Raw genomic sequence first — 288,358 nt, 5'->3', positions numbered from 1 at the left:
GTATAGTTACCCCCACTTTCTGCCTGTTTATCGGTATGTTTAGACCGTTTTCACTGAGATCCTGCTAACCAGAACCCCAATGATTGAGCTCTCTTCTTTAAATTTGGTTGCTTTGGCACCCTTTACAATTCCAATTGGCACACTGGTGTACCCCTGTAAGACCCTATTATATGGTACTTAGGTACCCAGGGCATTGGTACACCAGGGGTCCCCCATGGGCTGCATGTATAATGCCACAGATGGGAGCCCATGCAAACTATGTCTGCAGGCCTGACATTGCAGCCTGCGTGTAAAGGTGCATGCACCCTTTCACTGCTGGTCACTGCACCAGGTCACAGTAAGTCACTCCTATGGTAGGCCCTCCGAACCCAGAGGGTAGGGTGCAGGTGCCTGATCGTGAGGGCACCACTGCATGAGCACAGGTGCCCCATTGAACTCTAGTTCCAATGTACTGTACTTTGTAATTGCGGGAAGCCATTTTACCTATCTACTGGCCACAGGTACTGTGGTCCAGCTACATAATGGTAACGCTGAACCTAGGCATGTTTGGCATCAAACATGTCAGAATCATACCACAATACTAATGCCAGTATTGGTGGCATTATTCCATGCACTCTGGGGGCTCCTTAGAGGACCTTCCAGGGTTTGCGGGCAGCCCAAGCTTCTGCAGCCCCTCAGACAGGTTTCTGCCCCCCTGATGCTTGACCAGCTCAAGCAGGGGAAGCCAGAACAAAGGATTTCATGTGGGAGAGGGAGGCAACACCCTCTCTCTTGGAAATAGGTGTTACAAGGCAGGAGAAGGGTAGCCTCCCCGCACCACCGCTTGCTTTGAAGGGCACATTTGGTGCCCTCCTTGCATAATCCAGTCTGCACCAGTGCAGGGACAACGCAGTCCCTGCTCTGGCGCAAAAGCATGCAAAGGAAAGGGGTGACCACTCCCCTATCCATCACCACCCCAGGGGTGGTGCCCAGATATCCTCCAGGTGGCCACTTGATTCTGCCATCTTGGAAACAAGATGTGCAGAGACCCCTGGGTGCATATGGTTGGTCAGGACAGGTATCTGACATCAGTGTCCCCCTCTGATAGGTGGTCACCCTGCAGTGACCAAGCCCCATGTCAGGGCTATTTAAGTACTCCCTAGCGGGTGGGTCTCCAGATTCGGCATGCAAAGCCCCACCAGGACTCCTCTGCATCAACTGCTCCTGGCCACCAGACCTACTGCAGGACTTCACAAGAACCAAACAAGCCTGCAACTCCAAGACGACTTTGTCTTGCAAAATTGTTTTCTTAGCTCCTTCCAGTAATTGCAACATTTCCATGGCTGTGCATCCTCTGGGGTCGGGAAGACTTCAGCTGCATCAAAGAAGCAAGAAGGAATCTCCTTTGGAGTGAAGGAGTCACTCCCCTGCATCCACAGGCACCTAAGGCAACGACGACCGGCTGCTGGGAACTTCCGCCATCCCGCTCCAGGAAGAATCTCCAACAAAAATGATAGTTTTGAGTGGTCCTCTTGGTTTTCTCTGCCTGCTGTCCAACTTGGAATACAGTGAGCCCTTGTCTCTCCTTGCAGGACAGTACCCCTGTGCATCGCAACTCTTGCAGCAACCAAGGCTTGTCGACTCCTGCTCCAAGGGATCTTCAGGCTCCAAGTAGCTCCGGCCTCCAGCACTTCATCCTTGCAAGGACAGTCTCTCTTCTGCTGCTCCAACGACTTGGGACTCCTCTCCAAATGTGCTGACTAGGCGTCACTGCAATTTACTGTGCCTCCTGCCAGTGGGTTGGCTGGGGTGGCTGTGACTGCTTCTGCTGGCTCTCCCGACTGCTGAGGGTGAGCCTGGACTCTCCTTCAAGGGTTGAGTTCCCTGGACCTTGCTGGTCCTCCTCTTCTCTGCAAGTCCTCTTCTGCCCAGATTTGCATTTCCCAAAGCTTGGTGGTCCTCCTGACGAATGTCCATCTGCGACCGACATGGGACATCATCTGCACAACTTCAAGGACTTCTCTGCAGCTCCTGGGCTCCACAGCTGATCTTCATCTTCCCTCATCGACCCGGATCTTCATGCACAAAGGATGGGTAGTGGCTCCTGCCCTGCCTGGACAATCCTGTGCGGACTGGACTATGTCCCCTTCTTTAGCAGGTCCTCTTCTTCCGGAATCTGCCGTTGGGTTCCATTGGACTGGTCCTGGTCTTGCAATCTTCCTTTTCCAAGTCCCCTTGTTAATCTTTGGTAAGACCAGGTAACTTACCTCTGTTCTCCTGGTCACTGGGAGTCACCTAGGTACTCATCACCTGGGGTCCCGAGTTCTCCCACCTCCGTTCTGACTACTCCATATCCTTGGGTGGAGGACCTCACCTCGCATTCCACTATTGTAGTATATGGTTTGGCCCCCCCCTACAGAGCCCTAGCTATGTTCTGATGTAATTTGCCAGTGCTTGTTGTTTCTATATGCCAATTCCTAATAATTATTGTGTGTGTGTATATATCTATATATCAAAACAAATCCCTTTCAGGGTTAGAGTGACAAATAAATTATGCCAAAAGGAAGAGAGAACTCTGGGTAGTTCCCAAGTTTAGGTGGAGAGCCTTGCAGAGCAGAGCTGTAAAATGACAAAAGCCATTTACCACTCCAGGCACAGTATTACAGCTTTGGACTGGTAAAACACCATCCAAGCCAACCTGGAATTATTAAAAGTAACAACTGACACGTGTTTCACTCTCATTAGAGCTCATCAGAGAGGTTTAGCTTTGTTCAGACACAAGGGAGCACCGAGTGTAAGTCAAAACAAATCCCTTTCAGGGTTAGAGTGACACATACATTATGCAAAAAGGAAGAGAGAACTCTGGGTAGTTCCCAAGTTTAGGTGGAGAGCAGCTCCAGCTTCCTACAGTCTCCCCCTGATTCAATGAAGATCTCCCTCAACTGACATCACTAGGACCTGCTTTTATAGTGTTTCTGCACGTATCTGCTAGCTGCGTAAAAAGAGATCACTAGGCTTATGCAATGGTCTTTAACCCTCTTCTACCCCTCAAACAGTAAGGGGGGGGGTGGGGGGGGAGTTGCATGGTTTTCCATGCTCTATGTCCCTTTTGGCCACAACCAAACTCAGCCACAGCAGTGCAGCTTGTTACCTATTGTAATCAAAGTCAGCAGTCACACGGAGAAGCGCAAATTTAGGGTCTTTGGGGAGTCCTCATTCCAGCACACAACCAAGGCATGTAGGCACCATGTTAGAACTGACAGCTTTAGGGTGGCCACCCCCCAACTTTTTGCCTGCCTCCCTCCACTTTTCTGACACTGTTTTTGCTGGTTTTAGGACTCTGTGCACTTTACCACTGCTAACCAGTGCTAAAGTGTATATGCTCTCTCCTTTAACCATGGTAACATTGGTTCATCCCCAATTGGCATATATGATTTACTTATAAGTCTCTAGTAAAGTACTACATGTGCCCAGGACCTATAAATTAAATGTTACTAGTGAGCCTGCAGCACTGATAGTGCCACCCACATAAGTAGCCCTTAACCATGTCTCAAGGCCTGTCATTGCAAGCACTTTGGGTGCAGTTTCACCGCCACTTCAACTTGGCATCTACAAGTACTCGCCAAACCTTAAACTAATATTTTTCTGCATACAAGTCACCACTAAGGTAGGCCCCAGGTAACCCATAGGGCAGGGTGCTATGTGGGTAAAAGGTAGGACATCTACATATTTTTTTTATATGTCCTGGTAATGAAAAAACTCCTAAACTGATTTTTCACTACTGTGAGGCCTGCTCCTTTCATAGACTAGCATTAGGCCTGCCATCATATAATTTTTGAGTGGTAGATTCTGATCTGAAAGGGGTAACAAGGTCATATTTAGTATGGCCAGAATGGTAATAGAAAATCCCGCTTATTGGTAAGGTTGGATTTCATATTACCATTTTAGAAATGCAACTTTTAGAAAGTGAGCATTTCTCTGCACTTAAAACCATCTGTGCCTTATAGCCTGTCTTCAATTAATGTCTGGTCTGTGCTGGGTGACAGCTCCCTCGTGCATTTCACCCAGACAACCACAAACACAGGACACTCAGTCAAATCCGCATGCCTCTGCACACTGAATGATTCTTCCTGGGCTGGAAGGGTGAAGGGCCTGACATTTACATTTTAAAGGCCAGTGGCCTGCCCTCACAGGAAGGACTGATAACCCCCCACCGGGATTATGGCAGAAAGGACTGGGGTGAAACGGAAACTTTTGCACTTCAAAACCACTCTTTGAAGTCTCCCCCACTTTTTTGGGGGGTATATAAACTGGGTCTCTGACCCCACCAACTCTGACACATCTTTACCTACACCTGAACTCTGTCAGAAGCCCTGCCTGGCTCCCAAAGGACTCTCTGGATTGCTTTGCTGAGGACTGCTGCCCTGCTGTTCCCCTGCTGTTCCCCTGCTGCCCTACTGGTCTCTGACTGTGCTGGAAGGACTCTGCCTTCCCCTAAAAGTGCTCGCCAAGGGCTTGGATTGAGCTTGCCTCTTGTTCTGAAGTCTCAGGGACAGCAAAGAGTTCAAATACTAGCTTTTTGCTAGTACCCAACTCCTGCTCCCGCTCCATGGACCTCACTGCACACAACGACCGCGACCTGCAATGCAAGTCTGATGTTGCCACAGCTCTGCTAAAGTCACTCAGGGTCATCGCAAAACCCCAAAGTCGACACATCACGTTCTGATGCACTGGAACCAGCGGCCCCGGCTGGGTCACAAGAAATCGATGCATCGCGGACGCATCATCTACCCTTGCATCCAGATGGAACTAACACCTCACCTCCACCTGCTTTACAGCACAGAACCAACGCCTCTTTTCTTGGAAGGTGTAAGCGACTAACGTTGCACCAGCGACACCTCTTTCTGACTCCTACAACGTCCTTGTTCTTTGTTTTCAAAAGGTACTGTACCTGGGAGTTTGTGTGACTCCGTGAGCGGCACCAATGGTGTCGGATTGTTGGGAACGACTGTCAACGACACTGTAATAGCCCCAGTCAGATCTATTGTGTTTCTAGGCACTTTCTTTGGATTTAATATTTAAAAATTCATATCTTTGCTTGTGTACATTGGATTTTACTTGTTCCAACAGTATTTTATTCAGATAAATATTCTCTATTTTTTCTAGACCTGTTTGGTGTCTTTTTGTTGTGTTTTCACTCTGTTATGGTATACATTCTGCACAAATACTTTACACATTGCCTTCTAAATTAAGCCTGGCTGCTCAGTGCCAAGCTTCCAGATGGTGGGCACAGGATACTTTAGATTGTGTTGTGAGTTACCCTGACTAGGAATGTGGTCCCTACTTGGACAAGGGTGTATACCTCGGCCAACTAGATACCCCATTTCTAACACCACCCCCCCAGAAGGGCAGCAGTCTTTCATGGGTCCACAAACTATGTTTCAGATCACTACCATGGGTCCTGCAACTCCATCAATTCGCCAACTCTGTAATTCCCATTTTCCACAGCCTAACTCATGTATAGTAAACTCCATGTAAGTATTTTAATTGGATGAGCCTCAATTGCAAGGCAATAGCAGCTTCTTAAGGGGAAGCTTGCATCTCACTCCACTCAACATGTGTCAATGTTCCTAAGTCTCTAGTCCACACCTCTTTTAGGTGACCAAACGTGTCCTTCAAGCTCACAACCAATGATAGGTACATGTACGATATGTTATGCATGGTCAGTTAGTCTAGGATGAAATTGGCCTCTACATGGCTAAAGTCTTGCAACTCCACTTGTTGTGAGGAACATTTGGACCAGTGTTGTTTTCCCTTGTTTTAGCTTCATTTCATGTTTTATTCTTTTTAGTTAGGCTGCTTTTAGCAATTACTTTTTACATCTTTTTGTCGGCTTGATTTTATTCTAGGAATGCAAAGAATGAGCTGCTTGTTTAGTTAGATATTGCTCTGCATGTAATCAGTACTTTCTGTCCAAGACTAAGAACACAGTACACAGTACCTAAACATAGTATTATATCAGGGATGTGCTTCCAACACACTATGGTTTATTATATAAACAATGCACTGACTCGGAAGAGGAAGAGTACATTTTGGCCATGACCGTCCCGGAACAAATGCTGAATGACATGCAGCTCTGCTGGCTCTAATCTACCAGCCCCATGAGGAATGCCATCTACACCGCAGGCTGACTCCTGACACTGTCCTCAGGTATAGGGCTAGATCTGAGTCTTTAGATCAGGACAGGCAGAAGGGTACACCCTCTATACTCGAGTGTAGTCTTAGGGTTAGGTAGGAACCTCTGGAAAATCTAGAATTACATTCACCCTGGTTGGACTTTTTATTTCTTTACCATGGTAATAATGGTAATTAATTTGCTTTGTTTCATCTGCCTAATTATTGCAATAGCTTTATGCCAGATTGCGATTGTTTCAATAAATGTATTGAAAACATATCTAGCATCTCTTTTGTGTCCTATCTCGGTATGCATGAGTAATACCACGAAAGGGTAAAATCTGTTTCCACGGCTTCCATGGGGAATCAGTGTGTCATGTTTAGCGTGCCATAATCACCTTCCACCCCGGTTGGTTTTGGGGTTCAGGTGGGGCACTGTGAGCTAGGCCAGGGCTTGGGCCAATAGATTCTGATGGTGGTGACAAACTTAGTCTTCCACATTCTGAAGTCCTGTTGTCCTAATATGCAGTCCCTATTATAGTAGTAGGAACCGTATAACACTCTCAGCCCAGTATGTACGGTGTAAGGGCGTGTGGAAAATTTGCTGCGTTGTAATTCAAATTCCTTTTGTAAGTCTTTGACGGATTTTAGCACCACACATAACATTCCTAGTAGAAATGCCTATGATGTCTCAGGCACCCCAACCATCCCAGGGTCCTATTCATAACTTTCCAGACTTGGATCACCACTCTTGTGACCAGGGGGAGAACCCCCATAGAGTAACGATAAAAGTGTCACTTTTTTCATTGCTGACCTTTTGGATGTGAATGCAGAGTTACCAGAAGAGCCAAACCACCATTCATTGATGACCTGTAAGTAAGTAAACCACTCTAGGGCTGAATCAGGGCAGTTTATTGGGTATACTGAAGATTTGACCCTGTCAGCCGCGAACCCTGAAATTCACCCAAATATATGAAGCATTTTGAGGGCCCATAGTTCAGACTCCTGGGGGACATCTAGGAATACGAGGACATCAACTGCATGTAATGTTGTTCAGTCAGATACGCTCAATGCCCATTCCAACCCCCTGACCAGTGCATCAACCCTCATCCACACTACCAAGGATTCAACTGCAAAAGAGAATAAGAGTGACAGAGGATACAATACCCCTGTCTTGTTCTCTTGTGTACTGGAAAGGAATTACAGAGGGAGTTACCCACTTGAATCTGAGCTGCCAGGTCCATGTATAATAGCTTGACACAACTAAGAAACTTGTAACCAAAGTTTAACTTGGCTAAGGGGAGAAATAAATAGTCCCAGTTAACACAATTAAATGGTTTAGGGAAGTCCATGTGTAATAGTGCATGGACCACAGGAAATTTCTTACTTCGGGGCAATGTGGTGTAAAAGTGATGTATTTTGTGTCAGGAAGAGCAGTAGGGCATAAAGCCAGGTTCATCCAGGTGAACCAAGGAGTGTACGACCCTCAACAGGCAATTAGCCAGCGCACTTGTCCAAAGTTTCATCTCAATATTTAGGAGCAAAATGGGACGATATGAAGATCAACGGTCAAGTAGAAAGCCAGGCATGGGTAGAATCACAATCTCCACCAGTCTGAGATCAGGGGGAAGCTGTCCCATTTTCTGGCCCTCAGCAAAGACACTACACAAAGGGTCCAGGAGATGCGTCCTGTAAGCTGTGAAAAATTACATCAGGAATCGATTAGGGCCTCGCAACTTGCCGGTCTGAGGTGCATCAGAGCCTCTGCCAGCATTTCCACTATCACCACCTTTGTGAGGAATGGTCTATTCCCTGGTGTCAAAGGGCAGGCCGGAAAGGTCCACCACAAATGTCTGGGGCACTCATTGATGAGTACAATGCCACTTAGTGGGATGCAAAGCACTGAGCTACAATGGCATCAACATATCTTTTAGCCCCCTGCATATCTAGGACACAGGCGATGGGTTCTTGGCAGGCAACGTTGGTGCACAGCCAGAGAAGAAGTTCACTAAATTTATCTCGCAATTAGTATACACAGCTCTGAATAGCCAGGAATACTGTTCTAGCCTGTCAGCAGTGTTTCTTGGAGGGCAGTTTGCGTGTGCAGTCAATCAAAGGGCAACAAACGAATGTGACACCACCACTTCCATTTCTACTTCTTATATTAGAATGCTTGCCTCAAGAAGACACCCTTCCTGTTATCATTGTGTCCATATACCAGTTATGGAACTGGTTATGTCGCCCCCGGAGGGAGGCCTTGAGCGCCACCCAGAGTCTCACCAGTGAAGCTACTATGCCTGTGTTCGCCGCAAACAATAATGTGCGATGGCGTCAGAAATGTGTCTTCGTCTCCTTGTCTTGTCACCACCACACGCTTAACCTCCATCTGCACTCATGCCTCCCGGACCCAGACACAAAAGTACCCCCATCAGAGAGTGATCAGACGATCCTTTGGATGTGCACCCCTCCCACCTAATGGGTTCCAGAGTATAGCAAGAGCAAATAGTTGAGACTAAAAAGTGAAGCAGCGTTTCGGGCTGCAAGGCTCTGTATATGTCCAACATGCCCAATGCCTTGATGAACCTGGCCAGGGAGTGAGGGATTGTGGACCACACTTACCGGACCATAAAGTTTCCAATCTGTCACCCCATTTAAATCATCTCTCAAAACTCAGAGCCCTGTTGGGAATTGCACCACCAGCACTCCTTAGACAGTGAGGAACTCCATTATGAGTGGGTAGGCGGTTATGAATCAGTACTGATACCCCCGTATACCCATTGTGAATACTTGTAGAAGCCCATGCAGGCCAAGAAGGGGTGCTTGATCCCTACCAATGAATGAATCAATCAATCAATTTATAAAGCGCGCAACTCACCCTTCAGGGTCTCAAGGCGCGGCGGGGAGCTATTAGTCTAATAGCCATGTCTTGAGGCGTTTTCTGAAGGCCAAGAGGTCTTGGGTCTGGTGTAGTTGGAGCGGTAAGAGAAGGATCTTCCTCCGGTGGTGGTGTGGTGAATGCGGGGGACGTAGGCGAGGGAGAGGCTGGCGGAGCGGAGATGGCAGGCGGGGGTGTGGAAGGTGAGTCTGTCGTTGAGGTAGGCCGGACCTGTGTTGTGGAGGGCGTTGTGTGCGTGGGTGAGTAGTTTGAAGGTAATCCTCTTCGATACAGGTAGCCAGTGTAGCTCTCTGAGGTGGGCGGAGATGTGGTTGCGGCGTTGGACGTCAAGGATGATTCGGACGGAGGCGTTTTGGATACGTTGCATTTTCTTTTGTAGTTTGGCCGTGGTTCCTGCATAGAGCACGTTGCCGAAGTCCAGTAAGCTGCTGACTCGGCGTGGGTGACTGTTTTTCTGGTTTCGACAGGAATCCACTTGAAGATCTTGCGGAGCATGCAGAGGGTATTGTAGCAGGAAGAGGAGACTAGGGGTGGGGGCGGCTCCGAGGGAGGTAGGCTACTAGGAGTCGTTTCAGGCCGAGAGGTTGCTGCCGAGGATGAGGACCTCTGTTTTGCCTGTGTTTAGCTTGAGGCGGCTTGATTCCATACAGTTGGCGACGGCGTGAAGTCCCTTGTGGAGGTTGTTTCTTGTTGTTGTGGGGTCTTTCGTGAGGGAGATGATCAGCTGGGTGTCATCTGCGTAGGATACTATGTTGATGTGGTAAGATCATGCGATGTTGGCGAGGGGAGCCATGTAAATGCTGAAAAGTGTTGGGCTGAGGGAGGATCCTTGAGGGATGCCACAGATAGTTTTGGAGGATTCGGACAGGTAGGGCGGAAGGCGGACTCTGGGTTCTGGCAGAGAGGAAAGAGGAGATCCAGTTGAGGGCCTTGCCGCAGATCCCGGTGTTGTGGAGGTGTGTTTGAAGGGTGTGGTGACAGACGGTGTCGAAAGCTGCGGAAAGGTCCAAGAGGATGAGCGCTGCGGTTTCGCCTTTGTCGAGCATGGTCCTGATGTCATCTGTGGCAGTAATGAGTGCGGTCTCCGTGCTGTGGTTCTTGCGAAATCCGGATTGGGAGGTAACAAGTGCTTTGCTGTCTTCCAGGTAGTGGGAAAGTTGGCTGTTCACGATTTTTTTAATGACCTTCGCTGGGAAGAGGAGGAGGGAGATAGGCCGGTAGTTAATGGGGTTATCTGGATCTGCTTTGGGTTTCTTCAACAGGGCGTTGGCGTGTTTCCATCTCTACGGGAAGGTGGCTGTCTCGAAGAGCTGTTGATGATTGCGCAGAGGTGGGGTGCGATGACGTTGCTGGCTTTGTTGAAGATATGGTGCAAGCAGGGGTTAGCGGGAGAGCCAGAGTGGATGGAGGCCATGGTGTTGATGGTGTCTTCATTGTTGACGTGGGTCCAGGAGCATAGATGGTTGGTGTTGTTTGATGTGTTGGGTTCGTGGTTGTCTGTGGTTGGCTGATGGGTCTGGGGTACGAAGCTGTTGTGGATGTCTTTGTTCTTTCGATGGAAGTGAGTGGCGAGGGAGTTGCAGAGTTCCTGTGATGGCGAGGGTTCGTGGGAGCAGGTCCTGTGGTTGGTGAGTTCTTTGAGGATGCCGAAGAGCTCTTTGTTGTTGTGAGCGTTGGTGTCTATTCGGCTTTTGTGGTTGGTTCTTTTGGTAGTGCGGATCAGCTGGTGATGTTTGCGGATGGCAGTCTTGAGGGCAGTGTGGCTGGATTCGGTGGGTGCAAGGCGCCAGGTCTTCTCCATTCTTCGACATTCCCGTTTGGAGGCCTGCAGGTCGGGGGTGAACCAGCTGGCCTTGGGTCTGTGGTGGGAGTCTGAGGGTTGTTTGAGTGGTGCGAGGGTGTTTGCGCAGTCTTCTAACCATTTGTGAAGGTAGGTGGCGGCTGTTCTGGGTCCCGGGAGGAGGTGCCTGGGTGAGGGTGGAGATCAGCTGTTCTGTTGAGACTCTGTTCCAGTAGCGGAGGGGGGGGCTTAGTGGTGAGGTGCTGAGTGACCGGCTTCTGAAAGGAGAAATGGATGCAGCGATGGTTGGTCCATAGGAGTTCAGTGGTGTGGCTGAAGGAGACGTGGTTGCTGGCTGAGAAGATGGGGTCGAGTGTGTGTCCTGCGGTGTGGGTGGGCGACGTGACAGGTTGCTTGAGGCCAAGGTTGCCGGTGTTGATATACTTGTTGTTTTCTAGGTGGAAGTTCAGGTCGCCGAGGAGGATGTAGTCCTGTGAGGCGAGGGCTTGGGAGCTGATGGTGTCGGCGATGTCGTCGCAGAACTGCGGTCTAGGGCCTGGGGGTCTATAGACCAGTGTTCCTCTGAGGGTGGTGTTGGCGTTGATGTGGATTTTGAAATGGAGTTGCTCGGCAGATTTGATGGTGTCGTGGGAGCTGGTGGAGACTCTTCTGGTGTTTTTGTGGACTATGGCGATTCCTCCTCCTGGTTTGTTGCTGCGGTCTCTTCTGGTGATCTTGTAGTTTTCTGGTATGGCTATGGCTATGTCTGGTTCCAAGGCCGAATTCATCCAAGTCCAAGATGAGCCTCTTGAAGGACACCTGCTGAGAGGCATATACTCACTCCCAGTACGGAGCCTCTCTTGACTGATCTAGTACTTGTTGGCATTCCATGTCATAATGCACATATGGCTTTGGGGCTGTGCATACTTGTGGTCAGCCACTTTTGGGAGCGTAATCATGAGCTGTGAACCTGAGGTGGGTGTTAGCAACGGTTTGTACCTGGTGATGGCCTCTTCTAAACAAGTCTCATAATGGAAACAAAAAAGAGGAAATTAATACCACACACCCCCAACCAATACTTCAAAAATTGTTGGAAGTACCAGTTGCAGAATGAACTAGGAACAGCTGCCAACTGGGCAGCCAAATCAAAATTTCATTCTCCGTTGCTGTGTACCATACTTATTCCAAAATTCCTCATAACAAAACCCTAAACTCACAAAACAATGAAATAAGGTGTGTGTGGTTTTTTTGGTGGGGTAGGGGTTGTCTAAAGTCAATCCAGAATCAGTAAACTTTGAATACCCAAAGAAATGTGAGATGCCTCTCTGCAACTGTCCAGCAGTCGGAAAGCTGTAGCACCCACACAGGCAGGTCTGTGGCCACTGATGCAGATTGTGTGTGTTTCGAGCGGTCATGAGGGCTTGCCAATGGATGTGGTATCTTCTGGCCCGGTGGATCCGTCAAGGGAGCTGCCTCTATAATCTCCACTGACACCAAACAAAACCTCTGGCCCTAGATGTCATTTACATTGAAGTCCAATAGCTTCTTCACTCAGGCCAAGACAGACAAGACAAGAGTGCTGAAGAATGTAGGCAGCTGGCTACCTATGCAGTGACCCATTGTAGGGTAGCACAATGCAGATAGCCCAGGGCGACCCTTTTTGGATTACAGGGGTAAAAATGACAGACCCAAAAGATCTTCTTTGTGGTGGAGTGGGCTAGCAGTTAGGCTTATCAGAGGGTAGTGCTAAGCATTTGTTGAATCAATAAATGAGACACACACTAAATAAGCAACTCAAGACCAATTGGTTGGGAGGAAAATGTTACTTATCCAGTAAGAATCTGTTCGGGCATGTAGTGCTGTAGATTCACATGCTCTGCATACTCCTGCAATCTAGTGTCCGGTTGCAAGTTGTTTTTCTTCAAAGAAGTGTTTTCGAGTCACAGTGACTCCTTCTCGCTGATACTGCACATTGGCATTGAGTCCTTTGTTAGATTGTTTTCCTCCAGGCGGGTGAGAAAAAGAGTACAGAGGAAGTATAAACAAAGATATCCACGCAAGTGTACTTACATATGTACAAATATATACAAATATAAAGTACCTGGAACTGCCAAAGGCAGGATGGAGAAGGCATGTCAGTTTATAGCAGTACATGCCATGAACAGATACTTACTGGGTAAAAAACATTTTCCGTTCAATGGCATGAGTGGCTGTAGATACACATGCTCTGAATAGATTGTCAACTAACAAAAATTGTACAGGGGGGATAAATATGAAATACTCTCATAAGTGAAAAAAATTAATTGATCACTAGAAATTATTTCTTTCTTAATAAATTCTATCTCTTTATTAGTTTTTTGTCTCCTTGTCTCGCTCTCATGAGCTATATACAACACATAACATATAACAATAACACAATCTATGTGTATTATATACAAAAACAATTACCAATACGACCCAAAGAAAAACACATCCAAAACGTGATGTTTAAAAATAATATTTGAGAATCCTTTCGCACTGGAATCATTCAATATATAAGCTGCTAAGCCTTTTTGCGGCAAATAGTATTGTATTATGAGGTAATGTAACTTTTTGATCGTCCATCAAAAAGTCCTTTCTTCCTGATGTTTATACATGATACACTCCTATTTCATAGTCTCATTTATTCCAAGATTCCAACAAAAATTCCTCCAAAGATTGTAGTCGACGTGTTTCGGCCTTTCTACTTCTGGCCTCCTCAAGACATCAAAAACAGTGCCTTAACATCACGGTATCAATATCATTTTGGCAAAACTATTGCTCAGGATAAATGCCGCTTCGTCCGAAGCATCCTCGGTCCAGCGGAATAAAGTTATCTCTTCGAAAAATTCCTGTATCTTGGATCCATGGTATGGAGATACAAGCTTTCTCTTTACATTCCAAATGCGGCGTCTGTAACAGACGTGCATTATCAAGATACGAGCTGGTGGTCCTTTGAGGAAAAACACCCCCCCCAAAATATACAGGAATTCTTCGAAGTGATACTTACGGGCTGCGCTGATGCATGTGTGGGCGCATAAAAAGGAGGTAAGGTGATGGATTGGCCTACATGAATGGATGTGACCACTTTTGGGAGAAAAGAGGCCCTAGTGCGAAGCACAACTTTTTCAGGAAAGACAGAAAGGTAGGGCAGGCTTAGACGACAGCCTGCAGCAACCTCACTCTCCGGGCAGATGTAATCGCCACAAAGAAGGTGGTTTTCAAAATGAGAAGCCTGAGAGGGCAATTGTGAAGAGGCTCGAAAGGAGCACTCATAAAAAAATTAAGAACAAAATTCAGATCCCATTGGGGTATAATGAACAGGGATGGTGGAAAAGGATGTGCAAGACTCTTAAGAAATAGGGGACTTAAACAAAGAAGGCTGATCAGGCAACAGCAAAAAAGCAGAAATAGCAGACAAATATCCCTTAAGAGTGCCCAGAGCAGAGCCCAGCTGGACAAGGGAAAGGATAAACAATGGGATCTCAGAGAGAGGAGCAGAAAAGGGGTCAACAGCTTGTCTGTGCAACAAGCCACAAATTTCTTCCAAAGACAAGCGTGTTCGGTTTTGGTAGAGGGACGCCTGACTGCCAAGTTGAGGTTACAGACTTCAGAAGGTCAAAGGCTGTCAACTGCTGCCACACAATCTCCACGCAAGAAGGCAGAGAGTGAACACGATAAGGTGCAGAACCCTCCCCTGCTGTTGCAAAAGAAGATCCTCCTGAAGGGGAAGTCTGATCGGAGGATTGATGGATCAGCAGCCCAGGATACCAGACTCTCCGTAGCCCAGTCTAGAGTCAAAAGGATTACTTGGCCCTGGTCATTCCTGTTCTGCTTGACCACTCTGGGTAAGTTATACAGGCGGAAAGGTGTATATGAGGCTTAAACTCTACTCAAGATGAAGTGTCTCAGAGCGCCTGCCACCTTGGAAATTCCAACACACCAAACTGCTGACATAGCGTGTTCTCAGTGGAGAACAGATCTAACCAAGGCTCTCCCCACTGTTGAAAGAAACCATGCGCCACCTACGGATGGAGATAGGCATTAGCGATTTGCTAGGCATTTTCGGCTGAGTTTGTCCGCTCAGGCGTTCAGAAAGCCCACCAGATGCTGAACCACCATGGATTTGCATTGCTTTTCCAGCTACGTCAAGAGGTGCTGAGTCTCTTGACAAAGGGTCCACAACCCCACCCCGGCCTGCTTGTTGCAGTACCACATAGCACTAGTGTTGTCTGTAAATACCTGCACAACATTTCCCTTGATAGAGAGAAGAAAGGCTTTCAGTGCCAGCTGAACTGCACAGAGTTCCAACTGGTTGATGTGAAGAACTGTTTCTGCCAGAGACCAGATGCGTCTGATCTCCATCTCTCCCAGATGGCCACCCCATCCCAGCAGTGACACATCTGTCACTACTGTCAGATCTGGTTGGGGAAGGGAGAGGTATTTGCCTCTGACCCAAATGCAGTTTGTTAACCACCACAGCAGATCCTTTGCAGTTCCCTCCAAGATCTGGACCATGCCAGAGAAATTCCCCTGATACTGCTCCCACTGGGACTTTAGGAACCACTGCAGAGCCCGCACATGCCATCTGGCATGTGTCATCAGCAGGATGCAGGAGACCATGAGGCCTTGGAGCCTCAGAGTCATTCTCACTGAAATCCAGGACAGAGGCTAACGCATCTGTATTATCTGTATTCGGGAAGCATGGAGATTGGGCTGGTCATATGGACCGCTACATTCCTGGGAACAATCAGTTCATTGGAAGAACAGCTAGCGCCCATGTTATTCCAAAGTGGCCTGATCACCTGAACCTAGGAGGGTCCCTGCTTGTGTTGCAGTACTATTGTAAGAAATTTGGCATCATACACCTAGTTGGCAAGAAGTGCTTTTACTCTTAGAGAAGAATCGGTTTTGATTAGGTCCTGATGAATCACTACTAGATCTTTTGGACTGTTTGAGTGAGAAACATGTTGACCATGTTCATGGGTTCTGTAGTGGTGAACAGTCGAGGTGTTAGGCACACACTAGGTGCAGATTTGAGTGAACCAGATCATTATACTCTGTTTTCCCTTCCTTTGTTATCTTGATGTGGGTATCAGGTCACAGTAAAGACTGTCTTTTTTGGCACCCATAGTCAATTTTAATGCACTTTTTTTGTCTAATCCCTCACTCTCGCACTCACCTCCGGCAATTTCATCAAAAAGATCTCTGGTAAAGAGTCCTCTAGTGGAGCCTGCTAGGCATTGCAGTGCCGGCCTGACGAGAAGCATGGCCTGATGATAAAGCATGTTACCAAATGGTGAGTGAGGGGTATTGTTTCTGGCAAACAAATGCTTGCAGGGATCACAAGGCTCCTGCCCTAGTAGGTAGGGTGAAGTCTTCCTCTAATACTCTCTGCATCTAATTCTTTTACCACATTTAAACAGGAAGACTGATGCACTGGACCATATAAATCTCCCATTTGTTTACCCCTTTCTCTTTTTTTGTGACACCTATATTGTAGTCTGGATATCCTGGACTTACAGCTCGGGAAGATAGGCCCGAAACTGCACCATGTCCAGAGCACATCAGATTAAAGAGAGCATCTGAGAGGGAGTCAGGTGTGACTTCAGCACATTTATAGTGAATCCCAGTTAATGCAGGAGGTCCGCTGTGGTCTGGAGGTGGGAGAGAACAGCCTGGTGCGAGCCCACCTTCAACAGTCAGTCGTCAAAATAAAGGAAGGCTGAAACCCCTGCTCCCCACAGATGATCTTCAACCACCACCATCACTTTTGTGAACACCCTAGGGGCACTGATAAGGTCAAGGGGGAGCATAGTGAACAAAGTGCTCAGGGCCTACAGTGAACCGCAGGTACCGTTTGTGGGCAGGCAGGAAAGGGATATGGAAATAACCATCCTGCAAGTCCAACGCTACCATCCAGTCTCCTAGGTCCAGGGCAGATAGAATGTGAGCCAATATGAGCATCTTAAACTTCTCCTTCTTGAGGAAGAGACCAAAGGTCTAGGATGGGGCAAAGACCCTTGTCCTTTTGGGAACCAGAAAGTAGCGGGAAAGCAACCACAGCCTACTTATGGCACAGGAAGCATCTTTATGGCTCCCATTGCCAGAGGGCTGTAACTTTCTCACAGAGAATGGACAAGTGATCCTTAGTCATCAGATTGTAGAGTGGTGGCATGTATGAATAGGTAGTCTGGAAGGGGAGGGAGTAGCCCCTTCGGACTATCTGCAAAACCAACTTGTCTAATGGATTGCCAGCAGAGCAGGTGATGGTGAATCCTGCCACCAAATGGCCCATGGTGGGGTTGAGTCAGATTAGGAAGGTTTAGAGGCTGTTGCAGGGGAGAGGTGTCGGACTGACCAGACAGCTGGTCACCTGTCCCACGGGATCCCGTGCCCTGTGTCACACTGCGACTGGGCCGCATGGTGGCTGACCAGGAAAGGGCGAGGTTGGAGGCGCCTTCTGTAGCCACGAAAGGTGTGAAAGACACACTGGCGAAGGGGGAGGAGGGGTGCCACAAGGACCTGGCCACAGCCCAAGAATCCATGAAGCGCTCTAGCGCCGAGTCGGTCTTGTCCAGTCAGCCACAAATTGTTAACTTTGCTGTGTCTCTCCCGTCCTCAACAGCCTGAGAGACTACAGCCCAGGCCTCCTCCGGGACCTGTGCCAGCTCTTGGGCAGCCGTGTCCCACAGCGTGTGGCAATGGCAGCTCAAAAGGCATGCAGTGTCACGGACCACAATGCATGGCTGGTGGAAGACAACATCATCTTTCCAAGTGAATCCGACATTTCAGATTCCTTATCCGGGGGAGCAGAAGGAACAGGCCATGGCAGGTAGAGGCTTGGACCACCAAGCTCTCAGGTGCGGGGTGTGGGTCCCCAAGTGCGAAAGATGGCGGCAGGCAATCGTGCAGTTCACATGAACCCCTGTGCTGGGTTTGGACCAGATACCCAGTAAGACGCCAGTGAGGGCATCACTGAACGGGAGCAGAGGTTCTGAGGTGGAAGCTCCGGGTTGCAGCACCTCTGTCAAGAGAGTCTTGAAAGCAACTGAGGGCAGTTGTAGGTCCAGGACCTCAGCCGTCATCCTCGCCACCATAGCATAAGAAGCTCCCTCTCCTCTGTAGCCACGGTAAGGGGAGAAAGCATGCCAGTATCTGGAGAATTATCCAGTTTGCTGGCTTCACCCAAGTCTTTACACCAGCCCATTTCTTCAGGGGGCTGGTATTCTAAATAGTCCACCGACCCTCCCATTTATCAACAAAGCCACCCCAATGGAAAAGGGCTCGATTGCCACAGTTTTTTGTGACTTTTAGGACCAGGAGACCCTTGTGGCCTGCCCTAGCGGCAACATTATGGGAAAGGACAAGCACGGGGTCTCAGTCTTCGCAGGGATGCTTTGATAAATTTACTAAGCTTGTGACTGCCTGCTCAAAGTGAACCTATCATTGCTTGGCCAAGATCGCTACACCATGGTTGAGAGTCAGGGAGGCTGAGAGGTGAATGGCTGAGACTACGGGTTCTCTACAGGGTCTACAAACATCTGTAACTGAATTGTGTAAAAAAAAAAAAAGTGCATTTGATACAGACTTTTAGCTGCAGATTCCTTATCTTTGAATGCTTCCCAGGTGTCAGACTGAATCTGGAAGATCTTTGTGAGCAGTACCTCTGCGCGCCGTTAGATGGTGTCGATCAGCTTCGTGTCCGTCAACGTCCGCACCAGATATGATGTGGCAGGTCCTATATAGGTACCACACAGGCACGGTGACAGAGTTCTTTTCCCACCAGCTAAGAGAAGATGCGCAGAGAGATATCCCTCAGTCAAATTTTGACTGGCTTTTTTCAACTTCTTGTAGACTACTTTTCTAGTGTTACTCCTGGTACATCAAGAGATGCCTTCTAGGAAGACAGGATTCAAGTCCCTTCAAGTCTTTGGGACAATGAGGTAAGTCGAGGCACAAGATAAAAAACCATCAAGTCGAAGAATGAAAGCACTCTTCAACTTCTCCTCATCGGTTGGTCAACGAGATGAGGGAGCATTTGTGCTCTAGGCCCCATTCTGTGGAAACTGAGCTTACTCCGAATCTGCACCTCCCTAAGTTTCTGGGAGCAGGAGTGGCCTTATTTTTCGGCAGCCCAACCCCGCTGGAGCGCCTTCCGGCCCCACTGAGTCTGAGGGAGCTCCTTTAGGCTCTGCACCGGCGACTTCAGCTCCAGGGATCCAGTCCTGGGTCCGGACAAGCACTGGTTATGCCACCCAGACCGATCCCGATGCTCCCAGCACCACCAGTGGGGAGTGCCATCCAGATTGTAATTGTCAACCCTGAATCCAGCCCCAGCAGAAGCTTTGCCTCCTCGTTCAGATCCATAGTCTGTACTGCTGATACTCAAAGTGAAGTGTGGCTGATCTCTCAGCAGCTCAGACCTGAGGTGTCGACAGGGTCCGCAATGTCAAAGTCAACTCTTGGGTGGTGACCTCAGTCAGCCCAAAAAAAACTGTGTGGTGTGGTGTGGTGTGGTGTGTGTGTGTGTGTACACCAACAACTCAGCCTCACTGCCAGCCCAGAAGTTATGTTCCAATCGTCACCTTCCTAGTTGCGTCTCCGGACTAAACTAACCATACCTATAATATAGCTCACAGGATTGGTTGCAACAACGGATCTCGCTCAAGTAGTTGTGAATGTCCAAATGGTTGTCTCAGATCGGCACTCTGACAAAGTCCTTAGTAATGGGGTATAGAAACCATTTTACTGGGCCATGTTCTAGAAGGAAAAGTCAGAAAACGTTATCAATAAGATGTGAAATTCTCCTTGAGCAAACTAATTAAAAGGCAGAAGGCAAAGACTGATTCCCACCACAAATATATACAATTTGTATAGAGGTCTGAGTTTTTTTCTGTTTTTTTTCTGTCAAGAACAACTCTGAAGTCATGACAATCTGCTCTGACCACTGTATTGTTCAAACCTGGGAGAGATCCCTACTAGTGATCAGCTTACCAACCCATCTCGATGCTCAACTGTTACATTAAACTTTATGCAAAAATTCACGTTGGCAGACTGGGAAAGGTGGTAGACCGCCTAATATATCAACAAGGATTTTTGCCCAATATCATTTAGCTATTCTGACACATACCCTAGTGGACGGGACTGACACCACATTGTCTGAAAATGTTCCAGTCAGTGTTTACTTACTTAATGCTGTTTAGACATTTTATCAGGTGGATGAGGGGTGTTCGAGAGACATTCTGTCCTATAAATACAGCCTGAAATATTTGTACAAAGTGAATGGGTGCCTCATAAAAATCACTAAGCTCTGAGAGAATTTAAAAGACAAATGTAGATCTGGTCCTTCACAATATTAAAACTTTATTTAAAAACTGAACGTTTTGCACTTAACTATCATTAGTAGAATCAAAGCAGTCAAAATGGTTGTCCTCCCACAACTTAATTTCCTTTTTAAGGCCCATCCATTACATATTTTACTTAAATACCTAAATAGGATGCAGTCTGAAACATCAAGATTTGTATGTGTTGCAAACTCCACAGCAGTGGTCTGGAAGAAATTGCAGAGCTTTGTTGCACAATAAAGAGGGTAATTACAGCTCCCTTTGAATCTCAGGATGTTTTACAGAGATAATTAAGGGTTGGTCTACAGTGTGGCTAAAAGTTTCTCAATCACTTATGATTAAGACTTTCTGTTTTTTATTTTTACTAATTCTTACAGATTAATACACAGAAAATAATATAATTCAACGCACATTCTCTCTGCAAATATGCCACAGAGAACTGGGACACCATCCCCTCCCCCTGATATAATCTTCCTCTCCGAGACCTGGCTCAACCCCACATCGGCGTCTGACATCGCATTAGCCACACCTAATGGATGCAAGATAACACACCCATACCAACAAACACAGAGGTGGGATCGCCATCATCCATGAAGAAACCATCTCCACTGCACCATGATCGCAGATGATGCCACCCCAATCATAGAGCATCTCAACTTCCAAATCTACACAGATGGCAAAACCACCATCTGAGGCAGGCTCGCCTACAGACCTCGCCTCAGCTTCCGCGATGCCAATCCCGATTTCACAGCCCCACTCACTATCAACTCCAAGCACTGTATTTTCCTCACAGACCTCAATTTCCACTTTGATGACCCTGACAAAACCACACCCTCAGCCTCAATCAACAAGTCACCAAGCCCATGCACATCACTGGACACATACTCAACTGCATTTTTACAGCCAGCGACAAAGTAAAGTAAAGCCACATCACTGAACTCACCTGGACAGATCACTCCATCATCCACGTCACCATTACAGGTCCCCATCAAACCACGCAGCACCTCACATCAAAGCTGGGACAGAGTATCAGAATGCCAATGGACCGACGCCTCAACTTCTCCTACCCGTACACCTCAATCAACCTAGAACAGGTTGTCAAGAACGTCTCCGCCTGGATCACCGACTGCATTGACAGTCGTTCCCATCAAGCCCACAAAACTGAAGAGTCCCTACCAGCAAGCCAGCTAGTACACCGCAAAACTCAGAGCTACTAAACACAACTGCAAGCAGCTTGAGAGAACATGATGTACCACCAAGAACACCACAGGCTGAACTTCCTACAAACCTGTGCACAACCAATACCACCACCTCCTGAAAGACGAAAAGGAGTGCCCTTGCCAACCACATTAAGGCAAGCGCCAACCAAAGTAATGAACTATTCAACATCTTCAGGGAGTTCTCCAAACCCTCTGCCTCCAAAATCATCACCCCCTCCCAGGAACTCCAAGACACCCTACCCAACTCTTCCACAAGATCTCCAACATCTACAAAAACTTCGAACTCAACCCTCCAGCACCGATTTCTTCAGCCTCATCGCTCCAACACAGGTAAACCCCGACCACATGCTAACCACCTGGGTGCAGCTCACCACTCAAAGCATCACCTTCACTATGAACTACATTTACTCAGGAGCATCTTCAGACCCCTATCCCCACACTTTTTCAACCTTGGGGGCAAATTGATCAGCAACAAACTCACCACCATCTTCACTGCATCCATCTCCAAAACCTCCTTCACCAATCAATGGAAAAAAACGAAGTAAACCCTCTTCTCAAGAAACCATCTGTCAACCCCAGTGAACTTAAGAACTTCCATCCCATCTCTCTGCTCCCCTTCCCTGCCTAGGTCCTTGAAAAGGACATCAACCACTACCTCAATGAACACTTTGAGCACAACAAAATTCTGGCCATCTCCCAGTCTGGATTCTACACCAACCTCAGCACAAAAAAAAAAACCTCATTGCTGCCACAGATGACATCAGAGCCCTCCTTGACTGAGGGGATATGGCGGCCCTGACTTTCCTAGACCTCTCAGCAGCAGTCAACAATGTATCCCAACATACCCTTATCAAGAGACTCCACCACATCGAAATTTAAGGAGAAGCTCTCAAGTGAATCGCCTCCTTCCTCACCAGAAGAACCCACAAAATCTGCCCAGCTCCGTACGAACGCATGAGCATCATATGCAGTGCCACCTAAGGCTCATACCTCAGCCCCACCCTCTTCAACACCTACATGAACCCCCTGTCCGACATCGTCAGAACGCACAGCCTAAACATTTCCTACGCCAACGACACCCAGCTCACCCTCATGCTATCAAAAGAACCCTCGACCACGAGGGCCAATTCTCACAGGTGTATGAAGAACATCTCAGATTGGATGAAAGACAACTGCCTGAAGCTAAAAACAGACGTAGTGATCTTCGGAAACAACACCTCTCTTTGGAACAAATCTGGTCGGCCTCAGAACTAGGACTCTCACCCACTCCAACGGACTGTGCCCGCAATCTCAACATCATACTGGACAGCAAGTTCACCATGAAAAATCAGATCAAGATCTTCAAATGACTCCCGGTCAACACTAGAAATACCATAACCCAGCCCCTAGTAACCAGCTGGCTGGACTACGGCAAAGTTCTCTTTGCAGGCATCACCCCCCACCTTCTAAAGAGACTACAGACAATCCAGAACTCTGCAGCTAGACTCATCCTCAAGCAGACCCACATCACTTCCCACCTCAGGAGGCTCCCTATTTAGAAACAATGCCACTTCAAGATGCTGATCCCCACATACACAGCCCTGCACAACCAAGCCCCGCATAAAGCAACCACCGCCTGAACATCCACCAACCTTACAGACTCCTGTGCTCCACCTCCCTTCACCTCGCTCAGACCCCTGGTATATGTCAAAGCCACAGCAATGATCACTTCTACTACCTCGCGGCCAGGGCCTATTATGACCTCCCTCTTCAGTTACAGACCTCGCCATTGCTACTAGAATTCAGGAAAGACCTGGCTAATCAACTGAGCCCTGCAGCAAGAGCCTCAAGGCCTGGATACTTTCTCGGGTGATTGTCACACTCTACAAGTCATGTGGATTGATTGACTATTTATTTTTAAGGGTGGAAAAATACAGAAAGGAAAACTTTACTTACCCAGTATGCATCTGTTTGTGGCATGTAGTGCTGTACATTCACATGCTTAGCATAAGTCTGCCTCCTAGTGTTGGGCTTGTAAGTGTTCAAGTTGTTTTTCTTCAAAGAAGTCTTTTGAGTCACGAGTTGTAGTACCTGCTGGTTTTGCTTGCAATGTGCATGGTTGTCAACTCTATTGTTAAGATTGTTTACCACTTGGCGGGTGAGGACAAAGTGTAAAGGATGATGTATCCTAGTGAGATGACTATGCAAAAGTAATGTAATGTTTTAATAATGAATGTAGATAAGTGCAACCAACGCAGGTGTCCGGGAATGAGGGTGGGTGCATGCCAATCTATAGCATCAGGTCACAAACAGATACTTACCCAGTATGCAAAAGTTTCCGTTTGATGGCATGTGTGGCTGTAGATACACATGCATAGCATAGACTGAAAAGCAGTTTTCCTTGGTTGTGATGGCTAACCTAAGTGGGTTGCATTTGCTTGAAATAATCTGCATAAACCGCTTGATAAACGTTGGCTTGTTGCCTGTGTGGGAAAGTGCCATCTTACTAAAATAGTTACCCACCACTTCTTGCCTGATGTAATTGTGCTTAGACTGTAGTTCACAGGTTTACACCCCCAAATGGCATTCTGCGGCACCTATGTAAGTACCTAGAATATGGTACTTTGGTACCCAGGGCATTGGTACACCAGGGTCCCCCATGGGCTGCAGTGTGTATGGTGCTACCCATGGGGGCCCATGCAAACTGTGTCTGCAGGTCTGCCATTGCAGCATGCATAAAATGGTGCATGCACCCTTTCACCACAGACAGAAGGCTTGCCTTATATCGTGGTCACTTCACTTAGACACTCTTAGTCACTCCTCTGGTAGGCTCTTCAGCCCAAGGGCAGGGTACATGTCCCTAAGTGTGAGGGTATCCCTGCATGACTACAGACCCCATTTCCTGAACTCTCTAAGTGTGGGGAAGCCCTCTTAAGATACGTAGTGGACACTGGTCAACGAGTGGTCCAACTACATAATGGCTTCTCGGAATCTAGGCATGTTTAGTATCAAGCATTTTGGAATCATGCAAATACACCTATTTCAGTGTTAGTTGGTTGATACCATGTACTTAGGGGGTTCCTTAGAGGATAGCTCAGTTCTGTCTGTGCTGCCTTAAAGCGTCTAGCTGCCAGCCCACGCTGCTGATAACCCCAGACACTATTCTGCCCTCCTGCTGGCGAGCCTGGTTCCGGCCGGAAAAGCAGAACAATGGATTTCCTGCAAAGGAGAGGTGTACCCACCTCTCCTTGTATATTAGGTGTCTAAGGGCTGGGGTAGCCTCTGAGTGCCACCAGATTGCTTTGAAGGGCACATTTGGTGCCCTTCTTGCATAATCCAGTTTGCACCAGTTCAGAAACCCCCAGTTCCTGCTCTGGTGAGAAACTGCACAAAGGATAGGGGAGTCACCACCCACCTGTTCAGCTCCTCCCCTAGAGAGGTGCACAGAGCTCTGCCAGGTGGCTACTTGATTCTGCCATTTTGGAAACAAGTTGGGCAGAGGCCCCTGGGAGCATCTGACTGGTTAGGCCAGGGAGATGATGTCCCTGACCCCCCTCTCTTCTCCCTTACTTAAGGGCTCCCCTGTGGGTGGGTCCTTTACTTAACGGCTCCCCCGTGGGTGGGTCCTTTACTTAACGGCTCCCCCGTGGGTGGATCCTTAGCTTCGTCGAGCAAGACTCCAAGGAACTCTCTGCAAGGCATCTTCTGCCCCTGCCCTGTGGAACGGCTGCTGGTCTGCTTTGGAACTGAAACACATCTGCTTCAGGTGGGAAAGCTCCCATTGCGGTGAACCCACATTAGTTTGTATTGGGACTCAGGAGATTAGCTTAGCCCCTCGGCTTGCAGGCCTGTGCCCCTGTCACCTAGTGACGTTTAACCTACTTAGCTTGCTCTGTTTTAGTCCATTTATTTTATTATTTCTTTTGAGATGGCTGCCATTGTTTATAGTTATAGAAATGTTTTGATTTGCATTATCAGTGCCACTCTGTGAAGGCGTCTGTATCAGCGTCATTATCAAGTGATGTACATAGGTATTCAAATTATGTCCCTTTCTCACTTACGTGTGACAGGAACATAATGTATACTTGTTGGGGCATTGTTTACATATTTGCCGCCACAAGCCTGCCTCCTTATCAATTATTTGGGAACATACCTGCGCAGGGGTCCTACATGATCTGTGTGAATACATCTCACACGGATAAGGTCATTAGATGGATTCCTTCCAGATGACATCCACTCTGCACGTCACCCTGCTACAAAATTCAGCCTTTGTGTCAACATGGAGTCTGACCGAGACACCTCATTCCAAGGTAACAAGGGTTGGGGGTCCCTTGTCATGGACATGGTACTGGGAGATTAGGTTTATCATACCTAGCCATCATTAGGTTAGATATTAGGTTCCCCATGCATTTTCTATTTCATGTTTATTGAGAAATGTTGGGGGTCTTTGTATTCACGACTCATCTTTATAATTATGCTTCTTTCATTACTTTTTTACTGTAGATTGCAGTCTTTTCAATAAACCTATTGAAAACTCTCCTACATCTCCTTTATTGCCTATGTATGAATGAGACTTGTTGCAAACGTGAGAAAAGGATAACTTACGTTCCACCACGACTTCCCCGAGATGTCGCAATCTAGAGTCCATGTGTAAGGCTGCCAAAATCACCTTTTACTGTTTGGGTTTTTGGTGGGTACTGCTTGTGAGCCAGGAAGGTTGGGCCAACAGTTATGACTTGGTGTAGGGATGGCTTAGTCGCCTACAAACAAAAGTGCTATCTTCCCTAAACCAGAAGTCTCGTCTAGGAGCGAGAGTACAACTATGACACCATTGCAACATTGTTTCTCCGAGTACTGCAAGAACTCTGCAACATCCAACGCTGTGAATCTTCCAGGGTCACAAGGGCTCTGCACCTGGAAGCACGAAGGAATCTCCCTTGGAGTGAAGGAGTCACTCCCCTTTTATCTGCAGGCACCTCAAGACAAGGTCGACCAACTTGTTGGGTCTGCTGTTCTACAGACATTGAAAGGCTCTGTTTCACAGGTGGTGGGTCTGTGACTTCCTCTGGGTCCTGCTTGTCTTCTGACCAACTTTGGAGACTGTGGGCACCTGCTCCTGCCACTGGACTGGAACCCCTGTGCACTGCAACTGTTGCAATTGCCAAGGCTTGTTGACTCTTCCTCCAGGAGATTTTCAGGCATTAAGAAGCGCCGGCCTCCAGCACTCTGCAACTCGAAGATCAGCCTCTGTCCCCCAACTCCTACAATGTGGAACTTCTGTTTTGTTGTGCTGCTGAGGCCTCCTTGTGTCCATCGCCTGTGGGGCACTCGTGAGGGCTCCCATGACTTCTGCTGGCCTTCCTGCGTGCTGACTCCCCCTCAAGTGTAGAGTCTCCTGGACCTTGTTGGTCCCCCCAAAACTCAGAAAATACTTCTTCAGCTCGTTCTTGCATTTGCCAGTGCTTGTTGGTGACCTGGCTGGTCACTGACCCTCCAGCAACCGGCCACTGTTGAGGAACACCTCGTAGGCGACTCCTGGGATCTTCTGCAGCTCCTGGAACCTACAGCTGAACTTCCACAACTTGCAGGAACTTCCCCTGTAGGAGGGTGGGCATTTCCATCGTCACCACCTGGGCACCTCCAAGGGTGCTTGACTCTGTCCCCTTCCTTTTCTGGTCCCCCACATCTGGAATCCATCCATGGACTCCATCGGCCTGGTCCACGGGTCATGACAAGCAGCTGGATAATTCGAGGCTTCCACTGACATTAGAGAGGGTCCCTTCTCCCTTCTGCATCTGGATCTCGTGGTGTAGGTACTCCTGTCTTCTGGGTATCCTCCGGTGGGGGTCAGTCACCAACATTCCTCGTCTGTTGGTTTCCTCAGGGTCCACTGGGAAGGGTCCTGAATCACACAAACTCCAACCACTACTCCCTGTGTAAGTCTACGGGATGACTGGGTAGTTAGCTACCTTGCACCTGGTCGCTGAGGACACATTTTATGCTATTTCTGCTGGGTATTTTGTGTATGTATTGTGTGTAGATATCTCCAAATGGAGATATACCAATGCTAGTATAGTAGTAGAGCTGTAATAAAGAAGCCTTTATTTTTGCAACATTTGTGTGGTTCTTTCTTTGAGTAAGTTACTGTGTGACTACAGTATTGCAAGTGCTTTACATTCCTCTCACATAAGCTTCAGCTGCTCATCTCAGCTACCCCTAGAGAGCTTTTGCTATCTAGACACCAAATCACTATCACTAAGGGATGTCTGGACTCAGCATAGGATGCCACACCATAGGCTTACAACATAAACCAAGTCAGCCTCCTACCGCCAGGCAATAACATCTACATAGTAGTACTTGGTAAATGTGTTCGGTGTAGCCCATGTAGCTGCCTTACATGTCAGCTATACGTACATGTCCCAGAAAGCCATGGACGCTCCCTTTTTATGAGTAGAAGAAGCTTTGTATACATTTTAGAATCCAGCATGAAATGCCTGATTTAGAAATCACGTTTCTCGTATGTGGCTTTGAGAAAGCAACAAAGAGTTGTTGAGTATTCCGAAGTGATTTAGTTTTATCACTATGATACAAAGGAGTTCTTTTAATATCGAATGTGTGTAAAGCTCTTTCCTCAACTGAATCTGGTTGTGGGAAAAAGGCTGGCAACTCAATGGATTGATGTAAGTGGACCTGGGAGACCACTTTTGGAAGTAATTTTAGGGTTGGTACATAGTACCACCTTGTCTCTAAGAAGATGAGAAAATGGTTCTTCTAGAGTTAATGCCTGAAGCTCACTTACACATATGAGTAAAGTGACTGCAATGAGAAATTTAATTTCCCATGACAAATTGGAGAGTGCATGTGCAAAGAGGTTCAAATGGTGACCCATTAACCTTGTTAATACAATGCTGAGATTCCAACTCCAAAGTGGAGCAAGGCCAAACGCTGATGTAATAGGCCTGAAGCTGTGGCGCTGGCAGCCGTACTCTGCCATCTGCGGACATCCTGACTCTCACTGTCCATATTACCCTCTCTTGCTGTGTAGTAGTGAATCCTTGATGTTTGAGAAACCCGGAGTTGTGCTTGCCCCGGCCAACTGATCCAGCTGCAGGCCTTGTAGGAATTCCGTGAACTTCACTGGCCCTCCCTTTTGAAGCAGAGAGCATCAGTTGGAGCGTGCCCCCACTTGCTTGGATGGGCCTGCAAGGGAGTGCGACACTTGGTACAATGTCTGTGGGCTGACCTGTTGTACCGTGACAACCACTCATCTGGAGCAGGCATTGCAACAGCATCGATGGTATAACACCACATCCAGCCAGACAATCAGGCATAGCCTGGGCTGAACCTCGAGCTTGCTGCAGAAGCCTGCCAGAGAGCAAAGCGACCGGTGCCGGGGGTGGCTGCATTTCACAGAGGTGCTGGCCTGCTGGACCGCAAACTCAACATGAGCCCCACCTTGTGACAGAGGTGTGCGACTCATTTGACTCCTATCCTTGACCTCCTCTCCATCCCTGCAGAGGCCTGGGACTAATACAGGGTTGTCCCTCCCTAAGACGGCACCTCTTGGGATTGGAGTCTGCAAGTTTGTGGGGAGTAGCGCGGAAGGGCGCCTGCAGAGCTGGCCTGCGGGTGTGACCCAAGCCTTGTACGGGGGCACAGTGGTAAGTTGGGAGCAAGCAGGACCATGGGTATGCATGTCCCCCCCACTATCTTTGTGGACACTGATTAGCAGGTCTAGGTGCCATAGGTATGGCGCGAGTCACGAAGGCACCTCCCCGGCAGATTATAATGCCAAAAGCAGAGTAAGAGAGCTGTGCAGTGGATGACAACCAGAGGCTGTTGGGTGGAGGTTCTCCACTGATGCAGAAAACAAGACTGGTCCCGCATTGCTGGAGTGGGGGTCGCATACCACCATTGTTGCTAGACCTGGCTTTCTGTTGCAAAGGGCACCATTTCAGTATGCTATATGTCCCATTCTTCTCAACTGCCCCAAGGACCCCAGCGTGGGCTCTCCAGCAGATGCTGAGAGGATGACTTGGTTGCAGCGACTCAGGGTGGGGTCCACACTTGCTCTATTCATGCCGCGTCAAAGCATAACCACCTTTGAACTTTCCAGACCTTTCCACTCTCGGCACCACCTCTCCGTGAGAACTTCATGGCCTCACCTGGGAGGGGACCTGTCTGAAGTAATTGGGAGTTAGATTTACTATAATTCTTGTGATCTCTTGGATGGTAACATCGGCGCGGCCCTTAAAGGACTTTGCACCAATACAGATTTCTTGAAGCTCCTGCCCTTGTCGGAGATAGGGAGAATCGCAGTGGCAAAGATGGTGGTGCTCCATCAGGGGAATCAATTTCACCGACTTGCGTGTCTGTTTATGCATGGCCATGCCACTTACAGTATTCAGGAAGCAAGCGCCTCTGATGAAGGGTCATGCGACCCGAAATGCATTCAGACTTTTGAATGCATGTCATTATGAAGCAATTAATATGCACCTTGCACAGAATTCTAGATTTGATGACACTGAGTGGATGATAAATGAAATGTATATGATTGCTACAATAAATAATTCAATTAATTCATATAAGGAGCACAGTATATTTATGTATCAAGCAGCAAATGAACCTGCGGGTCTCAGTTCAAGTGCGTCAGGCAGTTGGCGAGTGCCCGCCACCACCAGCACAGGAAGTTGGTCCATTGGAAAAGTGCACTTTGAGACACTACACCTAGCTTGACAGCACACGTTTAAGATTGTCTACATTGTGAAAAAAGGGTGTGCCCTATTGGGATACAGTGTGGAGATAATACATGGTAGTCATGTTGCCTGTTTTGATGAGAACCACTTTGCCTGTGAGGTATGAAAGAATGCTTTCTGCGCTAGATGAACAGCTAGCAGCTGCAGGTGATGTGTAGGTGAGTCTGGCTGTCTCTAGTGGCCTTGAACAGTTAGCTCCTGTGTGTGTGCTCCCCGACCAGTGGGTCATGGCCCTCTGCAGAACTGGGTCTAGGAAAGGTTGTCCTTTTTTAAGATTGTTAGAAATCCACCACTGCAGAGACTGGCATGCTTGATGGCTGATCAACACTAGATCTTCCATTTGACCTTCAGCTTGAGACCATTGATGTGCTAAGCATTCTTGCAATGGAAGCATACGGAGTCTGGCATGAGGTACTATGGCTATGCATGATTTCATAGTCCCAAGGAGATGCATAACTGTTCTCACTAGATAACACTGCTGAGGCTGAAGCTCTGAGATGAGTGTTTGGAATGACTGAATACTTGCTGCATTTGAGGAAGTCAAACCAATGTGCGAGTTGAGGATAGCTCCCAGTTAAGGCTATATTTAAAGGGGTTGCAGGTGAGATTGGACTTCACTGATTGTAAAACCTAGTTAGTGAAGTAGGTTTATGGTAGTTTGGGGGTGTTGGAAACATTTGTGATGTGTTGTACTTTTGATAAGCTTGTCGTCCAGGTAAGGGAAAACAAATGTTTTGCCTTCTTAAGTGAGTTACTTCCACTGTAAAGCATTTGGAAAACACCATTGGGGCTGCTGTGAACCCAAATGGAAGCACTTTAAACTGAAAGTGTTGTCCTTTGAACACAAACCTGTGGTATTGATGGTGTGCCAGGTGAACTGGAATGTGAAGGTATGCATTTTTTAAGTCCAATGCAGACATTAAGTCGTCTTGCTCTAGTAGCGGATTGGTATCTTGAAAAGTGTCCAGGTGGAAGTTGAGAATGCACCTGTTTAAGGATCTGAGGTCCAGAATTGGCCTTAGAGGCCTGTCCATTTTGGGTACTGGGAAGTAAATTGAATAGACCCCCTTGCCTTGTTAGTGTAATGGCACAAGTTGTATTCCTCCTTTTTGTAAAATAGCTTGGACTTCCTCTTTTAGCAACTGCTGATGGTCGATTGACATACTGTGGACGGTGGTGCAATGTTGGAGGGGTTGAAGTCAGCTCCAGGAAATAACCATGTTGGATAATATCCAAGATCCACTGATCAGTGATGTTAGAGTCTACCCCGACAGGTGTTATGGGATCAGGGGAATGGTGGGCAAGTCCAGGTTTTGTGGCAGTGGCGGATGGTCTTGAGAAACCACCCTTACCTCTCCCTCTATAGATTTGTTGCCCCTGTGTGAGCCATTATAGTACCCCCTAAGCAATGTGTTTTGCGACAGCAGACTCTGATATGATATGGAAGTGTCAGAAGATGTAGCTTTGGCTGCTCCACGATATGGGGAGCAACGAAAAGTACCTCTTCGTACAGGGGGTTGTAAATCCCCCATAGCTTTAGGTGTCAAATTGTCTATAATTGTTTCAAGTAGAGGGTCTACCTGTGGGCCAAAGAAGCGTTCCCCATCAAAATGATTGCAAGAATATTTTGTTGCACTTCAGGCTTTAAGGCTGAAACGCTAAGTCAGGCATGTTAGCAGATAAGGAAGCTGTTGGCAATGCCTTGTGCGGCTGTATCAGATGCATCTAGAGCACATCTGACAAATGTGTTCACAACAATCAATTTCCCTTCTAAGGCAATCTCAAAAGCTTATTTATTTTATTTTCCTGTGAGATGTTGGAGGCGCCTCTCCATTTCATCCCAATGTGCCCTATTATAATATGCAAGGAGAGCAAAGGAGTTAGCAATTCTCCAGTGGTTGGCCGATTGTGCAGCCACTCTTTTCTCTGCAGCATCCGTCTTTCTAGCCTCCTTATCTGGTGGGGGCACCTCTTCAGATGTTTGCAAGTTGGCCCTCTTTCTTGCCGTTGCAACCACAAAAGAGTCAGGTTGGCCATTTATATATATGTTGAGTCCATAGGGGGTGGTTTTCATTTTTTATCCACTAGTGGTGTGATGATTCATGTTTTGACTGGGTCCTTAAAAAATATCAGTTGTATGTCGCAGCATACCTCTAAGGATAGGCAGGTATTGTGGCGAGCTTTGAGCAGATGGGTGTCTCAAATACGAAATCATCCTCCAGTGGTTCGGTGTGGAGCTGAACATTATGGTAACTGGCTGCCCTACCTATGATGTCATGGTATGTAGTGGTACCATCTGGAGGAGAGGGCTTTGCTGAATACAGATCCAGATCTGTGTTTGTCTGTGTTTGTCTGTGGGTCTGTCTCTTAAGTGTCCCACAGACCATATTGAGGGGGGAAATACAGAATTCATCCCCATCATCCCCATGATCCTGAAAAGAATGAATGGAACCCCGTTAGGAATACTGGGTATCTGAAGGTGGTGATGGGGAGTTTGCCCGTGGCGCCACAGGCAATGATGGTGGTGGACTGGTGGGCAGTGGACTGACAGCCTTATCTGCCTACTTTTGGTTCTTTGGTTGGCAGGGGACTTCCAAAAGCTTCTCCAGAAGTCAATTGTCCTTTGGTTGGCTTTTCTTTTGTATGAGGAGGTTTAGCCAAAATGTGACCGGTATCTGGATGAATAACAATCTGTTTTTGTCTTGAGTCAAGATGTTCCTGTAACTGCTCAAGTACAGATTCAGAGTGGGGCTTTGAAGAAGGTGTAAGACTTATTCCGAAGAGGCTTTCGACACGGAGGTTTTTGATGCTCAGTGCTTGAGTTGGTGTACTTTGCTTCGGCGCAGAGGTGCTTTGAGGTTTTGGCACTGGGGAACTCTACTCAGAGTCTTGGCTTGAGGCTGATGACTGGTTAATATGAGTCTTATGCTGCTCTTTGGGTGCTGAGCCAAGGCTAGGCATGTGCGGCATAGCTATTTGGTGCAGACCATGGCAAGAAGGCAGCGGTGGCCCCTGTGAAGATTTCAGTTGGTCATAATCAGATGGTCAACCCTTTGGAATACGTTGTTGAAGCTGTGGCTGGGATGAATGAGGCACACTACCCACAATTTGTCCCGGTGGAATGCCTTGGATCTCGAGCTGTCATTATGCAAGAAAGACCCCTCATCTGCTGCTGAGGCGGGGCCTTGTGGTATGTCTGGAGTGTCATCGAATAAGTCTGAACATTTCGAGGCATCTAGTGCATCAATTGTGAAACGTTTTCTTTGATCAGAAGCATTTACAAACCTCACTGACTTATTCTGGATGATCCAGCTAAAGGCACATGCTTCACATCAGATGTTGGTCAGTGTGTAGAAACTTGGTGTGGCAGAGTGGGTAAAATCGAAAGGAGTCTGTTCCATCACAAGATCAGTCAATAAGGTTTTGTAAAGTGCAGCTATGCACCTGTGAGGGTCTCAAGGTACGGGGGATACACATATGCTAAGTATGTGTAGCCATAGCCACACATGCCACCAAGCATAGGGCTTCTTGTGAGTGGCTGTCCAGTCTGTTAATAATGAATTCCAGGCAAACAGTAGACCAGATAGCATGAGAAGTTAAACGGAGTGAGACTTCCTTAAATACAAGAATATGTTAACATATATTTGTAGTACAGTGCTAATATTTACTCGTGTGTGTAGTGTTTTGTTATATTTGGCTGATTAATTTGCAAAAACACACCTGGAATCAAAGTATGAGAGCATATTTATCAGTTGTGGAAATAAACCATTTTACATCTTCATTTATTCTCAGAATCTAAAATAAATATGGAAAAATGCCAATAAGATTGCCAAAAATTAAATATGGTTAAATACAGCTACAAATGTTATGAAAAAAATAGCATAAAACCGGGAGCCAATTTATGCTGCCCCGCTAACCTAAATTAAGTCCACAACGGGACACTGATGCTTTGACGTCTGAGGATCTAATGATTAGTCCACTTCAAAAAGATCTTAAGGCGATCCATTGCTTATATGCAGAACAAAATTGCTAGCATAAGCTCAGCTGGTTCAAATGGTGTGAGAGGTCTTTCTAATTTAAACATAATGTAATAAAAATTTTTTTAAAAACAAGAAATGGAGATGATTGATTAGGACATAAATGAATAGAGTAAGGTCTAGCCAACACTCAGAGAAACTCTAGTTTATGGTTTACTCCTTTAGGTCGTTAGAAGTTGGCGTTAATGTGATGGTAGTACCGCCAACACACTGGCGGTACTTACTGCCACATCATAACATTGGCGGGTTGGCTTCAGCCAACCCGCCAATGTACCACTCTGACTGCCATGGCAGTATCAGCCACCGGGCTGGAGAGAACCATCTCCAGCCCGGCGGCCGCCATTGTACCACCTGCGGGATTGTGACCCCGCCTACCGCCATGGTTTTCATGGTGTTCGTAACTCCACGAAAACCTCGAAGGTAGGCCCTATCAGTGACAGGGAATTCCTTCCCTGTCACCAATATGATGCCCCTACCTCTCCAAACACCCCAATCCAAACACCCTCCCACCCCCTAACTCTCCAAACACCCCAATCCAAACACCCCCCCACCCCTAGTGCGCACACACACTCATTCACACATACATACACGCATGCAAACATCCAATCACACGCACATCCGCACACACTTCAAAACATACATGCAGACAGTCAACTCTGATTTCTATACATACACGCATTCACACCTCCATACATTCATGCACGCAATCAACACACACCCGTATTCATACACATACATGCAAACCCCTCCACACACACACACAACACGCCCTCCCCTCCCTTGTCGGAGACCCAGCTTACCTGGATCCAGGGGGACTTCCAGCAGGAGACGGGATGTGGCGCTGCTACTGCCAGCAGAACACCACCAGACCATATTATTTTTCATAATACGGCTGCCAGTGGTCTACTGGCGTGGCGCTGCTGGTGGTAGCAGCGCCACCTTACCGCCATCCGCCAGTATGGCCACAGCCGGATTTCTGCCCTTCTTGTGGCAGAAATCCATCTGTGGTCATAATATGGCAGACAGCTGGTCGCCGTGGCGGTAGGCGGTTTTTACCGCCAATTTCATAATGAGGGCCCGAATTTCTAAAAACCTGTAAATTATAAAAAATGCAACATTACCTTGTCTTCTTTCACCCTAACTTTTAGCTATATCAGCTGACAAAGATTAGTGGCCATATACAATATGGAATAGATGTAACATTCTAGTTAGTGTGGGATAAGTGATCAGAGCTTCAAGCCATTTCTTAAAATGTGTGTAGGAAAGTACCCTCTTTCTTGACATGGTTACCCCCATTTTTCTGCCTGTTGTCAATGTGTTTGACTGTGTTCACTGGGATCCTGCTAACCAGGACCACAGTGATCATGCTCTCTCCCTTCTAACTTGGTAACTTGTACCATTTTCACTCCACATTTGGCATACTGGTACCCCCATGTAATTCCTTAGTATACGGTACCCAAGGCATTGGGGTACCAGGGGATCCCCATGGGCTGCAGCATGTATTATGTCACTCATGGTGAGCCCATGCAAAGTGTTCTGCAGGCCTTCACTGCAGCCGGCCTGAAAGGGTGCATGCACACTTTTTCACACCAGGTCACTATACCAAGTCACTGCAAGTCACCCCTATTGCAGGCCCTCCTAGCCGAGAGGGCAGGTTGAAAGTACCTGCGTGTGAGGGCACCCATGCACTAGCAGAGGTGCCCCCACGAACTCCAGTTGAATTTTCCTGGACTTTGTGTGTGTGTGGGACGCCATTTTATGCAATATCCAGCCACATAATGGTAACTCCAAACCTAGGCATGTTTGGTATCAAATATGTTGGAATCATACCCCAGTACTGTTGCCAGTATAAAAAAAGTATGCACTCTGGGGGCCCCTTAGAGGACCCCCAGCAATGTTCCTACCAGCCTTTTGGTGTTTTGCAGGCACCCCAAGCTGCTGCCACCCCTCAGACAGGTTTCTGCCCTCCTGCTACTTGAACAGCTCAAGTCCAGGACGGCATAACAAAGGATTTCCTTTGGGAGAGGAGGGAGAGGTGTTACATGGCTTGAGAGGGGTAGCCTCCCCAAGCCACTGGTTGCTTTGAAGGGCACATTTAGTGCCGCACGTGCATAAACCAGTCTACACCGGTTCAGGGACCTCCAGTCCCTGGTCTGGTGCAAAACTGGACAATGGAAAGGGGAGTGATCACTCCCCTGTCCATCATCACCCCAGGGGTGGTGCCCAGAGCTCCTCCAGTGGCTCCCTGGGGTCTGACATCTTGAATCCAAGGTTGGGACCTCTGGGAGCAGGCAGGTAAAGTCAGAGCCCCCTCCTGATAGGTGGTCACCTGGCCAGGTGTCCAATCCCCCTCTCAGGGCTATTTAAGGTCTCTCTCTTGGGTGGGTCCTCAGATTCAGGTTGCAGGATTCCAGTAGGACTCCTCTGCAACCTTACTTCAACATCTAGCCACTGGAACCGCGACTGGACACTCCAGGAACCAACAATCCGCATCAAGGTCGAAGACTCTGCTTGCAACATTATTTCCACGGCTCCTTCCAGCTTCTACAACATTTCCCCAGTTGTGCATCCTCTGAGGATGGCAAGTCTTCAGTCTGCACGAGATGAAAGAAGGAATCTCCCTTGGAGTGAAGGAGTCACTCCTTTGCATCCGCAGGCACCAACTGCAACAATGACTGGTTGCGTGAATCTCCTCTTATCCTGAGCTGTGTTGATTCTGCATCAGGGGTGGTGGTCCGTAGTGGTCTTCTTGGTCCTCTCTACCAGCTGCCCAACTTTGGTGGAGGTAAGCCTTTGCCTTCCCACGCAGGGCAGTACCCCTGTGCACCGTGTCTCTTGCAGCTACAAAGGCTTGTTTGCATCTCCTCCAAGGGATCTTCAGGCTACGTGTAGCTCCATCCCCCAGCAATCCTTCCTGCCACGCACAGCCGTCTTTGTGGTACCCCTCCGGTGTGGGTCCCTTCTCCAATCATGCTGCATGAGCTATTCTGTGACTCTTGCGTCTCCATCCTGTGGGCTCTGTCACTGAGGGTCCTCTGAGATGCTCCCTCCTGGGTTGAGTCCTCCTGAGCCGTGCTGGTTCCAAGCAGCTCCACTTTCCTCCAACAGCAACATTTGCCTTTGCCAAGGCTGGTTGGTGGAATCCTTGCACCAGAACCCGACTGCAATTCTTATTCTAGCGTGGGACATTGTCTGCATCCCTCAGGAACTTTCCACCGACTCCTGGGCTGACCTTCTTCACATCACCGACAACCAACTCCTGCAATCCTAGACTGGTGGGTACGAGATCCTGCTCTTACTGGACTCTTCTGTGACTTCTGGACTTGGTCCTCTTGTTCCACAGCTCTCCTTCTTCAGAATCCACCGCTGGTTTCTTGCAGTCTTGTCTGGGTGTTGCATTTTCTACTTTTCCTTCCTTTTGGAAATGTAGGGGAATTTCCAGTAACTTACTCTTTCTTCTTGGTCGCTAGGGGGCACTGTGGTACTTACCTTTGGGAGTTCCTAATACCCCCAGCTCCCCTCTACACATTCCACTTACCTAGGTGGGGATCCTATGTTCGCATTCCACTTTTTAGTATATGGTTTGGGCTCCCCCTAGGGTCACTATGGTCTATTTGCATTTGCAGTATCTATCACCTTCTATGCCTATTGATGATAACTAGTGTACATATCTAATGTGTTACCTCCTAGTGGAGAGTTGCCTCTCGTACATTTTGGTATTGTGTCACTAAAATAAAGTACCTTTATTTTTGTAAGTGTTTTCTTTTATGTGTGTAAGTGCTGTGTGACTACACTGCTATTGCATGAGCTTTGCATGTCTCCTAGATAAGCCTTGGCTGCTCATCCACAGCTACCTCTAAAGAGCCTGGCATCTAGACACTGCCTACACTACACTAATAGGGGATACCTGGACTGGTATCAGGTGTAAGTATCTCACGTACCCACCACACACCAGGCAAGCTTCCTACACCGCGAGACTGAGGTAAGCCTTCCTTTAATAATGTGTGTTCTGAAGCAAAAGGATGTTTCTACATCTTTTTCATAATTTTTTATTCTATTCGGATAGCTATAATGCAAATAATAAGAAACAAAAAGGTTACTTACCTATCAAAGTAGTTTTTCAGCTTGAAGACTTTCAGGATTCACATGCCTTGCATTGTTCTACTATCTAGTGGATGGGTCTAGAATGGTCGCAGTTTTGACTTTTTTGAGTGGGCATCATTGTCGCCCATTTCATGCTATGTGCCTCATATCAAAGTGGCGTGCAGGAAGCTACAATGGATGGTCACCATGTTCAGATTATTTTTTGCCAGCAACTTACTGCCTGTACCTCCCTTTGTATTTGTTTAGCTATTCTCACATCCCTGTTGAAAACTTCCCACACTAGTTTTCTGGTGAAGGTGGGAGAGTTGCATGTGAATTCTTGTGTCTCTTCAAGCTGCCAAACTACCACTACAGGTAACCATTTTGCTTTGAAGCAAAAAGCATGAACCTTTGTGGATTCATAGATAACTTAGCAGTGTCCTCTTGATCTTCAGGAGATTGCGTAGAGAACGGGTTTGTGTTTGCAAACAGATCCTTAGTACCTTTTGTTCCATCTGTGCTTCCTTGCTTGCTTGAATGTCGACACAGTAATGTTTGGTGGTGTGTACGAAAGACCATGAAGCAGTACTGCAGATGCCATTGACTGAGACATTAGATATGAAAGCAAGTGTCACCTCTTTCTTCCTCATAAAATGGGTTCGTTTTCTCACCTCCAGTACCATTCCTGCCACTGTGTGACATCTTTGTATTGACTGAACCATCAAACTTGCAATAGTTCCTTTCGTCACTGGTGATACCTCGGTAAATAAAGCAAAATTAATGAATTTATCTGGCTTGTTGACTGCTTTTTTCCTGTGTGTACTGCATCACAGCTCTCCTGATGTCCAGTGTGTGTAGGGCACAATCTGCATAGGAATTTAAGTGCTGGAAGAACCCTGACAGTTTTATTGCCTGGCTGATATGGAAATAGGATACCATCTTGGGCAGGAAATTAGGATTCATTCTAATTACTAAGCTGTCTTTGTGGATTTGAATATATGACCCTTACACACTTAGCAGCTGTAGCTTGTTCACTCTGCACAATGACATTCCAGCTTTTAGGAAGTCAGTGATCAAGGTGATGAATTGCAGCCCTGCACTGAGCACAAGTTTAAAAGGTGGCATCATGGAGGAAGCTGGCTGTCTACATTGTGCACTAAAGAAGTACACTGTGCAGAGTTCAGTGGATGCCCAATTGTTTGCAGAGGCAAAAGTAGAAAAGTAGATAGTACTAACTATTTTGTGGTAGGTTGGGCGAGCAGTTAGGCTTATCAGAAGTTAGTGATTGGTTTGATTTGAACAAATGCCTATCATGGATTTGTAAAGCGTGGCTAATCAACAATAGGGTCTCAAGGCGCTGAATGTAGGTGTGCTGCTCAGTCGCAGAGCCAGGTCTTGAGGTCCTTCTTGAACTGCTTCAGTGATGGGGTTTGTCTGAGCTTGAGGGGAAGCGTATTCCATGTCTGGGCTGCTAGGTAGGAGAAGGATCTTCCTCCTGCTGTATTTTTCCAGATCTTGGGGATGGCTGCAAGGGCGAGCTGGGAGGAACAGAGATGTCTGTTGGGTACGTAGAGGGTGAGACAGTGGTTGAGGCATGCCGGTCCTATGTTGTGCAGTGCTTTGAAGGTGTGGATCGGGAGTTTGTAAGTGATGCGCTTGCTGACTGGGAGCCGGTGTAGGTCTCTGAGGTGGGAGGAGATTCCACTGTATCAGGGGATGTCCAGGATGAATCTGGCTGCTGCATTCTGGACTCTTTGTAGGCTTGATTAAAGTTTCTTGGTGATGCCAGCACAGAGTGCATTGCCGTAGTCCAGTTTGCTGGTGAGGAGTGCGTGGGTGACTGTCTTCCCCATGTCGTGGGGAATCCATTTGAAAATCTTACGCAGGCGACAGAGGGTGTGGAAGCTTGATGATGAGATGGCCTTAACTTGGCAGGTCATCGATAGAGAGGAGTCTTTGATGATGGGTCTGTTGTTCTTCAGCTCCCTAGGGTCAGAGATGGTGCCCTTGAGTAGTGGGCTGATTTCTGCGTGTTTCCAGTCTGAGGGAAATGTGGCAGTCTCTAAGGATAGGTTGATGGTACGGCAGACCTCCAGTGCTATGGTGGCGCTGGCCAGGTTGAGGATTTAATTAGGGCATGGATCCGAGGGTGCTCCTGAGTGGATGGAATTAATCGGTCTTGGGGTGTCCTCTATGGTGATAAGGGTCCAGGAGTTCAGTATCTGGTGAGGTGCTAGGTACGTGGCAGTGAGGAGTGCTGGAGGGTTTTGGTTCCTGAAGCCTTTATAGATGTCCTGGATCTTATGGTGAAAGAAGGTGGCAAGGTCATTTCAGACGTCATGGGAGGGAGGGAGGGATGGATGAGGTGTCTGCCCCAGGGTTTGTGAACTCTTTGACGATGACAAAGAGCTCTTTGTTGATGTGAGTGAGTGAATAACACAAATACTAAAATGCTGTACAGGCAATCCCAAAACTGGAGGTAAGTAAACACACTTTTATATACACTTTGGAAATCTGTAAATAGCACAGAAAGCAATAACCATTAGTAAAAGCAATAGCAAATAGTGGGGGCTGCAGGGGAGGGCCAAACCATACACTAAAAAAGTGGAATGTGAAAGGCAGTCCCCCACCCAAGGAAGTGGAATCAGTAAAAGGGAGATGGAGGAACTAGGAACCCCAAGAAGTGAGTACCAGGGTGACACCCAGCAACTAGGATGGCAGAGGTAAATACCTGTTTTTCCCCAAAACCAACAAGGGTAGGAAAAGACCCAACCAAGACTGGAAGAATCCAAAGGTGGATCCTGACAGAAAAGGTCCTGCAAAGGAGGGGACCAAGTCCAGTTCGAGATGATGTCCGGTTGTGGTAGGAGCCACTACCCACCCTCCGGTGAATGCAGGAACAGGTCGATGAGGGACAAAGAGGACCAGCAGTTGCAGCACAGGAGATGCAGAGGAGTTCCTGGTGTGATGCAGATGGTGTCACACGTCGTCGGTCATGTTGCAGTCAGTCAGTAGTGGTGCTGGAGCACCACCAACCAGCCTTGGCAAATGCAAAAGAGGAAGAAAGCGAGTTGCAAGGCTGAAGAGGACCAACAAGGCCCAGAGGACTCGACCCAAGGAGGGGAGTCGGGGTGACCCTCAGCAGTCGGGAGAGTCACAAGAAGAGGAGGCAGCCCCCACAGGCTACCCACTGGCAGCAGGCACAGCAGTCACAGTGAGGCCCACTTAGCACATCTGAAGGAGTCCCATGTCGCTGGAGCAGCGGTCATGAGATAGTGCTTTGTAGGAAGTAGTGCTGGAGGACAGGGCTACATGGAGCCTGAAGATCCCGTGGAGGAGAAGCAAACAAGCCTTGGTAGGTGCAAGAATCACGGTGCACAGGAGTAATGTCGGGCAGGGAGAGACAAGGGATTACCGTCTCCCAAGTTGGACAGCTGGCAGAGACGACCAAGGGGACATAAGCCCTCCTATTGCACTCCTGGTCACGGGGGGCCACTCTTGGGATTTCTAGTTCCTCCAGCTCCCCTCTACTGATTACACATCCTTGGCTGGGGAACTGTATCTCACATTCCACTTATTTAGTATATGGTTTGGCCCTCCCCTATGGCCTACACTGTTTTCTAATACTATTGCCAATGCTTGTTGCGTCTATGCTCTTTACTGTTTGCTATTGTGTATATAGGTAGTGTGTTTACATACCTCCAGTTTGAGGGGGGTGCCTAATAGTATGCTAGTGTAGGAATCTGGCCTGGTGGGTGGTGATTACCTATGGTACTTACACCTTATACCAGGTTTAGGTATCCCCTCTTAGTGAAGTGTAAGCAGTGTCTAGAAGCCTGGCTCTATAGAGGTAGCTGTGGATGAGCAGCCAAAGGATCTAGGAGACATGCAAAGCTCATGCAATACCACTGTAGTCACACAGCACTAACACACGAAAGAAAACACTCAGCTGTACAAAAATAAAGGTACTTTATTTTTGGAACAAATCACCACAAAATACTAGAAGGGTAGCCCACCATTAGGAGGTAAGTAATACACTAAATACATACACTAGAAATCAGAAATAGGCACAGAAAAGGTTAGAAAGCAGCAAATAGCGATAACCAATAGTGACCCTTGGGGGAGCACAAACCATATAATAAAAAAATGGAATGCGTACAAGGTACCCTCACCTAGGTAAGTAAAATATGTAGAAGGGACCTGGGAGTACTAGAAAACCACACAGTACCCCCCAATGACCAGGAATGCAGAAGTAAATCACTGGATTTTCCCCAAACCACCCTAAAGGAGAAAAAGAAGACACCCAGACACGATTGCAAGAAAACCAGCATTGGATTCCTGAAGAAAGAAGACCTGTGGAGCGAGGGGACCAAGTCCAAGAGTCACAGTGGAGTCCAGGAGGAGTAGGAGATGCTACCCAGCCATCTGTGGTTGCAGAAGTTGGTCGACGGTGATGAAGAACAGGTCAGTCAGCACTGTAACCCTGGATCCAGAAAAGAGTTACTGATGGATGCAGATGATGTCTCACGATGGAAGGAAGATTGCAGATGGGTGTCTGTGCAGGAATTCCACCAACAAACCTTGGTAAAGGCAAACTCGCGGTTAGTGGAAAAGTGGTGCTGCCAGGGACTAGCAAGGCCCAAGAGGACTCAACCCATGAGGAGGAGTCACAGAGTCCACAGGAGCAGAGGCAGCACCCCACAGGACGGGGACACAGGAGTCGCAGAAGCCCACACAGCACTACAAAAAGGATCCCATGCCGCAGGGGAACCACATAGGAGGCTGTGCTTTGCGGGATGGAGCACTCGGGGCTGGACCTACATGTTGCCTGAAGATCACTTGGAGGAGATGCAAACAAGCCTTGGCAGCTGCAAGAGTCGTGGTGCACAGGGGTACTGTCCTAAGTGGGAAGGCAAAGGCTTCCCTCCACCAAAGTTGGACAGCTGGCAGAGAGGATTAATTTGGACCACCACCCGTGATGAAGGATCCATGCAGCTCAAGTTGAGGGGAGATCCATGCAGCCGGTTGTCGCTTGTTGTAGGTGCGGGGGAGTGACTCCTTCACTCCAAGGGAGATTCCTTCTTGCGCAGGCTGAAGAGTTGCAGTCTTCTGAGTTGCAGTCTTCTGAGGATGCACGGGTGGGGAAATGTTGCAAAGCTGGCAGAAGACATGGAAACAAAGTTGAAGAGTCTTCTTTGTTGAAGCAGCGTTTCAAGGTTCCCTGAGAGTCCAGTCATGATTCCAGTGGCCAAAAGTCGAAGTGGAGGTTGCAGAGGTGTCCTGCTGGAATCTTGCAAGCCGGATCTAAGGAACCTCCTAAATAGTCCTGAAAGGGGGATTGGTCATCTAACCAGGTAAGCACCTATCAGGAGGGGGCTCTGCCGTCACCTGCCTGGCCACTTGGATGCCCTGCTAACCTTGAAAACAATATGGCAGAACCTAGGGACCCTCTGAAGGAGCTCTGGGCACCACGCCTGGGGTGGTGATGGACAGGGGAGTGGTCACTCCCCTTTCCATTGTCCAGTTTCGTGCCAAAGCAGGGACGGGGGGGGGGTCCCTGAATTGGTGTGGACTGGTTTATGCACAGAGGGTACCAAATGTGCCCTTCAAAGCAAACCAGTGGCTTGGGAAGACTATCCCTCCCAAGCTAGTTACACCTATTTCCAAAGGGAGAGGGTGTTACCTCCCTCTCCCCTAGGAAATCATTTGTTCTGCTTTCTCTGGCTTGATCAGATCAAGCAGCAGAAGGGCAGAAACCTGTCTGAGAGGTGGCAGAAGTTGAGCTGCCTGGAAAACCCTGTAAGACTGGTGGTAGCAATGCTGGAGGTCCTCTAAGGAGCCCCCAGAGTGCATGGAATCATACTTCCAATACTTGCAACAGTATTGGGGTATGATTCTGACATGCTTGATACTAAACATGCCCAGATTCAGAGTTACCATTATGTAGCTGGACATAGGTAGTGACCTATGTCCAGTACATGCGTAAAATGGCGTCCCTGCACTCACGAAGCCTGTGAAAATGTTCCTGGAGGTCATGGGGGCACCTCTGCTAGTGACTTATAAGTTGCCTGGTGCAGTGTAAATGGCAGTGAAAGGGTGCTTGCACCTTTTCACGCAGGCTGCAGCGGCAGTTCTGCAGACCCCTTTGCATGGTCTCCCTATGGGTGGCAAAATATATACTGCAGCCCATAGGGATCCCCTGGAACCCCAACTTACATGGGGGGCCAGTATGCCAATTGTAGGAGTTGCCAGGTTTCACCGATTTAGGCAATGTCAGGGGAGAGTGTAGTGATGGTGTCCCAGATTTCCGTGGCATGCTTGCAAAGTGATCGGACATTGATCTGGATGCATTGGAGCGGCTCCAGGTTGTTCGTAGACTTCTGGGCAGAAGTGGCGAGGGATCCAGTACAGGCTGGCAGCCCTGAGCTACAGGAGAAGAAGCAAAGGCAGCAGGTGAAGTCATTTTGTTGATGGGGGGAGGAAGTGCAGCAGATGTTGCTATGGTGTCCAGGGCCAGGAGTTCCTTGGCAGTGTAGTTGTTGGTGGCGAAAAGGCCTGGGATCCTGGCACAGGGCACGTTCCAGGTGCAGACAGGCTAGCCATTGACGCACCAGTGGCGTGCCTGTACTGCGGCCTCCATTAAGTAGGTCCTGGGGGGAGGGTGGGGAGGTGGGTGGGGAGAGGAGGGAAATGGCGGGAAGAGGTAAACAGCAGAAAGAGGGAAGAAAGGAGCAGCAAAGGCAAAATAAAGTTGCAGAAAAGGCAGACAAATGAGCAGAAGGTGAGCAGAGGAGGGTACAAACACAAGGAAGCAGATGGTAGCAGACTGCAGGGCAAGTTAGATAGGAGAACGGTCCAAGCAGAGCTGGCACGAAGACCTGCGCGTGCCAGCTCCCCACCCGGAAGTCTCTGCAGCCCTCTTTATGAGGCTGCTGTAGATGGATAGGTCATCTGATGGAGATAGCCTCCAAGGCTAGTTGTCTACTCCTTCTGGGGACTTGGTTTGGAGATAGTGCCACGGTTCTTCTTGGAAGACGGTTGTCTCTTTGTCCTCCTCAAGTTCATAGAACTCTTTCTGTTCCTCTTGTGAGGTTTTGGTACTGTAGGGGCCTCCAAGGCAGACCGGTAGTCCTCGATCTTGCTGGATGTAGAAGGCTTGATCAGGATCCAAAAATCAGTCAAAGAGTAGTCAATCTACTTCTTCCTTTGCAGGAGTGCAGCCATTTCAGCTTGAGTCTTCTCTTTTTTTCTTTTGATCTGAAGTGTTTTTTCACTGTTGAATGCCGGCCTCTTCTTCAGTGTTGAAGGGTCTAAGGTCTCTGGAGCCTTGGTCTTCCTTCTCACTCCCTTGGGCGGATTAAATCTTTGAGGTTTTCGATTGTCTCTTACCTCCATTTGTATCCATCTGTTGGAATCCGTGTGGCTCCTTGGGTTTCGGCTGACCTCACCAAGGCTGCCTTGTGAGACTTAATGTCTGAGGTTATTGGGCCAGAGCGTTTCAAATGTTTTGTTACCTTAGGCTTCCTCTTTTTGGCATCCTTCTCTGCACTTTTCACAGCTTGTCTTTTCCCAATGCCCAGTTCACAGATCTTGATGTCTGACTACCCTCTGTGCACCGTCTTGGGTTCTTCGACGTTCTCTTCGTCGCTGAACAGGCAGAGGGACCTTCAGAGAAACCTGTGTCCTGAATGCTGGCCATGGTGGTGTAGTGTTCCATTCTCTGCCTTCGGAGTTCCCTTTAGTGCTTTGGGTACAAACGCAGCGCAGGCCTTGTCTCAGTGATCCTTCAGGAGGCAGAGCTTACAGACTTTGTGTGGGTCTTTCAGGGCAAACTAGTGGTGGCAGTTGGGGCAGAATTTAAAGGGGTTATTTTCCATGACAGCTACCTGCCTTCATTCTCTGACCACATGCCTGGTACCGATGGAATACCCTGTCATGTGGAAGAGAGGGTCTCCACTTTCAGAATATCACCCTTCATCAGCCAGGCTAGCTTGAATTTAGTTGCACAGTGAGCATGGGATCCACATCTGGGCATACCCTTCCAGATTAACGGAATGCGGAACAATGCAAACATTCACCCCCAGTCACAAAGATCTGGGTTTAATCCATCGTTTTTTTGCTCCCCACACCAGTTTGGACCCAGCCATATGTAAATCTGTCTTGATCCTGGTTCCCATGGGAACAGTCCAGTCCTAACTGCCAAGCCAGCTCCTCCCTGGCCCGGAAACAAGCATCTTCGGACTTGGACTAGTTTCAGGGTAGCTTGAGTCCAGTGGAACACTGAGCACGGGTTCCACGTCTGGGCATACCCTTCTCACTTAGGGAGACTTTATCAACACAAAAGGAGGATGGACAACGTGCTGAAACTTTTTAAACACTCACCCACAGCTACCTACATTAGGAATAAAACGTCTGTTTTTAGTGGAAAAATGTAATGTGACTAATGCTGTGTTATGGCCGGTTTGTTTCCTGTCATGGGTGCTACGCCTACCCATTCAAGTGAGATACCACTTTTAACAGAAGACATGTGGGAGCACAGCATAGTAGAGCATTTGTTATTACAGATTGGATTTCATTGCATTTGTGCATTACAAATGTAAGCCAGTGTGTAAGAAAGAACATTTTGAAACATACACTCTAAATCATATGCTAGTACGGGTATCCACACATTCAGAGAACTACAAACAACCACTACTCCTAAACTCCATATCTTGTGCACATTTCAGAAATACATACGATTCCTTGATACCCAATTTTTCCTCCATGTATTTCACCATATGAATTGGTCTGTACTTGGTATACAATGAAAATCCATTGTATGGTGAGGCTCAGTTGTTGGCTATGGGTACCTGGGGTTCTTGGAGAACCTACTAACCCCACTATATCCCCACAACCAGAAGGGTCTATCAGACATAATGGTATATTGGTTTTGTAAATTAGTTGTTATGACACAGTTAGAAGTTAGAAAAGAAAACGTCGTCACAAACTGATGTACGTTTTTCCTACTTATTTTCCTGTATTTCAATAGTTTCTTTGGGAAAATCTTGAGGAATCTACACATATGACCCCTTCCTCAATTCATAATTGTGTCTATTTTCAGACATCTATAGCTCTCCAGTATATTCCATTGGGTTCACACTGGTTGGTTTCCACCACAAACTGGACGTAGGTTGAAAGCAAAAAGAGTAGAAAAAACGGACTACCTCTTTGAAAATTGGCAAAACTGAAAAAAATAAGGTTTGATTCAGTCCTGCATGTTCCTGAAAGCTGTGAAGATGGCGACCTTAGCACAAACTGTTTGCCAAATACATTTTAAGGGACAAAAACAAGACACTTATCCAGGGCATTTTGTCCCTATTTCCAAACAACTCAATTTAGCCTATAGTATAAGTCCCCTCCAGTGGAATCTACAAAACCTTGTTACTTTTAGAATCCCCAGGATTGTGGAAAAAGGACACAAATTTCAAATTTGACGTGGACCTTATGTGGGGAAACAAGTTATGGAGCCCTAAGCAGATGGAATGAAGCCCCAGCAGTTAAGATAAGTTAAAATGTTATTTTTAAACATTGCTCCAGGGATCCCTGTAGTTAAGCATTTTTATTTATAATTGTCCGAAGTGGGTATTCAGATGGCAACTTTTTTACTGTCGACATGTGTTTACTCTGTTACTAGAAAGGATAAAACAGTCACTTATCTGTCCTTTGAGCCATACCACATTAACGTTTTTCATTCTAGTCCACTCATTTTCTTAGTGCTACATTTCCTTGAAATACCTTCCTGGAATGTTTCCTACAAATTATCTGTCTTTTTCTCGCCTTTTCATTTTAAATTGTTCATCTTCATCTTTAATTTATGGATCTTGTTTCCCTAATTTATCACTCTTGCCTCTACAACCCTTGATTACTGTTACACGATCTGTTGAATAATTTTTAAGTCTACTCTCGATGCCTCTTCGCTCCGTATCCCTTGGGCCACCTTCTCCCATTTCCCAGCATTTTTAACATTCTATCCTCATTTCTATATCATTATGTTTCCTTGCTCTCCGCATCACTTGATTTGTGACACATCTTTCCCTTATCAAGTTATTCCTAGCCCGTACAGTATTTTGCTCAATCCATCTTCTAAACTCACGTTGAGTGTAAAACCTAGATGAACACCCATGAATAATTCTTAATCCAGTTATCCTCTGCTGTGTTAATTGATTTTTGCTTTGTTTTTCCTGGGTTGCTTCCATCCTTTAACTTGCGTTTGGAGGTGAGTTAGGAACAAGTACAGGGGATGATTTGTGTGCCTACTTCATTCTTGTGCATCACTTGAACTGTTCAAGCTTCTTGGACAGCGTGCTAAAAACTGAAGGTTCAAGAGTATATCAATGCATTGTGTTAGTGTTCTCGTCTCGTCAGGATTTCCGTCACTGGGTTTCTTTCACTGAGTTTTTCAAACCGCAGAGTGGGACATTGTAAAAAAAAAACGTTGAGTATTATATTTGTAATTGTACTATGACTGTAGCGGTGTGTTTGGTAAAGAGGAAGATTGTTATGGTATCCTAGTGAACCCCTCTAAGTGAGTAGTGGTGTGCGGGGCTTTAAAAATCTGAAATTGGCAAGACAAAGTGTTATTGTGCACTGGGGGGGTTATCATTTGGCAACAAACGTGAAATGTAATGCTTGTAACTAGAATTGATGGCCTCATTTAAAGTATGCTGATTGACAAAACATCTGGCGAAGTAGCTAAGGTTATAGCCTCAAATACCAACCCAGAATAGACTACCACCCATCATATTTAAAAACCCATGCCGGCTCTGTCGAGACCTCTATGCTTTCAGAAGAGCCGCAGTCACATGGCTCCTCCGACGGCACTGAAAGTTTGCTGAACCAGGTTTCAGGCAGCAGTCAAAAATCATTTTTGTTTTTTTAAAAGCAAACTTCCAAATCAGGAGTTTCTTTAAAAAAATAAAAAGACTAATGGCCATGACACCCTGGGAGTAAATTGGGGGGTCGTTTGCATTTTTTTCCAGATTGGGACTGCCAGAATATCCCTAACGGTCCTGAACTAGAAAACAACGTACATAAGCAAATAAGGCAGATGGTCTGATGCACCTACACCAACAGTTCCAATGATATCGGCGTAGGGCTTCCACTGGTTAAGCAAGCGAGTGCAGCACTGTTATAAACATGATAGTCCATTCAACTCCAACTAGAGTGGACAAACTGTTAGTTTGGTAGACAATGTACTCCATCACATTTCTGGCAGAGTCCGCGAAACTCTAAATCAGACTCAAAGAAGCTACCTTTGTCCTCAAGTCTGAGAGCCCCTTGAAGCAAGTCCTTTCTCAGATCATTCAGGTTCTGTCTTCCCAAAGACATAAAGCTCCAATCAGGAAAGTATTTTCACTTTCATTTCTCTAGTCTCATGTATTAAGAGGGAAAATAAAGTTGTGCATTAGAGCAAATTTACCTTCCTGCTTATTCTCCATTGTTTCTTTCGGTAAGCAGTTAAATTGCTATTTTCCCCAAAAAACTCAAAATTTAGCTATACTGTCTCACTTCCCTTCAGGAGAAACCACAAACCGTAAGTACCTTTAGAATCCCCAGGATGTAGGGGAAAAAAGAAGGCACATTTGGTATCGATACCTTATGTGGACAAAGGTTTAGCACCCTAAGTGCAAAGTACCCCAAAGAGCCAAAACAGGGCCCAGCAGTTGGGTTAATCTGGTGACAATGTATGTATAAATAATCTATCCATCTCAATTTTCTGCTTCCAATGATAAGACCTTAAGGCTTTTATTTCAATCTTGTGTGTAATCAGTATGCTGTTGTTTATGTTTAAGGGTACAGAATAACTGAATATCATCACTTGTTCTTCCATTATGAGGGGATAAATAAAATAAAACGGCTTGAAGTAGAAATGTGTGACTCCCACATTTTAGTAGATATTTCCCTATTCAACAAGTATCGCAGATAAGAGTTCCAGTTTTCCAGGATGCATCTGAAGTACAAGTTTGTTACCTTCTGTAACATCATCTGGTGGAGACTATATCTTGCTGTGGATTCCTCACCTTAGAATTACCTCCAGGCATCAGACTGGATCCGGAAACGTTTTCTTGAGCAGTACTCCCCTGCGTACCAGTAGGTGGCATAGATCGGCTCCACATAGCATCATCCGCATCAGTGCCTATATAGGAACCACCCAAGCATGCTGAAGTCAGTTTCTTTTCACAACTTTCCACGCCAGAGGTTTGGAGCTATGAAGAACACTGGCCACTGGTGTGGAAAACTAGGGCCCTGGAAGGGAACAGCCCTATCCCTAGAAATCCGTTTGCAGAGCAGGGAGGGTGGGTGGGTTGCTCAGTAAGGAATCTGCGGCTAGATTTGTCTCCTGATAAGGCGTTATTGAAGGTTAAGTAACTTTTTCATCTTAGTGGCTTCTAGCCGCAGATCCCTCAACCTTTGATCAATACCAAGCAATACCTCCCCTGGAGGCAGACCACTTTAATGCGAGGAAGTCCTGCTGTCCGGGCAATAGTGTTTTGTGAACGTGTGCAGAAAAGTCCACATTGCTGTCTTACAGCTGTCCAGAACCAGAACTCCGCCTGCTAACACTATGGTCGCACCTTTGGATATGGTGGATTGAGCACGTAAACCCTCAGGGGGTTGCTTCTTGGCCAGTGTGTAGCAGATGTTGATGCATAGCATGATAAAGCTGGAGATGGTCCACTTCTGCATGGCCCGTTCTTTCTTCACTCTGACATATTCCTTAAAAAGTTGGTCGTCCACCCGGAACTCTTGTTCGACCAAGGTAGAACAATGCTCTTTTTGGGTGCAGATGGTGAAGTCAATCCTCTTCCTTGAAAGGATGTGTCAGAGTTTAAAAAGTGGGCAGAGGTATGGACTGGACTACATGAAAGCAACAGATCTTTTTGAGAACACTGGGCAGGAGTGGTATAGCAAGAAAGGCATACAGGAGGCCTGAGCTCCACTCCAGATAAAAAGCATCTCAGAACAAGAGCCACCTACAAAACTCCAATGTGCAGAACTGCCAACAGATCTAACCAAGGCTCGCCATGCTAATGAAAGAGACCTTGCACCACCTCCGGATGGAAACACCATTCGTGACCCATTAGGCATCTTCGGCTGAGTTCATCTGCTCTTGCTCCCTAAAGTTCCAGCCATTTATTGAGATGCAGGGCTTCTTGACCAAGTACCACATGGCAGTGATGCTACCCAAAAGCACCAGCACTAGCCTAATCTTGGATAGGAGTTAGAAAGGCCTTCATGCCAATTGGGTCGCCCAAAGCTCCAAAAGGTTAATGTACAGTCCGTCTCTGCTGGAGACCAGAGTCCACTGATCTCTCCTCTCCCAGATGGCCACCCCATCCCAGGACTGACGCATCATTCACTATTGTCAGATCTGTTGGGGAAGTCAGAGGGTTCAGCCTCTGACCCTTTTGCGGTTCGTTAGCCACCAATGCACATCTTTTTGCAGCACCATATGAGATCTCAACCATACCTGAGAGATGCTCTTGATGCTGCAACCACTGTAACTTCTGGTCTCACTGCAGAGCCTGCAGATGCCAGCAGGCATGTGTCACCAGCATGATGCAGGAGGCCATGATTCCCAACATCCTCAGTGTGAATCTCCCCAAAATCCAGGACAGAGGCTGTAGCATCAGTATTATAGTCTGGATGTCCCAGACCCCCGTTTGGGAGGATAAGCCCAAAACTGCACCATGTGAAGAACAGCTCAGATGAAAGAGAGCATCTGGGAACAAGTCAGGTGTGACTTTGGTACATTGATCGTGAACCCCAGCGAATGCAGGAGACCTGCCATAGACTGGAGGTGGGAGACGACAGCCTGGGGGCGAGCCCACCATTAACAGCCAGTTGTCGAGATAGGGAAAGACTGGAACTCCGCAAATGAGCTACAACCAACATCATCAACTTGGTGAACACCTGAGGGGCACTCTTAAGGACAAAACGAAGCACAGTGAACTGAAATGCTAATGGACTACGGGGAACAGCAGGTAACGTCTGTGGGCAGGCAGGACAGGGATAGGAAAATATGCATCCTACAAGTTCAACGCTACCATCCAGTCTCCCATGTCCAGGGCAGACAGGACCTAAGAGAGTGTGAGCATTTTGAACTTCTTAAGTAAGAAACAGAGGAGACAGCTCAAGGATAAGATAAAAAGCTCAATCCTTTTGGGGTACCAGAAAACAGCTGGTGTAACAACCACAGCCCACTTCTGGTGTCCGCACCCTCTATATGTTCTCCCCTGGCCAGGAGAGTCATCACTTTCTTGTCTAAAAGTGAAAGGTGGTCCTCCGTGTAGGAAAGTACTGTCTTTTTGGCATAGTTACCCCCACTTTTTGCCTACTGCCAGTATGTCTGACTGTTTTCACTGGAATCCTACTAACCAGGACCCAGTGTGAGAGAGAGTGTGTGTGTGTGTGTGTGTGTGAGTGTGAGTGTGTGTGTGTGTGTGTGAGAGTGTGTGTGTGTGTGTGTGTGAGAGTGTGTGTGTGTGCGAGAGTGTGTGTGTGTGTGAGAGTGTGTGTGTGTGCGAGAGTGTGTGTGTGAGCGAGAGTGTGTGTGTGTGCGAGAGTGTGTGTGTGAGCGAGAGTGTGAGTGTGAGTGTGAGCGTGTGTGTGTGTGTGAGTGTGTGTGTGAGAGTGTGTGTGTGTGTGTGTGTGTGTGTGTGTGTGTGTGTGTGTGTGTGTGAGAGTGTGTGTGTGTGTTTTTACCCCTGCATGAGCACAGGTGCCCCTACAAACTCCAGTTCCATTTCACTGGACTTCATAAGTGTGGGGAAGCCATTTTAGCAGTGTACTGTACACAGGTCACACTACCTGTGTCCAGTGACATAATGGTAACGCCAAGCCTGGGCATGTTTGGTATTAAACATGTCGGAATCCTATCCCAATACTGTTGCCACTATTGGTTGTATGATTCCATGAATCTGGGGGCTCCTTAGAGTACCCCCAGTATTGCTCCTATCCAGACTTCTGGGGTTTTCCCAGCAGCCCACGCTGCTGCCACCCCCACAGACAGGTTTCTGACCTCATGCTGTTTGACCAGCTCAGGCAGGGGAAGGCAGAATAAAGGATTTCCTGTGGGAGAACACCCTCTACCCTTGGAAATCGGTGTTACATGGCTTGAGAGGGGTAGCCTCTCCAACCCACCGGCATACTTTCGTGCCCTCTTTTCATAAACCCTTGGTCCCTGCTCTGGTGCAAAAATGGACGAAGGATAGGGGAGTGACCACTCCCTTGTCCATCACCACCCCAGGGGTGGTGCCCTGAGCTCCTCCAGGGGGCCACTTGATTCTGCCATCTTGAATCCAAGGTAGGCAGAGGTCCCTTGGAGCACCTGAGTGGCCAGGTCAGGTAGGTGACGTCCCAGCCCTCTCCTGATAGGTGGTCACCCTGCTAGGTGACCAATCCCCTTTCCTGGGCTATTTCGTATCTCTTTCTTGGGTGGGTCCTCCGATTCGACGTGCAAGATTCAAGCAGGGCTCCTCTGCATTGTTTATTTCATCTTCTGGCAACTGGGACTGCAACTGGACCCTCCAGGAACTGACAATCTGCAACTTCAGCGATGACTCCACTCTGCAACATAGTTTCGCCTGCTCCTTCCAGCAACTGCAACATTTCCACTGCTGTACATCCTCTGAGGGCGGCAAGTCTTCAGCCTGCACAAGAAGGAAGAAGGATTTTAACTTGGAGTAAAGGAGTCACTCCCCTGCATCCACAGACACTAACTGCAACAACAACCGGCTATGTGGATTTGCTCTTCTCCGGAACTGCAGGGAACCTGCATCACAGGTGGTGGTCAGAAGTGGTCCCCTTGATCCTCTCTGCAAGCTGTCCAACTTGGGAGACGGTAAGCCTTTGCCTCACCCTGCAGGACAGTGCTCCTGTGCACCGCAACTCTTGCAGCTACCAAGGCTTGTTTGCTCCTAGTCCAAGGGATCCCAGCACTTTTTCTGCAAAGCACAGTCTCCTGCTTGCTGCTCTAGCGATATGGGACTCTTCTTCAGGTGTGCTGAGTGGGCCTCACTGTGACTGCTGCCAGTGGGTTGTCTGTGGGGGCTGCCTCCTCAACTTGTGGCTTTCCCGTCTGCTGAGGGTCACTCCTGACTCCCCCTCCTTGTGTGGAGTCCCCTGGGACACGTTGGTCATCTTCAGCGTTGCAACTGGTCTTATTCCTCTTTTGCATTTGCCAAGGCTTGTTGGTGGTTCTCCAGGACCACTGACCTACTGCAACCAGACCAACAACGTGGGACACCATCTGCATCACACCAGGAACTCCTCTGCAACTCCTGTGCTGCACTTCTGGTCTTCTTCACCCCTCGTCGACCTGGTCCTGCATCCACAGAAGGGAAGGTAGTGGCTCCTGCCACAACCAGCCACTCCCATCACAAACTGGACTTGGTTCCCTTCCTTTGCAGGTTCTCTTCTGCTAGAATCCACTTTGGGGTTCTTCCAGTTGTGCTTGGGTCTTGCACAATCCTTCTCCAAAGTCCGCCTGTTGGGTTTGGGGAAAACCAGGTACTTACCTCTGCTCTCCAGGTCGCTGGGGGTCACTCTGGTACTCATCTCTTGGGGTTCCTAGTTCCTACAACTCCCCTCTACCGATTCAACAGTCTGGCCTGGGTTACTGTTTCTCGTATTCCACTTAGTATATGGTTTGGCCCTTCCCTAAGGCCTACACTATTTCCTATTGCTTTTGCCAATGTCCATTGGGTTATGCTCTTTACTGATTGCTAATGTGTATCTAATAGTGTGTTTACTTACCTCCAGTTGGGGGACTGCCTATTAGTATTCTAGTGTAGTGTGGTTGGTTTTACGTATCCTTTGCGCGTTAGCTTCAGGCTTTAGGCCTTTGTGCACTTTGCCCTGGATGTATTTTATTCATTTGCTGGCAGCTTAGAGCCTTTGTGCACTTTGCTCTAAATGCTTTTTAATTACGCTTCGTACTGTTATTTTTCAAATAGCCAGTTCTACGGTTTTGTTTTTATTCATATCACACTGTTTTGCCTACTTCAGCACTGGAGTTCTCCATAACACATTCACTCTGTGCTTCAGTCAAGGATACAGTCTGGTACATTGCCGATAGACGTGGTAGGAGTTTAGACTTGGCATTCCTGCGTAGGGACATTTTGTGATCACGCTGACATGTTAGTTATAAAATCACTTCCTTGTCCCAATACACGGAAGAGGGAGATTCCGACCAGGGAACCACAACTAGACGCTGACTGCCTCGTTGCAGATGCTGAACCAAGATCACAGGCCTTTGCTCAGGTATGAGGGCTGATGTCTCCCCAGTGATACAGACAGGCAAGCTAGAAGCTTAACATGCTGTGCTCGAAATAGAACAAGCAGAGGGAGAGTAGAAACTATTATACACGATGATCGCTTTGTTCTTATGTTTTACTCTCCTGGTAACTATTTAAATCCTACTATGTTGTATGGTTCTGGTTATTGCGGCTCATGCCTTATTATCTAAAACACAGAAGTTTAATTAAATCATTATATAAAACTTATACTGTCTTTGTCATTTGTATATGAGATCATATTGTAAATGACAGAGTTGGTTTGGATCTGAGTGACCACAACTTCCCTGAGAAGTTCCAAAGATGTCATGCGCTCGGCTGCCCAATCATCTCTTCCCGTGGGAGAAATGAGTCACTGCTAGTTAGCCAGAGCAAAAGCCGGATTTAGGGTGACGGAGTTCCTTACACGTGGGTCAGACTCAGTCCCCCACACCGTTATCGATCCTGCTGCCTAGAAATCCAGTAGTCTCATTTAGGATAATGAGAGCCCACGCGACATGGCGCCGCCAACGATTGGTCTGGCTCTAATATTTAGGTCCGACTGACTCTCTCGGTCTCATATATATTTTGACTCCTCGGTTCCGTAAGCGGAGACGTCCGTGGGGCTGAGGGTTTCCGCCACCACGGGATAGGTACATCCTATTACTTAGTGGTTGGTTGCTCAAGTTTGAACTTTGAAAGGGAAAAACCCCGATATTGGTGTGCCTTCTCTGACCTGGTGCTGTTTTTACAAATGGCGAATCCTATTGTAGTGAATATAGCAGTTCATATGCGACACCCGCTCACAGGACATCTGAGAGCACATGGACTGACGGTCCAGGGGGGTCCAGTCACTTTTGTGGTGGACGCCCATGCAGCCTATAGAACAGAACTTTTTTATTCTTGGGTCGTATTTCCAGCAGTCGACGGGGGTACAAACACTTTTCACAAATACACTGTTGCGAATGTCCCTGGACAATACAGGGCTTATGCATACTTAGAGATACCTTTATCTTATCAAGAACACCATAATTGGCTTGATGGCACCCTCCCACACACAGTAGCACAAGTTAGGTTAGTTCCACTTAGGTCCACTGAGTAATGATGGTCCTACCTGGCCGTTATTGGCTACATATACACCTCATCCTGCGGCTGCTCAATTGACAGTGTTTAAAGTTCGTCGTTTATATACAGACTTAACGGCTACATATAGACTATTAGTTCAGTTTGTGATGCAGACACTGAATACAAACGCAGCGCGTGCTGCTCCGGCGCACCCACAGGCGGTGGTTCCGGGTATCAATCCGGCCACTGTACACTCAGTTATGGGTAAGGTACCGGCTAAACGTGAGGAAACTCCATTTTGGCTGGCGCAAAAAATTAATACGCTGGAAGCAGTATTTCCCCATACGAGACCTCAGGATAAACATAGAATATTGACGATGTGTTTGCCGTATGGGATGGTTCCTTCGGTGGACCTTTGTAATACCTGGGGCACGGTGTTTGCCGCGCTCTACACTACGGCACATGGTACACCGACATTAGCTAATTTACCGGAAGTGCTTAAACAAATTCAAGATGAATATGGGGCTGCACCTGCCTTAGATTTGGGCATGCAGTTAATGGGCAATTTTGCTGCAGTTTCTTCTATTATTTTGAGTAATCTCAAGGGAGAGGCAGTAGCACTAGCAGTGCGAATGCGTCTTCGGGACGTTTCACAGATTAATCAGGAGTGGGAACTTCGGAGAATAATAGCAGAGACATATTCCAGTATTGGTCGCGATAGCCTAGGGGCTAGACTGCAAAAACCCCAATTACAGGGTAAAAATAATAAAGACAATGCTAAACAACAGCAACCTGAGGGTACTAAGAAGCGCTGGGAAAAGAAACAGCAAACACCTAAGAAAGATGGAGGACAGTCTCCGCAACCGGAGACCCCGCAGAATAGGTATAATCTCAGGAATAGGGATAATTTGAAGACGCCTGATAGATATCAATATACTGATACACGCCAATCTCGTTCCTTTCAGGACTCCTCAGAGAAGAGAAGTGAGAGAGGTGGGCGGTCAGAGCGGAGAACGGAGTACGTGAAACCGAGACAGGATTCACAACGCTCAACGGAGGTTTCTATTAAACAAGAAGAGAAACCGCTGCAACAAAAACAGCTATTTAAAAAGAAGAAAGTGGCAGCAGTCTCAGTTAGACATGCCGCTCAAGAAGAGAGTTCTCTTGACGAACAAGACATGGGCGTTGGCACTGTTAGACAGCCCAGCAGAGGTCACAATAGTTCGCCGGAGTCTTCTAGAGCATCTGGAGGTGAAAGCAACTGATGACTTCATACAAGTCGAAACGGCAGATATGCGAGTCTCTGATCCTGATAGAGTATATAAAGTGACTCTGCAATTAGAAGAGGACATTGACCGCATTGTACACGCCATATTTTGGGACCATGTGGTAAAATCATATAATGTTCTGCTGGCCGAACAGGTTTGGCCACCTGACTTTGTTCGCGACTGTCCGGTTGGGGAGGAGGTTATTACACCTTCCTTCTCACCACTTGTTCCGAGAGAACTTTCGGAGTCCTATAGTAAAACATGGGCTCTAGCACAGGCTCCCGCCCTATATAGAAATAACGTGGGGTGGGAAAGACAATCACCTTTTCATGTAATTCCAATAAAGGGTGAACCTCAGCCACAGCCGCAGTATCCTATCAAATTTGAGGCAAGGGCATCGGTTAGGAAAATTCGTACACAATTGGAGTACCAGGGTGTAATTGAGCTCTGTGTCTCGCCGATGAATAATCCCTTATTTCCAGTTGCTAAACCGGACCATTCATATAGGATAGTGGTGGATTACAGACATTTAAATGGTCATACACGCACATATGCAATACAGAATTCACATAGCGCAGCGCTTATGAATAATATAGTGCGTAAAATACAAAACAACGTTAGATATCTCGAATGGATTTTTCTGCCAAAATATAGCGCCCGAAAGTCGGGACTATACCAGTTTCAGTGCGTTTGGCTCTCAGAAAAAGTTTTGTCGTTTGCCTCAGGGGTATAAGAATAGCCCAGGACTGTTTTCGGCTCGTGTGACTGAAATGCTGCACGAGTTGGACCCTGAAGCGTTATCATATGTTGATGACATATATCTGACAGACAATGAGATTCTGCAACATCTAAGGCGTGTATCGCGCATTGTTGTGGGGTTTGCTGATATTGGCTATAAGTTTAATTTTAAGAAATCGAAGATTGCCTTCCTCAGCGTCATTTTCCTGGGATATGAGTTGTCGAGTGAGGGCAAGAGTTTAGCGCCACATTTTTTTGAGAAATGTGCTTTATTGCAGCCTCCTAATACGGTTCGGAAGCTCCAGTCATTGTTGGGGTTTCTGAATTTTGGCAGAACTTACATTCCTGATTATGCTACGCGTATAAAACCTTTATACGAGTTGATTTGTCCGAATTTTTCGAGTAGATTTTGGACAATTGAGCATACACATATACTACGAGATTTGCAAACTGATCTCTTAGCAGTTAAACATTTACACACACGGGACAATAAGACACATTTAGTCATCAGGGTGATACCTGGGGCTGTTGGGTTTACATATGTCACCTTTAATGAGGGTGAGACAGTCCCGATTGCATATAAGTCCCACTTGTATTCTGCTGCAGAACAACGATTTGCACAGACTGAAAAAATACTCACTGCAGTACAGATGGCTGTGATTAAAGAAAGACCGCTTGCCCAGGGACAACGCATCGTTGTTGTTTCCCCGATTCCGGCCTTAGAGGCTGTTACAAAAGCGAGTGTTCCTAATTCGAAAGCTTTACACCGGCGATGGATTCAATGGGCTACATCTTTGACAGCCACTGATGTAGATTACATATTTGACCCTAAACTGCAGACTCAAGAATTTCTTCAATATGAAATAGAGTACCCAGTCCCTGCTGGCACATTGCCTATTGACCAATATCAGGTGGTCATGTATACCGATGGCTCTGCGCAACCAGCGGTTGGGACTAAACAAAAGTATTCTGCTGCATGTGCGGTGGTGAGTGGCACGATGGAGGGGGAAGTGTTCTGCCCCCTACATACTTATACTAAAACCTTGGGAGATTGCACGGCGCAGCTGGCTGAGCTCAAAGCTTTATTGTTAGCGTTGGAGCACGCGGATCCGGCGATTTTAACCTTGCTGGTCTGTGACTCCTACTACTGTGTACAGTCTTTCAATGAATATCTACACTATTGGAAGATGAATGGGTTCAGAGATTCTAAAGGCAACACCATTAAACACAAATTGTTGTGGGGTAAGGTTGCGGATCTGAAGGAGACGCTGCCTAAGGTCCATGTTGTACATACACTTGGACACCAGCGCGTTGGAATACACGTTGCTGGGAATACTTTGGCTGATGAAGCCGCGAAATCAGCAGTGGCTGTCGCCACTGTGGCCGCAGTGACTCGTTAGAGTTCCAAACCAGACACAGAGATTTCGGCTGCCATAAAAGCTACGGCTGATGGCACGCCATTTCCTAAAGGATTTCCTTCTAAATATAGTTACTGCTCGAGTAGTGCGCTAAATGCTGCTGTTAATATTCCAGGCATTGGTGTACGTGAACTACCCAATAAAATTGAGACACCTCGATTAATTTCTGCAGCACATGAGGGGGTGGCGTCTGTACATGCTGGTGTGGCTGCCACGATTTCACTTTTACAGGCTCGTTACTGGTGGCCTGGTCGCTATAAAGAGACAAAGCAATATGTCCTTTGTTGTGACGTTTGTCAACAGATTAAAGCTTCGTCGGCTAGACGCCCGCAGCAGACGCCCCTTCTGATTTCAAATAAACCTTTACAGTGTGTGTACTTGGATCATTGTGGTCCGCTGACACCAGATAGTGCATACAAATATATTTTGGTTGCTGTAGATTCGTGCTCCAGATTTGTGTGGGTCTGGCCACAACGCTCGGACTGTTATTAAAGATTTGCGCATCTTTGTCGATACATTTGCGGTGGCGGCTTTTCATTCAGACCAGGGCCCTGCTTTTGTCTCTAAGGCATTCAGGGACACCATGGCTTTGTTGGGGGTCCAACTCCAATTCTCGTTTCCATTTCATCCCGAGGGAAATTCTGTCGTGGAGCGTTTAAATCGTGATTTAAAGCAATCCTTAACGGCCAGGGTTATAGGTACGGGTCGTAGTTGGCTAGCCCACCTATATGGAGTACAGAGAGCACTTAATAACTTGCCTAGACGGTCACTGGGGGGTCGTACTTCATATGAGTGCCTGTTTGGAACACGAGTGTATGTTCCTGATCTAGATGGTCCTGGTGTGTGTGGAGGCGGCAGATACGCCCTTTGACAAATGATCGTGTCACTGTTTTGCAGGATTTACAACAATTCCGTGAAGATAACTCTTCTGCAAGTGCTGCCTCCTCAGGAATTAAGGATGAGCCAGTAACACCTACTGGTTGGATACCCAGGATTGGGGATCTAGTGCGTGAAAAGGTCGCAGTAAAGAAAGAATTTGGTCCTTCTTATCGAGCACCTGTCCCTGTGTTAGGGGTAAGCGGCACGAGAACTGATTTTACCGCCGCTGCAAGGGGCCAAAGGAAATCGCTTTGTTTCCATTGATAATGTCAAGTTACAACATGTGGCCGATTCTGCACAGCAGACCAAGAGGGACACCCAGTAGTTCCGGAATCCCTCTCACTACTGGGGAAGAAGTCCCGCTGCAGGTGATTTACACCAACGCTGTTTCCTCTCCGAGCTTGGGGAGGGTGGATGATGATCTTGCGATTGTTCCACAGACGACGATTAATATGGAATCTTTTGATCAAATTGCTGTACGTTCTACTGATGTTTCTGAACATGTGGTTTATAGCGTGCCTAGGCGAGAGCCTCCATCTGCTTCTTTGTTCACAGTTGCACCTTTTGCAAGAACTGCCTCTGGCTGCTTCAACGACACTGATGATGCAGTGTCCAGCTCCTCGTCCTCGATGTCTACAGTCCGAGGTCCACGTAAGCTGCTGTGTTGGCTTAAACGCACATATTTTGTTTTTCCTTGGAACTATTTGTGGCTTTTTATGGCTGTAATGACTCTTTTTGTGGTTGGGATTTGTGGTTACTTTTTTTCTGGTAATACATGGTCATTTTCTTCCTGATCGATCTGACATTGAGCACGTGGAGACTGGGTTAAAACCACATTTTTCGTCTCATATGGTTCGAAGAGACTTGTCCAATGTAAACATTTCTGCAATACCGATTCCGGATGGGATTGTGTGGGATAAAGTAATGTTTGATATATATGGTCCCTCTGAATTGATTAAAATACTGTATGTCCTCAAGTTATCAATGAATGATATTGTTATACCAGGCATTCTTTCTGATGATTGGGATGTGAAGACAGTAGATTCTATGCTGACAGATTAGCAATATTATACTGTCTATGACGATGAAGATGCTTACCAATTTAGAGATAATCATGGTGACATGTTTTGCTACAACTATTATGGACACCACTTTATTCATAAAGCTAGTAGCCCTATGTCCATATTTAATTATGTGCAATGGGAACATTGCTCGACTCCTCCACAAGGGAGTTCGAAAACGTATTATGATAAATTTGCATATTTTTCTGGGCATAATCAACTAAATGCTAAGTCTTACTATTTTAAAGTTACTCCGTATTCTAATAAGCAAATGTTATTGACCGATACTAAATTACTGTATTCCAATTTGTTTGTATCTAAACTTTCGGTCGAGGGGTATGAATACTGGTTTAAGACTGTTGACTTGAAAAGTGTTTGGGGTACGAAAAATTGGCAGATGCAAGGCAGGGACACATTATTTAGAGCATGTATTATCCCTGTGCAGATGATTTTCCTCAATGACACAGTACAACAGACTAGCTGTTTGGGCTTGGCAACAATTAGAGAGTTAAATTTGCCTAGTATGCCTGCCCCTTCGAAATTAAACAACTGGAAGCACTATGTGAATGCTACTTGTAGTGAAGTTACACATTGGGTCCAGAATGGTACGCTTAACACTTCAGCGATACATCCAGGCGGGTGGTTATTATGGCCTGTAGACACTAATAAGTGTCATCAACGTTTTGTCACCTCTTCAGGGGGGTTCAGGACTAGTAGGGCAGACCCTCGTTACATTTCACCAGAACATGCTGATATTATAACTACATACAGTGTGGGGAAGCTTTGTCAGCAATGGTTGAAGTCATCCACGCTGGATGCAGTTAAGTCACATCTCACGTTACTGTCTAATGATGCCGATTTACAAGATTTTTTGTCAGGTCCCAAGGTACCACGGAAGAAAAGATTTTTATATGAAGTTTATAATGAGATTTGGAAGCTTTCACAACAGGAGGCTGCAGCCCGGTTGAGGCAGATTGATCAGGAAAACCTGATGCAGACTTTGTCTGTTGTTGATAATGGCATGCATACCCTTTCTGACCGTGTTTACACGATTGATAGCATTGTTTCCTCTGCTATTGACATTATTAAATCGGACATGTCTTCTTTACATCATGGGCAGAGTCAGACGCGGTCCATCATGCAGCTGGGTTGGACTCTTCAGACCTTGAAGGCAGGTCGCGTTCCATGGCAGCACATTCGTGCCAGAGAGATCTGTCTCCTTTAATTTGACTCGTCAACAACAGCTGATGGCTAAAAAGGAAGCGACGTATGTTATGTTGAATATTGAGAAATTGGAGAAACTGCCTTTCACGTGGCTGAGATTCCGTCAGCTGAGTGGTTGATTCATGGGGTTATTAATCTGCCTATCTCCACTCTGCAATTTACTTCTTGTTTGAAGCACATTCCGGTGGGTAGATATGGACTATTGGGAGACAGTTACATACACGAGGTGTGGGAGCTTCCCTTTCAATACAGATGTGTTAATGGTTTGAGGGAGGTTTTTCTTAGCGGTAGTGAATGCGAAACTTCTGTCAGCCATTCTATGGTTTGTAAACAGCTGTCCTTGCACGGAGCGTGTAACGCTTCGATTGCTAACTTAGCTTGTTATCTGAAGGGAGTTCCAGTCCCGGTTATTAAAAACACTTTCTAGGTGCTTTCTAACAGCAGTTACATTGTTCTTAACAGCGAACGCTGCTGTGGCATGCGTGCCGGAATAGTTTACGTTGTCGTTGTCAACAAGGCCGTTACGTGCTGCGGGGATGTGTTGTTTCCCCCCACTCAAATTAGGGAGGTAGCGGACATCTGGCCTCACATTGCTACTTCCAAGGTTAATTTCGACAAGTTGAGTCGGCTAAAAGCTGTATTGTTTCAAAAGCATGTGGCCCTTACATCTGCTAGCGAGACCTACGCACTTCAGGTGGCAAGGTCATCGGCGGAGATACAGTCCCTTTTGAATACTAACTTTCCAAGTCACTTCGGTGAACTTGTGGGACGTATATTTAATGCATCCAGCACTGCTGGTATTGCACATTTTTTCAAAGCCGTTGGTGTTGGTTTTGCTCACACCTTCTCTTCCATATTCGGTTTGATACCTTCGGCTATACACGCTATTTTCTGAAGCATTTTTGGGGGTTTCCCGATTACTTTGGCTTTATTGGCTGGAGTCTTGCTGTTGTTGCTATTTTTTCGCAATGGCTGTTCCGCCACAACAAGATCCTATATTGCTGCTCCCGTCAGCGCAGCTGTGTCGTGAACGCATGATGCAGCATTTTGGAGCAACACTCCTGGGCCATTTGGAGTGTGACTGGTCTCTGTCATTCAGACCGATTTTGGATTGTGTGCAACCTGTGTTTCGGTGCCTTTGGTGCTCGTTTGAACATGCACTGGCTCTCTGTCTCTCACTGCGGCGCCCTCCAGTGGTCGATCCTGATCTGTTGATGTTCCCGATTAGGGCTCATTCCCAGACTTGTACACTACGGTTGCGTTTGCTTCGTGAGGCAGTTTGAGAGATTCCATTCCTGGAGGAAGATGGTTTTGTCTCATTCATAGGCCCTGCACGGTGTGCCGCCCTGAATGGTTTTGGGGCTTTGGAACACACCTGCTCCATGGTACTTTGTGGCGTGGATCTTACGATATTGACATATATCGAAGTGGAGGAGCTCCTACTATCTATTGCTTCTGTTTAACAATTGGATTTTTTTCCTCTCCTGCAAAATTGACATTATATTGAATTTGGCTTTATTGTCACATGTTTTCTAAATTTATGACTTTGTTGTCTTCTGACCTTGTCGAAATATGTATATAATTTTAGGTATTGTTTATATCTGGGGCATATTTTTATATTATTGGAACCACTTGCTACCGACAAGGGGAGGGTGTAGTGTGGTTGGTTTTACGTATCCTTTGCACGTTAGCTTCAGGCTTTAGGCCTTTGTGCACTTTGCCCTGGATGTATTTTATTCATTTGCTGGCAGCTTAGAGCCTTTGTGCACTTTGCTCTAAATGCTTTTTATTACGCTTCGTACTGTTATTTTTCAAATAGCCAGTTCTACGGTTTTGTTTTTTATTCATATCACACTGTTTTGCCTACTTCAGCACTAGAGTTCTCCATAACACATTCACTCTGTGCTTCAGTCAAGGATACAGTCTGGTACATTGCCGATAGACGTGGTAGGAGTTTAGACTTGGCATTCCTGCGTAGGGACATTTTGTGATCACGCTGACATGTTAGTTATAAAATCACTTCCTTGTCCCAATACACGGAAGAGGGAGATTCCGACCAGGGAACCACAACTAGACGCTGACTGCCTCGTTGCAGATGCTGAACCAAGATCACAGGCCTTTGCTCAGGTATGAGGGCTGATGTCTCCCCAGTGATACAGACAGGCAAGCTAGAAGCTTAACATGCTGTGCTCGAAATCGAACAAGCAGAGGGAGAGTAGAAACTATTATACACGATGATCGCTTTGTTCTTATGTTTTACTCTCCTGGTAACTATTTCAATCCTACTGTGTTGTATGGTTCTGGTTATTGCGGCTCATGCCTTATTATCTAAAATACAGTCGTTTTATTAAATCATTATATAAAACTTATACTGTCTTTGTCATTTGTATATGAGATCATATTGTAAATGAGAGAGTTGGTTTGGATCTGAGTGACCACGACTTCCCTGAGAAGTTCCAAAGATGTCATGCGCTCGGCTGCCCAATCATCTCTTCCCCGTGGGAGAAATGAGGCACTGCTAGTTAGCCGGAGCAAAAACCGGATTTAGGGTGACAGAGTTCCTTACACGTGGTTCAGACTCAGTCCCCCACACCGTTATCGATCCTGCTGATTAGAAATCCAGTAGTCTTATTTAGGATAATGAGAGCCCACGCGACACTAGTATCTCTATTTTTGTAACATTTTGTGGTTCTTTCATTTGTGATAGTGCTGTGTGACTGTAGTGGTACTGCATAAGCTTTGCACGTCTACTAGATAAGTCTTGGCTGCTCATCCATAGCTACCTCTAAAGAGCCCTGGCTTCCTAGACCCTGTCTACACTTCACTAATAGGGGATACCTGGACCTGGTATAAGGTGAAAGCACCATAGGTGCTCACCACACACCAGGCCAGCTTCCTACACTACGTCATCCTGTTGCTTGAGATCAGCATTGGTTGAGGGGAAGTCTCAAGGTGGAGGGAGTAGTCACTTCAGACAATCTGCAAAACCCACCTGTCCGATGTTACGGACTGTCAGTGGGGCAGGTAATGGCGATTGCAACCGCAAATTAAGTGCCCATGAAGGTTTGAGAGCAGACTAGGAAAGTTTGGAGGCTGTGGGTGGAGTGATGGACTAGCCCAACCTCTGGCTGACCCACCCACAAGATCTGTAGGCTCCGTGCCCTCAGTCGTGCAGAGGCTGGGAAGCATGCATGCCATAGTGGCAGGGGAGGTAGGGACGCAGCTGCATGCCCCTTCCATGTCCTTGAAAGGAAGATTTTTTTTTAGGTGGGGGAGCCGCCGGGGCCATGGAGAGCCTCAAGAACCTGGAGGAGCCCTACTGTCCTTAAAGCACTCCAGCGATAAATCTGCCTCAACTCAGAAGAGACGAGAGTCGTCAAAGAGCATTTCCATGAGCGATGTCTGGACATCACCAGAAAAGGAAGTTGTTTTCAACTGGGTGTGGCACCATAAGGCCACCGCCGATGAAACCGCTCTGCCCAGTGAGTCGGCAGTGTTCAGTCGATATCTGATGATAAACTAGGCTGCATCTCTCCCATCAGCAATGGCCTGGGAAGAGGACAGCTTGGGCGTCCCTCTGGACCATTCACAGCACATGTGCAACCATAACTCAAGAGCATGTGGGAGTAACGGACCAAAAGGCACGCATGGGTTCACGGACCAAAAGGCTGGTCGAAGAAAACATCTTCTCCAAGGTTTCCAGCCTCTTTTAATCGCAATCCGGTGGTGCAGTGGAAAATGCACCAGGATTTACATGAAAGGTGGAGGGCTGGAGCACCAAGCTCTCCGGAGTTCAGTGTTGAGTGATGAAACTTGGGTACCTGGTGAGGGGCAGTGGAGGCAGGCAATAGTCCTGTTCACAGGAGCCCCTTGTTGGGCTTGGACCAACCCCAAGTAGGACATCAGTGCCTCATTAAAAGAGCAAAGTGTTTCTGGAGGGGACACTCCTGGTTGAAGCACTTCTGTCAAGAAGTTCGTCTTAACTTCCACCAAGGGCAATCTGAGGTGCAGGGTCCTTCCTTCTGTCCTTAGCACCAGTGCAAATTACGCCCCCCTCCAGGGTAGCCACGGTAAGGGGAAAAAGCATACCAGTATCTGGAGAAGGGTCCAGTCCACTGGCCTCACCCATATCCTCACACAAGTCCAATGTCTCATAAGGCTGGTATCCTTCAAGGTCCAACGACTCCACCCATTACTCCCCAAGCCCCAGTCCATAAGACTTCAGCTCGGGCCTGGAAAGCATAGCTCCAGGGCCAACAGCGGGAACAGTCCCTCCAGCTGTGTGTCAGATTTGGGGATTAGAATGGGGACAGGAGCATCAGCACTGGGACCAGCACCTTTCGAAGGTCAAGGAGGCACAACTGGTGTCAGTCTGGATCCAGGAATGGATCTGAGGGGCCAGGGATGGAGCCAAGAGCACGGAGCCAGAAGAGGCCCCTGCTAACCCCTTGGGGGAAGAAGGTGCGCCAGAGTGGACGGGTTACCCAAATATGAGGATCATGGTCTCAAAACTCTTGCAGTTGGGCGAGGATCGCTCTGGCTCCCAGAAACTCTGGAAGGTGCTGAGACGGGCCAGGGGCAGGCTCTTCCGTGGAGCCAGACCCCGAATGCAGACGCTCCCTATTCACGTTGGCCAGCGGACGAGAAGTTCAAAACCTCTTAGACTTCCTTTTTCTTCCTATAGCAGGACTTACCCAAGTAACCCCACATCTTGCAGTGTGACAAGGAACTCCGAGTCTCCCTGGCGACCTTCCTCTCACCAAGAACCTCAATCCTTGCGGCATGCTCTCAGCACTATCGCGGTGCGTGTTCTAGGGCCCGCAACACCTGCACCATGTAAGTCTGACCACCCGCTATGGTCCGCAGTTTGTACCCACATTACCCATCCATGTGTGCACTCACGTTGTGGTAAACTCTACTCTCACTGTTCTGCACGCTGGTGGCTGAATTGTCAAGTCCTGGGGGAGGTAAATAATATGGTATCTTTGTGTGCATTTTCAGTTCACAGTAATCTTGGTTCATACTTTCTTTTTAAGCATTGTGAACCCTAAGAACTCCATTTCCCAGCTGTCTTGTGGGCTGCCATTTTGGGCATGGCACAACCTCTTATAGGCTGCCCCGCCAGATGTCAATGCCTGCTCAATAAGAAGGTGATCACAACTCCTCCAACAGGATGGCTAGCTATTTAGCTTATCAGAGCCAGGGGCATCAAAGCCCCTACCACCTTTGATATGTGATCCCGGCTTTCCCACAGACCCAAGGAACGTCACCCCCTGCCTTAAGCCCCTAAGGCCCATTTTGCATCAGGGCAGGAGGGAAATTAGATGTTCAGGAGGCGTGTTGTACTTCAAGGCTAGCCCACACCCCCTGTGTGAGCTACCTGAAGTTTACACTCGAGGAAGGGTCCCACCATCATATTTTGGTGAAACTAGGACCTATGTCAGGAATATACCCTCCCTCAAGTGGTCATACAGGGGGTGTAGTCACCAGGGGTAGGTAGACCATTGGCCACTACCCTACACTCTGCTAAATGCCCCTAAATTCAGTAGTCAGGGGTCCCCCTGACACAAGGGCATCAGATTTGTCTACTGGGAACCGAAGAAAGACAAAAGAAGAGTAATCACTGAGGGAACAGAGGACTTACCCACCACTTGGCTCCAAACCCTGCCTGCTGCTGAAACACCGACAATTGTACCAACCAGACTCGTCCAAAAGCTGTGCATCCTCCCAAAGCTGTGGATGATTGTCCAGCGCTTAAACAACAAGGCAGCATCTCCCTTGGGGTGGAGGAGCCACCCCCCTGCAGCTGCAAGCATCAACCACATCTGTCGGAGAACCTGTGTTGTTGCCCATCGAAGGAGCAACACAACAGGAGGAGGAAGAGATTCTTGAGGCTCCAGGAGGTCAACCCCTTGTCTCTTGTGAGTTTCAAGAAGCTAGTACCTCCAGGAGCTTCCTTGCACCAATACCCCGTCTACTGGGGCACTTGCACCCACCAAGGCTTGTTTGGGCTCAGACTGGGCACCAACACCGCCAAAACTTAACTGCACATCAAGGGAGTTCAGGAAAGACTAGCGCCATATCCAGAGTGGCCCTGCTGTTTTGTTTGTTATCCTTCAGCAGGTTGACAGAGAACCGTTGGAGCCTCCAACTCACTGGTCAGCTGGCCAGCACCTCTGCACCCGAGCCCCCCAGCCCAAGTACAAGACTTCTGCCTGCATCCCCTTTGCCTAAGAGCTCCCACGAGCCGAGCCCTATGTTGGGTTCTGATGGACCTGTCCAAGTCCCTTGTTGCAGACTCTGTTGTTTTGACAGGTTCATTTAAACCTTTGCAGCTGTAGCACTTGATGCTACCAATGTGACCAGCACCTCTGCAGCAGAACACATCAGAACAGGTAAACCCAAAGTGCTGGTGATACTCTGTACCTTGTCTCTGCCAGCACTTTAGGTCCTAAAGGATACCCTCTACAACCGATTTCAAGTATACCTATGCGGTGCATGTTTCTCCTATAGGGTAACATTACTGCGTTAAAGGATCACGCATTAAATCTGACAGCTTTTTTTTTTTACAGGAAAAACTGTAAAAATAGCAATCAATAACGTGTAAAGTACTTAGCTAATATCGATGATCTCAGTGTCTAAAAGTATATAAAAAAGTGCTATTTTTCTAAATTGGTCTTGGATTTCATTTGTGTCTTACTTATTGACTGTGTACAACGAATGCTCAACACTCCCCTCCAATAAGCTTAAACTGCTCGACCACACTACCACAAACAGAGCACTTGGAATTATTAAAGTAAGCCCCTGTAAACCAATAAGGGTTCATCAGGACGTTTTACATGGTGTACCCCTACACTGGTACACTACATAAAAAGCCAGCTTCTTAGAGGTACCCTTCACTATTATATCTCATACTACATCATCCCAAAATGGCAAAGGAAACACAAAATGAAAATTAGATGACCCAAGGTTTTCAACCTTCTTCTGGCTCAATTAGGTTGACTCTCGTACTGGTACACATGAAAGGATGGTACGTGATCTAAAAGGGAAGCTGTGATAGCTATGTATGCATTTACCATTATTCAATTTGTGGCCATTTGTGTCCACGTTTATATGATTAAGATTGATTCTAATAGACATTCAAACAGAGAAAGTGACCTTAATGAAAACTAGTTCTACAGGTTGACACTACAGGTGTCACATAAGAACCTGGTGAAGATTTTTCATTTTTTATGTTTTGCCCAAACATTTACATTAATCTGCTCTAAGCATTCCTATGCGCTGTGTGACATTCATGTTAAAATTAACCATAATTAATTGAGGCCTCCATTTAAAATGCTTCATATTAGTTCCAACGCTTTTCTGTCTGCTGTGCATTTTCCTCTTTTTAGTTTCAGGAGCCGAGCTGCACCAGTAAATATTAAATAAAATCTATCTCTTTTGGATTATTTTCTAATGTTAAGTTGTATGTTACTTATGTTACTTTGAGAGCAGAAAAATGAGCCAAGTACAAGCAAGTGGGAATGTTTCGACCAAAATGTATCATCCTGATGCACATATAATCGAGTAAAGTCCATGCAGCATAGACTGCATTATGTAGTAGCTGGGAAGAAGACAAACACTATATGATTGCAATATGTTCAATCCTGATTGGTTCTCTTCAAGGGAATTGTTGTGAATAAAGCTTAACATAGAAGACATGATTATAACAGCGCTCCCTGGTATTCAACTGTATTTGATTTGCTGGGTCACGCCTCAGTCTGAGACTAAATTTCCATCTGCTTGAGGTCAGCTTGTACTTGAGTTTGCACGAGGAATCTGTATGGTGCATAATTGCTGCAACAGATTCTCACTAAACCAATGGCAATCGTTTGAAGTTTGAGTTCCATGGCTCTGTTGGTGCGAGTAAAGATTATTACTGGGCTTGCTGGCACCAGCTGAATATAGTTAGTCCCTCTGTGCTTCCTTATGTTTGACAGGTCTGGGGAGAGCAGTGCCTTTCAACCTTCTACAGAAAATATTGAATAATGGCTGCATCAACTGTTGTGTTTCAGATGTGAGAGGGCCTCACTACTAAGCTCTTCCTCTATAGTCATGAACAATATGGGATTTCTGTCTCTTTTAGGGGTAAGCTTCCTCCTGGCCTCCTCTACCCCATCAGTTTCACGACTTTCCAGCCTGATCTTTTAGTGGGCATTGTCTGAGGACTTTTCCCTCAGAATATCTATCTTTGGTTGCTTTGTGTTTGAAAGGCCAGCTCATTCCAATCATCTGGTAGAACTCTAAGGAGTTTAGCACAAGACCTAAAGGGCTTATTACAGAAGTCTTCACGTACCTTTATCACCATTAACTAAATCACTAATTTGCCAGCAAACTACTGAAGCGATAGGTTATGAATGAAAATACATGTTATACAAATTAAGAGTCAACCAGCATGCTTATGTTAGCACAATAAGTTTATTTGAAAAAAATGTTGAATATTTGACATCTGCGTTACAGAGGAATAGAGAACGTTTTCCCTGTCATATCAAGTAGCTAACAGGCAACGTATACACATGAATTAATTTTAACTTGCTTTATACAATGAAATATCAACAGTTATTCTTCTTTTTAATACCCAATACTGATAACTCAGCAACATGTTGCGCAAACCATGGGTTTAGGTACTGCAGATATAGATTTAAATGTCTTGGCGGGAACAGATGCAGGACCTTAATTTCTCGCTCAACAGCATTTTTGCTAATTTAACAAATTTCTCAGACCTGAGATATTAAACATTAGGGCTGAAATGCATTTTGTGAGAGAGAAAAAACAGAGTGGACCTCATGTTTTTCTAAGCCACTATATATTTCTTTCACCTCATTTTAAGAAGATATTCAGCTTGGGTATTCTTGAGGATTTCTTCCAGCATCACAGCTCCATTCTATGAGGCAAAATTTAAGGCAAAGACAAATTAGATAATGCACATAAAATGTTTTACATTCATATTAAGATAATGAAAGATTGTGCTACATATACATCCCTTACATATTTAAGAATATAAAAATAGATAGAATGGTCGCCTATCAATGGTATAATTTTAAAAGACTGGCCAATATCCAACTAGGTCATTAAATGACAAAAACTGTTTCTTTGCCATTATCTCCATATAAAACTGAATCTTAAGTTAATTATGCAGAGAGTGCTAATTGATGAGAACTGCTATGTGAACATGTATAACATTTACAGTTCCCAAAAGAGAAACATCTTTAGTTATTGTATTGGTAACTGCCCCAGCCGTCTGTCCTAAAATTATTATGTTTTGAAGGCATATTCTTTCATAAGGCAAAGAGAGTTAGATGTGTTTTACCGGCTTGCTTTTAAACAAAGCCATTTATAGGGGCGTTAAGGCATGAAATAAATTAAAGTAGTGCCAGCCTGAGCCTAACCCTCATGTACAGTTGAAAGAAAGCTGCATTCAGTTAACAAAATATACAATTGTCACCAAGTACACAAACTTTTCAATATATTTATACATACAACAAGCTTATATTACATATAACAAAGCAAACATGGATGTCGGTAGAGAAAGGAGTACCTGGCATGAGTACCTGCTTAGTTTGACTGAATCCTTGATTTTTAATTTGCCTTTTCATGGGCCGCTCACAACACCAACGCTGTGTGAGGTATGGTAGACAGCTGCAATAATTCATAAGCCCTACACTTCCATCAATCCAATGCTACTGGCTCTCGAGTTATAGAACACACTGCATTAGAATTCAAGGCAATAAAAATACTAGAAACATCCTTGACAAATGAACACTAACAGTTGAAATAAAGCAAAATAGCCCAGAATGTTCCCCAGAAGCGTTACGTGTTATTAAAGTGTTTTCTACTATGCCGAAATAAGTCTTTACATTCAACAACGTTACCGTTACGACAGAAACAATAGAAAAGACCCTACAAGTTTGCACGTGTCAGATGAGGTTGCATGTATCAGGTCACAATGAAAGCTCAATACATTTTCTAAAGAGGCACGCTAAGTGGGATCACGTCTGCTACAAAAGAGTGGAGACAAAATGTACCTCAATTGCTTTTGCAGGACTACACTGTTTTTCTTCAGATGATGCGTTAGTATGTTTTCTTGATCCGCTTACTTCCTTCTTCTGTCGTGCATACTTACACTGCACTGTCAAACAGTAACAAAAGCCCTAAACAAAGAAAGAAATACACTTACCTCTATCTGATCTGAGGTCATATCAGATCAGTTTTAATTGGACTGAGTTTCACCTTCAGATTTAATGTCTTCTCTGGTCCCATTGACCTCGTTGAAAGTCCCACACTCCATTGGCTCGCAATTTGCAATTTCGCAAAAAAAATTCTCAGTGGAAGATTTTCGCTTTCTTTTTTCATCCGACGATCTCCTTTCTGCAATAAACAAAAGTACCAATGTTAGCTATCAAATTCAATATCATTTCTTTTTTATTGCAGTAGTCACTTTGTACTCATTCTAACTGCCTCCTGCTTCGAAGTCAGACTGTTTTCAGTCATTTCTGAATCTCTTCTGATTTTCCCCTTAGCTCTGAGTGACTGCTGTCTTTTTCTGAATGGTTCCACCCTTTGTTCTTATTGTTGCTTCCACAGCATCCCAGTCTCTCTCAGTATTCACTATGATTTTAAAGTTTCAGATTGTTCTCATTCAGTTACTCTTCTTCATACCACTTCCCTTGCCTTCACATTCTGAATTTCCCAGTTACTCGTTCATCTTAAATGCCTGCTAATCTGTTTCGTTGAGGTAGACTTCTTCATCTTTGTTCTGATTTTCGCCTATTGATCACTTAAATGGCCTATTTACTGCTAATTCTATATTGACTCGTCTTATTTTAAACCTACCTGCCTCTCCCATGCTTTCAGTTCATGTTTCAATAATACCCATCTCCATCATTTTCTTATTTTTAAATCAAAGTCTACCAGACAGCATAGCAGTCGAGTTTGGCAAAGATATCCTGGGGCATCCTGCTGACTAGTGCTAAAGTGTTGTGCTCTCTCCCCTAAAAATGGTAACATTGGCTCATACTCAATTGGCATATTTATTTAATGTACCTATGAGTCCCTAGAGAAGTGCACCACATGAGCCCAGGGCTTGTAACTTAAAAGCTAGTCTGCAGCACTGATTGTGCCACCGACGTAAGTAGCCCCTTACCCATGTCTCAGGTCAGCCATGCAGTTTTATTGCCACTTTGACTTGGCATTTAATACTACTTGCCAAGCCTTAAACTCTCATTTTCTTACATATAAAGCACCACTAAGGTAGTGTAGGAAAGTAGCCTCTTTCAAGCTTGCTTACCCCCACTTTTTGCCTGTTTGTCAGTGTGTTTGACTGCGTTCACTAGATCCTGCTAACCGGGACCCCAGTGATTATGCTCTCTCCTTTTAAACTTGGTTGCTAGAACCTTTTTCACCCCACATTTGGCATACTGGTACCCCCATGTAAGTCCCTAGTATATGGTACATAGGTTCCCAGGGCATTGGGGTACCAGGGGATCCCTGTGGGCTGCAGCAGTTATTCTGCCACCCATAGGAACCCCAAGCAAAGGGTTCTACAGGCCTGCCATTGCAGTCTAAGTGAAACGGTGCAAGCACCTGTTTTCACAATCGGTCACTGCACCAGGTCACTTTATGTCACTCCTATTGTAGTTCCACTCAGCCCAGACGGCAGGATACGGGTACCTGTGTGTGAGGGCACCCCTGCACTAGCAGAGGTGCCCCCACAAACTCTAGATCCATTTTCCTGGACTTTGTGAGTGTGGGGATCCTATTTAATGGGTGTACTGGACATAGGTCACTATGTCCAGCTATATAATGGTAACTCTGATCCTGGGCATGTCTGGTATCAAACATTTTGGAATCATACCACAATACTGTTGCAAGTATTGAAAGTATGATTCCATGCACTGTGGGGGCTCCTTAGTGGAACCCCACCATTGTTACCACCAGACTTGCAGGGTTTTCCGGGCAGCCCAGCTGCTGCCACCTCTCAGACAGGTTTCTGCCCTCCTGCTGCTTGATCTGATCAAGCCCAGGAAGGCAGAACAAAGGATTTCCTTTGGGAAAGGGAGGTAACTACCTCTCCCTTTGGAAATAGGTGTGACTGGCTTGGGAGAGGTAGCCTACCCAAGCCACTGGTATGCTTTCAAGGGGACATTTGGTGCCCTCTGTGCATAAACCAGTCCACACCGGTTCAGGGACCCCCCCAGTCCCTGCTCTGGGGCAAAACTGGACAATGGAAAGGGGAGTGACCACTCCCCTGTCTATCACCACTCCAGGGGTGGTGCTCAGAGCTCCTCCAGAAGGTCCCTGGGTTCTGCCATCTTGTTTCCAAAGTTGCCAGGGAACTCTGGTAGCATCTGAGTGACCAGGCCAGGCAGGTGACGTCAGAGCATCCTCCTGATCGGTGCTTACCTGCTTAGGCGACCAATCCCCCTTTCACGGCTATATTGGGTCTCTCTTGGGTGGATCTTCAGATTCGGCTTGCAAGACTCCAGCAGGATTCCTCTGTAACTTCCACTTCGATTTCTGGCCACTGGAACTGCGACTGGATCCTCCAGGAACCGACAATGCTGCAAACAACGAAGAAGACTCTTCTGCAACTTTGTTTCCACGACTCCTGCCAGCTCTGCAACATTTCGCCTGCCATGCATCCTCAGAAGACAGCAACTCTTCAGCCTGCACAAGAAGGCATCTCCCTTGGAGTGAAGGAGTCACTCCCCTGCATCCGCAGGCACCTGCTGCACTCGATGACCGGTTGCGTGGATCTCCCCTCATCTTGAGTTGCATGGATCCTGCATCACGGGTGGTGGTCCAGAGTAGTCCTCTTGGTCCTCTCTGCCAGCTGTCCAACTTTTGTGGAGGTATGCCATGGCCTTCCCACGCAGGACAGCACCCGTGCACAGCTTCTCTTGCAGTTGCCAAGGCTTGTTTGCATCTCCTCCGAGGGATCTTCAGCCAACATGCAGCTCCAGTCCTCAGCACTCCTTCCTGCCGTCTGCGTGGCTCTCCTGCGATGTGGGATCCCTTTTTGTACTGCTGTGTGGGATCCTTCTGTGTCCACGTCCTGTGGGACTCCTGTGGGTTCTGCCTTTGCTGCTGTGAACTCTCTACGACGCTGAGGGTCCCCTGCAACTCCCCCTCCTGGGTTGAGTCCTCATAGGCCTTGCTGGTCCCCGGCAGCACCACTTTTCCATTAACCATGAGTTTGCCGTTACCAAGACCTGTTGGTGGAATTCCTGCACCAACACCTGTCTGCACTCTTCCCTCCTGCGGCGGACATCTGCTTCATCCATCAGGAACTCTTTTCCGGCTCCTAGACTGCAGTGCTGACCTGTTCTTCATCACCGTTGACCAACTCCTGCAAGTACAGCTGGGTGGGTAGTAGCTCCTACTCCTCCTGGATTCCACTGTGACTCTTGGACTTGGTCCCCTCTCTCCACAGGTCTTCCTTCTTTAAGAGTCCACTGCCGGTTTCTTGCAGTCTTGGTCTTTCTTTTCCTCCTTTTGGGTGGTTTGGGAAAATCCATCGATTTACTCCTGCTTTCCTGGTCACTGGAAGGGGTGTTGTGTTACTTACCTCTATGGTTTTCTAGTAGACCCAGCTCCCCTCTACACATTCCACTTACCTAGGTGGAGGTCACATGTTCGCATTTCTTTTTTTTTTTTAGTATACAATTTGTGCTCCACCTACAGTCACTATTGGTTATTGCTATTTGCACTGTTTTCTAACCACTTCTATGCCTATTTCTGATTGCTAGTGTATATACTTAGTTTATTACTTACCTCCTACTGGAGAGTTGCGCTTCTAGTATTTTGTACTATTGTATACCAAAAATAAAGTACCTTTATTTTGGTACAACGGAGTGTTTTCTTTCATGTGTGTAAGTGGTGTGTGACTACAGTGGCATTGTATGAGCTTTGCATGTCTCATAGATAAGCCTTGGCTGCTCATCCACAGCCACCTCTAGGGAGCCAGGCTTCTAGACACTGCCTACACTTCACTAAGAGGGGATACCTGGAATAAGGTTTAAGTACCTTCGGTATCCACCCCACACCAGGCCAGCTTCCTACAGGGAGGTGCTAGGTAACCCATAGGGCAGAGTGCTATGAAGGTAAAAGGCAGGATATGGCAATCTTTCAGTCGTGAGGCAGGCACTTCACTCTAGGCCACTATATGACACTACACTCTACAATGCTCCACTCTGACGCTCTACTCCAATAAAAACTACTCCACTCTGTCACTAAACTCTACCACACTCTTGACAGCTCTACACAATTCCCTCTATGCCACTCCATTACACTTTACTCCATTCTATTCTACGACAAACTACTCCACTCTACTCGCCACCAAGCCACTTAACAATATTCTAGTCAATTATGCCATTCCACCCTCCCACACTACTCCACTCTACAAAAATCTACTCCTCTATATCCCACTCGACTCAACAAACTACACCACTCCACAACACTATGCCACTCCACTTAATATTCTATGCCACTCAAGTCTACTTCACTCTAGACCCTCCACTCTACAACACTCTACTTCTTCCACACCACTCGAACACTTCACTCTGCTCCACTTCACCACATTCCATACCATTCCATAAGGTTTAGCCATGCGCAACAGCAGGCATGCTGGTGTACAACATCACTAAAACATATTCGCAAAGCCAATAACTCCTGAATAGGCAAGGCCTATTGGCTTTGCCAATGCTTAACTTTCTAAATGCCTATCCTCCTTCCCTTTAATTTTTTATCGCCTCATCAATTATTTAGATTGCTCCTTCACACTCCCTTTGAATGCATTAAGTCTGCGCCACGTGGGCTTCAATCCAGCCTCTCCCAAATTGAACAGTAGTCTGCCTCTCAAATCCAAGGAACTAGCTCTCTTATTCATATTACCAACTCTTCTATCCCATCAGTCTGCCATGCGAATTGCCTCCTATCCATGTCATTTGGTTCGCCAAACTTTTCTTCCCTCATAATGATTATTTTTCTTGTATATTATTGCAATGATGGTAGGAAGCTGACCTGGTGTGTGGTTAGCACCTATAGTGTTATAACCTTATACCAGGTCCAGGTATCAGTTATTAGTGAGGTGTAGGCAGTGTTTAGGAAGCTAGGGCTCTCTAGAGGTAGCTGTGGATGAGCAGCCAAGACTTATCTAGGAGACATACAAAGCTTCTGCAATACCACTATACTCACACAGCACTTACACACATGAAAAAAAAAACACAGTGTTTCAAAAATAAAGGTACTTTATTATGGTAACACAAAGACTAAAATACTGTTTAGGCAAGACTCCACTAGCAGGTGAGTAAACACACTGTTATATACACATTAGAAGTCAGGAATTGGCACAGAAAACAATAGAAAATAGTGAAATAACAGAATATAATAGAGACCCTAGGGGGAGACTAAACCATATACTAAGTAAGTGGAATGCGAAGGTCCGACCCCCACCCAAAGAAGTGGAATCTGTAGAGGGGAGCTGGAGGAACTAGGAATCCCAAAAGGTAAGTACCAGGATGCCCCTCCAGCGACCAGGAGAGAAAATTTAAGTAGCTGGTTCTTCCCCAAACCCACAGGTAAACTTTGGAAAAGGATTGTGCCAGACCCAAGCAAGGCTGGAGGGAACAGAAGAGACCTACAAATTAAGGGGACCAAGTCCAGTTCGAGTTGGAGTGCCCGGTTGGGGCAGGAGCCACTACCCACCCTTCTGGACATGCAGGACCAGGTCGACTGAAGCCCAGGAGTTGGCTATTCAGCAAAGGTACAGGAGAAGAGTACAGGTAGTGATGCAGTCGATGTCCCACATCAGAAGAAGAGTTGCACTCAGTCAGTGGTGTGGAAAAACCACCTACAAGCTTTGGCAAAGGCAAGAGTTCCAGAAGAAGTGTTGCAGAGCTGCCAGGAACCAAGAAGGCCCAAGGGGACTCAACCCTTGGAGGGGAGTCCCAGGTGACCCTCAGCACTGAGGAGAGTCGGAAGTCGGGGATGCAGCCCCTCACAGGCAGCAGTCACAGGAGTCGCAGTGAGGCCCACTCGGCACACCTGGAGAAGAGTCCCATGTCGTTGAAGCAGCAGGCAGAAGATTGTACTTTGCAGGGAAGAGTGCTGGAGGCCGGGGCTACATGGAGTCTGAAGTTCCCTGGGAAGAAGAGCCTACGAGCCTTGGTAGCTTCAAGAGTCACGGTTCACATGGGTACTGTCCGGCAAGGAGAGGCAAGGTCTTACTGTCTCCCAAGTTGGACAGCTGTAAAGAGGTGGAGTGGTCTATGCCGCTTTCATGGACTTTTCAATGGCATTTGATAAAGTGGACAGAGATTTGTTATGGGGAAAGTTAGTTTATATGGGAATGCCTTTGTTTTTGCTTCGGTTAGTAATGGCACTTCACTCCACTACTTGGTGTAAAATTCTCATAGGGGGTTATAAAGGCTTAACCCAAGAGAGATCCACTCTGAATGGACTAAAGCAAGAATGTCTATTGGCACCCTTGCTTTTTTCCCCTATATATCTCAGGTTTTCCCTTTTTCCTGTCTAAGAGCAAGGGCTTTCCCCTGCAAATAGGTGGGTACTCTGTTGTAACTTAACTCCTAAAGGTCTACAGAATCGTCTCCAGTCTGTCAAAATACTCTGAGTCCTACTTTTTAAAGATGAATGCCTCAAAAAGTAAGGTTCTCAGTTTCCATGGGAATAAAAAGATGACATTTCCTAACTTCCATTGGTCATTAGGAAGGCAAAAACTGGAAATTGTGAAATTGTATCCCTTTTTAGGCAAGATAGTTTGCAGGAATCTTAGTGATGCAGCTCATAATTCCTCTAATAAATCGAAAGCAGACTGTCAAGCAAGAGGTCTAGGGGCCCTATGGTAACTACTAGAAGGCGGCATTTTTCATACCTTTTATCACTATATCGAGCTAAAATTCCCACATCCCTTCTTTATGGCTTGGAATGTATTGATTCCTCTAAATGGGGGTTCTTGAATCAGTTGGAAAGTAAAATCCTTAGAAAATATTCATCTGTTAACACAGCAGTCTCTGTGGAAGCCTTAAGGCTGGAAATGTGTCTATGACATGTGTATATCCAGGGATAAGAAGGGGTCATACGTTGTGCCACTTCACCTATAAGGAGCAAGGAAAATACTATAAGGTCTGTGCTAAGGAAATAAATCTTTCTAGATAATAATAAAGTCAAGTACTGCCTTTGTAAGAACTTCTCCTATGCTCTTGAAAGGTTGGAATTAGACCGTAATCAGGTCTTGGCAATATTCCCCTTGCAATTGAAAATTAAACTGAAGCAGGCAACGTGGTCATTAAGTTTTCAGTAGGGCCTCAAGAGTTGTGAGGAAAAAAAAAAAAAAAAAAAGTTATTTTATGAATTTAGCAATTTCTCTAATAGTAAAAAATGCGCAACCGTATATTGTATCGAATATACTACACAGGGTTAGGCGTTTTTTGATGCTGCTCCGCCAGGGATTGTTTCCCTTGAATGTACTTCTGGCTAAATGGCAGGGCTCAGCTAGAGAGTGTAACTTTTCTCTTGCCGAAACTAAAGATTTAAACCATGTTTTATTTGCCTGTCCATCCATTGTCTCATTCCAGCATAAATGGTTAAAGTCTATTCGGCTCTCTTTTCTGTCCGCACCCGAGTTTCTCCGGCCCTTGTATGATTCTCCCAATGAACTATTTTGCTTCAAAATTTTTCATTTTTTAAAAGTGTATTTTATATTTATTCTAAGTATATGCATTGAAAAGCAGGTTCATTGATTTCCATGGAAACTGGGTTAGGGGTGCTGTATGAAACAATATAATTAGGTGGATCACTTATTATGACACACTTTATTATACCTCTTATTCAATAGGTGGCTTGGCAAGGTATTTATGTGCTCTTCTATATATTTTGCTGAATTTTTATGCGCAGATGAGCAAGGTATTTGACGGTCTTTGCTTATATTTAACCCTCTGATCTATATTGGGTTTTTATTTTGAGTCACTTTATTATAATGTACTTTATGAAGAGCTGGGTACGGTTTGTGAGTACCTTTTTTTATTCATGATTATTTTAGCGTTTTTATAGGCAGATGGGACTGTCTATGTGTATATTTTATCCCATTCCTTTATATATGGACCTCATTTTGAGTTCCTGAATATAAACAATACTTGAATTTGATTTTAGAGAATTATACATTTTGTTTGCAATTGCAAGTTAAATGCATTTCAGTATGCTATGAGTAAATTTGTGTTTTTTACATCCGCATTGTTGACATTTATTATCTGAATGGACAGATCTGTGTATCTCTTTTTCCAGCTAATTGTCTATATAGCATCTTACCTGCACAGTTTAACTTTGTTCTTTGTATGTTAATATGGAATGGAATGACCTCCAATTGTTCTTGCGCTTTTGTACAAAACGTGCCTTAATCGCGTTGTTGTGCGCATTTCCACAATTCTGTTTTTTTTGCACTTTATGTTTGAGTACTGTATTTTGTAATGGCATATTTGTAAAAAGTAATGTTGAGAACTTTATAGAACCTTATTATTGTATGGATATTTAAATGTGTCCAACTTGATTTCGTGTGTAAACTGTTGTAGGGATAAATGTATTGTTTTTATTGTTTATTTTTATGTGGACTTCAGTCGAGTTACAAAATAAATAAATAAATTGAATAGCCACAATCAAATTGATTGGTAGAGAGGACCAAGGGGACCACTCCAGAGCACTACCTGTGATGCAGGATCCCTGCAGTTTTGCAGGAGAGAGGATCCATGCAGCCTGTCGTCATTGCAGTTGCCGCCTACGGTTGCAGGGTAGTGACTCTCACTCCAAGGGAGATTCCTTCTTGCTTCTTGTGTAGGCAAAAGACTTGTCACCCTCAGAGGATGTACAGTCAGGGAAATAATGCAACTGCTGGAAGGAGCCAGAGAAACAATGCTGCAAAGCGGAGTTGTCGCTTGAGTTGCAGATTGTCGGTTCCTGGAGGTTCCAGTTGCAGAACATGAAGCAAACAATGCAGTGGAGTCCTGCTAGAATTTTGTACATCAAATCTGAGGACCCACAATAGAGAGACCCTAATAGCCCAAGAAGGGGGACTGGTCACCTAGCAGGGTGACCACCTATCAGGAGAGAGCTGTGACATCACCTGCCTGACCTGGCCAATCGGATGCTCCCAGGAGCCTCTGCCCACCTAGAATTCTAGATGACAGAATCAAATGGCCACCTGGAGGAGCTCTGGGCATAACCCCTGTGGTGGTGATGGATAAGATCCCCTTCTCACTGTCCAGTTTCACGCCAGAGCAGGGGTCGGGGGGTCCCTGGACTAGTGAAAACAGATTTATGCAAGGAGGGCAACAAATGTGCCCTTTAAAGCATACCAGTGGCTTGGGGAGGCTACCCCTCCCAAGCCGTGTAATGCCTATTTCCAAAGGAAGAGGTAGGAGCAAAGCTGAGGATCCTTAAGGAGCCCCGGAGCAAAGCTGAGGATCCTTAAGGAGCCCCCAGAGTGCATGGAATCAGACAACCAATACTGGGGTAGGATTCCAACATGTTTGATTCCAAACATGCCTCGGTTCAAGGTTACCATTATGTAGCTCGGCACAGGAAGTGACGTGTGTCCAGTACACAGGTAAAATGCCTTCCCTGCACTCACGAAGTCCAGGAAAATGGAGCTGGACACAGCTACTTGCAACCTGCCTCTGGGCTTGGAGGGCCTGCCATAGGCGCAACTTGCAGTGACCCGTAGTGAAAGGGTGCATGCACCTTTTCACGCAGGCTGCAATGGCAGGCCTGCAGACACATTTTGCAAGGGCCCCATGGGTGGCATAATACATGCTGCTGCCCATTGGGAACCCCTGATGCTCCAATGCCCTGGGTACCTAGGTACCATATTCTAACAACTTACATGGGGGCACCAGTATGGCAATTGTGGGGTGTACTAAGTCAGGAACAACCTAATTTACAGGGAGAGAGCACCATCAATGGGGTCCTGGTTAGCAGGATCCCAGTGAAAACAGTCAGAACACACTGATAGCAGGCAAACGTGGGGGTAGCAATGCCAAAGAGAGGGTACTTTCCTACAATGGCCTCCTGTATTTCAATCAGAACACAGTTTCTCTTACCCCAGCGGTCAGACATATTTGCCAGTATCCTGATGTGAGATCAAAAGTACTGAGATATTTGGCTGCACTAAACTGTCAATTCGCTCATCAGCCCTAGGAATGAGGCGAGCATCTGTTTTTGCACAGCATTGAGCCCCTATAACCTACACAAACCCTCATCTCTTTCTTCCCATCCTGGGAATGAGGCTTGGGAACTAAAACCATTGGGCTAGCCCAAGGACTTTCAGAGTGCTCAATAACTCCCAATTCCAGCATCTTGTTGATCTCCGGTTTGATGGTTTTTGACATGGTCACACTGTCAGTTTGCTTTTGACAGCTAAGCCGTCCCCAGTGACCCCATCATGTGTGCACCAGGTAGTCTGACCAGGGGTCAAGGAGAAAAGCTCAGCGCACTGCTGCAAGACTTGCCTAGTCAGCCTGCTGTTGGTCAGTGAGGGTGTCTGAAAAGACCACTCCCTCTTTGGAGCCATCTTTTGGATTTCTGAAGAGGAGATCAGGGAGAGGTTCACTCTCTGCTTCCAGTCCCTCATAATGAACAATGAGCATGGACTTCTCAGTTCTGTCATGACAGGGTTTCAGGCGGATTACATGGATAACCTTTTGGGCTCCTGCAACAGCCAAAGTCCACCAGGAAGGCAACTTCGCCTTTTCTTTCTCGTATGGGGTAGGGTCAACTCCATTTGTCCTGGAGGGCCCAAAGAGCCCCAGGCTTAAACACCCATACCTTCAGCCCTGGGTGGAACTTCACCAGTGCAGCTTTTTGGTCATGCCAGAGCTTCTGGAGCTCTTGGCTGACCTCAAGATTTTTGCAAGTTGTTCCTTGTACTCAGCCATCTTGGAACAAGGTCTCTTCCATCTCTCCTTCACAAGACAAAGTGGTCCCCTACAGGATGCCCAAAGAGAACCTCAAAGGGGGAAAAACCTACTCACTTCTGTGGCACTTACTTGTAAGCACCTTTCAATGTCTTGCTGAATCTCTCAACATGGGCATTGGTTTGAGGGAGATAAGGGGTAGTGAATTATAGATCATACTACACTCCATGTGTTTTAGGGATCCAGAAATGAAGTTAGTACCTCTATCTGACACCACCTCCTTTGGAAAGCCCTCTGGTGAATACACCAATGAAGGCCCTACATACTACAGGGGCAGCAGTAGTCAGGGGAATTGCTTCAGGGTACCTGGTTGCATGATCAACTACAAACAGTATATATCTGTTACCTGATGGTGTTGGAGTGTCAAGGGGACCAAGAATGTCAATTCCTTCTCTTTCAAAGGGAACCCCAAACACTGGAAGTAGAATTAAGCAGGCCTTTGGGCGGCCACTGGTCTTGCCACTGGCTTGACAGGTGGCACAGAAGCAACAAAACTCCCTTCACCCTTTTGGGACATAACTGGCCAGTAGAGGTGGTTTATCAACAGACTCCATGTTTTGGCCTGGCCAAGATGCCCAGCTAGGGGATATTATGGGCCAATGTGAGGAGAAACTCTCTAAACTGCTGAGGCACTACCACTCTCAGTGGCACGAGGTTTGGGGTCTCTGGCCTCAGTGTAAAGGAGCCCCTCCTCCCAATAGGTCCTGTGGGAGCCACCAATATCTCCCTTTTCCTGATCGGCAGCTTGCTGTCTCAGGCCTTCAAGAGTGGGACAGGTACTCGGTCCCTGGCACAGATCCTCCCAAGAGGGTCTGCCTGGCCCTAAGAGCAATGCCATGTAAGTCCCAAACTCCTGAGGCTCAGTTCGCTCTGGGGTTGTCAGGTATTACTGGGGAGAGGAGACCTGGTCTGCTGTCTTCAGAGACTTTTTTCCTTTCCTCTTGGTAGGTTGGGCCATTATTCCAGACTCCAACTCTACGTTTTCACTCTGTGCCTTGCTTTGTGCTCAGAACCATTCAGGGATACCCAGCATAGCTGCATGGGTCTTTCTTTCTACCACAGCCCTTGCCGAGGACTCCAGATCATTTCCTAGCAGACATTGCACAGCTATAGCAGGAGATTAGCACCACCTTCTTCTGGCCAGTAACCCCTCCCCATTCTATGTATACCACTGCCATGGGATGTACCTCAGCCTGATTTTCAGTGCTGAGGGCTGTGTATGGTTCAGTCAGATAGTGTTCTGAGGACACCAGTTGCTCAGTCACCATGGTGACACTGGCACCAGTGTCGCTCAGTTCTTTAACTTGAATCCCATTTATATGAGACTGTTGTCTATGTCTCTTCCGATCACTGGGCTAGACAGCCAGGGCAGCTACATCCACTCCACCCTAAAGTTGACTAAAGTTGCCTCAGTAGGCTCACTGACATGGTCAGGGACTACCTTGAATCACATCTGGAGACTTACCACTGCATTTATAGTTAAAATATCCAGTTTGGTGTCTATTTGTTTGGCAGTTATGACACCAAGCCTTTCTGGGATACCATTTGTTCCCCTTGTTCCCATCTTTGGGTTGGGAAGAGTCTCAGGGCCTGCCCTCCTTTGCAGGTGTTTGGGGGCTTTTAGATTACACCTTGATTTTGCCCCTGTTTCGGTTACCCACTTTCTCTTGAGGGAACTTTTGACCTCCTTTTTGTGGTCTCCCCCACCAGTGGAAGTTTTAGTCACCCTTGTTTTGCCCCAGTGGTCTGCCTTCTTCCCCAAATCTTAAGAGTGGACCCAGGTGTACCAGGTAATAATGTAGCTTTTTCTGCACACAATTCCATAACAGATGCTCTTTCATTACTAAATTGTAAAGACCTTCACAACCTTTCAATTACCTTTTAATCAGCCACCTAGTGTCTTCACAGAGAAGTCCATAAAATCTACCCAGGACAGACTCTGGGTTTTGAGAGACTCCTTGAATTTGTTAAGTTTCATTCCATACTCCCAAAGCCCTCAATCAGGGTATCCTTCATGAGGTCATAGGAACTTACATCTGCGTCATTCAGTGTCAGAAGTCTATCCCTGCACTTTCCTGAGAACAGTACCCACAGCGGAAAGCCCCAATGCTATTCAGCAAGTTTTCTGGCAACATGTGCCCTCTCACAGGCTGTGAACCATTTGATATCACCAATTTCCTCATATATGGGGACAATCCCTTTGGGGATTTTAGGGTCAAAGTGCTCTACTCTGTCCCTAGTTATATAATTGCTGCCACCATCCATGGGAGCAAACCCATTTCATTTCTCTCTTTCTATTGATAGGATTCTGTCTTCCAGGGCATGTACTCTAGCTAATCTCTTTAAAAGGATCTCTTCTTCAGAGAGTCTTTCTCAGGACCTTGAGGAACCAAAGTCCTCCTCACGAGGGAGAGGTGTCCTAGACACTTGTGGTACAGGTTCTTCCTCACTTGTACTGCCCTGATCTACAGGGTCAGTGGCCTCATCTGCAGGATGTGCCTGCTCATGCTCTGCCAGCAGCTCCTGGAGCCATCCACTGGTCGAGTTTGAACCAGTTTTTATTTTGACTCCTTTACAGAGGGCCCTTAACTGTTTGAGATACAACTCAAGGTAAGGGGTGAAGTCAAGCTTCACAGCCCTGTCCTCTGAGGTACGCATTATTTTACTAAAGTGGGACCTTTCTTGAGCTAGAGAAAAAAAATCCTAACACAGGTTTATGCAGCCCTAACTAAAGTAAGTTTTTAAAATGTTTATTGTTAAGCTACATGGGAACTAACCAGGGCCCTACAAGTACTTTTAAGAATTTGGAAAAATACCCAATTAGAAAAATACAGTTTAACTAAAGGCAATTTTAGGATTTACTTGTGTAGGCACATACTGACCAAGTGGTATCAGCAAACACAAAGTTGCAGACCCACAGCTATTCAACCAATGTAGGAAGCTGGCTCTATAAATTGTAATAAAATTAAGTACACTGTGTAGACAGTCCAGTGGTTCCCCAATTGGTTTGCAGAGGCAAAAGTGGATAGGACTAATGCTCTAGTTTCTAGTAATGTGGGCGAGTAGTTAGGCTTATCAGAGGGTAGTGCTAAGCATTTGTTGTTCTCACAGAGGCAATAAATGCGAGACACTTAAAGAATAAATAAGAGACCAATTTAGAAAAATAAATAATTTTTATGTGTTTCAAGCTCAAAATAACTTTGTAATAAAGGTAAGTAAACTTTTGAGCATATACTTTGCAGTTTGAGAAATCAACACTTAGGGCAATTTTATCCTATGGAGGGAAAACAATGTTCAGTAAACACAGGGTTGACAACGACTTACAAAGCCAATCTTAGGGAGCAAATTTAAGTACTGGGCACAGATCAGAACCACACCAACAGGTCACACCGGGCAGCACTGGGGCAGCCGGGTGCAGGGGTGCAACAAGGCATCAGGTACCGAAAGGTTTTCATTGGGAATTGGTCCCCATGAACACAGGCTGCAAGCTGTGGCTAGGAAGCCAGTCCAGGACAACAAACAGGTACGTTATAGATGTGGGGTGCTCAGGGACATAGGAGCACCTTTGCTGCTTTTCTCCAGGGCTCATGAGTGACGAATGCAGTGTTATCCTTAGGTGTAGGAAAGCACCTTTTTAAAAAAAAGCTTTTTATTGAAAGAAAGCAACAAACAAAACAGTGCAGCAGCAGAGTTAACAATATCAGTTTAATGCCAATAGATACCACTTACCCTGTAGGGCTCCAGATCCCTCCCCCCGTCTCCTTCCTACCCACAGATAAATCAGGAAATGTCTAACATCAGCTTGTGTTCAACTGTGATAATTTGGTTCTACAAGGCCAGACAGGGCACATAAGCCGCCTCTGTGATAATTTCACTTCCCCCAGATTTTGGTCCATTTTCTTGGACAGCCCCAACCCTCGAATAGCACTCTTTCCGCTAACATGCACCAGTCCAGATCAAGCTTCCAGTCAACCAGCTCTGGTGGCCGATTCACTTTACAAATGCAAGCAATATTACATTTTGCCACTATTAACCCCAGAGCCATCCAGATTTTGTCCATACGAGTAATGTCTGTTTTGTTCCAGATATTTAGCAAACACTATTTGGGAGATGATTCAACAGTGCTCCCAAAAACATTATTTAAGCAAGACACCATAGACTCCCAGGAGCCCTGTATGGCTGGACAGTTCCACAACATATGATAAAATGTCCCCACGTAAATGCAGTTTCGAGCACTGAGGGGTGTGACCACTCTGCCCATTTTTGCCAAGGTAGTGCAGGCGCAATAACATTTATTGAGGATTTTTAACTGTACTAAACGAAATCTAGGGCGGCTGGCTACTTCTCGCAGGGAGGGCAAGGCCTCCAGCCACTCATCCTCATCCGGCTCCTCAAGGTCATGTACCCAATGTTCCCTTCGGCTGCCAAGTATGTCTAATGGTTATTAATGAGTTTAAGATATGAAAGGGGAAATTGCTTTTTTGGGCATGTACTCGATCAATCTTCGAGCAGGGAGGATTCTGGGGTGTCCTCTGCTTTCGGCAGTATCCTGTGTAGTGCGTGATGGATTTGAACATAGCGGCCTCAGTAGAGGTGATCTTGGAGGTCTGCAAAGGGAAGGATGGCGCCATGCGCCCATAGATCTCCCAGCTTTGCAATTCCAATGAGGTCCCAGTTACAGAGTCCTGGATGCGCACCAATACCACCTCTGTGCAGCATCCCATATTGGGGTGGCTTGTGTAATTGTGTTCTTCCAACCCAATGAATGAAGTGCATTGTGCCAGAGCTGTGGGAGTGGGGAAAGTCTGGGGTGTTTTCCTTCCATATATTGCCCTCAGGAAGCCCCCGGGTTGCATGGCATTGCTGCCCATGCAGTAAGTTGCTTCTGAAATAGGGAAGTGGACCCAATGATTAATTGTTACAAATTGCTCTGCTCAATAATAATTTCTTACTTCTGACAGGGCAATGCCTTATTTTACCAGCTTTCCGATAATTATTTAATGGCTGTGCATGCGTGGGACACCCGTCCCCGGGTAGGGTGCTTACTTCTCGTTTGGAAATCACATTATTTACATGGTTAGCCCCCACTTTTTGCCTGGTTTCTGATGTCGCTTTGACTGTTAGTGCACTGGGTCCCTGCTAACCAGGTCCCCAGTGCCAGATCTCTTTCCCCAAAACTGCACAGTTGTTTTGAACAGTTGGCAAACTCTTTAACTACCACTTTAAGTCCCTAGTAAATGGTAACCTTGGTGCCTGGGGTACTAAGGAAGGTTTCAGAGGGCTGCAGCATCAATTGTGCCACCCTCACGGACCCCCTCACCTAACCCACATCGTGCTGCCATTGCAGTCTGCGTGTGATGGTGCAGGCTAAATTGAAAACACGACCTGTCACACACCTCTGTGTACTAGGTCCCCTATCACTGCATGTAGTAGGTGTAAGTCACCCCTAAAGCTGGGTGCATCCAGGCACATATAAAGGCATATATGTATGAGCAGATATGCCCCTGCTGTGTCTGTCAATTCTGATACATTTTAAGTGCACATGTAGCCATTTTAAATGCATGTGCTGGACACTGGTCATTACCCCAGCTACCTGATGGCTTCTCTGAATGCTATGATGTTTGCTATCAAACACCTCAGAATAATAAATCCTCACTGACCTCAGGGATGAATTTATTAATAAATGCTCCCAGAGGGCACCTTAGAGTTGCCCCCTGAAAACCTACCAAAAACTAGTGTGTTGACTTGACTGGTCCTGACCAGTTCAACCACCACAGACGTGTTTATGGCCTCCCAAGGTGAGAGCCAGCACTCTTGAGGGCCTGAGACAAAAGCCTCCACTGGGCAGAGGTGTGACCTCTCCCAGGCAGGATGGACATTTCAGGGCCCTGGCCCCACTTTTACTGACAGCACAGGTGATAAAATTGGTTAAATTAGGAGGAATGCCCACTTCATGCCAGTCCCACCCCTAAGGTGGACCCACTGAAGTGAACACTACTTTTCAAATTCCTCCATCTTTCTTGGAAGGAATTAGGCCACTAGGATTAGGGTTATGCCCACTTCCTAGTGGAAGTGGTCATAAGAATGGTGTAGCTACCCTAAAATGGGTCAGCCCATAGGCTACTGCCTGGCACTCCCTGTAACACCCCTAAATTGATTATTTAGGTGGCACTCCTGAACTATAGAATTCAGATTTCAACAGTAGAAACCTGCGTTGATGGGAAAGCCTAGCTGAAGAAGTAGGTTTATGGTGGACGGCGTGTGATGGAAGCATTTTTGACAAGCTGCACTTTTGATGAGCCAGTCATCTAGATCTGAAAGGAAAATGTCACTTACCCAGTGTACATCTGTTCGTGGCATTAGTCGCTGCAGATTCACATGCTGTGCACATCCCGCCATCTGGTGTTGGGCTCGGAGTGTTACAAGTTGTTTTTCTTCGAAGAAGTCTTTTTGAGTCACGAGACCGAGGGACTCCTCCCATTTCGACTCCATTGTGCATGGGCGTCGACTCCATCTTAGATTGTTTTCCCCGCAGAGGGTGAGGTAGGAGTTGTGTATGCTAGTAATAGTGCCCATGCAATGGAGTGAATGCGTATGTACATAATAAAGTTTCAAGTAATCTATTTACAAATGTACAAATGTTTAAGATCTACTTCTAAACGGCTACAGGCTCCCGGGGAGGTGGGTGGGCGCATGTGAATCTGCAGCGACTAATGCCACGAACAGATGTACACTGGGTAAGTGACATTTTCCGTTCAATGGCATGTGTAGCTGCAGATACACATGCTGTGCATAGACTAGTAAGCAGTTATCTCCCCAAAAGCGGTGGTTCAGCCTGTAGGAGTTGAAGTAGTTTGGAATAATGTTCTTAGTACAGCTTGACCTACTGTTGCTTGTTGTGCAGTTAGCACATCTACACAGTAGTGCTTGGTAAATGTATGAGGCATAGACCATGTCGCTGCCTTACATATTTCGTTCATTGGAATATTTCCTAGAAAGGCCATGGTAGCACCTTTCTTTCTGGTTGAGTGTGCCTTTGGTGTAATAGGCAGTTCTCTTTTAGCTTTAAGATAGCAGGTTTGAATGCACCTAACTATCCATCTAGCAATGCCTTGTTTTGAAATTGGATTTCCTGTATGAGGTTTTTGAAAGGCAATAAATAGTTGTTTTGTCTTTCGAATTAGTTTTGTTCTGTCAATGTAGTACATTAGTGCTCTCTTGATGTCTAATGTATGTAGTGCTCTTTCAGCTACAGAATCTGGCTGTGGGAAGAACACTGGTAATTCTACCGTTTGATATAAGTGGAACGGTGAGATTACTTTTGGTAAAAATTTGGGATTTGTTCGTAGAACAACTTTATTTTTGTGTATTTGAATAAATGGTTCTTGAATGGTAAACGCTTAAATTTCACTCACTCTTCTTAGAGATGTGATGGCAATTAAAAATGCAACTTTCCACGTTAAGTATTGCATTTCACAAGAGTGCATGGGCTCAAAAGGTGGGCCCATGAGTCGTGTTAAGACAATGTTGAGGTTCCATGAAGGAACTGGTGGCGTTCTTGGTGGTATAATTCTCTTTAGGCCTTCCATAAACGCTTTTATGACTGGTATCCTAAATAATGAAGTTGAGTGCGTAATTTGCAAGTAAGCTGAAATTGCAGCAAGATGTATTTTTATGGAAGAGAAAGCTAGTTTTGCTTTTTGCAGATGTAGTAAGTATCCTACTATATCTTTTGTAGATGCGTGTAAGGATTGAATTTGATTATTATGGCAGTAATAGACAAATCTTTTCCATTTATTTGCATAGCAGTGAATAGTGGTAGGCTTTCTAGCCTGTTTTAGGACCTCCATACATTCTTGTGTGAGGTGTAAGTGTCCGAATTCTAGGACTTCAGGAGCCAAATTGCTAGATTCAGCGATGCTGGATTTGGATGCCTGATTTGTTGTTTGTGTTGTGTTAACAGATCTGGTCTGTTTGGTAATTTGACATGAGGTACTACTGACAGGTCTAGTAGTGTGGTGTACCAAGGTTGCCTTGCCCATGTTGGTGCTATTAGTATGAGTTTGAGTTTGTTTTAACTCAACTTGTTTACTAGATATGGAAGGAGTGGGAGAGGGGGGAAAAGAGTAAGCAAATATCCCTGACCAGTTCATCCATAGCGCATTGCCCTGAGACTGATGTTGTCGGTACCTGGATGCGACGTTTTGGCATTTTGAGTTTTCCTTTGTTGCAAATAGATCTATTTGTGGTGTTCCCCAAATTTGGAAGTAAGTGTTCAGTATTTGGGGGTGAATCTCCCATTCGTGGATCTGTTGGTGATCCCGTGAGAGATTGTCTGCTAACTGATTCTGAATTCCTGGAATAAATTGTGCTATTAGGCGAATGTGGTTGTGAATCGCCCAATGCCATATTTTCTGTGTTAGGAGACACAACTGTGTTGAGTGTGTCCCTCCTTGTTTGTTTAGGCAGTACATTGTTGTCATGTTGTCTGTTTTGACAAGAATGTATTTGTGGGTTATCATGGGTTGAAATGCTTTCAGCGCTAGAAATACCGCTAACAGTTCTAGGTGATTTATGTGTAACTGTTTTTGCTGCATGTTCCATTGTCCTTGGATGCTGTGTTGATTGAGGTGTGCTCCCCACCCTGTCATGGAAGCATCTGTTGTTATCACGTATTGTGGCACTGGGTCTTGGAAAGGCCGCCCTTGGTTTAAATTTATACTGTTCCACCATTGAAGCGAGATGTATGTTTGGCGGTCTATCAACACCAGATCTAGAAGCTGACCCTGTGCTTGTGACCATTGTGATGCTAGGCACTGTTGTAAGGGCCGCATGTGTAACCTTGCATTTGGGACAATGGCTATGCATGAGGCCATCATGCCTAGTAGTTTCAGTATTATTTTGACTTGTACTTTTTGTTTTGGATACAAGGTTTGTATTACATTGTGAAATGCTTGTACTCTTTGTGGACTTGGAGTAGCAATCCCTTTTGCTGTGTTGATTGTTGCTCCCAAGTATTGCTGTGTTTGGCACGGCTGCAGGTGTGACTTTGCGTAGTTGATTGAGAAACCTAGTTTGTGTAGGGTTTCTATGACATATTTTGTGTGTTGTGAACACCGTTTTAGCGTATTGGTTTTGATTAACCAATCGTCTAGGTATGGGAACACATGTATTTGCTGCCTTCTGATATGTGCAGCTACTACTGCCAGGCATTTTGTAAAAACCCTTGGCGCAGTTGTTATTCCGAATGGCAACACTTTGAATTGGTAATGTATCCCTTGGGATACAAACCTTAGGTACTTTCTGTGTGAAGGATGTATTGGTATATGGAAATATGCATCCTTTAGGTCTAGTGTTGTCATGTAGTCTTGTTGTTTGAGCAGTGGGATTACGTCTTGTAGAGTAACCATATGAAAATGGTCTGATTTGATGTAGGTATTTAATGTTCTGAGATCTAGTATCGGTCTCAGGCTCTTGTCCTTTTTGGGTATCAGGAAGTACAGTGAGTAAACTCCTGTGTTTAATTGATCTTTTGGTACTAATTCTATTGCTTCTTTCTGTAGCAATGCCTGAACTTCTAGTCCTAGAAGATCTATATGTTGTTTTGACATATTGTGTGTTTTCTATGGGACGTTTGGAGGGAATTTGAGAAATTCTATGCAATAACCATGCTGGATAATTGCTAAGACCCAAGTGTCTGTTGTTATTTCCTCCCAATGTGTGTAAAACTTGTTTAGTCTCCCCCCCACAGGTGTTGTGTTGGGGATTTGTGACCTTGAAGTCACTGTTTGTTTTGAGGAGTTTTGGGACTTTGGAACTTTCCTCTGTTTCTTTGAAACTGTCCTCCTCTATATTGTCCCCAAAAACCTCCCCGCTGATACTGGCTTTGGTAAGTGGGCTTTGTTTGTGAGGTTGTGGCTTCTGTGGTTTGCCCTCGAAACCCCCCTCGAAATTGTGTTTTCCGAAATGTGCCTCTGCTCTGCGGGGAGTAGAGGGCGCCCATGGCTTTGGCCGTGTCAGTGTCTTTTTTAAGTTTTTCAATTGCAGTGTCCACTTCCGGCCCAAACAACTGCTGTCCGTTGAATGGCATATTCAGCACAGCTTGCTGTATCTCTGGTTTAAATCCTGATGTACGCAGCCGTGCATGCCTCCTTATCGTTACTGCTGTGTTGACAGTTCTAGCAGCTGTGTCTGCAGCATCCATTGCTGATCGAATTTGATTATTGGAGATATTTTGTCCCTCTTCGACCACTTGCTGCGCTCTTTTTTGAAACTCCTTTGGCAAGTGTTCAATAAGGTGTTGCATCTCGTCCCAATGGGCCCTATCATATCTGGCTAGCAAAGCTTGCGAATTTGCAATACGCCACTGGTTTGCTGCCTGTGCCGCCACCCTTTTGCCTGCCGCGTCGAATTTTCTACTCTCTTTATCTGGAGGTGGTGCGTCTCCTGAGGTATGAGAGTTGGCTCTTTTGCGCGCTGCTCCAACTACAACAGAGTCTGGTGATAGCCGTTGTGTGATGTACACTGGGTCTGTTGGTGGCGGTTTATATTTTGTATCTACTCTTGGAGTAATGGCTCTCCCTTTGACAGGCTCTTCAAACACCTGTTTGGAGTGTTTTAGCATTCCGGGCAACATTGGCAGACTTTGATATTGACTGTGCGTAGACGACAGTGTATTAAAAAGGAAGTCATCTTCAATGGGTTCTGAGTGAAGGCTGACATTGTGAAAGGCTGCTGCCCTTGATACCACTTGAATGTAGCCTGTACTATCCTCAGGTGGCGAGGGTCTTGCTGGATAGCACTGAGGACTATTGTCTGACACTGGTGCGTCGTAAAGGTCCCATGCGTCAGGGTCATCTTGACTCATCCCCGTATGTGTTGGGGATTGCATCATTGGTGGAGTGGCTACCGGTGATAGTTGTGGAGAGTGATGTGGGGATGGTGGTGGTGTAATTTGTTTAGCCACTTTTGCTTGTGGCTGTTTGTCCTTGTCCTTGTTTTGGAAGGCAAGTTTTCGTTTCATTCTGATTGGGGGAAGAGTGCTGATCTTCCCTGTATCTTTTTGAATAAAGAGCCGCCTTTGCGCGTGATCTGGCTCTATTGTTTGCAATTCCTCTTCAAATCTGTGTGTTTTCATTTGAGAGGACAGTCCTTGTTCCTCTGAATAGGAACTAATTTTCGGTTTGGATGCCGGATGTTTCGGCACCGAAACCTTTTCTGCTGCTTTCTTCGGCTCCGACAAAATCTTTCTTCTTTTCGGCGTCGTGCCCTCTCGGTGCCGACCAACTTCGGTGCCGCTGTCTCGGTGCCGAATCTTTTCGGAGCCACTCTCTCGGGCCCGAGATTGCTGCGTGCCTGTATCTCGACCGGAGTCAGATGACTTCGACACCAGCTCGCCCTTTTTCGGTGCCGATGGACGGTCACCTATTTTTCGGGTTAAGCCATGGCCTGTTGGCGGTGGCGTCCCCTGGGCTTTGGCAGTCTTTTCGTGAGTTTTTTGTTTCGACGTCTTACTCACGGTTTTCGGCGTTTCTTCGTGATCGACCTCCTCCGAGTCCGATTCCTGGATGGAGAATGTTTCTTCCTCCTCCTCGAAACACCCTTGTCCTGTCGGCGCTGACGCCATTTGCAGTCTTCTTGCTCTTCAGTCCCTGAGTGTCTTCCTCGACTGAAACGCTTGACAGGCCTCACAAGTATCCTCCCTGTGTTCCGGTGACAAACACAAGTTACAGACCAGGTGTTGATCTGTATATGGATACTTGCTATGGCATTTTGGACAGAAGCGGAATGGGGTCCGTTCCATCAGCCTTGAAGAGACACGTGGCCGGGCCGACCAGGCCCCGACGGGAATTGAAAAACCCCGAAGGGCCACCGGAGCTCTTCTCAATTCGGTGTCGATCTGTTGTAACTAACCCGATACCGAACGCAAACAATACCGACGATTTTTCCGAGATTCTAACTAACTTTCCGACCCGAAACACGGAGCGAAAAGGAACACGTCCGAACCTGATGGAGGAAAAAAAACAATCTAAGATGGAGTCGACGCCCATGCGCAATGGAGTCGAAATGGGAGGAGTCACTCTGTCTCGTGACTCGAAAAGACTTCTCCGAAGAAAAACAACTTGTAACACTCCGAGCCCAACACCAGATGGCAGGATGTGCACAGCATGTGTATCTTAAGCTACACATGCCATCGAACAGTACTGTATGTTTTGTCTGCACACATGAGCAGCTACTTCTGCTAGACATCTGGTGAAGCCTCTGGGGGCGGTTGTGACCCCGAAGGGAAGCACTTTTAATTGGAAATGCTGTCCATTTATTACAAACCAGAGGTGTTGGCGATGTGTTGGGTGAATAGGAATGTGGGAATAGGCATCCTTGAGGTCAAGTGCGGCCATGAAGTTGCCTTTTTGCAATAACAGAATGACATCTTGAAGAGTGACCATGTGAAAGTGCTCTGAAAGAACGTAATGGTTTAGGGGTCTGAGAGCAAAGATTTGTTTCAGTACCTCGCCCTTTCTGGGAATAAGGAAGTAGAGTGAAAAGACACGTGTGCCATGTTGGTGTAATGGTACTGGTTCTAGGGCCCCTTTAGTGATAAGTGGCTGAACTTCTTCCTTGAGTAACTGTAGATTTAGTGGTGAGAGTTTGTGTTTGCAAAGTTGAAGGTTTGGAGGTGTGGAAGTGCGCTCCACAGAATAACCAATATCCAACACCCACTAGTCAGAGGTGATGTTCCACCAGGTGGGAAGAGACCCTTGTATTTGTCCCCTGACAGGTGCTCTATGGTCATGGGGACTTGTTAGCCAGTCAAGGTTTTGTAGCGGTGTTAAAGGGCTTAGTGCACCCGCCCTATTCTCTGCCTTTGGAATTGCTCCCCTTTAGGCGCCTTTGTAGTATCCCCTACGCAAGGTGGTTTGTGCCTCGGGGCACTAATAAGAGATTGAGATGTCTGTAGAGATGGATTTAGTTCCTCCACGATAAGAGGAGCGACGAAAGGAACCACGCTGCAATGGTGTCTACAATGCTCCCACAGCTTTGTCCGTTTCATCATCCTTTTTGACTTTCTTAAGCAAAGTGTCTACTTAAGGACCAAAGAGGTGTTCCCTGTCAAAGTTAAGTACAAGAATATTTTGATGCACTTCAGGTTTGAAGGCCGAGACTCTAAGCCAGGCATGCCATCAAAGGAGGATACTGGAGTTTATGCCTCTAGCTGTGGCGATAGCCGCATCAGGGTGCAGCGAATGAAGTATTTGCAATTAGTTGAGACTCAGAAGCAATCTCTGATGCCTGATTCTTATATTCTTCTGGGAGATGTTGGAGGAGCCCCTCCATCTCATCCCAGTGGGCTCTGAGAGAAGGCCAAAGGAGTTGGGGATCCTCCAAAGGTTGGCAGACTGGAAAGTCACACTCTAACCCGTGGGCATCTATCTTTTTGCTCTATTTGGTGGTTGCGCTTCACCAAATGTTTAGAATTTGGCCTCTTCCTTAATGTGGCAAATACTAATGAGTCAGGTGGTAGTTCACCCTTTATGTACGTAGGGTTGGTAGGGGATGGTTTGGATTTTTTTTTTATTCAACCCTTGATGTGACGGCACAGGACTTGATCAGGTCCTTGGAAATATCAGGTATCTGTCTGAGCATGCTTTTGAGCATCAGCAGATATTGCGCTAAGCATGGATTAGAGGAAAAAGTTTCAAATGGAAAAAAAATAAAAATGTCCTCCAGTGGTTGTGTGTGGAGCTGAACCTTGTGATAAGCAGCGGCCCTACCTATGATATTGTGGTGTCGTCTGGAGGAGAAGGTTTGGCTGGATACAGATCAGGGTATGTGTCTGCAGGTAGGTCGATGTCATGTGTCCCACGAGTCATCGTGTGGTGGAATGGAGAGTTGATCTCAGTCATCCTCACTTCTCCTGAAAGAGTGGATGGAACCCTCTGGAGAATATGATGCTGGTGAGGGCAGTGGGCAGTGAGCGTGTGGTGCAACAGGCAGTGGTGGTTTGCTGGGCTTGCAGCCTTATTCACCTTTTTCCTTTGCTTTGGTGGGATCAGTGTCACCAAAACTGCTTCTAATTGCCACTTTGCTGGTTGTGCCCCGGAATTAGAAGGTCTTGCTAGAGTAAGACTAGTGTCAGGGTGTATGATTAGGTGTTTCTGTCTAGTTTCCACTTTTTCCTGCGTCCGCCAGAGTACAGGTTCCACAAAATCTGACGTGAGGGCCTGCTTAGATAATGTAGGAAGCTGGCTATATAATGTACCAATGTAGGGGTGCACCTTTGATAGTCCAGTCGACCCTTATTGACTTACAGGACTTAAATTAATAATCCCAGATGCACTCTTTATGGTCGTGTGGGCAAGCATTTCAGGATTATCAGAGTGGAGTGTTAAGCATTTGTTTACCACAGAGTTAATAAATGAGAAACGCTCAAGAAGAAACTCAAAAGCAATTTAGAAAAATAAAATGTTTACATTAATTTATACACCAAGATCTTCGATATTAGGTAAGGACTTTTCAGGTTAGCGATATTTAAAAGCACAGGAAAATACAGTTGTAAGATCTGAGGCATGGGCCTCGAATGCAGTCATCTTAACCTATGGGGAGAAATCCACTGCATAGAGTCACTTGCAAAAGACTTATGGTTTTAATCTTATGGTATTAGGAGAAGCAGGGGCCAAGGTCTTAAGAACCACCAGCAGTTTTGGGTTACCTGACCTGGTGTGTCCAGGCGCATAGGTGATGATCACAAGGGTAGCCTCGATCACTACCGCTAAAGTCAAAGGAGAAACTTGTACCAGAAAAATGCTGCAAGTGGGAACTGGGGGACCAGTCTGTCAGAACCCAATGGAGGGCTCGGTGCGAGTGTCTCTGGAGCAAGGGCGCACCATTGATCGGCTCAGACCAAGGTCCAAAGCTAGTCCACAGTTCTTGAACTGGTCGGTTCTTCTCTGTCCTTCTTCTAGTAGTCTAATGAATCTAAGCTCCTGGTGTCAGGGGGCCACCTAAATACTGAATTTAGGGGCATTAATGAGAGTGTATGGTAGTAGTCTAAGGGCTACTTAGACCTGGGATGACTACACCCCCCTAGATGACCACTTCCTGTGGAGAGCGGGCATAATCCCATCGCACAGTTCCTAATTCCACCAAATACAAGACGGTGGAACTCTTCCTTTGTGGAGCACATCAGGCAGCCCACCTTAGGGGTGTGACTAGCCTGAAGGTGAAACACACCTACTGCATAGCTAATTTCCCACCTGTTCCAGTGCCAAATGGGCCCCTGGGCATAAGATGCCATTCCCCAGGTCTGTAAAGCCAGGATCGCATATCAAACGTGGCAGAGTCTTTGAAGCCTCCTGCCCAATACGCTGATTTACTAGCCACCCTACTGGAGGAGGAGAAAACATCTTCCTCTGGAGCAGGCACTGTTTCTGGCCTCAGAGCACAGGCTCTCAACTCCAGGGGATCAGAAACTTGTCTATGGTGGCAGGCTGGTGAATGCCAGTCAGCCAGCAAACTAGAAGACTAGTAGGTTTCAGGGGGCACCTCTAAGGTGCCCTCCGGGTGGATTTCATAATAAATCTAATACTTGCATCAGTATGAATTTATTAAGACAAGGTGCTTGATACCAAACATCATAAGTTTCAGTGAAGCCATTAGGTAGCTGGGTAACTCAATGACCAGTGCCCGGTGCATACATTAAGATGGCTCCCTTGCTCATTTGCAATATCTATTAATAGAACTAGGCATCACAGGGGCATATCTGCTCATGAAGATATGTTCTCACATACAATATGATGTACCATTCCTGCTGTAGGCTTGACTTGCATATAATATATGCAGTGATTATTGCACGGCACACAATGAGCAGGCCATGTTGTGTTTTCACACGACTTGCACCATGTCAAACACCCTGCAGTGTCAGTCTGCATGCAATTTGTAGGGGGGGATCCCTTAGGGTGTCAATGTATGCTACAGCCTTTAAAGGACCCTCTTTAGTACCCATGCCCTGGGTACCATTTACTAGGGACTTACAGGGTGCTAAAGTTTTTGCCAACTGCACACAATTGAGAATTTCGCTTTTAGGGGGTGTAAGGAAATGCCTCCTTGGCATGGTTACCCCCTGACCTTTTGCCTTTGCTGATGCCAAGTTATGATTTGAAAGTGTGCTGAGGCCTGCCCAACCAGGACCCAGCACCAGTGTTCTTTACCTAAACTGTACCTTTGTCTCCACAATTGGCACACCCTGGCATCCAGGTAAGTCCCTTGTAACTGGTACCCCTAGTACCAAGGGCCCTGATGCCAGGGTAGGTCTTTAAGGGCTGCAGCATGTCTTATAACACCCTGGGGACCCCTCACTCAGCACAGACACACTGCTTGCCAGCTTGTGTGTGCTGGTGGGGAGAAAATGACTAAGTCGACATGGCACTCCCCTCAGGGTGCCATGCCAACCTCACACTGCCTATGGCATAGATAAGTCACCCCTCTAGCAGGGCTTACAGCCCTAAGGCACGGTGCACTATACCACAGGTGAGGGCATAGGTGCATGAGCACTATGCCCCTACAGTGTCTAAGCAAAACCTTAGACATTGTAAGTGCAGGGTAGCCATAAGAGTATATGGTCTGGGAGTCTGTCAAACACAAACTCCACAGCACCATAATGGCTACACTGAAAACTGGGAAGTTTGGTATCAAACTTCTCAGCACAATAAATGCACACTGATGCCAGTGTACATTTTATTGTGAAATACACCCCAGAGGGCATCTTAGAGATGCCCTCTGGAAACATACCCGACTTCCAGCGTGGGTTGACAAGTTTTGCCAGCCTGCCACACACCAGACATGTTGCTGGCCACATTGGGGGGGGGGGTGGAGAGTGCCTTTGTCACTCTGGGCTAGTAACAAAGCCTGTACTGGGTGGAGGTGCTTCTCACCTCCCCCTGCATGAACTGTAACACCTGGCGGTGAGCCTCAAAGGCTCACCCCCTGTGTTACAGCGCCACAGGGTGTAGGAAGTTGGCTCTGTATGCACTATTTCAAAGTATGGAATAGTATGCACAGATTTCAAGTGTTCCCCTTAGAGGTAAGATAGTGGCAAAAAGAAACAATACTAATGCTCTATTTTGTGGTAGTGTGGTCGAGCATTAGGCTTATCAAAGGAGTAGTGTTAAGCATTTGTTGTACATACACACAGGCAATAAATGAGGAACACACACTCAGAGACAATTCCAGGCCAATAGGTTTTTGTATAGAAAAGGAAAATGTCACTTACCCAGTGTACATCTGTTCGTGGCATTAGTCGCTGCAGATTCACATGTTGTGCATAGTCCGCCGTCTGGTGTTGGGTCGGAGTGTTACAAGTTGTTTTTCTTCGAAGAAGTCTTTTCGAGTCCCGAGACCGAGGGACTCCTCCTCCTTCGTTCCATTGCGCATGGGCATCGACTCCATGTTAGATTGTTTTCCCCGCAGAGGGTGAGGTAGGAGTTGTGTATGTTAGTAATAGTGCCCATGCAATGGAATGAATAAGTATGTACCAACTAAGGTTTAAGTAATATATTTACAAATGTTGAAGATAACTTCCAAACGGCTACATGCTCCCGTGGAGGCGGGTGGGCACATGTGAATCTACAGCGACTGATGCCACGAACAGATGTACACTGGGTAAGTGACATTTTCAGTTCGATGGCATCTGTCGCTGTAGATACGCATGTTTTGCATAGACTAGTAAGCAGTTATCTCCCCAAAAGCGGTGGCTCAGCCTGTAGGAGTGGAAGTAGTCTGAAATAAAGTTCTTAGTACGGCTTGACCTACTGTGGCTTGTTGTGCGGATAGCACGTCTACACAGTAGTGCTTAGTAAATGTGTGAGGCGTAGACCATGTGGCTGCCTTACATATCTCGTTCATTGGAATGTTTCCTAGGAAGGCCATGGTAGCGCCTTTCTTTCTGGTTGAATGTGCCCTTGGTGTAATGGGCAGTTCTCTCTCTGCTTTAAGGTAGCAGGTTTGGATGCACTTAACTATCCATCTGGCTATACCCTGTTTTGATATTGGGTTCCCTGTATGAGGTTTTTGAAATGCAATAAACAGTTGTTTTGTTTTCCTAATTTCTTTTGTTCTGTCAATGTAGTACATTAGTGCTCTTCTGATGTCTAATGTATGTAGTGCCCTTTCAGCTACTGAGTCTGGCTGTGGGAAGAACACTGGTAGTTCTACCGTTTGATTTAAGTGGAACGGCGAAATAACTTTTGGTAAAAATTTTGGATTGGTTCTTAGGACTACTTTATTTTTGTGTATTTGAATAAAAGGTTCTTGTATAGTAAACGCCTGAATTTCACTTACTCTTCTTAGAGATGTGATGGCAATGAGAAATGCAACCTTCCACGTTAAGAATTGCATTTCGCATGAGTGCATGGGTTCAAAAGGTGGGCCCATGAGTCTTGTTAAGACGATGTTGAGGTTCCATGAAGGAACAGGTGGTGTTCTTGGTGGTATAATTCTTTTCAGGCCTTCCATAAACGCTTTAATGACAGGTATCCTAAATAGTGAAGTTGAATGGGTAATCTGCAGGTATGCAGATATTGCTGCGAGGTGTATCTTTATGGAAGAGAAGGCTAGATTTGATTTCTGTAAATGTAGTAAGTATCCCACTACATCCTTTGGAGATGCATGTAATGGTTGAACTTGATTATTATGGCAGTAGCAAACAAATCTTTTCCATTTGCTTGCATAGCAGTGTCTAGTGGATGGTCTTCTAGCTTGTTTTATGACTTCCATACATTCTTGGGTGAGGTTTAAATGTCCGAATTCTAGGATCTCAGGTGCCAGATTGCTAGATTCAGCGATGCTGGGTTTGGATGCCTGATCTGTTGTTTGTGTTGTGTTAACAGATCTGGTCTGTTGGGCAACCTGACATGGGGTACTACTGACAGGTCTAGTAGTGTAGTGTACCAAGGTTGTCTTGCCCATGTTGGTGCTATTAGTATGAGTTTGAGTTTGTTTTGACTCAATTTGTTTACTACATATGGAAGGAGAGGGAGAGGGGGAAAAGCGTACGCAAATATCCCTGACCAGTTCATCCATAGTGCATTGCCTTGAGACTGCCTGTGTGGGTACCTGGATGCGAAGTCTTGGCATTTTGCATTCTCCTTTGTTGCAAATAGGTCTATTTGAGGTGTCCCCCAAATTTTGAAGTAAGTGTTTAGAATTTGGGGGTGAATCTCCCATTCGTGGACCTGTTGGTGATCTCGAGAGAGATTGTCTGCTAGTTGATTTTGGATCCCTGGAATAAATTGTGCTATTAGGCGAATGTGGTTGTGAATTGCCCATTGCCATATCTTTTGTGCCAGGAGGCACAGCTGTGTCGAGTGTGTTCCCCCCTGTTTGTTTAGATAATACATTGTTGTCATGTTGTCTGTTTTGACAAGAATGTATTTGTGGGTTATGATGGGTTGAAATGCTTTCAACGCTAGGAATACTGCTAACAATTCGAGGTGATTTATATGCAGTTTTGTTTGATGTACGTCCCATTGTCCTTGGATGCTGTGTTGATTGAGGTGTGCTCCCCACACTGTCATGGAAGCATCTGTTGTTATCACGTATTGTGGCACTGGGTCTTGGAAAGGCCGCCCTTTGTTTAAATTTATACTGTTCCACCATAGAAGCGAGATGTATGTTTGGCGGTCTATCAACACCAGATCTAGAAGGTGACCATGTGCATGTGACCACTGTGATGCTAGGCACTGTTGTAAGGGCCTCATGTGCAGTCTTGCGTTTGGGACAATGGCTATGCATGAGGACATCATGCCTAGGAGTTTTAATACCGTTTTTGCCTGTATCTTTTGTGTTGGATACATGGCTTGTATAACCTTGTGAAAATGTTGAACCCTTTGTGGACTTGGAGTGGCTATTCCCTTTGTTGTGTTGATTGTCGCTCCTAAGTATTGCTGTGTTTTGCACGGCAGAATGTGAGATTTTGTGTAGTTGATGGAGAAACCGAGTTTGTAGAGGGTTTGTATGACATAATCTGTGTGTTGTGAACACTTTGTTAGGGAGTTGGTCTTGATTAGCCAATCGTCTAGGTACGGGAATACGTGTATTTGCTGCCTTCTGATGTGTGCAGCTACTACTGCTAGGCATTTTGTGAATACTCTTGGTGCGGTTGTTATACCGAACGGCAACACTTTGAATTGGTAATGTATTCCCTTGAATACGAACCTTAGGTATTTCCTGTGCGAGGGATGTATCGGTATGTGGAAATACGCGTCCTTTAGATCTAAGGTTGTCATGTAGTCTTGTTGCTTTAGCAGTGGTAACACGTCTTGTAGCGTGACCATGTGAAAGTGTTCTGATTTGATGTAGGTGTTTAGTGTTCAGAGATCTAGGATTGGTCTCAGTGTTTTGTCCTTTTTTGGTATTAGAAAGTACAGTGAGTAAACTCCTGTGTTTACTTGTGTACATGGTACCAATTCTATTGCGTCCTTTTGTAGTAATGCTTGAACTTCTAGTTCTAGAAGGTCTAAATGTTGTTTTGACATATTCTGTGTTTTTGGTGGGACATTTGGAGGGAGTTGGAGAAATTCTATGCAATAACCATGTCGGATAATTGCTAAGACCCAAGTGTCTGTTGTTATCTCCTCCCAGGATTTGTAAAACTGACTTAGTCTTCCCCCCACTGGTGTTGTTTGAAGGGGTTGGGTGACTTGTGAGTCACTGTTTGGTTGTAGGGGTTTTTGGACTTTGAAATTTCCCCTGGTTTCTAGGGAATTGTCCTCCTCTGTACTGGCCCCGAAAGCCTCCCCTTTGGTACTGTCCCTGGTAGGTAGACGGTGTTGATTGTGAGGTGCTGGCTTGTGTGGCTTGACCCCGAAACCCCCCTCTGAAAGTTGTTTTGCGGAAGGTGCCGAAAGTGCCTCTGCCCTGCGGGGAGTAGAGTGCGCCCATGGCCTTGGCTGTGTCAGTGTCCTTTTTCAATTTCTCAATTGCCGTGTCCACTTCGGGTCCAAACAATTGCTGTTCATTGAACGGCATATTGAGCACCGCTTGCTGTATTTCCGGGTTTAAAGCCAGATGTGCGCAACCATGCGTGCCTTCTTATGGTTACTGCGGTATTTATTGTTCTTGCAGCTGTGTCCGCTGCGTCCATAGAGGAGCGTATTTGGTTATTGGAGATGTTTTGTCCCTCCTCAACCACTTGTTTTGCCCGTTTTTGAACTTCTTTGGGCAGATGCTCGATGAGATGCTGCATCTCGTCCCAATGGGCTCTATCATATCGCGCTAGGAGCGCCTGAGAGTTCGCGATGCGCCACTGGTTTGCAGCTTGTACTGCGACCCTTTTTCCAGCTGTGTCGAACTTGCGGCTCTCTTTATCCGGAGGTGGTGCCTCGCCTGATGTGTGCGAGTTGGCTCTCTTGCGAGCTGCCCCTACCACGACTAAATCTGGTGGCAGTTGTGAGGTGATAAAAGCAGGGTCTGTGGGCGGTGCTTTATATTTTTTCTCCACCCTTGGAGTTATCGCTCTACTCTTGACCGGTTCTTTGAAGATCTGCTTTGCGTGCCTTAGCATTCCTGGAAGCATAGGCAGGCTTTGGTAGGTGCTATGGGTGGAGGAGAGGGTGTTGAAAAGGAAGTCATCCTCGACAGGTTCTGCGTGTAACGACACGTTATGGAACTCTGCTGCCCTAGCTACCACCTGTGCATACGCTGTGCTGTCCTCAGGTGGCGAGGGCTTGGTAGGGTACGACTCAGGACTATTGTCTGATACTGGGGCGTCGTATAGGTCCCAAGCGTCTTGGTCATCTTGGCTCATGGTGGTATGAGCCGGTGAATGTGACGGAGTCTGTGCCGGTGATATGTGAGTTACAGGTGGAGGAGAGGGTGGCGGAGTTACCTTCTTCACCATTTTTTGTGGTGTTTGTTCTTGAGTTTGGAACTCGAGTCTCCTTTTTCTCCTGATTGGGGGAAGAGTGCTGATTTTCCCTGTCCCACTTTGTATGAAGATCCGCTTTTGTGTGTGGTCTACATCAGTGGTCTGTAACTCTTCTTCAAATCTGTGTTTGCGCATTTGAGAGGACAGTGATTGTTCCTCTGTATATGAGCTGGCAGTTGATTCGGTTGCTGGTCGTTTTGGCACCGAAACTGTGTCTCTGCTTGTTTTCGGCTCCGAGGCGAATTTTTTCTTTTTCGGCGTCGATCTTTCTCGGCGTCGATCTTCCTCGGTGCCGCTGTCTCTGCGCCGAGCAGCTTCGGTTCCGCTGTCTCGGCGTCTATCTTTTTCGGCAGCACTTTCTCGGTCCCGAGATTGCTGCGTGCCTGTGTCTCGACCCGAGTCGGACGATCTCGGCACCAGTTCGGCCTTTTTCGGTGCCGATGGACGGTCACCTACTTTATGGGTTGAGCCATGGCCTGTTGGCAGTGGCGTCCCCTGGGCCTTGTCTGTTTTCTTGTGTGGTGCTTGCTTCGACGTCTTACTCACGGTTTCTTCGACGTCGAATTCCTCCGAGTCCGATTCATGGATGGAGAAGGCTTCCTCTTCTTCTCCTTGTCCCTCGAACTCTCGGTGTCCTGTCGGCGTGGACGCCATCTGCAATCTTCTGGCTCGCCGGTCACGGAGCGTTTTTCGGGAGCGAAACGCACGACAGGCCTCACACGTTTCTTCCTTGTGCTCGGGCGACAGGCACAAGTTACAGACCAAATGTTGGTCTGTATATGGGTATTTATTGTGGCATTTAGGACAGAATCGGAACGGGGTCCGTTCCATCAGTGTCGATGTTACACGCGGTCGGGCCGACCAGGCCCCGACGGGGGATCGAAATTACCCCGAAGGGCTACCGGAGCTCTCCACGATTCGGTGTCGATTCTATTCTTACCCGATCCCGAGCGAAACAATACCGACATAGTTTTCCGAAGTTAAGACTATCTTTCCGTCCCGAAACCCGGAGCGAAAAGGAACACGTCCGAACCCGATGGCGGAAAAAAAACAATCTAACATGGAGTCGGCGCCCATGCGCAATGGAACGAAGGAGGAGGAGTCCCTCGGTCTCGGGACTCGAAAAGACTTCTTCGAAGAAAAACAACTTGTAACACTCCGACCCAACACCAGACGGCGGACTATGCACAACAAGTGTATCTGCAGCTACACATGCCACTGAACATATCTTTTCTTAGTTTATTTTAAGAACCACAGGTTCAAATTCTACATGTAATACTTTGCATGAAAGGTATTGCAAGTAAGTACTTTAGGAACTTTGAATTATCACAATAGCATATATACTTTTCAAATAAAACACATATAGCTATTTTAAAACTAGACAGTGCAATTTTCAACAGTTCCTGGGGGAGGTAAGTATTTGTTAGTTTTTGTAGGTAAGTAAACCACCTACGGGGTTCAAGTTTGGGTCCAAGGTAGCCCACCGTTGGGGGTTCAGAGCAACCCCAAAGTTACCACACCAGCAGCTCAGGGCCGGTCAGGTGCAGAGTTCAAAGTGGTGCCCAAAACACATAGGCTTCAATGGAGAAGGGGTGCCCCGGTTCCAGTCTGCCAGCAGGTAAGTGCCCGCGTCTTCGGAGGGCAGACCAGGGGGGTTTTGTAGGGCACCGGGGGGGGGACACAAGTTAGCACAGAAAGTACACCCTCAGCAGCACGTGGGCGGCCGAGTGCAGTGTGCAAACACACGTCGGGTTTGTAATAGGAATCAATGGGAGACCAAGGGGTCTCTTCAGCGATGCAGGCAGGCAAGGGGGGGGGGGCTCCTCGGGGTAGCCACCACCTGGGCAAGGGAGAGGGCCTCCTGGGGGTCACTCCTGCACTAGAGTTCCGATCCTTCAGGTCCTGGGGGCTGCGGGTGCAGGGTCTTTTCCAGGTGTCGGGATCTGAGAGTCAGGCAGTCGCGGTCAGGGGGAGCCTCGGGATTCCCTCTGCAGGCGTCGCTGTGGGGGCTCAGGGGGGACAACTTTGGTTACTCACAGTCGCCGGAGGGTCCTCCCTGAAGTGTTGTTTCTCCACCAGTCGAGTCGGGGTCGCCGGGTGCAGGGTTGCAAGTCTCACGCTTCTGGCGGGAAACGCTGTTGCCTTTAAGTTGCTCCTTTGGAAACAAAGTTGCGGTCTTGGGTGAACAGGGCCGCTGTTCTCGGGAGTTTCTTGGTCCTTTTAGAGCATGGCAGTCCTCGGAGGATTCAGAGGTCGCTGGTCCTGGGGAAAGCGTCGCTGGAGCATGTTTCTTCCGAAGGGGGGGAGACAGGCCGGTAGAGCTGGGGCCAAGGCAGTTGGTGCCTCCGTCTTCTCTGCAGGGTTTTTCAGCTCAGCAGTCCTCTTCTTCTTAGGTTGCAGGAATCTGAGTTCCTAGGTTCTGGGGAGCCCTTAAATACTAAATTTAAGGGCATGTTTAGGTCTGGGGGGTTAGTAGCCAATGGCTACTAGCCCTGAGGGTGGGTTCACCCTCTTTGTGCCTCCTCCCAAGGGGAGGGGTCACATTCCAATCCCTCTTGGGGGAATCCTCCATCTGCAAGATGGAGGATTTCTAAAAGTTAGAGTCACCTCAGCTCAGGACACCTTAGGGGCTCTCCTGACTGGCCAGTGACTCCTCCTTGTTATTCTCATTATTTCCTCCGGCCTTGCCGCCAAAAGTGGGGCCGTGACCGGAGGGGGCGGGCAACTCCACTAGCTGGAGTGCCCTGTGGTGCTGGAACAAAGGGCGTGAGCCTTTGAGGCTCACCGCCAGGTGTTACAGCTCCTGCCTGGGGGAGGTGATAGCATCTCCACCCAGTGCAGGCTTTGTTACTAGCCACAGAGTGACAAAGGCACTCTCCCCATGTGGCCAGCAACATGTCTCGAGTGTGGCAGGCTGCTAAAACCAGTCAGCCTACATGGGTAGTTGGTTAAGGTTTCAGGGGGCACCTCTAAGGTGCCCTCTGGGGTGTATTTTACAATAAAATGTACACTGGCATCAGTGTGCATTTATTGTGCTGAGAAGTTTGATACCAAACTTCCCAGTTTTCAGTGTAGCCATTATGGTGCTGGGGAGTTCGTGTTTGACAGACTCCCAGACCATATACTCTTATGGCTACCCTGCACTTACAATGTCTAAGGTTTGCTTAGACACTGTAGGGGCACAGTGCTCATGCACTGGTGCCCTCACCTATGGTACAGTGCACCCTGCCTTAGGGCTGTAAGGCCTGCTAGAGGGGTGACTTATCTATACTGCATAGGCAGTGAGAGGCTGGCATGGCACCCTGAGGGGAGTGCCATGTCGACTTACTCGTTTTGTCCTCACTAGCACACACAAGCTGGCAAGCAGTGTGTCTGTGCTGAGTGAGGGGTCCCCAGGGTGGCATAAGATATGCTGCAGCCCTTAGAGACCTTCCCTGGCATCAGGGCCCTTGGTACCAGGGGTACCCGTTACAATGGACTTACCTGGATGCCAGGGTGTGCCAATTGTGAAAACAAAGGTACAGGTTAGGGAAAGAACACTGGTGCTGGGGCCTGGTTAGCAGGCCTCAGCACACTTTCAATTCAAAACATAGCATCAGCAAAGGCAAAAAGTCAGGGGGTAACCATGCCAAGGAGGCATTTCCTTACACAGGGCATCCCAGCTAGTGGAGATGCCCGCCCCCTCCGGCCACGGCCCCACTTTTGGCGGCAAGGCTGGAGGAGATAATGAGAAAAACAAGGAGTCACTGGCCAGTCAGTACAACCCCTAAGGTGTCCTGAGCTGAGGTGACTGACGTTTAGAAATCCTCCATCATGCAGATGGAGGATTCCCCCAATAGGATTAGGGATGTGCCCCCCCCTCCCCTCAAGGAGGAGGCACAAAAAGGGTGTAGCCACCCTCAGGGCTAGTAGCCATTGGCTACTAACCCCCCAGACCTAAACACACCCCTACAATTGAGTATTTAGGGGACCCCAGAACCTAGAAAAACAGATTCCTGCAACCTAAGACGAAGGACTGCTGACCTGAAGCCCTGCAGAGAAGACGGAGACACCAACTGCTTTGGCCCCAGCCCTACCGGCCTGTCTCCCCACTTCGAGAGAAACTGCAACAGCGACGTACTCCCCAGGGTCCAGCGACCTCTGAAGCCTCAGAGGGCTACCCTGCATCTAAAAGGACCAAGAACTCCCAAGGACAGCGGCCCTGTTCCGAAGAAACCAAAACTTGCAACAAAGAAACAACTTTAAAAGGACTCCACGTTTCCCGGTGGAAGCGTGAGACTTTCCACTCTGCACCCGACGCCCCCGGCTCGACCTGCGGAGAAACAACACTACAGGGAGGACTCCTCGACAACTGCGAGCCCGTGAGTAGCCAGAGTTGACCCCCTCTGAGCCCCCACAGTGACGCCTGCAGAGGGAATCCAGAGGCTCCCCCTGACCGCGACTGCCTGCTTCAAGGAACCCGACGCCTGGTAGGGACACTGCACCCGCAGCCCCCAGGACCTGAAGGATCCGACCTCCAGTGCAGGAGCGACCCCCAGGTGGCCCTCTCCCTTTCCCAGGTGGTGGCTACCCCGAGGCCCCACCCACCCCCTTGCCTGCCTGCTTTGCTGAAGAGACCCCTGGGTCTCCCATTGAAACCTATAGCAAAGAAGACGCCTGTTTGCACACTCTGCACCCGGCCGCCCCCGTGCCGCTGAGGGTGTACTTTCTGTGCTGACTTGTGTCCCCCCCCGGTGCCCTACAAAACCACCCTGGTCTGCCCTCCGAAGTTGCGGGTACTTACCTGCTGGCAGAATGGAACCGGGGCACCCCCTTCACCATTGAAGTCTATGCGTTTTGGGCACCACTTTGACCTCTGCACCTGACCGGCCCTGAGCTGCTGGTGTGGTAACTTTGGGGTTGCCCTGAACCCCCAACGGTGGGCTACTTTGGACCCAACTTTGAACCCTGTAGGTGGTTTACTTACCTGCAAAACTAACAAATACTTACCTCCCACAGGAACTGTTGATATTTGCACTGTCTAGTTTTAAAATAGCTTATTGACATTTTTTGCCAGAACTGTACATGCTATTTTGCCGATTCAAAGTTCCTATGATACCTAAGTGAAGTACCTTTCATTTGAAGTATTGATTGTAAATCTTGAACCTGTGGTTCTTAAAATAAACTAAGAAAATATATTTTTCAATATAAAAACCTATTGGCCTGGACTAAGTCTTTGAGTGTGTGTTCCTCATTTATTGCCTGTGAGTGTACAACAAGTGCTTAACACTACCCTCTGATAAGCCTACTGCTCGACCACACTACCACAAAATAGATCATTAGAATTATCTGCTTTTGCCACTATCTTACCTCTAAGGGAAACCCTTGGACTCTGTGCACACTATTTCTTACTTTGAAATAGTATATACAGAGCCAACTTCCTACAAGCACTTCTGCTGGGATCGTCCTGGAACGCGGTGCACTGTGACTGAAATGCAGCCCTGCTGACTCTGGCTTCCAACCTGCAAAGGAGAATAGCCTGCAATACATCAGACAGGCTTCTCGATACATCTTAAAGTATGGTGGGGTTAGGCTATCCCAATAGATCTGACAGAGAATACTCCCACTATGCTCTCAATAGCATAGGTAGTAACTGATAGGAATAGAACCATGCAGAAACATTATCATGGTCGAATTGTTTATTTTACCATTCTTATAATGCTAGTTACCATACTCTGTTTCCTCTGCCTAATAATCACAGCTCATGCTTTCTCTACAAGAATACAATTGTTTCAATAAGTGACTGAAAATATATTCTCCTACCTTTCTTGTGTCTTACCTTAGATCTGTTTCCACGATCTTCTTGGGAATCTGAATAGTCATGTTCAAAGTAGCCAATAACATCTAGTACCCTGGTAAGATTAGGGGTTCAGATGGGGCACTGTGAGCTAGTTAGGAATTGCGTCAACATTTCCTGATGGTATAGTGCAGTGGTTCCCAACCTTTTGACTTCTTACTCTCAGGGGTCCCCGGACCACAGGTTGGGAACCACTGGTATAGTGGGTCACTATATCTGTAAGTTTATGTTGACTCAATACACAGTCCTACTTAATTTATCCAAAACAAGTAACAGTAGGTTTGAGAGTCTGACAAACCAAAGAATACAAAAATATGTGGAGGATACATGGTAACAAGAACAATCAGGAATGAGAAGAGGTTCGTGGAAAGGCAACTATATTACCAGTAACTGGCTAATGGAATTAGTACAGTGGCTATAACAAAATGTGACTGTACAAACATTTCTTTGACTTTAGGTCCGCAAGACAGCCTCATGGTTTCGGTGATTTATGCACCTAGTCATCAATTTGTTGACATAATTTCTTTTGTTACAAGTGTATATCCTTATATTACACTTTATCAGCTAGTGCACATTTTATAAAGTTATTTGAAAATGAGTACAGGGCAAACAAATATCTTGCCTTTTTTCTTTAATAGTATTTTACTTCAGGGAAAACTTCATAAAGTCTGCAATAACTGATACAAAATATAATTGTGCTAATCACAACAGATGTGCAACCACCACAGAAACATGCCTGCACCTGTGCAAACAAGGTGCACAGGCACACAATGGACATAATGCAGGCTAAGGTTCGCTAGCTAGCAGCAACGAAACAGGCACAAAATGGACACTGGCAATCATATAATGCATTGCAGAATTAGCTTCATGCAACTTTAAGGTTAGAAACAGGAAATCAACAACCAACCTCGTTCTTTTGATTTTCTCTCTTGATCCCGCTCTCTACTTTTGCTCCTGTGCTTGTGAGATCTGTGATCCCGACTTTTAGATCTTCTGTCCCGACTGCGAGACCTATGTTTTTTTTCTGCTCGATCATGGCTTCTTGCACTGTCTCGGCTTCTAAAAATAAACAAAAGTGCAGATGACACAGGGTATGTGTGTGTGTGTATATGTATATGTATATATAATAATAATATAGAATACATTGTTCCTAAGTCACCATTAACTTAACAGATTGCCTTATGTTTTATATATATATATATATATATATATATATATATATATATATATGGAAAATGTCACTTACCCAGTGTACATCTGTTCGTGGCATGAGACGCTGCAGATTCACATGCTTTGCACATCCCGCCATCTAGTGTTGGGCTCGGAGTGTTACAAGTTGTTTTTCTTCGAAGAAGTCTTTTCGAGTCACGAGATCGAGGGACTCCTCCCCTTTCGGCTCCATTGCACATGGGCGTTGACTCCATCTTAGATTGTTTTCCCCGCAGAGGGTGAGGTAGGAGTTGTGTATATAGTAATAGTGCCCATGCAATGGAGTAAATATGTATGTACCTAATGTGTTTAAAAGTGATATATTTACAAATGTTCAAGATCAATATTTCTCAACTTAAAACGGCTACAGGCTCCCGGGGAGGTTGGGAGGGCGCATGTGAATCTGCAGCGTCTCATGCCACGAACAGATGTACACTGGGTAAGTGAAATTTTTCATTCAATTGCATGTGTAGCTGCAGATACACATGCTTTGCATAGACTAGTAAGCAGTTATCTCCCCAAAAGCGGTGGTTCAGCCTGTAGGAGTTGAAGTTGTTTGAAATAAAGTCCGTAGTACTGCTTGTCCTACTGTGGCTTGTTGTGTTAACACATCAACGCAGTAATGCTTGGTAAATGTATGAGGCGTAGACCATGTGGCTGCCTTACAGATTTCAGTCATTGGTATGTTTCCTAGAAAGGTCATGGTAGCACCTTTCTTTCTAGTTGAGTGTTCCTTTGGTGTAATAGGCAGTTCTCTTTTTGCTTTTATATAACAGGTTTGAATATATTTAACTATCCATCTGGCAATGCCTTGTTTGGATATTGGACTTCCTGTATGAGGTTTTTGGAAAGCAATGAACAATTGCTTTGTTTTGCGAATTTGTTTTGTTCTATCAATGTAGTACATTAGTGCCCTCTTGATGTCTAGTGTATGTAATGCTCTCTCAGCTACAGAATCTGGTTCTGGAAAGAACCCTGGGAGTTCCACTGTTTGATTTAAGTGGAACTGTGAAATGACTTTAGGTAAGAACTTAGGATTTGTTCGGAGAACTACTTTATGCTTGTGTATTTGAATAAAGGGTTCTTGTATGGTAAAGGCTTGTATTTCACTTACCCTTCTTAGAGATGTGATGGCTATTAGAAATGCTACTTTCCATGTTAAGTATTGTATTTCACATGAGTGCATGGGTTCAAAAGGTGGACCCATGAGTCTTGTTAACACAATGTTGAGGTTCCACAAAGGAACTGGTGGTGCTCTTGGTGGGATAATTATTTTCAGACCCTCCATAAATGCTTTTATGACTGGGATTCTGAATAATGAAGTTGAGTGCGTAATTTGCAGATAAGCTGAAATTGCAGTGAGATGTATTTTAATGGATGAAAAAGCTAAGTTTGACTTTTGTAAGTGTAGTAGGTAGCTTACGATGTCTTTAGCGGATGCGTGTAATGGTTGAATTTGATTATTATGGCAGTAATAAACAAATCTTTTCCACTTATTTGCGTAGCAATGTCTTGTGGTTGGTTTTCTAGCTTGTTTTATGACCTCCATACATTCTTGTGTAAGGTCTAGGTGTCTGAATTCTAAGACTTCAGGAGCCAAATTGCTAGATTCAGCGATGCTGGATTTGGGTGTCTGATCTGTTGTTTGTGTTGAGTTAACAGATCTGGTCTGTTTGGCAGTTTGATATGAGGCACTACTGAGAGGTCTAGTAGTGTTGTGTACCAAGGTTGTCGTGCCCAAGCTGGTGCTATTAGTATGAGTTTGAGTTTGTTTTGACTCAATTTGTTTACTAGATATGGAAGGAGTGGGAGAGGGGGAAAAGCGTATGCAAATATCCCTGACCAACTCATCCATAACGCATTGCCTTGAGAGTGAGCCTGTGGGTACCTGGATGCGAAGTTTTGGCATTTTGCGTTTTCTTTTGTTGCAAATAGGTCTATTTGCGGTGTTCCCCATCTTTGGAAGTAAGTCCTTAGTATTTGGGGATGAATCTCCCATTCGTAGATCTGTTAGTGATCCCGAGATAGATTGTCGGCTAACTGGTTTTGAATTCCTGGTATGAACTGCGCTATTAGGCGAATGTGGTTGTGAATTGCCCAATGCCATATTTTCTGTGCTAAGGGACACAACTGTGTCGAGTGTGTCCCTCCCTGTTTGTTCAGATAATACATTGTTGTCATGTTGTCTGTTTTGACAAGAATGTGTTTGTGGGTTATTATAGGTTGAAATGCTTTCAGCGCTAGAAATACGGCTAGTAGTTCTAAGTGATTTATGTGAAGCTGTTTCTGCTGAGTGTCCCATTGTCCTTGGATGCTGTGTTGGTTGAGGTGTGCTCCCCACCCCGTCATGGAAGCGTCTGGAAGACTGGGTCTTGAAAAGGCCGCCCTCTGTTTAAGTTTATAGTGTTCCACCATTGAAGCGAGGTGTATGTTTGGCGGTCTATCAACACTAGATCTTGAAGTTGACCCTGTGCTTGTGACCATTGTGATGCTAGGCACTGTTGTAGGGGCCGCATGTGTAATCTTGCGTTTGGGACAATGGGTATGCCTGAGGACATCATGCCTAGTAGTTTCATCACTAATTTTACCTGTAACTTTTGTTTTGGGTGCATGGCTTGTATTACGTTTTGGAATGCCTGTACCCTTTGTGGACTTGGAGTGGCAATCCCTTTTGTTGTGTTGATTGTTGCTCCTAAGTACTGTTGTAATTGACACGGCTGTAGGTGTGATTTCTTGTAGTTGAGTGAGAAACCTAGCTTGTGAAGGGTTTCTATGACATACTTTGTGTGTTGTGAACACCGTTCTTGCGTATTGATTTTGATTAACCAATCGTCTAGGTACGGGAACACATGTATTTGCTGCCTTCTGATATGAGCTGCCACTACGGCCAGGCATTTTGTAAAAACTCTTGGCGCTGTTGTTATCCCGAATGGCAACACTTTGAACTGGTAATGCACCCCTTGGATTACAAACCTTAAGTACTTTCTGTGGGAAGGATGTATAGGTATATGGAAATACGCATCCTTGAGGTCTGGTGCTGTCATGTAGTCTTGTTGTTTGAGCAATGGGATCACGTCTTGCAGTGTCACCATGTGAAAGTGATCTGATTTGATGTAGATGTTTAATGTTCTGAGATCTAGGATAGGTCTTAGAGTTTTGTCTTTTTTGGGTATGAGAAAGTACAGGGAGTAAACTCCTGTTCCTTTCTGATGAACTGGTACTAGCTCTATTGCATCTTTTTGCAACAACACTTGGACCTCCAGTTGTAGAAGATCCATGTGTTGTTTGGACATGTTGTGTGTTTTCAGTGGGACATTTGGAGGGAATTGTAGAAATTCTATGCAATAACCATGTTGGATAATGGCTAGGACCCACGTGTCTGTTGTTCTTCCCAGTTTTTGTAAAACTTGGTTAGTCTCCCCCCCACTGGTGTTATGTGTTGGGGATTTGTGACGCTGAAGTCACTGTTTATTTTGTGGAGTTTTGGGACTCTGGAACTTCCCTCTATTCTTTCGGAACTGTCCTCCTCTGTATTGTCCCCGAAAACTTCCCCGCTGATATTGACTCTGGTAAGTGGGTCTTGTTTGTGAGGTTGAGGGTTCTGTGCTCTGACCCCGAAAACCCCCTCTAAACTGTGATTTACGAAATGTGCCTCTGCTCTGTGGGGAGTAGAGTGCGCCCATGGCTTTGGCCGTATCTGTGTCCTTTTTAAGTCTTTCAATAGCAGTGTCCACCTCCGACCCAAACAACTGCTGTCCGTTAAAGGGCATATTCAGCACCGCTTGTTGAATTTCCGGCTTGAATCCGGAGGTGCGTAGCCATGCGTGTCTCCGTATGGTGACTGCTGTATTTACAGTCCTAGCAGCTGTGATTGTTAGAGATACTCTGGCCTTCTTCCACCACTTGTTGGGCCCTCTTTTGGAACTCTTTGGGTAGGTGTTCTATGAAATGTTGCATTTCGTCTCAATGAGCCCTATCATATCTAGCCAGCAAGGCCTGTGAGTTGGCAATGCGCCATTGGTTGGCTGCCTGTGCCGTGACTCTTTTCCCCCGCTGCGTCGAACTTGTGACTTTCCTTGTCTGGAGGTGGTGCATCTCCCGAGGTGTGTGAGTTCGCCCTTTTGCGAGCTGCCCCTACTACCACTGAGTCTGCTGTTAATTGCTGCGTGATGTACACAGGGTCTGTTGGTGGCGGTTTGTACTTTTTCTCCACCCTTGGAGTAATGGCCCTGCCTTTCACATGCTCCTGAAACACTTGTTTTGAGTGTTTCAGCATTCCCGGTAACATAGGGAGACTCTGGTACTGGCTATGTGTGGACGACAGTGTATTAAAGAGAAAGTAATCTTCTATTGGTTCTGCGTGCAGGGTGACATTGTGAAACGCAGCTGCTCTTGACACCACCTGTGTGTATGCAGTACTGTCCTCAGTTGGTGACGGTCTCGCTGGATAACAGTCGGGACTGTTGTCTGATACAGGCGCATCATAAAGATCCCATGCGTCTGGATCATCCTGACTCATTCCTGTATGAGTTGGAGACTGCATCATTGGTGGAGTGGCTACCGGTGATGGTTGTGGTGAGCGTTGTGGAGATGGTGGCGGAGTTATTTGTCTTGCCACCTTTGCTTGTGGCTGCTTGTCTTTCTCTTGTAAGGCAAGTTTTCTTTTAATTCGGATTGGAGGGAGAGTACTGATCTTCCCTGTGTCTTTCTGAATGTGGAGCCTCCTCTGAGTGTCATCTGGCTCCCCTGCCTCTAGCTCTTGTCCAAATCTGTGTCCTTGCATCTGTGAGGACAGGCCCTGTTCCTCGGTGTAGGAACTTGGTTTCGGTTCAGAGGCCGGATGTTTCGGTATGGAAACCTTTTTGGCCGTCTTTTTCGGCTCCGAAGACACTTTTTTCCCTTTCGGTGTACCAATCTCAGTGCCGACTCATTTTGGTGCCGCCCTCTCGGTGTCGAGATTGCTCTGACCCGGTGTCGAGTCTTTTCTGTGCCGGTATCTCGACCGTAGTCTGATGACTTCGACACATGCGTGCCCTTTTTCGGTGCCGAAGGTCGGTCACCTATTTTTCGGGTTAAGCCATGGCCTGTTGGCGGTGGCGTCCCCTGGGCTTTAGTGGTTTTTCCGTGAGTTTTGTGTAGTGACGTCTTACTCACGGTTCTCGGCATCTGTTCGGGATCGACCTCGTCCGAGATCGAATCCGAATCCGCGATGGAGAAGGTTTCTTCTTCTTCTTCCAAGTGTTGTTGTCCTGCCGATGCCATTTGTAGTCTTCTTGCTCTTCGGTCTCTTAGTGTTTTCCTCGACCGAAACGCTCGACAGGCCTCACAGGTATCCTCTTTGTGTTCGGGAGACAAACACAAATTACAGACCAGATGCTGATCTGTATAAGGATACTTGTTGTGACATTCGGGGCAGAAGCGGAATGGGGTCCGTTCCATTAGCCTTGAAGACGCACTAGGTCGGGCCGACCAGGCCCGCCGGGGAATCGAAAACCCCAAAGGGCCACCGGAGCTCTTCAAAATTTGGTGTCGATCTCTTGTAACTAACCTGATACCGAACGCAAACAATACAGTCTAATTTTCCGAGATTTAACTAACTTTCCAAACCGAAACGCGTAGCGAAGAGGAACACGTCCGAACCCGATGGTGGAAAGAAAACAATCTAAGATGGAGTCGACGCCCATGCGCAATGGAGCCAAAAGGGGAGGAGTCCCTCGATCGCGTGACTCGAAAAGACTTCTTCGAAGAAAAACAACTTGTAACACTCCGAGCCCAACACTAGATGGCGGGATGTGCAAAGCATGTGTATCTGCAGCTACACATGCCATCGAACATATATATATATATATATATATATATATATATATATATATATATATATATATATATATATATATATATATATATAGAAAATGTCACTTACCCAGTGTACATCTGTTCGTGGCATGTTCCGCTGCAGATTCACATGCTATGCACAGGTCCTGCCATCTAGTGTTGGGCTAGGAGTGTTACAAGATTTTTTTCTTCGAAGAATTCTTTGAGTCACGGGACCGAGTGACTCCTCCTTTTCAGCTCCATTGTGCATGGGCATCGACTCCATCTTAGATTGTTATCCCGCAGAGGGTAAGGTAGGAGTGATAGAGTGTAAAGAAAGAGATCTCCATGCAATGGAATAGACGTATATATACATATGTACAAATTTAAATGTAACTTAAACGGCTACAGGCTCCCGGGGAGGAAGGAGGGCACATGTGAATCTGCAGAGGAACATGCCACGAACAGATGTACACTGGGTGAGTGACATTTTCCGTTCGATGGCATGTGTAGCTGCAGATACACATGCCATGCATAGACTACAAAGCAGTTCTCCTCCCATAGGCGGTGGTTAGCCTGTAGGAGTTGAAGTTGTTTGAAATAGTGTTCTTAGTACAGCCTGTCCTACTGTGGCTTGTTGTGTTGCTAACACATCTACACAGTAATGCTTGGTAAATGTATGGGGTGTTGACCAAGTCGCTGCTTTACAGATTTCGGTCATTGGTTTATTCCCTAGAAATGCCATTGTTGCTCCTTTCTTCTTGGTGGAGTGTGCTTTTGGTGTTACTGATAGCTGTCTTTTTGCTTTTAGGTAACAGGTTTGGATGCACTTTACTATCCATCTGGCTATTCCTTGTTTTGAGATAGGATTACCAGTATGGGGTTTTTGGAACGCGATAAATAACTGTTTAGTTTTTCTAAATGATTTTGTCCTGTCAATGTAATACATAAAAGCTCTTTTAATGTCTAATGTATGTAGCACTCTCTCTGCTACTGAGTCTGGCTGTGGGAAGAAGTCTGTAAGTTCCACTGATTGATTTATATGAAACGGAGAGACGACCTTAGGTAAGAATTTTGGGTTTGTGCGAAGTAAGACTATGTTTGTGTACTTGTATAAAGGGTTGTTCAATAGTGAATGCTTGTATTTCACTAACTCTTCGTAGTGAAGTGGTTGCGACGAGGAATGCTACTTTCCATGTTAGATATTGAATCTGACACAAATGCATGAGTTAAAACGGTGGAGCCGTGCCAGTACAATATTGAGATTCCACAAAGGCACTGATGGTGTTCTTGGAGGTATGATACTTTTTAGTCCTTCCATGAAGGCTTTGATGACGGGGACTCTAAATAGAGACTTGTTTTGTATATTTTGTAAATAGGCTGAAATAGCTGTGAGATGTATTTGAATGGATGAAAAAGCTAAATTAGCTTTTTGTAGATGAAGTAAGTAACCTACAATGTCTTGTATGGATGAGGAAAGAGGTGTTATGTGTTTGGATTGGCAGTAAAAGACTAACCTTTTCCATTTGTTTGCATAGCACTGCCTGGTAGTGGGTTTTCTTGCTTGTTTAATTACTTCCATACATTCTGGTGGAAGATGTAGATATCCAAACTCTGAGACTTCAGGAGCCAGATTGCTAGACTGAGTATTGCTGGATTGGGGTGCCTGATCAGTTGTGTTTTGTGTCAACAGATCCGGTCTGTATGGTAGCTTGATGTGTGGTACTAGTGACAGGTCTAACAATGTTGTGTACCATGGTTGACATGCCCACCTTTGGCGCTATAAGTATGAGTTTGAGTTTGTTTTGACACAGTTTGTTGACCAGAAATGGAATGAGCGGGAGAGGGGGAAAAGCATAAGCAAATATCCCCGACAAGGTGATCCATAGAGCATTGACCTTGGCTACAGGGTGTCGGAACCTGGCTGCGAAGTTTTGGCATTTTGCGTTCTGGCTGGTGGGGAATAGATCTAGGTCTGGTGTTCCCCATTGTCGAAAGTACTTGTGAAGTACTTGGGGGTGAATTTCCCACTTGTGTGTTTGCTGATGACCCCTGCTGAGACCGTCTGCTAATTAATTGTGAATCCCTGGAATATACTGTGCTACAGGGTGAATAATGTTGTGAATTGCCCAATGCCAAATTTTTTGTGCTAGAAGACAAAGTTGTGATGAGTGGGTTCCTCCCTGTTTGTTCAGGTAGTACATTGTCGTCGTATTGTTTGTTTTGTTGAGAAGAGGTTGAAAGGCTTTTAGTGCTAGGAATACAGCTAGCAATTCTAAGTGATTTATGTTAAGTTGTTTGTGTTTGTTGTCCCATTGTCCCTGAATGTTGTGATTGTTGAGGTCTGCTCCCCATCCAATCATTGATGCATCTGTTTTAAGAATGGCTTGAGACACAGGGTCCTGAAATGGCCGCCCCTTGTTTTGATTTGTGGAATTCCAAGACTGAAGCAAGATGTGTGTTTGGCGGTCTATCAACACTAGATCTTGAAAATGACCATGTGCCTGTGACCATTGTCTTGCAAGGCACTGCTGTAAGGGCTGCATGTTTAGTCTTGCATTGGGGACAATGGCAATGCATGATGCCATCATGCTCAACAGTTTCATGACAAATTTGACTGTGTTCTGTTGGGTTGGCTGGATTCATGGTAATATGTTGTGGAATGATTGTACACTTTGTGAACTTGGGCTTGCAAGTGCTGTTTGGGTGTTTAATTTGGCTCCTAAATACTGTTGAACCTGCACTGGTTGTGAGATTTTTGGTAGCTTATTGAGAACCCTAGTGTGTGTAGGGTATTTATTACATAACGTGTATGGTATTGGCACTGTGTTTGACTGTTGGCTTTTATTAGCCAGTCGTCGAGATATGGAAAGACATGGATATGTTATCTTCCTATGTAGGCTGCGACTACAGCAAGGCATTTTGTAAATACCCTGGGAGCTGTAGTTACCTCGAAAGGTAACACTTTGAACTGGTAATGTTTTCCTTGTATTACAAACCTGAGATATTTTCTGTGCGCTGGATGGATGGGTATGTGAAAATACGCATCTTTTAGACCCAGTGTTGCCATAAAATCTTGTTGTAACAATGGGACCATGTAGGAAGTTGGCTCTGTATGTGCTATTTCAAAGTAAGGAATAGCATGCACAGAGTCCAAGGGTTCCCCTTAGAGGTAAAATAGTGGTAAAAAGAGATAATACTAATGCTCTATTTTGTGGTAGTGTGGTCGAGCAGTAGGCTTATCCAAGGAGTAGTGTTAAGCATTTGTTGTACATACACTTAGACAATAAATGAGGTACACACACTCAGAGACAAATCCAGCCAATAGGTTTTGTATAGAAAAATATCTTTTCTTAGTTTATTTTAAGAACCACAGGTTCAAATTTAACATGTAATATCTTGTTTGAAAGGTATTGCAGGTAAGTACATTAGGAACTTTGAATCATTTCAATTGCATAAATACTTTTCAAGTTATTCACAAATAGCTATTTTAAAAGTGGACACTTAGTGCAATTTTCACAGTTCCTGGGGGAGGTAAGTTTTTGTTAGTTTTACCAGGTAAGTAAGACACTTACAGGGTTCAGTTCTTGGTCCAAGGTAGCCCACCGTTGGGGGTTCAGAGCAACCCCAAAGTTACCACACCAGCAGCTCAGGGCCGGTCAGGTGCAGAGTTCAAAGTGGTGCCCAAAACGCATAGGCTTCAATGGAGAGAAGGGGGTGCCCCGGTTCCAGTCTGCCAGCAGGTAAGTACCCGCGTCTTCGGAGGGCAGACCAGGGGGGTTTTGTAGGGCACCGGGGGGGGGGGGGGGGACACAAGCCCACACAGAAATTTCACCCTCAGCGGCGCGGGGGCGGCCGGGTGCAGTGTTAGAACAAGCGTCGGGTTCGCAATGGAAGTCAATGAGAGATCAAGGGATCTCTTCAGCGCTGCAGGCAGGCAAGGGGGGGCTTCCTCGGGGAAACCTCCACTTGGGCAAGGGAGAGGGACTCCTGGGGGTCACTTCTGCAGTGAAAGTCCGGTCCTTCAGGTCCAGGGGGCTGTGGGTGCAGGGTCTTTTCCAGGCGTCGGGACTTAGGTTTCAGAGAGTCGCGGTCAGGGGAAGCCTCGGGATTCCCTCTGCAGGCGGCACTGTGGGGGCTCAGGGGGGACAGGTTTTGGTACTCACAGTCGTAGAGTAGTCCGGGGGTCCTCCCTGAGGTGTTGGTTCTCCACCAGCCGAGTTGGGGTCGCCGGGTGCAGTGTTGCAAGTCTCACGCTTCTTGCGGGGAGTTGCAGGGGTCTTTAAATCTGCTCCTTTGGATAAAGTTGCAGTCTTTTTGGAGCAGGTCCGCTGTCCTCGGGAGTTTCTTGTCGTCGTCGAAGCAGGGCAGTCCTCAGAGGATTCAGAGGTCGCTGGTCCCTTTGGAAGGCGTCGCTGGAGCAGAGTTCTTTGGAAGGCAGGAGACAGGCCGGTGAGTTTCTGGAGCCAAGGCAGTTGTTGTCTTCTGGTCTTCCTCTGCAGGGGTTTTCAGCTAGGCAGTCCTTCTTCTTGTAGTTGCAGGAATCTAATTTTCTAGGGTTCAGGGTAGCCCTTAAATACTAAATTTAAGGGCGTGTTTAGGTCTGGGGGGTTAGTAGCCAATGGCTACTAGCCCTGAGGGTGGGTACATCCTCTTTGTGCCTCCTCCCAAGGGGAGGGGGTCACAATCCTAACCCTATTGGGGGAATCCTCCATCTACAAGATGGAGGATTTCTAAAAGTTAGAGTCACCTCAGCTCAGGACACCTTAGGGGCTGTCCTGACTGGCCAGTGACTCCTCCTTGTTATTCTCATTATTTTCTCCGGCCTTGCCGCCAAAAGTGGGGGCCGGGGCCGGAGGGGGCGGGCAACTCCAGTAGCTGGAGTGTCCTGCGGTGCTGTGACAAAGGGGTGAGCCTTTGAGGCTCACTGCCAGGTGTTACAGCTCCTGCCTGGGGGAGGTGTTAGCATCTCCACCCAGTGCAGGCTTTGTTACTGGCCTCAGAGTGACAAAGGCACTCTCCCCATGGGGCCAGCAACATGTCTCTAGTGTGGCAGGCTGCTGGAACTAGTCAGCCTACACAGACAGTCGGTTAAGTTTCAGGGGGCACCTCTAAGGTGCCCTCTGGGGTGTATTTTGCAATAAAATGTACACTGGCATCAGTGTGCATTTATTGTGCTGAGAAGTTTGATACCAAACTTCCCAGTTTTCAGTGTAGCCATTATGGTGCTGTGGAGTTCGTGTTTGACAAACTCCCAGACCATATACTCTTATGGCTACCCTGCACTTACAATGTCTAAGGTTTTGTTTAGACACTGTAGGGGTACCATGCTCATGCACTGGTACCCTCACCTATGGTATAGTGCACCCTGCCTTAGGGCTGTAAGGCCTGCTAGAGGGGTGACTGACCTATACTTGCATAGGCAGTGAGAGGCTGGCATGGCACCCTGAGGGGAGTGCCATGTCGACTTATTCGTTTTGTTCTCACTAGCACACAGAAGCTGGCAAGCAGTGTGTCTGTGCTGAGTGAGAGGTCTCCAGGGTGGCATAAGACATGCTGCAGCCCTTAGAGACCTTCCTTGGCATCAGGGCCCTTGGTACTAGAAGTACCAGTTACAAGGGACTTATCTGGATGCCAGGGTCTGCCAATTGTGGATACAAAAGTACAGGTTAGGGAAAGAACACTGGTGCTGGGGCCTGGTTAGCAGGCCTCAGCACACTTTCAATTGTAAACATAGCATCAGCAAAGGCAAAAAGTCAGGGGGCAACCATGCCAAGGAGGCATTTCCTTACACAACCCCCCCCCCCCCCCCAAACGAAAGAGGATGAGACTAACCTTTCCCAAGAGAGTCTTCATTTTCTAAGTGGAAGAACCTGGAAAGGCCATCTGCGTTGGCATGGGCAGTCCCAGGTCTGTGTTCCACTATAAAGTCCATTCCCTGTAGGGAGATGGACCACCTCAACAGTTTAGGATTTTCACCTTTCATTTGCATCAGCCATTTGAGAGGTCTGTGGTCAGTTTGAACTAGGAAGTGAGTACCAAAGAGGTATGGTCTCAGCTTCTTCAGGGACCAAACCACAGCAAAGGCCTCCCTCTCAATGGCACTCCAACGCTGCTCCCTGGGGAGTAACCTCCTGCTAATGAAAGCAACAGGTTGGTCAAGGCCATCATCATTTGTTTGGGACAAAACTGCCCCTATCCCATGTTCAGAGGCATCTGTCTGCACAATGAACTGCTTAGAATAATCTGGAGCTTTTAGAACTGGTGCTGAGCACATTGCTTGTTTCAGGGTGTCAAAGGCCTGTTGGCATTCCACAGTCCAGTTCACTTTCTTGGGCATTTTCTTGGAGGTGAGTTCAGTGAGGGCTGTCAGAATGGATCCATATCCCTTCACAAACCTCCTGTAATACCCAGTCAAGCCAAGGAATGCCCTGACTTGAGTCTGGGTTTTTGGAGCTACCCAGTCCAGAATAGTCTGGATCTTGGGTTGGAGTGGCTGAACTTGGCCTCCACCTACAAGGTGGCCCAAGTAAACCACAGTTCCCTGCCCTGTCTGGCATTTGGATGCCTTGATAGAGAGGCCTGCAGATTGCAGAGCCTTCAAAACCTTCTTCAGGTGGACCAGGTGATCCTGCCAGGTGGAGCTAAAGACAGCAATATCAAGATAAGCTGTGCTAAAGGCCTCCAAACCAGCAAGGACTTGATTCACCAACCTTTGGAAGGTGGCAGGGGCATTCTTTAAACCAAAGGGCATAACAGTAAACTGATAATGCCCATCAGGTGTGGAGAATGCTGTTTTCTCTTTTGCTCCAGGTGCCATTTTCATTTGCCAGTACCCTGCTGTCAAGTCAAAGGTACTTAAGAATTTGGCAGCACCTAATTTGTCTATGAGCTCATCAGCTCTAGGAATTGGATGGGCGTCTGTCTTGGTGACAGAGTTGAGCCCTCTGTAGTCCACACAAAACCTCATCTCTTTCTTTCCATCTTTGGTGTGAGGTTTGGGGACTAAGACCACTGGGCTAGCCCAGGGGCTGTCAGAGCGCTCAATTACTCCCAATTCCAGCATCTTGTGGACTTCCACCTTGATGCTTTCCTTAACATGGTCAGACTGTCTGAATATTTTGTTTTTGACAGGCATGCTGTCCCCTGTGTCCACATCATGGGTACACAGGTGTGTCTGACCAGGGGTTAGGGAGAAGAGTTCAGGAAACTGTTGTAGGACTCTCCTACAATCAGCTTGCTGTTGGCCAGAGAGGGTGTCTGAGTAGATCACTCCATCTACTGAGCCATCTTTTGGGTCTGATGACAGAAGATCAGGGAGAGGTTCACTCTCTGCCTCCTGATCCTCATCTGTTACCATCAACAGATTTACATCAGCCCTGTCATGGAAGAGCTTAAGGCGGTTCACATGGATCACACTATTGGGGCTCCTGCTTGTGCCCAGGTCCACCAGGTAGGTGACCTGACTCTTCCTTTCTAGCACTGGGTAAGGGCCACTCCATTTGTCCTGAAGTGCCCTGGGAGCCACAGGCTCCAGAACCCAGACTTTCTGCCCTGGTTGGAACTCAACCATTGCAGCCTTTTGGTCATACCAAAACTTCTGGAGCTGTTGGCTGGCCTCAAGGTTTTTGCTTGCCTTTTCCATGTACTCTGCCATTATAGAGCGAAGGCCAAGTACATAGTCCACTATGTCCTATTTAGGCTCATGAAGAGGTCTCTCCCAGCCTTCTTTAACAAGAGCAAGTGGTCCCCTTACAGGGTGGCCAAACACAAGTTCAAAGGGTGAGAACCCTACTCCCTTCTGTGGCACCTCTCTGTAAGCGAAAAGCAGACATGGCAAGAGGACATCCCATCTCCTTTTGAGCTTTTCTGGGAGCCCCATGATCATGCCTTTTAATGTCTTGTTGAATCTTTCAACTAAGCCATTAGTTTGTGGATGGTATGGTGTAGTGAATTTATAAGTCACTCCACACTCATTCCACATGTGTTTTAGGTATGCTGACATGAAGTTGGTACCTCTGTCAGACACCACCTCCTTAGGGAAACCCACTCTGGTAAAGATACCAATGAGGGCCTTGGCTACTGCAGGTGCAGTAGTCGACCTAAGGGGAATAGCTTCAGGATACCTAGTAGCATGATCCACTACTACTAGGATGTACATGTTTCCTGAGGCTGTGGGAGGTTCTAGTGGACCAACTATGTCCACACCCACTCTTTCAAAGGGGACCCCCACCACTGGAAGTGGAATGAGGGGGGCCTTTGGGTGCCCACCTGTCTTACCACTGGATTGACAGGTGGGGCAGGAGAGGCAAAACTCCTTAACCTTGTGGGACATATTGGGCCAGTAGAAGTGGTTGACTAACCTCTCCCACGTCTTGGTTTGTCCCAAATGCCCAGCAAGGGGAATATCATGGGCTAAGGTCAGAATAAACTCTCTGAACGACTGAGGCACTACCACTCTCCTAGTGGCACCAGGTTTGGGGTCTCTGGCCTCAGTGTACAGGAGTCCATCTTCCCAATAGACCCTATGTGTTCCATTTTTCTTGCCCTTGGACTCTTCAGCAGCTTGCTGCCTAAGGCCTTCAAGAGAGGGACAGGTTTCTTGTCCCTTACACAGCTCCTCCCTTGAGGGTCCCCCTGGGCCTAAGAGCTCAACCTGATAAGGTTCAAGCTCCAAAGGCTCAGTTCCCTCAGAGGGCAGAACTTCTTCCTGAGAAGAGAGGTTCTCTTTTTCTGACTGTGTTGCAGTTGGTTTCCCAACTGACTTTCCTTTTCTCTTGGTAGGCTGGGCCTTTCTTCCAGACTCCAGCTCTACTTTTTCACCCTGTGCCTTGCATTGTGCTCTTGTTTTTACACACACCCGTTCAGGGATACCCAGCATGGCTGCATAGGTTTTTAGTTCTACCTCAGCCCATGCTGAGGACTCCAGGTCATTTCCAAGCAGACAGTCTACTGGGATGTTTGAGGAGACCACCACCTGTTTCAGGCCATTGACCCCTCCCCATTCTAAAGTTACCATTGCCATCGGATGTGCTTTAGTCTGATTGTCAGCGTTGGTGACTGTATAGGTTTTTCCAGTCAGGTATTGGCCAGGGGAAACCAGTTTCTCTGTCACCATGGTGACACTGGCACCTGTATCCCTCAGGCCCTCTACACTTGTCCCATTAATAAAGAGCTGCTGCCTGTATTTTTGCATGTTAGGCGGCCAGGCAGCTAGTGTGGCTAAATCCACCCCACCCTCAGAGACTAGAGTAGCTTCAGTGTGGACCCTGATTTGCTCTGGGCACACTGTCGATCCCACTTGGAGACTAGCCATTCCAGTGTTACCTGGATTGGAGTTTGGAGTGGAACCTTTCTTGGGACAGGCCTTGTCTCCAGTTTGGTGTCCAGGCTGATTACAGCTACGACACCAGGCCTTTTTGGGATCAAAGTTTTTACCCTTGTACCCAGGATTGTTTTGTGAAGAGGCTCTGGGCCCACCCTCCTGTGCAGGTTTTTGGGGGCCTGTAGAAGACTCTTTACTATTTTTATTTTTGGCTGTCTCACCACCTTTCCCCTGGGGAGGTTTTGTGACCCCTTTCTTTTGGTCACCCCCTGTGGAAGTTTTGGACACCCTAGTCTTGACCCAATGGTCCGCCTTCTTTCCCAATTCTTGGGGAGAAATTGGTCCTAGGTCTACCAGATGCTGATGCAGTTTGTCATTGAAACAATTACTTAACAGGTGTTCTTTCACAAATAAATTGTACAGCCCATCATAATTACTTACACCACTGCCTTGAATCCAACCATCTAGTGTTTTGACTGAGTAGTCTACAAACTCAACCCAGGTCTGGCTTGAGGTTTTTTGAGCCCCCCTGAATCTAATCCTATACTCCTCAGTGGAGAATCCAAAGCCCTCAATCAGGGTACCCTTCATGAGGTCATAAGATTCTGCATCTTTTCCAGAGAGTGTGAGGAGTCTATCCCTACACTTTCCTGTGAACATTTCCCAAAGGAGAGCACCCCAGTGAGATCTGTTCACTTTTCTGGTTACACAAGCCCTCTCAAAAGCTGTGAACCATTTGGTGATGTCATCACCATCTTCATATTTAGTTACAATCCCTTTAGGGATTTTCAACATGTCAGGAGAATCTCTGACCCTATTTATGTTGCTGCCACCATTGATGGGTCCTAGGCCCATCTCTGGTCTTTCCCTCTCTATGGCTAGGATCTGTCTTTCCAAAGCCAATCTTTTGGCCATCCTGGCTAACTGGATGTCCTCTTCACTGGAGTTATCCTCAGTGATTTCAGAGTTGTTGGTCCTTCCTGTGAGGGAACCAGCATCTCTGACTATTATTTGTGGAGTCAGGGCTTGAGAAGCCCTGCTCTCCCTAAGTAGGACTGGAGGGGGGGAATTTCCCTCCAAGTCACTATCTTCATCCTCTGTGTTGCCATCCTCACAGGGGTTGGCCTTTTCAAACTCTGCCAAAAGCTCCTGGAGCTGTACTTTGGTAGGTTTGGGGCCCATTGCTATTTTCTTTAGTTTACAGAGTGACCTTAGCTCTCTCATCTGTAGATGGAGGTAAGGTGTGGTGTCGAGTTCCACCACAGTCACATCTGTGCTAGACATTTTGCTTCTAAAAGTTGGAATACTTTTTAAGAATCTAAAACTGGTTCTAGAATCTAATTCTAACTTTTACCAAACTTTTAAACTCTAAAAGAAATGCTAAACAGGATCTAACACAAGGCCCTAGCAGGTCTTTTAAGAATTTAGAAAACTTTTCAAATTGCAAAAATCAATTCCTAATGACAATTTTGGAATTTGTCGTGTGATCAGGTATTGGCTGAGTAGTCCAGCAAATGCAAAGTCTTGTACCCCACCGCTGATCCACCAATGTAGGAAGTTGGCTCTGTATGTGCTATTTCAAAGAAAGGAATAGCATGCACAGAGTCCAAGGGTTCCCCTTAGAGGTAAAATAGTGGTAAAAAGAGATAATACTAATGCTCTATTTTGTGGTAGTGTGGTCGAGCAGTAGGCTTATCCAAGGAGTAGTGTTAAGCATTTGTTGTACATACACTTAGACAATAAATGAGGTACACACACTCAGAGACAAATCCAGCCAATAGGTTTTGTATAGAAAAATATATTTTCTTAGTTTATTTTAAGAACCACAGGTTCAAATTTAACATGTAATATCTTGTTTGAAAGGTATTGCAGGTAAGTACATTAGGAACTTTGAATCATTTCAATTGCATGTATACTTTTCAAGTTATTGACAAATAGCTACTTTAAAAGTGGACACTTAGTGCAATTTTCACAGTTCCTGGGGGAGGTAAGTTTTTGTTAGTTTTACCAGGTAAGTAAGACACTTACAGGGTTCAGTTCTTGGTCCAAGGTAGCCCACCGTTGGGGGTTCAGAGCAACCCCAAAGTTACCACACCAGCAGCTCAGGGCCGGTCAGGTGCAGAGTTCAAAGTGGTGCCCAAAACGCATAGGCTTCAATGGAGAGAAGGGGGTGCCCCGGTTCCAGTCTGCCAGCAGGTAAGTACCCGCGTCTTCGGAGGGCAGACCAGGGGGGTTTTGTAGGGCACCGGGGGGGGGACACAAGCCCACACAGAAATTTCACCCTCAGCGGCGCGGGGGCGGCCGGGTGCAGTGTTAGAACAAGCGTCGGGTTCGCAATGGAAGTCAATGAGAGATCAAGGGATCTCTTCAGCGCTGCAGGCAGGCAAGGGGGGGCTTCCTCGGGGAAACCTCCACTTGGGCAAGGGAGAGGGACTCCTGGGGGTCACTTCTGCAGTGAAAGTCCGGTCCTTCAGGTCCTGGGGGCTGCGGATGCAGGGTCTTTTCCAGGCGTCGGGACTTAGGTTTCAGAGAGTCGCGGTCAGGGGAAGCCTCGGGATTCCCTCTGCAGGCGGCGCTGTGGGGGCTCAGGGGGGACAGGTTTTGGTACTCACAGTCGTAGAGTAGTCCGGGGGTCCTCCCTGAGGTGTTGGTTCTCCACCAGCCGAGTCGGGGTCGCCGGGTGCAGTGTTGCAAGTCTCACGCTTCTTGCGGGGAGTTGCAGGGGTCTTTAAATCTGCTCCTTTGGATAAAGTTGCAGTCTTTTTGGAGCAGGTCCGCTGTCCTCGGGAGTTTCTTGTCGTCGTCGAAGCAGGGCAGTCCTCAGAGGATTCAGAGGTCGCTGGTCCCTTTGGAAGGCGTCGCTGGAGCAGAGTTCTTTGGAAGGCAGGAGACAGGCCGGTGAGTTTCTGGAGCCAAGGCAGTTGTTGTCTTCTGGTCTTCCTCTGCAGGGGTTTTCAGCTAGGCAGTCCTTCTTCTTGTAGTTGCAGGAATCTAATTTTCTAGGGTTCAGGGTAGCCCTTAAATACTAAATTTAAGGGCGTGTTTAGGTCTGGGGGGTTAGTAGCCAATGGCTACTAGCCCTGAGGGTGGGTACACCCTCTTTGTGCCTCCTCCCAAGGGGAGGGGGTCACAATCCTAACCCTATTGGGGGAATCCTCCATCTGCAAGATGGAGGATTTCTAAAAGTTAGAGTCACCTCAGCTCAGGACACCTTAGGGGCTGTCCTGACTGGCCAGTGACTCCTCCTTGTTATTCTCATTATTTTCTCCGGCCTTGCCGCCAAAAGTGGGGGCCGGGGCCAGTGGGGGCCGGGGCCGGAGGGGGCGGGCAACTCCACTAGCTGGAGTGTCCTGCGGTGCTGTGACAAAGGGGTGAGCCTTTGAGGCTCACCGCCAGGTGTTACAGCTCCTGCCTGAGGGAGGTGTTAGCATCTCCACCCAGTGCAGGCTTTGTTACTGGCCTCAGAGTGACAAAGGCACTCTCCCCATGGGGCCAGCAACATGTCTAGTGTGGCAGGCTGCTGGAACTAGTCAGCCTACACAGACAGTCGGTTAAGTTTCAGGGGGCACCTCTAAGGTGCCCTCTGGGGTGTATTTTGCAATAAAATGTACACTGGCATCAGTGTGCATTTATTGTGCTGAGAAGTTTGATACCAAACTTCCCAGTTTTCAGTGTAGCCATTATGGTGCTGTGGAGTTCGTGTTTGACAAACTCCCAGACCATATACTCTTATGGCTACCCTGCACTTACAATGTCTAAGGTTTTGTTTAGACACTGTAGGGGTACCATGCTCATGCACTGGTACCCTCACCTATGGTATAGTGCACCCTGCCTTAGGGCTGTAAGGCCTGCTAGAGGGGTGACTGACCTATACTTGCATAGGCAATGAGAGGCTGGCATGGCACCCTGAGGGGAGTGCCATGTCGACTTACTCGTTTTGTTCTCACTAGCACACAGAAGCTGGCAAGCAGTGTGTCTGTGCTGAGTGAGAGGTCTCCAGGGTGGCATAAGACATGCTGCAGCCCTTAGAGACCTTCCTTGGCATCAGGGCCCTTGGTACTAGAAGTACCAGTTACAAGGGACTTATCTGGATGCCAGGGTCTGCCAATTGTGGATACAAAAGTACAGGTTAGGGAAAGAACACTGGTGCTGGGGCCTGGTTAGCAGGCCTCAGCACACTTTCAATTGTAAACATAGCATCAGCAAAGGCAAAAAGTCAGGGGGCAACCATGCCAAGGAGGCATTTCCTTACAGACCACATCCTGTAGTGTACCATGTGAAAGTGTTCCAATAGAATGTAAAGATTGAGAGTTCTGAGATCTAGTATTGGTCTCAATGTTCTGTCTTTTTTCAGAATGAGGAAAGCTAGGGAGTAAACCCCTGTTCCTCTTTGATGGTGTGGTACAAGCTCTATGGCTTGTTTGAGTAATAATGAATAACTCTGTTTGCAACATTGAAATGTGTTGGGAGGAGAGTTTGTGTGGTTTTGGAGGTATATCTGGAGGAGTTTGTGCAAACTCTATGCAGTAACCATGTTGGATAATGGATAAGACCCAATTGTCTGTTGTGATGGGTAACAGTGTGTGTGGAACTTTTGCAGTCTTCCTCCCACAGGGGAAAGTGTGGTGAGGGAAGTTGTGGATCAAGTCACTGTTTGGTGTGTGTGGTTTGCTTTGAGGGCTGATATTTTCCTCTAGTTCTGGGAAATTGTTCTCTGTAGGTTCCCCAAAACCCCCCTCTTTGGTATTGTGTCTGGTAAGAGGGTTTGGATTGTAAGGTAGATGCCTCTGATGTTTGAGGTCTAAAACATCCCCTATATTGAGGCTTTCGAAATGAGCCTCTGTATTGAGTTGAGTAAAGCACCCCCATAGCTTGGGCAGTGTCGGCGTCCTTTTTCATTTTCTCAATGGCTGTATCAACCTGTGTGCCAAACAGCTGGTGTTCGTTAAAAGGCATGTTAAGAACAGCTTGCTGGATTTCAGGTTTAAAGCCTGACGACCTAAGCCATGCGTGTCGTCTAATGGTGACAGCTCTATTAATAGTTCTTGCGGCTGTGTCTGCGGAGTCTAACACTGACCTGATCTGATTATTGGTAATTGCCTGCCCTTCCTCGACTATTTGCTGGTCTCTTTTCTGTTGATCTTTGGGTAGATGCTGGATGTCTTTTATCTCATCCCAGTGGGACCGGTCGTATCTGGCCATTAGCGCTTGGGAACTGGCTATACGCCATTGATTAGCTGCTTGTGATGTTACTCTTTTACCAGCAGCATCAAATTTTTTACTTTCTTTATCTGGTGGTAGTGCATCCCAGGAGGACTGGGAGTTAGCCCTCTTCCTTGCTGCACTGACCACTACGGAATCTGGGGGTAGCTGTTGGGTAATAAAAGCTGGGTCCGAAGGAGGCGGCTTATATTTCTTTTCTACCCTAGGAGTGATTGCTCTTGCCTTAACTGGTTCCTGAAAGATTTGATGTGTATGTTTTAAAAATGCCAGGAAGCATGGGTAGACTCTGGTAGGTGGCTTGAGTTGAGGACAACGTATTAAATAAAAAATCATCCTCAAGAGGTTCTGTGTGCATGCCTACGTTATGGTATGACGCTGCCCTAGCTAGAACCTGCGTGTATGAGGTCTATCCTCTGGGGGTGATGGCTTTGACGGCTAGCACTCAGGACTATTGCCAGAAATGTGATCATCATAAAGGTCCCATGGGTCGGTCTCATCCTGGTGTGACTCTGCAGAGTGTACTGGAGACTGTGCAGAGGGGGTAATAGCTGGAGAGAGAGTTAGTTGAGGAGAATGAGGAAGAGACTGGTGAAGTGAGAACTGAGGAGGCGGAGATTTTTGTCTCGGTTTTGGCACTTTAGCCGGTGGCTGGTCAGTGTCCAAATGTCCTTGAAAGGCCAGCTTTCTCTTTGTTTTTAGAGGATGTAGGAAGTTGGCTCTGTATGCACTATTTCAAAGTAAGGAATAGTATGCACAGAGTCCAAGGGTTCCCCTTAGAGGTAAGATAGTGGCAAAAAGAGATAATACTAATGCTCTATTTTGTGGTAGTGTGGTCGAGCAGTAGGCTTATCAAAGGAGTAGTGTTAAGCATTTGTTGTACATACACATAGGCAATAAATGAGGTACACACACTCAGAGACAAATCCAGCCAATAGGTTTTGTTATAGAAAAATATCTTTTCTTAGTTTATTTTAAGAACCACAGGTTCAAATTTTACATGTAATATCTCATTTAAAAGGTATTGCAGGTAAGTACTCTAGGAACTTTGAATCATTACTTTAGCATGTATACTTTTTACATAAAACACAATAGGCTGTTTTAAAAATGGCCACTTAGTGCAATTTTCACAGTTCCTGGGGGAGGTAAGTTTTTGTTAGTTTTGTCAGGTAAGTAAATCACTTACAAGTCTCAGGTTTGGGTCCAAGGTAGCCCACCGTTGGGGGTTCAGAGCAACCCCAAAGTTATCACACCAGTAGCTCAGGGCCGGTCAGGTGCAAAGGTCAAAGAGGTGCCCAAAACACATAGGCTTCAATGGAGAGAAGGGGGTGCCCAGGTTCCAGTCTGCCAGCAGGTAAGTACCCGCGTCTTCGGAGGGCAGACCAGGGGGGTTTTGTAGGGCACCGGGGGGGACACAAGTCAGCACAAAAAGTACACCCTCAGCAGCGCGGGGGCGGCCGGGTGCAGTGTGCAAACACGCGTCGGGTTTTCAATGGAAGTCAATGAGAGATCAAGGGATCTCTTTAGCGTAGCAGGCAGGCAAGGGAGGGGCTCCTCGGGGTAGCCACCACCTGGGCAAGGGAGAGGGCCTCCTGGGGGTCACTCCTGCACAGGAGTTCCGTTCCTTTAGGTGCTGGGGGCTGCGGGTGCAGGGTCTTTTCCAGCCGTCAGGAAATGGAGTTCAGGCAGTCACGGTCAGGGGGAGCCTGGGGATTCCCTCTGCAGGCGTCGCTGTGGAGGCTCAGGGGGGACAACTTTGGTTACTCACAGTCGTAGAGTCGCCGGAGGGTCCTCCCTGAGTTGTTTGTTCTCCACCAGTCGAGTCGGGGTCGCCGGGTGCAGTGTTGCAAGTCTCACGCTTCTTGCGGGGAGTTGCAGGGGTCTTTAAATCTGCTCCTTGTAACAAAGTTGCAGTTCTTTTGGAGCAGTGCCGCTGTCCTCAGGAGTTTCTTGTCTTTTTCGAAGCAGGGCAGTCCTCAGAGGATTCAGAGGTCACTGGTCCCTTGGAAAACGTCGCTGGAGCAGGTTTCTTTGGAAGGCAGGAGACAGGCCGGTAAGTCTGGGGCCAAGGGAGTTGGTGTCTTCTGTTCTTCCTCTGCAGGGGTTTGTCAGCTCAGCAGTCCTTCTTCTTGTTAGTTTCAGGAATCTGTTTTTCTAGGTTCAGGGAAGCCCTTAAATACTAAATTTAAGGGTGTGTTTAGGTCTGGGGGGTTAGTAGCCAATGGCTACTAGCCCTGAGGGTGAGTACACCCTCTTTGTGCCTCCTCCCAAGGGGAGAGGGGGTCACATCCCTAATCCTATTGGGGGAATCCTCCATCTGCAAGATGGAGGATTTCTAAAAGTTAGAGTCACTTCAGCTCAGGACACCTTAGGGGCTGTCCTGACTGGCCAGTGACTACTCCTTGTTGTTTTCTTTGTTTCCTCCAGCCTTGCCGCCAAAAGTGGGGGCCGTGGCCGGAGGGGGCGGGCAACTCCACTAAGCTGGAGTGTCCTGCGGTGCTGTGACAAAGGGGTGAGCCTTTGAGGCTCACCGCCAGGTGTTACAGCTCCTGCCTGGGGGAGGTGTTAGCATCTCCACCCAGTGCAGGCTTTGTTACTGGCCTCAGAGTGACTAAGGCACTCTCCCCATGGGGCCAGCAACATGTCTCTAGTGTGGCAGGCTGCTGGAACCAGTCAGCCTACACAGATAGTCGGTTAGGTTTCAGGGGGCACCTCTAAGGTGCCCTCTGGGGTGTATTTTACAATAAAATGTACACTGGCATCAGTGTGCATTTATTGTGCTGAGAAGTTTGATACCAAACTTCCCAGTTTTCAGTGTAGCCATTATGGTGCTGTGGAGTTCGTGTTTGACAGACTCCCAGACCATATACTCTTATGGCTACCCTGCACTTACAAAGTCTAAGGTTTGTCTTAGACACTGTAGGGGCACAGTGCTCATGCACTGGTGCCCTCACCTATGGTATAGTGCACCCTGCCTTAGGGCTGTAAGGCCTGCTAGAGGGGTGTCTTACCTATACTGCATAGGCAGTGAGAGGCTGGCATGGCACCCTGAGGGGAGTGCCATGTCGACTTACTCATTTTGTTCTCACTAGCACCCACAAGCTGGTAAGCAGTGTGTCTGTGCTGAGTGAGGGGTCTCTAGGGTGGCATAAGGCATGCTGCAGCCCTTAGAGACCTTCCCTGGCATCAGGGCCCTTGGTACCAGAGGTACCAGTTACAAGGGACTTATCTGGATGCCAGGGTGTGCCAATTGTGGAATCAAAAGTACAGGTTAGGGAAAGAACACTGGTGCTGGGGCCTGGTTAGCAGGTCTCAGCACACTTTCAATTCAAAACATAGCATCAGCAAAGGCAAAAAGTCAGGGGGTAACCATCCCAAGGAGGCATTTCCTTACAGAGGAGGTGCAGTGAGGATCTTGCCAGTGTTTTTATGAATTTGGATTCTGGCCTGTTTTTAATCAAATTCCTCCATTTGCGTAAGTTATTCCGCAAATCTATGGCTTTCTTTCAATTGCTTGGAAAGTCCATGCTCCTCTGTATATGTGTGTCTTTTCGGCTCTGAAGCCGGTTTCCTCAGGATCGAAAGGCCTGGAGTAGATGTTGGCCTCAGCTCAGAGAGGGATTTTCGGGGCTTCAACTCGATGGGTCCGTGCTTGATCATTTCGGAGCCTGTACTTCGGCTTGAGTCCGAAGGCGTCGGTGGTGTGGCCTATCTCGGTGCCGAAGATGTTGCTTGGTCACCAGCAGTTTTTTTTTTACGGGTGGAGCCATGGCCTTCTGGCAGTGGGGTGTCCGAGGCCTTGTGCTTGCGCTTGGACTGGGTTAGGGCAGGCACACTCACGTTGCTTGCCTGCTGTTATTGGTCTGTCGTTGTCGGACTCATGCTCGGAGTCGGACCCCCGAACGGAGACTGCGGTGTGGATCATCTCCTCCTCTTCCGCGTCGAGGCGTTCAGTGCTTCTCGACGCCATTTCTAACCTTCGCGCTCTTCGGTCTCGTAGAGTCTTTTTTGAGCTGAAGGATCTGCAGGCCTCGCAAGTATCCTCTCGGTGGTCTGGAGATAGACACAGGTTACAGACTAGATGTTGGTCCGTGTAAGGGAACTTGGCGTGGCACAGAGGGCAGAATCAAACGGGGTCCAGTCCATGAGGCTTTGACAAACCTTTGGTCGGGCCGACCAGGCCAGAGTTGGGCGCGGGTGCCCCGAAGGGCAAGTAGAGATCTGTATCCACCGGTACCGAAGTGTCGATAGATGGTACGCAATCGAAAACAATACCGACGAATTTCGAGAGTTTGTAGTACTTTTCCGACTCGAACAACCGGAGTGAAAAGAAAGAAACACGTCCGAACCCAATGGCGGATAGAGAACAATCTACGATGGAGTTGATGCCCATGCGCAATGGAGCTGAAAAGGAGTCACTCGGTCCTGTGACTCAAAAAGACTTCTTCGAAGAAAAACAACTTGTAACACTCCGAGCCCAACACTAGATGGCAGGACCTGTGCATAGCATGTATATCTGCAGCTACACATGCCACTGAACACATATATATATATATATTCATAAAAAAAGGTTACAGGGACGTTATAGTGAGGCTGACATTTTACCCATACAAAACCATAGAAAATTAGTTATAGTTATACTTAAAAATAAACTTATGTTAGGAAACTAGAACTCGTTGCCAAGAAGTACTTTCCAGCACAAGTTATAGCTTCTTCAGATAAATATAACGTTAAAGTTAGGCTGAGGTTTTAACCATACAAAAAACATACAAATTTAGCAGTTAGAGTTATACTTAGAAATATACTTATGTTAGGAAACTAGAACGTGTTGCCCAGTTACTTTCAAACACGAGTCAGACTATTCACATAATTACAACCTAACTATAACATCCCTGTAACTTGTGGTTTTTTTCACTGTGTGTTTTTTAATTTTTTATTTTGTTTAACAGGCACGTTAATATTTCTGTCAGGTTGCGGCCAACCAAGAAGGGCACTGTTTTTTTCCTGGTTCCAAGAGCGTTCGAGGAACAGCAGAAAAAAAAAATGGGCAAGGTTTTCTGCCCATGATGGGTCCTTAAGAGACCCCTCCATGTGTTCTATGGGGTCAGGATGCCTGCGTATCCTATTCCTTTTTAAATTTTACATTGTCGTCCCTCCCCCACAGCCAATGCGAGAAACAAAATGGCAGCTTTTCTGGCCAGCCAATCGGGTCCTTGCTTCCCCTCCAGATCAGAGGAGGATCCTTGCCTCTAGGTATACAAATTTATTTTTCCTTTCAGTAACTCCTAAACTACTGAACAGATTTACACCAGATAACAAAAAGAACATTTTCTGGACCAAGATATCCCTTTCTCCCAAATTTGGTGTAAATCTGTTCAATGGTTCGGGCTGCAGTTGTGTCTAAAACATGGAAAAATCCCAAAGAGATAGAAAGAGGCCCCACTTGACAAATCACCCCGAATCATTCAAGAGAACAGCTGAACTGACTGTCGTACTAATTATGAAAATGTCATGAAAATTTGTCAAATGGTGCCAAAGTTACTGGCAAAACAAAAAACTCTAAGTTGGCTAGAAGACAAGCAGGACCCGGAAGAGGCCACAGACTAACCACCTGTGTCACAGGATCTTCAAATGTCCGTGGACAGCAAACCCTATCAGCTGGTTAACATTGTCTTGGGGGTGCCTCATGCTTCCTGGTGAAAACAGTCATTGTGACCATGGAGGATGCACAGCAAGAGATTTTGCAGAATTCTTACAGGATTCAGAGAAACAATGTTACAATGGGCGCCTTCCCACCAGAAGCGGACTTGTTCAGTTCCAACGAACACCAGCAGTGGTTCCAGAGGCCAGGAGCAGAAGATGCCTTCCAGAGTTCCTTGGAGAGTCTTGCTCAATGAATTTGAGGACTCACCCACGAGGAGACCTTAAGTAACCTTTAAAGGGGACTGGTCACTGCAGCAAGTTTGCTCTGTATGTACTATTTCAAAGTAAGAAATAGCATGCACAGAGTCCAAGGGTTCCCCTTAGAGGTAAGATAGTGGCAAAATTAGATAATTCTAATGCTCTATTTTGTGGTAGTGTGGTCGAGCAGTAGGCTTATCAGAGGGTAGTGTTAAACATTTGTTGTACACACACAGGCAATAAATGAGGAACACACACTCAAAGACAATAACAGGCCAATAGGTTTTTATATAGAAAATTATATTTTCTTAGTTTATTTTAAGAACCACAGGTTCAAGATTTACAAACAACACTTTAAATTAAATGTATTTCACTCAGGTATCTTAGGAACTTTGAATCATCACAACAGCATGTTCAGTTTTGGAAAAAATGGCAATAAGCTATTTTAAAAATGGACACAGTGCAAAAATCAAGAGTTCCTGGGGGAGGTAAGTATTTGTTAAGTTCAAAAGTAAGTAAAGCACTTACAGGGTTCAAAGTTGGGTCCAAGGTAGCCCACCGTTGGGGGTTCAAGGCAACCCCAAAGTTACCACACCAGCAGCTCAGGGCCGGTCAGGTGCAGAGGTCAAAGTGGTGCCCAAAACCCATAGGCTTCAATGGAAATAGGGGTGCCCTTGGTTCTAGTCTGCCAGCAGGTAAGTGCTGTGACTTCGAAGGGCACACCTGGGGGGTTTTGTAGGGCACGTTGGGGGGGGTGGGGGGGGGGGGGGGGGGGGGGGGAGGGTGGGGGGGTGGACACGACACAAGCAGGCACAAAAAACACCCTCAGCAGCACAGGGGTGGCCGGGTGCAAACAGGCGTCAGGTTTGCAATACGTTTCAATGGGGAGATCCCAGGGGTCTCTCTTCAGCAATGCAGGCAGGCAAGGGGGGGGGGGGGGGGTGGGGGACTCCTTGGGGTAGCCACCACCTGGGCTAGGAAGAGGGCCGCCTGGGGGTCACTCCTGCACTTGAGTTCAGTTCCTTCAGGTCCTGGGGGCTGCGGGTGCAGTGTGTTTTCCAGGCGTCGGGTTCCTTGAAGCAGGCAGTTGCGGTCAGGGGGAGCCTCTGGATTCCCTCTGCAGGCATCGCTGTGGAGGCTCAGGGGGGTCAACTCTGGCTACTCACGGGCTCGCAGTCGCCGGGGAGTCCTCCCTGTAGAGTTAGTTTTCTGCAGGTCGAGCTAGGGGCCTCGGGTGCAGAGTGGAAAGTCTCACGCTTCCGGCAGGAAACGTGTGGTCTTTAAAAGTTGCAAAGTTGCAGGTTTGTTGAACAGGGCCGCTGTCCTAGGGAGTTTCTTGGTCCTTTTAGATGCAGGGTAGTCCTCTGAGGCTTCAGAGGTCACTGGACCCTGGGGGATGCGTCGCTGTTGCAGTTTTTCTCGAAGTGGGGAAACAGGCCGGTAGGGCTGGGGCCAAAGCAGTTGGTGTCTCCGTCTTCTCTGCAGGGCTTCAGGTCAGCAGTCCTTCTTCGTCTTCAGGTTGCAGGAATCTATCTTCCTAGGTTCTGGGGGGCCCTAAATACTCAATTTAGGGGTGCGTTTAGGTCTGGGAGGTTAGTAGCCAATGGCTACTAGCCCTGAGGGTAGCTACACCCTCTTTGTGCCTCCTCCCGGTGGGGAGGCGGTCACATCCCTAATCCTACTGGGGGAATCCTCCATCTGCAAGATGGAGGATTTCTAAAAGTCAGAGTCACCTTAGCTCAGGACACCTTAGGGGTTGTCCTGAATTGGCCAGTGACTCCTCCTTGTTTTTCTCATTATCTCCTCCAGCCTTGCTGCCAAAAGTGGGGGCAGTGGCCGGAGGGGCGGGCATCTCGACTAGCTGGGATGCCCTGTGGCGCTGATACAAAGGGGGTGAGTCTTTGAGGCTCACCGCCAGGTGTTACAGTTCCTGCAGGGGAAGGTGAGAAGCACCTCCACCCAGTACAGGCTTTGTTCCTGGCCAGTAACAAAGGCACTCCCCATGTGGCCAGCAACATGTCTGGTGTGTGGCAGGCTGGCAAAAACTAGTCAGCCCACACTGGAAGTCGGGTATGTTTTCAGGTGGCATCTCTAAGATGCCCTCTGGGTGTATTTCACAATACAATGTACACTGGCATCAATGTGCATTTATTGTGCTGAGAAGTTTGATACCAAACTTCCCAGTTTTCAGTGTAGCCATTATGGTGCTGTGGAGTTCGTGTATGACAGACTACCAGACCATATACTATTATGGCTACCCTGCACTTACAATGTCTAAGGTTTTGCTTAGACACTGTAGGGGCATAGTGCTCATGCACCTATGCCCTCACCTGTGGTATAGTGCACCCAGCCTTAGGGCTGTGAGGCCTGAAAAAGGGGTGACTTATCGATGACACAGGCAGTGTGAGGTTGGCATGGCACTCTGAGGGGAGTGCCATGTCAACAGTCATTTTCTCCCCATCAGCATGTGCTGAGTGAGGGGTCCCCATGGTGGCATAAGACATTCTGCAGCCCTTAGAGGCCTTCCCTGGCATCGGTACCCTTGGTACCAGGGGTACCATTCACAAAGGACTTATCTGAGTGCCAGGGCTGTGCCAATTGTGGAAGCAAAGGCATAGTTTAGGGAAAGAATATTGGTGCTGGGGCCTGGTTAGCAGGGTCCCAACACACTTTCAATCATAACTTGGCATCAGCAAAAGGCAAAAAGTCAGGGGGTAACCATGCCAAGAAGGCATTTCCTTACAACTAGTGTATATATTTAGTGTATAACTTACCTGCTAATGGTGAGTTACACCCGTCTAGTATTTTGTGGTGAGTTGTTCCAAAATGAAAATGTCACTTACCCAGTGTACATCTGTTCGTGGCATCAGTCGCTGTAGATTCGCATGTTTTGCATAGCTCGCCATCTGGTGTTGGGCCGGAGTGTTACAAGTTGTTTTTCTTCGAAGAAGTCTTTCGAGTCACGGGACCGAGTGACTCCTCCTTTTGTCTCCATTGCGCATGGGCGTCGACTCCATCTTCGATTGTTTTTCCCCCGCAGAGGGTGAGGTAGGAGTTGAATTGTAGTAATAGTGCCCATGCAATGGAGTGACTAAGTATGTACCTATTTAAGGTTGAGATGATACATATACAAATAGTTGAAGGTAACTTCCGAACTGCTACAGGCTCCCGGGGAGGCGGGTGGGCACATGCGAATCTACAGCGACTGATGCCACGAACAGATGTACACTGGGTAAGTGACATTTTCAGTTCGATGGCATCTGTCGCTGTAGATACGCATGTTTTGCATAGACTAGTAAGCAGTTATCTCCCCAAAAGCGGTGGCTCAGCCTGTAGGAGTGGAAGTAGTTTGAAATAATGTTCTTAATACGGCTTGACCTACTGTGGCTTGTTGTGCGGATAACACGTCTACACAGTAGTGCTTGGTGAATGTGTGAGGCGTAGACCATGTGGCTGCCTTACATATTTCTTGCATTGGGATGTTTCCTAGAAAGGCCATGGTAGCACCTTTCTTTCTGCTTGAGTGTGCCCTTGGTGTAATGGGCAGCTGTCGTTTAGCTTTAAGGTAGCAGATTTGGATGCATTTAACTATCCATCTGGCTATACCTTGTGTTGATATTGGGTTTCCTGCATGAGGTTTTTGAAATGCAATAAATAGTTGTTTAGTCTTTCTGATGTTCTTTGTTCTGTCAATGTAATACATTAATGCTCTTTTGACATCTAATGTATGTAGTGCCCTTTCAGCTACGGTATCTGGTTGTGGAAAGAACACTGGAAGTTCCACTGTTTGATTTAGATGGAACGGTGAAATAACCTTTGGCAAAAATTTAGGATTAGTCCTTAGGACGACCTTATTCTGGTGTAGTTGTATAAAAGGTTCTTGTATTGTAAACGCCTGAATCTCGCTTACTCTTCTTAGGGAAGTAATGGCGATGAGAAATGCAACCTTCCAGGTTAGGAACTGTATTTCGCAGGAGTGCATGGGTTCAAAAGGTGGACCCATAAGTCTAGTTAGGACAACATTTAGGTTCCATGAAGGAACAGGTGGTGTTCTTGGTGGTATAATTCTCCTAAGGCCCTCCATGAATGCTTTAATGACTGGTATCTTATATAGGGAAGTTGAATAGGTAGTCTGCAGGAATGCAGATATTGCTGCAAGGTGTATTTTAATGGAAGAGAAAGCCAGGTTAGATTTTTGTAAGTGAAGCAAGTAACCCACTACATGTTCTGGAGTTGTGTGTAATGGTTGTATTTGATTAATATGGCAGTAGCTTACAAACCTCTTCCATTTACTTGCATAGCAGTGCCTGGTGGATGGCCTTCTGGCTTGCTTTATGACTTCCATACATTCTTGGGTAAGTTGTAAGTGCCCGAATTCTAGGATTTCAGGAGCCAGATTGCTAGATTCAGCGATGCTGGATCTGGGTGTCTGATCTTTTGGTTGTGTTGTGTCAACAGATCTGGCCTGTTGGGCAATTTGATGTAGGGTACTACTGATAGGTCTAGCAGCGTTGTGTACCAGGGTTGCCTTGCCCAAGTTGGTGCTATTAATATGAGTTTGAGTTTGTTTTGACTGAGTTTGTTTACCAGGTAAGGAAGGAGAGGGAGAGGAGGAAAAGCGTAAGCAAATATCCCTGACCAGTTCATCCATAGGGCATTGCCTTGGGACTGTTTGTGTGGGTATCTGGATGCGAAGTTTTGGCATTTTGCGTTCTCCTTCGTCGCAAACAAGTCTATTTGAGGTGTTCCCCAGAGTTTGAAATAGGTGTTCAGAATTTGGGGGTGAATTTCCCATTCGTGGACCTGTTGGTGATCTCGAGAGAGATTGTCTGCGAGTTGATTTTGGATCCCTGGTATAAATTGTGCTATTAGGCGAATTTGGTTGTGAATTGCCCAACGCCAATTTTTTTGTGCTAGCAGGCTTAACTGCGTGGAGTGCGTCCCCCCTTGCTTGTTTAGATAATACATTGTTGTCATGTTGTCTGTCTTGACGAGAATGTATTTGTGAACTATTATTGGTTGGAAAGCTTTTAGTGCTTGAAAAACTGCTAGAAGTTCTAGGTGATTTATATGCAGTTTTGTTTGATGTACGTTCCATTGTCCTTGTATGCTGTGTTGATCGAGGTGTGCTCCCCACCCTGTCATGGAAGCATCTGTTGTTATTACGTATTGTGGCACTGGGTCTTGGAAAGGCCGCCCTTTGTTTAAATTTATGTTGTTCCACCACAGAAGCGAGAGGTAAGTTTGGCGGTCTATTAACACCAGATCTAGAAGATGACCCTGTGCTTGAGACCACTGTGATGCTAGGCACTGTTGTAAGGGCCTCATGTGCAGTCTTGCGTTTGGGACAATGGCTATGCATGAAGACATCATGCCTAGGAGTTGTAATATCATCTTTGCTTGTATCTTTTGTGTTGGATACATGCGTTGTATGATGGTGTTGAAATTTTGAATTCTTTGGGGACTTGGAGTGGCTACTCCTTTTGTTGTGTCTATTATGGCTCCTAGGTATTGTTGTACCTTGCACGGCAGAATGTTGGATTTCGTGAAGTTGGCGGTGAACCCTAGTTTGAAGAGGGTTTGTATGATCTGTTTTGTGTGATTTGAGCACTCTATTAACGAATGGGCCTTGATTAGCCAGTCGTCTAGATATGGGAACACATGTATTTGCTGCCTTCTGATGTGTGCAGCGACTACCGCTAGACATTTGGTAAAGACTCTTGGTGCGGTTGTTAATCCGAAAGGCAGTACCTTGAATTGGTAATGTATTCCTTTGAATACAAACCTTAGGTATTTCCTGTGCAATGGGTGTATTGGTATATGGAAATACGCGTCCTTGAGGTCTAAAGTTGTCGTGTAGTTTTAGCAATGGTAATACTTCTTGTAGTGTGACCATGTGAAAGTGGTCTGATTTGATGAATGTGTTCACTATTCTGAGGTCTAGGATTGGTCTCAGCGTTTTGTCCTTCTTTGGTATCAGAAAGTACAGTGAGTAAACTCCTGTGTTTATTTGTGTGTTTGGCACTAATTCGATTGCATTCTTTTGCAATAGTGCCTGCACTTCTATCTCCAGGAGATTGGAATGATGTTTTGTCAAATTTTGTGCTTTTGGTGGTATGTTTGGAGGGAATTGTAGAAATTCTATGCAATAACCATGTTGGATAATTGCTAGAACCCAAGTGTCTGTAGTGATTTCCTCCCATGCTTTATAATAATGACTTATTCTTCCCCCCACTGGTGTTGTGTGGAGGGGGTGAGTGACATGTGAGTCACTGCTTAGTAGTAGGGGTTTTGGGGCTTTGAAATTTTCCTCTATTCCTAGGGAATTGCCCTCCTCTATATTGTCCCCGAAAACCTCCTCTGTACTGTCCCTGGTAACTGGACGGTGTTGCCTGTGAGGTGCTGGCTTGTGTGCTCTGACCCCGAAACCCCCCTCTAAAGGGTGTTTTACGGAATGTGCTGTAATTCCCTCTGCTCTGCGGGGAGTAGAGTGCGCCCATGGCTTTAGCAGTGTCCGTGTCTTTTTTGAGTTTCTCAATCGCTGTGTCCACTTCTGGACCGAACAGTTCTTTTTCGTTAAAAGGCATATTGAGAACTGCTTGCTGAATCTCTGGTTTAAATCCAGACGTTCGGAGCCATGCATGCCTTCTGATAGTTACAGATGTATTAATTGTCCGTGCAGCTGTATCTGCAGCGTCCATGGAGGAGCGGATTTGGTTGTTGGAAATGGTCTGTCCCTCCTCAACCACTTGTTTTGCCCTATTTTGTAGGTCCTTGGGCAGATGGTCAATGAGATGTTGCATCTCATCCCAATGGGCTCTGTCATAGCGCGCAAGTAGTGCCTGGGAGTTAGCGATGCGCCACTGGTTTGCAGCTTGTGCTGCGACTCTCTTACCAGCTGCATCGAACTTGCGGCTTTCTTTATCTGGGGGTGGTGCATCTCCAGATGTGTGGGAGTTGGCCCTTTTCCTAGCTGCTCCTACAACGACAGAGTCTGGTGGCAGCTGTGTAGTGATGAAAGCCGGGTCTGTAGGAGGCGCCTTATACTTTTTTTCCACTCTTGGTGTGATTGCCCTACTTTTGACCGGCTCCTTAAAGATTTCTTTTGCGTGCCGGAGCATACCAGGGAGCATAGGCAGGCTTTGGTAGGAGCTGTGGGTGGAGGAGAGTGTGTTGAATAAAAAGTCATCCTCGACTTGTTCTGAGTGGAGGCTTACATTGTGAAATTGTGCTGCTCTAGCCACCACTTGAGAATACGCAGTGCTGTCCTCTGGTGGAGATGGCTTCGTAGGGTATGCCTCCGGACTGTTATCTGACACTGGGGCGTCGTATAAGTCCCATGCGTCTTGATCTTGGTCACCCTGGCTCATGGTGGTGTGAGCTGGGGAATGTGATGGAGTTTGTGCTGGTGAGACGTTAATCACAGGTGGAGGAGAGGGTGGTGGGGTAACTTTTTTCACCACTTTTGTTTGTGGTGTTTGTTCAGTTTGGAACTCCAATCTTCTCTTTCTTCTAATAGGGGGAAGGGTGCTTATTTTTCCTGTCCCCTGCTGTATGAAAATACGCTTTTGCGTATGGTCTACATCAGTTGAGTGTAGCTCTTCCTCAAACCTATGCTTTTGCATTTGGGAGGTTAGCGAGTGCTCTTCTGTATAAGAGCCTGAAACTGGGTCGGTTGCAGTTTGTTTTGGCACCGAAACCCTGTCTGCATCTTTTTTCGGCTCCGAGGTGACTTTTTTCTTTTTCGGGGCCGAAACCTCTCGGCGTCGATCTTCTTCAGTGCCGCTGTCTCGGCGTCGAGCCGTGTCTACACCGGTATCTCGGTGTCTATGCTTGTCTCCAGCACTTTCTCGGTCCCGAGAAGGCTGCGTGCCGGTGTCTCGACCGGAGTCGGACGATCTCGGCACTGTTTGGGCCTTTTTCGGTGCCGACGGTCGGTCACCGAATTTATGGGTCGAGCCATGGCCTGGTGGCAGTGGCGTCCCCTGGGCCTTGTAAATCTTCTTCTGAGTGGTTTTCGACGTCTTACTCACGGTTTGTGTATCGTCGAATCCTTCGGAGTCCGATTCTTGGATCGAAAAGGTTCCCTCCTCTTCTTGTTCCTCGAACTCCCGGTGGGCTGTCGGCGCGGACGCCATCTGAAGTCTTCTGGCTCGACGGTCTCGGAGAGTTTTTCGGGACCGGAACGCACGACAGGCCTCGCAGGTGTCTTCACTGTGCTCAGGTGACAGGCACAGGTTGCAGACCAAGTGTTGGTCTGTATAGGGGTATTTATTGTGGCATTTGTGACAGAAACGGAACGGGGTCCGTTCCATCGGCGTTCTTCTGCACGCGGTCGGGCCGACCAGTCCCCGACGGGGGATCGAAAAAATTACCCCGAAGGGCACCGGAGCTCTTCGATCTTAGACGCGGTGTTGAATCTAACTACGCCGATCCCGAACGCAACAATACCGACGAAAATCTTCCGAAATTAGCTATCTTTCCGTTCCGAAACTCGGAGCGACAGGAACACGTCCGAACCCGATGGCGGAAAAAAAACAATCGAAGATGGAGTCGACGCCCATGCGCAATGGAGACAAAAGGAGGAGTCACTCTGTCCCGTGACTCGAAAGACTTCTTCGAAGAAAAACAACTTGTAACACTCCGGCCCAACACCAGATGGCGAGCTATGCAAAACATGCGTATCTACAGCGACAGATGCCATCGAACATAAAGTACCTTTATTTTTGTACAACTGAGTATTTTCTTTCATGTATGTGTAAGTACTGTGTGACTACAGTTGTATTACACGAGCTTTCCAGGTCTCCTAGATAAGCCTTGGCTGCTCATCCACAGCTACCTCTAGAGAGCCTGGCTTCTAGACACTGCCTAAACATCACTAAGAGGGGATACATGGACCTGGCATAAGGTGTAAGTGCCACCACACACCAGGGCTGCTTCCTACAGTGTTGGATTTCCTTAGAGTGTCTCTCATTTATTGACTGTGTGTGAAACAAATGCCCAACGCCTCAGTACAGTAGCATGGGATACCTGGACTCCCTGCCTAGTGTACCTCACTTTGGTACACTATATAGAGAAGCCAGCGTCCTACAGATACTGCAAGTTGTTGAGATACAAGATAATCACCATATGTAAGAAAAATCCTAAATAAATGTGGATTTTTTCCGCAAGGATTCAATTTACGAAAATGATTTCCCATCCTGGTACATACAGCATCAATGTAGGGACAAAAGTTAACTGACGTATGCACAGCCAATGATATTTCACATAAAATGTATACTTGTACATATATGCACACATTTGACATATTTAGGACTTGCATCGATTCCCTGAAAGAACTTCAGTTGAAGGGATATGTAAGGTTACAATTAAAAAACCAAAACCTCTGAAATAGTCGAGTTAAGATAAGCTACACAACTATAACTCTTTCAAAATAATGCTCATTTAAGATTAGTTTGATGTACCAAGAACAGTAGTCCCTAACAGAAAACAATGAATCATATACTCAAATAAGGTATGATGGGGGCACCTGGGAGAGCCCACGGCAAAGATGGCCGCGTCTTAGCACAGCTCTGCCAGGCCGGTCGATAATAGCCGCCAATTATCCTGTCATCCCATACTGCAAATGAGAGAACATTAAAAGAAGTGAGCTGGGGCAGCTGTGAAGATTCACCCAGCCTTCAATTGTGACTTCACACCCTGCCAGGCAGAGATAGAGGCCAGTGACTGCTGATCACAGGTGGCATACACAGTGACAATCAGCACTCTGAGTCCCTGGTCTCCCCTGCGACCTGTAAGTAAGTGGAGGTAACTGCCTTGGAGAGACGCCAGGGCCCTGGGTGGTTTATCGAGCCATGGATGGGCAATACAAGCTGAGCAGTAGTCAGCCCGTGGAGGACACAGCCGGGACGATGTAGAGGCCTACTTGCTTCTGGTCGGGCACAGCGGACGAAATCTCTTCTTCTGTTGTCGTGGTCAATCGGAGAGGAGCTGACAGCCTACGGCTGCTGTCAGGGCGGGTTGTGAAGGGACTGTTGTCCGAGGATCGCCAGTGGCAATCAAAGGTACGGGACCCTGCAACCTTGATTATATTATACTGAAAAGGCTACACAGCCTGGAGCACTGTGGTACAACAGCGAGCGTATTGGAGGTGGAGGCCTGCCTTGAGAGACGACTGATCAGTGGTGAGCGGTGGAGTAGGCTCGGCAGCAGCATACAGTGTGGCGTGTACAGTGGTCCAGATTCAGGAAGACTGGGGCAGCTCTGTGACACAAGAACTGGTGGTGATAGCTGTACTGGGCTGTGTATCATTCAGGGCAGCTGATTGAGGAGTGCTGTGCAGCCCATCACTTGTGAGGCCCGTGGAGAACACTTAATATTCTGGCACCTATAGCGCTCAAAAGTGCCCTTCATACCTAAGGATAGAATTGATGTGAAAATATTTTGTGACAGTGCATTGGTACAATAGGGGTCCCCCATTGGCTGCAGCATGTACTACGCCACCTATGGGAGCACATGCAAACTGTGTCTGCAGGCCTGCCATTTGCAGCCTCTGTGAAAAGGTGCATGCACCATTTCACTAATTGTCACTATAACAGGTCACTGTAAGTCACCCCCTACGGTAGGCCCTTCCAGCACTAAGGGCAGGGTGCAGGTCCTTGTGTGTGGGCACCCCTTCAACAGCAGAGGTGCCCCTACAAACTCCAGTTCCAATGCACTGGACTTAGTGAGTGTGGGGAAGCTGATTTAGCTGTGTACTGGCCATAGGTCACTACCTAGGGTCCAGCTACCTAATGGTAACTCCAAACCTAGACATGTTAGGTATCAAACATGTTGGAATCATACCTCAATACTGATGCCAGTGTTCGTGGCATGATTCCATGCACCCTGGAGGCTCCTTAGAGGAACCCTCAGTATTGCTACTACCAGTCTTCCAGGGACTGCGAGCAACCCATGCTGCTGCAGCCCCTCAGACAGGATTTTGCTCTCCTGCTGCTTGACCAGCTCAAGCAGGGGAAGGCAGAACAAAGGATCTCCTGTGGGAGAGGGGTGCAACCTCCTCTCCCTTGGAAATAGGAGTTACAAGGCTGGGGTGGGGGTAGCCTTCCCACGCCACAGGCTTGCTTTGAAGGGCACACTTGGTGCCCTCCTTGCATAATCCGGTATGCACCAGTCCAGGGACCCCCCCAGTCCCTGTTCGGTCAAGAAACTACACAAAGGAAAGGGGAGTGACCCGTCCCCTGTCCATCACCACCCCAGGGCTGGTGCCCAGAGCACCTCCAGGTGGCTACTTGGATTCTGCCATCTGGAAACCAAGATGGGCAGAGGCCCCTGTGAGCATCTAAGTGATCAAGCACCTTTTTGAGCTCTTTATGGACTCCCTTGCGAATGGGTCCCCAGATTCAGCATGCAAGACTCCACCAGGACTCCTCTACAACAACGTCTTCTGCTCCTGGCCACCGGAACCGCTGATGGACTCCACCGGAACCGAACAAGACTGCAACACCGAGACGACCTCTCCTTGCAACATTTTTTCCATGTCAGTGACTTGCAACATTTCCAAGCTGCGCATCCACTGGGGTCCGCAAGACTTCAGCTGCACCAAAGAAGCAAGAAGGAATCTTCCTTGGAGTGAAGGAGTCACTCCTTTGCATCTGCAGGCGCCTAAGGCAACTATGTCCGGCTGCTGAGATTTGATGTCCTCTGGACCTGCAAGGATTCACAACACAGGCAGTGGTTCTAAGGGGTCCCCTCTGCCTTCTGTCCAGCTTAGGAGATGGTGAGCCTTTGCCTTGTTTAATCCTGCTCCGAGGGATTTTCAGGCTCAAAGTAGCTCCGGGCCACAGTACTCTCTCTCTGCAAGGACAGTCTCCTCTCTGCTGCTCCAGTGACATGGGACTACTCTTCAAATGTGTTGCCGGGACCTCAGTGCGACACTGTGCCTGCTGCCAGTGGGTTGCTTGTGGGGGGATCCGACTGCTTCTGCTGGCTCTCCTGTCTTAGGGTCAGCCCGGACTCCCCTCCAAGGGTCAAGTCCTCAGGACCCTGCTGGTCCTCATCAGATCTGCAAATCTCCAACAGTTCCACTTCCATTTGCTTGTAGGTGGTCCACCTGACCACTGACCCATCTGTAATCCAGCGACCATCGAGGGACAGCGACTTCAGGGACACCTGGACTCCGCATATTGACTTCATCCACCACAATCAACCAGGATCGTCACCCACAGAAGGGCGGGCATTGCCTCCTGCCCCCGCTTGGACACTCCTGCGTGGACTGATCTCTGCCCCCCTTCTCTTACAAGTCCTCTTCATCCAGAATCCATCGGTGGGTTCACCAGTCTGGTCCTGTTCTTGCATTGTTCCTATTCCCAAAGTTAGCCTATGGGACGACCAGGTAACTTACCTATGCTCTCCTGGTCGCTGGAGGTCTTCTAGATACTCACCTCAAGGGGTTCCATACTCTCTCAGCCCTTGGCTAACTACTCCATATCCTCTGGTAGGGGACCCATTATTGCATTCCACTATTTTAGTATATGGTTTGGCCTCCCTACAGGGCCCTTGCTATTTCTACTGTTGTTTTGCTAATTCCTAGTACTTACCTGTGTATATTCTATGTGTACTTACCACCAGAGAGGGGGGATTGGCTATAATACTCTAGCTCAGTGTTCCTATAATACAGTACCTTTATTTTTGCAACACTGTGTGGTTCCTTTCAAGTTTGATAAGTTACTGTGGGACTAATGTGGTATTGCAAGTGCTTCAAACTCCTCCTTGATAAGTCTTGGGTGTTCACCACATCTACCACTAGAGAGCCCAAGATCTCTAGACACTGTAACACTTACTAATAAGAGTTGCCTGGACCTGGTGTAAGGTGCTAACCACACACCAGGCCAGCCTCCTACACCGTGGTTCCAGTATGCAAATGGGAACACACGTTTGCTAACGTAGAAAGGGTACGTGTAATGTTCCCAGAATGCTCTCTAATTAGATGAAAATACTTGCAGATGCTTGTAAGCGAGATTGATGATTCTTGCCCTTCAAAATAAAATGTCAACAAGAAAAACTGAAAATAGGAGAAAACATTTAGCCAAACTACTGTGAAGTGTTCGGTAACATTTTGTTGAAGCATCATTCATTAAAATGTGTTGATGTATGGTAGTATTTCCCAAAAATACTTATATTGGAAAATCAGTGCAACCAGTTTCAAAAAGATTATACAAAAATGAAAATAAACAAACACTGGCAAAGGTAATAGGTCTGACATTGCATTACATCTCATACTGCCACAATAATTCCTGGCATTGAACAAAACTACTTTGTATGCTGATATGCTCCTTAGGAAAAAGCAGAAATCAGTCACTCACAATGAAGTCAGCAGATAGAATTTTAAACAAAAAATACAGACAAAAAAGGTCTTGGTTTAAAGCACATCTCGTTAGGGGCCCAATTCTTAAAGAAAGTCACAAAACTGCACCCCAGATTTATGGCTTTCATGAACACCCAAGAATTTATAGAAGTAGGCTAGGAAATCATACTCCTAGAAAATATTTGTGAACTGCATTTTGTCCTGATCAAATATGCATATGTAGATGTGCCCATGCAAAAATCTGTTGTGTATGTAGGTTTACTTTTGCTCCAATCACTTTTTTCCCCAACCCTGGAAGAAGTTTTACTTTTTGTCAGGAGTACATTTCTTGCCTTTCAATATGGGAAAAGATTAGAGAAGACGTGGTGAAAATCCCTAAAACTTTCAATTTAGCTGGTTGGCAGACTGAAATGGGCATTTCAACCCTGCAACTATTGCTTAACATTACCTCCATTATGTAGATATGCATAAAAGTGGCAAAATAGGGGATCTGCTAGGATTCAAACCCTACTATAGTATGAGCCCTGTCATAATCAGAGAGGCTGTTACCAGAGCTATAATGAGTAGGCTGTCACGATTTGTTGCCACACTACATGGCAGCAAAAGGGACAAGTAGATTTTTTTTTTTTACAGGGCAAGTAGATTTATGAAGCAACCTTCCTCATGGCTAATTAGTTGTTTTATAAAATTCCACACCCCTGGCAGAGCACTGGGAGAAATACCTGGGGGAAACAAAGGAGACAAAGGCAAACCTACATGGTGTGAGACTCTTATCCACTTGCTTCTTAGACAACTGTGCCGTGAGATCCCTCATCGCACCTTCTGAGTAGACTGCAATCTAGTGGTGTGGCGGTCGATCCGGGGACAGGTAAGTTAGCCGCTGGCGGGACCTATTCACCACATCACTGTTCCAACGCATATCTATGTACGTTGACTGTAGGTCAAGGTTCAGGTTAGTGACCAGTCAGGCCTTAACTTCAAATCTAAACATTTCACTGATCCGGCGCAGGTTATCACCCTAGATTATGAACAGGCATCAGGTTCCCACAATATGTCCACATTGGAGACTACACTCTGGCAATGCAGAGCAGCTTACAATCCATAGATGGTAAAATTGATAGCTTAAACCTGCGCACTGATCATACGTCTGCCAAACTGGATAAACTAGTAGCGTGAATCACTGCTGCGGAGCAGAGAATATTGATAGCGGAAGGCAGCCTACAGTCTATTAATATGAAATACCTCAAATAGAAAAGATATTGGCAGTCATCCAAGCTAAGAACGAGGACATGGAGGCCCAATTGCCCCGAAACAATCTGCCAGATCCATTAACACTGGAAAAAATGGAATCTGTATGTGGAAACAATGCTGACTACAATCTTTGGCACCAAGAATCTGTCTGCCCTACTGATTGTGTAATGGGCACATTGCTGGCTGATGAGGAGACTGTCCCCTGGCACACTGCTGTGTCCCATTATAGTGCCATTGTCAAGCTATCGGGACAGAGACCAGATCCTCAGGCTGGCGTGTGAGAAGCAGGATATTAACTACCAAGGCAACCAGTTTGCATTCTACCCTGGCTTTGCGATGGCAGTCCAGGTGGCTTGCCGAAAGTTCTTGCCTGTTAAAAATAGTTACAAAAGGCATCTATCTAGTGCGCCATGCTTTATCCGGCACAGCTTTGCATCTACCACAAGGTGAAAAAAAGAATTTTCATGTCAACTAAAGCAGTCAAGAACCTCGGATCGCCCCAGAAAAAGTGATTGACACCCTGATGACTCAGAGGCTGAGGAATGGGTGTATTTAACATCTGCTGCTGCCGGTGAGGGTGGCAGAGGCAACAGCACACATCCCCCTCAGTGCAGAGGGGATATTCCGGCTGCTTCCTCTCATCGACTTGATGAGATTGCCTGCGCCAGACTAGCCCAGCCACCTCCGACCATCTGGAGGTGTACTGGGAGCCTGGCGTCACCTTAAGAGGGAGCTCCCCACACAGGTTTGCTGAACAGAGCTGAATTGTTTATGATTAATCTATTTGTTGTGTTTTTTTACATTTCATGTTGAAAATATGAGGAATGTTTTTAGCAGGTTGGCAATGATGAAGTGGACGGGGGAATTCAGTTGCTGTGTTTGTACAATCCACTGACATTTCCCGTGTCTCGACCAGTAGCTCCAACATACAATTACCTGACTGCCCGTGTAGGCATACACTGCACATCACTCTAGGACTGCCTGGCAAGGGGGTAGGGTGAACTTAGTGACATGGAATATCCGTGAGTTGAACAATCTCTGCAAAACCTTCTGGATCCTTAGTTCTTTAGACCAACATGATAATAAAATTGCACTCCTATAGGAGCCCCACTTGACACCAGCAGCAGACTTAACTATTGGCTCTTGGTGGGCAGTTTATCGCCTGTCATTGTCCTTCTCCTCTTAGGCTTGAGGGGGTTCGGTTACTGGTGAAAGGGAGGGGGAAGGGTCACCTTTGCAGTTACGCACTCAGTCCGGCTGGCAATTGCACAGGAAGATCCTTTACGGCACCCACATCACATTGGTTAATACCTATGACTTTAAAATAGATGCTCCTTGTAAGGAAATGCCTCCTTGGCATGGTTGCCCCCTGACTTTTTGCCTTTGCTGATGCTATGTTTACAATTGAAAGTGTGCTGAGGCCTGCTAACCAGGCCCCAGCACCAGTGTTCTTTCCCTAACCTGTACTTTTGTATCCACAATTGGCAGACCCTGGCATCCAGATAAGTCCCTTGTAACTGGTACTTCTAGTACCAAGGGCCCTGATGCCAAGGAAGGTCTCTAAGGGCTGCAGCATGTCTTATGCCACCCTGGAGGCCTCTCACTCAGCACAGACACACTGCTTGCCAGCTTGTGTGTGCTAGTGAGGACAAAACGAGTAAGTCGACATGGCACTCCCCTCAGGGTGCCATGCCAGCCTCTCACTGCCTATGCAGTATAGGTAAGACACCCCTCTAGCAGGCCTTACAGCCCTAAGGCAGGGTGCACTATACCATAGGTGAGGGTACCAGTGCATGAGCATGGTACCCCTACAGTGTCTAAACAAAACCTTAGACATTGTAAGTGCAGGGTAGCCATAAGAGTATATGGTCTGGGAGTCTGTCAAACACGAACTCCACAGCACCATAATGGCTACACTGAAAACTGGGAAGTTTGGTATCAAACTTCTCAGCACAATAAATGCACACTGATGCCAGTGTACATTTTATTGTAAAATACACCCCAGAGGGCACCTTAGAGGTGCCCCCTGAAACTTAACCGACTGTCTGTGTAGGCTGACTAGTTCCAGCAGCCTGCCACACCAGAGACATGTTGCTGGCCCCATGGGGAGAGTGCCTTTGTCACTCTGAGGCCAGTAACAAAGCCTGCACTGGGTGGAGATGCTAACACCTCCCCCAGGCAGGAGCTGTGACACCTGGCGGTGAGCCTCAAAGGCTCACCCCTTTGTCACAGCCCAGCAGGGCACTCCAGCTTAGTGGAGTTGCCCGCCCCCTCCGGCCACGGCCCCCACTTTTGGCGGCAAGGCTGGAGGGAACAAAGAAAGCAACAAGGAGGAGTCACTGGCCAGTCAGGACAGCCCCTAAGGTGTCCTGAGCTGAAGTGACTCTAACTTTTAGAAATCCTCCATCTTGCAGATGGAGGATTCCCCCAATAGGGTTAGGATTGTGACCCCCTCCCCTTGGGAGGAGGCACAAAGAGGGTGTACCCACCCTCAGGGCTAGTAGCCATTGGCTACTAACCCCCCAGACCTAAACACGCCCTTAAATTTAGTATTTAAGGGCTACCCTGAACCCTAGAAAATTAGATTCCTGCAACTACAAGAAGAAGGACTGCCTAGCTGAAAACCCCTGCAGAGGAAGACCAGAAGACGACAACTGCCTTGGCTCCAGAAACTCACCGGCCTGTCTCCTGCCTTCCAAAGATCCTGCTCCAGCGACGCCTTCCAAAGGGACCAGCGACCTCGACATCCTCTGAGGACTGCCCCTGCTTCGAAAAGACAAGAAACTCCCGAGGACAGCGGACCTGCTCCAAGAAAAGCTGCAACTTTGTTTCCAGCAGCTTTAAAGAATCCTGCAAGCTCCCCGCAAGAAGCGTGAGACTTGCAACACTGCACCCGGCGACCCCGACTCGGCTGGTGGCGATCCAACACCTCAGGAGGGACCCCAGGACTACTCTAAGACTGAGTACAAAAACCTGTCCCCCCTGAGCCCCCACAGCACCGCCTGCAGAGGGAATCCCGAGGCTTCCCCTGACCGCGACTCTTTGAATCCTAAGTCCCGACACCTGGGAGAGACCCTGCACCCGCAGCCCCCAGGACCTGAAGGACTGGACTTTCACTGGAGGAGTGACCCCCAGGAGTCCCTCTCCCTTGACCAAGTGGAGGTTTCCCCGAGGAACCCCCCCCTTGCCTGCCTGCAGCGCTGAAGAGATCCCTAGATCTCCCATTGACTTCCATTACAAACCCGACGCTTGTTTCTACACTGCACCCGGCCGCCCCCGCGCTGCTGAGGGTGAAATTTCTGTGTGGGCTTGTGTCCCCCCCGGTGCCCTACAAAACCCCCCTGGTCTGCCCTCCGAAGACGCAGGTACTTACCTGCAAGCAGACCGGAACCGGGGCACCCCCTTCTCTCCATTCTAGCCTATGTGTTTTGGGCACCACTTTGAACTCTGCACCTGACCGGCCCTGAGCTGCTGGTGTGGTGACTTTGGGGTTGCTCTGAACCCCCAACGGTGGGCTACCTTGGACCAAGAACTAAGCCCTGTAAGTGTCTTACTTACCTGGTTAACCTAACAAATACTTACCTCCCCTAGGAACTGTGAAAATTGCACTAAGTGTCCACTTTTAAAACAGCTATTTGTGAATAACTTGAAAAGTATACATGCAATTTTGATGATTTGAAGTTCCTAAAGTACTTACCTGCAATACCTTTCGAATGAGATATTACATGTAGAATTTGAACCTGTGGTTCTTAAAATAAACTAAGAAAAGATATTTTTCTATAACAAAACCTATTGGCTGGATTTGTCTCTGAGTGTGTGTACCTCATTTATTGTCTATGTGTATGTACAACAAATGCTTAACACTACTCCTTGGATAAGCCTACTGCTCGACCACACTACCACAAAATAGAGCATTAGTATTATCTATTTTTACCACTATCTTACCTCTAAGGGGAACCCTTGGACTCTGTGCATACTATTCCTTACTTTGAAATAGTGCATACAGAGCCAACTTCCTACATTGGTGGATCAGCGGTGGGGTACAAGACTTTGCATTTGCTGGACTACTCAGCCAATACCTGATCACACGACAAATTCCAAAATTGTCATTAGAAATTCATTTTTGCAATTTGAAATTTTTCTAAATTCTTAAAAGTCCTGCTAGGGCCTTGTGTGTTAAGTCCCTGTTTAGCATTGTCTTTTAGAGTTTAAAAGTTTGTTAAAAGTTTGAAATTAGATTCTAGAAACAGTTTTAGATTCTTTAAAAAGTCTTCCAACTTTTAGCAAAATAATGTCTGATACAGAGATGAATGTGGTGGAACTCGACACCACACCTTACCTCCATCTTAAGATGAGGGAGCTAAGGTCTCTCTGTAATATCAAAAAAATAACCATTGGCTCCAGACCTACCAAAATTCAGCTCCAGGAGCTGTTGGCAGAGTTTGAAAAAGCCAACCCCTCTGATGATGACCTCACAGAGGAAGAAATTAGTGACTTGGAGGCCAATGTCCCTCCTCCAGTCCTAAATAGGGAGAACAGGACCCCTCAAGTCCTGTCTCCAACTGTGTTAGTCAGAAATGGTGAGTCCCTCACAGGAGGGTCCCACATTTCTGAAATCACTGAGGATGCTCTCAGTGAAGATGACCTCCTGTTAGCCAGGATGGCCAAAAGATTGGCTTTGGAGAGACAGCTCCTAGCCATAGAAAGGGAAAGACAAGAGATGGGCCTAGGACCCATCAATGGTGGCAGCAATATAAATAGGGTCAGAGATTCTCCTGACATGTTAAAAATCCCCAAAGGGATTGTGACAAAATTTGAAGATGGTGATGACATCACCAAGTGGTTCACAGCTTTTGAGAGGGCTTGTGTAACCAGAAAAGTGAACAGATCTCACTGGGGTGCTCTCCTTTGGGAAATGTTCACTGGAAAGTGTAGGGATAGACTCCTCACACTCTCTGGAAAAGATGCAGAATCTTATGACCTCATGAAGGGTACCCTGATTGAGGGCTTTGGATTCTCCACTGAGGAGTACAGGATTAGGTTCAGGGGGGCTCAAAAATCCTCGAGCCAGACCTGGGTTGACTTTGTTGACTACTCAGTGAAAACACTAGATGGTTGGATTCAAGGCAGTGGTGTAAGTAATTATGATGGGCTGTACAATTTATTTGTAAAAGAACACCTATTGAGTAATTGTTTCAATGATAAACTGCATCAGCATCTGGTAGACCTAGGACCAATTTCTCCCCAAGAATTGGGAAAGAAGGCGGACCATTGGGTCAAGACAAGGGTGTCCAAGACTTCAACAGGGGGTGACCAAAAGAAAGGGGTCACAAAGACTCCCCAGGGGAAGGGTGATGAGACAACCAAAACTAAAAATAGTAAAGAGTCTTCTACAGGCCCCCAAAAACCTGCACAGGAGGGTGGGCCCAGAGCCTCTTCACAAAGCAATGGGTACAAGGGTAAAAACTTTGATCCCAAAAAGGCCTGGTGTCATAGCTGTAAACAGCATGGACACCAAACTGGAGACAAGGCCTGTCCCAAGAAAGGTTCCACTCCAAACTCCCATCCAGGTAACACTGGTATGGCTAGTCTCCAAGTGGGATCAACAGTGTGCCCAGAGCAAATCAGGGTCCACACTGAAGCTACTCTAGTTTCTGAGGGTGGGGTGGATTTAGCCACACTAGCTGTCTGGCCGCCTAACATGCAAAAATACAGACAGCAACTCTTAATTAATGGGACTAGAATAGAGGGCCTGAGGGATACAGGTGCCAGTGTCACCATGGTGACAGAGAAACTGGTTTCCCCTGGCCAATACCTGACTGGAAAAACTTACACAGACACCAACGCTGACAATCAGAGAAAAGTACATCCCATGGCAATGGTTACTTTAGAATGGGGAGGGGTCAATGGCCTGAAACAGGTGGTGGTCTCCTCAAATATCCCAGTGGACTGTCTGCTTGGAAATGACCTGGAGTCCTCAGCATGGGCTGAGGTAGAACTAAAAACCCATGCAGCAATGCTGGGTATCCCTGAACTGGTGTGTGTGAAAACAAGAGCACAATGCAAGGCACAGGGTGAACAAGTAGAGCTGGAGTCTGGAAGAATGGCCCAGCCTACCAAGAGGAAAGGAAAGTCAGTTGGGAAACCAACTGCAACACAGCAAAAGAAAGGGAACCTCTCTTCTCAGGAAGAAGTTCTGCCCTCTGAGGGAACTGAGCCTTTGGAGCTTGAACCTTATCAGGTTGAGCTCTTAGGCCCAGGGGGACCCTCAAGGGAGGAGCTGTGTAAGGGACAAGAAACCTGTCCCTCTCTTGAAGGCCTTAGGCAGCAAGCTGCTAAAGAGTCCAAGGGCAAACAAAATGGAACACATAGGGTCTATTGGGAAGATGGACTCCTGTACTCTGAGGCCAGAGACCCCAAACCTGGTGCCACTAGGAGAGTGGTAGTGCCTCAGCTGTTCAGAGAGTTCATCCTAACATTGGCCCATGACATTCCCCTTGCTGGACATTTGGGACAAACCAAGACGTGGGAGAGACTAGTCAACCACTTCTACTGGCCCAATATGTCCAACATGGTTAAGGAGTTTTGCCTCTCCTGCCCCACCTGTCAAGCCAGTGGTAAGACAGGTGGGCATCCAAAGGCCCCCCTCATTCCACTTCCAGTGGTGGGGGTTCCCTTTGAAAGAGTGGGTGTGGACATAGTTGGTCCACTAGAACCTCCCACAGCCTCAGGAAATATGTATATCCTGGTAGTAGTGGATCATGCTACCAGGTATCCTGAAGCTATTCCCCTTAGGTCGACTACTGCCCCTACAGTAGCCAAGGCCCTCATTGGTATCTTTACCAGAGTGGGTTTCCCTAAGGAGGTGGTGTCTGACAGAGGTGCAAACTTCATGTCAGCATACCTGAAACATATGTGGAATGAGTGTGGAGTGACTTATAAATTCACTACACCTTACCATCCACAAACTAATGGCTTAGTTGAGAGATTCAACAAGACATTAAAGGGCATGATCATGGGGCTCCCAGAAAAACTCAAAAGGAGATGGGATGTCCTCCTGCCATGTCTGCTTTTCGCTTACAGGGAGGTACCACAGAAGGGAGTAGGGTTCTCACCCTTTGAACTTCTGTTTGGTCATCCTGTAAGGGGACCACTTGCCCTTGTTAAAGAAGGCTGGGAGAGACCTCTCCATGAGCCTAAACAGGACATAGTGGACTATGTACTAGGCCTTCGCTCTAGAATGGCAGAGTACATGGAAAAGGCAAGTAAAAACCTTGAGGCCAACCAACAGCTCCAGAAGTTTTGGTATGACCAAAAGGCTGCAATGGTTGAATTCCAACCAGGGCAGAAAGTCTGGGTTCTGGAGCCTGTGGCTCCCAGGGCACTCCAGGACAAATGGAGCGGCCCTTACCCAGTACTAGAAAGGAAGAGTCAGGTCACCTACCTGGTGGACCTGGGCACAAGCAGGAGCCCCAAGAGGGTGATCCATGTGAACCGCCTTAAGCTCTTCCATGACAGGGCTGATGTGAATCTGTTGATGGTAACAGATGAAGATCAGGAGGCAGAGAGTGAACCTCTCCCTGATCTTCTGTCATCAGACCCAAAAGATGGCACAGTAGATGGAGTGATCTACTCAGACACCCTCTCTGGCCAACAGCAGGCTGATTGTAGGAGAGTCCTACAACAGTTTCCTGAGCTTTTCTCCCTAACCCCTGGTCAGACACACCTGTGTACCCATGATGTGGACACAGGAGACAGCATGCCTGTCAAGAACAAAATCTTCAGACAGTCTGACCATGTTAAGGAAAGCATCAAGGTGGAAGTCCACAAGATGCTGGAATTGGGAGTGATTGAGCGCTCTGACAGCCCCTGGGCTAGCCCAGTGGTCTTAGTCCCCAAACCTCACACCAAAGATGGGAAGAAAGAAATGAGGTTTTGTGTGGACTACAGAGGGCTCAACTCTGTCACCAAGACAGATGCCCATCCAATTCCAAGAGCTGATGAGCTCATTGATAAATTAGGTGCTGCCAAATTCCTAAGTACCTTTGACTTGACAGCAGGGTACTGGCAAATAAAAATGGCACCTGGAGCAAAAGAAAAGACAGCATTCTCCACACCTGATGGGCATTATCAGTTTACTGTTATGCCCTTTGGTTTAAAGAATGCCCCTGCCACCTTCCAAAGGTTGGTGAATCAAGTCCTTGCTGGCTTGGAGTCCTTTAGCACAGCTTATCTTGATGATATTGCTGTCTTCAGCTCCACCTGGCAGGATCACCTGGTCCACCTGAAGAAGGTTTTGAAGGCTCTGCAATCTGCAGGCCTCTCTATCAAGGCATCCAAATGCCAGATAGGGCAGGGAACTGTGGTTTACTTGGGCCACCTTGTAGGTGGAGGCCAAGTTCAGCCACTCCAACCCAAGATCCAGACTATTCTGGACTGGGTAGCTCCAAAAACCCAGACTCAAGTCAGGGCATTCCTTGGCTTGACTGGGTATTAAAGGAGGTTTGTGAAGGGATATGGATCCATTGTGACAGCCCTCACTGAACTCACCTCCAAGAAAATGCCCAAGAAAGTGAACTGGACTGTGGAATGCCAACAGGCCTTTGACACCCTGAAACAAGCAATGTGCTCAGCACCAGTTCTAAAAGCTCCAGATTATTCTAAGCAGTTCATTGTGCAGACTGATGCCTCTGAACATGGGATAGGGGCAGTTTTGTCCCAAACAAATGATGATGGCCTTGACCAGCCTGTTGCTTTCATTAGCAGGAGGTTACTCCCCAGGGAGCAGCGTTGGAGTGCCATTGAGAGGGAGGCCTTTGCTGTGGTTTGGTCCCTGAAGAAGCTGAGACCATACCTCTTTGGGACTCACTTCCTAGTTCAAACTGACCACAGACCTCTCAAATGGCTGATGCAAATGAAAGGTGAAAATCCTAAACTGTTGAGGTGGTCCATCTCCCTACAGGGAATGGACTTTATAGTGGAACACAGACCTGGGACTGCCCATGCCAATGCAGATGGCCTTTCCAGGTTCTTCCACTTAGAAAATGAAGACTCTCTTGGGAAAGGTTAGTCTCATCCTCTTTCGTTTGGGGGGGGGGGGGGTTGTGTAAGGAAATGCCTCCTTGGCATGGTTGCCCCCTGACTTTTTGCCTTTGCTGATGCTATGTTTACAATTGAAAGTGTGCTGAGGCCTGCTAACCAGGCCCCAGCACCAGTGTTCTTTCCCTAACCTGTACTTTTGTATCCACAATTGGCAGACCCTGGCATCCAGATAAGTCCCTTGTAACTGGTACTTCTAGTACCAAGGGCCCTGATGCCAAGGAAGGTCTCTAAGGGCTGCAGCATGTCTTATGCCACCCTGGAGACCTCTCACTCAGCACAGACACACTGCTTGCCAGCTTGTGTGTGCTAGTGAGGACAAAACGAGTAAGTCGACATGGCACTCCCCTCAGGGTGCCATGCCAGCCTCTCACTGCCTATGCAGTATAGGTAAGACACCCCTCTAGCAGGCCTTACAGCCCTAAGGCAGGGTGCACTATACCATAGGTGAGGGTACCAGTGCATGAGCATGGTACCCCTACAGTGTCTAAACAAAACCTTAGACATTGTAAGTGCAGGGTAGCCATAAGAGTATATGGTCTGGGAGTCTGTCAAACACGAACTCCACAGCACCATAATGGCTACACTGAAAACTGGGAAGTTTGGTATCAAACTTCTCAGCACAATAAATGCACACTGATGCCAGTGTACATTTTATTGTAAAATACACCCCAGAGGGCACCTTAGAGGTGCCCCCTGAAACTGAACCGACTGTCTGTGTAGGCTGACTAGTTCCAGCAGCCTGCCACACCAGAGACATGTTGCTGGCCCCATGGGGAGAGTGCCTTTGTCACTCTGAGGCCAGTAACAAAGCCTGCACTGGGTGGAGATGCTAACACCTCCCCCAGGCAGGAGCTGTGACACCTGGCGGTGAGCCTCAAAGGCTCACCCCTTTGTCACAGCCCAGCAGGGCACTCCAGCTTAGTGGAGTTGCCTGCCCCCTCCGGCCACGGCCCCCACTTTTGTCGGCAAGGCTGGAGGGAACAAAGAAAGCAACAAGGAGGAGTCACTGGCCAGTCAGGACAGCCCCTAAGGTGTCCTGAGCTGAAGTGACTAACTTTTAGAAATCCTCCATCTTGCAGATGGAGGATTCCCCCAATAGGGTTAGGATTGTGACCCCCTCCCCTTGGGAGGAGGCACAAAGAGGGTGTACCCACCCTCAGGGCTAGTAGCCATTGGCTACTAACCCCCCAGACCTAAACACGCCCTTAAATTTAGTATTTAAGGGCTACCCTGAACCCTAGAAAATTAGATTCCTGCAACTACAAGAAGAAGGACTGCCTAGCTGAAAACCCCTGCAGAGGAAGACCAGAAGACGACAACTGCCTTGGCTCCAGAAACTCACCGGCCTGTCTCCTGCCTTCCAAAGATCCTGCTCCAGCGACGCCTTCCAAAGGGACCAGCGACCTCGACATCCTCGGAGGACTGCCCCTGCTTCGAAAAGACAAGAAACTCCCGAGGACAGCGGACCTGCTCCAAGAAAAGCTGCAACTTTGTTTCCAGCAGCTTTAAAGAATCCTGCAAGCTCCCCGCAAGAAGCGTGAGACTTGCAACACTGCACCCGGCGACCCCGACTCGGCTGGTGGCGATCCAACACCTCAGTAGGGACCCCAGGACTACTCTAAGACTGTGAGTACAAAAACCTGTCCCCCCTGAGCTCCCACAGCGCCGCCTGCAGAGGGAATCCCGAGGCTTCCCCTGACCGCGACTCTTTGAATCCTAAGTCCCGACACGTGGGAGAGACCCTGCACCCGCAGCCCCCAGGACCTGAAGGACTGGACTTTCACTGGAGGAGTGACCCCCAGGAGTCCCTCTCCCTTGACCAAGTGGAGGTTTCCCCGAGGAACCCCCCCCTTGCCTGCCTGCAGCGCTGAAGAGATCCCTAGATCTCCCATTGACTTCCATTACAAACCCGACGCTTGTTTCTACACTGCACCCGGCCGCCCCCGCGCTGCTGAGGGTGAAATTTCTGTGTGGGCTTGTGTCCCCCCCGGTGCCCTACAAAACCCCCCTGGTCTGCCCTCCGAAGACGCGGGTACTTACCTGCAAGCAGACCGGAACCGGGGCACCCCCTTCTCTCCATTCTAGCCTATGTGTTTTGGGCACCACTTTGAACTCTGCACCTGACCGGCCCTGAGCTGCTGGTGTGGTGACTTTGGGGTTGCTCTGAACCCCCAACGGTGGGCTACCTTGGACCAAGAACTAAGCCCTGTAAGTGTCTTACTTACCTGGTTAACCTAACAAATACTTACCTCCCCTAGGAACTGTGAAAATTGCACTAAGTGTCCACTTTTAAAACAGCTATTTGTGAATAACTTGAAAGGTATACATGCAATTTTGATGATTTGAAGTTCCTAAAGTACTTACCTGCAATACCTTTCGAATGAGATATTACATGTAGAATTTGAACCTGTGGTTCTTAAAATAAACTAAGAAAAGATATTTTTCTATAACAAAACCTATTGGCTGGATTTGTCTCTGAGTGTGTGTACCTCATTTATTGTCTATGTGTATGTACAACAAATGCTTAACACTACTCCTTGGATAAGCCTACTGCTCGACCACACTACCACAAAATAGAGCATTAGTATTATCTATTTTTACCACTATCTTACCTCGAAGGGGAACCCTTGGACTCTGTGCATACTATTCCTTACTTTGAAATAGTGCATACAGAGCCAACTTCCTACACTCCTGACTTCTTCACTCCCACATGGAGACATATAAACGCCTTGTCACCGTCCATTATACTACGGGGAGGGGATCTGAACACATACTTGGACCCTGTAATGGATAGATCAGTGAGAACAGACTGGCATGGGAAACAGGCAACACATATCATGCGGAAGGGTATGGATGAATATGGCTTGACAGGTGTAGCCGCCACACAACACATGCACCAAAGGAAGGCATATTTGTGTCATCAGTGCATGGTACATGGTCCAGATTGGACTATTGGGTGATTTCAGAAGTAAGTTGCCCGTGGGTAGCCAGGGTTGAACATACTTTCAAGACACTTACAGACCACTCGCCTGTATTGTTTGCGTGGAATTTCTGTGCAGCTGCACGGTTAGATGTTGTGTTCAAGGACGGAATTTGTGTAGCAACTAAGTATTTTGAGAAAAATGCTGGGGCTGTAGATCAGAAGGATTCTCTATGGGAAACATTCAAAGTCACGATAAGGGGAGTCTGCATGAGCACCCAAGTGGGGGTGCTAAAAGCAATACGTAATAAATTGCATAACACAGAAACTGCGTTACAATCCCTTGAATGAGTGTGAACCCAGCCAAGCTATCCTCACAGCGATTAGGAAATACCTGACAGAGTTTCACGACCTTGCTGCACAAGAGGCACAGTTCCTCTCCAAGAGAAATGTGGCATGGGCATATGTGGAGGAAGGGCAGCCTGGCCGCAGCCTAGCTGGAAAATTGCAGACACCGAGGGGTACCGAACATATCATTAAGATAGCTGACGCAGACTCACAGGTACACTACGACATGCCCGCAATCCTTACTATCTATCAGCATTTTCAGGCTGGGCTATTTGGCACTCTTAAGATGGCCACAGTAGCTGAGATTAATCTATATTTGGAGGATGTGGCTCTGGTGTAGTTATCACCGGGGCAGCGAGAGAAACTTAGGCAACTAATCATCGTTTAAGATGTTAATGAAGCAATAAGGGCACTCCCGAATGGTAAGGCGACTGGACAGTCTGACTGGTGAATTTTATAAAGCGTTCTGAAAGTTCCTGGCACCCCATCTCACTGCTGTGTAAGAAAAGGCCTATCAAACACAGGCCCTACTCTTCAGCTTGCGGGAGTGTAGGAAGTTGGCTCTGTATGTGCTATTTCAAAGTAAGGAATAGCATGCACAGAGTCCAAGGGTTCCCCTTAGAGGTAAGATAGTGGTAAAAATAGATAATACTAATGCTCTATTTTGTGGTAGTGTGGTCGAGCAGTAGGCTTATCCAAGGAGTAGTGTTAAGCATTTGTTGTACATACACATAGACAATAAATGAGGTACACACACTCAGAGACAAATCCAGCCAATAGGTTTTGTTATAGAAAAATATATTTTCTAAGTTTATTTTAAGAACCACAGGTTCAAATTTAACATGTAATATCTTGTTTGAAAGGTATTGCAGGTAAGTACATTAGGAACTTTGAATCATTTCAATTGCATGTATACTTTTCAAGTTATTGACAAATAGCTATTTCTAAAGTGGACACTTAGTGCAATTTTCACAGTTCCTGGGGGAGGTAAGTTTTTGTTAGTTTTACCAGGTAAGTAAGACACTTACAGGGTTCAGTTCTTGGTCCAAGGTAGCCCACCGTTGGGGGTTCAGAGCAACCCCAAAGTCACCACACCAGCAGCTCAGGGCCGGTCAGGTGCAGAGTTCCAAGTGGTGCCCAAAACGCATAGGCTAGAATGGAGAGAAGGGGGTGCCCCGGTTCCGGTCTGCTTGCAGGTAAGTACCCGCGTCTTCGGAGGGCAGACCAGGGGGGTTTTGTAGGGCACCGGGGGGGACACAAGCCCACACAGAAATTTCACCCTCAGCAGCGCGGGGGCGGCCGGGTGCAGTGTAGAAACAAGCGTCGGGTTTGCAATGTTAGTCTATGAGAGATCAACGGATCTCTTCAGCGCTGCAGGCAGGCAAGGGGGGGCTTCCTCGGGGAAACCTCCACTTGGGCAAGGGAGAGGGACTCCTGGGGGTCACTTCTCCAGTGAAAGTCCGGTCCTTCAGGTCCTGGGGGCTGCGGGTGCAGGGTCTTTTCCAGGCGTCGGGACTTAGGTTTCAGAGAGTCGCGGTCAGGGGAAGCCTCGGGATTCCCTCTGCAGGCGGCGCTGTGGGGGATCAGGGGGGACAGGTTTTGGTACTCACAGTCGTAGGGTAGTCCGGGGGTCCTCCCTGAGGTGTTGGTTCTCCACCAGCCGAGTCGGGGTCGCCGGGTGCAGTGTTGCAAGTCTCACGCTTCTTGCGGGGAGTTGCAGGGGTCTTTAAAGCTGCTCCATGAAACAAAGTTGCAGTCTTTTTGGAGCAGGTCCGCTGTCCTCGGGAGTTTCTGGTCGTCGTCGAAGCAGGGCAGTCCTCAGAGGATTCAGAGGTCGCTGGTCCCTTTGGAAGGCGTCGCTGGAGCAGAGTTCCTTGGAAGGCAGGAGACAGGCCGGTGAGTTTCTGGAGCCAAGGCAGTTGTTGTCTTCTGGTCTTCCTCTGCAGGGGTTTTCAGCTGGGCAGTCCTTCTTCTTGTTGTCGCAGGAATCTAATTTTCTAGGGTTCAGGGTAGCCCTTAAATACTAAATTTAAGGGCGTGTTTAGGTCTGGGGGGTTAGTAGCCAATGGCTACTAGCCCTGAGGGTGGGTACACCCTCTTTGTGCCTCCTCCCAAGGGGAGGGGGTCACAATCCTAACCCTATTGGGGGAATCCTCCATCTGCAAGATGGAGGATTTCTAAAAGTTAGAGTCACCTCAGCTCAGGACACCTTAGGGGCTGTCCTGACTGGCCAGTGACTCCTCCTTGTTATTCTCATTATTTTCTCCGGCCTTGCCGCCAAAAGTGGGGGCCGGGGCCGGAGGGGGCGGGCAACTCCACTAGCTGGAGTGTCCTGCGGTGCTGTGACAAAGGGGTGAGCCTTTGAGGCTCACCGCCAGGTGTTACAGCTCCTGCCTGGGGGAGGTGTTAGCATCTCCACCCAGTGCAGGCTTTGTTACTGGCCTCAGAGTGACAAAGGCACTCTCCCCATGGGGCCAGCAACATGTCTCTAGTGTGGCAGGCTGCTGGAACTAGTCAGCCTACACAGATAGTCGGTTAAGTTTCAGGGGGCACCTCTAAGGTGCCCTCTGGGGTGTATTTTGCAATAAAATGTACACTGGCATCAGTGTGCATTTATTGTGCTGAGAAGTTTGATACCAAACTTCCCAGTTTTCAGTGTAGCCATTATGGTGCTGTGGAGTTCGTGTAAAACAGACTCCCAGACCATATACTCTTATGGCTACCCTGCACTTACAATGTCTAAGGTTTTGTTTAGACACTGTAGGGGTACCATGCTCATGCACTGGTACCCTCACCTATGGTATAGTGCACCCTGCCTTAGGGCTGTAAGGCCTGCTAGAGGGGTGACTGACCTATACTTGCATAGGCAGTGAGAGGCTGGCATGGCACCCTGAGGGGAGTGCCATGTCGACTTACTTGTTTTGTTCTCACTAGCACACACAAGCTGGCAAGCAGTGTGTCTGTGCTGAGTGAGAGGTCTCCAGGGTGGCATAAGACATGCTGCAGCCCTTAGAGACCTTCCTTGGCATCAGGGCCCTTGGTACTAGAAGTACCAGTTACAAGGGACTTATCTGGATGCCAGGGTCTGCCAATTGTGGATACAAAAGTACAGGTTAGGGAAAGAACACTGGTGCTGGGGCCTGGTTAGCAGGCCTCAGCACACTTTCAATTGTAAACATAGCATCAGCAAAGGCAAAAAGTCAGGGGGCAACCATGCCAAGGAGGCATTTCCTTACAGGGAGGCTCTAATATCGACCCTCCTGAAACTGAACATTATGGGCAGTAGATCTGGATGGTATAAAACCCGACTGATCTGGAAAGATCAGTTTAGGAAGTAAAGGTTGATGAAGTGTAGCCAGAATGGTTGCCAGTATTTTCGTGATTTATTAAAGACGGAGGTCGGTAAGACTCAGAGTTCTGGTGCCTTATCTGGTTTCATAGAAGATTACTTATCCTTGGGGGGCACTATGCCCCCAAGATGACCACTTTTGGTGGGTAGTGGGTATCACCCTGTCCAGAGGTCCTAAATTTCACCACACACAAGATGGCAGAATTTCCTAGCAGGTGTCCACTTTGGGCCAGCTACCAAAGAATGTGCCCAGCCCAGAAATGTGACATGCCTCCTGCATAGCTAATTTTCCCACCTGTTTAGGTGCCAGGTGGGCCCTGGGGCTGGAGGGTTGGCATCTTCCTCTGAGGAAGGCTAGATCTGCATACTAAAGGCTTCTTTGAAGCTCTCTGCTTTGAAATGAAGCTAACCCTGTGGGGAGGGGTGTTCTCCACCCAGCCCGGACCTGCTTTTGTTTCTGCCCTCCAGAGAGCGAAGGCTCTCACCCTGGATTGCCAGATTCTCATATGTTGGTGGCAGACAGATCACAGCACTCACCACAGTTGGTAGGTTTTTCAGGGGGCACCCCTAAGGTGCCCTCTGTGTGCATGTATTAATATAACCATCACTGGAATCAGTGAGGATTTATTAATACGAAATGTTTGATTTAAAAAAAAATCCCTCTCTTCAGAAAAGCCATTATGTAGCTGGGGAACTCGTATTGACCAGTGTCCAGCACATGTTTTTAAAATAGCTTGCTTGTTCAAAAACTAAGTCTAAGAATCGACAAAGACATAGCAGGGCCATAACTGCTCTAGCAGAGATGCCTACACATGTAATATAATGCACACTGCCTTAGGGCTGCAAGGCCTGCTGTAGGGGTGACTTACAAATATTACATGCAGTGTTTAGGGGACATGGCACACAGCCTACAATGGCAGTCTCACATGCGGTTGGTCCCTTAGAGTGCCACAAGTTGTGCTGCAGCTCTTCGGGACCCTCTGCAGCAGCTAGGCTGTAGGTAATAGAGGTACCACTTATTAGGGACTGACAAGGTTTCCTTAGGGCCTGGTCACTTGAGGATCAAGTGACCAGGAGTCTTGTTTTTGGGGAAGGAGCATTGGCACTGGGGCCCTGGTTAGCAGGAACCCAGTGCACCTTGGTCAAAGCTGTCTCAAAAAGCAGACAAAAGGTGGGGACATGCGGGGGGGGGGTAGAGATGGGTTTGTGGGTACTGCAACCAGAACCCAGCTTCCTACATTTACGTTAAAAAAAAAAAAAAAAAAAAAAATGGAAATTCACTGAAGAAACAAAGAAACTATAGTTCACTGCACTAAGTAACTTTACACCACGAGTTAGTTTCTTAATACACGTATAACTAAGCATAACTAACTGCTGAATTTCTAAGGTTTTGTGAGGAGAAAACTTCAACCTAACATTGTGTGTGTGTGTGTATGTGTGTGTGTGTATATATGGAAAATGTCACTTACCCAGTGTACATCTGTTCGTGGCATGGGACGCTGCAGATTCACATGCTGTGCATTATCCTGCCATCTAGTGTTTGGCTCGGAGTGTTACAAGTTGTTTTTGTTCGAAGAAGTCTTTTCGAGTCACGAGACCGAGGGACTCCTCCCTTTCGGCTCCATTGCGCATGGGCGTCTACTCCATCTTATATTGTTTTCCCCGCAGAGGGTGAGGTAGGAGTTGTGAATATACTAAAAGTGCCCATGCAATGGAGTAAGTATGTATGTACATAATGTGTATTAAAATAGTATTTATTTACAAATTTAATGCAACTTATAACGGCTACAGGCTCCCGGGGAGGTGGGAGGGCGCATGTGAATCTGCAGCGTCCCATGCCACGAACAGATGTACACTGGGTAAGTGACATTTTCCGTTCAATGGCATGTGTAGCTGCAGATACACATGCTGTGCATAGACTAATAAGCAGTAATCTCCCCAAAAGCGGTGGCTTACCCTGTAGGAGTTGAAGTTGTCTGAAATAATGTTCATAATACAGCCTGTCCTACTGTAGCTTGTTGTGTTGTTAACACATCTACACAGTAATGTTTTGTGAATGTATGAGGCGTAGACCATGGGGCTGCCTTACAAATTTCTGTCATAGGTATATTTCCTAGAAAAGCCATTGTGGCGCCTTTTTTCCTAGTGAAATGCGCTCTTGGTGTAATAGGTAGATCTCTTTTTGCTTTAATATAGCAAGCTTGAATACATTGCACTATCCATCTGGCAATGCCTTGTTTGGATATAGGATTTCCTGCATGGGGTTTTTGGAAGGCTACAAACAATTGTTTTGTTTTGCGAAACTGTTTTGTTCTGTCAATGTAATACATTAGTGCTCTTTTTATGTCTAATGTACGTAAGACTCTTTCGGCTACTGAGTCTGGTTGTGGAAAGAAGATTGAAAGTTCCACTGTTTGGTTTAGGTGGAATGGTGATATAACTTTTGGTAAGAATTTGGGATTTGTATGTAGAAGCACTTTATGTTTATGTATTTGTATAAAGGTTTCTTGTATAGTGAATGCTTGTATCTCACTTACTCTTCTAAGAGATGTGATAGCTATTAGAAAGGCTACCTTCCAAGTCAGATATTGCATTTCACAAGAATGCATGGGTTCAAATGGTGGGCCCATGAGTCGTGTGGAAGGTTCCACGAAAGTACTGGTGGTGTTCTCGGGGGTATGGTTCTTTTTAATCCCTCCATAAATGCTTTGATGACTGGGATTCTAAAAAGCGATGTTGAATGTGTAATCTGCAGATAGGCAGATATTGCTGTGAGATTTATTTTAATAGAAGAGAATGCTAGTTTAGACTTTTGTACGTGTAATAAGAAAACAAGTTACTTACCTGTAACTACAGTTATCCAGTATTGGTATCTTTCATAAATTCACATGCTGGAATCATCCCCGTCGTCGAAGTGGGAGTCCCACGGTACATAAAATAGCAATAAATAATAAATAATTTTTTTTTGCCATAGGCTATAATGAAGCCAGCACTTGCTCACATAGCCTATCCATGTCCTTTTGTGAAAAGACCCAAACCTGCCTGCTGTCCAATCAGGCACCAGCACCCTCTAGAACCTTCTCCAGAGAAGCTCCCTTCCTCAGATTTTCCAGCACAAGAGTGAAAGATTAAAACCTGAGAGGAAATGCGAGCATCAAAGGGGAGGAGGGTGGGTCGCATGTGAATATATGAAAGATACCAATACTGGATAACTGTAGTTACAGGTAAGTAACTTGTTTTCTTATCCAGTATTGGATCTTTCAGAAATTCACATGCTTGAATCTGAATAGACAGCAGTATGGTTGATAAACATTGTATCCAGCGTGGGTGGAGGGTGAGAGCATGAAGACCCTCTGTCTGAGATATCAATAATAATAATAATAATAATAATAATAATAATAATAATAAAAGTAAACTCATACATATCCATAAATAACTACATACACCTTACGTATTCACATGGAAACATAATAGAATGAAAATGTCACCAGTGTACATCTGTTCGTGGCATCAGTCGCTGTAGATTCGCATATTTTGCATAGCTCGCCATCTGGTGTTGGGTCGGAGTGTTACAAGTTGTTTTTCTTCGAAGAAGTCTTTCGAGTCACGGGACTGAGTGACTCCTCCTTTTGTCTCCATTGCGCATGGGCGTCGACTCCATCTTCGATTGTTTTTCCCCGCAGAGGGTGAGGTAGGAGTTGTATTGTAGTAATAGTGGCCATGCAATGGAGTGACTAAGTATGTACCTATTTAAGGTTAAAATAATATATATACAAATAGTTGAAGGTACCTTCCGAACTGCTACAGGCTCCCGGGGAGGCGGGTGGGCACATGCGAATCTACAGCGACTGATGCCACGAACAGATGTACACTGGGTAAGTGACATTTTCAGTTCGATGGCATCTGTCGCTGTAGATACGCATGTTTTGCATAGACTAGTAAGCAGTTATCTCCCCAAAGCGGTGGCTCAGCCTGTAGGAGTGGGAGTAGTCTGAAACAATGTTCTTAATACGGCTTGACCTACTGTGGCTTGTTGTGCGGATAACACGTCTACACAGTAGTGCTTGGTGAATGTGTGAGGCGTAGACCATGTGGCTGCTTTACATATTTCTTGCATTGGGATGTTTCCTAGAAAGGCCATGGTAGCACCTTTCTTTCTGGTTGAGTGTGCCCTTGGTGTAATGGGCAGTTGTCGTTTAGCTTTAAGGTAGCAGATTTGGATGCATTTAACTATCCATCTGGCTATACCTTGTTTTGATATTGGGTTTCCTGCATGAGGTTTTTGGAATGCAATAAATAGCTGTTTAGTTTTCCTGATGCTCTTTGTTCTGTCAACGTAATACATTAATGCTCTTTTGACATCTAAAGTATGTAGTGCTCTCTCAGCTACGGAATCTGGCTGTGGGAAGAACACTGGAAGTTCCACTGTTTGATTTAGATGGAACGGTGAAATAACTTTTGGTAGAAATTTAGGATTAGTCCTTAGGACGACCTTATTTTTGTGTAGTTGTATAAAAGGTTCTTGTATTGTAAAAGCCTGAATCTCGCTTACTCTTCTTAGAGAGGTAATGGCGATGAGAAATGCAACCTTCCATGTTAGGAACTGTATTTTGCATGAGTGCATGGGTTCAAAAGGTGGACCCATAAGTCTAGTTAAGACAAAATTGAGGTTCCATGAAGGAACAGGTGGTGTTCTTGGTGGAATAATTCTTTTAAGGCCCTCCATGAATGCTTTAATGACTGGTATCCTATATAGGGAAGTTGAATAGGTAGGCTGCAGGTATGCAGATATTGCTGCAAGGTGTATTTTAATGGAAGAGAAAGCTAGGTTAGATTTTTGTAAGTGAAGCAAGTAACCCACTACATGTTTTGGGGTTGCGTGTAATGGTTGGATTTGATTAATATGGCAGTAGCAAACAAACCTCTTCCATTTACTGGCATAGCAGTGCCTGGTGGATGGCCTTCTGGCTTGCTTTATGACTTCCATACATTCTTGGGTAAGTTGTAAGTGTCCGAATTCTAGGATTTCAGGAGCCAGATTGCTAGATTCAGCGATGCTGGATCTGGGTGTCTGATCTTTTGGTTGTGTTGTGTTAACAGATCCGGCCTGTTGGGCAGTTTGATGTGGGGTACTACTGATAGGTCTAGCAGCGTTGTGTACCAGGGTTGCCTTGCCCAAGTTGGTGCTATTAATATGAGTTTGAGTTTGTTTTGACTGAGTTTGTTTACCAGATAAGCAAGGAGAGGGAGAGGAGGAAAAGCGTAGGCAAATATCCCTGACCAGTTCATCCATAGGGCATTGCCGTGGGACTGCCTGTGTGGGTATCTGGATGCGAAGTTTTGGCATTTTGCGTTCTCTTTTGTCGCAAACAAGTCTATTTGAGGTGTTCCCCAGAGCGTGAAGTAAGTGTTCAGAATTTGGGGGTGAATTTCCCATTCGTGGACCTGTTGGTGATCTCGAGAGAGATTGTCTGCGAGTTGATTCTGAATCCCTGGGATAAATTGTGCTATTAGGCGAATTTTGTTGTGAATTGCCAAACGCCATATCTTTTGTGCCAGCAGGCTCAATTGCGTTGAGTGCGTTCCCCCTTGTTTGTTTAGATAATACATTGTTGTCATGTTGTCTGTTTTGACGAGAATGTATTTGTGAACTATTATTGGTTGAAAAGCCTTTAGTGCTTGAAAAACTGCTAGCAGTTCTAGGTGATTTATATGCAGTTTTGTTTGATGTACGTTCCATTGCCCTTGTATGCTGTGTTGATCGAGGTGTGCTCCCCACCCTGTCATGGAAGCATCTGTTGTTATTACGTATTGTGGCACTGGGTCTTGGAAAGGCCACCCTTTGTTTAAATTTATATTGTTCCACCATAGAAGCGAGAGGTAAGTTTGGCGGTCTATTAACACCAGATCTAAAAGGTGACCCTGTGCTTGTGACCACTGTGATGCTAGGCACTGTTGAAAGGGCCTCATGTGCAGTCTTGCGTTTGGGACAATGGCTATGCATGAAGACATCATGCCTAGGAGTTGTAATATCATCTTTGCTTGTATTCTTTGTGTTGGATACATGCGTTGTATGATGTTGTTGAAATTTTGAATTCTTTGTGGACTTGGAGTGGCCACTCCTATTGTTGTGTTTATTATGGCTCCTAGGTATTGTTGTACCTTGCATGGCAGAATGTTGGATTTTGCCAAGTTGACTGTGAACCCTAGTTTGTAGAGGGTTTGTATGATTTGATTTGTGTGGTGTGAGCACGTTATTAACGAATGGGTCTTGATTAGCCAGTCCTCTAGATACGGAAATACATGTATTTGCTGCCTTCTGATGTGTGCAGCGACTACTGCTAGACATTTGGTAAAGACTCTTGGTGCGGTTGTTAAACCGAAAGGCAGTACCTTGAATTGGTAGTGTATTCCTTTGAATACAAACCTTAGGTATTTCCTGTGCGATGGATGTATTGGTATATGGAAATACGCGTCTTTGAGGTCTAATGTTGTCATGTAGTCGTGTAGTTTCAGCAATGGTAACACTTCTTGTAGTGTGACCATGTGAAAGTGGTCTGATTTGATGTATGTGTTCGGAATGATGTTTTGATAAATTTTGTGCTCTTGGTGGTATGTTTGGAGGGAATTGTAGAAATTCTATGGAATAACCATTTTGGATAATTGCTAGAACCCAAGTGTCTGTAGTGATCTCCTCCCATGCTTTGTAATAATGACCTATTCTTCCCCCCACTGGTGTTGTGTGGAGGGGGTGAGTGACATGTGAGTCACTGCTTAGTTGTAGGGGTTTTGGGGCTTTGAAATTTTCCCCTATTCCTAGGGAATTGCCCTCCTCTATATTGGCCCCGAAAGCCTCCCCTGTACTGTCCCTGGTAACTGGATGTTGTTGCCTGTGAGGTACTGGCTTGTGTGGCCTGACCCCGAAACCCCCCTCTAAAGGGTGTTTTGCGGAAGGTGCTGTAATTTCCTCTGCTCTGCGGGGAGTAGAGTGCGCCCATGGCTTTAGCAGTGTCCGTGTCTTTTTTAAGTTTCTCAATCGCCGTGTCCACTTCTGGACCGAACAGTTCTTTTTCGTTGAATGGCATATTGAGAACTGCCTGCTGAATCTCTGGTTTAAACCCAGAAGTTCGTAGCCATGCATGCCTTCTGATGGTCACAGATGTATTTATTGTTCTTGCAGCTGTGTCTGCTGCATCCATGGAGGAGCGTATCTGGTTGTTTGAAATGTTCTGTCCTTCATCAACCACTTGCTTTGCCCTCTTTAGTAGGTCTTTGGGTAGATGTTCAATGAGATGTTGCATCTCATCCCAATAGGCTCTGTCATAGCGCGCAAGTAGTGCCCGAGAGTTAGCGATGCGCCACTGGTTTGCAGCTTGTGCTGCGACTCTTTCCAGCTGCATCGAACTTGCGGCTTTCCTTATCTGGGGGTGGTGCATCCCCAGATGTGTGGGAGTTGGCCCTTTTCCTAGCTGCTCCTACAACTACAGAATCTGGTGGCAGCTGTGTAGTGATGAAAATAGGGTCTGTAGGAGGCGCTTTATACTTTTTTTCCACCCTTGGTGTGATTGCCCTACTTTTGACCGGCTCCTTAAAGATGTCTTTTGCGTGCCGAAGCATACCAGGGAGCATAGGCAGGCTTTGGTAGGAGCTGTGGGTGGCGGAGAGGGTGTTGAATAGAAAGTCATCCTCGACTTGTTCTGAGTGGAGGCTTACATTGTGGAATTGTGCTGCTCTAGCCACCACCTGAGAATATGCAGTACTGTCTTCTGGTGGTGATGGCTTTGTAGGGTATGCCTCCGGACTGTTATCTGACACAGGGGCGTCGTATAAGTCCCATGCGTCCTGATCCTGGTCCCCTTGGCTCATGGTGGTGTGAGCCGGGGAATGTGATGGAGTTTGTGCTGGTGAGACGTGAATTATAGGTGGAGGAGAGGGTGGCGGAGTAACCTTTTTCACCATTTTTGTTTGTGGTGTTTGGTCAGTTTGAAATTCCAGTCTTCTCTTTCTCCTAATAGGGGGAAGGGTGCTTATCTTTCCTGTCCCCTGCTGTATAAAAATAAGTTTCTGCGTATGGTCTACATCGGTGGATTGCAGGTCTTCCTCAAACCTATGCTTTCGCATTTGGGAGGTCATTGATTGCTCTTCTGTATAAGAGCCTGAAACTGGGTCGGTTGCAGGTTGTTTTGGCACCGAAACCCTGTCTGCATCTTTTTTCGGCTCTGAGGTGACTTTTTTCTTTTTCGGAGTCGAAACATCTCGGCGTCGATCTTCGTCGGTGCCGCTGTCTCGGCGTCGAGCCGTGTCTACACCGCTATCTCGGTGTCGATGCATGTCTCCAGCACTTTCTCGGTCCCGAGAAGGCTGCGTGCCGGTGTCTCGACCGGAGTCGAACGGTCTTGGCACTGTTTGGGCCTTTTTCGGTGCCGACGGTCGGTCACCGAATTTATGGGTGGAGCCATGGCCTGGTGGCAGTGGCGTCCCCTGGGCCTTGACAATCTTCTTATGAGTGGTTTTCGACGTCTTACTCACGGTTCGTGGATCGTCGAATTCCTCGGAGTCCGATTCGTGGATCGAAAAGGTTTCTTCCTCTTCTTGTATCTCGAACGCTCGGTGGGCTGTCGGCGTGGACGCCATTTGAAGTCTTCTGGCTCGACGGTCTCGGAGTGTTTTTCGGGACCGGAACGCACGACAGGCCTCGCAAGTGTCTTCACTGTGCTCAGGTGACAGGCACAGGTTACAGACCAAGTGTTGGTCTGTATAGGGGTATTTGTTGTGGCATTTGGGACAGAAACGGAACGGGGTCCGTTCCATCGGCGTTCTTCTACACGCGGTCGGGCCGAGCAGGCCCCAACGGGGGATCGAAAACTACCCCGAAGGGCTCCGGAGCTCTTCGATCTTCGATGCGGTGTTGATACTAACTACGCCGATCCCGAACGCAACAATACCGACGAAAATCTTCCGAAATTTAGCTGTTTTTCCGTTCCGAAACTCGGAGCGACAGGAACACGTCCGAACCCGATGGCGGAAAAAAAACAATCGAAGATGGAGTCGACGCCCATGCGCAATGGAGACAAAAGGAGGAGTCACTCGGTCCCGTGACTCGAAAGACTTCTTCGAAGAAAAACAACTTGTAACACTCCGACCCAACACCAGATGGCGAACTATGCAAAACATGCGTATCTACAACGACAGATGCCATCGAACAATTTGGTTATTTGCATCTCCATCCATATGACTATAACTAAAGAAAAGAATCTCACCTTAATGAAAGAGATGGCGCAACACAGCTTGCCCTACTAGAGAGTCTGCTCTTTGTGATGACTCCAGACAATAGTGCTGCATAAAAGAGTGCGTAGTTTTCCATGTGGCAGCCTGGCAAATCTTTTCAAGGGCAATACCTTGAAACAAAGCAGCCGATGTGGAGACTGCTCTTGTGGAGTGGGCTCTCAGACGTCTAGTCAAGGGTTTTCCTGCCTTGGTGTGGCAAAACTGGATTGTTGAAGAAATCCATTGGGCTATAGTGGCCTTGGTTACTCCTGTTCCTTGACGTCCCAGAGAATAAGATACTAGGAGTTGGTCTGATTTTCTGATGTGCTTGGTACTTTGCAGGTAAAATTTTAGGCATCGTTTGATGTCCAAAGAATGGAGAGTTCTCTCTGCTATCGTAGTAGGGTTTGGAAAAAAGGTTCGTAGAATAACGGGTTCATTGAGGTGGAACGAAGATGGAACTTTGGGAATATATTTGGGATTGGTTCGGAGCATAACGAAATCCTCAGAGAAAACTAAAAAGGGTTCTTTAGTAGTGAACGCCTGTATATCACTGACTCTCCTGGTAGAGGTGAGAGCGAGCAAGGTTGACACTTTCCAGGTGGTGTACTTGAGTTCAGCCCTATGGATGGGTTCAAAAGGAGCTTTCATGAGTTGGGAGAGAACAATATTAAGATGCCACTCTGGCGGAGGTAAGCGCACCGGAGGAAAGGTGCGGAACAGCCCTTTCATAAACTGTTTGATGACTCTGGTTGAACCAATAGACGGCATGTTAGCTGATCGTCTGTAAGAGGCTATAGCTGCTAGGTGAATCTTGACTGATGCATAGGAAAGACCAGCCTTGGAAAGGGAGAGCAGGTAAGGAAGAATTTGCTCAGGATTAATTTGAAATGGGTGAAAATTGTTCTGAGAACACCAAACACAGAATCTCTTCCATTTTAGTTTGTATGTCTTGTTCGTGCTCTCTGCTCGTGCTTTAGATAATATGAGCCTACATTCCTGATCGATGTTCATATCTTGGAACTCTCTGTACTCAGGAGCCAAGCATGCAAGTGCAGTGAAGTTGGGTCGGGATGTAAGATGAGACCCTGATTCTTCGTTAGAAGATTGTGGTTGCAAGGGAGACGGATTGGATTGGCTACAGACCGGAGGAGGAGCTCCGTGTACCAGTACTGCCTCGGCCACTTGGGGGCTATGAGAATGATCTTGCAGCATTCGGTCTTCATTTTCCTGAGGAGCCTGGGAATCAGTGGAATGGGGGGAAAAGCGTATGCAAAAATCCCGGACCATCTTATCAAAAGAGCATTTCCCCACGACCCCGGGAGTGGGTATCGACTGGCGTAAAACTGGCATTTGGCGTTCAGATTGGTGGCGAACAAGTCCAGGATCGGCCGACCCCATCGTTGGAAAATGTCCTCGAGTACGGTCTGGTTGAGTTCCCATTCGTGACAGTTGTCGTCTGTCCTGCTGAGAGAGTCCACTAGAGTATTGTTGACCCCCGCCAGGTGCTCTGCCGGAGGCGGACGTTGTTCAGTGTGAGCCAGTTCCAGAGAGACTGAGCTTCTCTTGAGAGGGAGAGGGATCTTGTTCCTCCCTGCTTGTTGATGTAGAACATGCTTGTTGTGTTGTCTGTTCTGACTAACACTGATTGTAAAGAAATGGCTCCCTGTTGCAGTTACCCCCCACTTTTTGCCTGATACTGATGCTGACTTGACTGAGAAGTGTGCTGGGACCCTGCTAACCAGGCCCCAGCACCAGTGTTCTTCCACCTAAAATGTACCATTGTTTCCACAATTGGCACAACCCTGGCACCTAGGTAAGTCCCTTGTAACTGGTACCCCTGGTACCAAGGGCCCTGATGCCAGGGAAGGTCTCTAAGGGCTGCAGCATGTCTTATGCCACCCTAGGGACCCCTCACTCAGCACAGACACACTGCTTGCCAACTTGTGTGTGCTGATGGGGAGAAAATGACTAAGTCGACATGGCACTCCCCTCAGGGTGCCATGCCAACCTCCCACTGCCTGTGGCATAGGTAAGTCACCCCTCTAGTAGGCCTTACAGCCCTAAGGCAGGGTGCACTATACCACAGGTGCGGGCATATGTGCATGAGCACTATGCCCCTACAGTGTCTAAGCAAAACCTTAGACATTGTAAGTGCAGGGTAGCCATAAGAGTATATGGGCTGGGAGGCTGTCAAAAACGAACTCCACAGCTCCATAATGGCTACACTGAATACTGGGAAGTTTAGTATCAAACTTCTCAGAATAATAAACCCACACTGATGCCAGTGTTGGATTTATTACAAAATGCACACAGAGGGCATCTTAGAGATACCCCCTGTATTTTACCCAATTGTTCAGTGCAGGACTGACTGGTCTGTGCCAGCCTGCTGCTGAGAGACGAGTGTCTGACCTCATGCGGTGAGAGCCTTTGTGCTCTCTGAGGACAGAAACAAAGCCTGCTCTGGGTGGAGGTGCTTCACACCTCCCCCCTGCAGGAACTGTAACACCTAGCAGTGAGCTTCAAAGGCTCAAGCTTCGTGTTACAATGCCCCAGGGCACTCCAGCTAGTGGAGATGCCCGCCTCCTGGACCCAGCCCCCACTTTTGTCGGCAAGTCCAGGAGAGATAATGAGAAAAACAAGGAGGAGTCACTGGCCAGTCAGGACAGCCCCTAAGGTGTCCTGAGCTGAGGTGACTCTGACTTTTAGAAATCCTCCATCTTGTAGAAGGAGGATTCCCCCAATAGGGATAGGAATGTGACCCCCTCCCCTTGGGAGGAGGCAAAAAGAGGGTGTACCCACCCTCAGGGCTAGTAGCCATTGGCTACTAACCCCCCAGACCTAAACACGCCCTTAAATTTAGTATTTAAGGGCTACCCTGAACCCTAGAAAATCAGATTCCTGCAACAACAAGAAGAAGGACTGCCTAGCTGAAAAACCCCTGCAGAGGAAGACTGTAAAGAAATGGCTCCCTGTTGCAGTTACCCCCCACTTTTTGCCTGATACTGATGCTGACTTGACTAAGAAGTGTGCTGGGACCCTGCTAACCAGGCCCCAGCACCAGTGTTCCTTCACCTAAAATGTACCATTGTATCCACAATTGGCACACCCTGGCATTCAGATAAGTCCCTTGTAACTGGTACTTCTAGTACCAAGGGCCCTGATGCCAAGGAAGGGCTCTAAGGGCTGCAGCATGTCTTATGCCACCCTGGAGGCCCCTCACTCAGCACAGACACACTGCTTGCCAGCTTGTGTGTGCTGGTGAGAACAAAATGAGTAAGTCGACATGGCACTCCCCTCAGGGTGCCATGCCAGCCTCTCACTGCCTATGCATGTATAGATCAGTCACCCCTCTAGCAGGCCTTACAGCCCTAAGGCAGGGTGCACTATACCATAGGTGAGGGTACCAGTGCATGAGCATGGTACCCCTACAGTGTCTAAACAAAACCTTAGACATTGTAAGTGCAGGGTAGCCATAAGAGTATATGGTCTGGGAGTCTGTCAAACACGAACTCCACAGCACCATAATGGCTACACTGAAAACTGGGAAGTTTGGTATCAAACTTCTCAGCACAATAAATGCACACTGATGCCAGTGTACATTTTATTGTAAAATACACCCCAGAGGGCACCTTAGAGGTGCCCCCTGAAACTTAACCGACTGTATGTGTAGGCTGACTAGTTCCAGCAGCCTGCCACACTAGAGACATGTTGCTGGCCCCATGGGGAGAGTGCCTTTGTCACTCTGAGGCCAGTAACAAAGCCTGCACTGGGTGGAGATGCTAACACCTCCCCCAGGCAGGAGCTGTAACACCTGGCGGTGAGCCTCAAAGGCTCACCCCTTTGTCACAGCCCAGCAGGGCACTCCAGCTTAGTGGAGTTGCCCGCCCCCTCCGGCCACGGCCCCCACTTTTGGCGGCAAGGCTGGAGGGAACAAAGAAAGCAACAAGGAGGAGTCACTGGCCAGTCAGGACAGCCCCTAAGGTGTCCTGAGCTGAGGTGACTCTGACTTTTAGAAATCCTCCATCTTGCAGATGGAGGATTCCCCCAATAGGGTTAGGATTGTGACCCCCTCCCCTTGGGAGGAGGCACAAAGAGGGTGTACTCACCCTCAGGGCTAGTAGCCATTGGCTACTAACCCCCCAGACCTAAACACGCCCTTAAATTTAGTATTTAAGGGCTACCCTGAACCCTAGAAAATCAGATTCCTGCAACTACAAGAAGAAGGACTGCCTAGCTGAAAACCCCTGCAGAGGAAGACCAGAAGACGACAACTGCCTTGGCTCCAGAAACTCACCGGCCTGTCTCCTGCCTTCCAAAGATCCTGCCCCAGCGACGCCTTCCAAAGGGACCAGCGACCTCGACATCCTCTGAGGACTGCCCCTGCTTCGAAAAGACAAGAAACTCCCGAGGACAGCGGACCTGCTCCAAGAAAGGCTGCAACTTTGTTTCCAGCAGCTTTGAAAGAACCCTGCAAGCTCCCCGCAAGAAGCGTGAGACTTGCAACACTGCACCCGGCGACCCCGACTCGGCTGGTGGAGATCCAACACCTCAGGAGGGACCCCAGGACTACTCTAAGACTGTGAGTACCAAAACCTGTCCCCCCTGAGCCCCCACAGCGCCGCCTGCAGAGGGAATCCCGAGGCTTCCCCTGACCGCGACTCTTTGAATCCTAAGTCCCGACGCCTCGGAGAGACCCTGCACCCGCAGCCCCCAGGACCGAACTTTCACTGGAGAAGTGACCCCCAGGAGTCCCTCTCCCTTGCCCAAGTGGAGGTTTCCCCGAGGAACCCCCCCCTTGCCTGCCTGCAGCGCTGAAGAGATCCCGAGATCTCTCATAGACTAACATTGCGAACCCGACGCTTGTCTCTACACTGCACCCGGCCGCCCCCGCGCCGCTGAGGGTGAAATTTCTGTGTGGGCTTGTGTCCCCCCCGGTGCCCTACAAAACCCCCCTGGTCTGCCCTCCGAAGACGCGGGTACTTACCTGCAAGCAGACCGGAACCGGGGCACCCCCTTCTCTCCATCTAGCCTATGCGTTTTGGGCACCACTTTGAACTCTGCACCTGACCGGCCCTGAGCTGCTGGTGTGGTGACTTTGGGGTTGCTCTGAACCCCCAACGGTGGGCTACCTTGGACCAAGAACTGAACCCTGTAAGTGTCTTACTTACCTGGTAAAACTAACAAAAACTTACCTCCCCCAGGAACTGTGAAAATTGCACTAAGTGTCCACTTTTAAAGTAGCTATTTGTCAATAACTTGAAAAGTATACATGCAATTGAAATGATTCAAAGTTCCTAATGTACTTACCTGCAATACCTTTCAAACAAGATATTACGTGTTAAATTTGAACCTGTGGTTCTTAAAATAAACTAAGAAAAGATATTTTTCTATAACAAAACCTATTGGCTGGATTTGTCTCCGAGTGTGTGTACCTCATTTATTGTCTATGTGTAGGTACAACAAATGCTTAACACTACTCCTTGGATAAGCCTACTGCTCGACCACACTACCACAAAATAGAGCATTAGTATTATCTCTGTTTACCACTATTTTACCTCTAAGGGGAACCCTTGGACTCTGTGCATGCTATTCCTTACTTTGAAATAGCACATACAGAGCCAACTTCCTACACTGATGATCCTGCGATGCGCGGCAGAAAAGCTTTGAGCGTAAGATGAATCGCTTTCAGCTCTAACAGATTTATGTGCATCTCTTTTTGGAGCTTGGACCATCTGCCTTGAATGCGCATGTCCTGTAAGTGGCCTCCCCATCCTTCCAAGGAGGCGTCCGTGGTGATAACGAAATCTGCTATTGGTGCCAGAAAAGTTAGACCGTGGGAGAGGTGGTTGATGTGAGACCACCATTCTAACGCCTGCCGAATCTTTGGTGTGATAGTTAAGTCGTCGAAGGATCTGTGTGACTGGGTCCATTGAAGTTGTAGTTCTTCTTGCAGCGGCCTCATTTTGAGTCTTGCTAGCGGTACTAGGACTATGGCTGATGAAATCATGCCCAGAAGCGATTTGAATAGTCGTACTGAAACAAACTTTCTTGCGGAGATTGTGACAGCCAATTGGCTCAGCTTCTGCTGCCTTCTAGGGTAAGATATGCCTTGTTTTGGATAGTGTCTAATTCTGCTCCCAGGAAAACTCTCCTGCGTGCGGGAAACACGACTGACTTCTGTAGGTTCACTGTTAGACCCAAACTGTTGAATAGTCTTAGGCAGGCGTCTGTGGCTTTTGAGGCTAGTAGAGATGACGGAGCTTTTATGAGCCATTCATCCAGGTAAGGGAACACCTGGAAACCCTTGCTTCTGAGGGAGGCTGCGACTGGGGCAAGGCATTTCGTGAAGATTCTCGGAGCTGATCTGAGGCCAAATGGTAGGACTCTGAATTGATAATGGGCACCGGCTACTGTAAAACGGAGATATTTGCGATGCTTTTGGTGTATTGGAACGTGGAAGTAGGCTCCTGGAGATCTAAAGTTGTCATAAAATCTCCAGGATTCAAGAGGTGCAAAATATCTGACAGTGTGATCATCCTGAAGGATTGTTTCAGAAGGAACTTGTTAAGTTTCCTGAGGTCTAGTATAGGACGCCACTCTCCTGACTTCTTCCTTATGAGGAAAAAACGGGCGTAGAATCCGAGACCCCGTTGTTGCAGAGGAACTGTCTCTATAGCCCCTTTGGCCAGAAGGCTGAAGACTTCCGCTTGAAGCAGACGAAGGTGGAGAGAACTGCCCGATGTTGGTGGGTGAGGCAGTGGCTTTTGTGTGAATTCCAGGGTATGACCTCTTGTCACTATATCCAGCACCCATTTGTCTGATGTTATATTCTTCCACTCTTGGATGAAGTTGAAAATGTTTGCTCCTATCTGCTGATGTTGCGGGCATTGGGGGAGCATAGCCGGTGCCTGTAGAAGATCATTGTTTTCTGGGTTGATCTCTGGATTGTGAACCCTGTCTTCGTTTACTTCCTTGTCTGGTATAGGAGGCAGACGATGATTGCCTGTACTGCTGGTGGTGGTATGAAGGCCTGTACTGGGATTGTTGGTATTGTCTATGGAAGGAACCTCGAAATGAGGTGACACCTCTCCCTCTAGCCCCTCGAAAGGGCTGCTTCCGGTACTGCAGGGTACCCAGGGACTTGGCAGTGTGTGTGTCTGTCTTAATGGCTTGAAGTGCGTCATCCACATGTTTGCCAAACAAAGATTCCCCATCGTAAGGCATGTCTAGAATTCGGGACTGCACTTCTGGTCTAAAAGATGTGGCCTTAAGCCAACCTTGTCGTCGTAAGACAGCGGCACCCGCTAGTTGGCGGAAACCAGTCGAGGCTATGTCCAGAGCGCAGTCAATAATCTCTTCCGACGCACGCTCCCCTTCCTGTAGGACCTTTCATGCCGCTTCTTGTTTATTTTCCGGGATGAGGTCCAGGAAAGGTTGCATGTCAGACCACATTTGGCGGTCATATCGGCCTAAAATTGCTAATGAATTTGCTGCCCTGACAGTGATTGCAGACATGGAGGAGAATCTCTTGCCTATATTATCCAGTCTGCGACCTTCCTTGTCTGGAGGAGTGGAGATAGTCGTTGATGGATGTTTGGAGCGTCTTTGAGCAGCCTGTGAGATGACCGAGTCAGGCTTTGGATGGCCAGTAAGGCATGCCGGAGAATCTTGGGTTGCCTTGTATTTTTTATCCAGTTTTTGTGGAACTGGAGGAACCGTAGCCGGATTCCGCATAATTTTTGTGCCCTCACTCCATATGTAATCAATAATCGGAATGGACCGTACCGACTTCCGTGATTGCTCCTTGAAATCATGTAGGAAACATTCCGATTGGGAGACAGATGTTGGGAGGTGGAAACGTACTGCGGCTCGGTCCATAAGATTATGGAAACCACCTATATCTTCGGGTGGAGAATCCGAGGGGCGAGGAGGTGGTGGAGAAGGAGTGGGGGCCAAGTAATCATCCCATTCCTCGGCAGGATGTTGTGGAGTGGAAATTTCTCCTCCTTCTTGTTCTTCTTCTTCCCCTGAAGTGGAACCTTCATCTCTGGGGGGTACAGCTAATACAGAGTGTGATGTTGATCTTGGGGTAGCTGGAGGAGGAGGAGCATTAACTGGCGTCCCCGTAGAGTCCGGCGCCGGTGGTTGATCTTCCGCTGGGAACCTTCTCCTATAATCCTGAAGCATGGATTGTAATCCTGGATTAAGGAGGAAGGCATTTGCACGGTATCTCTGTGTTGAGGCTCTCGTGTTTCGTAGTATTGCTCCTGATGAGAGTAGTATGGTTGATACTGTTCATACTCATCCTCTTCATCGTCATCTTGGTATTTGACATGGAGCTGCGAGGGGCTATGCGCATCTCCGAAAGGACCTTCGTCCGATTCCTCCCAGTCAAGAAGATGACTGGGTAGTAAAGCGGACACCTTGTTCGGAGATGTGTCGGTTGGATAAATGTCCCGTGCAGGTAGATTTCTGATGCTGACCATGGCTCGGAGATCTGGAGACCTGGAAGAGGTAGGAGTGGCCTCAACCCGTCTACTAGGCACCACTGCTGTCGATGGCGTGAAAGTTGATGCAGCCGTGGATGGTACAGATTTTTCCGTCTACGGTGGTCTCGTCGACGGTAGTTTCTTTGACTGTGTCCCCGTTGATGGCGAAAGCGCCGATGAGAATGGCGTCGCTGAAGTTATAGTCGACGGGGCAGTCGTCGACGGTGCCGATGGAGTCTTGAGAGAGGGAATAGGATCCCTTACCGTCGATGTTAAGGTCATCGACGCTGACGACGGTCTCGTCGACGATGAAGTGGAGACGGTAGATGTAGATACCGGCGTCGTCGTCACGGTCGTCAACGGTGTTGTCGTCGATTTAATTTTTAGAGTAATTTTCCCAGAAGTGGAAGGCTCTGAAGAAGGAGATAGATGGTAGGACTCCTTCCTTTGAAGAGGAGAGGAAGGCTCAGAGGAGACTGAAGTCTGTAAGCCCTTCCCATGATGAGATTTCTGCCTCTTCCTGGATTTTTCTATGTGGCCTAGGTCCTCGGATCTGGACCTTTTATGTGGCCTCTCTGACCCACTCTCCTCACCTCAAGTACAGGATTTGGCCTGTAACCATGTCAGGAGCCTGCCCTCCCGGTCTCTGAGGGTCTTTGTGGAGAAGGTGCGACATATTTTGCAGTCCTTAACCTGATGTTGTGGGTAGAGACAGTACAAACAGTCTTTATGTGGGTCATCCACATGGAGCCTTTTCTTCCCACAGGTCTTGCAAGGGCGGAAAAGGCCTTTTCTAGAAGAATCTGACATATTTCCAACTCTTTTTGAGAGAAAATTTCTGAAGTAGAGGAAAAAACTGAGCAGAGACTCCCTTCACACGACGTGCAGTAGAAAATCTGAGGAAGGGAGCTTCTCTGGAGAAGGTTCTAGAGGGTGCTGGTGCCTGATTGGACAGCAGGCAGGTTTGGGTCTCTTCACAAAAGGACATGGATAGGCTATGTGAGCAAGTGCTGGCTCCATTATAGCCTATGGCAAAAAAAAATTATTTATTATTTATTGCTATTTTATGTACTGTGGGACTCCCACTTCGACGACGGGGATGATTCAAGCATGTGAATTTATGAAAGATCCAATACTGGATAAGTAACTTACAATGTCCTTTACAGAAGCATGTAGTGGTTGAATTTGATTATTGTGGCAGTAGTAAACAAATCTTTTCCATTTGTTTGCATAACAATGTCTTGTAGTAGGTTTCCTAGCTTGTTTAATGACCTCCATACATTCTTGTGTAAGGTCTAAATGTCCAAATTCTAAGACTTCAGGAGCCAGATTGATAGATTGAGTGATGCTGGATTCGGGTGTCTGATCTGTTGTTTGTGTTGAGTTAACAGATCTGGCCTGTTTGGCAATTTGACGTGAGGTACTACTGATAGGTCCAGCAGTGTTGTGTACCACGGTTGGCGAGCCCAGGTTGGTGCTAGGAGTATTAGTTTGACTCGGTTTTGACTCAGTTTGTTTACCAGATAAGGAATGAGTGGGAGAGGGGGAAAAGCGTAAGCAAATATCCCTGACCAACTGATCCATAACGCATTGCCCTTGGACTGAGGGTGTGGGTACCTGGACACGAAGTTTTGGCATTTTGCATTTTCTTTTTGCATTTTTGGTGTTCCCCAGCGTAGAAAGTAATCTTGTAGGATCTGGGGATAAATTTCCCATTCGTGTGTTTGTTGGTGATCTCGACTGAGATTGTCGGTTAACTGGTTTTGAATGCCTGGGATGTATTGTGCTATTAGGCGAATGTGATTGTGAACTGCCCAATGCCAAATTTTCTGTGCTAAGAGACACAGTTGTGACGAGTGTGTCCCTCCTTGTTGAGGTAATACATTGTCATCATGTTGTCGGTTTTGACAAGAATGTGTTTGTGGGCTATCAGTGGTTTAAATGCTTTCAATGCTAGAAATACTGCCAACAGTTCTAAATGATTTATGTGCAGTTGTTTTTGTTGATTGTCCCATTGTCCCTGTATACTGTGCTGGTTTAGGTGTGCTCCCCACCCCATCATGGAAGCATCTGTTGTGATCACGTATTGAGGCACTGGGTCTTGGAATGGCCGCCCTTGGTTTAAATTTATAGGGTTCCACCATTGAAGCGAGAAGTGTGTCTGGCGGTTTACCAACACTAAATCTTGGAGTTGACCCTGTGCTTGTGTCCATTGCTTTGCTAGGCACTGTTGTAAGGGCCGCATGTGTAATCGTACATTTGGGACAATGGCTATGCATGAAGACATCACGCCTAGAATTTTCATTACAAACCTCACTTGGTGTGTTGGTTTGGCTGCATGTTTACTGCTATATTTTGGAATGCTTGTACCCTTTGCGGACTTGGAGTGGCAATCGCTTTTTGTGTGTTGAGTGTTGCTCCCAAGTATTGTTGAATCTGGGATGGTTATAGATGTGATTTTTGGTAATTTATCGAAAACCCTAGTTTGTGTAAAGTTTCTATAACGTATTGCGAGTGAAGAAGACACTGTTGCTGAGTGCTGGTTTTTATTAACCAATCGTCTAAGTATGGGAATATGTGCATGTGCTGTCGCCTTATATGAGCGGCTACTACTGCAAGGCATTTTGTGAATTCCCTTGTGGCTGTTGTTATCCCGAACGGTAACACCTTGAATTGATAATGCACGCCATGTATTACAAACCTTAAGTATTTTCTGTGCGAAGGATGTATGGGTATGTGAAAATATGCATCCTGGAGATCTAACGTTGACATGTAGTCCTGTTTTTTGAGCAAGGGAATCACGTCCTGAAGTGTTACCATGTGGAAGTGATCTGATTTGATGTAGAGATTCAGTGTTCTGAGGTCTAATATGGGTCTCAACGTTTTGTCCTTCTTTGGAATTAGGAAATATAGTGAGTAGACACCTGTTCCTTTTTGATGGTTGGGTACTAATTCTATTGCCTGTTTTTGTAACAATGCTTGGACTTCTAGTTGTAACACATCTAAGTGTTGTTTGGACATCTTGTGTGCTCTTGGGGGCACATCTGGTGGGAAATGTATGAATTCTATGCAATAACCATGTTGGATAATGGCTAGGACCCATGCGTCCGTAGTTATGTTTGTCCAGTTTTTGTAGTATGCAGTAAGTCTCCCCCCCACTGGTGTTAAGTTTTGGGGGTTTGGGACGCTGAAGTCACTGTTTGCTTTGACTTGTTTTGGGGCTTTGAAATTTTCCCCTTGCTCTTGGGAATTGTCCACCCCTGTATGAGCCTCGAAACCCTCCTCCCTGGTATTGCCCCCGATAGGTGGGTCTGGTTTGCGAGGTGGAAGACTCTGGTGTTTGGGTACGAAACTCCCCTCTAAATTGTGGCTTTCTAAAAGTGCCTCTGCTTTGTGGGGAGTAGAGGGCGCCCATGGCTTTGGCCGTGTCCGTGTCCTTTTTTAATTTCTCAATTGCAGTGTCCACCTCCGGCCCAAACAATTGTTCCTGGTTAAAAGGCATGTTTAACACAGCTTGCTGGATTTCGGGTTTTAACCCTGAGCTCTGTAACCATGCATGCCTGCAAATGGTTACCGCAGTGTTGACTGTCCTTGCTACTGTGTCTGCCGAGTCCAATGCGGATCTTATCTGGTTGTTGGAAATTGCTTGTCCTTCCTCAACAACCTGTTGGGCACGTTTCTGGTGTTCTTTGGGTAAGTGCTGAATAATATGTTGCATCTCATCCCAGTGTGCCCTGTCGTAGCGAGCCAGTAGGGCCTGCGAGTTTGCGATCCGCCATTGATTGGCTGCCTGTGCTGCCACTCGTTTGCCCGCTGCATCGAACTTCCTGCTCTCTTTGTCAGGTGTTGGTGCGTCTCCTGATGATTGGGAGTTTACCCTCTTTCTTGCTGCTCCCACGGCCACCGAATCTGGTGTCAGTTGCTGTGTTATAAACACAGGGTATGTTGGGGGAGGTTTGTATTTTTTTTCCACCCTAGGCGTGATAGCCCTGCCTTTCACTGGGTCCTGGAAGCATTTGCTTTGCGTGCTTGAGCATGCCTGAGAGCATTTGCAGACTTTGGTAGGAACTGTGGGTGGATGCCTGGGTGTTAAATAGGAAGTCAACCTCTATTGGCTCAGAATAAATTGCTACATTGTGGAATGTAGCTGCCCTTGATAATACCTCCGTGTATGCAGTGCTGTCCTCTGGAGGTGACGGCCTTGTCGGGTAACAATCTGGACTGTTGTCGGAGATCGGTGCATCATATAAGTCCCATGCATCCGGGTCATCCTGCGTCATCCCCATATGTGTTGGTGACTGCATTGGGGGTGTTGTTACCAGGGACAGCTGTGGTGAATGTAGTGGAGAAGGCGTGGTGGTGGTGTTTTGTCTCTAGCCACCTTTGCCTTTGGCTGCATTTCTGACTCTTGAAATGCCAGCTTTCTTTTGATTTTAATTGGAGGAAGAGTGTATTTTTCCAGTCTCTTTCTGGATCTGCAGCCTCCTCTGGGTATGGTCTGGTTCCCCCATGCTTATTTCCTGCTCAAATCTATGTACATGCATTTGGGCGGAAAGTCCTTGCTCTTCCGTGTAAGAGCCTAATTTCAGCTCCGAGGCTGCTTTTTTCGGTACCGAAGGTTTCGAAACAGTCTTTTTCGGTTCCGAGGTAACCTTTTTCACCTTGGGTGTGTCGAACTCTCGGTGCCGAGATGGTTCGGAGCCTGTATCTCGACCGGAGTCGGATGTCTTCGGCAGTTGTGTGGCCTTTTTCGGTGCCAATGGTTGGTCACTGGGTTTTCGATGGGTTAAGCCATGGCCTGCTGGCGGTGGCATCCCCTTGGCCTTTAAGATCTTGGAGTGAGTCTTGGACAGGGCAGTTTTACTCACAGTTTTCTGCGTTGTCGTCGGTAGCTCACTTTCGGAGTCGTCTGAGTCCGTTTCTTGTATGGAGATTCTTTCCTCCTCTTCGACGTCGATCTGTTCTGCCCGTGTCGTCGCCATTTGTAGTCTTCTGGCTCTTCGATCGCGTAGGGTCTTTTTCGATCGAAATGCCCGACAGGCCTCGCAAGTATCTTCCCTGTGTTCCGGTGATAGACACAGGTTACAGACCAAGTGTTGGTCTATATAAGGATACTTCGCGTGGCAATTCGGGCAGAAGCTGAAGGGGGTCCGGTTCATTAGTTTTGACGGTGGACGCGGTCGGGCCGACCAGGCCCTGCTGGAGAGCGGAAGCCCCGAAGGGCCGCCGGAGCGCTTCTACTATCGGTGTCGATAGGCTAACACTAAACTGGTACCGAGCGCGAACAATACCGTCGAATTTTCAATGTTTATCTAACTTTCCCGATTCGAAATACAGAGCGAAGAGGAACTAGTCCGAACCCGATGGCGGAAAGAAAACAATCTAAGATGGAGTCGACGCCCATGCGCAATGGAGACAAAAGGAGGAGTCACTCGGTCCTGTGACTCGAAAGACTTCTTCGAAGAAAAACAACTTGTAACACTCCGACCCAACACCAGATGGCGGGCTATGCACAACATGTGTATCTACAGCGACAGATGCCATCGAACACACATTGTTTTCAGTCTGTATTTATCTGTAAAAATCAGTAAAAACTGAAAACTGGGAGCCTTAGTTATATGCAATGCCCTTTTGGCATTCCAACCCAAAACTGAAAGATCATCATTTCCAACATCAGATTGCACCTGGCTCTTTGGTTCTTAAACTCAAATACAAATAACCTGTATCCTAACATATCAATCTTTCCACCAGTTAAGCTTTCTGGATTCACATCTGTAGGTTCTAGGTGTCAACCAACGACATGAGAAATTGCTTTCTCACACTCGAGCAATGATGGTGAAGGGAGTACCCAAGTCTGCTGCCACCTGTGAAGGAATATCTTCAAAATTAATTATATAGCAACTTGTTTTTAATCATTAAATCTAATATTCAACACACTACTTTTTTCACATTGTTGGTATACAGCACTTCAGAATCTTCCTCTACATCATTCTCCAATGAATCCAAATCACTTTCCGTTAAACAAGCTAATTGTTTTTTTTTTTTTGTTTTTTGTTTTTTAAACACTCCAGCAAACTGTCTTACACAGACACACTCTAGGCATTTTGCTGGATACCGTTCTGACCTACCATTGTGTGCACTGCTACAGCAACGGTATGAAGTAAATGTTGAGGTATTTCCTTGGTTTGCATTGTTGTCCATGATTGGGCCATTGTTAAAATTGGCCCTTTCAAACGTTCCTTAGTGCATATTTCTAGGAAGCTGGCCTGGTGTGTGGTGAGTACCTATGGCACTTAGACCTTATATTAGGTCCAGGTATCCCCTATTAGTGGAGTGTAGGCGGTGTGTAGAAGCCAGGCTCTCTAGAGGTAGCTGTTGAAGAGCAGCTAAGGCTTATCAAGGAGTCATGCAAAGCTCATGCAATACCACTGTAGTTACACAGCACTTGAAAGAAAACACTCAGTTGTACAAAAATAAAGGTACATGATTTTTGGAACAACTCACCACAAAATACTAGAAGGGCAACCCACCATTAGGAGGTAAGTAATACACTAAATATATACACTAGCATTCAGAAACAAGGACAGTGCAAATAGCAATCAATAGTGACCCTAGGGGAGCACAAACCATATACTAAAAAAAAATGGAATGCAATCAAGGTACCCCCCACCTAGGTAAGTAAAACGTGTAGAGGGGAGCTGGGAGTACTAGAAAAAAACAGAGGTTAGCAACAGTACCCCCAAGTGACCAGGAATGCAGGAGTAAATCACTGAATTTTCCCCAAACCACCGAAAAGGAGAAAAAAAAGACACCCAGACAAGGCGGTAAGAAAACCAGTAGTGGATTCCGGAAGAAAGAAGACTTTTAGAGAGAGGGGACCAAGTCCAAGAGTCACAGTGGAGTGCAGGAGGGGTAGGAGCTACTACTTAACCAGCTGTAGTTTTGGGAGTTGGTCGAAGAGTTCCTGACTGATGCAGATGGTGTTCCACGCTGAAAGGAGACTGCAGACCTGTGTCGGTGCAGGAATTCCACCAACAAGCCTCGGCAAAGGCAAAGGCAAAATTGCAGTTAGTGGAAAAGTGGTGCTGCCAGGGACCAGCAAGGCCTGGGAGGACTCAACCCACGAGGGGGAGTCACAGGGGACAGACAGGAGCAGAGGCAGCACTCACAGAAGTCCCAAAGGATGGGGACACAGGAGTCGCAAAAAAGGCCCACACAGCACTACAAAAGAGGATTCCACGTCACCAGAGAACCACGCAGGAGGCTGTGGGCTTTGCAGGATGGAGTGCTGGGGGCTGAAGCTACACGTCACCTGAAGATCCCTTGGAGGAGATGCAAACAAGCCTTGGCAGCTACAAGAGATGCAGTACACGGGGTACTGTCCTGCGTGGGAAGCCAAAGGCTTAACTCCACCAAAGTTGGACAGCTTGCAGAGAGGACCAAGAGGGCCACTCCAGACTACCACCTGTGATGCAGGTTCCAAGCAGCTCAAGATGAGGGGAGATCCACGCAGCCGGTCGTCGCTTGTTGTAGGTGCCCGCGGTTGCAGGGGAGCGACTCCTTCACTCCAACGGAGATTCCTTCCTCTTCTTGTGCAGGCTGAAGAGTTGCAGTCTTCTGAGGATGCATGGCCGGGAAATGTTGCAAAGCTGTCAGGAGACGTTGGAGCAAAGATTGTCACACCTATTCCACAAGGGAGAGGGTGTTACCTCCCTCTCCCAAAGGAAATCCTTTGTTCTGCCTTCCTGGGCCTGATCAGATCAAGCAGCAGGAGGGCAGAAACCTCTCTGAGGGGTGGCAGCAGCTGGGCGGCCTGGACAACCCCAAAGACTGGTGGTACCAATGCTGGGTCTCTTCTAAGGAGCCCACAGAGTGCATGGAATCATACTTCCAATACTTGTAACAGTACTGGACTATGATTCTGACATGTTTGATGCCAAACATGCCCAGGTTCTGAGTTACCACTATGTAGCTGGACATAGTCACCTATGTCCAGTAAACACATAAAATGGCGTCCCTGCAGTCACAAAGTCCAGGAAAATGGATCTGGAGTTGGTGGCGGCACCTCTGCTAGTGCAAGGGTGCCCTCACACTCCGGTACCTGCACCCTGCCCTCTAGGCTGAGAGGGCCTATCATAAAGGGTGACTGACAGTGATCTGTAGTGAAAATGGGTGCAATGGCAGGCCTGCAGAACCTTTGCATGGGCTCCCTCTGGGTGACAGAGTAACTGCTGAAGCCTATAGGGATTCCCCAGAACTCCAATGCCATGGGTACCTAGGTACCATATACTAGGGACTTACATGGGGGACCAGAATGCCAATTGTGGGAACAAAAAGGTAGAGTTCAGAGGACAGAGCAAAACTACTGGTGTCCTGGGTAGCAGGATCTCAGCAGTGTGTCAAACACACTGACAACAGGCAGAAAATGGGGGTAACCATGCCAAGAGAGGGAACTTTACTACAATGTTCTTCTTTCCTTTTTTCCCTTCCGCAATCTTATTAATAAAAGGATTGCTACTTTGAGGAGAGACAGCCTTGGCACGTCTATCTGACAGTTCAGCCTTCTTTACCAAAGTTATACTATTCTTTAAATTGGAGTCACCTTCAATCCAAAGGTTATCCTGGATTCCTTTGTTTTTTGTACACATGACAATTTGGTCCCATAACATCTTGTCGCGCAAACCTCCAAATGTGCATGTCCCTGCAAGAGTTCTGAGATTGGAAACCTTTTCCTCCATAGATTTGTTAAGTGGTTTCTTCCTTAAATTGTTTTTTTTTTTTTTTTTTTTTACAAAGGCACGTCTAGTAAATACAACCCACACAATGGGAGAGAAATGTTCATTCAAATCTAAAAAAGATCACACTTTAATACATCAACATCACCAGCTTTCTCCATTTTATGCATTTGGTTATGTACTCTAAGCCCTTCAAGACCCAGGAAATGCATTAAAAAAATGTTATCTTCTGGTGACAACACATTACCATTATCTTCCATTGTTGCAATATAATTTAGAAAATACTCTTTCCATTCTGTCCACTGACAATAGGTTCACCAGGATTGTTTGAAAATTCTTTTGGTGCCTTTAGTTTAATAACAGCACTTCTGGTGCCGGAGCTGACTGAGGTGGCTTCCATGATAATTGCTCCCAAAAGTAATAGAAGGAAAAACTGTGCAAAAGAGAGACACTAGTTTAACAATGGTGTCTCTAAGGATGAAGTAGCTAAACTGCAACTGCACCCTTTCTGATTAAAGGCAACCAAAGTAAATAACAATATACATCAAAGAAAAAAAACAGACTTTTTTTTTTTTTGCTGTGTCAGATTACCATGTGAGCACTGATGTGCAGGAATTAGGAGACACTCAGTGGTGCAGCCCGAGGCAACCAAAAACATGGATATTGCGGGGAAATCATGCAGCATGGCCAAAATATTGTGTCGAGAGCTGAAACACAACAATTACCTGCGGAGGATTGGGAAACCAAGATGGAGGCACGAAAGGTCACACAATATGACCTAGTGATGTAAACGTACACCAAAGCCATGTGTGCGGTGTGCGTGTAGACCAGAATCCAGTGCGTGGTGGTGTCGGAGGAGACGCGCTGCAAACAATGACGTCGGTCAGGAATGCGCTCGGAGAGTGCACTGGGAATCAGGTACCTTGTCCAAGCTGGACTGCAGACACGCGACGGAGACGTTTGAAGGCACAGAGCTCCTTTTGAAAGTATATTGTGGCCACGCGGTAACGACTTGAAGGTAAGCCACCAAAAAACAAAACAAAAAAAAAAGCCTCACTATTACATCACCACTATCAGCCCTAATGTTAAGGTGAATGAGTTAGGGCACGAAGAAAGAAATCTTGAAAGTCCTCTGTCAGTACTTGGAACGGACACACACACGTAAATACTCACACAGTGTCTAAATGCACCGGGTCCAGGACTTAAATACCATCTTGCTTCCAAAATTGTGTTCTAACACCCTTAGTAAATCCAAATAAAGGAATTCAAATCTTCTGCAAATAACCTTTATTGTAATCTTCTAGTATCCATACTCCAACAGGAGCTCCCAATACTATAAAAATACCTGCATTCTATCCATCCACATTTATACCCAGAACTTGGAATACACACCTAATGCAATCTAAAAGGAATGTGCTACACATGCATTCATGCTAACAAAATTACACAAGCCATATACCAGTAATAGTATATGGATCAGCTTTTCCGGTCAGAGAGCAAATTAGAGACTGGAGTGTAGGCCAGATCTTCTCAGCAGAATGTCTGGCACTTTCCTCCATCACAGCCCACATTGCAGAATTAGATTCATAAGAGCAAGCCATATGGTCTCTAAACTACTTTCCTGACTGAAGAAAATTCTATAGGAAGTGTAATGTCAAGCAACAAACATTCACATGAGCAAAGTTCTTTATTTGGTGTCTTGATAGAGGGTGCATCCGAGAACATGCCAAGAAGAAACAATCTGTTTCCGGTCTGAAGATCCATTAGCCAGCAATTACAGTTTCTAGAAAACCCCCTTCTCAAATATTATTAAACCTTTTGGGGTCAGTATTTCCTACCAAACTGTCATATAAATTGAACATTTTTTCTTCATATCCTTTTCCAAATTCCTGTTCTCTAACCTAAACATGTTGTTTAAGTCTAAATTTAAAAAAACATTCAAAACAGTAGCTGATTGCAATTGACAAAATAAAATCCTGGATGTACCCGCACATGCAATGCCATCCTTACACAATCCCTTGCTAAGTTATTCATTTCAACTATCACCACAGCTGCTTTTACCGGAAATGTTCCATGTATCACAATTTCTAAAACTATACATCTGCAAGGTACTTCTGCGTGTAATGTGATGCCAGAATGGACACAGATGTCATGCCTCCCAACAAGACTTGGATGTATTTTTGTCGAAAGAAAAGTTATTCACCAGGGTTAAACTCATCCCCTTCCCACACTCTAAAATAAATCACCAGAAAAAAGCGGTTAAGTTAGAGATAATGATCTTTTTCTGACTATTGCGTCAAAATTAAATTAACCAGCTGCTCCCTGGGGCAAAGAAACATTTTGGCTACTTCAAAGCAATGATGTAAAAACTAAGCTCCAAGATTAACACTTACCTGTCTCTATGTCCCGCTTTATCTCTTCCAGCCAAAAGTGGAACTGAGAAACTGACTTACAGCTAAACGTTTTAATAGTGGTTTTAAAATACATTTTAGATAGAGAACCGCTAATACAGGCAGAGATGTTCTTCGTCTATAAATTAAATGTAGATCCCCACAGTGGAGAACTGCAATTACTAGTCCCTTCACCTTTCTGGTGATTGTCACTAGTGGTACTATCCATCATGTGCCCAGTTAAGACTTTAAAGATATCCTTTCATAGTAAACCTCACTTTTTAACTGGAAATTGCAAACATTCAAATAACAGAATTACTCATCAACTGACAGATGTTCACAAACCTGCTGCGTCTTCGATCACGGCTTCTTGATCTTCGGTGGTCACGTGACCTACTGCTTCGCCGGTCAGATGTTTTGCTAGAATGTCTACTGCGAGATTCACTTCTTTTCTGCCTTTCCCTATGTCGAGCTTTTTCCTTTTCCTCCTCCTCTCTGCGTTTATTTCTCTCCTTTTCTTCTCTGTCACGCTCCCTTTCTTCTCTTTCCCTTTCTTTCTTTAAACGTTCATCACGCTCAGGTTCTTCAGTTCTCTTACGCATTTTTGCCTATTAAGAATTCGGGAAAACATGGAAACTCAGGGTTAAGATCAAGATATAGTAAATACATAACGTACTATTTTATACAAATTATAATCTGATGACAGCTTCAGGTCACGAAGTGCAAGGACATCTGCCAGACTGATTTTTAAGATTTCTTACCTGCAAGATCAGCTCTCACAAAAAAGTATCATTTTGAGGTTCATGCAAGAGAATAGTTTCTCTTATCGCCATACTGGTCCTCAGAAACACCCGAATTTGAATTAGAGTGAATATTTTAGGCTAACATCCACTTCATTAAAATAATTTAAATAATTAGAAATTAAAGTAAAAATTACAGTACCCTGGGAGAAAACGCCTGCTCTTCTAAAGTCTAGTTACATAGGGAGAGGACCGTACTTACTTTTCGCCGCAGAAATATCCAACCAAAACAAGCATTTCACTACAGTTCTTTTTTGTAGGTAATGAGATTTGTAGTCACACTGCAATGAGCGGAGGAAGAGAGAACTGGTTATGAATGCCGGGAAGATGCTTTGGAAAAGGGTCTTTCGAATTCATGGTGGGAGGGAAGCATGCCACCTACTGGTGGAATCCCAAACCAAGCACATTACTGCTTCGCACCGACCCAAGTTGTGGTCTGCCTGGGTGACTCACAGCAGCGGGTATCTAAAGCGAACAGACCCACAGTTTGCACTGTTGACTTGTATCAAAACTTCAGACAATGCCTAAGTGTCGAATGATTCAGTGAAGCACATCATCAGTCAGACCCTTTTACGCAGGAATTCAGTAAGACTGCGGAAGCCCGGCTCTTACCAAAGAACACTACTGAATGTCATTCAAGCAGATCCTTTCCCTGGTTCACAGACTCCTGAAGATGGTCAACATTTTGCCCTCAACAAGAAGTACTTCTGTGAAATAGTGTCATGCATCAGGGAACCAGTAAAGCACGAATCCAGGAGCGAACATTCAGAAAAGGATTTCGGTCTAGCAGAAAACACTGGCTTTAAACAATGTAAATGACTGAGGCCCTCATTCTGACCCTGGCGGTCGGCGGAGAGACGGCGGTCGGACCGCGAACAGACCGGCGGTATTAAAAATGGCATTCTGACCGCGGCGGTCCCCGCCGCGACCGACCGCTACTTCTCCACTCCGACCGCCACGGCGGTCATGACCGCGGGGCTGGAGTTTGCGCACTCCGGCCCGGCGGTCGTCCCAAGACCGCCAAGGGTATTATGACCCTGCCTACCGCCGCGGTTTCTTGCGGGCGGGAACCGCCGTGCGAACCATGGCGGTAAGCACTATCGGGGCCAGGGAATTCCTTCCCTGGCACTGATAGGGGTCTCCCCCACCCCCCACTACCCACCCGAGTCCTCCCCCCACACCCTCCACCCCCCTGCCACCCTCCAGAGGTGGTACGAACCCCCTCCCCACCCCCACCCCGACATGCACATACATGTACCCCGACATGCACACACCCCCAACATGCACATATACACACCCCCTACACACACATACACAACGGGGACACATACCCGCACACATACATGCCGACATGCGCACCTGCCGAACAGCACACATTACCCATAGACACAGCAGCACCCCCCGCCCGCATACACGCACTCACACACCCCCTCTACACACTCACACGCACACCCCCATGCACGCCCACATCACACAACACCCCCCCACCCCCTCCCTTCACGGACGATCAACTTACCTTGTGCGTTGGTCCTCCGGGAGGCGACGGGAGCCATAGGGACGTGACCGCCAACAGAAGACCGCCAACAGAAGACCGCCACACAGAAATGTGGGTCGTAATTCTGTGGGCGGTGTTCTGCTGGCGTGGCGGTGGAGGTTGACCAGTCTCCACTTTCCCGCCGACCGCCAGTGTGGCTGCTGGCGGTTTTCCGGCGGAACGCTCCCAGCGGTCAGAATGCGCACAGCGGCACACCGCCGCGGTCGGCGGTCTTCACCGCGGCGGTAACTCGGCGGTCTTGCGAAAAGACCGCCAAGGTCAGAATGAGGGCCTGAGTTCCTTAACCAGTTAAAAAAAAAAAAAAAAAAGAACTTGCGTCAACTGACATGATAGGCTGCCAACATGTATCAGTTACCATTACTTGCTATGTTTTTTGCTGCATTTAAAGACTGACCATACAGTCCACTGTAATTATTCATTTACTATATTTTCGACAGGGGTGTATGTAAAAAATAAATACATTTTAGGCAAGGGTTTGCATCTATTGTGACAGTACTTTATTGCTAGGTTTTAACTGTACTGGCAAATTTAGCTTTCTCAGTCTTTCAATGTGATCCAGATTCACACCTGTGGGAAGAGATGCTGGGTGCCTATTTATTACTTCCTCAGTTAAACAAGGAATCCCTCTTTCCTTTGTACTAAGACTTAAAGAGGAGCAACTTCATAAAACATGGAAAAGCGGACTACTTATTTATAATAAAGTTAGACAAAGCTTACTTTTAACTCTTCAACAGTGGATTTAATTTTGGCATAACCCATGTGCTGCTTTCCCATCAAATGATCATCTACTCTGGACTGTGCGTCTCCTACAATTAAAAAGGCTCCACACACTTCACACACTTCCATTTGCTTTTCCTGGACTGCAAAGCTCTCAATTGTCTGAAATGAGGAAAACAAAACAGTTTACTTTATTATGCAGGTCCATCATATTTTGCAGTCAGTTTTTTTGCACTCTTCGACAGCCATCTCAATGTTATGGACTTCTATGCTCACTGCTTAATAGAACCATGCTAAAACAAAACTGTGCCACGCCAAGCAATATGCAGGGATATAAGATATCAGATACAGAAAAGGCACTTTTACTCAGCACATGTGCTGCATTTAGGTGTCTGTTATTGAAGCACCTGGTTTGCATAACTCTTACCATTTAGCAGTAGGATTCTATAATGGTTTGTTTCCCATATTTTAAGGATGTTAATCTTATGTCATTAGCTAGAACTCCAGACACACCTCTTACTAGACACACTATTGTGTTAACTAATTGCCCAAAAATGGGATTTCATGTGAGAGGTGTGAAAATTGCAAATTTAGTGCTACACAAATGTGATACATTTCAATACTTTGCACAGATTAGCGAGTGCAATGTAAGGCTTTAAGGTAAAAGTGGTTTTAAGGTAAAAGTGGTTTCCATCATGAATCCTTTAAGGCTACAGGGCGAACTTCAACATCTTAATCATTAGAACACATGTATGAATAAATAGCGCTTTGCTGTTTTATCTACTGGATACCAAGACGCTGCTTAACTTCTTTATGCAAGTGAGCACGAAAGGTTATGTTTGTTAAAATTTCATTTAGAATATGTCCATCTGGCAGAGCTTTACATTACGTGTAGAGTGATGTTAATATATACCTCACAAGAGCTTCTAAATGCTGAAAATTCTCGTAATACTCGTCTGGCATATGATGTAGGAAGACATGTCAGTGTGATACAACAGATTTAGAAAATATGGTTTATAGCGACAGTAGTTTACATCATAACATCTTTTCTGCGAAATGTAATAAATGGCTTGTTTACTAATGGGGCCTCCAAGTCACAGAAGCACGAATTAAAGGGTTGGCTACTATAAATGTTAGATTACACGAACTGTGTTATGATATTACAACTGTGCATAGGCTCAGACGAATGAAAAGTATCGATAATATACAGTTGTGCCACATACATGCATCTGGCAAGGCACAAGTGTAAAACTAATTTACTAGGCAATCTAACGTCCATACAAACACAAACACAAAACTAAAACAATTAAATAACCAATTAAATGTATAATATTTAACATAATATTTTTTACAAACATTTTATCGATTTTAGACAGTAAGACAATGTAATAAAATGACGATTGCCAAACGGTACGAGGTATTACCAGCAACATATGAATCAGCATTTACAAAAATACGCAACGATAAAACACTGAAAAGGAGACAATTCCAACAATGGATAAGGAACACACCTCTCCTGAAATGCCCATCAAGCAGCTCCTCCTGCTGATAATTTTATTACTGTAACAGGGAAACATTTTTTGGCCTAAATAAGGGCTCCCAAACCTTTTGGGAACCACAACGCAATTTTTAGAACAACAAACGTTCTCAATCCACCTACCATTAAATGACATAAGTTGGGTGTGGGGGGGGGGGGGGGGGGGTGTAACAGAGTAACAGCACTTGTTTGTAAAATTGACGACCTTGACCACAACCTTCAGTATCGGACAGTGACCAAGACACTGATCTGCCCATAAAGTGGTACGTGGTGAACTAAATTGGAGACCGTAGCTAAAACACTTTTCAGAGTGAGGTGTTGGCCTGAAGCATCCGTTTAAAAAAAAATAAAAAAAATCAACAAAAAAAAATCACAAGGCTTCTGAAAAAAACTTGATGTTGATAGCAGTGATTTCAGCAAATTCGACAAACCCCTTTATGCAGCAGTGTATGGTGTAATGTCTCATATACCTTTTTGTGTAAAAACGAGGTACTTTACATGAGCATCAGATCACACTACAGAAGGTCAAACTCATTTTATTTTAAGCACTGTAGATTAAGAGTTTTTTTCCAGAATCAAAGGATGGTGAACCAACACTGGGACTCAGACCTCGTTACCCAGGACCAAAGTCAGCAACTCTGGCCTTTGGTGGTACGGTTGTATATGCTCATGTACAGTAAGCACATTTTCTGTTGAACTAGCTTTGTAAAGTTAAACAGAAAAAAAGCAACCAAAATACTGAAAGGTTCACCTGGAGTCTTGCTTGAGAATACTTGCTAGAGTTTGTTTTTAAACTGGATTTTGGTTCAATGTTCAGCGCTTTTGCAATGGTGCACAGACAGGGCTAATCATTTTGAATATTATTTACATATAGACCAGAACGTTTGTGACCCAACAAAAATTGGCTCATGATCCACCAATGGACTCACCTTACCCACAGATTAGGAAATGCTGGCCTCAATGATAAAGGCATGGTAAATTTACAGAGCACCAGCTAAGTATAGTGACCTGCTATTTATGTCATGCAAATGATCAACCAAACCAAGTTTATTTCCTTCACAATTCCATTACCAGGGTTTTAGAAGAATTCATCAAACAATTAAGTTTACAAGAAAAAGCAAGTACACTTAGCCATCTCTACAGACCTACTGGAGACTAGTCAAGCAGCACAAAACCATCCGTAAATAGTAAGCTACTTATATGAAGCTCCTTCTTTTCAGGAGGGAACAATCTTGTTTTAGCGTAAGTCTTTGGAAGATGTGCCAGGAATAAAACAAACAAAAAAGGACTAAGAACACATCCTTGCTTAAGGCTATTCCATGTTATAATTTGGTCTATTTCCCCTTTGATTGACCCCACCTCCAAATAAAGGAATGAAAGGCTTCCACCTACAAACAGCGCCCGTTTTCCATGTGGAATGCTGTGCAAAAGTCAACAAAGAATGTATTTTCTTAACCTTAATGTAGTGTTTGTGAGAGAGCAATTTAGATCTATGTTTTTCGGAACTTAGTCAATGATTACCTCTAATATAGTAACCATGTTCCCTGCAAAAGGCCCTATTGCATGAGCTTCTGTTCATGAACATACCAAGGGTTGCAACACGTCTTCACTTCATCAACCCGAGTAAACAAAATTGTGTTGCCTATAATCTTCATTTGGTTTTTGAACAAAGTGAGCGGGTACTGCAGGGCCAAATTTATAAGCTAATCTAACTTTCTTCCCTGCCGCCTCCCATCATACATCACCTTGCTATCTGTATTTGATAACTTTCCTGACCATGTGGCCATTACCTTAAGGAAAAAAAAAAGAAAAAAAAAAAAAAGGGGGCTAGTTCTAGGGAATGGAATTGCCCAGGTCAACCACAAACCGGGATAAAGGTGACTGTAAGAAATTACGTTTTTGATTTTGGGGGAGGGGCAAACAAGCCAATAGGCACAACCCTTGTCAGGGTGAACCACTAAAGTCACTAAATTAACCTGTGCCTAACCCTCTCGTAGCTTGGTACAAAAGCAGTCAGGATAAACTTGGAGGCAATGTGTAAAGTATTTATGCAGCACACAGTAAAAGTAAGAACACCACAAGAAATCCCACACCAATTTAGGAAAACAGGAGCACAAATTACTAAATTATTTGACCCCAAAACGACCAAAATCCAATCTGTAGAACTGAGATTATGACAAGGTTTTCACTAAAAATTAGCGCCTCAAAGATCAAAGTGCCAATCGCAGACATCTAGTCACACAAGACTGGGGCTAAGTCAAAGTTATGAGCCTACACAATGGAGTGTGGGCTGAATACATGACCTGGATTGGGCCAGGTCTCGACTTACTTTCAAACGTTGTAGAATTTTTGAACAAAAAGAATCAAGGTCAAGTTCAGCTGGACAAGGCAGTGAGTAGTGCCTGTAGAGGTGCTTTCATTAGGGAGCAGCTAGACGAAGTTGTGGTAAAGATGTATATGTTCAGATTTTGTCTCTTTTTTGGAGGTTGAAAATCTCCAGCTGTCATAAGCTGCAGGCTGAAGCAAACAAGGGATCTGCAAGGCCAGATAACCCTTCTGCGAGGAGCCGCTAAACAGGATTTTCTGGTGTGGAGATGAATGCAGCAGGAGCTACCGTGAACTCAGGCTGACCAGGGATGCACATGGATGGAACGGCAAAAAGGTACATCCCGGTCTCCTCTTTTTTCTCAGGGCACCTTCTGGCTGAAAATTAACCAAGTCCCAAGTTTTGGATTTAGGAAGTTTGAGCACTTTAGCACAACTTCCAAGGGTCCAGAACTGGGTTGGGCCAACTGGGAGGATAGGACTTGCATCAGGAAGGGATTCAAGTTGTTACAGCTTTTCATGTCCCTCTGTCTAAGAACAGGAGGCCAGCCAACTAGCCCTTAGAATCACTCTGGCAGTCTAGGTTTCAAGAAGCATGACAGCCGTCCAACAGAAGGACAGTGCTCTGGCTGTTTAAGAAAGGCTTCCAGCAACAGGGCAGACCACTGAAGTGCAGGGCAGTCGTTATGAAAGTCCTCAACAGGTCCAGGAAGGAACTAAAGAGAAGGTCTGAGGGACCCATTTTTAAGGATGGCGCAAAGTTCTCTGTCCCTGGTGTTTTATGTGGGCTTTTAACCATGCCCATGTCAAGCCCATCAGTTTGGTTGGTTCGTGGGCTTGCCTTTTAAAATTAGCTTGATTTAATAAGTGAAAGGCATGCATAGATCATGCCTTTTCTGATGTTAAGCCCACCTCGAGCGCACCAGCCAACTACTGAAAAAATACGAGGCTCCATGTTTTCCGTATGGTTCTGCACTATTTCTTCTCTTTATTTCATAGGCAGCGTGCAATTTCACTGGGCAGTAGTAGAGCGCTTTGCATCACATCGACCCTGTCACATGGATATTTGCACTTTTGCCGGTTACATGGATAACTGCACTTTTGCAGATACGTTTCACTGCGAGCGAGCTTCTGTTTCCTTTTGTGTGTTTGCTTTGCGCTCATGGTGGCAGTCGGCTCGCTTATGTGAAACTGTTTTACTTTTCAGTTTATGTGGCAAGAAAAGTCCAGTTAGGAGTTTACAACGCTAATAGCTTCAACTTGAGTAAAGGTGAGACCCATTGCGTTGCAAATGCTTGTTATACTTGGTGTGGGAAGCAGACTTTATACAGTGTACCAAAAAGAGGTACACTGTGCAAAGAGTCCACGTATCCCTTACAAGTGGACAGGGGCTTGCTCAAGCAAACCCATGGTGCTCTCTTAGGGGATAGTGTGGGTGAGTAGCCTTAAACTTAACAGAGAGAAGTTTCAAATATCTGCTGTAGGCACTTAGTCAACAAATGATGCAAATGAGTTAATAAGGAGATCCACTCCAAATTATAAAAACAAACATACATTTAGAAAGTATTAAGCACCCAAATCATCACAATCAGGTAAGTACTTTTTGTAACAGAAATTCTTACAGGGCTGAAAAGTTGACAATTTTCTGAAGCAGCAATGTCAAACTAGGGAGGAAAAACATGTACTGCCAATAGGTACTCAACAGCGACTTACAGGACCAATCTTCCTGAATTAAGTTGAGTATAGAGCGGGGTCCTAGGCCACACCAACAGGTCACCTGGGGGGGCACTGAGGCAGCAGGGTGCAGAGGTGCAGCTCAGCATTGGATGCCCTGGTGAAGTTAATGGGGGATCAATCAGGTCAGAAAGATGCTGCAGGTTGGGACTGGGCGATCAGTACGGCTAAACCAACAAGGGGGTTCAGGTCTTGCGATGCTCAAGGATGCAGGAAGACCTCTTGTCCTCCTCTGCTGGGGCCAGAGCGGATCGGGTGCAGAGATGTCCTGAAGCATCAGGTTTTTGTCACTGGGTGACTCGCGTAGAAGAGGGGCCTGCGCACAGAGGCTGCCGGCTGCGGCGCGAAGTCCACAGTTGGTGATCCCAACGTGGGCTTGTTCTCTAGTGTGTCTGGGGACCACAATGGCACAGTTGGCCCACTTAACACAGGCTAGGGGACACAGGTACAGTGGTGCTTTCCGGTGCTGGGCTTTGGCGGTCCAAAGGCTGGCAGTCCTGCCAGGTATTTGTAGACACAGGCAGTTGAAGGACAAGTTGTCTTTGGCACAACTGTAGAGGACAGCACGCAGGCCAGTAGGGCTTGGGCAAAGTCAGTTTCATTGTCAGTCTTATTTCAGGACAGCAGAACCTATTTTTCTTGTGCCAAGGGATCCCCTAAGTAATAGATTTAGGGGCGTTAGGAGTGTGGAGGGTAGTAGCGAACCGGCTTATTTCACCTGGGGCCACTACGCCGCTATATGACCACTATCTGTGGGAAGTGGGCATAACCCTGTCCCAGAGTTCCTAGTTCTGCCATCACCAAGCTGGCAGACTTTTACATTTCGCGTGCACATCAGGTAGTTCAACGTAGGGGTGGAACTGGCCTGAAGGTGGGCACGCCTCTCTGACTACTAATTTTCCAACCTGTCTGGGTGGGAAATGGGCCGTAGGCCAAGGGTGTCGGCAACTCCTCCCCAGAAGCCAGATTTGCATACCAAAGGAGCTTGGCTCTTTGAAGCTCCCCGCCTTGGAGTGCCAATTTGCAGATCATCTTTTTGGAAGGGTGTGGAACATCCTTGCCAGAGCAGGCTCTATTCCTGACTGACAGAGTGCAGGCACTCACCCTTTGGGGTCAGAAACTTGTCTGTGGTGGCAGGCTCGTTAAGTCAGCCAGCACACTGGTAGTTGGACAGTTTTTTAGGGGGTACCTTTAAGATGCACTCTGGGTGCCTGTATTAATAAATCTATCCCTGGAATCAGTCAGGGTTTATTAATATGAGATGTTTAATACCAAACATCCCTGTTTTCAGAGAAGCCATCGTGTAGCTGGGGAACTCTTTGTGACCAGTGTCCAGCACATGTACTTAAAATTGCTTCCCTAATCACTTACATAGCAGGGACATATCTGCTCTTGCAGATATGTCCACACATGTAATATAATGCACCCTGCCTTGGGACTGAAAGGCCTGGAGTAGGAGTGACTTGCATATAATGCAGGCTGTGCTAGTGGGCATGTAACACAGGCTGCGTGCTATGTCTTGTTTTCATTTTTATCTGCACCAAGACACGCAGCCTGCAATGGCAGTCTGCATGTGCTAGGTAAGGGGGCACTTAGGGTGGCACAATTCATGCTGCAACCCTCAGGGACCTTTTTTTTAGTACTTGTGCCCTGGGTACTATTTACTAAGGACTTAAAGGGGTGCTAAAGGTATGCCAACTGGGAAACAACTGTAGAGTTTAGGGAAAGAGATCTGCACTGGGGCCCCGGAGAGCAGAAAAACAGTGAACTTTCTGTCAAAACTGCATTGAATACCAGGCCAAAAGTGGAAAGTGACCATGTTAAAAGGGGCACTTTCCTACACTTGGTGCCAGCATTGAAGTGGAATACATTTCTAGAGTTTCCCTCCTTCCCTCCAAACCCACTTATGGTGATGGAATGTCCTCCCTCCCTCCACTGGTACCAGGATTTCTGGTGTGACAAAAGGCTAGTGTGAAGTCCTTAGTGAGTCTGCTCATGTAACCCCTTTGAAAAGTAAATTGAGCTGTGCACAGCTCTGTCTCTTTCATCCTGGCAGGGTGGCCGATCCTGCCTATTCCCCCTTTGTCTCACTGTCTCTGAGGAACACACAAAAGTCAACTACCATGCTCACTACAGTCATTTGAACCAGGCTGCAGGCATCAAATGGTAGGACAAGAAAATGCCAACTTTCTAAAGCTGTTTTTTTGTGTGTTTTTTTTTAAATAATAAGAGTCGAGACTTAAAATCCAACTTTACGATTGTGGATTTTAAATTACTTTTCTTTGGACATCAAATATAGCCTTTCTATCTGTTTCCAAACCAAAGTTATTACTTGATAAATGTAATAAGGTCACCCAATGTTGTCCAATGGGGCAGTAGGCCTCACTGTAAGGAATTACAAATGTATACGTTGTTTACCACCAGTTCATGTAAATTTAAAAGTACATGTCCAACTTTATAAATACAATACAACCTGTCCTATGCCCTACCCTAGGTGTGTGCTGGAGGTTTAGGCCAAGCAAAAGGTTTATTTTGTGAGGTTGAATTGACACTTTTAAAACTGCACACAGGCTGCAATAGCAGTCCGGAAGGATATTTTAAAGGGCTACTTAAGTGGGTAGTACAAAAAGGGGCAGCAGGCCCACTAGCAGCATTTAATGTGCAGGCCCCTGGGTACATGTTGTATCTCTTTACTAGGGATTTATGAGTAAAATAAATGTGCCAATTGGGTGTAAGACAATTTTACCATGTTTAGAGGAGAGGGCACAAGCACTTTAGAATTGGTTAGGGGTGGTAAACTACACTGAATCCTAAAAGTCAACAAAAACGGATTCATAAAACAGGAAGAGTGATGGCAAAATGTTAGGGGGTGTCCCTGCAGCAAGGGCAGAGTCTAACAATGATTTAGTACTGAAATGTATAGACAAAGATGAAACAACCAGCCTTCAATGACAATATACTTAATAGCTGCTTTAAAGGAAATCATTCATAAAGGTTGTCAAGCACTCTGATCCGCTTCAGATGAACAACTCCGAGTACAGAGGTCTAACTTTTCAAGCTACGTTCCAACATGACAGCCTCCAGCATTTAGTTTAACAATCAATTGCATACTGTCAGGAATCAAAAACTCTCCTCAGAGGTAAATTGGTTTATTGTAGTTGGGGATAAGGCATCCAAACATCTGGACTTGAAATCTCCCACCAGTCAAAAGGCAGTATCAGAGAAACTTATTCGAATTTGCCCAAGGTCACAATCAAGAGCCTCCAACTCTTGGTAACACATGAAAAGCAAGCTTATTGGTTTACAATATACATTCAGTAGGACAACATTCTTCTCCCTGCCCAGGTGATTGCTCACAACAAAAAAATAACAGCAACTAAACTTTTGAGAGATATTTGAGTAACCTCAGCCACATCCCAAGATTCTAGAACTACGGCTGAAATAATTGCTGGAAGAGCAAAACATCCAAATCCTTGCAGAAGTGGTGACCCAACCAGCTATGCTTTTAGGACCATGTTAACCTTGCAGGCTTCAAAAGACATACCACCATTGTAATCATTAAGCCATATATTGGAACCAAAAACAATCTACAGTATTAGGAAGAGCAAGGCAGAGCTTCCAAAAAACCCAGGGCAAGTTCTGGAACTCTTGACGACTACTCAGGCCATACCTCCTTAAGGGTGCAAACTTGTTAACTAAAGGGATCCCTTGAAAATTGTTCACATATTTTATGTGGGAATGATGCTTGCTGGATAAAGTTATTTTCAAGAAGAACAAGAGCTCTCTATTAAAATTAGCACAACCATGCAGCTCTTTTAGCACATTTTACATTTGCCCAGAAGATAGGTCCACAAGCTTTTTAGTTTCGTCTAGCAAAATAGGTCTTCCGAAAATTAACTGAAGATTAACAACACAAATTCCTTGTTTCAATAATTTAATATGCAAGTTGATAACTAGTTTAGGCAAGATCTTTGGGGGTGTGAGGGAAGGGAGTTTACTTGGTATACCTTATCTCCATTTCTAGTACATAAAAGTAAACAGTTAATATCAGTGGAAAAAAAACCTAGGAAAGGGTTTCATTTTACAAGCTGTTAGAAAAGTACTTCCGAGTGGCAAAACTGCTGTTCACTCTGGGTATTTTAGAACAGGTTAGGCTACAGAAATTAATTTAGATAAATACACCTTTCAACAAATTCACCAGTGGCAGGAAGCATTCTTGTGGTACAGTGTTAGCTTAAAGGTTCATTGTATAGTGGACTTTGAGGTACTATGGGGCTTAGGCATTGCTCCTTTACCAGCACCTTAATTTAATTGCTCAACAAGTGACATGGAATATAGTTTGTGTGCATGAAAAACGTTTGCAGAGAGACACTTTGAAGTGCATGCTGATCTACTACTCTGCTGTCCCTCTTCCAACTGTCATCAGAAGAAGTATTCATTAATTTCTAAGAAAACTGATGTTTGACACGTTTGTTCTTTTGAAGTGCACATAATGTTTTTCGAAGTACATTGAAGGAAGGACTTCAGCTATATTAGAGTGTCAATTAAAAGCATTGAGGCACTATCACTAACCACCTCTCTATTTTCCACTAGCCCTGTAAATGTCAGAGGAAACGTTCTCTACCAAGGACAGTGACAGTAGGTTCTCTGGCTCTTTTCCTGGGTTTTGTTTCCAGTTCTCTTCCTGGGTGAAAACCTGTGTCATATGTTCAAATCTTTCATTAACCAATGAAAGCGTTATGGTTCTCTCTCCAGCGATACAACTGTGCCTCAGAATGCTTTTAAATGTGCATCTAATTGTGCTTCTTCAATTCTAGTGTCTTCCTTGATCAAACAAGCTCCTTCTAAAATGAGGCAAGAGATGAAGAGAAATATGTTGGTAGACGTTCTCCTGGACAACATAAGTAACCATACAGTTCTTAGGTGAATCCCATCGATTTCTAGAGCTTATATAGCCAGGCTGGCAAGTTCATGTAGGTGAGGTGTGAAGTAAACGTTTGCTCTCAGTTCACACAATGTGATCTAAAGGAGCTCAATAAACATTTGTTGACACCAATCAACAAGAAGTATCATTCTTTATAATGAAATCAAAAAACTTGAGGGGGTGTGTGCTTACATAAATCTGAGCTAGATTGGTGAAAAGGGACTACTGCAAGGCTTCTATGGTGTAACATCGTTGCCCGACTTGCTGATGGGGGAGCGAGGGTACTACTGGGTACACCACATATCGTACGTCAGGTTTGCAGGATCTGGGGAATGGCAGTTACAAGAGTGGAACCTGAGTCCTGTACACACCAGATATGTCAATATGTTCCCTGCAAGTGTTCATTAAGCTAGCTGGGAGGAAGTCAATTAACCCCTCAGGTGCCCTGGACGCAAAGGTTACGTCCTGGGCAGCACAGCTCGGGTGCCCAGGACGTAACAGTTATGTCCAGATAGGGGCCCTCAGGGGAAGCACTAGCGCTTCCCCCCCACCCCCCGCCGGGGGGCTTCCGCCCCCCTTCCCTGGGCAGGGATGGAATGGAAATCACTTCCCCTTCATTCCTGTACCCCCTTCCACCCTGTGCCCCCGTGGCGTCATCAGAGGCCTGCCCTCCATGCTGGAAGCTCAGCTTCCAGTGCCATCAGAGGAGAAATGCTTTTGAATTTCTTCTCCGATTACGTGGAGGGGCCGAGAAAGGCATCAAAGGAAAGAAAAGGCCTTTTCTTTCCTTTGATGTCTTTCTCAGCATTTCACTGATCGTGATGCGATCATGCAGCTGAAATGACCACTAGACACCAGGGAGTTTTTTTCTGCAATTGAATAAGGGGAGCGGCCCCTTGGGCAAGGGCCAATTCCCAAGGGGGCAAATTATTTTTAGCCTTTCAGCTCTCCCCCGCACACTAAAACATCTTATCCCATGGCACGCAAGAGGACATTTGATTATTTTGGGTTTACATTTGGGCCATGAGAGCTTGGCTAACTCTCACAATTGTCCACTTGGAATGGTTGGGCTGCACTTTTTGGACTTTAGGACGTTGCCATGTAGAAAAATCCACAAGACCTAGACACATCTGAAAACTAAACATCTGGTTGAGCCCAGGGTGGTGTGCTTTACATGCACCCGCACCATTTTCTTACCCACAATGCCCTGCAAACCTCCAACTTTGATGGAAATCACACATTTTTCCCCACATTTTTGTGATGGAACCTTTGGGAATCCGCAGGAATCGACAAAATTCCTACCACCCAGCATTGCCTCATCCATATCGATACAAATTCAGCCCCACCTGTCAGCCTAAAAATGTTTTTCTGTTTTTTTTAAACTGCCCTTTTCAACCTGCTTTGGTTCCCCCTCAATTTCGACATGTTTATGGCTCTTCCCCGTCACAGGCACTTGGGCCCACCTACACAAGTGAGGTATCATTTTTACCGGGAGACTGAGGGGAAAGTTGGGTGCTAGGACATTTGTCCCGGGTGCGGTGATCTCACACAGAGCTGTGGGAAAAAAGTTTTTTTGTTTTTTTTGTTTTGTTTTAAGCATAAATTGAGGTTTGCGGAGAATTCTACATTAAAAAAACAGGAATCCAGGCAAGTCGCACCTCTCTGGACTCCCACGGGTGTCTTGTTTTCAGAAATGTCTGCGTTAGATAGGTTTCCCTAAATGGCTGCTGAGCCCAGGACCAAAAACACAGGTGCCCAACCCCTCACAAAAATAGGTAGTTTTGTATTTGATCATTTTGATGTGTCCACATAGTATTTTGGGGCATTTCCTTTCATGGACATTAGGCCTATCCACACACATGATGTACCATTTTTAATCGGGAAACTTGGGGGAACGCTGGGTGGAAGGAAATTTGTGGCTCCTCTCAGATTCCAGAACTTTGTCACCAAAATGTGAGGAAAAAGGTTTTTTTGGCCAAATTTTGAGGTTTGCAAAGGATTCTGGGTAACAGAACCTGGTGAGAGCCCCACAAGTCACCCCCATCTTGGATTCCCCTAGGTGTCTAGTTTTAAAAAATGCACAAGTTTGGTAGGTTTCCCTAGGTACCGGCTGACCTAGAGGCCAAAATCCACAGCTTGGCACTTCGCAAAAAAACAGCTCTGTTTTCTTTGGGAAAATGTGATGTGTCCATGTTGTGTTTTGAGGCATTTCCTTCCATGGGCGCTAGGCCTACCCACACAAGTGAGGTACCATTTTTATCGGGAGACTTGGGGGAACGCTGGGTAGAAGGAAATTTGTGGCTCTTCTCAGATTCCATAACTTTCGGTCACCGAAATGTGAGGGAAATGTGTTTTTGTAGCCAAATTTTGAGGTTTGCAAAGGATTCCGTGTAACAGAACCTGGTCAGAGCCCCACAAGTTACCCCATCTTGGATTCCCCTAGGTGTCTAGTTTTATGAAATGCACAGGTTTGGTAGGTTTTCCTAGGTGCCGGCTGAGCTAGAGGCCAAAATCTACAGCTAGGGACTTTGCAAAAAAAAACACATCAGATTTCAATGTAAAAATGTGATGTGCCCATGTTGCGTTTCCTGTCGCGAGCATTAGGCTTACCCACGCAAGTGAGGTACAATTTTTATCGGGAGTGTAAGGAAATGTCTCCTTGGCATGGTTACCCCCTGACTTTTTGCCTTTTGTTGATGCCAATTATGACTGAAAGTGTGCTGGGACCCTGCTAAGCAGGCCCCAGAACCAGTGTTCTTTCCTTAACCTGTACCCTTGTTTCCACAATTGGCGCAGCCCTGGCACCCAGATAAGCCCCTTGTAAATGGTACCCCTGGTACCAAGGGCCCTGATGCCAGGGAAGGTCTCTAAGGACTGCAGCATGTCTTATGCCACCCTGGGGACCCCTCACTCAGCACATGCACACTGCCTCACAGCTTGTGTGTGCTGATGGGGAGAAAATGACTAAGTCGACATGCCACTCCCCTCAGAGTGCCATGCACACCTCACACTGCCTGTGGCATACGTAAGTCACCCCTCTAGCAGGCCTTACAGCCTTAAGGCAGGGTGCACTATACCACAGGTGAGGGCATATGTGCATGAGCACTAAGCCCCTACAGTACCTAAGCAAAACCATAGACATTGTAAGTGCAGGGTAGCCATAAAGAGTATATGGTCTGGGAGTTTGTCAAACACGAACTCCACAGTTCCATAATGGCTTCTAGTGTGGGGCTGACCAGTTTCTGCCAGCCTGCCACAACCAGACAAGTTTCTGGCCACACTGGGAAGAACAAGCCAAGAACAAAGCCTGTAGTGGGTGAGGTGCTTCTCACATCCCCCTCAAGGAACTGTAACACCTGGTGGCGAGCCTCAAAGGCTCATGCCTTTTGTTACAGCACCCCAGGGCATCCCAGCTAGTGGAGATGCACACCCCTCCGGCCACTGCCCCCAGTTTTGCCGGCAAGGATGGAGGAGATCATGAGGAAAAGAAGGAGGAGTCACCCACCAGTCAGGACAGCCCCTAAGGTGTCCTGAGATAAGGTGACCACTGACTTTAGAAATCCTCCTCCATCTTGAGATAGGAGGATTCTCCCAATAGGATTAGGGATGTGCCCCCCTCCCCTCAGGGCCATTGGCAACTGCCCTCCTGACCTAACCACACCCCTAAATTTTGTATTTAGTGGCGACCCAGAACCCAGTAAATCAGATTCCTGCAACCTACACAAAGAAGGACTGCTGACCTGAAAGCCCTGCAGAGACAACAGACGACAACTGACTTGGCCCCAGCACTACCGGCCTGTCTACAGACTCAAAGAACCTGCACAGCAACGCATCTGACAGGGACAGGCGACCTCTGAAGCCTCAGAGGACTGCCCTGAACCGAAGGACCAAGAAACTCCCGAGAACAGCGGCACTGTTCACCTACAGCAACATTTTTGCAACAAAGAAGCAACTTTAAAATAACTCACTCTTCCCGCCGGAAGCATGACACTTCACCCTCTGCACTCGACGCCCCCGGCTCGACCTTCAGAGAACCAACACTGCAGAGAGGACTCCCAGGCGACTGCGACCTCGTGAGTAACCTGAGACGACCCCTCTGCACCCCCACAGCGACACCTGCAGGGATGATCCAGAGGCTCACACTGACCACGACTGCCTGGAACAAAGAACCCGACACCTGGACAAAGCCATGCACCCGCAGCCCCCAAGACCAAGAGAAACCGAACTCCAGTGCAGGAGTGACCCTCAGGCGACCCTCTGCCTAGCCCAGTCAGTGGCTGGCCCAAGAAGCTCCCCTGTGCCCTGCTTGCATCGCTAGAGTGACCACCCCAGGTCCCTCCACGGATTTCTACAGAAAACCAGACGCCAACTTTACACACTGCACCCTGCCGCCCCAGTGCCGCTGAGGGTGTGTTTTGTGTGCCTGTTTGTGTCAGAGTGTCGGAATTCAGAGCTGTACAAATAACCACTGCTTTTCAACACCTTATCTTGTGCCCATTTTGTTAATACAAAGGTTTTCTTGATACCTATTTTTCACTCTTCATATTTCAGCAAATGTATTGTGGTATACCCGTTATAGAACGAAAATCCATTGCAAGGTGCAGCTCATTTATTGGCTCTGGGTACCTAGGGTTCTTGATGAACCTACAAGCCCTATATATCCCCACAACCAGAAGAGTCCAGCAGACGTAACGGTATATTGCTTTCAAAAATCTGACATCGCGGGAAAAAGTTAGAGGAAAACGGGGAGAGAAATTGTTGTTTTTTTCACCTCAATTTCAATATCTTTTTTGTCAGCTGTTATTTTCGGTAAGAAACCCTTGTAGGATCTACACAAATTACCCCTTGCTGAACTCAGAATTATATCTACTTTTCAGAAATGTTTAGCTTTCTGGGATCCAGCATTGGTTTCACACCCATTTCTGTCACTAACTGGAAGGAGGCTGAAAGCACAAACAATTAGTAAAAATGGGTTATGTCCCAGTAAAATGGCAAAATTGTGTTGAAAAGTGGTTTTCCTGATTCAGGTCTGCCTGGTTCAGAAAGCTGGGAAGATGGTGATTTTCGCGGCAAACCCTTTATTGATGCCATTTTCAGGGGAAAAAACACAAGCCTTCTTCTGCAGCCCTTTGTTCCCATTTGCTTTTTAAAAAACGAAATTTTAGCTGTATTTTGGCTAATTTCTTGGTCTCCTTTAAGGAAACCGACAAACTCTGGGTACATCTAAAATCCCTAAAATGTTGGAAAATAAGGGGCTCACATTTGGAGTGGGTAGCTTATGTGGACAAAAAGTTATGAGGGCCTAAGTGGTAACTGCCCCAAATAGCCAAAAAAAAGGCCTGGCCCCAGAGGGGAAGAGGTCTGGCAGCGAAGGGGTTAAAAAAAAAAAAAAAAGGAATGGATGGAAGCTGCAATACACTTGGCGACCTATACCCCCGGCGACAAGATTATCATGAGAGAGAATGCTAATGCATCCTTTGCAGTGGGGATTGGTCAATAACTACAATATTTGAAGATCTATCATTGCATGCAAACTGGCCATGCTTCACAGAGGCACCACGGCACTCCCAAACGCCGACAGGCAACAATTGATATCCAATGTTTACCGAGCACTGACTTTCCAGTGTGGCCAATCCGAATACACACAAAATGGGGAGAAGTGCATGACGGGGTGAGGACGGTTAATTCCCACGCTCATTTTAAACGGACACAGTACAACTATGTACTTCAGACCTATCTTTCCCCAAAATCACTGCAAAATAAATATGGCATCCGTGCGACTTACTGCGCCTGATGTAAACTTCCTACATGTTGTCTGGTCCTGCACTTCGCTGGCACCCTACTGGCGGGAGGTGATAAGACCAACTAAACAGGGCCACACTTGGGCAGATACTGTTGGGCATGCTTTCCTCCTCTCAAAACAAGAAACTTAACAGGATATATCACTCAGCCTGCTGATGGCTAAACACTGCATAGCTATAAAGTGGCTGGTGGCAGAGCCCCCAAGTTAGAGGGACTGGTTCAGGGATATGTCCGAGTGGGGTGGGGCAGGGCAGCTCTTAAGAGATAATGTCAGATTGTCATTTGTGATTACTGTCAAGAGCAGAGGGAACGTGGGGGTTGTTAGGGAACTGTTTTTGGTGAACTGCGGGACGGGACAATACATGACTGAGAGAAACTGGTATGTCATTTATGTACCAACATGCCATAAGGCCTTATAAACTTTAATAAAAATTATATTAAAAAATAAGTAGGAGCATTGTTGGTCGTTCTCCCCAAGGCCCAGGGGCTTTGGGTGCAGGGGCATCCATAGGGGGTCGGAAAAGTCTTACCCAACAGGTCGCCGCCGGAGAGAGACTTCAGGCTGAGGCTGCAGGAGTCGCTGTGAAGTCACAGACCAGTGGGCCACTTGAAGTCAGGCCGGGGACGTTGGGTGCAGAGGTGGATCTGGCTTCGCAGCTCCACAGAGCAGAGTTCTTTAAAGTTGGTTTCTTCTGGACAGGTCCGCTGTCCACAGGAGATCCTGGTCTTTGTCGAAGGCAGGCAGCCTTCCCAGGTCTTTGGAGGTAGCTGGGCTGCAAGACTGGTTGTCTTTGGATGTAGAATTATCAAGGGCTACAAACAGGCCGCTAGGTCACTTGGTGTCTGTAGTCTTCTCTGCCGGTGTGACGCTGTAGTGTCCAGCTCTTCTTATTCTTCAGGAATCTAGTTCCAGGGTCTGAGGGAGATACCTAAATACTAGATTTAGGAGTGTTACAATGGGTACCTTACCTGGGGTGTCTACACCTATTAGACCACCCTCCTGGGGATGTGTGGGGGGGGTGGGGGTCCTAGTCCTAGCCCTGTTTGGTTAAGTCCTACTATCTGCAAGATGGTTGTCACTGAAAAATGTGCTTCACTTTGCCTTCAGCACCTGAGGGGAGGAGTTGGCGAAAGTAGGCCCAAATCGCAGGGCTATGGTGCCATTCAAGAAAATTGGAATTGGCTGGAGGGTGTATTGAACAGACCTAAGCAGAGGGAGAAGTTGAATCCGCCTTGTTTTTAGCTCTGGCCCTACACTGGATTCCTGGAATATAGCAGGTCAGCGGAAAGATCAATGTAAAGTACAGGTTTTGTGTTCCATGAGGTTTGATTTGATTTGTATTCAAGAAACTTGGTGTCTAAATGATTTTATCTGTCCAGGTTACACGGTCTTATGCAAAAAAGCACTCCCTTCTGAAAAAAAGGGCATGCTAAAGGGGGAATAGCTGTGCTTTTAAGTAATAGATATAACTGGGAATATGTCAGTCTCCCCGATTCTCCAAATTTTTGCCAAATAGTACATCTTGGAGGGGAGAAGAGTGAGAAAATACCTGTAACTATTATAAATGTGTATATCACTCATGTAAAAGAATGGGACGTTTCACTTCAACAACTCTTTGTACAAATTTGCGCTATAAGAAACCCCGTCAATTTAATTATGATGGGGGACTTAAACTGCAAAGTTTCTAATACTACGCTTTACGCTTTTAGTAACCGAGACAGAGAAAAATTTCTTAATATTCCAGCTATTAAGTTCCCTCCTAGAATTAGGACAGATAAAAGAGGCATTTCCTTGTTGAAAGGCCAAAGGGCTTGCGGCTGTATCCTTCTTAATGGGTGCTATATTATGGGTTCTCCCGCAGCTCAGACCCTTAAGTCATTTACGAATAACTCTATAATAGACTACATCTGTGCTTCATATAACCTGGCTCAAAAAGTTGGGGACATGGAGGTATTTGACACTCCATATAGTGACCATAAAATCTTAAGGCTTTCCTTATGCCTGAAGTTAGGGGCAACAGATTTGTGGTCTTTAAAAGGTGTAAACGTAAGTAGTATGGGAAAAAATAGGAGAATGTCTTGGTCGACAGTAAAAATGCTATAGATTAAGCCATTGCTGGAGAATATCACAGGAAATCTGGAAGTGTGGGAATATTACAGCGAATAAGAAGACGGAGCGTAATGCAACAAGGGTAGATAACGACCCACTCCCTATTTTGAACTTGAATAGAGTAATTAATAAGTTAATACGTCAACATCTGGAGTACAAGTCTAAGGAGATGAGTAGGGAAATAACAAAACTAAAGAGAAGAAGATCGAGGCTGAAACTGACCATTCAAAAAAAAAAGGAAAAAAAAAGAGAAAAAAAAAAAAAAGGGGACCAGAATTGGGTGGCACTGAGGGAAGCGGCCGTAAGAGAAACACCAGATTATTCTGGACTATCATATCGGAGGGGTGCGGAAATCATAAAAACTTAGCGGCCGCCCCGATAGCAGAGGAAGTATGGAAATCGTATATCCAGGAACTATACGCTGAAAATCAGGGTGCTGATATGGGGAGAAAAGAGAGAGTATTAAATAGAGGTGGAGAAAGGGGTGATAAAGGGGCACCAACAGTGATAGAACTAGAAGGGATCATAATATCAATGCGTTCTTCAGGCGCCATGGGTCAAATTATAGACAAATTACTTTATTAGACGCTACAGGAAATATATTTGCAAAAAGTATCCTCATACAATTGACGGGTTGGGTGGAGGAAAAGGGTATTTTACCAGTGGAACAGGCAGGCTTTAGAAAAGCCCATAATACCCTAGATAATATCTTGATTATGCAAACTATAATTGATAAGTATGTCCAGACTAGGGGTGGGATATTGTATGTGGCATTTATCGATTACTCCACAGCATTTGACAGAGTGGATAGGGGAGTACTGTGGGAAAAAACTCCAAGATCTTGGAGTTCCATCTGGCCTCCTGCAATTTGTGATTGCCCTGTACTCATCAACCTGGTGTAAAATCTTAATGGGCGGAGAACAGGGACTATCTTCAAAGGTATTAACAAAAAACAGCTTAAAACAAGATTGCATACTGGCCCCATTACTTTTCTCCTTTTACATCCAAGACTTACCTCTAAGCCTCAGGAACTCCTCCGGCGATGCCCCTGCGGTGGGGGGCTGGCCAATTGTGTGTCTGATGTATGCGGATGATATAGTAGTGTATGACCTTACCCCAAAAGGCCTAAGCCATTGTCCTGGCTGCTTTGAAAAGTTACTCAGAGATGCACTATCTGAAAATGAATACAGCTAAGTCACAGATGGTATGCTTCTCTGGGAAGATCTGTAGAAGAAAAGTCTTGTTTCCCTGGGTAACAGGTCAACATAAACTGGAACAGCAAACTGCATACCAGTTTTTAGGTAACATCTTTTCAGCTTCAATAAATGATTCTGATCAGATACGTCAAAATACCAACAAGGCCCTGTCATTAGCCCAAGGCCTTTCAGCTTTTTATAAGGCAAATGGTAAGCGCCATTTTGCCCATTTACTATCAGCCTACAGGGTTAGATCCCAGCGACTATTATATGCGATAGAGTGTATTGATACATCCAAATGGGATTTTTTGGAGATGACGGAAGACTGCATTCTGAAACGCATGGTCTCTTGTAATCATGCAGTCTCAGGGGCTGCATTACGCCATGAATTTGGAATTAGGAACATCTTTGTGCAAGGCCTTGTGGCAGTAATAAGAAGGGCGCACAACCTCATGCACAGTGAAATTGGTACATTGAGAAACCTAGCATATAGTGAGATTTTTAGCAGTCTGAGGGAAAAATCTTTTTTTTTTTTTTTTTTTAGAAATTACTTCAAAGCTACTCAACTCCTAGTGTTAGACTTGGAGCTCTGCCCTTCAATTCCCTTTATCTCATAAAAAAAAATTCTGAAGGAAGCATCATGGTTTAAAGGCTTTTTGATGGACATGGAGGCATGTCGCAAAAGAAGAGGTTTAGAAAAATTAACTGCCTCTAACCATGAAAATGGTGCAACCCTACTTGATCTGGAATCTAAACCAGGAGGTGAGGCGATTGTGTATGTTGCTTAGATGAAATAGATTGCCACTGAAAGATCTCACCTCACGGTGGGATGGCTCTAGTAGCATTTGTGATCTATGTCAAGGCGGGGTTCAGTCTCTTGCACATGCCTCATTTGTTTGCCCAGCTCTCGCCATTCCAAGGAAATTTTGGTTGAAATCCCTTTTTTTGCAGCTTAATATTAGAAATCATAAAGAGGCATTGGATTTATGTTACTCCCCCCACAATGAAAGATTTTGTTATAAGATTTTTTAATTCTTTCAATCTTTCTAGGCAGATATTCTGAATTTGGTGTTTTAATTAACTAACTATTGTATTATGTATTTATTTTCTTATCGCTCTTTTATGAAATATGTATTTTATTATGGGGAATTTTCAGGGTTTTGTATTTGAATTTGTATTCATGTGGATCTCTTAGGAGTTCCATAACATGATAATAAAATAAAATAGAAAATGGTAGGCACACCTCCTATTTTCACTTGGTTTTCCCATTGGTTCTCTCACCAAACGTGGGGGTCTGAACCAGAGGAGGCCATCTGCTGCTAGCAGCAGAGGCTGGGTTCACATTACAAAGGTAGCATACCTTTAAAGCTTCCCCCTCGAGTACTGTGCCTTCCAGGGGGGTGGAGGTGTGACATCTCAACCCAGGATGGGTCTCGTTTCTGGCCAGAGAGTGCAAGGGTTCTCTCCTCATGGGTCCAGAAACATGTCTGGTTGTAGCAGACTGGCTACAACTAGTCCCAAAAGTGTTTATCTTGCCACTCCAACCAAGACTGTACTCGAGATTTGGGATCAAATACCCTTTAAAAAAAAAGCTTAACAGAAGATCCAAAAGAGGAAGGCTGATCTGCGAACCTCAAAAAAGCCAAAGTGGTATCCTTTTCCTGTAGCCATAACAAAGCCTTGACTGGCTGGAGCCAAAGCAAATGACAGAACCCCTCCAAGCGAAGCTCTCTGATGATCTATGTAGTGAGTGCCACACCACGCCACAAATATGTCTCAACAACAGACGTATACAGTTTTACTGGAGGGATGCGTGGCTGCCAGATGATATGAACACACCTCCGGAATGTGTACAGCGGTTACCGCTCAATCTTGAAGCATAAAAGTAAAGAACGTGAAGGCCAGAGGTCAGAACCTGGCTGTGCTGCTCCAATAGCAGATCCTCCCTGAGGAGCAGACTGACGGGAGAATAGGTGCTCAAAGTCGGAAGTTCTAGATACCTCCTATTGGTGTGCAACCTATAGCTACTATAATGACTTGGGCCCGGTCTGTTCCAATCTCCTTGTAGACTCGGGGAAGGAGTGGTATCAGCAGAAAAGGCATACAGGAGTCCAGACTTCCATTCAAGGAAGAATCCGTCTCCAAGCAAGAGACGCATTGGAAACTCCAACGTGTGTAAGTACTGACACTACACTTTCCCAGCAGTAGCGAGGCGATTCAGCCAAGGTTCTCCTCACTCGCAGAAGAGACCTTGTACCGCTTGGGGATACCACTTCCACTCATGATCTCCTCTAAGTGTCACTGGATGATTTTGTCCGCCCTGGCATTCAAAGAGTCTGCCAGGTGGTTCACCACCAAGAAGATTCCTTGGTCGTCCAGCAATTTCTAGAGGTGCGGGACCTCCTGGCACAAGGTTGATGACCCCCACCCCACACTGTTTTTGCAGTACCACATGGTGGTGGTTTTTGTCTATAAGCACCTGAACTGACCTTCTCTTGATGGATGAAAGGAAGACTTAACGCCAAGCGGATGGCCCTTAGCTCCAGAAGGTGGAAGTGGAGTAGGGACTCCGCTGAAGACCAGAGGCCACTGATCACCACTTCTCCCAGATGGCTGCCTCAACCCAAGAGGGATGCATTTGTCACCACAGTCAGCCCTGAATTGGGGAAGGGAGAAGGGTCTGCTGCAGACTCGATAGCGTTCAACTAACCATTACTGCAGATCTTGTGCAGTCTCCTCCAAAATCAGAATGAGGTTCACGATGTCTCAATGTTGGGCTCACAGACTTCAGGTACCACTGTTGATCCCCACATAACCTCCTGTATCCTGCAGGATTAGCAGGCCAGGTGTCATCAGTTGGAGCAGCCTCTGAATCGACCTCACTAAAATCCAGCACTGAAGCCTAGAGATCGTGATCATTTCCTAGATGTACTGACCCTGTTTCCCAGGGACAAGGCACAAAACCAAACCATGTTCGGAATGACTCAAATGAAGCAGAGCATCTGAAGAGTCATCAGGAGTGACTCTGGCATGTTGACCGTGGTTTGCCATAGTCTGATAACTGGAGGTTCACCACAGTCTGAAGGTGACTTACAACTGTCTGGGTGGGGCAAGTCCACCTTTAACAACCAGTCGTCGAGGTAGGGCAAGGCCAGCACCACTGAACTCCGAAGGTACGCTGCCATCATTGCTATCAGTTTCACAAACATGTAAGGTGAAACTAAAAGGAGGCATAGTGAACTGAAATTGCTCCTGTCCCACCAACAACCACACATCAGTGATGGGCAGGGAGAACAAGTATAAGGAAATGTGTCCTGCAAGTCCAAGTGTCCTGCAAGTCCAAGTGTCCTGCAAGTCCAACGCCATCATCCAGACTCCTGGGTCAAGTGCAGACAAGACCTTGGCCATGGTAAGCAATTCAAATTTCTCCTTCCAGATGAAGGCTTTGAGAGGTGCAGGTCTAAAATAGGTCCAAAGTCTCGGTCCTTCTTAAACACTAGAAACTAGCAGGAATAACAACCACATCCTACAGCTGGCACTGGCATTCTCACAACAGATCCTTTGGCCAAAATGCCTTGAACAACCTGCCACAAAACTGAGAGATGGTCGTTCATCTGTTGCTGATATGGTTTGCCAATCTGGAAAGAATCTTTGGTCCCTTGCTCCCTCTAGGTAGCTGTGCTGCCCTAAGAGCACACTAAAGGGGTTTTGCACATGTGGTGGCAAAGGGAGCAGTGGACTGTGCAGCCTCTTGACCTTGGCTACTGGCCCACGGGGTACAGTGGGCACCACAGCTTCAACTACAGAACTGCTGTGTTCCTTGCTGAGGCTAGAGGTGTGGACCAGCTCTACCAAATCCAAAAAAGGAGCTGTAATGTTGGTGTATGAGGCTGGGTTTGGGATGCAACTAACCCCTTCCAGCTTTTTGCAAGGTTTTTGATGCATCTTTGACTGATGCGCACTGGGTTTCTACTAGCCCACTCCCCAGCATCAGTGTTCCTTCCCCAAACCAAGACACCTGGTCACTTGATTCTCAAGTGACCAGGCCCTGTAGCACCTGTTGCAAGGGTCTAGGTACTGTTGAGTGTCCGTAAGAGCTGCAGTACAACTTGTGCCACTCTAAGGGAGCCAGCACCAACCACATGCAAGACCGCCACTGCAGACTGCATGACAAGGTGCTCGCTAAAAGTGACAACACGACATGGCACATAGACTGTGTGCCACGTCCCCCAAACACTTCAAGTAACATTTGTAAGTCACCCCTATGGCAGACCCTACTGCCCCAAGGCAGGGTGCCTTGTATTACATGCATGGACGTATCTGCAAGAGAAGATAAGCCCCTGCTATGTCTTAGTCAAATTTTAGACACAGTAAGTGAACAAAGAAGCCATTTTAACCACATGCTGGACCCTGGTCAATAAGAGTTCCCCAACTACATAATCGCTTTACTGAAAATAGGGATGTTTGGTATCAAACATCTCATATTAATAAACCCTCACTGAGGCCCAAAGGGCACCTGAGAGGTGCTCCATTAAAACCTACCAACTGCTGGTGAGCTCACTGACCTGTTCAGACCAGTCTACCACCAACAGACGAGAATCTGACCCCCGAAGGGTGAAAGACTTTGCTCTCTGAAGGTCAGAAGAAAAAGCCTGCTCTTTACATACCTCTCCCAACAGAACCACCCGCAAATCTGCATTATAAAGCAGGCAGCTTCAAAGAAGCCCACCGCCTTTGTTATGCAAAACTGGCTTTTGGAAGGCGGATGCCGACCAGGTTGCCCCAGGGCCCATCTGGCACCTGCACAGGCGGGAAAATTAGCTATGCAGGAGGCATGTTATATTTCCAGGCTGGACACACGAAGTGGGCACAGGCAAGGAAATTCCACCATCTTGTATGTGGTGGAATTTAGAAACTCTGGACAAGGTGATGCCCACTCCCCAAAGGAAGTGGTCATGTAGGGGGTGTAGTGACCCCAAGGGCACGCAGCCTATTGGCTACTACCCTTAACGTCCCTTAAACTGAGCATTTAGGGGACTCCCTGACACCAGACCCACAGATCTTCGCTGGACACATAAGAAGCGGGTAAACAAGCCTGAGGACCCAAGGAGCATGAATGACTTGGTGCTAACCTTACTAGCCTACCTGCTGCACCTGATCACCTGGGGCAGAGCAATGGCATCTCACTATTGACCTGCTGACTGAGGCGGGCCGAGCAAGGTTTGGTCTAACCCCCTAATAAGGTACTCATCTGTGCCTGAATACATTTTAAAAGGGGCTCAGAGGATGTCTGTCACGGGTGAAGGACTTCTACCAGCACACAAGTCTTGACATCCAAGGTGGGTAGCAGGAGCTCAACGACTTTGGCCTCCCTATGCATTACCATGGCATAGGAAGCAGTGGACAGAAAAGAACATGTTTTTCAGGGGCATCATCATTTTTGTTAAAGTCTGTGCCGGAAAGTGGGCGGAGGGGGGGGTTAAGTGTATTGTGTTTTCTCCCTTATGGAGGGAACAGATCAAGTGGGAGAAGATGTGCCTCAACTGTTGTAGTGTGCAGCTTTGGTCGAGTCCAGAGCGGTACAGACTCAGAATAATATGGGTATCTCCTCATTCAGTTAATTGATATGGCACCAGCACAGACTCTGGCACCGGAGTGGAGGTAGGGATCAGAGATGTCATGGAAGGTTTGGAGTGTCCAACTGGCTTGGAAGGTGAACCCACTGGTGGGACTCCAGATGGAAGGCCCCTCAGCTTTTTGGGGTCAAAGGCACATAAGAAGGAGGTGGCAAGGATCCACAGAGCCAGAAGTTTGCTGCAAGAAACTCTGCAATCTGTTTAGTTGTGGACAGCCCTGAAAACTCAGGCTGTGCCGGTACCAGTTGCAGGATTGGCTCCGAAATTGAACGACTGAGAATGCAATCATGAGCTATGACGCCGCTCCAGTGCCTACTCAGGCAAATGCGTGAGAAGATTGAGTCTCTCTTCGAAAACAACGGTTTCTTCGACCTACCCGAAGATTTAGATCTCGACAAAGAGTGGCCTCTGGAATGGTTTTGGTGACTCCAAGAATGGGAAGAGCACTGGGATCAAACTTGGACTTGGAAAAGTCTTGTCATGGAATCTTCTTGTGCTTGACAATGTAAAGCTTCACCTCGCGATCCCAAGGGGTCTTCGGGGTGGGTGGAAATGGGAGGATTTCACTGCAGCCCTTAGGAGCCACGATTCGACCCCAGACACCACAGGCACACCTGATGAGGATCTGTAACAGACATTTGTATTTGACAGTCCCTATAGGTCTTTTTGGGGATGATATCCCTTGCACACTGAGAAATTTGGGCAAAAACTATTGAGGTATGAGTCTCTAAGAGCTCTGGATCCGTATGCGGGGGGTAGAAAGAAAAACAGCACACAGGAGTGGCACCAATATGGGCTCTACACGTCATTTCCGCCGCAGAACGTTATTTGTTCGGAGCTGCACAACACTACCTACAGGTAGTGAGGTACTGCTGAAAAGCTTCGGAATCCAGACTGACACCGGGGGAATATATAAAAGGATGAAGAATCTGTGGCTATACGTCTATCAGAATTTGGTACCACCAAATTCCTCAACCTCCAAACCTAATATAACAAGAACAGATAGATTCCAGTACATTACAAGCTGTCCTAATGTAAGGGATACCAACTACTCCTTACAGAAGTGAAAAAAGTGAAAACCATATGGTGGGCTTGGCAAGAGATGGGGAAGAGGATGTGACTAGACCAGGGTCGTTGGAGGTATATGATTTTGCAGCCATGGCGTTTTCCCCATAGCTGCATTTCCTGCCATTATCTGCTGCACAATCAGCAGATGTTTTCCAAAAAATGTGCCTGGCTCGAACTGATCAAAAGTTACTAAAACACAGCAACAAATGTTACTGGGCAGTGGAAGGCCCTCTGCAACAGTTGACTAGTTACCTAGCTGGTGCTTATTGCTCTAATTGGGTGTTGAATTGGTACTAATTGGATGAAAACTTTGCAGAGACAGTGTTAATGCGTACAAATGACAAAATAATGAAGTAACAATCACAAAATGTTTCACATTAAGCTACTTAAGGTCATCATAACTGGTAGACACCACAAGACACCCAGAAACAAAATTGTCCTAGGCAGCATCCTAGCTGCATGAGTACATAAAAAAAGAGGCAAAGGATTAAGGGTGTAAACTTTTGAACAGCCAATAAAAAGAGAATGTGCAAGAGAAGGACATAACTGGGAAGAGAACAGATGAAAACTGAGTTGATATTCAGAGAGAAAGCATGAAACAATCAATATACTCTGTGGGAAATGCAAGACAGAGGAAGTAGATGGGGGTTTAGAATGGAGAAGAGGCAAGGAAGAAAGAGACAGGGAGAAAATAAGAGGTGCACTAGAAGCCGTGTCAGCAGAGAGAACGTCGGAGTGAATGAGGGACAGAGCGGCAAAGGGCATGACACACTAAAAATGGCAAGGGGAGAATCATATATCTAGCTGGAGTACCTCCTAAAAGGCTTAAAATGATAGGTATGAAAAGAGCTGAGAAGAAATGGAGGTGAACAGCAACTGAGAAAGTACAGAGATGCAGAGAGAAAGGGAGATTTCAAAATGTAAAAAAGTGATGAAAAAGAGACAGAAAAACATATGCATAAAAATGAGGTTCCTATAACCCATCTCGCAAAAATCCCCTCTAAGGTCTTGGTAAATCGGAAGCGTGGTTTATATATAGAATTTTTTTTTTTTTTTTTTTTTTTTTTTTTTTTAAAAAGCAGCCATCCGTTCTCTCCAAACTACAATACTGGAAAGAATACTGCAAGCAAGGGTTCTGATTAGAGTCCCGTGAATCAGACATTTATGAGTACTTTGACCCTCCCCGGTTGTGAACTGTAAATCTGTATCTGTAGCAAATGCATCATCCAGATCACAGTTTGTTGGCAGAGGTTCTGTTTAGGCAGTTAAGAAGGCACTAAAAAAATGGTGCCCTTCTTTCTGGGACCAGCAGCCATCGGAAAAACCTGGACGTGTGCCTGGTCAAAAGGTACCTCTTACCTCTGTGTGAGTAGGAGAAAGTGATGAATCCATTAGGGATAGGTTTACTGAAGAATTTCCTTGAGCACTGCATTAGGTTCTGGTGAGCATACCCGGCTATCTGTGAACAAAAAGTGTCATTTGAAAGGGATGCATGTGCCTTAGGCAACAGATGCAGACCTTGTAAACAGATCTGACTAAACATTGAGCTCTATGCCGTCGCCATATTACAGAAGTATGGCACACAGACCTGCATGAGTAACAAAACAAAAACAAAAAAACAAAAATTACAAAGAGTCCTCTGAAAAGAGAGAGCAAGGCACGGTTGCCCCTTCACTTTTGGACAGAAAAATAAAATTACTAACAACTGGGCACACTGGAAGGTGATACCTCAGTCTTTGACCTCAAAACCTATGGCTCCGTCTAATTTTCCGACAACTGGCAATGTATTGTGCTAAATAAAAGTGAAATATAGTGATACAAACTATGCAGAATTAAGCAATGTATATTTTATCTTCTCAGTAGCGCTTCAACTTACTGATGTCGTTGAAGTGAGCATCTCTCTCTCTTCCTTCAGCTGTTCAACAAGTTTCATCATTCCCTGTGCCTCTTCTACTTTGCCCTGAGAACCTAATTCTTCAATCTGGAAAGCAAATAAAAATAGGTGTTTATTTATTTTTGTTTTATAAGGAATCATTTAAATGAGATGCAAAAGAAAGTACAGTAGAATAATCTCACCTGTTGTAAAAGTCCATCAATTTTATCAGTTAACACCTGAACTTTTTCTTCATTTTTACCACCATGACCAGCAGCTTGCTACAATGCATGAAAATAATTGAAAAAAAACAATTATGATTTAATCTAATTAACTCGAAAGAGTAGAGGAAATCATTCAGGCAACATGGTTCAAGTAATGCAGAGTAAAAGCTTCACGGTACGCAAACAGCAATAGATATTCCAATTCAAAACTAGTGGCAGCGAAAACAAAGAAGCAGCAGGAATGTTTCCCTTCCGAATACAGGTGGGGACTTTTGCTTCTGGTGTAGTCAACCATGTCTCCAGGAGCTTTGTATGCATAGTCGGAGAAAGATTGCTGTGGGAGGCAAATTGAAGATGGTTCATACACTCAAGCTAACACTAGGAGATCTGACGGAGCAAGCAGAAGAGAAATATTGGAGAAGAGAAAAGTATGAAGAATGTAAGTTAGAACCTGGACTATAGCTGATGGTGCCTGGGGCCGAGTGGAGACTATGGCATAGGGCACTGGTGTCTAAGACTAACAGGAAATACTAACTAAAAGGATAGGCACTGCAGCAGCCCTAAAGACAATGGAGTACTATACAGAGTGAAGACACTAAAGCCTGAGACAGCTTTCCCCAAGAGGATACAACATTGCAAAACCACACCGTCCTTTGTAATATAAAAAAAAAACAAAAAGAAAGGAACAAAGAAGAATGAGGAGGAAAACAATAATCCATTCTGTTACTCCTCCACCACTTCTTTTACCCCTAGTCCACTTCCTCACCCAATAAAGGAAGTCTATTCTAAACAAAAAGGTGGCTGTGATAGATCCAACATCAATGGTACTGTGTTTTACAGTCTTAGAATCAACACTGCATGTGGGATCTCGCTCCAGAGAAAAACAGGCTTATGCCTGAATAAGGACCGCAGTAGTGAATGCCACCAAATGCTTTGGTACATAGGTTTCAACAACATCTTTGCAGGCGTTTAATACAGCAGCTTAAAACACACACCTTAACAGGGAGCCACACCAACTGGTGGATCCTTTAACAGGGATGTGGAGTTCCTATCGCCCGACGCCCCGGACATATTGTTTGGGGTCAAGGGCAACACGTTTTTTTGTTTATTTTGTCCTTGCGACAAGTAGACCCAACCCCCTGAAGCACAAACCCTTTGGCTGCCAGTTTTCAGAGAATGGAACTGGAGAGTTGAAGTAATATGTGTCTAAGTTAATGCTGTTCGAACTTGTATTTATGGTTCATTAATGAAAAGCCTTCATTATTAGGATGAACGCCGTAAATAAACATTTTAAGGTCACACTACACTACTGAGAGTGGTTACAGTAAAAGAAAAAAAAAATGTAACCACAAGTTTGAAAAGTTTAACAATATGAGGCGAAGTATAATGATCCTAGAATGCTCTCTGATTAGATACAAATGTTTGCAGAAGGTTGGAAGTTGAGTGATGATGCTTTGCTTTCAAATAAAATGTTCAGAATAAAATACAAGTAGAAAAAAGAACGATTCCCTACTATGAAATTTTAGGTGCTATTTCTTTGAAGGATCATTTAGTAAAATATGTTGATGCATGCTAGTATTTCCCAAAAATATTCCTAATGGAAAAATCAGTGTAAGCATTTTCAACAATATTATGGGAAACATGAAGATAAAAAAAGCACTGGCAAAGCCAACCGAGCTGACATTTTATTGTGAGTCTTTTAGTTTCTTCATTGCGTGTCTTGTTTTGACATGGCTTTTGTAACACTTTATTATTGTGGGAGCTGCCAGGACCTCAGTATTGTAAAAAGCACTGGCAAAAAGGAAAAAAAAAAGATTTTGATCTCAAAAAGCAAACAGTGCCACCAGTGGTGTAACAAAGGCCCTGCAGCCCTCCCTCCAGGGGCCCCCCTCAGCACAGCACTTGCCATGAGTGAGTCTGGAGGGGCCCTCCATGTTCTTTGTAGGGCCCCCGCTCCAGTTTTGTTATTCCACTGATTGCCACAGTAGTTCCTGGCACAGAACAAAACTATTTTGTGTGTCCATATGCTTCTTGTGGAAGAGTCGAATGCAGTCACTCACAGTAAACTAAGCTGATAGAGAGAGAAATAGAAGTTTAATACAAACAAAATGTCACTGTTAATGCGAGACCTTCTTAGGGACACAATTCTTAAAGAAAGTCACAAACATGCAACCATGGCATATGTCTTGGACTTAGTGACTTTCGTGAATTCACAAGAACTTACAGAAGTAGGCCAGGAAATCATACTCCTAGAAAATATTTGTGAACTGAATTTTAGTACGAGCAAATATGCATGTGTAAATTTGCTCATGTGAAAATTTATTGAGCGTTTACAAAGTTCACTTTCCCTCCAACCATTTTTTACCAACCCTGGAAGAACTTCTACCTCTACCATTGTCAGGAGCAAATTCCCAACCTTTCCCATTATGGGAAAAGAGTTGAGAAGAGTTGGTGAAAATCCTTAACCTGTTCTGTGCCGCGGACGTAATGGTTACGTCCTGTGGCACAGTGCTCGTGTGCCCAGGACGTAACCATTACGTCCTGGGCACAGAGCCCAGAGGGAGCGCTCTCTCTGTGTTCTTCCCCCCACCCGCCAAAGGCAGGGATGGAAGGGGAAGCCCTTCCTCTTCCGACAGCCCCCCTTGACTCCCCCACCCCCACTGTGACGTCAGCGCGCAATTGCGCGCTGACCATCACAGAGGCCTCCTCCCATCGCGCTGGATCGGAAGAGAAATGCTCAGCATTTCTCTTCCGATCACGTGGAGGAGGCCTGAGAGGCTTCATAGGGAAGGAAAGGAATTTCAGAGCAATCCAGCTGCTAAAATGCCCACTAGACACCAGGGATTTATTTTTTAGCTGCAATTGGCATAAGGGGAGCAACCCTTGGGCAAGGGTCGCTCTCCAGGGGGGCATTTTTTTGAAGGCCTTTTCTGCCCCGCCCTCGGGCCAGAAACCTCTAGGCACCAGGTTTTTTTTTTTTTTTTTTTTTAAAGAAGTGGGGGAGATGACCCCTTAGGCAAGGGTCGCTCCCCTAAATTTATTTTAGGCCATTTCTGCGCCCCCTCCCTCCCCCCCGGGGGCAGATCAGCCTATTGTTATTGGGCCGATCTGCCCTCGGGGGGGGGGGGCAGAAACCTCTAAGCGCCAGGGCAAATTTTTTTTGTGTGTGTTTGTTTGTATTTTTAGATATGGGGAGCGACCCATTAGGCGAGGGTCGCTCCCCTGGGGGGCAAATTGTATTTAGACCATCGGCCGATTTTGGGCAGAAACCACTAGGCACAGGGGATTTTTTTTATTTTTTTTGCACCAATGTCACGCAAGGGGAGCAACCCTGTAGGCAACGGTCGCTCCCCGGGGGAGGGGGGGGCAAATTTATTTTAGGCCTTTTCTGCCCCCCCACCCGGGAGCAGATCGGCCTGTTATTAGGCCGATCTGCCCCCAGGGGGGCAGAAACCTCTAGGTGCCAGGGCAAAAAAAAACTTTTTTTTTTTTTAAGAGGTGGGGAGTGACCCCTTAGTCAAGGGTCGCTCCCCTGGGTGGCAAATTGTATTTAGACCCCCTTAGGGGCAGATCGGCCTATTTTTGTTAGGCCAATCTACCCCCATGGGGGCAGAAACAAGTTAGGCACCAGGGATTGGTGTGTGTATGCTTGTATTTTCTTTAGGGGGCAGCCCCTTGGGTAAGGGTCGCTCCCCATGGGGGCACATTACTGTTGTCCATATCTGCCCCCCACTGGGGGCAGATGGGCCTATTTCTGGAAGGCCCATCTGCCCCTGGGGGGGGGTTGGGGGGGGGGGGCAGAAAGCCCACCAAAGGCCAGGGAAGTTTTTTTTTCCAAAAATAAGAAGGTGGGGATATGGCCATACCCCCACCCCAAATAAATGGGGCCAAAGTTGTTCTGCCCACCAGTGGGCAGATGGGGCAATTACCCCTGATCCACACCCCGGGGGGGCAGAAAGTCTACTAGATGCCAGGGAATTAAAAAAAATATACATATATATTGGGGTGGTGGCTACCAACCAGTATGGACCTGGTTACGCCCCCACCTCAACTGAAGGGGGTAATAGTCTTTCAGCTCTCCCCCGCACTCTAAAACATCTTATCCCACAGCAAGCAAGAAGACATTTGATTATTTTGGGTTTTAGTTTTACATTTGGGCCATGAGAACTTGGCTTACTCTCAAAATCGTCCCACTTGGAATGGCGAGGGCTGCACTTTATGGACTTTGGGACGCTGCCATGTAGAAAAATCCACAAGACCTAGACACATCTGAAAACTAAACATCTGGGTGATTCCAGGGTGGTGTGTTTCACATGCACCTGCACCATTTTTGTACCCACAATCCCCTGCAAACCTCCAACTTTGCTGGAAATCACACATTTTCCCCATGTTTTTGTGATGGAACCTTCCGGAATCTGCAGGAATCCACAAAATTCCTACCACCCAGCATTGTCTCACCTAAACCGATAAAAATTCTGCTGCATTTGTCAGCCTTAAATTTTTTTTTTGCAAACTGTCCTTTTGGACCCACTCTGGTTCCTACTCAATTTCAACATATTTTTTTGCTCTTCCCTTTCACAAGCACTTGGCCCACCTACACAAATGAGGTATGAAATGTGTCCCAGTGCAGTGATCCCACACAGAAATGTGGGAAAAATTTGATTTTTTTTTAGCTACATTTGAGGTTTGCTGAGGATTCTGTGTAAGAAAACATTGGGGGATCCACACAGGTCACACCTCACTGGACTCCCTCGGGTGTCTAGTTTTCAGAAATGTCTGGGTTTGGTAGGTTTCCCTAGAAGGCTGCTGAGCCCAGGACCAAAAACGCAGGTACCCCCGCAAAAACAGGTAGTTTTGTATTTGATAATTTTGATGTGTCTAGATAGTGTTTTGGGGCATTTCCTTTCGCGGGCAGTAGGCCCAACCACACAAGTGAGATACCATTTTTATCGGGAGACTTGGGGGGAACGCTGGGTGGAAGGAAATTTGTGGCTCCTCTCAGATTCCAGAAGTTTCTGTCACCGAAATGAGGAAAGTGTTTTTTTGGGCCAAATTGAGGTTTGCAAAGGATTCTGGGTAACAGAACCTGGTCAGAGCTTCACAAGTCACCACATCTTGGATTCCCCTAGGTGTCTAGTTTAAAAAAATGCGCTGGTTTGCTAGGTTTCCAAGGTGCCGGCTGAGCTAGAGGCCAAAATCCACAGTAAGGCACTTTGCAAAAAAACAGCTCTGTTTTCTGTGGAAAAATGTGATGTGACCACGTTGTGTTTTGGGGCATTTCCTGTCGCGGGTGCTAGGCCTATCCACGCAAGTGAGGTACCATTTTTATCAGGAGACGTGGGGGGAACACAGAATAGCAAAACAAGTGTTATTGCCCCTTGTCTTTCTCTACATTTTTTTCTTCCAAATGTAAGACAGTGTGTAAAAAAGACGTCTATTTGAGAAATGCCATGTAATTCACATGCTAGTATGGGCACCCCGGAATTCAGAGATGTGCAAATAACCACTGCTTCTCAACACCTTATCTTGTGGCCATTTTGGAAATATAAAAAGTGAAAAACAGGTATCAAGAAAACCTTTGTATTTCAGCAAATGAATTGCAGTATACCCGGTATAGAATAAAAACCCATTCAAGGTACAGCTCATTTATTGGCTCTGGGTACCTAGGGTTCTTGATGAACCTACAAGACCTGTATATCCCTGCAACCAGAAGAATCCAGCTGACATAACGGTATATTGCTTTAAAAAAATCTGACATCGCAGGAAAAAGTTACAAAGTAAAACGTGGGGAAAAATGGCAGTTATTTTCACCTCAATTTCAATATTTCTTTTATTTCAGCTGTTATTTTCTGTAGGAAACACTTGCAGGATCTACACAAATGACCCCTTGCTGAATTCAGATTTTTGTCTACTTCTCAGTAATGTTTAGCTTTCTGGGATTCAGCATTGGTTTCTCACCCATTTCGGTCAGTAACTGGAAGGAAGCTGAAAGCACAAAAAAAAGTAAAATTGGGGTATGCCCCAGTAAAACGTCAACATTGTATTGAAAAATGGGGTTTTCTAATTCAAGTCTGCCTGTTTCTGAAAGCTGGGAAGATGGTGATCTTGCCACCGCAAACCCTTTGTTGATGCCATTTTCAGGGGGAAAACCACGAGCCGCCTTCTGCAGCCCGTTTTTCAATTTCTTTTTTTTTTTTTAAACTACTTTTTCACTGTATTTTGGCTACTATCTTGGTCTCCTTCAGGGGAACTCACAAATTCTGGGTACCTCTAGAATCCCTAGGATATTGGAAAAAAAGGACGCAAACCTGGCGTGGGTAGCTTATGTGAACCAAAAAGTTATGCGGGCCTAAGCGCGAACTGCCCCAAATAGCCAAAAAAAGGCTCGGCACAGGAGGGGAAAAGGCCACCCCCCCCCAGACCCTGCTGTGGCACCAAACTGGAAAAATGGAAAGGGGAGTGACCACTCACCTGTCCATCACCACCCCAGGGGTGGTGCTCTGAGCTCCTCCAGAGGGCCCCTGGGTTTTGCCATCTTGTTTCCAGGGTTGTCTGGGAACTCTGGGAGCACCTCAGTGGCCAGGCCCGGAAGGTGACGTCAGAGCACCCTCCTGATAGGTGCTTACCTTGGCTAGGTGGCCAATCCTTTTCTCAGGGCTATTTAGGGTCTCTCTCGAGTGGGTCCTCAGATTCAGCTTGCAAGATTCCAGCAGGACTCCTCTGAAACCTCTACTATGACTTTTCGCCTCCATAACTGCAACTGGAATCTCCAGGACCAAAAATGTGCCTCCAAGAAGAAGAACTCTTCTGCAACATTGTTTCCCCGTCTCCTGCCAGCAATTGCAACATTTCCCCCGGCTGTGCATCCACTGAGAGCAGTGTGTCTTCAGTCTGTACAAGAAATAAGTAATCTCCCTTGCAGTGAAGGCTGCGTGGATCTCCCCTCATCTTGAGTTGCATGGTGCTGGTCCGGAATAGTCCTCTTGGTCCTCTCGGCCAGCTGTCCAACTCTGATGAAGGTAAACCTTTGTCTTCCCACACAGGACAGTACCCCTGAGCACTGCATCTCTTGCAGCTGGAAAGGCTTGTTTGCATCTCCTCCAAGGGATCTTCAGACGACGATTAGCTCCAGTCCCCAGCACTCCTTCCTGCGACGCACAACCCTCTACATGGTTCTCCTGCAGTGTGTGATCTCTTTTAGTGCTGCATGGGCTCCTCCTGCAACTTCTGTGTCCCTGTCCTGTGGGACTCCTGGGGGAGCTGCCTCTGCTCCTATGGGTCCTCTGTGTCACTGAGGGTCCCCTGTGGCTTCCCCTACTGCGCCCTGCTGGTCCCCAGCAGAACCCGTTTTCCATTAACCACGAGTTTGCCTTTGCCAAGTCTTGCTGGTGGAATTCCTGCACCGACACCAGTCTCCAATCTTCACTTCAGCGTGGGAAATCATCTGCATCCATGAGGAACTCTTCTCCGCTCCAGGGCTGCAGTGCTGACCTGTTCTTCCTCACTTTTAAACAACTCCTGCAAATACAGCTGGGTGGGTAGTAGCTCCTATTCCTCCTGGACTCCACTGTGTCTTTTGGACTTTATCCCCTCTCTCCACAGGTCTTCTCCAGGAATCCACAGTTGGTTTCTTGAAGTCTTGTCTGGGTGTCTTCTTTTCTTTCGGGTGGTTTGAGGAAATTCCAGTGATTTACTCCTGCCTTCCTTGTCGCTGGAGGGTACCTTGATACTTACCTTTGTGGTTTTCTAGTACTCCCAGCTCTCCTTTACACATTGCACTTACCTAGGTGGGAGTCCTGTGTTCGTACTCCATTTTTTGTAGTATATGGTTTGGGCTCCCCCTAGGGTCACAATTGATTATTGCTATTTGGACTGTTTTGTAACCTTTTCTATGCCCATTACTGCTTACTAGTGTATTACTTACCTCCTATTGGAGGGTGGCTCTTCTAGTATATTGTGGTATTGTATTCCAAACATAAGTTACCTTTATTTTGTAAAACTAGGTGTTTTCTTTCATGTGTGTAAGTGCTGTGTGACTACAGTGGTTTTGCATGAGCTTTGCAGGTCTCCTAAGTAAGCCTTAGCTGCTCATCCACAGCTAACTCTAGAGAGCCTGCCTTCTAGACACTGCCTACACTTAATTAAGAGGGGATACCTGGAATAAGATGTAAGTACCTTGGGTACCCACCACATACCAGACCAGCTTCCTACAATCTCCAAAATAGATATTCATTTTAATGCAAATATCTGATTAGTTATTTAGTTGTGTGGCCTACCTTCTGAAAATTATTGTACAATCATAAAAATGTTAAAAAGGTGGTCATGCTTAGCATGGTGCTGCATTCATTCTGCAGGAATTAGAAACGAGGGACGCCTTTGCAATAACAGACATAATAAAAACAGGGCAAAGATTAGGTTATAATTTAAAAAAATGTAAATATGAATACATTGTTAATCAAATGAACTCACTAAACTACTCTGATACCTCATCAGTAGTAGTTGTTTTTCTTTGCAGTTTTATTCAGCATTCTGTGCACCAGTTAGGGAGACAGCAAATTTATACAGTAGGTTATAATTGTGGCTGAGTTAACTATTGTACACTTACACTTGCTGCCTGCTGGCTCTGCGACAGGGCCAAACGTGCATGACCCCTTCGTATCCTACGTTCCACTTCTGCCAGTAAACTTTGCAAATAACGAAGAAACTCTCTCTCATAGCCCATTTTCATGTAACGTGAGCTTTTCTCGTACCTGGCAGACAAAAACAATTACATTTTAGAGTACAATGTAATCAGCATAGATTTGGATAAGGATAAAGGTTAGTCATTTACTGTAGTCAGTAGGATCTTTACCATTATCAACCTGTGGTTATCTCGGCTGCTTAATGGCTGGAGTCGGAAACTGCTCAAAAATTCTTTAAAAAGCTTGTGGATTTCATAAGTAACTTTTTTCTGAATGACAGTTAAGGGGCTGAGGTGACAGCATTGATCAAGAAAAGTGTTCAGGGATTAGAAGTAGGAGTCACCAAATAAGTATCTACATCCCGTTGTTACGTCTACGTTCTCATTCTCAGCTTGTGTGTAGATTCTATAACAACTACGAATGTGAAAGAGATGAAGAGGAAAAAAGCAGCATAGGGCAAATTAGGCCAAGTGTGAGAAATCGGGTTATTGGATGAGAGGGGTGAAAACCTACTCAAGCAAAAGCAAGAATCCTTGATACGGTGAACCACAAAAAGTCACTACATGTACCTGCCCTCTGATACCGTGGCAGAAAAGTAGTCAGCCTTAACTTACATGCAATGTGTAAAGTATTTATGCAGAACCCAAGCAGTAATAAAACCATAACACAGGAAAACAATCACACATCAATTTAGAAAAATTGAATAAAATGTACAGAAATTGACATCCAAATGATAAATAACCCAATCAGTAGAACAGGAGTGTAGGAAGTTGGCTCTGTATGCACTATTTCAAAGTAAGGGATAGTATGCACAGAGTCCAAGGGTTCCCCTTAGAGGTAAGATAGTGGCAAAAAGAGATAATACTAATGCTCTATTTTGTGGTAGTGTGGTCGAGCAGTAGGCTTATCAAAGGAGTAGTGTTAAGCATTTGTTGTACATACACACAGGCAATAAATGAGGAACACACACTCAGAGACAATTCCAGGCCAATAGGTTTTTGTATAGAAAAATATATTTTCTTAGTTTATTTTAAGAACCACAGGTTCAAGATTTACATGTAATACTTCAAATTAAAGGTATTGCAGGTAGGTACTTTAGGAACTTTGAATTAGCAAAATAGCATATACAGTTTTCACATAAATCACATATAGCTATTTTAAAACTAGACACTTAGTGCAATTTTCACAGTTCCTAGGGGGAGTAAGTGTTTGTTAGTTTTTGCAGGTAAGTAAACCACCTACGGGGTTCATGTTTGGGTCCAAGGTAGCCCACCGTTGGGGGTTCAGAGCAACCCCAAACTTACCACACCAGCAGCTCAGGGCCGGTCAGGTGCAGAGGTCAAAGTGGTGCCCAAAACACACAGGCTTCAATGGAGAAGGGGGTGCCCCGGTTCCAGTCTGCCAGCAGGTAAGTACGCGCGTCTTCGGAGGGCAGACCAGGGGGGTTTTGTAGGGCACCGGGGGGGACACAAGTCCACACAAAAAGTACACCCTCAGCAGCGCGGGGGCGGCCGGGTGCAGTGTGCAAACACGCGTCGGGTTTGTAATGGTTTTCAATGGGAGACCAAGGGGTCTCTTAAGCGGTGCAGGCAGGCAAGGGGGGGGCTCCTCGGGGTAGCCACCACCTGGGCAAGGGAGAGGGCCTCCTGGGGGTCACTCCTGCACAGGAGTTCCGTTCCTTCAGGTGCTGGGGGCTGCGGGCGCAGGGTCTTTTCCAGCCGTCGGGAAATAGAGTTCAGGCAGTCGCGGTCAGGGGGAGCCTCGGGATTCCCTCTGCAGGTGTCGCTGTGGGGGCTCAGGGGGGACAACTTTGGTTGCTCACAGTCTTGGAGTCGCCGGAGGGTCCTCCCTGAGGTGTTGGTTCTCCACCAGTCGAGTCGGGGTCACCGGGTGAAGTGTTGCAAGTCTCACGCTTCTTGCGGGGAGTTGCAGGGGTCTTTAAATCTGCTCCTTGAAACAAAGTTGCAGTTCTTTTGGAGCAGTGCCGCTGTCCTCGGGAGTTTCTTGTCTTTCGTGAAGCAGGGCAGTCCTCAGAGGATTCAGAGGTCGCTGGTCCCTTGGAAAGCGTCGCTGGAGCAGGTTTCTTTGGAAGGCAGGAGACAGGCCGGTAAGTCTGGGGCCAAAGCAGTTGGTGTCTTCTTTTCTTCCTCTGCAGGGGTTTTTCAGCTCAGCAGTCCTCTTCTTCTTGTAGTTTCAGGAATCTAAATTCTTAGGTTCAGGGAAGCCCTTAAATACTAAATTTAAGGGCGTGTTTAGGTCTGGGGGGTTAGTAGCCAATGGCTACTAGCCCTGAGGGTGAGTACACCCTCTTTGTGCCTCCTCCCAAGGGGAGGGGGTCACATCCCTAATCCTATTGGGGGAATCCTCCATCTGCAAGATGGAGGATTTCTAAAAGTTAGAGTCACTTCAGCTCAGGACACCTTAGGGGCTGTCCTGACTGGCCAGTGACTCCTCCTTGTTGTTCTCATTATTTTCTCCGGCCTTGCTGCCAAAAGTGGGGGCCGTGGCCGGAGGGGGCGGGCAACTCCACTAGCTGGAGTGTCCTGCGGTGCTGGAACAAAGGGGTGAGCCTTTGAGGCTCACCGCCAGGTGTTACAGCTCCTGCCTGGGGAGGTGTTAGCATCTCCACCCAGTGCAGGCTTTGTTACTGGCCTCAGAGTGACAAAGGCACTCTCCCCATGGGGCCAGCAACATGTCTCTAGTGTGGCAGGCTGCTGGAACCAGTCAGCCTACACAGATAGTTGGATACAGTTTCAGGGGGCACCTCTAAGGTGCCCTCTGGGGTGTGTTTCACAATAAAATGTACACTGGCATCAGTGTGCATTTATTGTGCTGAGAAGTTTGATACCAAACTTCCCAGTTTTCAGTGTAGCCATTATGGTGCTGGGGAGTTCATGTTTGACAGACTCCCAGACCATATACTCTTCTGGCTACCCTGCACTTACAATGTCTAAGGTTTGGCTTAGACACTGTAGGGGCACAGTGCTCATGCACTGGTGCCCTCACCTATGGTATAGTGCACCCTGCCTTAGGGCTGTAAGGCCTGCTAGAGGGGTGTCTTACCTATACTGCATAGGCAGTGAGAGGCTGGCATGGCACCCTGAGGGGGGTGCCATGTCGACTTACTCATTTTGTTCTCACTAGCACACACAAGCTGGTAAGCAGTGTGTCTGTGCTGAGTGAGGGGTCTCCAGGGTGGCATAAGACATGCTGCAGCCCTTAGAGACCTTCCCTGGCATCAGGGCCCTTGGTACCAGGGGTACCATCTACAAGGGACTTATCTGGATGCCAGGGTGTGCCAATTGTGGATACAAAGGTACAGGTTAGGGAAACAACACTGGTGCTGGGGCCTGGTTAGCAGGCCTCAGCACACTTTCAATTCAAAACATAGCATCAGCAAAGGCAAAAAGTCAGGGGGTAACCATGCCAAGGAGGCATTTCCTTACACAACCCCCCCCCCCCAAACGAAAGAGGATGAGACTAACCTTTCCCAAGAGAGTCTTCATTTTCTAAGTGGAAGAACCTGGAAAGGCCATCTGCATTGGCATGGGCAATCCCAGGTCTGTGTTCCACTATAAAGTCCATTCCCTGTAGGGAGATGGACCACCTCAACAGTTTTGGATTTTCACCTTTCATTTGCATCAGCCATCTGAGAGGTCTGTGGTCGGTTTGAACTACAAAGTGAGTACCAAAGAGGTATGGTCTCAGCTTTTTCAGGGACCAAACCACAGCAAAGGCCTCCCTCTCAATGGCACTCCAACGCTGCTCCCTGGGGAGTAACCTCCTGCTAATGAAAGCAACAGGCTGGTCAAGGCCATCATCATTTGTTTGGGACAAAACTGCCCCTATCCCATGTTCAGAGGCATCTGTTTGCACAATGAATTGCTTGGAGTAATCTGGAGCTTTTAGAACTGGTGCTGTGCACATAGCTTGTTTCAGGGTGTCAAAGGCCTGTTGGCATTCTACAGTCCAGTTTACTTTCTTGGGCATTTTCTTGGAGGTGAGTTCTGTGAGGGCTGTCACAATGGATCCATATCCCTTCACAAACCTCCTATAGTACCCAGTCAAGCCAAGGAATGCCCTGACTTGAGTCTGGGTTTTTGGAGCTACCCAGTCCAGAATAGTCTGGATCTTAGGCTGGAGTGGCTGAACTTGGCCTCCACCTACAAGGTGTCCCAAGTAAACCACAGTTCCCTGCCCTATCTGGCATTTGGATGCCTTGATAGAGAGGCCTGCAGATTGCAGAGCCTTCAAAACCTTCTTCAGGAGGACCAGGTGATCCTGCCAGGTGGAGCTAAAGACAGCAATATCATCAAGATAAGCTGCACTAAAGGATTCCAACCCAGCAAGGACTTGATTCACCAACCTTTGGAAGGTGGCAGGGGCATTCTTTAAACCAAAGGGCATAACAGTAAACTGATAATGCCCATCGGGTGTGGAGAATGCTGTTTTCTCTTTTGCTCCAGGTGCCATTTTGATTTGCCAGTACCCTGCTGTTAAGTCAAAGGTACTTAAGAATGTGGCAGCACCTAATTTATCAATCAGCTCATCAGCTCTAGGAATGGGATGGGCATCTGTCTTGGTGACAGAATTAAGACCTCTGTAGTCCACACAAAACCTCATTTCTCTCTTTCCATCTTTGGTGTGAGGTTTGGGGACTAAGACCACTGGGCTAGCCCAGGGGCTGTCAGAGTGCTCAATTACTCCCAATTCCAGCATCTTGTGGACTTCCACCTTGATGCTTTCCTTAACTTGATCAGACTGTCTGAATATTTTGTTTTTGACAAGCATGCTGTCTCCTGTGTCCACATCATGGGTACACAGGTGTGTCTGACCAGGGGTTAGGGAAAAGAGCTCAGCAAACTGCTGCAGGACCTTCCTACAGTCAGATTGCTGTTGGCCAGAGAGGGTGTCTGAGTAGATCACTCCATCCACTGAGCCATCTTTAGGGTCTGATGAGAGGAGATCAGGGAGAGGCTCACTCTCAGCTTCCTGGTCCTCATCTGTTACCATCAACAGATTTACATCAGCCCTATCATGGAAGAGTTTTAGGCGGTTTACATGGATCACCCTCTTGGGGCTCCTGCTTGTGCCTAGGTCCACCAGGTAGGTGACCCGACTCTTCTTTTCCAGGATTGGGTAAGGGCTACTCCATCTGTCCTGAAGTGCCCTGGGAGCCACAGGCTCCAAAACCCAAACTTTCTGCCCTGGTTGGAATTCAACCATTGCAGCCTTTTGGTCATACCAAAACTTCTGGAGCTGTTGGCTGGCCTCAAGGTTTTTACTTGCCTTTTCCATGTACTCTGCCATTCTTGAGCGAAGGCCAAGTACATAGTCCACTATGTCTTGTTTAGGCTCATGAAGAGGTCTCTCCCAGCCTTCTTTAACAAGAGCAAGTGGTCCCCTTACAGGGTGGCCAAACAGAAGTTCAAAGGGTGAGAACCCTACTCCCTTCTGAGGCACCTCTCTGTAAGCGAAAAGCAGACATGGCAAGAGGACATCCCATCTCCTTTTGAGTTTTTCTGGGAGCCCCATGATCATGCCCTTTAATGTCTTGTTGAATCTCTCAACAAGGCCATTAGTTTGTGGATGATATGGTGTAGTGAATTTGTAAGTCACTCCACACTCATTCCACATGTGTTTTAGGTATGCTGACATAAAGTTGGTACCTCTGTCAGACACCACCTCCTTAGGGAAACCCACTCTGGTAAAGATACCAATAAGGGCCTTGGCTACTGCAGGAGCAGTAGTCGACCTAAGGGGAATAGCTTCAGGATACCTAGTAGCATGATCCACTACTACTAGGATGTACATATTTCCTGAGGCTGTGGGAGGTTCCAGTGGACCCACTATGTCCACACCCACTCTTTCAAAGGGGACCCCCACCACTGGAAGTGGAATGAGGGGGGCCTTTGGATGCCCACCTGTCTTACCACTGGCTTGACAGGTGGGGCAGGAGAGGCAAAACTCCTTAACCTTCTGGGACATATTGGGCCAGTAGAAGTGGTTGACTAACCTCTCCCACGTCTTGGTTTGTCCCAAATGCCCAGCAAGGGGAATATCATGGGCTAAGGTCAGAATAAACTCTCTGAAACCCTGAGGCACTACCACTCTCCTACTGGCACCAGGTTTGGGATCTCTTGCCTCAGTGTACAGGAGTCCATCTTCCCAATAGACCCTATGTGTTCCATTTTTCTTGCCTTTGGACTCTTCAGCAGCTTGCTGCCTAAGGCCTTCAAGAGAGGGACAGGTTTCTTGTCCCTTACACAACTCTTCTTCCCTTGAGGGTCCCCCTGGGCCCAAGAGCTCAACCTGATAAGGTTCCAGCTCCATAGGCTCAGTTCCCTCAGAGGGCAGAACTTCTTCCTGAGAAGAGAGGTTCTCTTTTTCTTGTTGTGTTGCAGCTGGTTTCCCAGCTGACTATCCTTTTCTCTTGGTAGGCTGGGCCTTTCTTCCAGACTCCAGCTCTACTTTTTCACCCTGTGCCTTGCACTGTGCCCTTGTCATGACACACACCAGTTCAGGGATACCCAGCATGGCTGCATGGGTTTTCAGTTCTACCTCAGCCCATGCTGAGGACTCCAGGTCATTTCCAAGCAAACAGTCTACTGGGATATTTGAGGAGACCACCACCTGTTTCAGGCCATTGACCCCTCCCCACTCTAAAGTTACCATAGCCATGGGATGTACTTTAGTCTGATTGTCAGCGTTGGTGACTGGATAAGTTTGTCCAGCCAGGTATTGGCCAGGGGAAACCAGTTTCTCCGTCACCATAGTGACACTGGCACCTGTATCCCTCAGGCCCTCTACACTTGTCCCATTAATTAAGAGCTGCTGCCTGTATTTTTGCATGTTAGGGGGCCAGGCAGCCAGTGTGGCTAAATCCACCCCACCCTCAGAGACTAATGTAGCTTCAGTGTGACACCTGATTTGCTCTGGGCACACTGTTGATCCCACTTGGAGACTAGCCATTCCAGTGTTAGCTGGAGTGGAGTTAGAAGTGGTATTTTTCTTGGGACAGGCCTTGTCTCCAGTTTGGTGTCCAGACTGACTACAGCTACGACACCAGGCCTTTTTGGGATCAAAGTTTTTACCCTTGTACCCAGAATTGTTTTGTGAAGAGGCTCTGGGCCCACCCTCCTGTGCAGGTTTTTGGGGGCCTGTAGAAGACTCTTTACTATTTTTGTTTTTGGCTGTCTCACCACCCTTCCCCTGGGGAGGTTTTGTGACCCCTTTCTTTTGGTCACCCCCTGTGGAAGTTTTGGACACCCTAGTCTTGACCCAATGGTCCGCCTTATTTCCCAATTCTTGGGGAGAAATTGGTCCTAGGTCTACCAGATGCTGATGCAGTTTATCATTGAAACAATTACTTAATAGGTGTTCTTTCACAAATAAATTGTACAGCCCATCATAATTACTTACACCACTGCCTTGAATCCAACCATCTAGTGTTTTTACTGAGTAGTCTACAAAGTCAACCCAGGTCTGGCTCGAGGATTTTTGAGCCCCACTGAATCTAATCCTATACTCCTCAGTGGAGAATCCAAAGCCCTCAATCAGGGTACCCTTCATGAGGTCATAGGATTCTGCATCTTTTCCAGAGAGTGTGAGGAGTCTATCCCTACACTTTCCTGTGAACATTTCCCAAAGGAGAGCACCCCAGTGAGATTTCTTCACTTTTCTGGTTACACAAGCCCTCTCAAAAGCTGTGAACCATTTGGTGATGTCATCACCATCTTCATATTTAGTTACAATCCCTTTAGGGATTTTCAACATGTCAGGAGAATCTCTGACCCTATTTATGTTGCTGCCACCATTGATGGGTCCTAGGCCCATCTCTTGTCTTTCCCTTTCTATGGCTAGGATCTGTCTTTCCAAAGCCAATCTTTTGGCCATCCTGGCTAACTGGATGTCCTCTTCACTGGAGTTATCCTCAGTGATTTCAGAGAGGTTGGTCCCTCCTGTGAGGGAACCAGCATCTCTGACTATTATTTGTGGAGTCAGGGCTGGAGAGGCCCTGTTCTCCCTAGATAGGACTGGTGGGGGGGAATCACCCTCCAAGTCACTATACTCATCCTCTGTGTTGCCATCCTCAGAGGGGTTGGCTCTTTCAAACTCTGCCAACAGCTCCTGGAGCTGTAGTTTGGAAGGTCTGGAGCCCATTGCTATTTTCTTTAGTTTACAGAGTGACCTTAGCTCTCTCATCTGTAGATGAAGGTAAGGTGTGGTGTCGAGTTCCACCACATTCACATCTGTATTAGACATTATGCTTCTAAAAGTTGGAATACTTTTTAAGAAACTAAAACTAGTTCTAGAATCTAATTCAAACTTTTACCAAACTTTTAAACTCTAAAAGAAATGCTAACAGGGACTAACACAAGGCCCTAGCAGGACTTTAAAGAATTTAGAAAAATTTCAAATTGCAAAAATCAATTTCTAATGACAATTTTTGGAATTTGTTGTGTGATCAGGTATTGGCTGAGTAGTCCAGCAAATGCAAAGTCTTGTACCCCACCGCTGATCCACCAATGTAGGAAGTTGGCTCTGTATGCACTATTTCAAAGTAAGGAATAGTATGCACAGAGTCCAAGGGTTCCCCTTAGAGGTAAGATAGTGGCAAAAAGAGATAATACTAATGCCCTATTTTGTGGTAGTGTGGTCGAGCAGTAGGCTTATCAAAGGAGTAGTGTTAAGCATTTGTTGTACATACACACAGGCAATAAATGAGGAACACACACTCAGAGACAAATCCAACCAATAGGTTTTGTTATAGAAAAATATCTTTTCTTAGTTTATTTTAAGAACCACAGGTTCAAATTCTACATGTAATATCTCATTTGAAAGGTATTGCAGGTACGTACTTTAGGAACTTTAAACAATTACACTAGCATTTATACTCTTTACATAAAACACAATAAGCTGTTTTAAAAGTGGACACTTAGTGCAATTTTCACAGTTCCTGGGGGAGGTAAAGTATTGTTAGTTTTCACAGGTAAGTAAGTCACTTACAGGTTTCAGTTTTTGGTCCAAGGTAGCCCACTGTTGGGGGTTCAGAGCAACCCCAAAGTTATCACACCAGCAGCTCAGGGCCGGTCAGGTGCAAAGGTCAAAGAGGTGCCCAAAACACATAGGCTTCAATGGAGAGAAGGGGGTGCCCCGGTTCCAGTCTGCCAGCAGGTAAGTACGCGCGTCTTTGGAGGGCAGACCAGGGGGGGGTTTTGTAGGGCACCGGGGGGGGACACAAGTCCACACAAAAAGTACACCCTCAGCAGCGCGGGGGCGGCCGGGTGCAGTGTGCAAACACGCGTCGGGTTTGTAATGGTTTTCAATGGGAGACCAAGGGGTCTCTTCAGCGGTGCAGGCAGGCAAGGGGGGGGCTCCTCGGGGTAGCCACCACCTGGGCAAGGGAGAGGGCCTCCTGGGGGTCACTCCTGCACAGGAGTTCCGTTCCTTCAGGTGCTGGGGGCTGCAGGTGCAGGGTCTTTTCCAGCCGTCGGGAAATAGAGTTCAGGCAGTCGCGGTCAGGGGGAGCCTCGGGATTCCCTCTGCAGGCGTCGCTGTGGGGGCTCAGGGGGGACAACTTTGGTTACTCACAGTCTTGGAGTCGCCGGAGGGTCCTCCCTGAGGTGTTGGTTCTCCACCAGTTGAGTCGGGGTCGCCGGGTGCAGTGTTGCAAGTCTCACGCTTCTTGCGGGGAGTTGCAGGGGTCTTTAAATCTGCTCCTTGAAACAAAGTTGCAGTTCTTTTGGAGCAGTGCCGCTGTCCTCAGGAGTTTCTTGTCTTTCGTGAAGCAGGGCAGTCCTCAGAGGATTCAGAGGTCGCTGGTCCCTTGGAAAGCGTCGCTGGAGCAGGTTTCTTTGGAAGGCAGGAGACAGGCCGGTAAGTCTGGGGCCAAAGCAGTTGGTGTCTTCTGTTCTTCCTCTGCAGGGTTTTTTCAGCTCAGCAGTCCTCTTCTTCTTGTAGTTTCAGGAATCTAAATTCTTAGGTTCAGGGAAGCCCTTAAATACTAAATTTAAGGGCGTGTTTAGGTCTGGGGGGTTAGTAGCCAATGGCTACTAGCCCTGAGGGTGAGTACACCCTCTTTGTGCCTCCTCCCAAGGGGAGGGGGTCACATCCCTAATCCTATTGGGGGAATCCTCCATCTGCAAGATGGAGGATTTCTAAAAGTTAGAGTCACTTCAGCTCAGGACACCTTAGGGGCTGTCCTGACTGGCCAGTGACTCCTCCTTGTTGTTCTCATTATTTTCTCCGGCCTTGCCGCCAAAAGTGGGGGCCGTGGCCGGAGGGGGCGGGCAACTCCACTAGCTGGAGTGTCCTGCGGTGCTGGAACAAAGGGGTGAGGCTTTGAGGCTCACCGCCAGGTGTTACAGCTCCTGCCTGGGGAGGTGTGAGCATCTCCACCCAGTGCAGGCTTTGTTACTGGCCTCAGAGTGACAAAGGCACTCTCCCCATGGGGCCAGCAACATGTCTCTAGTGTGGCAGGCTGCTGGAACCAGTCAGCCTACACAGATAGTTGGATACAGTTTCAGGGGGCACCTCTAAGGTGCGCTCTGGGGTGTGTTTCACAATAAAATGTACACTGGCATCAGTGTGCATTTATTGTGCTGAGAAGTTTGATACCAAACTTCCCAGTTTTCAGTGTAGCCATTATGGTGCTGGGGAGTTCGTGTTTGACAGACTCCCAGACCATATACTCTTATGGCTACCCTGCACTTACAATGTCTAAGGTTTGGCTTAGACACTGTAGGGGCACAGTGCTCATGCACTGGTGCCCTCACCTATGGTATAGTGCGGAGAGTGTGGAGAAGCCATTTTATCCATGTACAGGCCACCTGTGGTACAGTTACATTATGTTAACTCCGAAACTAGGCATGTTTAGCATTAGACATGTCAGGATCATACCCCAATACTAATGCCAGTATTGGTGGTATGATTCAATGCACTCTGGGGGCTACTTAGAGGACCTCCCCCAGTATTGCTCCCATAAATCTTTCAAGGTTTGCGGGCAGCCCACGCTGCTGCAGCTCCTCAGACAGGTTTCTGTCCTCCTGCTGCTAGTCCAGCTCAGGGGAAGGGAGAACAAAATATTTCATGTGGGAAAGGGATGCAACACCCTCTCCCTTGGAAAAAGGTGTTACACTGTTGGAGAGGGTAGCCTCTCTACACCACCGGCTTGCTTTGAAGGGCACATTTGGTGCCCTCCGTGCACAATTTGGTTTGCACCAGTCCAGGGACCCCCAGTCCCAGTTCTGGCACGAAAGCACACAAAGGAAAGGTGAGTGACCACTCCCCTTTCCATCACCACACTACGGGTGGTGCCCAGAGCATCTACAGGTGGCCACTTGATTCTGCCATCTTGAAAACAAGATGTGCAAAGGCCCCTGGGAGCACCTGGTTGTTCAAGACAGGTGACGGACATCAGTGACCCCCTATGACAGGTGGTCACCCTGCAGAGTGACCAATCACCCTGGAAAGGACTATTCATGGACTCCCTTGCGGGTGGGTCTCCAGATTGGGAGTGCAAGACTCCACCAGGACTCCTCTACAACTACCTCTACTGCACCTGGCCACCAGAACCACAACTGGACTCTTCAGGAACCAAACAAGCCTGCAACCCCCCAGACGACCTCACCTTGCAACATTGTTTGCAATGCTCCTTCCAGCAACTGCAACATTTCAATGTCTGTACATCCTCTGGGGTTAGCAAGACATCAGCTGCACCAAAGAAGCAAGAAGGAATTCTCCCTTGAAATGAAGTAGCAATTCTCCTGCATCCTAAGGCAATGACGACCAGCTGCTGGGATCTTCTGCCATCCGGCTCCAGGAAGAATCTCCAACGCAGGTGGTGGCTTTGAGTGTTCCTCTGGGTCCTCTGTTGAGAAGTTGGCAGATGGTTCACATTCTGACTCTGGGGCAGCCCCAGCAAGAATGTTAGATGGTATTCTTTCCAACCTGCCCCTTAGCAGACCCCCTAGCATAGCTGGTACTGATGTGAGCTCTCATCACAGTAGGGATGTCATAGGGACAGGTCTCCCTCTGTTCATTCACACCATTCTTCTGTGTCAAAGCATGCCCAACCCACCCACCCTGATGACAGAATGTTAGAAAGGGAACTCAATAGATTGAGAGTGGAAGAGTCCAGACTGAAGCTTAAACAGCAACAGCTGGCTCTAGACAGGGAAACTTTAGACGTAGAAAAAGAAAGGCAGAGGTTGGGGTTAGGACCCCATGGTGGCAGCAGCAGTATTACAGATAGTAATCCTGTGAAAGAGCATGATTCTAGGAATCTGCATAAGATAGTTCCCCCTTACAAGGAGGGGGATGACATTAACAAGTGGTTTGCTGCACTTGAGAGGGCCTGTGTTGTACAGGGGGTCCCTCAAAGGCAGTGGGCTGCTATCCTATGGCTATCTTTCAGTGGAAAGGGTAGGGATAGGCTCCTTACTGTGAAGGAAAGTGATGCCAATAATTTTACAGTTTTAAAGAATGCACTCCTGGATGGTTATGGCTTAACCACTGAACAATACAGGATTAAGTTCAGAGAAACCAAAAAGGAGTCTTCACAAGACTGGGTAGACTTTGTTGACCATTCAGTGAAGGCCTTAGAGGGGTGGTTACATGGCAGTAAAGTTTCTGACTATGAAAGCCTGTATAATCTGATCCTGAGAGAGCATATTCTTAATAACTGTGTGTCTGATTTGTTACACCAATATCTAGTGGACTCAGATCTTACCTCTCCCCAAGAATTGGGAAAGAAGGCAGACAAATGGGTCAGAACAAGAGTGAACAGAAAAGTTCATACAGGTGGTGACAAGGATGGCAAGAGGAAAGATGGTGAGAAATCTCAGGATAAGCATGGGGACAAGTGTAAAACCAAAGATCCTTCTTCAAATCCTAAACACTCTTCAGGGGGTGGGGATAAAACAAATTCTTCCTCTTCTTCACAACTTGAACACATTAAAAAGCCTTGGTGCTTTCTGTGTAAAAACAGAGGCCATAGGCCAGGGGATAAGTCCTGTCCAGGTAAACCCCCTGAGCCTACCACCACTGATACATCAGGCTCTAGTGCCCCTAGCAGTAGTGGTAATAGTGGTGGGACTGCTGGCAATAGTCAAACTAAGGGTGTAGTTGGGTTCACTTATGGGTCCATCATAGAAACTGGGGAAGTCAGTCCCAAGACAGTTTCTGTCACACCTAGTGGCATTGGCCTTGCCACACTGGCTGCTTGTCCCCTTACAATGGATAAGTACAGGCAGACAGTTTCAATAAATGGTGTTGAAGCCCAGGCCTACAGGGACACAGGTGCCAGTATCACTTTGGTGACTGAAAACCTAGTGGTTCCTGAACACATCATTGGACAACAGTATAAGATTATTGATGTCCATAACTCCACTAAGTTTCTTCCCTTAGCTATAGTTCAGCTTAATTGGGGTGAAGTTACTGGCCCTAAGCAGGTGGTAGTATCACCTAGCTAACCTGTAGACGGTCTCTTAGGTAATGACCTAGAGGCCTCAGGTTGGGCTGATGTAGAGTTTTATACCCATGCAGCCATGCTGGGTATCCCTGAGGAATTGTGCCCTCTCATTTCTACAAAAATGAAAAAGCAAAGGAGAGAAGGCCTGAAAACTCAGGATCCCTCTCCAACAACAGGTAAAAAGGGTATCACTGTATCCCCTAACCACCCTGCCATTCAGGATACCATTCCTGTGGTGGGAGAAACCTCTCCTAGGGTGGCACCTGTTCCAAGGGAATCATCAGCTGGCATAGCTGTACTCCCTGAGGTGGAAGTACCTCTCTGTGGGATAACTCATATTGGTGAGAAAAAGAGCACCATTTTAGTTAACATGGAGCATCCCTCCAACCCTCCCAGAGAAACTTTAGTGCAGAAACCCTGCACTGCCTCACAACACTTAGGACAGCATCCCTGCCCTAGTGTGGAGCTCATAGGACAGCATCCCTGCCCTGCTCCAACTCAAGAGAAACAGCATCCCCGTTCACTCTTCCAGCCATATGGACAAAGTTTTTGCCCAGCTATAGCTTTGCTGAGACCGCATCCCTGTCTGGCATGCTCATCACTAGAAATAGGTTCAGTGGACAATTCCCACTGCTTTAAACTAAAACTTACTGATAGAAACTCTGAAATTATATACTCACATTGTTGCTTAGCTAAAAAACTTCAAACAGGGTGGTTTACATCCCCACAAGGAGGTAACCATATAGTGGATGATAAAGGGAGTAACCAGTCTATTGCAGAGCGTCTCTCTACTTATCACCACTTAGACAATAAAGTCTCAACTGGTCAAGGTTAGCCTTATAGTCCTTCGTTTGGTGGGGGTTGTGTGAGAAAGTAGCCTCTTTCTAGCCTTGTTACCCCCACTTTTGGCCTGTTTGTGAGTGTATGTCAGGGTGTTTTCACTGTCTCACTGGGATCCTGCTAGCTAGGGCCCAGTGCTCATAGTGAAAACCCTATGTTTTCAATATGTTTGTTATGTGTCACTGGGACCCTGCTAGCCAGGACCCCAGTGCTCATAAGTTTGTGGCCTATATGTATGTGTTCCCTGTGTGATGCCTAACTGTCTCACTGAGGCTCTGCTAACCAGAACCTCAGTGGTTATGCTCTCTCTTTACAAATTGTCACTAACAGGCTAGTGACCAATTTCACCAATTCACACTGGCATACTGGAACACCCTTATAATTCCCTAGTATATGGTACTGAGGTACCCAGGGTATTGGGGTTCCAGGAGATCCCTATGGGCTGCAGCATTTCTTTTGCCACCCATAGGGAGCTCTGACAATTCTTACACAGGCCTGCCACTGCAGCCTGAGTGAAATAACGTCCACGTTATTTCACAGCCATTTACCACTGCACTTAAGTAACTTATAAGTCACCTATATGTCTAACCTTTACCTGGTAAAGGTTGGGTGCTAAGCTACTTAGTGTGTGGGCACCCTGGCACTAGCCAAGATACCCCCACATTGTTGAGGGCAAATTGCCCGGACTTTGTGAGTGCGGGGACACCATTACACGCGTGCACTATACATAGGTCACTACCTATGTATAGCATCACAATGGTAACTCCGAACATGGCCATGTAACATGTCTAAGATCATGGAATTCTATGATCCCCCGAGTCTCTAGCACAGACCCGGGTACTGCCAAACTACCTTTCCCGGGGTTTCACTGCAGCTGCTGCTGCTGCCAACCCTTCAGACAGGTTTCTGCCCTCCTGAGGTCCAGCCAGGCTTGGCCCAGGAAGGCAGAACAAAGGACTTCCTCAGAGAGAGGGTGTTACACCCTCTCCCTTTGGAAAAAGGTGTCAGGGCTGGGGAGGAGTAGCCTCCCCCAGCCTCTGGAAATGCTTTGATGGGCACAGATGGTGCCCATCTCTGCATAAGCCAGTCTACACCGGTTCAGGGATCCCCCAGCCCTGCTCTGGTGCGAAACTGGACAAAGGAAAGGGGAGTGACCACTCCCCTGACCTGCACCTCCCAGGGGAGGTGCCCAGAGCTCCGCCATCTTGGAAACAGAGGTGCTGCTGGCACACTGGACTGCTCAGAGTGGCCAGTGCCAGCAGGTGACGTCAGAGACTCCTTCTGATAGGCTCTTACCTGTGTTGCTCGCCTATCCTCCTTCCTAGGTAGCCAAACCTCCTTTTCTGGCTATTTAGGGTCTCTGCTTTGGGGAATTCTTTAGATAACGAATGCAAGAGCTCATCAGAGTTCCTCTGCATCTCTCTCTTCACCTTCTGCCAAGGAATCGACCGCTGACTGCTCTGGACACCTGCAAAACCGCAACAAAGTAGCAAAGACGACTACTGCAACCTTGTATCGCTGATCCGGCCGCCTTCTCGACTGTTTTCCTGGTGGTGCATGCTGTGAGGGTAGTCTGCCTCCTCTCTGCACTAGAAGCTCCGAAGAAATCTCCCGTGGGTCAACGGAATCTTCCCCCTGCAACCGAAGGCACCAAAAGACTGCATCACCGGTCCTCTGGGTCCCCTCTCAGCACGACGAGCGTGGTCCCTGGAACTCAGCAACTCTGTCCAAGTGACTCCCACAGTCCAGTGACTCTTCAGTCCAAGTTTGGTGGAGGTAAGTCCTTGCCTCACCACGCTAGACTGCATTGCTGGGTACCGCGTGATTTGCAGCTGCTCCGGCTCCTGTGCACTCTTCCAGGATTTCCTTTGTGCACAGCCAAGCCTGGGTCCCCGACACTCTAACCTGCAGTGCACAACTTCCTGAGTTGTCCTCCGGCGTCGTGGGACCTTCTTTTGTGACTTCGGGTGAGCTCCGGTTCACTCTTCTTCGTAGTGCCTGTTCCGGCACTTATGCAGGTGCTGCCTGCTTCTGAGAGGGCTCCTTGCCTTGCTGGGCGCCCCCTCTGTCTCCTGAAGCAATTGGCGACATCCTGGTCCCTCCTGGGCCACAGCAGCATCCAAAAACCCTAACCGCGACCCTTGCAGCTAGCAAGGCTTGTTTGCGGTCTTTCTGCGTGGGAACACCTCTGCAAGCTTCTTCACGACGTGGGACATCCATCCTCCAAAGGGGAAGTTCCTAGTCATCTTCGTTCTTGCACAATCCACAGCTTCTACCATCCGGTGGCAGCTTCTTTGCATCCTCAGCTGGCATTTCCTGGGCATCTGCCCAATCTTGACTTTGTCGCGACTCTTGGACTTGGTCCCATTGTTCCACAGGTACGCTCGTCCGGAAATCCGTCGTTGTTGCATTGCTGGTGTTGGTCTTCCTTGCAGAATTCCCCTATCACGACTTCTGTGCTCTCTGGGGAACTTAGGTGCACTTTACACCTACTTTTCAGGGTCTTGGGGTGGGCTATTTTTCTAACCTTCACTGTTTTCTTACAGTCCCAGCGACCCTCTACAAGCTCACATAGGTTTGGGGTCCATTCGTGGTTCGCATTCCACTTTTGGAGTATATGGTTTGTGTTGCCCCTATACCTATGTGCTTTCATTGCAATCTATTGTGACTGTACATTGCTTGCATTACTTTCTATTGCTATTACTGCATATTTTTGGTATTGTGTACATATATCTTGTGTATATTTGCTATCCTCATACTGAGGGTACTCACTGAGATACTTTTGGCATATTGTCATAAAAATAAAGTACCTTTATTTTTAGTATATCTGTGTATTGTGTTTTCTTATGATATTGTGCATATGAAACCAGTGGTATAGTGGGAGCTTTGCATGTCTCCTAGTTCAGCCTAAGCTGCTCTGCTAAGCTACCTTTTCTATCAGCCTAAGCTGCTAGAACACCTCTTCTACACTAATAAGGGATAACTGGACCTGGTGCAGAGTGTAAGTACCCCTTGGTACCCACTACAAACCAGGCCAGCCTCCTACACTCTGCAGCTCCACAACTCTTCTTTTGCTCCAACTTGCATTTGCCAAAGCTGGTTTGTGGGCCTCCTGACCACTGACCGACTGCGACCAGGCGAGCAACGTGGGACATCATCTGCACGGCTCCAAGGACTTCTCTGCAGCTCCTGGGCTCCACAGCTGATCTAGATCTTCCCTTGTCGACCTTGTTCTTCATCCACATAAGGGTGGGTAGTGGCTCCTGCCCGCCTCGACACTCCTGAGTGGACCGGACTCTGTCCCGTTTATAGTTTTTTTTTTTCTTTAAGGTCCTCTTCTCCCGGAATCCACGGTTGGGTTCCACCAGACAAGTCCTGGTCTTGTAATCTTCCTCTTTCTAAGTCCTCTTGTTAATCCTTGGGAAGATCAGGTACTTACCTCTGCTCTCCTGGTCACTGGGGGTCACTTAGGTACTCAACTCTTGGGGTACAGATTTCTCCCCACCCCTCTCTTCCGTCTAACTACACCATATCCTTAGGTGGCCTATAAGTAATCTAGTTCAGTGCTACTATAATAAAGTACCTTTATTTTCGTAACAGTGTGGTTCCTTTCAGGTGTGATAAGTTGCTGTGTGACTCCTGTGGTATTGCAACTGCTTTACACTCCTCCTATATATGTTTTGGCTGCTCACTACAGCTACCACTGGCAAGCCCTGGCTTCCTAGACATGTCTTCATTCACTAATAGGGGTTTCCTGGCCCTAGTATATGGTGCAAACACCATAGGTGTCCACCACACACCAGGCCAACTTCCTACACACAACAGCAGAATGCATGGGGTAACGCATGTAGCTGCCTAGCATATGTAGCTGGCAGATGATTGCCGGTAGAATGCCATCAAAACAAACTGAGCCCTGGTGGATTGTGCGTCAACATTAGATGGATGGGAATTCCTACTGCCCGACGCCCTGGACATATAGGTTTCCGAATGGGACTAGATGTTGTGATTTCTATTTTACCGTAATGACAATAAGGCAATAAATTGAAATAAACATGTGCAGCGCTATGGAGCCTTTAGCGATTTGGATTATTACTGTGCAGCAGTCTTTGAGAGGGGCGCACATTTTTTCATGGAATGATTTAGAGAGAGCCTCTGTAAATAAGGTAAAAAATTTTGACAAGTTTTTTTCTTTGAACTGACTCTTTACCGAGACAAATTAAAAGGATCCGTTATTTGCAAACTTGCACTGAAACAGCCCTAAACCAGGAGGGCAAAAACCATAATAACAGCAGAATACTCTCAAAGGTTTCAGTGCAGCTTGATGAATTATTTAACTATTTGATATTCAGTCTATTTTAGTAGAACACAGAGAGCCGTGTGAAAGGACACTCCTATCTTTCCCAGACATTCATTGTTGTAGTTGCATTTTTATAAATACACTTATATGAGCTATTAAGCACTATATAAATAATGTACATTTCAGCAGGCCATTTCACTCTCTCACCTGGTTAGTCATAACGGTTGCCTTGTGTCATCTACCAATCCAAGCAGCAGCCTGCACCATTAAGGAGGTTGAGTTTGTTGGAAAAGTAGGACTGCGGACGGTATGCCCTTCCAGGCATAAATATTAAGAGAATATCTGCACCATTACAGAATGTTTGCGTGTCAGTCTGCACGCTATGTTTGAATCAGCTGAGTATGTGTTCCTGTAAGATGTCTCCCTCTGTGATGTATATGAGTGGCTGAATTTCTCTTTAAAATGTGTGTGCGTGCGGTGCGTGTGTGTGTGTGCACGCGCACACACACACCTACAGGTGTATCTGCACAGTAGATCGGTGTGTCGGCAGCATGTGTATGCAAGTCATTCTGTGCAAAGTCTCTTTTTCCCTAAAGGGTGTGTCTCTGCAGACCGTGCAGGTGTCTGCATGCATGTATTTGGTGTTTGACAAAGACCCTGTATGTAGACGATAAGACTGTGTTCCAACACAGTTGTCAGAGCACTGTGCTCTGTTAACCAACAGCAGATGATCATAATCCGTATTTTCCTCCGATCATCATATTCAGTTTGGAAGCTAAATGTAAAACTTAATGCTTGTCACGATCTAAACATTCAACATACTGTCTTAGAAGCCTAAAACACCAGAGGACTTAAATCCAACTGGGAATGGGTGTAATGCTCATTTTCTCATAAAATGACTGACGCTTAAGCTAGGCTATGAACACCAGGTTTTCTGGACAAATATGCGTGCAGAGTATTCATTCAGTAAACATGAAAATCTGAGAAGATTGCAGCTGGTCAGGCAGAAATGCGACACAGAAGGCGGACGTTTAAACTATACCCAATTCAAGGATGTTTCTGTGACGCCATGAAGAAGCGGGGGCAGCAATAAAAAAAGAAAAAATATATAGCAAAGCTAAAAATATAACCAATTGACTTAGTTCGTCTGTTCACTAGCTAGGAAAACCTTTCCTGCATCAAGGCACTGTAAAAGATAAAATCAGATTTCAAAGCATCATAGTTGTCTACATGACAATCATTAATCAAACGGCTTGCCTACAGAAAAAGAAAAAAACATCTGGTTCAAAGGCAGAGAAATTAGGCAAATGTAGATTCCAAAACAAGTAGAACTACTAATAATAAAAGTAGAACATCTCCAATTTAGATATAAAAGTAATATTTAAGTTCCTGCACATGCCACTGCCTGAATAAATTACCATGGAGCTGGGTTTATCGGTTGCGTAAAGGTCACGACGTGTGGATGGATGTACTGAGCATTTCAAATGTATTGAGCTGATGTTAAAAGATACTCCCCTCATTTATTTATTGTATATGTAGTGATGATGATTGTCATGTTTGGGCGAAATGCTTTGGCTGCGTTTGGGCCTTTGGATGAAGAATTTGAATAAAAAAATGTAAACACATGAAAAGGATCTACTGGTCCTAGTTTGGATGAAGTTGTGAGATTTATACATTTTTCTGTTGCCTCTCTTTTCTCGGGTTTAAATGTTAATAATGTATGGCTAATGAGCAGCTGGTCTTGGGAGGTGGGCAACTTAGTTCTAGCGATTTGGTAACTTCAGGTGGTGCAGCATTGAATTTCTCGGCTGCCATCTCTTGCTCCGTATAAGAGTAATAGCCTAGTGAACTGGTTCACTTATCCAACAAATAAGGCTATCATATTTTGCAAACCTCTTATTTTAGAGTTACGTCCAACAATTTAGTACAGTGGTTCACTTCGTTAGATGCATAATGTGAAATCATCAATAACAAAAGTAGCTTCTAGTTGGCATTTTTAGGTTAGTCTCTATAACATGTTTATACATTACAAGCGTCCTTTGTTAATAGCTGTGCCGAACTCAGCAAAGGTAGAACGCCTCAATACTTCTAGTAAGAGACAAATAGATGTTTACACAGGTAACAATCATCATTACTTCAGTTCTAAAGGAATTCAATCTGAGCCAATGGCTTTCAATCCAATACTAATCTTCATCATATACTGTCTAAAGAGAGCTGCTGAGGGTCCTACCACAAAGGTGAAAATAGAAACCATGCGACAGCATGAGGTGCCTTAGATTTACAATGTAGGTGATGAGCAACACCACAACTCAAGGTACATATATGCTAAAATGTAGCATAACATTTGAACTCACCCAAAGAAGAGAAAACACACCTATTGGAAAGAAGTCACAAATCACCCCCACTACACCCCGACTTGCGATCTCATGGCAAACAGTGGCATTTTGGACAGTTTCAGCCCTTGACTGATCCAGAAGAAACTGAACACAAAAACAGATATTAAATGAAGGACAATCAAAATAATTACAATGAAAAATTCAGTTCTGTATTTGAGAGAAAAAACAGCATGAAGGTAGTCATGCAGATTGAACGCAGATTGTAATAATCTTAGCTGTCTCACGTCAAAGAGAAATGGATACAACATGAGAGGGCTCAGGTCAATCAAGACCTTGTTCTTCTCAATGATGGTGCTACCAGAGTAGACATGCAATCTGTAGGAACTGTCCAGCACTCTTTGAAGAGGTCACAAATCACAAGAGAAAACAGACCTAATCAGAGAAAAAGTGTGCTAGACACAGATTGAGCAGAGTACTTGATTTGAGACTAATACCGCAACCTCAACTAACTGACAGTTCAGAGGTATAAAATCTGAGGATATTAGTGGTGGTAGGGTAGCATTTATAGAAAAGGGCACATAGTTCTTGCCCAAAATAAGTTTTCTAATCTTCCTCTGAAAAAAGCTCTTAATTCTGTATAAGTTATACTAAGTTACGTCCATTGTAGAAGCTTACCTTATTTCAAAGAAAATGCTCTCTCATATATTCTTTTTTTTTTTTTTTTTTTATCTACCAGATGCTCAATTTTCAAACTTTCTTTGCTTTTTTGCATGTGAATAGCCTTGTGAGGCCCCATCTGTCATAACTGACGCAGTCATTCTTAGCATAATGATTCTTACCGCAGCCCTTGTCCATGTAAAGGAGTTGCACTTTTGCTGTTTGAAGTGATCTAAGTACAGCACCCGACGTGGAATTTAGCAGTGCGCAGTGAGGAGTTAGCCCTGTGCTCAACTCCCACATGGGCAGAAAACCCCTTGTAGAAAACACCTTCTGCACCCAAACTCCATCTAGGTGACCTGCGCCTAACCTCCCACAGACGGCTAACCACCTGCGTCAGGCAGCACCCCTGCAGCACGCAGCCTATGGACATGGACAATGGTGGGTTTTGGTTACAGTACCATGTCCTCCACCCAGTGATGTCTGACCATGACTCATAAATCAAGTTACTTTTAATAGTAAAAAAGCATCTTTTAATGGTACAGAGCAGGTGGAACAAGTGTATTTCTTTACATGAAACTTAGATTTCTGTAGCATTTTGTCCCTTAGACAAGTAGATTATTTTTTTAAAATTCCATACCTCTGGGAGCAGTGTGAGATACATAATGTAATCCATCCAGCAACAGAATTTTCAGAAGACACAGTTGCCCTCAAAGGTCACAAAAAGCTACTTTATTGAACAAAAGGTTCCTGGGTCAATGCAAAAGATGTGCTCACGATCATATTATGCAGGCCCTCCTCAGTCAGGAAGGAATGGGGACATACAGAAACAGGCCTCGGAAAATCTACTCGCCCACTCGCTGTGGCGAGTTATATTTTATGAGGTTGAGCTATTTTTAGGACCTACTCGCCCCTTCTGGTGAGTTGACAAAGAACAGGTGTTCTATTCAGTCAGAACGTGGAGGAGCAATAAAGATGCCTTTAAATCTGGTTTTTGTCACATTTACTCTGTTTTCAGAGACAGAGGTCAAAAGACAGTTTGTCTTACAATTAATTTTTCTTCTCACTGCAGTTTTGCAGGAGTTTGTCAGGTTTTTCTTAACACACATTTAAATAGCTAAGTCAACTGAACAAACATTTAAAAAATGTATTTCAGTAGTTGTAAAAGCCCATTGTTTGGAATCAAAACTCTTTACTTGGTTATGTGAAAAGAATAAATATGTTTTCACAGATTGTTTATACGCTATGTAGTTTTATCAATAAAGCTGCAAGTTAGTGGGAAGGGTTCTGGCATTTCTTGGAAATGTTCTGTTTGTGAATGACAGTGTGCAACCACATCATGCTTTAGTAATATGTTTATTAAAAGTGAGTGTTTAAAGAAACTGAGAAACAATCCTGCCTGATGGCAATGCTATTAGTAAACTAAGAGATGAGTAATGGATCATGCGTTCCCTATATGGGGCTAGATTCTTTTTATACACGGAACAAACGTTTAGTCTATTTAATCAAACAAATAATTTTTTTGTACAGCAGAAATGCTAAGCTCACATATTTGAAGGTATCCTCGTATGTGACAATGAAGAAAAAGGAGACTCTGTAAACTAAAATATTTGACTAGGATCACACAAGGAGACCTGTTCACAGGTCAAGTACATTACAATCATGGTCGAGTAGGTTATTCAAGTTAATCGACCTGCAGGTCTAGTAAAATAATTATGATTTTTCGAGGCCTGGATATTTTAATGTAAGGAAATGCCTCCTTGGCATGGTTACCCCCTGACTTTTTGCCTTTGCTGATGCTAAGTTTTGATTTGAAAGTGTGCTGAGGCCTGCTAACCAGGCCCCAGCACCAGTGTTCTTTCCCTAACCTGTACTTTTGTTTTCACAATTGGCACACCCTGGCATCTAGGTAAGTCCCTTGTAACTGGTACCAAGCGCCCTGATGCCAGGGAAGGTCCCTAAGGGATGCAGCATGTCTTATGCCACCCTGGGAACCCCTCACTCAGCACAGAAGTACTGCTTGCCAGCTTGTGTGTGCTGGTGAGGACAAAAACGAGTAAGTCGACATGGCACTCCCCTCAGGGTGCCATGCCAACCTCACACTGCCTATGCAGTATAGATAAGTCACCCCTCTAGCAGGCCTTACAGCCCTAAGGCAGGGTGCACTATACCATAGGTGAGGGCACAAGTGCATGAGCACTGTGCCCCTACAGTGTCAAAACCTTAGACATTGTAAGTGCAGGGTAGCCGGAAGAGTATATGGTCTGGGAGTCTGTCAAACACGAACTCCACAGCACCATAATGGCTACACTGAAAACCGGGAAGTTTGGTATCAAACTTCTCAGCACAATAAATGCACACAGATTCCAGTGCACATTTTATTGTAACAGACACCACAGAGGGCACCTTAGAGGTGCCCCCTGAAACCTTAACCAACTACCCGTGTAGGCTGACTGGTTTTAGCAGCCTGCCACACTCAAGACATGTTGCTGGCCACATGGGGAGAGTGCCTTTGTCACTCTGTGACTAGTAACAAAGCCTGCTTCACACCTCCCCCTGCAGGAACTGTAACACCTGGCGGTGAGCCTCAAAGGCTCACCCCCTTTGTTACAGCACCACAGGGCACTCCAGCTAGTGGAGTTGCCCACCCCCCTCCGGCCACGGCCCCACTTTTGGCAGCAAGACCGGAGGAAAAAATGAGAATAACAAGGAGGAGTCACTGGCCAGTCAGGACAGCCCCTAAGGTGTCCTGAGCTGAGGTGACTAACTTTTAGAAATCCTCCATCTTGCAGATGGAGGATTCCCCCAATAGGGATAGGAATGTGACCCCCTCCCCTTGGGAGGAGGCACAAAGAGGGTGTACCCATCCTCAGGGCTAGTAGCCATTGGCTACTAACACCCCAGACCTAAACACGCCCTTAAATTTAGTATTTAAGGGCTCCCCAGAACCTAGGAACTCAGATTCCTGCAACCTAAGAAGAAGAGGACTGCTAAGCTGAAAAACCCTGCAGAGAAGACGGAGACACGAACTGCTTTGGCCCCAGCTCTACCGGCCTATCTCCCCCCCCCCCCTTCTAAAGACACTGCTCCAGCGACGCTTTCCCCAGGGACCAGCGACCTCTGAATCCTCAGAGGACTGCCCTGCTCTAGAAGGACCAAGAGCTCCCGAGGACAGCGGCCCTGTTCACCCACGACTGCAACTTTGTTTCCAAAGAAGCAACTTTAAAACAACTGCGTTTCCCGCCGGAAGCGTGAGACTTGCTACTCTGCACCCGATGCCCCCGGCTCGACTTGTGGAGAAACAACACTTCAGGGAGGACTCCCCGGCGACTGCGTGACAGTGAGTAGCCAGAGTTACCCCCCTGAGCTCTCACAGCGACGCCTGCAGAGGGAATCCCGAGGCTCCCCCTGACCGCGACTGCCTGCTTCCCAGATCCCGACGCCTGGTAAAGACTCCGCACCCGCATCCCCCAGGACCTGAAAGATCAGAACTCCAGTGCAGGAGTGACTCCCAGGAGGCCCTCTCCCTTGCCCAGGTGGTGGCTACCCCGAGGAGCCCCCCACTTGCCTGCATCGCTGAAGAGACCCCTTGGTCTCCCATTGATTTCCATTGGAAACCCGACGTGTGTTTGCACACTGCACCCGGCCGCCCCCGTGCTGCTGAGGGTGTACTTTCTGTGCTAACTTGTGCCCCCCCCGGTGCGCTACAAAACCCCCCTGGTCTGCCCTCCGAAGACGCGGGTACTTACCTGCTGGCAGACTGGAACCGGGGCACCCCCTTCTCCATTGAAGCCTATGCGTTTTGGGCACCACTTTGACCTCTGCACCTGACCGGCCCTGAGCTGCTGGTGTGGTAACTTTGGGGTTGCTCTGAACCCCCAACGGTGGGCTACCTTGGACCCAAACTTGAACCCCGTAGGCAGTTTACTTACCTGCAAGAACTAACTAACTCTTCCTCCCCCTAGGAACTGTGAAAATTGCACTGTTTAGTTTTAAAATAGCTATATGTGATTTATGTGAAGACTGTATATGCTATTTTGATTATTCAAAGTTCCTAAAGTACCTACCTGCAATACCTTTCATTTAAAGTATTACATGTAAAATGTGAACCTGTGGTTCTTAAAATAAACTAAGAAAATATATTTTTCTATACAAAAACCTATTGGCCTGGAATTGTCTCTGAGTGTGTGTTCCTCATTTATTGCCTGTGTGTGTACAACAAATGCTTAACACTACTCCTTCGATAAGCCTACTGCTCGACCACACTACCACAAAATAGAGCATTAGTATTATCTCTTTTTGCCACTATCTTACCTCTAAGGGGAACCCTTGGACTCTGTGCATACTATTCCTTACTTTGAAATAGTGCATACAGAGCCAACTTCCTACATTTAAGGTTTGCTATCTTTTTTCTAAAGGTAAAACTTAAACATTACTTTTATAAAGAATGAGGTGAGAGTATGGAAAGCCACTCTGAATCTTGTTATGACCATCAAAAAGACCACCTTCTACAACAGAAGCTCCTTGTTGCGTGAGGACTACCGGTACAAAAGGCTTGTGCACCAACTGGGCAAGTAACAGATTCAGGTCCCCAAATCCGCAAAACACTGTTTGCAGAAGAGAACCTGCATACTTGACATGGTGATGAGGTTTTTGTTTAATCTGTTCAGGTATGTTTAACAGGTAACTCTTAAGTTTCCAACTGCTGACATGTAACTTTTTTTTTTACATTTGCGTTTACCTTTAAAAACGAATATGCAAATGAATTTGGATCGGAGGATATAGTGTCCTGGAATAACGCAGTTAGCTATAAGAATAAAACTCCTTTTAAATAAGGAAAAAGCACATTGTAACGTTTGGGTTAATGACCCCTTATATAAATTAAGGCTGCCAGATTACAAAAATGCCATTTTATAACAACATAGTTTAATGATTAGTCTTGAAACAAACATGTATTACTGCCTAATCAATTGTCAATAATATCATGTACATAAACACTTACTGTTTACGTAAATTTTCATCATGAATCTTTTCACATGGACCTGAAATATAAAAAATATATAAATGTTTTCATATATGGGTTTATCAAATGCAAGCAATATTGATAAGGCTCAAACTTTTGCAAATCACAAACTGACATTCGCTTTCTAAACTCACATATCTATTATAAACACGCATTAGCAAAGTCAACAGGTCTGGCATTGGCTACCAGTCTTTTAGACTTATTGATGCTTGTTTTGCCACAGTTTTGTAAACATATAGTGTTGGGGAAGCTCCCAAGTCAAGTTAAAAACAAAAATATTTGTTTGGTCTAAATAAGCAGATATCGCCCTTGCACTTAAGGAAAATTCTTTGTGTGTGGATGTTCTCCTTGTAAAAGGACAGAATGGAGTCACTCAGAGTAAAAAGATAGCCTGTGGCTGAAGTGAGCTGACCTACTGACTCACGCTATATGCTGTACTGGGTGAAAGAAAATTTGAATGACACAAAAACAGACCAACTGGTGAAGAGGGTTGTCTGAAAGCCCCTTCCAGAAAATAAATATACATCTAATCTTATTAAGAAAAAGTTTAAGGATTTATTATTTGAAAAAGATAGTAGTGAGATGGATTCCTTCAGATGAGCTGATCCTTCAGATGAGCTGAAAGTAGTAACCATAGGATAGCAACTGCTATTCTTAGTTCAAACTATTTTTGGTCATAAAGATAAACACCTATAACTTACCCAGATCTGAACGTGTATTAGTGAACAATTCAGCTGGACAATATTCACAAAGGTAGTATTTGCATACCTAGTAAAAAGGAAAAATAATATTTTATTGCCCCTTGTAAATGTTAGGCAAAAACAAACACAAATGAATGGCAAGAAAATCCAGCAACATAATATTTATTCATCTCATACTGGGGCTACAGGATTTTCAATCTCACCACAATCTGCAGGTGACTTTTTTTTATTTTAGGTCTGGGTTTTGACAGCGCATAAGTCTCACAGACTTACTGTTCACAATATACTTGAAGTGGACTTTGGGACCACCCTATTCAACACCAAAGAAAAAAAATGAATGGCGATCTCTACTATATTCATGTTCAATTGCTAGAATGGCATCACCACAGTGATCACGGCATTTCAAAGTTAGATTTCTTAGATCGTACTAAGAGTAGTCCTCTGTCTCTAAAGGCAATAGTTGCAGAGAAAAAAAAATGTAGCTTCAGAAGTTAGATGTGCGCCAATATGCCTCAGCTCTCTAAATCTTGCACCGGAGATAAGGAAGGCTTGGTCTGTCCCAATGCAATATGAAAAGCTTCAAGCACAAAACAGTGCCTCCCAACAAACATCTGTTTTAAGGTGGTGGTAGTAATGAGGATGGGGATGTTGAAGATAATGGCGGAGGTAGCAGCAGAGGGCCACTATTACACTGTGAAGATCTCAAAATGTTATACACTGGAAAAATATAAAACCTTTGAGAAACCTTGACATGCAGAGTAGCTTCTGGACACTCTGTATTAGAAAGAAAGGAGCTATAGCTCAAGCCGAGCCCACTGTGAGCCACAGTGACAAGAAGGGCATCATAGAGGAGGAGATAGTATCACTGTGAAAAGCTGTGAAGTGTTCAGGAGGAGGTCTGGCTAGAGCAAACGTATGGCGCACAGTAGGCAGCTGTCCATGGCTGTGCCAATCAGATTCAGTCGCAACCAATAAGTAGTCTAGCTAATAGAGCTTGACAAGCCAAACATTAAAAGTTTGGTGTGGTATGACAAAAATGTAACAGACGCCGATTACAAGCCAATGGATGAAGGGAGCAGCCTAGGTTCTATATTGTTGTCACATGAGATGAACTAAAGTGTGAATTACACTACAACAGAGCAATAGCTGAAGAAAACTGACCTGTTGTAAGTACTGAGGGTTTTTAAACACGCCCACCCCTCACTTTCACTCTTTCCTGGTCTTGCCTTTCAAAAATCCTTTATCATTGGTAAATGGCTTTATGTTTGTCTCTCCTTGGGGTGGTTTGGTTACCGCCTTGCAGACTGCCCGTTACATGGATAATTGCGGAGTACGGATATGTTTGACTGCGAGCGAACTTCTTTTTCATTTTGTGTCTTTCTTTAGCGCTCATGCCGCTTTGAATCGGCTAGTTAGGAATTTACAACGCTAATAGCTCTAACTCAAGCAAGTGAGAGACCCATTGCATTGCAAATGCAATGTTTTAAGAAGTATTGCTAAAACACAATACTAATCATTTTAGAGCTTACAAAAGTCATGCAAAACAGCTTAACTTATCTTTAGGACAGATCTAAAACGATTGTAAGCCACATCTCTTTTGTAGGCCCTTGGTATGGTAGCTTTCATACAATGTGTAGGAAGTTGGCTCGGTATATACTATCTCAAAGTGAGAGATAGTGTGCACAGAGAGTCCAAGGGTTCCCCTTTAAGGTTGTTAGTGGCAAAAATAGATAATACTAATGCTTTATTTGTGGTAGGGTGGTCGAGCAGTAGGCTTATCGGAGGGTAGTGTTAAAGCATTTGTTGTACACAGACAGGCAATAAATGTGAACACACACTCAATGACTTAACTCCAGGCCAATAGGTTTTTATATAGAAAAATATTATTTGCTTAATTTATTATAGAATCACAAGATTCAGAATTCAAGTAAGTACATAAATTGTAAGGTACTTAGTATAGGTAAATATAGAGCGTTGAATGAAAACAGTAAGGTACACAGATTTGGCAAAAATAGCAATAAACTAATTTAAAAGTGGACACTGCAAAAATCAACAGTTCCTGGGGGAGGTAAGTGCAAGTTAGTTTAGCAGGTAAGTAAAGCACTTACAAGTTCAGTCCCCAGAGCATAGGCAGCCCACCGTTGGGGGTTCAAGTCAACCCCAAACACCCAGCAACATAGGGCCGGTCAGGTGCACAGGTCAAAGAGGGGCCCAAATAACATAGGCACCTATGGAGACTAGGGGTGCTCCGGTTCCAGTCTGCTAGCAGGTAAGTACCTGCGTCCTCTGGGAGCAGACCAGGGGGGTTCCTAAACAGGCACATAAAATAAACCCTCAGCGGCACAGGAAGGGGGCCTGGTGCAGTGTGCAAAGTAGGTGTCGGGTTTTGAATAGAAAATCAATGGAGGGACGCGGGGTCACTCTGGTGATGCAGGCAGGGCACAGGGGGGCTTCTCGGGCCAGTTACAGATTGGGCAAAGATGAGGGCCGCCTGCTGGTCACTCCTGCACCGGTAGTTGATTCTTCTCGGGCCTGGGGGCTGCAGGTGCAGTGCTTCTCCCAGACGTCGGGTTCTTTGTTACTGGGCAGTCACAGTCAGGGGGAGCCCCTGGATTCTCTCTGCAGACATCGCCGTGGGGTGCAGGGATGTTGTCATAAGGTTGTACTTGCTGCCGTGTTGGTTTCTCTGGACACAAGCCAGGGGCGTCAGGTGCAGAGTGTTGGGGACTAACGCTTCAGGAGTGAGGCTGGTGTCCCTTTAAAGGTAGTTTCTTCTTTGTTGTTTGGACAGAGTCGATGTCTACGGGAGTTTCTTAGTCCTTTGGGTTGCAGGGCAGTCCTCTTGAGTCAGCAGAGGTCGCTGGTCCCCCTGGATGCATCGATGTTGCAGGTTCTTTGAGTCTGGAGACAGGTCGGTAGGGCTGGGGCCAAGTCAGTTGTCGTCTCCATCGTCTCTGCTAGTTTTCAGGTCAGCAGTCCTTCTTGTTCAGGTCGTCAGAAATCCTGTTTTCCTGGGTTCAGGGTCACCCCTAAATACTAAATTTAGGGGGGTGTTTAGGGCTGAAGGGCAGTAGCCAATGGTTACTTTCCCTGAGCCTGGCTACACCCTCCTTGTGCCTACTCCCTTTGGGGAGGGTAGCATATCCCTAATCCTATTGGGGTAATCCTCCAAAGCAAGATGGAGGATTTTCTAAGGAAGGGGTCACCTCAGCTCAGGACACCTTAGGGGCTGTCCTGGATGGTGGGTGACCTCCTCCTTGTTTTTCTCACTATCTCCTCCGAACTTGCTGCCAAAAGTGGGGGCTGTGCCCGGAGGGGCAGGCATCTCCACTAGCTGGAGTGCCATGGGGAGCTCTAACACCAGGCTTGAGCCTTTGAGTCTCACCGCCAGGTGTTACAGTTCCTGCAGGGGGGAGGTATCCGGCACCTCCACCCAGGACAGGCTTTGTTCCTGGTCACAGAGTGCACAAAGGCACTCACCCAAAGTAGCCAGAAACCCATCTGGATGTGGCAGGCTGGCAGAAACTTGTCAGCCTAGCATTAGGAGTTGGGCTGGCATGCAGGGGACATCTCGAAGATGTCCTCTATGTGCATTTATCAATGGCTCCCACACTGGTATCAATGTGGATTTATTGTGCTGCGAAGTTTGATACCAAACTTCGCAGTATTCAGTGTAGCCATTATAGAACTGTGGAGTTTGTGTTTGACAAACTCTCAGACCATTTACTCTTTAAGGCTACCCTGCACTTACAATGTCTAAAAATTGGCTTAGACACTGTAGGGGCATAGTGCTCATGCAGCTATGCCCTCACCTGTGGTATAGTCCACCCTGCCTTAGGGCTTTAAGGCCTGCTAGAGGGGTGACTTCCCTATGCCACAGGCAGTGGGTTATAGGCATGGCACCCTCGGGGGAGTGCCATGTCGACTTAGTCTTTTTCTCCCCGCCAGCACATACAAACTGTGAGGCAGTGTGCATGTGCTGAGTGAGGGTCCCCAAGGTGGCATAATATATGATGTAGCCCTTAGAGACCTTCCCTGGCCACAGGGCCCTTGGTACACGGACTTATCTGTGTGCAGGGCTGTACCAATTGTAGAGACAAAAGGTACAATTTTAGGGCAAGAATACTGGTGCTGGGGCCTGGTTAGCAGGGTCCCAGCACACTTTCAATCATAATTAGCATCAGAAATTTTACAAATTGATTTTGACTAGTCTAGAAATTCATTTTCAATATTCGATTAGGACACCTTGGTCAATGTCCACAAATAATTATTGGAATTCATAATTAGGTTTAGTTTAAAGAAATGCATACCGTTCTGTGTTTACTCGCGGTTTTCTCATCCATTTTCCCCCACTTCATGCACACTTGCAGTCCAAAGGGAACAAATAGGAAATGTGGACCATCAGTTAATAAAAATTATAGTATATTTGTGTTTACATAATCCATTTCTCAAAAATCAGAAAACATAGCTTTCGGCACAGCAAATCTTTTGTTGGTTACATTTTCAGAGGGGAAATATTTTCTTAAACATTATTTTTTCCAATATTATCTTGATTTTTTTGTTTGTTTGTTTTTAGGAATTTAGGCAACTACCCTAGGCTGTTGCAAAGCAATTTACATGACTTGGGTTTCATTACAATTCTCAATTTCTTGAAACAAAAAGATGAACATATGGAATGTTCATCTTTGAAAGAAAAGAAAATAGCCTGTGGAAGTGTAAATCCTTAACATGCTGAAACATCAAACACAGCACTTAGCACCAGCAGTAAAAATAAGCAGTCAAGTTAATGTCACATTCTTTACCAAATTAGGATTCAAGTTTGTGCCATTTGAAACACAGCAATTATGCCTATAGGACTGCTTTTACTGCAAACTACCTACTATAAACATACAAAGAACACACTATTCATTTTCTATAAAACTGAAAAAACTTAGTTACTCAAAAATGGGCTTGTGCTCCAAGTTAAGCAGCATCCAGATGAAACGTTCCAAGAACCAAAACACAAACTAGACTGTGATTAGATGAGTCTTTACCAGTGAACTTCGAATTTGTAGGTCGTTATTTGAAAAGTACCTTAAACTAAGGGCGATGACCCAGACTGAGAAAAATAAATTGTCCCGACATACATACACAGTAGTACACATATGATGTAAAGCTTAGAATAAAGCTGAATTCAGAAACGTTTAATTTTAATAAAAATTTGCTGCCAAGGTTTTTTTTTCAAATACAATGCTCCTTAAATTTTCTAAAGGTTGAGATGGCTCTGCTGGGATCTGAAACCGTGAACAACAGGTCACATAACTGAGTCAGACATTCAACTCCCTTACCTATGGGAGTTCGAATAACACTATTGATGTTCCAAACCTTCGGACAAGTATACACTAAGTATGTACCTACAAGCGGGTACCACTACTGAATGCCTTTCTCAAACTAAACATTCTCTGAACAAATAATGAATCTTTTTGGCACCTCGTTACAGAAAGGGTAATCCTCAAAACCCCTTAACTCTCTCCCAGAACTAGGGGCCCCAAGTCTGATGACTTGAATGTATGTTTAAAATAAAAATGTATTAACTAAACCCACTTCAAATGCATATTTGCCTGTGGTATATCATCTGCTATAGTTGTGATTTCAGCTGTTGATGCCACTACTAACCTAACACCACAAAAAGGAAACGATCAGTCAGAATCGGTAAACTACTGCCTGAACTCAAACCCAAAATCTAAATGGAAATGATATGGCAAAATCATTGACACATTAATCCACAATTCCACTTAATAATGTCACCTGCCCACATAGGACTTATGAAAGGAAGAATGTCACTCAGTAAGAAGCAAATTGGTAATTGTAATGACTTTAGTATTCTGTAGGTACCCTCTTATGCTTTCATACACAGTACTTCAAATCGACTATCATTCTTGATGAACCACCAATGTACAATGTGATATTGTTGTGAATTATCAATAAAATCGGCTTAAAGAAAATGAATCAAAGACTGTCCAATGACAAGACAACAGTCCCCTCTTAACACACATAATTTAGGAAGAAAAAGTACTTCCCCTCCAGTAGTGCTGGAGGCTGAAAACATCCTCAATAGGGTGTCATGGACAAACTTAGTGGCCTCTTCATATAAAGCCAATCTGGGTTACTACCTTGATGAAGTGCCCCACTCCACCCCCAATAAAGTCCAAAAGCCAACGAAGACCAGTGGCATTACCTCAGACTACTTTACATTAACAGAGGGTGCTGGGCAAACCATCAATTCTATTCTTAAATATCTTGAACCTCTGTTCAAAACCCTCACAACAGACAAGAAATTCCTCACCATCATTACTATAATACACGCATGGCAAAAGTGATATCCTCTGTGTTGCCTAATATTTGGAATTAAAAAAGCATTACTCTCTGGTATCTGGGTACTGGTTTAACCAGAATAAAACAGAATACGTGTCTCTCAATGCACAATCTCAATGATTCATAATTCTGGACTAAAATGGCAACAAAGTCCTCTTAAGGACACTATACTGCAGACATACCCCCACACAGACTAACTATACATGTAAAGAATGATAGATTGCTTCAAAGGTGAGTTGATTAAATAAGAACCTGGAACCCACATCACCTTAACTAAATAGTGGAGGGGGGGAGGTGGTTAGGGCTGTTAACTTCTACTGCTATCAGAAACCACCTTTACCCTCAAAAGAAATATGGTGGGTATCCAATAACCACCATTTACGAATTGCCCCCAACTAAGTCTAGTGAAAAAGACTTAGTTGAGCTACTAACCCCTTTGTTCCTTCTTGCAGCTAAATTCAACAGACTTTACACCATCACCAATATTACACTAGACTAAGGAGAAGTATTAGTCATCAACAACAAACAAGAACAAAATTAGTGACAACTCTTACTTAGGATTCTGGTCAAATCTGATATAATTACTGTGAAAAATCTATTTTCAGATAATTAACCACTATGCATCATTTTACCTTAGACAAACATGATCTCAATACATCAAATTTCAGAGAGTCATTAAAGCAAGATGCATTAGGGCAAACTAATCTTTCTAAGTCAAAACCAGGACTACTGCTGTCCTAAGTTAATTGGGGCACAAGACATGACAAGCCAGACATACATTAAGAAATCCAAAACATAATTTTCTATTTTTAACGGATTAAAGCACTGAACCTTCACTTAAACGAAGATGATGGAGTATGGACAAAGAGCATATCTCCTCTATTTCAATACAAACTAGTAACTTAAATTGCCCAAAAGAGAATCATGATGATCCAATGGATGATACCCACCCCATTAAAGAAATTCAAAGTCAGTTTAACTAACAGCAAAGTTTGTTTACACTGGAAATCTACAAAAGAAGGAATCTGGAAGAAAAACACTTTTGATCTGAAATATAAAATTAGTTTAAAAAAATTGCTACAACCATGAGCTTGTGATTCTTTCCACAAGGCCATCCATATAGTTTCACCAATTCTCCAGCATCGAATAAGAATGTTACTTTTAAAATTATTAAACGTTCTTACTTCCAAAACCATGTTATGCACTACAAATGGAAGCACTATTCATGAAGGACATGAGTGTGCCCCACAAACACTGAGGCAAAGCAAATATACTAAGGTCTCCATATTAAAACAAGCATTTGCAATGCAACGGATCTCGCGTTTGCTCATGTTAAAGCTGATCGCGTTGTAAACTCCTAACCCGACTTTACATCTATCGGCAAAAGTGCTGTGTAAAGCGATCGACTTCTGCCAAGCGAAATCGCGCTAGGAAAATAGAGAAAAAGTAGTCCACGATCTGACAGAAAACAGCGAGCCTCACATGTTTTCTGTACTTGGTCGCTGCGCTCGAGGAGGGCTAACCACCGGAAAAGGCATGACGTGTGCATGCCTTCCACTAATGAAAGCAAGCAGATTTTATTAGGCAAGCCCACGAGCCAATGAAAAACACCGACGTGACGTCGACAGGGCTCCGAGCCCTTTTCTAATAACTAAAGTGTCTCGCTGCAATACGCATGCACGAGCGCATGCAACACAGGCTCGACCCTAAAAAAACTATCAGTGCACAAGCTGTGGGACAAATTTGACATAAGCCTAAAACACATTAGGAAGTCAGATGTAGATCCAGACCTACTAGCAATATTGTGTTTATAAATATGCATCAGCTTCCCCTTATACACCTATACAATTAAGCTAGATTAAATGAACCCTCTTCTCTCCATCTTATCTCTGACAAGTCCTGATATACTTTCTTCCACCCCTCGTCCTCCCACCTTCTTCTTATTTCCACAACCCATACACTTTGTTTCCACATATACTTACAGGAATACTACTGTTTCAACTTCACTTTCAAATAATATTCTGTTTACTAACTCATTTTCTTGACCTGCTGAAACACATCCAGCCTAAGACTGCTTTTTATATTGAATGCAAACATCAGAAACATTAATTTGTAGTTCCAGCTATCTAGCTATAAAGTTTCACGTAACCTCTTTATGCATCTAGCGTAAAGTTTCTTACAACTGACTTTGATCCTGAACTTTTAAGCCCTCTGTTTATTGCCCTACATCTTTATTTTTTAGGTCGACCGTAGGCAGTGCTGTCAGACAGGATGTATTCAATCTGTAACCACGCCCACTCTTGGCATTCGTTCTTTGTTGTGCTGGTCTTAAATACGTCCTTTTTACTGGTGCATTTTTCTAAATATCCCTCCCTTTACTTGCTTAGTTCCCTACCAGGCGATTTCACTAAGAGAACATTTTTGTTGGCCAACACACAACATCACGCTTCCTCCTGTTACAGTGTGTGATGGCACCGCCTCCCTCCTCCCGTCTGGTGGATGCTTCTTCTTGTTAAATACAGCAATCCAAACATTCAGCAGGTACCTGCGCTCACAACACACAATCTCTTATTATGTCCCCCATCGCACAAATGTCTTTACATGCCTGCACACCGCCAATCCTGTGTATACTTCGCACACAGTCCTGTACCCTACCACACAGAGATAAGCACATCCTATCTCCCTGGCACACATTACAATTAGGCAGCCAAGCGGCCATAAATTTGATAGGTTTGATGTAACATTTTTTTTCTTACTAAAGGGCTGTTTACCTTATGCAGAGATACAATTATGAACTGCATTAACCTGCTGAGCCATGTTGCTGAAATTAGAAACTGGGATATGTCTAATAAATTGACTCTGCCTCAGCACCACAAGCCTTTCCGAGCCACTGACATTTAGTGTCATCTTTCTGCGTTTCAGACAAATCACATTTAGGGAGTCAGTGTTAACGAATTGTTGCACTTGTCAATTATAACTTTAAGAAATATTTTTAACACTGTTAAAAGGGTGAGTTTCATCTATCAGCAAGCATTCACTCCTTCCCGTTTTGGTTTATTTTAATGAGTGGATGATTTGATTGGCTGCTTATGCTCATAATGCTTTCACAAGGTCTTTTGATTTACATTGGCAATGTGGGTTGTTAATATATCACTAGACAAGCCTGTGATCAATGACTCCAACTGAAGCAGCAACACTCAGTACTTTATCCTTCTGAGGTCAGTAAATGAGGCACCATTGAGTAGGAGAATCAGTTATCGCTGTCAACGTACTAAATGTGCCATGCAGTAATACAGTTCTAAAGTCAGTCATTGCCACATCCTCTCAAATGGTCAGTGACTTTTTAAGCAATCAGCACTTTGCATTCTGGGATCTGTAGTGTCACTGTTCCTACGTGTCAAACTACCAAGCACTATGTAGCAAGTGTTATTGGCTTATAGGATATAAATGGCTTGGAATCCTTGTTTGCAGCAATATACTCATAATTTTATGGTACCATTCTCATCCATTCGAGACATTTACCTTTTCTGTGTCCTCCATGAAGTTGGTGGATAGGCCCTCCCCCTTCACCGTGACGAGCCTGTGATCAATAAGGCCAATTGTAGCAGCAACGCTCAGTCCTTAATCCTTCTAAGGTTGGTAAAAGGAGCAACACTGAGTACAGAGAATCAGTTTTCATCGTACTAACTGTGCCATGCAATAATACAGTTCCAAAGTCACTCTCATCGCCACATTGTCAGTCTGACATTTTAAGCAATCAGCGCTTTGCATTCAAGGATCTGTAGTGTCACTGTTCCTACGTGTCAAACTACAAGTCACTATGTAGCAAGTGTTATTGGCTTATAGGGCATGAATGGCGTGGAAGCCTTGTTTGCGGCAATATGCTAATAAATTTACGGTACCATTCTCATCCGTCGAGACATTTAATTTTTCTGCATCCACTGAAGTCGGTGGGTTCATCATGCTCTGCCCCCTAGGTAAAGCCTCCAGTCCCTCTTCCCTTTCCTGTCACGTAAAAACAAGTTGTGCCACAGCAGACTGTCCATGTGAAAGGCTCGGGTAGCCGCACAGTGGTGGTGGGAGCGCAGGGATGAGTTATGTCTAAATCAGGCTGAAAAATGCAGATTGCAACCAAAGCGGTCAACTAAAAGAAGGAGTTTATACATGTATGTGGCAGGCCATATAACCATACCATAACCTTGCCATACACCATACCGTATCATACCGTACATACCATACCGCCCCATACCATTCCACACAATGACAGCCCATACCATGACAGCCCATTTCATGCCTCAAAATACCAATCCAACGAAAAGCCAAAGCATGTCAAGCCAATCCAACGAAATGCCATACCATGCCAACAAAAAGCCATACCAAGCCAATTCAACAGAAAGCTATAAACCAAGCCAATAAAAAGCCATGCCCCACCCCTCCGAGCCAACCAAATCAAAAAGCCACGCCCCACCCCTCCGAGCCAACCAAATCAAAAAGCCACGCCCCACCCCTCAGAGCCAACCAAATCAAAAAGCCACGCCCCACCCCTCCGAGCCAACCAAATCAAAAAGCCACGCCCCACCCCACCGAGCCAACCAAATCAAAAAGCCACGCCCCACCCCACCGAGCCAACCAAATCAAAAAGCCACGCCCCACCCCACCGAGCCAACCAAATCAAAAAGCCACGCCCCACCCCACCGAGCCAACCAAATCAAAAAGCCATGCCCCACCCCACCGAGCCAACCAAATCAAAAAGCCATGCCCCACCCCACCGAGCCAACCAAATCAAAAAGCCATGCCCCACCCCACCGAGCCAACCAAATCAAAAAGCCATGCCCCACCCCACCGAGCCAACCAAATCAAAAAGCCATGCCCCACCCCACCGAGCCAACCAAATCAAAAAGCCATGCCCCACCCCACCGAGCCAACCAAAACAAAAAGCCATGCCCCACCCCACCAAACCAAAACAAAAAGCCATGCCCCACCCCACCGAGCCAAACCAAACCAACAAAAAGCCATGCCCCACCCCACCGAGCCAACCAAAACAAAAAGCCATGCCACACCCCACCGAGCCAACCAAAACAAAAAGCCATGCCACACCCCACCAAGCCAACCAAAACAAAAAGCCATGACACACCCCAACAAGCCAAACCAACAAAAAGCCATACCACACCCCACCAATCTAATTCAACGAAAAGCCATACCATACCAAACAAATTCAACGAAAAACCATACCATACCAATTCAATGAAAAACCATACCAAACCAATTTAACGAAAAACCATACCATGCCAAGCCAATTCAACGACAAACCATAACATACCAAGTGATCCAACGAAAAGCCATGCCATACCATACCCAGCCAGTCCAACAAAAAGCCATACCATACCCAGCCAATCCAACGAAAAGCCATACAAAGCCAGTCCAACGAAAAGGCCATACCATACCAAGCCAGTCCAACGAAAAGGCCATACCATACCAAGCCAATCCAACAAAAAGCCATATCATACCAATCCAACGAAAAGCCATACCCTACCAATCCAATGAAAAGCCATACCCTACCAATCCAACGAAAAGCCATATCCTACCCTGCCAATCCAACGAAAAGCCATATCCTGCCCTGCCAATCCAACGAAAAGCCATATCCTGCCCTGCCAATCCAACGAAAAGCCATATCCTACCCTGCCAATCCAACGAAAAGCCATATCCTACCCTGCCAATCCAACGAAAAGCCATATCCTACCCTGCCAATCCAACGAAAAGCCATATCCTACCCTGCCAATCCAACGAAAAGCCATATCCTACCCTGCCAATCCAACGAAAAGCCGTACCCTACCCTGCCAATCCAATGAAAAGCCATACCCTACCCTGCCAATCCAACGAAAAGCCATACCCTACCCTGCCAATCCAACGAAAAGCCATACCATACAACAGCAGGCCATACTATATAATGACAAGCCATACTTTACAATATAAAGCCATGCCATACCATAGAATACAATGAAAAGCCATACGATACAAAGAAAAGCCATACTATACCATCAAATAGAATACTACAAAATGCCGTTCTGTACCATACAATACAATGAAAAACATACGATGCCATACTATACAACATAGCAAAAAAAAAATGACAAAGCTAATCGCTCTCACATATGCGAGACCTATTGGCTTTGCCAATGTTTGTTTTCCATTCCTATACTTCACAAATAAAATGTTTTGAACAACAACAAAAAAATCATGTCTTCTGCAGCTAACTCGGGTATATTCCTGGTTTACACCAAAAGATCAACGGAATAGCATTGAACAATAAATATGTATACATCTTTGAATGTCACTAACAGGCATATTATGGTTTAAAGCACTATACCTTAAAAAGAAATGCAAAATATATGGGCCACTGTTAAATTTTTTATCTCTGGGAAACAGATCTTGCAGAACGGTAAAACGAGTCACTTTCATGAAAAATGTTTCATTCACTCTTTCAAAACTGACGTACACATTATTATGCATACAAAGGTCTAGTGTAGACAAAAAAAAGCCCCCAACCTAAAATTGGGATAACACATTGGTAAAGATTTCACATGCTGAACGCAGAATCCTGTAGTCAACACAGTATCCATAATGGTACTCTTAACTGGCGAATTTCTGGAACTGCACTAGTTTTTCTTTGTTGAAAAATATATATATATATATATATATATATATATATATATATATATATATATATTTCGAGAGCGAGAAATACACACATATATAGATGTACGGCACCAATATTTTGGAAATGAGAAGTGTCCAATATTCCTAGGTAATATATAGGTAGCGCAGGCATAGCTCCTAGTGCACAGGGAGCTAACCAGGCAGAAAGAAACGCTTAAATAAAAAATATGTATTCCGGCTTCAAAATGTCTCCTACAAGGAAAACATATCGGGAGCAACACAACTTTAAAACCTTACTGCACTCCATCTTGCCACCTTCTGTCCTGTCCAGTACTTTTTCGGCTCTACCTTTGGTCTATTGTACCAAGTGCAGGCTTTACTAAATGAGGCTTAATAGCCCCTATGAGGAGTATTTAAAATTTAAGCCATCAAAATACTCCAGACGTTGAAATTATTTACTAATGGCCTAAACATTTTTTTTTTATTTATATAGAAACTATTTCGACACTACATTCCACTCGAGACGGCAGTTCAAAACAGCCCCCTTACAATCTGTGGCAGCAAATTAAACAAGAATGGAGAAAGATACAAATTATTTTGATGAAAACGTTTTAGTTAACCCTAATTAGCTGCACCCCTTAGCCGGACAGTCTTCTAAAGGCTTGCTCGCCTTTGACAAACAGGTACTTTTCACCAGCGAAACAATCTCTCCTCCCAACAAGTGGATCGGAACTAAAACAGTTCAAAATAGGGGTATGCGGTGACGTTAAGGTAGGTCACAATCGCAATGTCGTGATGCGATGATACGCAAATATAAAAACTTTGTTTTAAAAAAAAAGTTACAAGAAGCACATATCTAACTAAGCATTAGCAACGACAATAGGTTCCGCCCATGATGAACAGCAGCGTGGCTGGCATGCAGCATGTCTCAAAGTCACAATAAACAAAAATATAAAAGGAGGGAGGGCAGGAGGAACAGAAATGCACGAGGGAGCCAGCTGAAAAACACAGACTGGAAGAGTGCTCAACCACAAACAAAAAAGTGGCACCTGAAAAAAACAAAAGCAGCGGATCGACACAAGTAATGTGCTCGTGCTCCAGGAAGGGGTCAAATATAGGAAGTGGGTGGCAGTTTACGGCGGCTAAACCAATACGGAGCAAGCACATGAAAGGGACAATGAAGTCAACCACTGGTAAGCGACAGGCGGATTATAAATGCTCTCTGTCAGAAAAAAATAAAATGTCTCAAAGAGAAAACTATGTAAACGAGACCTAAAAATAAAAAAACACCAAATGGTATACCGAGATAGTAAATTTTAACCAGCTTTCAACGCCTGCTAATTTATATATAAAGTAATTGACGAGCACATGGCAAAGAAAAAAACAGCTCACTGGAGACTCAATTTTCTAAAAAGGCATCTACTTCTCACCCTTATCTTTCCATTTAACCCTCTATTGACATAGCACAACGTGGGGTCCAACAAGAAGGCCTACTATAGCGTTGCGAAACACAGCAGGGGTAGGAGGCAGCTGACAAGAAAAGACACAGTGGCGGCACTCACACTCTCGTGATCCCACCGAACGTTACACCTCTTCTCGTCAGGAGCCAGGTTCCTGTCCCTGCCCATTAACTCATCGAGTAGCTGAGCTGCTGACAACATCATTCAGCCCTCGAACTCCAGCGTTAGTTGTTCGAGTACGTCAAACCCCTATGCTAGAAACACAGAAAATGGAGGCACAAGTGGCGTCGACGCGGACAGAGGACTAATTAATCTTGAAAAATAACGCGGCCATTTCGAAATTGTGCTTTGGACACATGAATATATGCGATATAAGGAATGTTAGCCTGGATTATCAAATTGTTTTATAATATTACATTTTGTTGTATCCTTTTAACGTAAACATATGTATTTATTAAACAACTAGAACAAATACGCTTCTGAAATCGTTCAACAAAAAAACACAACTCTGGCTAACCCACAAATAGCTAGCTATTCAACAGACCAAAAAAATAATTAATTCTTTGATAGAGGCGCAGTTACTAGTGGCGGGCACTTAGCACAGTTGCCATTCGGAGGTAGTACATGTCTTCGCCCAGAATGCAACTGTCTATAGAAGCGGTTGCTAGTAAACACGAGCAGAGAACACTAGAGCGCGCTCATCAGAACAGAATTTGCATTTTGGCAGATAAATCCGCCTCCTTTTGGTGTGCCCTTGATGGCCTTTTCCAAAACCCAGTGTAAACCCAGTCACCTTCTAGAAGCGCAAAGAAGCACGTTGCTCTGCTAAAGACCCATCTTGATAAGTTAGAGTCCTGATACACTCAAAGTGAAGACGCTCTCGCTACTGTTAACGCAACATTTTAATTAGTTTTACTCATGCATATTCATGTATTTGGAGTGTTGAATTTGCATAGAAAATGTATTAACTTCTAGAAAAATAATCTACACATTTGAAGGTGCACCTACGTGTTCACGATGTGTACTTATTAATGTCTTATTAATATGAAATGTTAAGCTTATGTTTAATTAAAGTAGTAATATGTCCTATTAAAGGTTGTACATTATGTATTAGCTTTATTAATTGTAGGCCTTAAGTTAGCTAGGTTTTGGCCTAGTTGCACAGCCTCATGTTAAGCTCCGTTGCTTAGGCGTTTAATAAAATGTCTGCGTAGGGAATTACATTGTGATTTTCCACTGTACTGTCCATGTGCTCGTAGCTGAAGTAAGTTCTCATGAGAAACTGCTTGCTAGAAGATGATGTGCTTGCTAGTGAAAATGTTTAATGTAATGTGTGTAAGACTGACCTTCCCAGGAGAAGACAACGAACGTACTGACTAGAATAAAATTTGCAACAGTATTGATACCTGACAAGCCGAATGACGAGAGCAGGACAAGAGGAGCCAATCATCGACATGTGGGCCATGTACTAGTAAAATTGTAGATTTGAGGGTTTAATTTTATTGTGAACATGCGAGCCCCTGACCAATTAGGATGTGGGAAGTAGTTTCAGGAAATCTAACATAGCCGGACTGGACCGAGAGGAAATACGCCATTCTCTCTTTCTTCTTGAGAATTTAGCTATATTCTTTCGAACTGCTTAGAGAGACTTTGCTATTTTCAACTTTGATGCTGAATCCTGATGTATTGCTGACCGAACTGATGTCCTGTTGACAAAGACTATCACAGCTTGCTGAACCATATTGAGGACAGGTATACCATGACTTTACTGACTGCTATGTCTCTTTGCTTTAGTTTCTAGGTACCAACTGTTATTTTGATAGAGCCACAGTTAGATGTTTTCCAAATTTGTGTGACTAAATTGTTTTGCATGAAGTCCAAACATGCTATGCTAATCTGATGTTAGTTAGGTTTCTCACTGATGAAGACAGCTACATGTAGTAATAGTTGATGTATTTTCTTTGCTGAATCTAAATGTATATACTAGCCTTTATGCAGTTATTCTTGCTATTAATTTGTACTGTAACATTAGAATGTGTAGTAGCTCAAGCTTTGATTAGACTGTGATTTTTACGCCACTTTGGACAGCCAGTATTGTTTCTGTATGTTTATCATTTGATTTTGAGATTAAGCTACGTGACATCAGCATTGTTAAAATAGGGAAATAAACATTCTAACTTTTACATAAAGGTGGGGTTATTCATGGCTGTAGGAAAGTACCATCTTGCCTGGCATGTAACCCCCATTTTTACATGTATGTCAGTTTGTTTTTGCCTGTCTCACTGGGATCCTGCTAGCCCGGACCCCAGTGCTCATAGTTTGTGGCCTGAACGAGTATACCTGTGTAGTGACTAAGGGGGTCATTCTGACCCCGGCGGTCATGGACCGCCGGGGCCAGGGTCGGCGGTAGCACCGCCGACAGACCGGCGGTGCCCCGCAGGGCATTCTGACCGCGGCGGTTCGGCCGCGGTCAGACAAGGAAAACCGGCGGTCTCCCGCCGGTTTTCCGCTGCCCTGTTGAATCCTCCATGGGGATTCAGACACCCCCTACCGCCATCCTGTTCATGGCGGGAAACCTGCCATGAACAGGATGGCGGTAGGGGGTGCCGCGGGGCCCCTGGGGGCCCCTGCAGTGCCCATGCCAATGGCATGGGCACTGCAGGGGCCCCCGTAAGAGGGCCCCGCAAAGTATTTCAGTGTCCACTGCACCCGTCGCACCTTCCCACTACGCCGGCTCCATTCGGAGCCGGCGTCCTCGTGGGAAGGTTGGTTTGCCCTGGGCTGGCGGGCGGCCTTTTGGCGGCCGCCCGCCAGCCCAGGGCAAACCTCAGAATACCGTCAGCGGTCTTTGGACCGCGGAGCGGTATTTTGACGGGGGAACTTCGGCGAATCACCCCCTAAGTGTGTCACTGAGGCTCTGCTAATCAGAGCCTCAGTGCTTATGATCTCTCCCTTTAAAATTGTCACTATAGGCTAGTGACCACTTTTACCAATTTCAATTGGCATACTGGAACACCCTTATAATTCCCTAGTATATGGTACCTAGGTACCCAGGGTATTGGGGTTCCGAGAGATCCCTATGGGCTGTAGCATTTCTTTTGCCACCCTTAGGGAGCTCAGACAAACCTTTACACAGGACCGCCATTGCAGCCTGAGTGAAATAACGCACACGTTATTTCACAGCAAATTTTTCACTGTACTTGAGTACAGTTTATAAGTCACCTATATGTCTAACCTTCACTTGCTGAAGGTTAGGTGCAAAGTTACTAAGTGTGAGGGCACCCTTGCACTAGCAAAGGTGCCCCCACATCGTTCAGGGCCATTTCCCCGAACTTTGTGAGTGCGGGGACACCATTACACGCGTGCACTACATATAGGTCAATACCTATATGTAGCTTCAAAATGGTAACTCCGAATATGGCCATGTAACATGCCTAAGGTCATGGAATTGTCCCCCCCTTTCCAAATCTGGTATTGGAGAGCCAATTCCATGCATACACGGGGCTCCACTATGGACCCCTGGAACTGCCAAACCAGCTCTCTGGGGTTTTCTCTGCAGCTACCGCTGCTGCCACCCCACAGACAGGGTTCTGACCTCCTGAGGTCTGGGCAGCCCAGTCCCAGGAAGGCAGAACAAAGCATTTCCTCTGTGAGCAGGGTGTTACACCCTCTCTCTTTGGAAATAGGTGTTAAAGGCTGGGGAGGTGTAGCCTCTCCCAGCCCCTGGAAATGCTTTGAAGGGCACAGATGGTGCCCTCCTTGCATAAGCATGTCTACACCGGTTTAGGGAACCCTCAGTCCCTGCTCTAGTGCAAAACTGGACAAAGGAAAGGGGAGTGACCACTAACCTGTCCATCACTACCCCAGCAGTGGTGCCCAGAGCTCCTCCAGTGTGTCCCAGACCTCTGCCATCTTGTTTCTAGAGGTGTGAGGGCACTGTGGAGGCCTCTGAGTGGCCAGTGCCAGCCGGTGACGTTGGAGACCCCACCTGATAGGTGCTTACCTGACTAGATGGCCAATCCTCCTCTGAGGGCTACTTAGGGTCGCTCCAGTGGGCTTTTCCTCAGATTACGACTTGCAAGAATCCAGCAGGACTCCTCTGTAAACTCTCTCTTCGACTTCTGCCAAGGATCGACCGCTGACTGCTCCAGGACGCCTGCAAAGCTGCAACAAAGTAGCCAGAAGACAACCAGCGACATTGTAGCACCTAATCCTGCTGGCTTTCTCAACTTTTTCTTGGTGGTGCATGCTCTGGGGGCTGCCTGCCTTCACCCTGCACTGGAAGCCATGAAGAAATCTCCTGTGGGTCGACTGAATCTTCCCCCTGCTCCAGCAGGCACCAAACTTCATCTTCACCGGTACTCTGGGTCCCCTCTCATCCTGACGAGCGTGGGCCCCTGGTACACAGGTGGTGGACCCAGGTGACCCAGACTGTCCAGTGCTCCAACTGTCCAAATTTGGAGGAGGTAAGTCCTTGCCTCCCTCCCCAGAGAGTAATCCTGTGCACAATGTGATCTGCAGTTACAAGGGCTTCTGTGCACATTTCCAAGAAATCCTGCATGCACAGCCAAGCCTAGGTACCCAGCACTCCGTCCTGCAATGCTCAGCTCCCTGTGTTGATCTCTGGTGTTGTTGGACCTCTCTTTGCAGTGTTGAGATGACTGCTGTGTTCAGACTTTTTGAACCCGTGTTCAAGGACTTCTGCGGGTGCTTCCTTCCTGTCCCAGGGCTCTCTACTTTGCTGAGAGCCCCCTCTGTCTCCTCTCCCAAGTGGCGACCTCCTGGTCCTTCCTGGGCCCAGGCAGCACCCTTTTTCTCTAACTGTGACTCTTGCAACTAGCAAGGCTTGTTTGTGGTATTTTGCCAGGAAAACAACTCTGCATCCTCCAGCACGCTGTGGGACATCTTCTGCACAAAGAAGAACTTCCTACCTCCTTTCGTTGTTGCAAAACCTGCAGCTTCTTCTAACCGGAGGCAGCCATTTTGCACCTTCATCCAGGGTTTAGTGGGCTCCTGCCCCCCCAGACACTTTAGCGACTATTGGACTTGGTCCCCTTCCTTTGCAGGTCTTCAGGTCCAGGAATCCGTCTTCAGTGCTTTGCAGTCTGTTGTGGTCCTTGCAAAATCCTTTATCACAACTTTAGTGTGTTTCTGGGGAAATAGTAGTACTTTACTCCTACTTTCTAGAGTCTTGGGGTGGGGTCTCCTTTACACCCTTAGTGTTTTCTTACACTCCCAGTGACCCTCTACACACTACACTAGCCTAGGGGTCCATTCGTGGTTCGCATTCCACTTTCTAAGTATATGGTTTGTGTTGCCCCTAGGCCTATTGCACCCTATTGTATTCTACAGTATTTGTACTACTTTCTGACTGTTTTACCTACCTGATTTGGTTTGTTGTGTACATTTTGTGTATGTTACTTACCTCATAAGGGAGTATATCCTCTGAGATATATTTGGCACATTGTCACTAAAATAAAGTACCCTTATTTTTAGTAACTATGAGTATTGTCTTTCTTATGATGTAGTACCTATATAATATAAGTGGTATTGCATGAGCCTTGCATGTCTCCTAGTTCAGCCTTGGCTGCTCTGCTATAGCTACCTCTATCAGCCTAAGCTGCTAGACCACTACTACTCTACTAATAAGGGATAACTGGACCTGGCACAAGGTGTAAGTACCATTGGTACCCACTATAAGCCAGGCCAGCCTCCTACAATGGCCAAGATGTCATGATGTGTGTAAATCACTGACTCCTAATGATTATTGATGTTATTGAGTGTTGATGTTATTCATCAGTATTGGTACAGGATATATGGTGGGAAAACCTTGAAGCGAGTCAAGAGGTCCATCCGCCTATATGCCTTGTAAGTTTCCTTAATAAGGTCTGACGCGCTAACAGAGATGGCATCAGAGATTGATGGTTTGTCTCCTTAAGGGCCCATCATAGATGCCCGGTATATATTTTGTCTCCTTAAGAGCCCATCATACAGTCCAGAGAAAGGTAGTAGAGTATGTGGTCCAGGAGGTTGTAAGTGATAAATAACAGGTGCTTCCAGAGATGGTAGTAGGGTAAGGGTTAATATCCTACAAAGAGCAAAATAATTCGCAGATTTGGAGAAAATTGGTGAAATGTGGGGTTTTTTTCAGATTCAGTGATACAAAGTGGAAAGAAAATGTGCCCCTAAGTACCTAAAATGACTTTCCCAGAATCTTGGAGCTTGCCATGGTTGTTTGAGGATGTTCTCGGAGTGACAGTGTGAATGAAGTAGGTTTTGTGCTTGCACAGCTTATGCAAATCCTAGGTGAATTATAATGTTTGAGAGGGTTTAGGGAGTTTGCGTACCCCATATGAAGTTGTAGAAGGAGTATGCGTACTCCGAAGTGTGAGAGTAGAGAAGTCGTTGAACTTCACATGTGTGTGGTGCTTTGTGCTTAAAAATTGCCCACATGGTTGTTGATGTACGGACCCTGAATGCTCTAAAACTCCGGACTATATTGAAAAGTGTATGAGACACTTGAGTTTTGTCATAATTTGTCTGGTTTAAATAGGTCGATCGGGCGTGGTCGACAAGTCAGAGTGTGAGTCAAAGTGAGTGAAATAATTTTTCGACTGAGATCTGGCAAGTTCTATGTGCTCCAGGACGCACCCACTGATCAGTTGAGAGTGAAATTTACAGGTTGAATTTTGCTTGCGAATCAGAGAAACTGAGAAAAAAGGAGTAGCTGCTACAGCGAAACGCCGCCAGTGAAAAATCTGTAAAGTTTCTGAAGCGATTGTGTTACCCTACCGGTAATAATCAGATAAATTGGGTTTTGATTTTGTTTGGTGCTCGCAATGATTTTGCATAAGTTTGTATGAATCTGAGTTTGGGAGGACAAGCCGCAAGACTTTGTCAGCCGCAGTATGTGTGAGTGTGACGTCATTGGAGCCGCACTGGGATAGGTTGGTTAGTGAGAAGGGTCGCGCATGGATTGGCAGCCATCCGTGAATTGCAATTGGTTGAGAAGGTGGGTGAAGAGAATTGTGGGATTCATAAAGGTTGTAAAATGAAAATTTCAAAGCTTTAAAGAGTTCTTTAAGGGGAGATACGTACATTACATCGAGTATAGGGAATATTGCACCGCCAGAAGGTACACAGGCTTACATTGTGACTGGAGAAAAGGGTGTTGTGCCATGTCTTTGGTTGAAGCAATGGTGCAAAGTGACAGAGAAAGATGTGAGGTTAGCATTTCCTGCCAACAGAACATTTAACTTGAGGAGCTTAGAGCATTTGAGGAGGGTGCTGTATGACCTGAAACACCCTCAGAGACCAGCACAGTTTGAGGCATTGGTGATCTGGGATTTAGTAGCCAGACAGCAACAACAACAGAAATTCGAGAGGAGGATGAGAAAAGCAGAAAAGACACTAGCGGAGGCTGGATGGGACCATGCTCAGAAATTTTGGAGAACCAAGACTTTCCAGGGGATTAAGTTATTTCCAGCGATCACGCAAGACAGCGAGGGAGAATAAAGTTCCAGAAAAACAAACAAAATCCCTTCCAAGAGTAGGGAGCGGAGATCAAGGGAGCCAGAGGATCATTGACATTTGAGGAAGAGTCAGTTGTTGATGAGTTTATTTTGCAGTAATTGAGAAATCATCCTCCACCATATGCAGCACAAGAGAGTGGT

The 288,358-nt window shown here is 46.4% G+C and overlaps 1 protein-coding gene across 5 annotated transcripts; it reads right to left on the bottom strand.

Moving 5' to 3' along the window:
* Positions 1–71,675: 71,675 nt before the first annotated feature.
* On the bottom strand, positions 71,676–280,945 carry LUC7L3 (LUC7 like 3 pre-mRNA splicing factor). Of its 5 annotated transcripts, none has more exons than XM_069200044.1 (12): positions 280,788–280,938; positions 276,091–276,198; positions 266,215–266,281; positions 265,493–265,532; positions 238,811–238,955; positions 230,185–230,262; positions 229,985–230,089; positions 201,777–201,938; positions 199,050–199,312; positions 112,923–113,074; positions 73,454–73,644; positions 71,676–72,160 (listed from the first exon to the last, which is right to left on the bottom strand). In XM_069200044.1, exons 2-11 carry the CDS (start codon positions 276,106–276,108, stop codon positions 73,487–73,489), a joined length of 1,188 nt encoding a protein of 395 aa, XP_069056145.1. In that variant the 5' UTR covers positions 276,109–276,198; positions 280,788–280,938; the 3' UTR covers positions 71,676–72,160; positions 73,454–73,486. The 5 variants fall into 5 exon arrangements, with proteins under 5 accessions (XP_069056145.1, XP_069056144.1, XP_069056142.1 ...); XM_069200043.1 differs by lacking the exon at positions 276,091–276,198 and adding an exon at positions 270,525–270,577 and having other exon boundaries at positions 280,788–280,905; XM_069200041.1 differs by lacking the exon at positions 276,091–276,198 and having other exon boundaries at positions 280,788–280,945.
* Positions 280,946–288,358: the final 7,413 nt, after the last annotated feature.

Source organism: Pleurodeles waltl, chromosome 7 (assembly GCF_031143425.1).
Source record: "Pleurodeles waltl isolate 20211129_DDA chromosome 7, aPleWal1.hap1.20221129, whole genome shotgun sequence".
NCBI classification, from domain to species: domain Eukaryota; kingdom Metazoa; phylum Chordata; class Amphibia; order Caudata; family Salamandridae; genus Pleurodeles; species Pleurodeles waltl.
The sequence above is the reverse complement of the archived record's forward strand: the minus strand, read 5'-3'. Positions and strand labels throughout refer to the sequence as shown.

Bases quoted from the DNA above. Each gene is read 5' to 3' on its own strand.
- LUC7L3 (XM_069200041.1), bottom strand. From the start codon at position 280,889: ATGATGTTGTCAGCAGCTCAGCTACTCGATGAGTTAATGGGCAGGGAC. The intron at 266,282-280,787 runs GTGAGTGCCGCC...CCTTTTTACTAG, and splicing joins TTCGGTGGGATCACGAGAGT to GTATGCAAATACTACCTTTG. The intron at 73,645-112,922 runs GTTGGTTGTTGA...TGTTTATTGCAG, and splicing joins GAGAAAATCAAAAGAACGAG to AAAGGAGATCGTCGGATGAA.